The 243,945-nt window shown below is 50.1% G+C and overlaps 2 protein-coding genes and 1 long non-coding RNA gene across 3 annotated transcripts; 2 read left to right on the top strand and 1 right to left on the bottom strand.

The window, feature by feature from the left end:
* The first annotated feature begins 60,266 nt into the window (after positions 1 to 60,266).
* SALL4 (spalt like transcription factor 4) lies at positions 60,267 to 81,175 on the top strand. Its single transcript, XM_019458132.2, is given in 5 exon segments — positions 60,267 to 60,591; positions 72,146 to 72,495; positions 72,497 to 74,492; positions 75,595 to 75,875; positions 79,055 to 81,175. Coding segments are annotated over 5 exon segments (3,177 nt in total). The 5' UTR covers positions 60,267 to 60,461; the 3' UTR covers positions 79,475 to 81,175.
* A 10,752-nt stretch (positions 81,176 to 91,927) lies between these two features.
* Positions 91,928 to 217,882, top strand: ATP9A (ATPase phospholipid transporting 9A (putative)). Its single transcript, XM_053890131.1, is given in 29 exon segments — positions 91,928 to 92,289; positions 122,301 to 122,373; positions 122,375 to 122,446; positions 124,327 to 124,440; positions 129,680 to 129,788; positions 143,056 to 143,114; positions 144,269 to 144,320; positions 146,560 to 146,654; positions 150,887 to 150,967; positions 151,745 to 151,820; positions 158,371 to 158,447; positions 160,354 to 160,514; positions 161,507 to 161,649; positions 162,598 to 162,710; positions 170,452 to 170,664; positions 186,992 to 187,153; positions 197,759 to 197,851; positions 198,909 to 198,992; positions 200,359 to 200,529; positions 202,775 to 202,873; positions 204,990 to 205,079; positions 205,201 to 205,345; positions 206,173 to 206,237; positions 207,484 to 207,639; positions 211,145 to 211,209; positions 213,058 to 213,166; positions 213,807 to 213,864; positions 215,894 to 216,097; positions 217,354 to 217,882. Coding segments are annotated over 29 exon segments (3,363 nt in total). The 5' UTR covers positions 91,928 to 92,002; the 3' UTR covers positions 217,491 to 217,882.
* Positions 156,161 to 165,650, bottom strand: LOC109272262 (uncharacterized). Its single transcript, XR_002082359.2, has 3 exons — positions 165,255 to 165,650; positions 164,275 to 164,714; positions 156,161 to 157,192 (listed from the first exon to the last, which is right to left on the bottom strand). It is a non-coding gene; the product is annotated as an uncharacterized LOC109272262 (long non-coding RNA).
* Positions 217,883 to 243,945: the final 26,063 nt, after the last annotated feature.

Consider the following 243,945-nt stretch of genomic DNA (forward strand, 5'->3'; position numbering starts at 1 on the left):
AGTTTGTGACCCAAGGTAGGCTTCCAGCCTCATCATTTTAAAATTGGGTTGGGGGCGCCTGGGTGGCTCAGTTGATTAAACGTCCGACTTCAGCTCAGGTCAAGATTTCACGGCCCGTGGGTTCGAGCCCCGCATCAGGCTCTGTGCTGACAGCTCAGAGCCTGGAGCCTGCTTTGGATTCTGTGTCTCCCTTTCTCTGTGCTCCTCCCCTGCTCATACCCTGTCTCTCTCTGTCTCAAAAACAAATAAAAACATTAAAGAAAAAATTTTGAAAAAAAAAATAAAATTGGGTTGTTCAGGGGCGCCTGGGTAGTTCAGTCAGTTCCGCGTCCAACTTCAGCTCAGGTCACAATCTCACGGTTCGTAGGTTCGAGCCTTGAGTCGGGCTCAATGCTGACAGCTCGGAGCCTGGAGCCTGCTTCAGCTTCTGTGTTTCCCTCTCTCTCTGCCCCTCCCTCACTTGTGCTCTGTCTCTCTCTCTCTCTCTCTCAATAATAAATGTTAAAAAAATTTTTTTTTAGTTGGGTTGTTTAATGAGATGATTCCAGTGCCTTTTTCTTCTCAAAAATCTGTGATGTCATGGCCACATCTCTTTCCACCAGACATTTAGAGATGACTTTACAGCTTACAGTTCATCTCATTTACATCATCCTAGAGACGCCGCTTTAGGTTGAGTGACGTGGGGTACGGTTTTTGCCATCAGGTGTTTCTGGGTTCAAGTCCCAGCTGTGCCACTTGGAGGCTGTATGACCGACCACAGGCAAGTCCCTCAACCCCTCTGTGGTCCAGGGTCTTCCCCCCCATCACATGGGGGTGCTAATAACTCCCACTTGATGCAGTTATTTTGGAAGTATAATGGTGCATTCACGGCACTTTGCTCATCGTTTATACCCAATTAAATCACTTGCAATTACAATGAAAATAAATAATAATAATTGATCAGGAACATAGGTATTATCAGCTTCATTTTACCAATAAGAGTATTTGGGATCAAAGACAATGAGTTAAGGGCTCAAGACCACACTGTTGCCAGGTGTCAGGACTTTCCTTCTGGCCTTCCAACACCACATCTTGTGGGGATTTTCTCCCGTGCCCTCCCCCAGAGGACCTGGAAATCAAACATACACATTTCACATATGAATTATTTATTCGACTGGATTCTGGAAATGCCATAAAATCTTGCGTGATTTTATGCAACAGTTCGTCCACTTTTCTTTTTCTTCATATTTCATCCCGGGAAATGTAAATATGTATTTCCAAGTTAAATATAAATTGTATTCTGTTTTTTATTTTATTTTATTTGGTGAATATTTATTTATTTTATTATTTTTTAAATGTTTTTATTTATTTTTGAGACAGACAGAGACAGAGCATGAGCAGGGGAGGGGCGGAGAGAGAGAGAGAGAGAGACACAGAATCCGAAAGCAGGCTCCAGGCTCTGAGCTGTCAGCACAGAGCCCGACGCGGGGCTCAAACTCACCAACCGTGAGATCGTGACCTGAGCTGAAGTCGGAGGCTTAACTGACTGAGCCACCCAGGCGCCCCAGTATTTATTTATCTTTGAGAGAGAGAGTGTGCACGAGCAGAAGAGGGGTGGGGGGTGGGGGGGAAAGAATCCCAAGCAGGCTCTGTACTGTCAGGGGAGCGCCCTTACGCAGGGCTCGAACTCACGAGCCCCGAGATCATGACCTGATCTGAAACCAAGAGGGGGACACTCAGCCGACTGAGCCACCCAGGCTCAGTACACCCCCAAATTGTATTATGTTAAAAGGAACTATGCAAACCAAATGGGGACCGTGTAACGTGCTGATGCCACAACTTAACAACAAGGACGAAAAAGTAACATTCAGTTGTAAGATTTGAGTGAGTAGTCAGGGTCAATGGATATTGTGGCATATGCGTTTTTCTTTAAAAAAAAAAAAATGGGAGCGCCACAATGAGCAGGATTGGAAGCAGTAACCTATTCCCTTGTTCCTTCAAATTATAGATTCCGAGATTAAACCTGAGGTATCGGTCACACACACACTCTGGTTTGTTTCTCATCACTAATGGGTAGCACACCTTGGGGTGGGGGAGGGGGGGGCCCTCAGCCTTCAACCAGGCCTATTTCAGGAAGAATGTCCACTGATTGGTTACAAAAGCAAAACAAAACAAAAAAACCCCACCGCATTTATTTGTTCAGAAACTCCTCTCCCCGCTGAGAGGCAAAAGTTGCCTGGCTTTGCTGATTCTGCACCGTCCGTGTTAAATTCCTCATCAGTGAGCCATGTGGGAAATCTGCAGACGCTCGCTCGCCATCCGCGCTCAGCACAAAACTGCCCTCCTGGCGGGCGGACCCGCCCAAGATGAGCATCCTGGCGGGACAGTCCTCGCGGACGCTTGATGCGGTTTCGTTGGTTTCACTCCGCTGCGGCCCGAGCCGCTTAGGCGTGTAAATTGCAGGAAGCAGTGCGGAGCCAAAGATGCTTCCTCGGAAGCTCGGTCAGGAAGGGGTGGGATCGAGGGTCGTAAATTGCCCTGTGGCTTTTCAGGACTTTATGAGCTCCCAGGCCCCCGCCACAATAGGCTGCAGGATGACTCTTAACACCTCATTAAGGTTGGTTTTTACCAAATGCTAATAATAAAAAGGAGCCCTAAAAGCCTGGCTCATTTTTATTCAGAATCCTCTCCTCTGGAATAGAAAAAGATGTCATAAAATGGAAAACACAATGGAGAGCCCACATCTCGGGTAGCGGGTAGCCCCGTTGAGATTTCCTTGTTGACAAGAACCCCGGGGAAGTCAAGGCTAGGCCCCTGGGGTGGAGGGGCCTCCTTCCCCTCCTGGCAAAAGTACCTTCTGTCTCTGCAGAAAAGTAGTGCCTCTGAGGCCTGAAATTCGTATATTGCCCGTTTCCGGCTGTGCAATATTATTTAGATCTTTTTCTCTCTGATCACGACGGGGCCTTCTCATGAGCTGTCTCTGAAGGCCTTTTACTTATCATATAGTCCACAGCATCTACTAGGGCCAAAACCAATTAAAAAAAAATAATAAAAGAGGGGTCAGTGCAAAAAAGAGGGGTATGTTCATAAATCCCGGGACAGGGGGAGAAAAGATACTGCGTATGAGCTCTGAAAGCTGTTCTTGTTTTGTATATCCTGGTGTGAGACAACACAGTGTGATGGGGGACCACCTCAGAGACCCACAAAGTCTCTGTCCAGCTGTCTGGACCCAGCATGGGACCACTCCTCTCTGCGCCTGCCTCCCTACTCTGCAGACAAAGTCCAAGGGTAACAGTACCTACCTCTGAGATGTGGGCAGATGTTCTGCGAATTGAATGACCCATGCTCACTGGGGTGCCTGGCGGACAGAAAGCCTTCAGTGAATGCTACTTAGTATTCCTTCATGCATCCATTCAACAGTATTTCCAGAGCATCTGTGCTGTGCCCAGCACTGTTCCAATATCAGACAAACAAAATGTCCATACCTTCCTGGGCTAAGCTTTTAGTAACTGTTCGCCAAGGTACATGACAAGAAGGGCAGGAGGGATCCTGTCACTACTCTGCCCCTTTTGCTAGGCATGGGACGACAGATACATCCCTTGAGCTCTGGGATGAGGATGCATGGGCCCTTTCTTGGGTTAGACCAGTTGCTCAGCCTTGGCGCTTTTGACATTTGTGCCTGGAAAATTCTTTGTTGGGGGAGAGGGGGCCGTTCTGTGCACTGCAGGATGTTTAGCGCTCCCCCCCCCCCCCCGCAATCTGCGATAACCAGAAACGTCTCCAGAATTGCCCTGTGTCCCCTGGGGTTGAAGTTGCCCCTGGTTGGGGAACCCCTGCTCTGGATGACTCTCTCAAGCTCCCCACACCTCAGTTTCCTCATCTCTGAGCTAGAATAACAATCTTATCTGTTTCGCAGATAGTTAGATGTGAGAAGTGAATGGAATAAAGCCCCGCCTGGCACGTAGTAAGCCCTCAATAAAAGTGATCTATTAGCTGATGTTGATGCTTTGGGGAGGCCAGGGTTTCCCCTGTGGTCACAGGTGCTCTGAATGCTGCTGTGCCTTGAATTTGGTGGGGCAACCTCGCCTCATCCCATCTCTAGTCCTCCCCGGTGCTGGGACAAACAGGATGTGTACACATGCGAGTGATTTATTGACCGTCCTTCCAACTTGGCCTCTGCCAGTGAAAAGGTCCAGGCAGCTCTAGAAAATTAGACTTGACTTTTTAACACACAAATGCATTCAGCTGCAAGTCCGACCCCTCGCAGGGCATTCTCCTGCCAAGTCTCTCTTTGTGGGAAGCTTCTGAACCCCACCCCCCAAGAGAGCCCAGTTTGTGCAGGAGACAGGTCAAGAAGGAAGAGGGAGAAGAGAGCAATTCGGGGGATGAGCTATGGAGACATAGACACCGTCTAAGTACGACCTTAGGTAAGTCACTTCAGCGCTCGGAGCCTCAGTGTCTGAACCTGTCAAATAAGAACAGTCTGGTTGATTGGAGGGAGAAAAAGCACGAAAAGAGCTGTCTTGACACGTAGAAATGGTAGCTAAAATACGAAAAAAAGTTCTGTTGCCCTGCTGAGTTCCAAGACATGCTTTTCCTCCAGGTACAGAGGAAATGGGGTGACTTTTTCATTCCAGGTTTGCCTGGGACTTTCTGGGGTTTAGCCCTGAAAATCTCAAGCCCCAGGAAATCCTGCGGTCCTGGGCTAAGAAGGACAGTTGGCCACCCTACGGGATGACTTTGAGAGAGATTTTCTGGTTCAGTGTCCTGGGCAGAGAGCCCAGTAGGGTTAAACTGTGACTAGCTGGTGTTTTGGGGGAAAAGCTGTGAGCCCCTCACCACATGGGCCACTCAGGAGAGAATCTGCTTTGTGAGTTGGGAGAGAGGGTTTACGAGCACTCTTCGTGATGGTTTAATGGTCCCGGGTGATTTATCCTATCTGGAGAGTCATTGCGCTGAGCAGAAACCTGCTTCTCTGAGCTTCGGCTTTCCTTTATCATCAAACCTTTCATCTTCCCTCAGAGTGGTCTCCATCCTCCATAAATAACCTTATTACGGCCACACAAAGGCAGGACCCGGCCGCCTGTGAGACTGGACTTCTCAGACTGTGGTTTCATAAACCAGTTCGACCAGAACCTGGGAATACTTAATGGGATCTGCTGGGGATGTTTTAAATGGATGGAAAGATGTGGGGTGGGGGTGGGGGTCCATGGAATGATAAGCTCAGAATCACACACAACCCACTCTCCAAAGTGGCAGCTTAATAAAGAAAAGGTATCCACTAAATTACCTTTTCCTGGACATCTCTGAGTACTTCAAATGCAAGAATGCCTTCCCACGGAAAAAATCCTATCAAATGAGGTAAACAGTGCTTTAAACCAGTACTAAACTGGTTTAGTTGAACCAAACTTCAATAGAAGTTTCCACTTCGATGGACATGGTCTATTATCTGCACCATCCAATATGGCGGCCACTAGCCACAAGCAACTGCTGGGCGCCTGGAATGGTGTTAGTGTGCCCTGATTACATTCCCTATGCTATATGGACAGCACGGTTTTAAAGGAATAAAATTGACGATAAAATACGTCACGGGCAGGCTGTGCTTATAATTTTCCTTTCAGATCCAACGGTATGAAGGGAATGTTACCAACTGCATCGGAGCAATGGTCCTATGCTCTTGTAGCCTATGCGTGCTGGTCGGTTCTGAGCCACACACCCCCTCAGGGTGGGGGCATTCTGGGTCCTTAGAGATTTGCTTTGTTTTTCATACCTGTGATGGTCAACAGAAAATGTGGACACTTACAAAGAATAATTTGCAAAAATAGGGTTGTAAAAGAACAATAAAAATATGGGACACCTGGCTGGCTTAGAGGAGCATGTGACTCTTTATCTCAGGGTCATGAGTTCAAGCTCCCCATTGGGTGTAGAGATTACTTAAGAATAAACAAATAAGTAAACAAACTTTAAAGTGGATAATAATATATACCACTCCTGCAGCCTCTATCCTTACCACCCTCTTAACTCTGGGCCTTTTTCTCTATGCATTTAAAAAAATTATGTGTTTATGTCTTTTTAAAAAAAAATTTTTTTTGAATATTTATTTTTGAGAGAGAGACACAGAGCATGAGTGGGGGATGGGCAGAGAAAGAGGGAGACACAGAATCCGAAGCAGGCTCCAGGCTCCGAGCTGTCAGCACAGAGCCTGACGCGGGGCTCGAACTCACAGACCGCGAGATCATGACCTGAGCTGAAGCCAGACGCGCAACCGACTGAGTCACCCAGGGGCCCCACTTTTATTTTAATTTTATAGGAAGTATATGAAAACATTTTTATTGTGGAGGCACCTGGGTAGCTAAGTGGGTTAAGCTTCTGACTCTTGATTTGGGCTCAGGTCATGATCTCATGGTTCATGAATTCAAGCCCCTCATAGGGCTCTGTGCTGAGAGCACAGAGCCTGCTTTGGATTCCCTCTCTCCCTCTCTACCCCTCCACAATTTGTTCTCTCTCTCTCTCTCAAAATAAACTTTAAAAAAAAAGAAAGAAAGAGAAAAGAAGAGACACAGAGACATAAGAAAAGAGCGTTACATGAAGACAGGAGAGATCAGGGCAGTGCACCCACGAGACAAAGATTGCCAGGAGCACGGGAACCTGGACGAGACAAGGAAGGATCTGGTCTCTGAGCCTTCAGAGGGAGGATGGCCTTGCTGACCCCTTGGTAGCAGACTTTCAGCCTCCAGAACTGTTGGAGAATAACCTCCATTGTTTTCAACCACCTCATTTGTGGTTTGGGAAACCGACATACCCTTAAAAAGGTTCGGCCAGTTGACACTCCTGTGAGAACCCTCAATAGTCCTTCCTTAATTCCATACCTTCCCCAACACTGAATGTTATCCCTCTTTTTTTTTTTAAAGTAGGCTCCACACCCAGCTTGGAGCCCAGCACTGGGCTTGAACTCATGACCCTGAGATCAAGAGCTGAGCTGAGACCAAGAGTCGAATGCTTAACGGACTGAGCCACCCAGGCGCCCCATCCATCTTTTTTTTTTTTTTTTTAATTTTTTTTTTTTAACGTTTATTTATTTTTGAGACAGAGAGAGACAGAGCATGAACAGGGGAGGGGCAGAGAGAGAGGGAGACACAGAATCTGAAACAGGCTCCAGGCTCTGAGCTGTCAGCACAGAGACCGACGCGGGGCTCGAACTCACGGACCGTGAGATCGTGACCTGAGCCGAAGTCGGACGCTCAACCGACCGAGCCACCCAGGCGCCCCCATCTTTTTTTTTTTTAATAAACTTTTTGTTTCGGAATAACATAAATTTACAGTAACATTGCAAAGATAGTATGGAGTGTCCCATAAGCTCTTCATTCAGCTGCCCCTAAAGTTAACACGTTGCCCTGGAGCGTTTGTCAAAACTGAGAAATTCGTGCTGGTAAGATGCTACTAACTAAACTACAAACTTCATTTGGAGGTCACCAGCTTTTTCATTATTGTCATTTTTCTGTTCCAAGATCCAACCCAGAAAACTGCATTGTGTTTTTTAAACACATGCTCTCATATATATATACATATATATATATATATATTTTTTTTTTTTAATGTGTATTTATTTATTTATTTATTTAATGTTTAGATATTTTGGAAGAGAGACCACGAGCCGGGGGACAGGCAGAGAGAGAGAGGGAGACACAGAATTCGAAGCAGGCTCCAGGCTCCGAGCGGTCAGCAGAGAGCCAGATGTGGGGCTTGAACCCATGAACTGCGAGATCACGACCTGAGCCAGAGTTGGAGCCTCAACCTAATGAGCCACCCAGGTGCCCCTAAAATATATATTTTTTAAATTGTTCAAAGTTTATTTATTTTGAGAGGGAGATAGAGCGCAAATGGGGGAGGGGAGGGGCAGAGAGGGAGGGAGACAGAATCCCAAGCAGGCTCCAGACTCTGAGCTGTCACTGCAGAGCCCCATTTGGGGCTCAAACTCACAAACCATGAGATCATGACCTGAGCTGAAATCAGGAGCTAGACACTTAGCAACTGAGCCACCCAAGCGCCCCTAAAAAAATTTTTTTTTTTAATAGATGTTTTCATTTACTACCTGAGCAAAACAGTTTGAGAAGGATCCTTCTAATCTTTTAATAAAAGTTTTAATAATCTTGGGACACCTGGCTGGCTCAGTCAGAACAGTATGAGACTGTTGGTCTCCGTATCATGAGTTTGAGCCCCATATTGGACGTAAACCCTACTTTAACTTTTTTTTTTAATGTTTATTTCTTTTGAGAAAGAGACACAGCATGAGTGGGGGAGGGGCAGAGAGAGAGGAGAGAGAATCCCAGGCAGGCCCCACACTGTCATTGCAGAGCCGGATGTGGGGCTCAAACTCACGGAAACTGTGAGATCATGACCTGAGCCGAGATCGAGAGCTGGACAGTTAACCAACCGAGCCACCCAGGTGCCTCTGGAACCTAGTTTCTTTTTTTTTTAAGTTTTAATGGGGACCCCTGGGTGGCTCAGTTGTGTCTGACTTTTGACTTCAGATCAGGTCATGATCTCGTGGTTCGTGAGATTGAGCTCCACGCGTGGGATTCTCTCTCTCCCTCTCTCTCTGCCCATCCCCCCTCTCAAAATAAATAAATAAACTTAAAAAAAATTAATGATCTTCTATTTGGAAGCATTTCGGACATTCAGAGAAGTACAAACAAACAATGCAGCAGATGGACCTGTTTTGTACCATCCAGATTTAATAATGTTAATACCTGCAAATCCGTGAGTCCTTATTTTCAGTTGCAAAATGTAAAAAGCCCTGAAACCCACAAGTTAATGTGAGGCTATTTGTAATCCTCAGATTTTACTTAATTTGAAGTACATATGTTTTATTGCAAATATATCTGTGTGTTTGATTACAGGGGCTGCCCCAGGTCCCCTAGGAACACTGTGTAATATAGGTATATGCACCATATTACCTTCCTAAATTCTAGAAAGTTCTAAAGTTTGAAACACATCTGGCCCCAAGAGTTTCAGATAAGGCATTGTGGGTCCATCGAATTAGTTTCAAATCTCTTCATACACAGTTTTTAAGAGAAATAAGTCATTGCAGGTAAAGCTCATGTCCCACCCACCCTCCATGATCTCAGTTCCCTCCACCCCCCTCCCCAGAGAAAACCCCCAATGTGAAGCTGAAGTTGATGTTCAGTCAATGGTGCAATACAATTAGTTATCCCAAGGGAGAAAAATTAAATTAGATCTCACCCTCATATCATACATAAAAATCTGTTCTAAAGGGTGAATTTTATGGTATGTGAATTACATCTCAAAACCAAAATCAAAAGACTAAAAAGTGAAAGGCCAGTTTTGAAGATACAATATAGAAAAGTGTTTTTATATGCTTGCATTAGGAAATGCTTTCTTTTTTTTTTTTTAAGATTTTATCTGTAAGTGATCTCTACACCCAGTGTGGGACTCAAACTCACAACCCTGAGAGCAAGAGTCACATGCTCTACTGACCCTGCCAGCCAAGTGCCCCTGAAATGACTTTTTACATAAAACACAGAAGATACAACCATAAAGGGAAAATATTGATAAACGCAACTACATTAAAATAAAAAAAAATTGATAAATACCGCCACATCAGAGGACATCACAAAGAAATTGAAAGGATGAGCTAGTATCTGGGAGAAAATACATTTACAGTTATTAGAAGATTATCCAGCGTATGTAAAGAGCTTCTGTAAATCAATAAGAAAAAGACAAAGAACTTAAGAGAAAACGGACAAAATACTTGAATGGGCATTTCACAGAAGAGGAAACATGAATGCCCAACAAATGTGCAAAGTAATTATCGACCTCCTTCATCATTAAGAAGATGCAAATTAAAACCACCAGATTGGCAAAAGCTCATACATTTGAGAGCATCAGTGTCGGTGAGGATGTGGGTCAACCAAAACAGTTTTGCACTGTTAGTGAAAAGTGTAATTGGTATAATCACTTTGAAAAATAATTTTGAAATATCAGGTAAATCTGAGGATGCACGTACCCTATGACCAAGTAATTCTACTTTTAAGGCACGTACCCTAAAAATGTCTTGCATTTACACACCAGGCACGATGTATGAGAATGCTCCCGGCAGCACTGTGAGAAATAGCAGGAAACGTGGACGCAACACAAATGCTTCTTCACAAGAAAATGGGTAAATAAAGTATGTGGCAGCCGTACACGAGAATACGATACAGCAGTGAAAATTAATAGTGTTCCTGTGTGAACCTCGAGAACATAATCTTCAGTAAAAACGGGAAATACAAAAGAAGGTGCAATACATTTCCAAACAAGTATACAAGAATTAAAAGAATAATTGTTTACTGATGTAGGTATAATGCAGTCGTACTATTAAAAAAAAAAGGAGGGGCAGTAATAGGTCTAAAATTCATTATATGGATGGTGTTGGAAGTGAGCTAGGGGATAAGATATGAAAGATTCCGGAATATGGTGATTCAGGGCAGTGGATGGATGAGTGTGTTTGTAGTATTGTGATTGTATCTACCCATCATAGATCTCTTATGGATTTCTTTCGTATATTCAAATTTTAATTTTTAAAAAGTGATTTTTAAATTTTTAAAAATTTTATTTAAATCCAAGTTCACATATAGTGGAATAATGGTTTCAGGAGCTGAATTTGGTGATTCATCACTTACAAACAGCACCCAGTGCTCATCCCAAGTGCCCCCTTAATGCCCGTCACTCATCTAGCCCATCCCCCCCATCTCCCCTCCAGAAACCCTCAGTTTGTTCTCTGTATTGAAGAGTCTCTTATGGTTTGCCTCTCTCTATTTTTACCTTATTTTTCCTTCCCTTCCCCTATGTTCATCTGTTTGGTTTCTTAAATTCCACGTATGAGTGAAATCATGTATTTGTCTCTGTCTTATTTCGCTTAGCATTATGCACTCTAGTTCCATCCATGTTGTTGCAAAAATAAAAAAGTGATTTTTTTTTCATGATAGAAACTTGGGTTCAAATCTCCACTCCCTCCTTTATAAACTGAGATGTCAGGCAATTATTTACTTCCCTAAACTCTAGCTTTCCCAAGTTTAAAATAGGAATTCTCAGGGCACCTGGATGGCTCAGTCGGTTAAGCGTCCAACTTCGGCTCAGGTCATGATCTCGTGGTCTGTGAGTTCAAGCCCCGCATCAGGCTCTGTGCTGACAGTTCAGAGCCTGGAGCCTGCTTCAGATTCTGTGTCTTCTCCTCTCTCTGCCCCTCCCATACTCATACTCTGTCTGTCTCTGTCTCTCAATAATGAATAAATGTTAAAAATTTAAAAAAATTTTAAATAGGAATTCTCTGCAACTCTTGTATAAATAAAAAAAGAGGAGATAAAGCAACTGTGGCAAAATGTTAATTGAGTTAACATTGAGTTAAACTCATGTTAATTGAGTTTAAGCTGATGCTAAACTTGTCATCATCTTGCAACATAAAGCAACAGGTGACATAACTCAAACTTACACAATGTTATATGTTAATTATATCTCAATAAAGGTACGAAAACTGGTGGGAGGAAAAAAAAAGGTGAGCTTTCGATTATAAATCTGATTTATTAATTCTTAGATACTACTTCCTAAAAGATACTTTCAAAAGTTTTATGTTTGAAAGAGAAAAAGCACAGGGGCTGAGGATGTAGGGCTTTAGCAACAAGGAGACTTGGGTTGCATCTTACAGCTGGCTAACGGTGCCTAATATTTCTTTTTTTTTTTTAACGTTTTATTTATTTTTGAGAGAGAGAGAGAGAGAGAGTGAGCAGGGGAGGGGCAGAGAGAGAGGGAGACACAGAATCCGAAGCAGGCTCCAGGCTCTGAGCTGTGGGCACAGAGCCCATGTGGGGCTTGAACTTGTGAACCCCGAGATCATGACCGGAGCCAAAGTCAGACGCTTAACCAACTGAGCCACCTAGACATCCCTAATATTTCTAAGTCCCAATTTCCTCATCCCAAAGAGATAAGAATAGCACCTACTTGGCGAGGATGTGAATGACAATCAAATGCTGGGCTCTTTGGAAGCTCATTTATGTCTTATTTCTGTGTCTCTAGCATCTAACTGTAGTGCCTGCTGCATAAATATGTGTTGAATGATCCTGATAAATGTATAAGCTTGTACCCCCAAGATGGTCATGATTCCAACCAAATTTCCCATTCATACTTCTCATCTGAATGTCAATGCTGTATCTACACATGTCTACTCTACAGGTACTCATTCAGCCAATCTATCCATGCAACAAATACCTATTGAAGGCCAGACACAGCTCTAAGTTCTGGAGACACAGCAGTGACCAGGAGAGACAAAGTCACTGCCCTCATGGAAGAGACATTCTGAGAGGGTGAGAGGGATATTAAACAAATGAATAATTGAATGGAAAAAAATATCTTGGTATGAAGTCACAGAAGGAGATAGAGTGGTAGGGAGGGGGAGATATGTTGACTAGATGGTCAAGGAAGGTCCTTCCAGAGAAGTATCTAGAAACATCTGGGCAGTGCATTTCAGGATGACAGCAAGTACAAAATCCCTGAGGTGGGAACAAGTTTGGCTTGTGCAAGAGAAGTCAAGAGAGCCAGTGCAGGGCGCCTGGGTGGGTCAGTCAGCGGAGCATCCAACTCTTGATTTTGGCTCAGGTCATGATCTCACGGTCACGAGATCAAGCCCCGCATCGGGCTCTGCACTGAGCATGGGACGTTCTTGGGATTCTCTCTCTCCCTCTCTCTCTTTCTGCCCCTCCCCTGCACACGCACACGCACACACACACACACACACTTTCTCTCAAAATAAATAAACTAAAAAAAAAAAAAAAAAAAAAAATAGACCTCTCATGCCAGTGCAACAGGAGAAGAGAGTGAGCACAGGGTTGAATCATAAGGTGTCAGGACGGGAGAGGCCAGGTTGTGTAGGGTTTGGAACTCCAAAGAACGTGCTCCAGGTTTTGTTCTACGAGTGAAAGGTAGTCACTGAAGGACTTTGAGCAGAGGCGTGAGGGGCTCTGGGTTCCTTTTTAAAGGTATAACTTACCTACAATAAAATTATATAGTGTTATTATACAATAATAGTTCAATTAGTTTAAACTTTTATAATCACCACCCCAAAACAAGTAGAGATTTTTTTTCCCCATCGCTCCAGAAAGTTCCCTGATGCTCCTTTCCAATCTGTCCTCCTTCACCCTTCTACTGGCAACTGTTTTCTGTCTTACATCATCACTCATTAGCTTTGCCTTTTCTAGAAACTGATTTTATGTAAATAAAATCATCCGGTATATCCAGCCCCTTTCATCCTGCAGAATGTCTGTAAGATTGACCTCTGTCATCGCTTGTACCCGTACGTCGTTTCTTGCACTGATAAGTATCCCGTTGCATGAACACACTACAATTGGTCTGTCTGTTCTCCTGCTGGTAGTGCTCGGAGTGGGTTTTGGTTTGCAACATTATGAGCAAAGCTGTTAGGAACATTCAAAACGGTTTTAATTCCTTGTGGGCAAATATCTAGGGGGAGAATTGCTAGGTTACAAGGTACATGTACCTTTCACATCGTAAGAAACGTCTAAACATTTATTCAACATGTTTGCACCATTTTACATCCCCACCACCTGCGTGTGAGAGTTCCGGTGACTCCAGATCCTTGGCTGGCGTTTGATATCGTCAGATGTCATTCTTGTGCAGGACACGTTCAGATGCTGCACCCACTATCCAGTATGGAGGACTGTCAGTCTTTTTTATGTTAGCCATTCTAGTGGGCCTGCGGTGACCCAGTGGGTCTCATTGTGGTTTAATTTGTATTTCCCCGATGACTAAATGAAGCTAAGCATCTTTTCATGCTGAGTTTCATTTTTACTAGATTTCACTCTGGCTGTTTGACAGAGACCAGCCTGGAAAGGTTCAGCAGAGGAAGTCAGGGGATGTCTTAGAAAGTGAGCTGGGGCGAGGGTAAGGAGGGATTCGAATGGACGTCTATTTTGGGATACAGGTGGCAGGAGTTCCTAACAGGTGGGATGTGGGTTGTGAGAGAAAGAGAACAATCAAGGAAATTGCTCAGCTCTTGCCCTGAAACAAGGGGGTGACTGGTGACATCAATCCCTGAGCTGGAACCCACTGGGGAAAGGCAGGTCTGGACCCATTACTCTTGCGCGAGGAGATGTCTATTGGGCATCTCAATGGTGATGTTGAGGAAAGAGATAAGCAGGTCTGGAACTCCCAAAAGAGGTCACAGCTGGCGTCATCTGTGGACTGAAGCCATAGCGACAGCTAAGGCCACCAGGCAGTGGATGCCGGCTTTGGCTGTGGTTTGGAATCACCTGGGAGGGAGCTTTAGAAACACTGATGCCCATATATTGAATCGGTCTAGGGGCGAGGCTCAGGCTTAAGGATTTCTAGAAGTGTTCTGGGTGATTCTAAAGTACAACCTTCCAGGATTGAGAACCACTGATGGGAAGGAGTGGAGGTGAGGAGAGGAACTTTGAGAGCCCCAGGGCACTCTGTGTGTTGCCCATAAGGTCTACTCAGTAGCCTCAACCCCATTTGCCGTGTCTTATCCCCTACCGGTGTTCAGCTCCCCAAACTTCTCCAGTTAAGCTCAACAATACGCATCCATGGGAGAGTGGGAATGAGCGTATTGACCGTGCACATAGCAGAATCGCTGGGCCTCTGAATCTCAGAGTTTGAAATGACATTAAAGGTCGTGCCCACCTCTGTGTTAGGGGAAGTTTTCTGCCTCTGGTTGAGTGCTCCAATCAGTGGGGGGCTCACTGTGGCTGGGATAAAAGTCGGGGGAGAGAATAAGTCCAGGGAGAGCTTGGATGGAGAGCTGGAGGCAAGAGAATCCAGCGGGAACCAGGGGCATCGGTGTGGGGACAAGGCAATACTTCCTGCCTGTCCCCCGAGGAGCGTTATTTTCCGGGATATGCACTTCAGGGAATATGTAAGCCATGCCTGCAAACATTACAGCCTTTCCCAGTAAAGGACACTTTTTTTTTTTAACGTTTATTTATTTTTGAGAGAGAGCATGTGCACGCACACGTGAATAAGCGGGGTTGGGGCAGAGAGAGAGGGAGACACCGAATCCGAAGCAGGCTCCAGGCTCTGAGCTGTCAGCACAGAGCCCGACGTGGGGCTCAGACTCGTGAACCGTGAGATCGTGACCTGAACCGAAGTCGGACGCTTAACCGACTGAGCCACCCAGGCGCCCCCCAAAATATACAGAATTTAAAAAAATAAAGGGGGTGACAGAGTCTGGTAGTGGCCATCCCCCATGAAGAACACAGGCCCCCGTGCAGTCATGTGACTAGATTCACGTCAATGGGATGCATGTGGACGCGCCTGAGAAGCTTCTGGAACTCCTTCTGGGGAGTTCACCCTCTTCCCTTCCTCTTGGCGGGAGTGGGGGATGTGGAGGAGAGCCACCTCGGGCCTGGAGACGAGGCCAGGCCCCAGACCCGGCAGCGAGAGGGAAACTGGGACCCAGGGCAGGGGCTGCTCTCCCAGGCCTGGACTGCTCATATCGGAGGTCGGAGGTCGGCGTGTGAGAAAGACATTCCTTCCATTCTAGTTTATTTATTTATTTATTTATTTATTTTAAATTTTTTTTAACATTTATTTATTTTTGAGACAGAGAGCATGAACAGGGGAGAGGCAGCGAGAGAGGGAGACACAGAACCCGAAACAGGCTCCAGGCTCTGAGCTGTCAGCACAGAGCCCGACGCGGGGCTTGAACCCACGGACCGCGAGATCATGACCTGAGCCGAAGTCGGACGCTTAACCGACTGAGCCACCCAGGCGCCCCCCTTCCATTCTAGTTAAACCTCAGTTTAGCCGACCTACACCCTAAACTAATGGCAACACAATGGCAGCTGGTGCTGGCCCCTAGCTTGTGCCTCAATCTGACAGGAGTCCCCTGACCTCACCCCGCCACACCTCTGCAGCTGCCCTTTGACGGGGCCAAGTGATTCAATGTTTATTTATTTTGAGAAAGAGAAGAGGTGAGCTGGGGAGGGGCAGAGAAACAGGGAGAGAGAGAATCCCAAGCAGGCTGTCAGCACAGAGCCCGAGGTGGGTCTCGATCTCACAGGGGTGAGATCACTACCCGAGCCGAAATCAAGAGCCAGATGTTTCACCGACTGAACCCCCCGGGGCGCCCCGGCCTTTGATTCTTTTTCCAACCATCTTGAAACGTGGAAACCATTCCTAGAGCACAGGTGGTACAGAAACTTGTCTGTGGCTGTGGTTGGCCAACCCCTGACCTTAGGCAGACCCTTATCCGGAATGATCCATTTAGGGATGGACGTGTGAGCAAAAACGGCAGACCAGAGTGAATCCTGACATTTGTGGTGAAACTCATTGGAAAGACCATCTCCTGAATTCCTTCTGGGCTTGCTGACCGGATAGTCTGCAAACCTACACCCCAAGGGGCTCATCACGAGTTGGTTGAATGAGCCAGGAAAGCAGATCCAGAGACTAAGAGGTCCGTACCTGAGGACACGGTCGGAGACCCTGGATTCAGCCGTACCTGCAGCCTGGGTGGGGGGGTTGTTTGGTAATTAACTTATTTTTATTTAAAATTTTTTCCTTTTTTTTTTTTTTTTAATATTTCAAGTTTTTATTTAAATTTCAGTGAACACATGGTGTGACATTGGTTTCAGCCGTAGACTTTAGTGATTCATCACTTACGTACAACACCCAGGGCTCATCAGAACAAGTGCTTTCCTTAGTACCCATCACCCATCTAGCCCATCCCCCCACCCATGAATTTTTATTTTTGTTGTGGTTAAAAAAATAACACGAGATCTACTGTCTTAATATATCTTTAAGTACAAAAGGCAGGATCGTGAACTATAAGCACAAAGCATCAGTACGGAGGGGCAGTATAAGTGGCTGCCTGGGTTCAAATCCACTGCGTGACTTTAGGCAAAGCCGCTTAACCTCCGTGAACGCCAGTTTCCTCCTCCGCACAGCCAGAATTTACTTATCAAGGAAATACGTATCGATGCTATAATATTTCCTTTTTGTTTTGTTTTGTTTTTAAGATTTTAATTTTAAGTAATCTCGGTACCAATGGGGGGCTTGAACTCACAACCCTGAGATCAAGAGTCACACGCTCCGCTGACCGAGCCAGCCAGACACACTGATCCTATATTTCTGACACAGGGGATCGAGTGGTGAAAGATACAGAAAAAATCCCATTTCTTGTGAAGCTGACATTCTGTTTAAGAAGATAAGTAGATTTTTAATAATTTTTTTAAATGTTTATTTATTCTTGAGAAAGAGAGAGACAGTGCGAGTGGGGGAGGGGCGGAGAGAGAGGGAGACACAGAATCCGAAGCAGCTCCAGGCTCTGAGCTGTCCGCACAGAACGTGATGCAGGGCTTGAACTCACGAACCGTGAGATCATGACCTGAGCCGAAGTCCAACGCTAAACCAACTGAGCCACCCAGGCACCCCAAGAAGGTAAGTGGATTTTTGAAAAGGAAGTAAAATATGTGTCAAATTTTATAGAGGTAAGCACTAAAGAAAAATATTAAAACAGGAAAGAGTTATAGGAAGCATTGGAGGGGGCATAAAATTATATGCAAGATGGCCTGGGAAGATATCTTTAGAAGCTGAGTTTTGAGGGGACACCTGGGTGGCTCAGTTGGCTAAGCGTCCGACTTCAGCTCAGGTCATGATCTCATGGTTTATGGGTTCGAGCCCCGCATCAGGCTCTGTGCTGACAGCTCAGAACCTGGAGCCTGCTTCGGATTCTGTGTTTGCCTCTCTCTTTGCCCCACCCCTGCTCATTCTCTGTCTGTCTGTTTCTCTCTCTCTCTCTCTCTCAAAAATAAACATTAAAAAAACATTTAGAAGTGGAGTTTTGAGTAAAAACCTGCAGGAAGTGAGGAGCAAGCCATGCAGATACCTACGGTAGAAAGGAGCGACAACGGTAACAGCAAGTGCAAAGGTCCTGAGGTTGAAGTTGCGTGAAGATTTCAAGGAACAGCAAGGAGGCCAGTGTAGTGAGATGGAGGGAGCAAGAGTGAGAATAGCAGGAAATTACAGCAGAGAGGTGATGAGGGCCAGATGATGTAGGGTCTTGTACATGATAGTCAAGATTTTGGCTTTTATCCCAAGTGAGGTGGGAGCCATGGGAGTGTTTTGAGCTGAGAATGGATGCAAACTCACTTAGGTTTCTTTTTATTTTTGTTTTTGTTTTTGTTTGTAATCTTTACACCCAATGTGGGGCTCAAACTCATGACCCCAAGATCAAGAGTCTCGTGTTCCACAGACTGAGGAGCTAGCCAGACACCCCTCCATGCTTCTCTCTTGGTCTCTCCTGATAGACATTGAGCCTCATAAGGATGGGGCTGGTGACCAATGTGCATGTCTGATTAAGGACGAGGATAAAATACAGCGGCTCCCTGGGGGCTGAGGCAAAAGACTGTAGGAACAAAAGGCTTTCCCAGGTTTTCTCTCTCTGCTCCCTTCAGGATTGAATGCTTCCTACAGCCAGAGGCCTAATTTTGCCTTTGCATCTAAACTGGGGTCTCCATGGAGTCCGTTATGTTCTATTTGTTTCTGTAATCTCAACAATCTTGCAGCAAGCACCAGGCAAGGGAGGCATCAGTAAGTGAGTGGATAGGTGAATAGATGGATGGATGCATGCATGGATGGATGGACAGTATATAGAAAGAAGGAAGGCAGCAAGAAAAGAAAAGAAGGAAGTGTGGATTGATGAGTGGATGAATGCATTAAAGGAAGGAGGAAAGGTAGATGGATGGATGGATGGATGGATGGATGGATGGATGGATGGACAGGTGGATGGGTGGATGGATGGATGGATAGATAGATGGACAGGTGGATGGATGGAAGGATGGATGGATGGATGGATGGATGGATGGATGGATAGATGGACAGGTGGGTGGATGGATGGATGGATAGATGGACAGGTGGGTGGATGGATGGATGGATGGATGGATGGATGGATGGATGGACAGGTGGATGGATGGATGGATGGATGGATGGATGGATGGATAGATGGACAGGTGGGTGGATGGATGGATGGATGGAAGGATGGATGGATGGATGGATAGATGGACAGGTGGGTGGATGGATGGATGGATGGATGGATGGACAGATGGATGGATGGATGGACAGGTGGATGGATGGATGGATGGATGGATGAATGGATGGATAGATGGACAGGTGGGTGGATGGAAGGATGGATGGATGGATGGATGGATGAATGGATGGATAGATGGACAGGTGGATGGATGGATGGATGGATGGATGGATGGATGGATGGATGGATGGATAGATAGATGGACAGGTGGGTGGATGGATGGATGGATGGATGGATGGATGGATGGATGGATGAATGGATGGATAGATGGACAGGTGGGTGGATGGAAGGATGGATGGATGGATGGATGGATGGATGGATGGATGGATGGATGAATGGATGGATAGATGGACAGGTGGATGGATGGATGGATGGATGGATGGATGGATGGATGGATAAATGGACAGGTGGGTGGATGGATGGATGGATGGATGGATGGACGGACAGACGGATGGATGGATGGATGGATGGATGGATGGATGGATGGACAGGTGGATGGATGGATGGATGGATGGATGGATGGATGGATGGATGGACAGGTGGATGGATGGATGGATGGATGGATGGATGGATGGATGGATGGACAGGTGGATGGATGGATGGATGGATGGATGGATGGATGGATGGATGGATAGATGGACAGGTGGATGGATGGATGGATGGAGGGATGGATGGATGGATGGATGGACGGACAGATGGATGGATGGATGGATGGATGGATGGATGGATGGATGGACAGGTGGATGGATGGATGGATGGAGGAATGGAGGGAGGGAAGGATGACGGATGGGTGGATGGATGGATAGATGGATGGTGAGTGAGTTATTGGATAGATGAATGCATAATTTTGTCTTTCCATCAAAGGCAAAAATTTTTGAGCTCTCATTCCATGCCACACAATGTAAGCAGATCATTTGATCTGATCATCCCCACCATTTTCAATATATGGAAAATAAGCTTCAAGAAGGTTCAATCCCAAGCCCAACATGACACCATATTCTACCAACTCCTGAGTGGGCCTGCTAAACCATTATATCCTAATGCTGAAAAATCGATGAGTAAATGAATGAAAGATTTGTCTGGAAACAGGTTTTTCCCAAGGTATATACACAAGGTAAACAAGAATAAAACTGATCTGATATCTTCAGTGTTACCATTGCCAGGAACAAACCTGCAAATTCTTCTCCCGTTGCTTTGCAAACCAAGCACCGTATTTGTGGAGTTTGGAGCATTGAAACAAACAGACAAACAAACAAAACCATAGTGTGGGTGTTTAAGAGGGTTCCAACTTATAAATTAGCTTGGGGCCCTTGACCATAAAAGGGTAGAAAGACTGTGGATACAGCAGCAGTCAGAGAGCCAGGATAGAAACTGGAATCTGCCCCTGGTTGTCCCTGTGTGACCACAGAACTCACATAGGCTCTCCAAACCTCAGAATCGTACTGGTCTGGTCAGTAGGTTGGATGATCATGAATGTCCTTTCCAGAGACTGTTCTTGTCAAGATTTGCATCCACGCTTGACCAGGACAGGGTGGAGTCCCCCTGAGCCAGGAAGCAGCCATGGCTGCTTGATGATGGCGTGATTATGGCGTGGGCTCGAGATTCAGTCAGACTCGGCCTCTGATTCCAACTCCGTGGGCTTTAGACTACTGACTTCATTTCTGTGCCTCACTTTCCTCCTCTGTAAAATTAGACTAGAAATAATTGACACCCCATAGGACGGTTGGAAAGCATTATCACAGTGTCGGCTACCGGTAACCTCAATTCAATGTCAGCTATTGGGTTTTTTTTTCATTTTTAATATTAATTCAAAAAATAAAAATACATAGTCATCGCGATTCTTCTTTTTTTGAATGGAGTTATTCTAGAATATCCTAGAATAAAGTTATTGTATATGTCCTTCTAGTATTTCTACAAGGGCACCTGCGTGGCTCAGTCAGTTAAACATCTGACTTTGGCTCAGGTCATGATCTCACGGTTTGTCGGTTCGAGCCCCGCGTCGGGCTCTGTGCTGACAGCTCAGAGCCTGGAGCCTGCTTCCGATCCTGTGTCTCCCTCTCTCTCTGCCCCTCCCCCGCTCATGCTCTGCCTCTCTCTGTCTCTCAAAAATAAATAAATGTAAAATTTTTTTTAGAATTTCTACATAAATACAATCATTCCGTATAAAGCACTTCTGCCGTTTACTCTTTTTGCTTGATAATGGGACTTGGAGGGATTTCAGCAGAGTGGATATGTCTTTGCCTTATTATCTAAAAAAAAAAATTTAATGTTTACTTATTTTTGAGAGAGAGAGAGAGAGCGCGCAAGTGGGAGAGGAGCAGAGAGAGAGGGAGACACAGAATCCGAAGTAGGCTCCAGGCTCTGAGCTGTCCGCACAGAGCCCAACACGGGGCTCCAATTCACAAACCAGAAGATCATGACCTGAGCCAAAGTCGGATGCTCGACCAACTGAGCCACCCAGGCACCCCGCTGTCTTATTAGTTTTAATGCTGCATTCTATTTTGTGGGTTGTTGGGGTTATAATTTACGCACCTAGTCTTCTACAGATGGCTTTCTTCTTTACTTTTTTTTTTTTTTTTTTTTTTGAGACAGAGAGAGACAGAGCATGAAGGGGGGAGGGGCAGAGAGAGAGGGAGACACAGAATGGGAAGCAGGCTCCAGGCTCTGAGCCATCAGCCCAGAGCCCGACGCGGGGCTCGAACTCACGGACCGCAAGATCGTGACCTGAGCTGAAGTCGGACGCTTAACCGACTGTGCCACCCAGGCGCCCCTCTTCTTTACTTTTTAAGCTCACTAATAATGCATGAACATACTCCCTTTGCAAAAAAGAAAAACTAAAACCTTATAAGTAAGGTTAAAGTCCACTTTGATGGCCTGCTTACCCAATTGCTTTCCGTCGCTTCCCCAGTGAAAACCTCAGCCATCACTTTGCATTGTAGGTTCCTAGAACTTTTTCAGTGCATGTCCATTCGTAATTATGTATCCGTGGAGAACACACAGCACTGTTTTGTGTTTTCTGTGTTTTGTCTTGCAACTGGCTCTGCCCACTGCATAATGTATGTAGAGCTTCCAAAGTCAGCTCATACAAGCCCATCTCTTTTGCTTAAAAAAATATTTTTAACGTTTTTATTTATTTTTGAGAGACAGAGAGAGACACACACAGAGCACGAGCAGGGGAGGGGCAGAGAGAGAGGGAGACACAGACACTGAAGCAGGTTCCAGGCTCTGAGCTGTCAGCACGGAGCCCGACGCGGGGCTCGAACTCACGAACCGTGAGATCATGACCTGAGCCGAAGTGGGATGCCTAATCGACTGAGCCACCCAGACGCCCCCTCCCCCCTTTGTCTTTAACTCCGGCAGAATATTTCTAGAGTCTGGACACATCCCATGGCTTCAGTGTTTAGTTCCCTATCAGTGGGCGGTGTTCAGTTTCTCTGTCTTACCATTAATGCTACAGCCCACGTCCCCCTCCGTGTGCACATGGGACGTCCATTCGTCAGTTGCTTGGAAGCCATGTACGGGATACAGAGTCATCGACCAAGTGAAGGGATTTCTTCTCCATCGGTTTAGACCGTGTGACCTGGTAGAAGGAGGGAGGGTGGCAGAACCAATAGAACTCCTCTTAATCCCAGCCTCTTACCAACACCTTTGAGACCTTAGGCAAACTTCTCTTTCAGTTTTGGTGAGCTCAGCTACAACCCCTCCCGGGACTGTCGCGAGGACCAACTTACACAGCATGGCAGGCACCTGCCCCTTAGGGAAGCCTTAGTAGATACAGACTGTCACTGTTAAAACGTAGTCTCCAGGGGCGCCTGGGTGGCTCAGGCAGTTGAGCGTCTGACTTTGGCTCAGGTCATCATCTCCTGGTCTGTGGGTTCGAGCCCTACATGGGGCTCTGAGCCGACCGCTCAGAACCTGGAGGCTGCTTCGGATTCTGTGTCTCTCTCTCTCTCTCTCTGCCCCTCCCTCTCTCTCTCACACACACACATACACACAACACATACACACTCTCTCAAAAATAAATAAACGTTAGAAAAACTTTTTTTTACGTAGTCTCCTTTCTGTCATCCCGTAGAACCCGCAGTCTCCAGCTTAGACTTCCCATGCTGCTAATTTTAAAAGGTTACTTCTGGCAACCTCTTTCTAAAGTGACAGTCAAGCGACTTAGCCAAGGTTTAAGCAAAATCCAAAGATTTAAATTTACTGCCAATATACCAGCATTATGTAGCGAAACATGGCACATCAGGGGGGGGGCACTTAGGTTACTTCTGGCAAGATCCAAGCTTCTCGCACTCACCCCAACCCAATAATTAATAGGAGCCAGGGCGAAGCCGCCACATTTCTAAGTGCCGATCCCCGCTGTACGGGCGCTGCAAACATCTGAAGGAAAAACAGTTTGTTAATTGCTGTCTAGACAGTTTATTGCGGCAATAAGATCAAAACCCAGAATCCTAAGGTTTGTGCTATGAATCATGCAGACTAAACAATTGTTTTATTGCATTTACAGAGAGCTTGATTTATAGTGTCACCGGGTAATAAAATTCCTTCATGGTTTATCCAAAATAATTTTGCTCCTTTTACACCACTCTGTGATAATTCCACCTCTCTGGGCCGTTAAAATGTGTTCTCTGTCACATCTAAACAGTTTCTTGTCAGATGTCTTGTCATCAGGGGCCAGGATTCATCCCGTCCCGGCACAGCCCCTGTGAGGGCAGGCAGCCCGGCTGGGTGGCCTTTGTGACCCAGCTCTCATGGCCGGGTCTGGCCACCCCAAGCGGACAGTTTCTGGGTCGGACACCTTCCTTTGTCTGCAAAGTCCGGTCTGATGGCTCTGCCTTCACCCCACTGACCGGTTCTTGGATGAAATGGGCCCCACTGACCAGTTCCCTGTGCCTCTGAGCCGTAGGGCTGACTTCCCCCACTGCTTGCAGCCCTGTCTATACCCTGGTCACCTATGGCATATAGAGAAGGAAGGAACAGGCCAACGGGCACATGTATCCTTACTTCCCCCAGTCCCCACGGTTGCCCAGTAGAACGGGGCTGCCCCCCGTTCAGAGGAGGGGCTCAAAGCTCAGAAAGTCTAAGCAGCTCACTCATGGTCGGATATTGGGATACTGGTCCTTCAAGCTCCGAGGCCAGTGCGCTTTGGTGCCAGAAGCCATTTCTGGGCGTTTATTCCAGCACGATGAAAACCTAACATTCACACCAAAGCCTGTACGAGAGTGTTTATAGCAGTTTTATTTGCTACGGGCCCAAAGTGGAAACACTGCCGATGTTCCCGGCAGGTGAATGGTTAAAGTGTGGTGCATCCTGGGGCGCCTGGCCGGGTTAAGCGGCCGACTCCCGGCTCAGGTCATGATCCGGTTCGTGAGTTCGAGCCCTGCATCGGGCTCTGTGCTGTCAGTGCAGAGCTCGCTTTGGATCCTCTGTCCTCTGCTCGCTTGCTCTCTCTCTGTCTCTCAAAAATAAATAAACAAAAAACCCCAAAAACAAAACTGTGGTACATCCTTACCAAAGAGTACCATTCACTAACAAAAAGGAACAAGCTGTTGATACATTTAACAGCCTGGATGAGCCTCCAGGGAATAACATGCATGAAAAAAGCAAATCCCAGAAAGTTACATAATAATTTGATTTATGTAACTCCTTGAAATTGCAAAACAATGGAAATGTAGAACAGATCAGTCCTTGACACCTCCCCCCCCCCCCCCCCACCAACCTACACTCCACTCCCTTGCTGGGGAGGGGGGCAGGGGGAAAGTAGATGGGGCCACAAAAGGACAACAGGAAGGGTCCCTGTGTCCTTATTGTATCAAAATCAACATGCTGGCCGTGATATTGTACTATGGTTTTGCAAGACGCTACCATCACGGGAAACAGACAAAGACTGCAACTGACTTTTTGTTGTTTTTTTTTTTAACTTTTTATTTTATCTTTATTTTAGAGAGAGAGAGTGCACAAGGTGGGGGAGAGGGGCAGAGAGAGGGAGAGAGACAGAGAATATCAAGCAGGCTCCACACTCAGCACGGAGTCCGACGCAAGGAACTCAATCCCACCACCTTGGGATCATGACCGGAGCCGAAATCGAGTCAGACGCTCAACTGACTGAGCCACCCAGGTGCCCCTCCGCATGGTTTCTTACAACTGCATATGAATCTACACATATCTCAAAATTAAGGTTAAGTAAAATATATACCTGTTATGTTGAATCATGTCAAAGTTTTGTGCTTGTATGTCAAAAATGGTTTCATATTGGCACTTTCACACGGTTCAACCTAACTTTTTTCTTTTTTCTTTTTTTTGCTCCTCTACTGAGTGGGTAGCACCTAAAACACAGTGTGATGGCTTCTTTTTTTTCATTTCACTCTACCCCTCGTAGAATATTCCATATCAGCACAGACAGCTGCCTCCAGCTGCAGAACTACAATGCTGTATTATATAGATGACCATCACTTATTCTGACAGTTTCCTCCCGTGGACGTTTTGGTTGTTTCCATTATTTGACTTTTACATACAATGTTGCAGAGTATTTCCTCCTCCTGACCTCATTTGTCATGTGTTCAGTATAGGGATCTGTAGGATACATTTCCAGCAGAATAATTGTTAGGTCAAAGGATATGCACATCTTTTATTTTAGTAAGTGTTTCCAAATACCCCCCAGGGAGGTGGAACCAATTTTAACTCCCACCCACCAAGCCCAGGTATGACAGAGCCTGTTTCTCCACACTTTACAAAGACAGTGTTATCAAACTTTGTATCTGCTCATCTGATAAATGAAAAAAAAAAAAAAAAAAAAAAAGGAGAGAGAGAGAGAGATAGCTCATAGGAATTTATATTTGCATTTGTCTTATAATGCCTGAGGGTTAAGAATCTTTTTTTATACATCCTGCTGACCTAATTCACAATATTCATTTGCAATCTCATAAAGGGATTTTGTTTTCTATTTCTTTTTATCACATGGAGTATTTGCATTCAGTGGAAACACTTAATAGCCACACCTGGACCCGGGCCCCCTCCCTTCTGAGCCTCGCCCTCACCTCCTGAGGCTACCGTGGAAATGGCAATGAGAAATCAGAAATGTGCTCTAAGATGAGTAGCAAATGGAATCCGAGGCAGGGTGGGTCAGTTCCACTGGAAAGTCCAGCGTTGTTTTCAGGGTGATTTTTACAGGCCGTCAGGACACTAGATCCAAAGACCTATGAGCTTTGCAGAAGCCAAAGAAAAATGCGGAACTCCTAAATAGCTACAGAATGTATCATCATGCTAATTGGCACCTGCTACTGAACTGAGCTAGTTTTTAGGAGTCTTTCAATCCAAAGAGCAAAAGATTCCATTTTTAACAAAATCAATCATTGCACATTTAATTTTTGAAATGTTCAAAACGTATGTGTGTATATATTATAAATGCGTTATATAGTAACATCCATAGAGCAAAATTTAAAGGGCTGTTTATTATTCCTGATCATTTAGCATAAACAATGAGACGTTCATTGAAACATTCCTTAAAACATTCATCAAAGATGCATTTGTATGAATTTCTGAATCTGAACCAAAGGCGAAGACCTCTGTTGACCCAATAATAGATCCCAAGATAGCAGAAACTTCTTATTTTGGAAACTGGGTGGGACTCGAGCTGATAAGGAACTTTCTATGCATTAATGAATGCTAACTAGGAAGATAGTTGGGAACTTTCCAGATGTTTATTCCTTTGCTCTCGCTCTCTCTCCCTCCCTCTCTCTCCCTCTCTCTCCCTTTCCCTCCCCCCCCCCCTTCTCCTTCTCCTTCTCCTTCTCCTTGGGTGCTCCTAGATAACCACCAAGGCACTTGGAAACTTCTTTTATTAAGCTGTCACATTGTATGCTAAGTTATGGTGGGCTCAAGACTGATCCCTTCACAAAAGTCCTTTGTTTGGGGATTCCTTCTATAAACTGGAATCTGTGATCTTTAGCCTATTATATTTACCTAAATAAGTATTATTCTCTGCCTCCTTTTCTTCTTTTTCTCAAGCATTATTCAGATCTCGGGAAAGCATGAAAAAGACAAGGAAATTGCTAGCAAATGACAAGGTATTTCTGGCTTCTATAGTTTGAAAAGGATTGAGTTTGGGGTTTGTTTGTTTGTCTCCCCTAACAAGCATGTGCCAGTTTTTGAAAAATTTTATTTCCCAGGTACTGGGGCCATGGGCTTTTACAGAGGACCTGTTTTCTCCCCGCAGCCCTGGAGATGGCCTGAAATGTTCTGATTTTGACATATTTTTCCTTTTCTACTGTTCCTGTTCACTTTCATTTTTATTAGTTTTATTTCAGTAGTCAGGGTGGGAGAAAAAAGGATGAAACTAGCTATTGCCTAGTCATTATTGTTATTCTCGAATAAGATCTTTATTCTTTTCTTCTTCTTGTCTTGTTTTTAATGGGATGGGGGTGTGCTTTAAAAGCAAAATTGCAGAAATTTTTATTTTCAGTACTCGTTAAAGAACATTGGTGAGACCTTTAAGAAAAACAAGGCTGAGCCCCATAAAATGAGAAGAGCAAAGGAGGAGATGGTAATAAAGCGGACATTGGGGGATGTGTGCGCGTCCCCTTAGGATGGAGAATGTCCCTCTCCTCCCGTGAAAAGCGGTTTTCTTTTCATGGGAAACCAAGCCCCTGGGTTATTAGGTTCACAATGAGTTCCCCAGATGTAGTTCCCAGGAGCGAGGATTCTCAGAGGAATAAAGAGAACCCTCGAGGCTTCTGTTTGTTTTGTTTTGTTCTTGTTTCAGTAAAGTTTTGAATAGGTGATGCGCCCAAGGGGTGCCAACCTCGCAAAGTGCAACTCGGTGAAAAGTCTCTCCGTGGTCCTCGAACCTCCCCGTTTCCCTTCGCGTAGTCGAACGCAAGTACTTTATTTGACATAGGCCAAGAATCAGAGGTTTACTGTGTACACGTTAACAAATACATATGTTCTGCCTCCCCCCGTTTCTACACCACGTCAGCACAACTTACACATCGTTCGGCACTTTTCTCCTCGAAGGACCCATTTCCTTGGCCACAGTCCCTCCCCGGACTGTGGCAAAGCCACAACCTTTCACCTGTGTAACCGCTCCCAGTCGATGGGCATGCGTTTAGCTGGTCTCTGATCCTCTGCCCTCCTGAGCCACGCTCCCTGGACTAATCTCAGTTGGACCTCATTTCACACGTGGGTGGACAATTCTGAAGGGTGAATCCCTCCGAGTGGAAAAGGGAGGTCAGAGTGTGTTATCAGCCACTGGTGCAGGGGAAGGGCTTGAGACACACACATTATCCGTAAAGTGAGCTTTTCTTTCCTTTGAGACTTTCTTGGGGGGGACGCCTGGGTGGCTCCGTTGATTAAGTGTCTGACTCTCGATTTTTGGCTCAGGTCATGGCCTCACAATTTGTGAGTTCGAGCCCCGTGTCGGGCTCTGGGCTGGGAGCGCAGAGTTCTGCGTCTCTCTCTCTCTCTCTCTCTCTCTCTCTCTTCTCTCTCTCTTCTCTCTCTCTCTCTCCTCTCTCTCTTTCTCTGCCCCTCCCCTGCTCATGCTCTCTCTTCCTCTCCCTCTCTCCCTCTCTCTCTCTCAAAAAAGAGAGGCTCCGTACCCAATATGGGGCTTGAACTGCAACCCCAAGATCAGGAGTCACACGTTCTACTGACTGAGGCAGGCCAGTGCCCTTATAAAGCAAGCTTTTCATCCCTTCGGTTTTACACGATCTTAATAGTCAAATTTGAGTTCCCTAGTCATACATTAACAGGCTCTTCCTGTAGATTAAACAAGAAAGAATCAGAAGGATAAATGGAAAAATGTAGAAGTCCCGCTTGAATTCCCAAGCCCCACCACATTCTCCTTCTTAAAAGCCACTTGCCTTCTCAAAATTAACCACGGGGAGCAATTAATGCATAGAATTCCAGACGTTTCTACCCATTTATATTTTTATTCATGTACATGTTTCTTTGTATTCGATACACGGATAGCTACAAGGTGCATCCGGGTGTTTATGTGTCAGTGTGCAAATGTAAAAGTTTACAGTGATACTTGCAAAACTTTGCTAAAAAAAAGTTTGTTAAATTGCAGGCTTTGATTCATTGTATCTGGGGTTGGGATCTGAGATTCCCCATTTCTTTTTTTTTTTTAATTTTTTTTTTTAATGTTTATTTATTTTTGAGACAGAGAGAGACAGAGCATGAACGGGGGAGGGCCAGAGAGAGGAGAAGACACAGAATCTGAAGCAGGCTCCAGGCTCTGAGCCATCAGCCCAGAGCCTGACGCGGGGCTCGAACTCACGGACCGCGAGATCGTGACCTGAGCCGAAGTCGGACGCTCAACCGACTGAGCCACCCGGGCGCCCCTGAGATTCCCCATTTCTGACAAGCTCCCTGATGAGGCCAATGCTTCCGAGTCCGAGTGGGTTTTTTGCTCTGTCTGGTTTTGATGTGCTTTGTTTTGTGTCAACATAAATGAGATCATGGTCACTGATTGTGAACTCATTTTTTTCCTGGCCGGGTCATTGGGGAAGGTAATGTGCATAAGGCCTTGAGCAGGTATATACATATTAATACTATAAGCTTTTATGAAAGAAAAATCGTGGGTTTTTTTTTAATGTTTATTTTGAGAGAGAGAGTGTGCGAGTTGAAGGCAGAGAGAGAGAGAGAGAGAGAGACAGAGAATTCCAAGCAGACTCTGTGTTGTCAGCACGGAGCCCAACTAGAGGCTCAAATGCACAAACCATGAGATAATGACCTGAGCCGAGATCAGGAGTCAGACGCTCAACCAACTGAGCCACCCAGGCGCCCCATGAAAGAAAAATCACTTTAATCGATTGTCCACTTGGGAAGCTTCTGAGACCTTCCCCAACTGATTAAGCGGGATTTAAAGGGTCAGTGGTGGTAAATAGCAGCAGTGATTATTTCCTAATGAAATGAAGCTAGTTTGGCTATTTGCTCATCAAGCGACATGAGAATTTTTTCTGACCTGTTAGCCCATCCCGGCGCCGCACGACAACGCGTCTTTTGAGAATGCAAACAGGCGTGAAAAGAGGAGAGATTCGAGGTTCTCCACATTAATTCTCTTCACTGGCCCAAACAAGTTTCCGGTGGGGATTTCAATTAACAGAGAGAAAAACATAGCCCCGCGCAGGCCTTTCCTCAACGGATGCGCTTCTAGATGGGTTCTCACCGGTGCAAGGCAGGGGTGGATGGTTTGAATTTGGGAAGGTCCACTGGAAGGTCACTGGATCTGCTATTGCTCTAGTCCCTTGAGCCGGAGGCGCGGGGTCTCTGAGTCTCCTGCCCACTCGGGCTCCAGGACCAGACCTCTGAACTACATCGCGAACCCCTCCATCGCACCTCGGTGCAGTACTGCCATTGTCTCATCTGTATGGTGGACGGACCTTCCTCACTGGTCTTCCCCTCCTCTCCCACTCCCTCCAGTGGGTTCTCCAACTGTAGCCAGAGGAGAACTGACCGAACCCAGAGCGAATCCCCTTGCACGAGTGCCCCCTGCAAGATGGTGCAGATGTTCCCGAATGACCCTCACATGCTGGCCTCGAGGCCTTCCCACGTCCGTGACCGTCTTCCTCCCCAGGCTCGTAACTGGGCCCTCCTCCTGGCTCAGCATCCTCTGACGCCAAGGGCTTTGGTTCCTTTGCTCACCCAACTACCTAGAAGACCATGCCATTTCCCCTCTGCCTAGAACGTTCTTCCTGCCCGCCTCACCCAGTGACTTCAGCCTACAGGATTCAGCTCAGAGGTCCCCTCCCCGGAGAAGCCCTCTCGCACTAACCCTACCTCCTCCCAGTAGCACCCACATCGTTTCTTCATACCAGTCGTCTCGGATGTGATGGCATCTCTCTACGTCTTTGGGAGTGACTGTTTGACATCCGTTTCCCTACAATAGAGCCTGGACTCCACGAGGACGGGCACCACGTCTGCTCTTGCTTATTGTTGTGCCCCAGTGCTAAACACGGGGCTTGGTATGTGACGGGCAGTCAGGTAATAATTTTGTTGTTCAAAGAAAGGAGAAGAGAGGACTCGGGGCATGTTGGCTGTTGATGTTGTTGTCGACACTGTTGCAAACATGAGTCGGGGAGGATGTCGAGGGAGGTGACAGAGGGGGGCAGCTTGGGTTGGGACGGCGAAAGGGGCCAGAAAGCTCAACTGGAGCCTTTCTTCGCGGCTGGACCAGAAGGTGGGATATCGATGGCACCTCGGAGGCTACCTGGGGTGATTGAGTCTTGGCAGGGCTATCATTTGACAGGGAAAAAGGAGAGCCCCTGCCTGTATATCAAGGTAATATATTGACTCCGGCCCACCCACAAAGAAGTGAGTAAGACTCAACCAGACTCAAGCAATCTTAGGCAACGAGCGTGGAGTGGTAAGAAAGCACCACTCAAGGGTCATTTGGATCAGCCTTGTGGGTCATCCCCCCCAAGTTACGGACCAACCCTGACCTCAGTCTGGAAAGATGGTGATAATCAGAGGTCCCACCTCAGGGCGTATGGCAGAGATTAGATTGGTCAGTGCATCGATAGCATCAGGCATCGGTAAGTAATTCAGGAAGTGGGATGTCCCATTGTGCAAGCCGGTCCTGAGCCGCAAAGGACAACCTGGCGAGGCCGAGTGGGAAATCAAGCAAAGCAAGACTGCAGGGGAGGTCAGTTAGGACCTGTAAGGTGAGGGGTGGGCCCAAAACTCTGTTCTAACAGGACCGACTGAGCACCGACATATCCGGCCCCAGAATGCGGAGACCTGATCGTTTATCCAGTGTTTCTTTCTTTCCCCTCATTTGTTTTGTTCGCCACCGTAGTCTCAGTGCCCGGAACAGTGCCTGGCATGGCGCGTGCGTCTTGTGCCCCGGGTACCCGTCTTGCCTCACACTCGATCCCGGCCTGGCCGGGCACATGGCAGGTGCTCCATAAATAGTTGCTGAGTGAATGACTCCAGATACGTAGAAACAACCAGATCTCTGAGTTAAGATTTGCTCCCAGATGTTTTGACCTCAGGTCGGAGCAGCCTCAGGCTAATTTGGTGACAGTTTCTCTGATCTTTGCCTCCCAGAAAACAAACGTTATGATCACCAGCACTTCGGTGATACTGTTGCTCTCCGGCCCATCTGGAACCTTGTATCTCTGTCTTCTACAGTTCTCGCCAGAACATCTGAAGGAACTGTATTTGCTTTTCATGCGCCACCATTGTGAAATAGGTCATGCGAGCAAGTGAGAGAAAAAGGAGAGAGAGACGATTGGCTACCGTTGTGGAAGATAATTTCCATGTGGAAAAGATAAAACAAGGGCCAGCCTCATCAATGTTTTAATCCTGCTCTGACCGGCTTGCCAGCTAATTCAGTTCCGCACCTGCCCTTTACATCAAAAGCAAGGTTATGCTGTTTGAAGACTTTGGGACGTGTCCCCTTTGCATTCCTGAAAGTTTCTTCGTTTTCTCCTGTTTGTTTTAAATGTTTTTTTTTTAAAAAAAAAGCTTCTCAAATTTAATTTTTTTTAACTTTTACATTTCTATCTCCGCAGAAGGTTTTGGAAAAATATTCAGGGTCGCCTGGATGGCTCAGTCGGTTAAGCGTCCGGCTTCGGCTCAGGTCATGATCTCGCGGTTTGTGGGTTCGAGCCCCGCGTCGGGCTCTGTGCTGACAGCTCGGAGCCTGGAGCCTGCTTCTGATTCTGTGTCTCCCTCTCTCTCTGCCCCTCCCCAGCTCACGCTCTGTCTCTCTCTCTCCCTCAAAAATAAATAAACACATTTTTCAAAAATTAAAAAAAGAAAAGAAAAACATTCACATCGTCAAATAGGTGATACATTCACATGATCCAAAACCTAGACAGAATCGGCATAATGGGAAGATGCCCCCAGGTCTCCTCCCTCCTCCACCCAGGCCCTCCCCATAACCTCCATTCTTGCAGGGCGTTGCCATGCAAGTAACTCCCCCTGTTTCTTTGACATACCATAGCCCGCTGTGCACATTCTTTCCCCCTGCAGCTCGCTTTTTTTCTCTTTGTCACGTTACCTTAAAGATCATTTCATATCTGTTGCTAGGAGCTTCCTCATTCCCCCTTTTTTTTTTCAAGTGAGCTCTGTGCCCAACATGGGGCTCGAACTCACAACCCTGAGATCAAGAGTCACATGTTCCTCTGACTAAGCCAGTCAGGCACCTACCTTCCTTTCTTTCTTTCTTTCTTTCTTTCTTTCTTTCTTTCTTTCTTTCTTTCCTTCTTTCTCTTTCTTTCTGTCCCTCCCTTCGTTCCTTCCTTCTTTCTTTCTCTTTCTTCTTTCTTTCTTTTTTCTTTCTTCTTTCCTTCCTTCTTTTTCTCTTTCTTCTTTCTTTCTGTCCCTTCCTTCCTTCTTTGCTTCCTTCTTTCTATCTTTCCTTCTTTCTTTCCTTCTTTCCTTCCTTCTTTCTTTCTTTCCTTCCTTCTTTCTCTTTCTTTATGTCCCTTCCTTCTTCTTTCTTTCTTCTTTCTTTCTTTCTTTCTTTCTTTCTTTCTTTCTTTCTTTCTCTTTATGTCCCTTCCTTCTTCTTTCTTTCTTCTTTCTTTCTTTCTTTCTTTCTTTCCTTTCTTTCTTTCTTTCTTTCTTTCTTTCTTTCTTTCTCTTTATGTCCCTTCCTTCTTCTTTCTTTCTTCTTTCTTTCTTTCTTTTCTTTCTTTCTTTCTTTCTTTCTTTCTTTCTTTCTTTCTCTTTATGTCCCTTCCTTCTTCTTTCTTTCTTCTTTCTTTCTTTCTTTCTTTCTTTCTTTCTTTCTTTCTTTCCCTTCCTTCCTTCTTTCTTTCTTTCCTTCCTTCCTTCCTTCCTTCCTTCTTTCTTCTTTCTTTCTTTCTCTTTAATCGAAGTGGGTTGACTCTGCTCCCTCTTTCTTTGAAACAACCACATCATATTCCATTGCACGAACGAACCATAAACTCCAATCCTCTGTTGATGACTATGTGTGTTGCTTCCTATCTTTTGCTATTTAGACCACATGTAATCTGAAACTCCCAAGATATCTTAGATATTTATGCACACATATTTCACCCCCTCATTTGGGTTGTGATGAAATGATACATGTTCATTATTTTAAAAAATTCAAGCAGTACAGATGTATATAAAGTAAAATTCTGCCTCTATAAGATACAATAATAACTCAGCCCGAGTTCTTACTTGCTGGAGTTTTGTTTTTGTTTTTTTTTAATGTTTATTTATTTTGAGAGAGTCCAAATGAGGGGAGGGGCAGAAAGAGAGACCGAGAAGCCCAAGCAGGCCCTGCACTGTCAGCCCAGAGCCCAACTTGGGGCTCAATCCCACTAACTGGAAGGTCATAACCTGAGCGGAAATCAAGAGTCAGATGCTCAACCAACTGAGCCACCCAGGTGTCCCTCTGAAACTTACTTCTTTAAAAAAAAAAAAAAATTTTTTTTTTGAGTGTTTATTTTTGAGAGAGAGAGAGAACAAGCAGGGGAGGGGCAAAGAGAAAGGGAGACACAGAACCCGAAGCAGGCTCCAGGCCCCGAGTCGCTAGTCCAGACCCCAACGCGGGGCTCGCACTCTCGAGCGGTGAGATCACGACCTGAGCTGAAGTCAGACGCGTCACTGACTGAGCCACCCAGGCGCCCCTGAAACTTGCTTCTCAAACGTAATAATAAGTATCGGGCATTTTTTTCCTATCGCCACTTACAGTTTTAACCCTTCCTTTTAAATTTGGTTTTATTCTTAACAGTTGTATGGCATTCTAGAATGTGACCAAAACACACTGTCTTTAACCATTCTTCTATTGATCTGGCCAACGTTTGAAAATAATTTATCTCATAAGGAACATTTGCAGCACGCTACGAAGGATGAACACAACATGAGAAAGGAGGACAGCCATGCAGCAGTCGTGAGGAAGGAGCCCACTGAGGGCCGTCGATAGATCAGGGAATTAGGAGGGTAGCACCTTAACCAAGGGGTCAGGGTGAACATCACTAATAAGACACGTGGACAAGAGGAAGCCCTGGATAAGATGCACTGGAAAGGACACATCCCTTCTATAGCATTTTTGCCGAAAAGGCATAACCTCTTTCGAATCATGAGACGTCCGATAATCTCAAGCTAAGGGGCGTTTTAGAAAATAAGTGATGGGTGTTCTTGAAACGTGTCAGAGTCATGAAAAACAAGGGAAAATGGAGGAGCTGTCACAGATACAGTGGGGGATCCTGTCTTGGGCCCTGGAAATGGGAAATGGGGGAAACATCAGTGGGAACACTGCTGACATTGGAATGAAGTCTGGAGCTTAGTTCATCGTATTGTATCTGTGTCACTAGTAATGTGCTGGTGTTAATTTCCTGATTTTGGTCATTGTAGTTGGTCATGTCAGATCCCGGCACCTGGGCGGCTCAGTCAGTTGAGCATCCAACTCTCGATTTCGGCTCAGGTCATGATCTCAGGGTCATGAGATCAAGCCCTGCGTTGGGCTCCGTGCTGAGCATGGAGCCTGCTTATTATTCTCTCCTCTTCCCTCCCCCCGCCCCCCATCTCCCTCTGCCCCTCCCCTGCTTGTTCTTTCTTAAAAAAAAAAAAAAAATTGTAAGAGATGTTAACGTAGGGGAAAGTGGCGAAAGGTATAAAGGAATGTCTATGGGGCACCTGGCTGGCCCAGTCGGTGGAGCGGGCAATCCTTTTTTTTTTTTTTAATGTTTATTTATTTTTGAGAGAGACACACACACACACAGAGTATAAGCAGGGCAGAAGCAGAGAGAGGGGGAGACACAGAATCCGAAGCAGGCTCCAAGCTCCGAGCTATCAGCACAGAGCCCGACGCGGGGCTCAAACCCACGAATTGTGAGATCATGACCTGAGCCAAAGTCGGAGACTTAATCGACTGAGCCACCCAGGGGCCCCAGAGTGTGCAATTCTTGGTCTCCAGGTTGTAAGTTTGAGCCCCATGGTGGATGGAGGGATTACTGAAAAATAAAATCTTTAAAAAAAGAAAAGAAAAGAAAGGAATCTCTGTGATATTTCACAACATGTTATTTATATAAATTGAACATAAAACAATACTATATACACGTGTATATGTATAGTTAAAGACACATAAATAAAAGTATAGATATGTAGAAAGTGGATGGGAAGGACTCATTTTATTTATTTTGTTTATTTATTTGTTTATTTGTTTATTTGTTTATTTATTTATTTATTTATTTATTTATTTATGTTTAGAGACACAGAGAGAGTGAGCAGGAGAGAGGCAGAGAGAGAGAGAAAGATCCTAAGCAGACTCTACGCTCAGTGCAGAGCCCAACACTGGGCTTGATCTAATGACCCTGTGATCATGACCTGAGCTGAAATCAAGAGTCGGGTGCTCAACTGACTGAGCCACCCAGGGGCCCCTGGAAGGATTCATTTCAAGTACGCAAGAGTAGCTCTGTATGACAAAGAAGGACATGGGATTAGAGATGAAGGGGAAGAATTGTAAACCAATATTCTACTCCTGCATATGGGTCCTGTACATACACTTGCATGTGGGAAATTATGTATAAAATGATAGATACACTCTCCCCTCCCCCTCCAAGGGCACTGCTTATAATCACAAAATACTACAAACAGCCTAAATACTTAGATTGAGGGTTCTGATCCCGTTAATCCTGGTCCATCACATGGTGAAATGGTATGCACCTATTAAGAAAAATGGAGTCACTCCATGGGCGGGGCTATGGAATAAATCCCAAACTAGTTGTTAAATGAAAACAGCAAAAAGCAAGACAAGTACGTAAACAGAAAGGCAAGTCTGCGCGTCCGTGGACTCTCACTCTCAAAGGAGACACAAAGAAACTACTCCCCGAGGGACCTAGTGGGAGGGAGGATTTGGTGGCTGGGGCATAGGGAGAGGGAGACCCTCTTTCCCTGTTACACCCGTTTGAACCTTTTCAATCTGCTAACACTTTCATTGCGTAAAGAAGTAATAGATTTTAGAAGAGTCCTCGTGCACAAACCCATGATGAAAGCATGAAAGGAAGTGCACGGTCAGTTCATTATGCGCCCGGGAGGTTCCTCAGAATCAATCCAAAGGCTCAGTGACAATGTGTAGTTGATAACACCAGTGAGCATCCGTCGATAGGCCCAGCCTCTGCTCCAATTAGCTCTGTGACCGTCAACAAACCATGGCACCTCTCTGTGTCTCGGGGTCTTTGTCTGTAAGATGGAAACAACAGTGTCGCCCTCCCTGCCGAGGCCTTGGGAGGATGACTATGAAATTGAGATCGTGCGCAAGCAGCCTTTAGAACTGCCTGGGCCCAGAGTGCACTCCTTTTTTTTCTTTTTCTAAGGAAATGTTTGGGCACCTGGTCGGCTCAGTTGGTGAAGCGTCTGACTTCAGCTCAGGTCATGATCTCACAGTTTGTGAGTTCGAGCCCCGGATAGGGCTCTGTGCTGATGGCTCAGAGCCTGGAGCCTGCTTCGGATTCTGGGTCTTCGTCTCTCTCTCTCTCTCTCTGCCCCTATCCTGCTTGCCTCTGTCTCTCTCTCTTTCTCAAAAATAAACATTTAAAAAACATTTTTTAAATTTTTTTAAAGTTTATTTATATATATATTTTTGAGAGAGAGAGTACAAACAGAGGAGGGCCAGAGAGAGAGAGAGAGAGAGAGAATCCCAAGCAGGGAGCCCTATGTGGGGCTTGAACTCACAAACTGTGAGTTCATGACCTGAGCTGAAAAGAAGAGTTGGACGCTTAACCGGCTGAGCCAGGCGCCCAGGCGCCCCCCTCCCCCAGGAAAATTTTTAAATAAGGGACATTTTTTTTATTTTTTTAAAGTTTATTTGTTTATTTTTGAGAAACAGAGCACACAAGTGGTGTAGGGACAGAGAGAATCCCAAGCAGGCTCCCCGCTGTCAGTGCAGAGCCCCAGCGGGGCTCGAACCCGTGAACCGCAAGACCATGACCTGAGTCGTCACGTTTAACCGCCTGAGCCCCCCGGGTGACCCCCGACCCCCCAGAGCGCCCTCCTTATGACTCCACCTCATGTTCCTTCTGCCACCTCTAAGCATTTCAAACTAGATTGACTTCAGGAATCCAAATCACCGAGTGTTAGGGGAGAGAAAAAGGGTGCTTCGTTTCAGGGATGGTTCAAGAAATCTGCCTGTGGTGGGGCTGCTTTAGGCTTTCCCTCTCCACCTTCTCCGAAGAAAGAGCTGGAGATTTGAGGTTTCTACAGGCTGTGCAGATTGCCTAAGGGCCGTTGGGCCGGGGCAACCCTCGGTCATTCATTCTCCTCCTTTCAGCCTGTTCCTGTGTTTATACTACCTTGTTTAGCTTAATGCACATCCCAAGATTACCCCTAATACACATCCTCAGAAATGTTTATGGAAATTCTTTATAAGCAAACGGCTTTATTTCCCTTGAGTAGCTGCAGATACAAAGCAGGGGTCACTTTTTTTTTTTTATTGACAGGCTTAAACACCTCATGATGCCCCGGGCCCCCACCCGGGGTGGGTCTGTTACCCCAGCCCACCCACGCTTACATCGTGGGATTCCACAGTTATGACAGGCCAATGCTTGCCCACTCTGGATCCGTCCTGGATTCCCAGCCCCTAGCCATCTTTCCAAAGCAGGATCTTGGCGGTTCTTTTAGACATCTGGCTCTTTCCTCTGCTGGTGATTTTGTGCAGGTAGGGGGAGGAAGAGGGAGGAGAGAAGCACACATTATTCTGTATTTGTTTCTCCCCCCCCCCACCCCTCCCCACATCTGTTAATGTCAGGCACCGTTCCAGGCCCCGCAGATTCAGCAGTGAGCAAGTGACAGCATTGGCTACCAGAGAGAGAAATTGCATTCCGATGACAGAGGCAGATCATGGGGAAACACGCAAGTACATAAACATGGTAACTCCTGAGGGTGATAAGTACTGTGAGGACAATAATAGAAAAGGAGGCAGTTAAGAGCTGGGGGAGCAGGAGAGCCAAGCTAGCCAGGGAAGGGTGGCCAAGGAGGACCTCGACAAGGAGGCAGTGTTCAAGAGGACACCTGAGAGGTGGGGAGAAAGCCAGAGTTCTGGGAAGGGCATTCCACGTGAAGGGATCAGTAAGATCAGTAAGTGCAAAGGCCCTGGTGCTGGAGTCACTTGATACAATGGAAGAAGATCGAGAAGGCACATGTGGATGTGCGGACGGCAGTGATCAGGGAGGAGAGTAGGAAGTGACATTGGCCGGGCAGACACAGACCAGTTTATCGGGGCCTTGGAAGCTAGAGCAAAAGCATGTGGATTTTGTTCTATTTCTTTTTCTTTTCTTTTCTTTTCTTTTCTTTTCTTTTCTTTTCTTTTCTTTTCTTTCCTTTTCCTTTTCTTTTCTTTTCCTCCCTTTTCTTTCTTTCTTTCTTTCTTTCTTTCTTTCTTTCTTTCTTTCTTTCTTTTTCTTTGTTTCTTTCTTTCTTTCTTTCTTTCTTTCTTTTTTTCTTTCTCTATCATCTTTCTATCTTTCTTCCAGTAGATTTTGTTCTAATTTTAATGGAAACCTACCAGGAGCTTTAAGCAGGGAAAGACATGATGTGATTTGTGTTTTTAAAGGATCTCTTTGGGGGCGGCCTGGCTGGCTTCGTGGATAGAGCATGCCACTCTTGATCTCAGGGTCGTGAGTTCAAGCCCCACCTTGGGCGTAGAGATTACTTAAAAAAAAAAAAAAAAAATTTCATGGTGCTCCTGGGTGGCTCATCTCTCTCTCAAAAATAAATTTTTTAAAAAAGATCTCTGTAGCTCCTGTATAGAGGATGATTAGTATGGGAGAGAGTGAAATAATAATACTTAATTTAGGAGGTCACTGTTAGCTCAAGAGATTGTCCAAGAGAGGATGGTGATACAGCTCCTTCTGACATCTAACTCGGGGAGGAGGACAGAGAGTGTCCTAGGAGAGAGAGCAGTCAGGCTCACTGATGGCATGAAATGGAGGTGATAAGAAGGCAGGAAGGGGCGCCTGGGTGGCTCAGTCGGTGGAGCGTCTGACTTTGGCTCCCGTCATGATCTCACGGTCTGTGAGTTTGAGCCCCAAAAGTCGGGCTCTGTGCTGCCGGCTCGGAGCCTGGAGCCTGCTTCAGATTCTGTGTCTCCCTCTCTCTCCGCCCTTCCCCCGCTTATGCTCTGTCTCTCTCTGTCAAAAATAAACCTTAAAAAAAAAAAGAAGGAAGGAATGGTGGATGGTTGAGCAAGGGGGGGTGGGCATTTTCATAGATGGGTAAGATCAGAAAAGGAGCCAACTGAGTGGGGACACCTGTAGATATCCAAATGCACATGGCACCCAGAGGTCTAACTCTTGGACATTAATAAAAGAAAGGCCCCAATTCATGCAACATCTGTCACGGGCCGGGCACTTTGGAAACATTCTCGCACACGTGGTTTCAAAACCATCATCCTGAGAAGCAACGTGGCAGGATTATCTCCATGTGTTAGATGAGGAACTGGAGACACTGGACAGTTTAAGTAACTGGATTTGAACTCTGACACATCGGACTCTGTGGTGGGGTAAATTGTCTACCCTGAAAAGACATACACTGTAGTCCTGTCTCCACGATCTCAGAATGTGACCCTGTTTGGAAATAAGTTCTTCCCAGAGTTAATCAAGTTAAAATGAGGTCATTAGGGTGGGCCCTTGTCCAATATGACCGATGGCATTTTGGGGAAATGTAGACACAGAGACCTGATAGAGGGAAGACTGTATGAAGAGACATGCGGAGAAGACAGGCTTCTAGAAGCCAAGGAGAGAGGCCTGGAACAGACTCCTGCTTTGCGACCCGCCCCCCCACGCCCCCAAAGAACCAGCCCTGCTGAAACCTTGACCTTGGACTTTTCCGGTCTCCACAACTGTGAGACAACTCATTTCGGTGACTTAAGCCACTCAGTCCGTTATAGCAGAACGTCAATTAATTAAGTTAATTGATGTGAATTTTGAGAATCCCTGCCTTAGAGAAGAGCTTCATTTACACACACTCCCAAACTCTACTGCCAGACCCTAACACCCATGCTCTTCAACTGCTAAGGCATGTCACGGTTTCTCATGGAACTCTCTATCTTCTCTGCTAACACAGATGCTCTCTGGACAGGTGGAATCACGAATAGCTTGCTTGTATCTCTGGTACCTGATGGGTGAAAGGCGCCTGCCTACGTGACATCAAATATTTGGTGTTTGGCCACCGTCTTGAGCTTGACCTCTCTGTGGCAAGGACTGCCTTCCCCGGGGACAGGGAAGCCATCAGGATATAAAGGCTCAAAGCTCCTGTAAGACTTTGATTTCTGACCATCCTATGACAGCTGTAAGTGGGTCCGTTCCGGGGTGCCAGCAAGAATTAGAGGCTTATCCAAATAGGCTAACTGAGGAGTGTTTAATAAAGGGGATGTTTAGAAAGGTGCAGGTAGGGTGTGGAGGGTTGAGTGGCACCCTGGAGCTCCCGGCAGCAGGGGGCCCTTCCTTCCCTCCTCTAGGGCCTGAAAAGGCAGCAGGAAGTGACCTTGCGAGAGCTGTGGGAGAGGGTCACCCCACGGGAGCTGTGACTTCAGTAGAGGGGCACAACCACCGCTCAGTCCAGCAGGCCGGGGAGTCAATACCTTGTCCTCACTCTCTCCTAAACTCACATCTCCGGCCCCTGCTCCCTCTTGGCCCAAGCCAGCAAAAACCCCGGTGTCGCAGGAGCTGGAGAATGCCGTCCCCGCAGCTCAGCAGGAAGGAGAACACGGAGAGTGGAACAGCAAGGGCAGATAGAATATTCCGCACACTCAAGATGTCCACGCGGCTCACACCGGGTGAGTCGACAGACCCCATTTCTCGAAAACCATCCAATCCCCGCTGGTTATTTATGTCGCTAGCCTTTCGCAAGAACCACATAAAATATTTTACATGCTTTTAAAACTCATAAATGTAATGAAGCCAAGATGTTTCAGCAAATGTGCTTGACAGACAAATCCTGCCGAAGATCCGCTCTTAGCCGATGTCGGGACCAAAGGCGATCTCATGACCTGCAGAACGTCTGACATGCCAACCAATAAATTCATCCCCTGGCCCGCGTGGCTCCCAAGACGTCCAGGCTGTCACTACATCTTGAGAAGGCGTCCGTTCCTTCATTCGCTTCCTGCCGGCTTGCAAGCATTTACTACTCTTTAAAAACCGAATCTGGAAATTCGAAGTTGGAAATGTATCAGTTTGCAAATGCAAAGAGAGATCCCTGCACTTGGGCTGGGCCTGATGCACACAACCTCCGATACGGGCTGCCTGAGACATTAATAACAACTCGTGTGTCCCAAACCCGGGTCGATCATTTCGAGGGGCTCAGCGAAAGAAGATCAGTAACCGTTTAACACAAAGTCTGGTATGCGAAAATAGCTCATTTGAGTGATACATCACGTGTCAAGGATAGTTCTGGCCTGTTCCGTGTAGTGACCCCATTCATCTTCCTAGTGGATGTAAAATGCATGTTCTTCCCATTTTGCAGATGGGTAAGTGCGGACCAGAGGCAGCTGAATCAACTGGCCTGGGACCACACAGCTGGCAGATGGAGCCAGGAGTCCAGTCTAGATAGTGTGATTCCAGAGGACGTTTTCAGCCTCTGTGTAATGCCACCATGATGAATGAAGGATATTCTTGGGAAAATAGTTTAGGGCAGTGGCACTTGTGGATGGCATGGGTTTAAGTGTTCGATAAACAGGTATCGATGGTGTATTTGGAAACTCAGTCTTTAAATCTGGAGCTCAGGCTGAGCCGCGGTTCTGATACGTGAGTGTACCCAAAGGCACACGCAGGGCACTAGGGATCCAAGACGGGGTCAACCGGGTGTGGCCCCCCGCACTCGGCTGACACCTACCGTCTAGAGAAGGAAGAGAGACCTTAGTCAAGTAAACTCACAAATAAAGCAACATTGTAACCATGATAAATGCTAGTGGAGAGGTGTCCAGCTCTCCAAGGGCCATGCGTGAAGGAGCCTATTCTAGTGGTGGCCGAAGGGGAGACAGGACTGAGTTTAGGGCTCACGTTTGAGTCATTCACAAGATTAGGGAAGGCAGAACGTTTCAGGCAGGGAGTTGCAAAGGCACTGTGGTACGGGAGAAGGTCTGAAAAGAAGCTGGTGGAGGCTTGGAGGCTGAAAGTGAGGAGGTCAGGAAGATTTGGTAAGAGCTGTGACTTCTCTCCCTGGGAAAAGAATATGCAGGCGTGCACAAAATGTTTTACACGGTGGCAAAGGGTTCGTGGCCCCATCCCTCAGACCTTAGACTGTGGTTAAAAATTGTTGTCTTGGGGGCGCCTGGGTGGCTCAGTTGGTTGGGCGTCCGACTCTGGCTCAGGTCGTGATCTCGTGGTCCGTGAGTTCAAGCCCCCGCATTGGGCTCTGTGCTGACAGCTCAGAGCCTAGAGCCTGTTTCAGATTCTGTGTCTCCCTCTCTCTCTGACCTTCTCCCGTTCATGCTCTGTCTCTCTCTGTCTCAAAAATAAATAAATGTTAAAAAAAAAAAATTGTTGTCTTGGGGGGTGGGAGGGAGAGGAGGGTGGGTGATGGGTATTGAGGAGGGCACCTTTTGGGATGAGCACTGGGTGTGGTATGGAAACCAATTTGACAATAAACTTCATAGTTCAAAATAAAAATTGTTGTCTTAGGGGTGCCTGGGTGGCTTAGTCAGTTAAGCCTCCGACTCCTGGTTTCGGCTGAGGTCATGATCTAACAGTTCTGTGATTTTGAGCCCTTCCTTGGGCTCCACGCTGACAGTGTAGAGCCTGCTTGGGATGGTCTCTCTGTGCCTTCTCTCTCTCTCTCTCTCTCTCTCTCTCAATAAATAAATAAACTAAAAAAAAAAGAAGAAGAATATTGATTTAAAAAAAAAAATCTCGGCCTTAGAGAAGAGCTTCATTTACACGTACAAAGGGCTCAAAAACTCTGACCTAGAAACGAACATTTGTATCACAATAACTGGTGATATTAAGTCACCTGATAAATTAAGCAACAAACTTCCTTGCCTCCAGTGCAGATTTTTTTCAGCCACACCCACGAGACTTCAAGCACAAACACTAAAGAACAAAAGAATAGAGGAAAGCGGGGAGGAGGCTGAAATACAGAGGATATTAGAATGTAAGCATAACACAGGAGATGGCAGAGTCCCGAAATTCTAGAAAGAGATTTTTTTTTTCCCCACGCTGGGACACACCTACAACTCCACCCTCAGATGCTTCCTGTTTGATTCTCCAGCTCAGACACCAGAATGGTTTGAGGCGACTGGCTTAAGGTCCTGCCTGAAAGCAAAGGCAAGAAGCGGGTGCTGGCTGCAATTGACGGGCCAAGCTCTCGAACGTTCAAATGCAGGTGCAGGTTCAAATGCAGACTCCGGGAACCCGGGAAGGTCCCTTGACCTCTCTGGGCCTTTTGTTTGCTCATCTGTAAAACGGGTCGAACGGTAGGTCCTTCCCGCTCGCTTCTTCCTCCTTTCTTGCTCACTCTGGGATTTTCTCCTATTTCTGCCAAACCGGGCAGTGCCGGTTCTCACCCCTGCTTGTGAACAACACTCTTGTCAAGATGGCTCACGGATTCCCTTGCCCTAGCCCCAGAAGCACAACCACAAATTAAACCACGCTCCACTTTCTCTAGGCCCTAGAGCCTTCCGTCCTCAAGTATCTGAACATCTCCCCTTCCCCACCTAGCGCTCCAAGGAACACAGGAGGGGGACTCCATCAGAAGCGGGGAAGCCCCCACTTGCCCAACCAAATGTGTAAGCCCAGTTATTCCTGGATGCATTCATTCACAAACAATTCTCAAGCATCTACTGTCTGCCCTACACTGTAGCAGGAGGTGGGGATACAGCCATGAGGACACCGGACAAAGGCAGGGAGCCTAAATTCTAAGAAGGAGACCATGGGACATGAATAAATAAATGGCAAACACTTAGGACAGGGTGGGATGGTGCCACGCAGAGAAACTCAAGCAGGACCAGGGACAGGAAGTCTATGGTCAGGAGGATCTTGAAGGCAGCAGGATGCTGTTGCCCAGGGGGGTGGTCACGGAAGGTTCTGGAAAAGGGACATGAGTGCAGAGACTCCGGGAAGTCAGGCACCTGGCCACGTGGGTCTCTGCAGCAGGTGTGCGTAGCAGAGGGAAAAGTGAAACAAAGGCAGGAGCCTGGCTGCAGGACTTGAGCAAAGACCAGAGGGGACGGGCAGCTGAGCAGAGTGGGGACGAGGCCCCAGGCAGATGAGCCAGAGCAGAGCAAGGACCCTGTGGGGAGGGATTTCCTGCCTCGGAAGGTCTCTGGCTTTGCCCATCTCCGTAGCTTCTTGCCTCCTGTTGAAGGTTTCTTGGGTTTCGATTTATGACATTGGCAGGTGAGTCCAGAGCCCCTCCCTTCTCCCCCAGGAAAATACCCCAAATTTGGCATGCAGTGTTAGATGACACAAGCACCCAGGGGACCTACTTATGGAATTTTTTTTTAATGTTTATTTATTTTTTTTTGACAGAGTGAGAGACAGAGCATGAGCAAGGGAGGGGCAGAGAGAGAGGGAGACACAGAATCCGAAGCAGGCTCCAGGCTCTGAGCCGTCAGCACAGAGCCCGACGCGGGGCTCGAACTCACAGACCGCGAGATCGTGACCTGAGCCGAAGTCGGACGCACAACCGACTGAGCCACCCAGGCGCCCCACAGGGAACCTACTTATGGATCACAGCGCTAAGATTATGAGCCCCAGAGTTCATGTCTCATTTACGTGGGTCATTCAAAATCTTGGCCGCCATGTTGCAATTTACAAAAGGCAGATCTTCTGTTTTCCCAACAACTGAGCAATTCATTTGGAAGTGGATTATTCTCCTGTAACAGGTGGGATCTTGGGCCCCCCCTACAAGTAGGACGAATGGTGTAGAACAGAGGCGTATAAAAGGGGATAAATAACAAAACAAAGGCCACTCTCCCTCCATCCTGTCTGAGTGTGGGGCTGACCAGCGCCATCACTGAAGGAGCATACCTCACCCCCAGAAGTCAAACGCATAATCTCATTTAATCCTGACAACAACATCCCTGTGAAGCAGGAACTCTGTTCCTCCCCCTTCACAGTTGTAGAAACGGGGGCTCAGAGAGGTGCCGACCAGTGCCCAGCTAGCCAACGATGGAGGCTCTGACCCCCAACTACCTAATTCCAGAGTCTGGCCGTCTCCAAGGCCGAGCCAGGGTCTTGCAACCTTCTCCCGGTTTGAGTGTCCAGACCCTCCTCATTTCTGATCTTCAGACTCTTCAAGCTCCTTCCTGCCTTGGGGCCCTTCCTGTTTTCAAGAACATTCTTCGCTGAGCTCGGAGCGGTCACCCATGAACATCCCAACTCAGGTGGCCTCCACCTCCAAGCCAGTCTCGTATTATCTTACCCTGTTTATTCCCTTCATGACCTAGAGAACAATCTGGACTTATTTGGTGTATAATTTCCTTGTTTATTGTCTGTCTTCCCCACTGGGCCGTGAGCTCCAAGAGGCAGGAGTTCTATTGCTGAATCGTGGGGCCTAGAACCTTGCCTGCCCCGTGAGTTGTACAAGGAAGCAAACGGATGACTGACAGGCAGACAAGCTGACCCAAAGCCCGCATTGGCTGCTTCCAAGGTGTGTGCCCTGGGACACATCACAAATTTCCCCATCCTTGGTTTCTGGCTCTATAAAATGGTAATAGTGAAATCTGTTTCTCAGAAACGTGAGGACATTTACATAAGGGCACATTGCCTTCAATTTAGTTGGAACCAGTAAATACTGGTCTTTCCTGATAAACTCTTCTCACGGGACCCGCCCTCCAGAACCTTCTCCCACACCTCCCAACCACACCCAGTCTTTTATATTCCCTATAAAAATATCCCAGAGGTATACAGGGCTTTCTGCAGAGCTATGGAATTTCCTATTAGGGGTCAGACATGAAGGGCAATCGCAGATTTGTTCAGAGTCAGTTAAGGCTGTGTGGGTCTACGCTGACCAAATGAACCCATTTCTGAAACTAAATTCACTGTTTCTGACTCACCCTCTCTTGCTATGTTCTCTGTCATGGTGAAAGATGCTATCAATTTCAACCTCCCCCCTCTCTCCTCCCGCCCACCAATTCATTCAAAAGCTAACATTTATCTAATACCTTTTGGGCAAACACCACAGGGCTTGACTCACAGCCAGATTGTTGTTAAGTTCCTACGAAGTGGGCACCAATGATCATCCTGAGGTCAACAATGACAACTAACATTTAGGGCACCTGGCTGGCTGGGTAGGTAGAGCGTGCAACTCTTAAGCTCAGGGTTGTGAGTTCAAGCCCTACGTTTGGCATTCAGCTTGGAGCCTACTTGAAAAATAAAAGTCATAAAAATTAAAAAAAATTAAAATAAATTAAAAAGCTAAAAAAAAACTCTGACAGTTGCTGAGCATTTCCTCCACTGAGAGCTCTTTGAACATAGTCCAGAGGTCAGAAAACTTTTCCTGTAAAGGGTCAGATGAAACATGTTAGGTTTTGCAGGCCAAGAGGCAAAACTGAGGATATTCTGCAGATTCTTACACAAGAGGGGGAAAAAAAAAAGATTTTCACAAATTTTCTTTTTTTTTTTAATTTTAAAATGTTTATTATTTATTTTTGAGAGAGAGAAAGAGAGAGACACAGAGTGAGAGCGGGGGAGGGGCAGAGAGAGACAGAGACCCAGACTCGGAAGCAGGCTCCAGGCTCTGAGCCGTCAGCACAGAGCCCGACGCGGGGCTCGAACTCACGGAGTGTGAGATCACGACCTGAGCCAAAGTCAGACGCGCAACCGACCGAGTCACCCAGGTGCCCCGACCCTTCGCTCTTTGAAACCGTGAGATCCTGACCCGAGCCGAAGTCGGACCCTTGACCGACTGAGCCACCCAGGCGCCCCTTGATTTTCACAAATTTTCAACGAATGAAGTACGAAACATAATAATAACTGATTATAATTTTTCCTAATACAGATCTACTGATGAAAAGAATGGAATTGTGTGGGACGATAACATTCTGTTTGACTGGGGTTCAAAGTACATGTTTCTCGTCCCCAAATGGACGGTGAATGTTCATCTGTAAAGCTTGCTGGTCACGCACAAAGAAATGTCAGGTGGACTTGACCTTCAGGCCGCTTGATCCCTGGTACGGTCCTGAGGAAGTTGCCTAGTTCTGAATGTTGGCCTAAGACCGTGAGACCCTGGGCAGGTCACTTACTTTCCTCGTATCCTCGTCCTCACCTGGAAAATGATTATGATAATAATAATAATAATTGCCCCCCAGGATAAATGATTAGATACATGAGCAGTGGTTAGGACCGTGCCGGACCCCGAATAACTAATTCCACAAATCCAGTTACTTCTACGACCCGATCTGCACCCAACCCCCAACCCCCAACTTTCTCCAGTGTCTTCTGGTCTCTCATGGCAAAATCTCCCTTATGCTCATCCTTTCCTCTGAGTGTCCCCCCCCATCCTTTTGTTCTAAGCGACCCTCGGTTCTGCCCTGGGGACACTGCTTCCCCTCCAGCTGTCTCAACGCCACCATCCTGGAGTTAGGTTACGCGAGCTCCTTGCTTATTCCCTCAATTACACCTTTTTCCTCCTTCAAACCGTTCAGCCCACTGGGGGCCCAGGACTCAGATATTCGTGTCCACACCCCCTCCCTACTACATCCTCCGCGCGCCCCTGAGATCCTGCCCCTCGGTATCTCGCTCACCTGTAAGGATTCTTGGCGTGTCTATACCTATGACGAGGGTCCTTTGCGTGGCCTGGGTGCTGAGTTCCGAGACCGCCTCTCCATTCGGGGGCCTGGCACACACCCTGTGCTCAGACTCTCCTCGTTCCCGATAATGACCTCACCCCCAGCACCCCAATTTCAAACCTCTCCCCCTTCAACCTCGTCCCAGCATCTTTCTAGCTCAGTCCCTTTGAGACCCCAAGCCCACCGGTTCCTTGCCCTTCCCATAACTTCTGCATCTGCTGGCCCTCACCGTTTTCCTCGTCACCCCTTCCTGCCCTGCCAGGCGTGGGTGCTGTTCTGCCCTACACACCCGACCTTCACCCTGAACACCCTTGCTCTCTTCTTCCTCTGCTGGCGTAACCCAGCCCGGGCTACATCTGACTCTTCGCTCCTTCTGCGCCTTCGTGGAAACAGCCGAAGACTCGGGGAAGAAACACACAATCCTGAGAACTTTTCTTCAAATGTGCCACCACCCACGTGGGCCCGGTCCCCTCCCTGCGTTTCCCTCTTCCATTCATGTTCCCGGTCTCCTGGAAGACCGCTTCCCCCTTCCTTTCTCAGCAACTCTCCCTTCCTTTTTCTTTCTTTCTCTTGTTCTTTCTTTCTTTGTCTTTCTTCCTTTCTTTCTTTTGTTCTTTTTCTCTTTCTTTCTTTCTCTTTCTCTCTTTGTCTCTTTCTTCCTTTTGTTCTTCCTCTCTTTCTCTTCTTTCTTTCTTTCTTTTGTTCCTTCTTTCTCTTTCTTTGTCTTTATCTCTTTCTTTTGTTTTTTCTTTCTCTTTCTTTTTTTCTCTTTCTCTCTTTCTTTGTCTTTCTCTCTTCCTTTCTTTCTTTTGTCCTTTCTTTCTCTTTCTCTTTGTCTTTCTCTCTTCCTTTCTTTTGTTCTTTCTCTTTCTTTCTTTTGTCCTTTCTTTCTCTTTCTCTTTGTCTTTCTCTCTTTCTTCCTTTTGTTTTACCTCTCTTTCTCTTTCTTCTTTTTTTCTTTCTTTCTTTTGTTTTCTTTCTCTTTCTCTTTCTTCTTTCTTTCTCTTTCTTTCTTTTGTTGTTTTTCTTTCTCTCTTTCTTTGTCTTTCTCTCTTCCTTTCTTTTGTTCTTTTTCTTTCTTTCTCTTCTTTCTCTTTTTCTTTCTTTTGTTCTTTCTTTCTTTGTCTCTCTTCCTTTCTTTCTTTCTTTCTGAGAGAGAGATTGTGAGAGGTAGAGGGAGAGAGAGAGAGAGAGAGAGAGAGAGAATCTTAAGCAGGCTCCATGCTCAGCACAGACATGGGGCTCTATCTCACAAACCTGGGATCACAACCTGAGCTGAAATCAAGAGTTGGATGCTCAACCGACTGAGCCCCCCAGGTTCCCCGTCCACGGAGTCGCTCTTGATGACTGTCCATCTTTATGTTGCCCCAACTCAGTGGTCAGCCCAGGGCGTGTCTGCCTTGACAGACAGTGGATCGGCCCCTCCTTACGAGGCACGTTCCTTTCTCGGCTTCCTGGACGGCTCACTCTCCGTCCTTCTGATTCACTGGCTCCTCCTTCCCGGGCACCTTTGCACGTTCCTCCTCAGCCTCCCTCCTTTCAAGTCAGGAGGTCCCCAGGCCTCAGCTTTGCACTTGTCTCTTCCTTATCTCCCTCCCTCAGAAGGTCCCAGCCGGTCCTGCGGCTTCAAATACCATCTCATGCCGTTGTCACCGGACTCCTGGGCTTCACCCCTGAACTCCAGACTGATCTATCCTCCTCCTGATAGGGCTTTTCAACTTGAATGTCAAATTGGCATCTCAGACGTAAGTCCCGAGTGAGTGAAGTCTCTCGTTCCAGGCTGGGAAATAGGCTTCTCCCACAGCCTTCCCCATTCGTGCACACGGCACTTGCCTCCTTCCGGGTGCTTGGGGCACAGCCCTAGGAGTCACCCTTGACCTCCCTGTCTCATAGCAAGCCCTGTCAGCCAAACAATCACGGCACATCCCTCAGTCCAAGTGCTTCCCCCCCGGCCACCACTTCTGCCTGGATCCCAGCCTCCATCCTGTCCCTCCTGGACTACTGCCCTGGCATCCTCCCTGCCCTTCCCCCGTCCACTTTCCCCACCCCCGCATGCCCGTCTACCGTGGCATATTCAGAGCTCTCCTAAATCTAAGGAAGACGTGTGATTCCTCTGCTCAAAACCCTCCAACAACTTTTCATCTCACTAATGAAAAAAAAATGTTCTTCCAAAAAACAAAAAGAGGGGGAGGGTTGTACTGCTATGGTTTTAGCATTAAGATGAAGCCTAGTAAATATTTCAACTCTTAGATGGTTTTGGTGCAGGCCGATTAAGACTTCCTTAAGCGTTCTACTCATCACCGCTTCTGAGTTCTGCTTCGCATCCTTGAAATGCCCTAGTATTTGTTGGGGTATCTGTCTGGTAAGGTGCCACTGTGAGAAGACCCTTAAAATAAATGGAGAATGACAGCAGCTTTTGTTTGGGAGAAAAATGCATATATAAAGCCTGGAAAAAGATGCTCGGTCTCACCAATCATTAGGGGACTGCAAATCAAGACCACAATGAGATCCTGCCTCACACCTGTCAGATGGTTACTGTAAAAAAAACCAGAGGGCAAAAGAGGGGCACGGAGCTGGCTCAGTCAGAAGAGCATGCGACTCTCGATCTCGGGGTTGTTTGAGCCCAACGTTGGGTGTGGAGATTACTTACATAAACACACACACACACAGTAACACATGCTGGGGAGGATGCAGAGAAATGGGAACCGCCATGCACTGTTAGTGGAGGGAGGGGCACGTGGAGAGTTATGATCTAATGGGAATAGAGTTTCATGGAGTTTCAGTTACTCAAGATGGAAACACTTTTGGAGCTTGCACAACAATGTGAATGTTCGTAATGCCACTAAACTGTACGATTAAAAAGGATTAAGATATTGAATTCTATGTTATGTATATTTCACAATTTTTTTCATTGGAAAAAAAAAAAACCACACACAAAAAACCTAGATTACTAAAGCCATACAACTCCACCCCCATGACCTCTCACTTTACTCCAGCTCCACTGGCCTTTTTAAGCTTCTTCAAACACGTCAAACATGTTCCTGCCTCAGGGCCTTTGCACTGTCTGTTGCCTCTGCCTGGAATGCTCTTCCCATAGTTATCTGCCTGGCTCACCTCCTTCATGTCTCTGCTCACATGTCTTCTTATCAGTGAATCCTTTCCTGACCACCCTACGAAAAAGCATCCACTGACGTTCTCTATCCCTTTACCTTGCTTTAACTTTTTGCAGCCCTTGCTTTTGACATATATTAAAGGTATTTGCTTATGCAATGGTGAATGTGATGACCACGGCCCCTGTCATGTCGTGTCTAGTCTGGAAGGGGATGTGTCCTCATTTATGCCTTTCATGACTTCAACTCACTCCCAGCCCCATTCTAGGTAGAGTCCATGTATCACAGATCACAATTTTTAAAAAATGTTCATTTATTATGTATTTTGAGAGGGTGGGGGAGAGGCAGAGAGAGAGGGAGAGAGAGAGAATCCCAAGCAGACTCTGGGCTATCAGCACAGAGCCCGACATGGGGCTCAATCTCATGAACTGTGAGAGATCATGACCTGAGCTGAGATCAAGAGTCAGACACTTAAGGGGCACCTGGGTGGCTCAGTCGGTTAAGCGTCCGACTTCGGCTCAGGTCATGATCTCGCGGTCCGTGAGTTCGAGCCCCGCGTTGGGCTCTGTGCGGACAGCTCGGAGCCTGGAGCCTGTTTCGGATTCTGTGTCTCCCTCTCTCTGACCCTCCCCTGTTCATGCTCTGTCTCTCCCTGTCTCAAAAATAAATAAAACGTTAAAAAAAAAAAAAAATTTAAGAGTCAGACACTTAACTGACTGAGCCACCCAGGTGCCCCTACATAGGTCCGTTTTTGCATGAGCCCAGAATGCTGATGTTTAAGCTTTCACACATATGAGATTGTGACTCTTTGAAATTTTCATCTCTAACATTCTGGGCACCTAGCTCAAGTCCTGGTACACAGTGGGCAAAAGGATGACTCATTAAATGGAGGCATGAATGACCTAGTAAATCAAGTAATTCTGATCCCCGAACTAACACATATGTTGTGGGTCAACTTAATATTATGAGAATCCTCAGATAAATATTCCTGCCCGAAACAATGTGTGTGATGATGGTAGATGTTTCCTGAACACCAGTTATATATGCCACAAGCAGACATTAGTCTCCCCACAGAGACCACAAGAAAACAAGGCATGGAAAGATTGAGACAGCCTGGACAGAAATTGCAAGGGCAAGACCCACACCGACGTCTGTCTTCGTGGGCTTGTCCACGTCGTGGCTTTCACACATTAACTCTGAGATCAACCTGGGGGGTGAGAACTGAATGAAAACTGTCTCGTTCTTCCCTGTGCTTAACTCCCGTTCTGTTTCCTTGGAATAGGATTCCTTCTTTTTTGCCGTCTTTGCTGTATTCCCCTGCACTCATCATGCCGCTGTATTTTTCTTCTTTAACATTTGCCTCCTTCTGCTCTTGGGTGCGTCCTTGGCTTCGCCCCCACCTCTCACCTCCACTTTGGTATCCCCAGTCCTTCGGTGAGCCAACCGGACGGGGACCGGGCCGTTTGTTGACCTCGGAGTCTGGGATGAAAAAAAAAAGAAGAAGTTAAAATCTCCCCACACATTAAAACAAAGAAAAGAACATTTTATATTCCCTTTCATGGTCAAAAGATGATCCTTTCTTCCCGTTCACAAAATCCATTTAGGTGTTTATAGACCAGTTATCTTAACAATGACTGTCCTTTGCTTTTCTCTCTGTGCCAATTAACATTCTTAATTGCCTCGCTCCAACGGTCTCACTTTTTGTGTGTTGGGGAGAATTCCCTGACAAGTTTATTTTCAATTATAATTTATATTGCGAAGACGGGGAGATATTTATGACAGTAAACTTTCCTGCGTGCTGGGCTTTTAGCTCTCTAAAGGTTTGTTATAATAAAGAACACTTGTGGCAAATTTACAGAAGTGCCTTCTCGGTGATTTTTTTTTAAAAGACAGAGTTCAGAACAAGCACTTTTGGGGAGAGGGAGGCAGTATTTGTGTCTGGTAGATTAAAAAAAGCGGGAGAAACCTTTAGAAAAGGTTGTGGGTGCCAATACAGAAATGTTTTCAGTAAAGAATGAATCAGAACTGCTAAAGAAGGAAATGGAGTGGAAAAGCGTTTTTCGCTGAAAAGTTGTTCAATCAATTGAACCTTCAACTTGCTTTTGAAAATCTATATATTTCTCCTGTCCGGTTACGAAATATGTGAGTGTCCTGATAAGCATGTTTATGGGCTTAGCCATTTAGCTTGATCACTCATGTTACCAAGGCACACGTCTTGCACAAGAGCCCGCAAACGGAGTAAGATAGTATTTGGAAAAAGCTCTTGAAGGGTTGTGAATCTGTGAAATACCAACATTCGTTTCAGAAAAACTCAGGACATGAGGCCGCGGGGAAAGAAATCCAAAATTTGAACAGAGCTGTATGCACAGGAGGTTCACCGAAATATTATCCGTAATAAAGGCAAACAGTTCGAATGTAATAACGGGCGCTGCTGAGGCAAATTAAGAATTCGTTCACAGAGTGAAAAATTGCATTGTAAAACACATTTACGGTGTGTTTGTTTTTTAATGTGGTGGGAAAGGCTTGTGGCACCCTGGTTCAGTGAAATAAACCGAACGCCAGACTCTATTCTCAAATTGATCTCGATTGTGTTACAGGTATGATATTCATGGAGGAAAGATTAGAAGAAAATTCACTAGAATCTTATCTTTTTCTGATCTACAGAGGAAGCAGATAAATTACTCAAATCATCCCACAAGCGAATATAAGATTGCGGTTGTGCAATCCTTGAGGGAAAAGGCAAGAATGCAGGGGTTTGATTTAGTTGGGGGAGGTGAAGAAGGCTCCCCTGGAAAAGATAAAAGGATTTGATTGTGATTTCGCATTTTACATTGTATTAGAAGATGTTTTGCTGTTAAAAAAGAAACAAACGTATCAGGTGGGTGCCATGGTCTTGAAGTCATACTTCCTATAGACCTGGTTTTTCAACTCTGGCACTATCGACACTTGGGATCAGATCATTTCTTGGTGGGGGTGGGGGGGTGGCGTCCTGGGCATCGGAGGCTGTTAGCAGGATCCCTGGCCTCTACCGTCTAGACGCCAGTGGCACTCTTGAGTTGTGACAACCCAAAACCGGCTCCAGACATTGCCAAATGTCCCCTGGTTGGGGAGAGAGAAAAATCGCTCCCCCCGTCCCCATTGAGAGCCTCTGCTGTGGACTCAGAGACCCAACATTCTCTCCAGCACGTGAGTGCCTGAGATTGACCTCAAGATCTGCATGCCTGGACTGGAGTGAGCTAGTCAAGTGGCTGAGGCACATAAGTGGCCGTCAGATCCACTCTTGCACTGAAGAATCTGCAGGGGCAATTCTCCTTGCTGCACTTCATTCCTGCTTTAACGAACTCTCTGGAGTATTAATACTTTCTCTTTTTCTTTTTGAATGTACACGTACAGGCTTCCATATATTAGCAGCAACTAGGAAGGCTCATTAGAGCAGGAAATTGTTCGATACCAATTTGGGATTGATAAAATGGCAACAAGCAGAGAGATATCAAAACGAGGGAGGGGGACTATCATTAGTTAAGTGGTGATTATCGCAATTAGCCAGACTTTGCAACCATAAATCATCCCAACGGAGGGGCTCCGGGCCAGGACACTCAGAAAAGTGGACATGTGGCCCCATCATAAAGCCCTCGCGGTGAATTACAAGCATGATTTCTTAAGCGATTTTAGCTCGACTTCTAAATCTCCAGAATTTGAAGAGTTCCTTCCAGAAATAAAGCCTTCCAGGAGGCAGGCAGATATCAAATCGATGAAAGTCGGCTGCCTCCAAGAGGCTGAGCCATGCTGAGAATACTTCCGGAATCCAAACCTTACATTTCCCAAATTAAAGCAGCTGGGGTGACCATGCCGGTCCACATGGCCGTTTCCTGGCACGAATAATTAGAGACCCAAAGGGGCATACTTTTGCAGTCGTAGATCATGATTTATGGACACACCAGCCTTGCACTTCAGCCTTTTCAAGCTTGCGATGCTGGGAATCCCACATAGGAAAAAACCAGCGCCGTACTTATGGCCCTTTCAATTACAGGGATAACCAACTATCTAATCGCCTTCTTCAAAACAGCTTCTATTAGGTATGCTTTACATGTCATAAAACCCACCGGTTGGAAGTTTGATACTTTGTAATAGAGTACTACAATTGGGCAGCCATCACTTTGCAATTGCCTTTTTCCCCCCAACTGTGAGAAAACAAAATAAAATTCTTTAACCTAAAGATGGTAAAAGTTTACTATCTTCACTGTCTTTAGGTGCACTGCTCAGTGGTATTAAGAACATTCACATTGCTGTGCAATCTCCAGATCTGTCTCCGTCTTGCAAAACTGAAACTCCGTACCCATTAAACAACTAACTCTCCATCCCCCCCCTCACTAAGTACCTCATATAAGTGGAATCAAATGGTATTTGTCTTTTTGTGACCAGCTTGTTTCCTTTAGTATGATGTCCCCGAGGTTCACCCATGTTGGAGCAGGTGTCAGAATTTCTTTCATTTTTAAGGCTGGATGATATTTCTTTGTATGTATACACCACATTTTACGTATCCATTCATCTGTTGATCAACCCTTGGGTGGCTTCCGCCTTTTAGCTATTGTGGATAATGCTGTTATCAACATAGGCGTACAAAGATCTCCTCACGTCCCTGGTTTTTGGTTCTTTTGGGCACATACCCACAACTGGAAATGCAACGTCATATGGTAATTCCGTGTTTGATTTTTTGAGGAACCGCCATACTGTTTTACACGTAGCTGTACTAATTTACATTCTCACCAACAGGAATTACCTTTTAATACTTTATTTTGATATTCTGGCCTGCAGAGTCATTGGCCATGGACGGATTCATTCATTATCACTTATTGTGACTTCTGTGTTCCATTGCCATGGCTAAGCGCCGGGAACTCGGTGGCGAAGGGGTCTGCCTTAATGTCATGGCTTGCACTGTGGAAAAAACAAGCAACAGACAGATATACAATGAAATCTATAATCATACATTTTGAACCATGCTATGAAAGAATTAGAAGATAAGTAGTTGAGACCCGATTTGGATGAGGAAAGGTGGGTGGTAGGCAGGGAACTCTGTACTGAGGCTGGACGCTTAGTAGGGGAGGGCCGGGTGAAGCAGACGGGGGAAGTTTTGCAGAACAGGGTAGATGCGCTGAGTGCAACAGGGACCTACACCCTTTAACTGGACAGTCATAGCATTCGCACATCCGGCTTATACTTGTCGCTCTGAGCTTGTTTTCCCATCTTGAAGCAGGAATAAAAAAGGATTTTAATGAGGAGGCCATAGGATTATGTATCCCAAAGATTCTCATTGACAGTAAAGCCTCGGTTTTCATAGAGCGCCTGCCTGAAAGATAGGACAAGAAATGAATTTCCCGGGGCACCTGGGGGGCTCAGTCGGTTAAGCATCCGGCACTTGATTTTGGCTCAGGTCACGATCTCACGATTGGCTTCGTGGGATCGAGCTCCACGTCAGGCTCTACGCTGATAGTGAGAAGCCTGCTTGGGAGTCTCTCTCTCCCTCTCTTTCTGTCCCCCAGCCCCCACCCCCACATGATCTCTCATTCTCTAAGTACATAAATAAATAAATACATAAGCAGTAAAAACAATAATTTCCCAACAATTTCTGCCTGGGGCAAACAGTGAGAATGATTGGATTATATAAGCCCAGTCACCTAACGAAAGCTTAATATCTCTTGCTTTGATCTTTTTTTTTTTTTAAGATTTATTTTATTTTGAGAGAGAGCAAGAGTGGGGGAGAGGAGCTGAGGGAGAGAGAGAGAGAGAGAGAGAGAGAGAGAGAGAGAGAGAATCTTAAGCAGGCTACACACTCAGCACGGACCCCAACTTGAGGCTCGATCCCACAACCCTAAGATCATGACCTAAGCCTAAATCAAGAGTTGGACACTCAGTAGAGTCAACGGGGGGGGCCTCAATCCTTTTTTTGTTTTTTTCTCCTAACTCTGGTCCCACCCAGGTCTTTTGGTTGTTTAAGGAGTATTAAATAATCAGAAAACTTACCTTTGATTAGGGAGTTGCCCATAGTCCTGCTGTCTGCATTTACCCTCTCTCTGCTCTGCTCCGGTGGCTTTACCTCCTGCCCCTGGCTCTTCGATGCAGCTCACCATTGGAGGCAGATTTCAAAACGTGCACTGCGTCTTTCTTTTCTTGACACGGCGTTCATGGAAGGTTTCCATTTGAGGAAAATCTCTCCTGGATTTTACCTGTGGAATTTACTTCTACAGACCCTGGGATTTTCAGGACATGCTTCACTTAACATGTTTTCTTTTACCACCATTTTTTTCTTGTTCAATCGTCTTGTCTATATTCAGCTTCGGATGCATGACTGGTGTGGGATATAAGAATAATTTTGGAGCTGGGTTTAGGGATTGACCCCCAGCTCAGACACTTCCTATTTAAGTCACCTGACATCTCTGAGCCTCAGTTTCCTCATTTTCCAGGTGGACAAAGCAATGCTGACCTCCCTGGGAAGATGAAACAAAGGAGCGTGCCTTTAGCGAGTCTGAGGCATACAACCGGGGCTCAAACAATAATTGTTATCATCACCACTTGGAGACACAAGAGGCAGTTTTATGACCTCGTTCTAAGTAGAAATGATGAAACGATCATCAACTAAAATAAATAAATGTAAGCAACCGTATCTTTAATGAAGTTTTTCTTAAGCCGCTAACATGGCTTGAGCTGTAAACCTATTGTACATTCATTTAGGCTTGTCATTTACATGTCCCACCACGCTATGTTAAACAGCAAAGGTGTCGGGAATAGAAGTAAATTAGTCAGCAAGGCAGGTGTTAATTGGCCTTTTTACTCAGTATGAGAATTCTAAATGGCTTCTATGTATTATTAAGCCAAATTCGTACCTTCCCAACTTTGGCCATTGACTGTTAATTCTATCTTTTTTGCTTTAGGGGACTTACAGAAAACAATGCAAAACATTTTCAAACAGATTCAAAAACTGGAGGTTAACCTTCCTTCAGTAAGTCTTTATTGACGGCCATGAATATCAAAAAGATGATCAAACTGATTTATTTTCTGCCTTGGGATGTCCAAACACCCAGGTGAATGTATTTATGAGCCCAGCATTCTGGGCTTGTGTTTCTGATGAGCTTACAAGAAACTCTTACAAGCTGGGAACTTGATATATAACTAATCGAGAAAATGTAAGGCACAAATGTGGGTGGTTTACAGTTGCACAGTCTCTTACAATGAAGCAAATGCCAAATAAAGACTCAGGCCCAGAGGCATCATATGGAAACACCAATCGAAGACTCAGAAGGCTGCAAATTTCATCTTGGCTCAACGCTTACTGAGCATTTACATTGTACAAGGTGGTGGAATTAAATACCTATTTACTGTATCGATATATGTGCATGTAATACGCACACACAGTTTTAGAAAGTGCCAGGCGTCCGGGTCAGGATGACCCAATCGCTTTGAACTAAATCCCTTTTCCATAATGAAGCCATGCAAAAAATTTCAATAATGGTTAAGATTACCCATAACCAGTTACTCTGACAGGACTCATTGCTATTTCCGGGGAGATGTTAAGAACATTGTCTCCGTAATAAAATATGATGTTATCAGACATTTATGGCTTGCGGGGGGGGGAAAATGCAATTGCTTGCTGTTTTGATATTATCTCTGACTATACTCGCCTTGAATCTGCCTTGTCTGTATTTAGTATCCAGTCATTTTAGAGTAAAAATAACCCCCCAAAGCAAAAATCAAGGTCGCACTGCAACAACAAACGAATCCTTGTGAATATGAATGGGGGGGGGGGGGGGGAGGCGGTGCTATTATTTAGTATTTAAAGGAAATAAATGATCTGAAATTCTGGAAAGTCCAAGGCCACTTTAAGGGGTGAGATGGACTGGTAAGGTTGAATAAAACATCCTTTCCATTATCCTTCAGGCATCTCGAAATTCAATTCAAACATTTCAATAAAAAATAAGATCTAAGGAGACAGGGGTCCTATCTCAGCTTTTTTGTTTGTGACTTCTTTTGGTAGATGTAAAAATCGAGCCAAACTATGCCACCGAAAAGCCCTTCCGACCTGGGCTTGCGCGGATATCAGCCTTACAAAAGTAATTTCTGGAGCCCACTGCCAAACACGCTCGTTCCAAAACTTTTACGGAAGCGCCTAGTTTTTAATAAGCACACAATTATTTTCATTCTTCTCTCCAAGGACTCAGAGAGCGGGGGCGAGGACGGGTCCCCCTCCGATTTCGTGCACGATCTAGCCAATCTGAGCCCGGATGCTAATTAGTTGCCCTCCCCAGATGAACACGCCTTTGTCGCCTGTAGGGCCGGACTACAAAGCCCAGAATGCCTCGCCCCTCCCTGATCAATGAGGGCTTATTTAAATGATCTCTGAGGTCTTGGACCCAGGCCAATCAGCTGTCAGGGCTCATGATAAATCGCAATGCATTATTGATAATAATAATTACTGGGACATGCGCGTTCTGGCCGAAGGGGGGTAAATTTCCTAACTCCAGGAATTTGTGGCGGAGTGGGCAAATTACCGCGGCTCTCCAGGCGGCCCGATGCTCGCACCATGTCGAGGCGCAAGCAGGCGAAACCCCAGCACATCAACTCCGAGGAGGACCAGGGCGAGCAGCTGCCGCAGCGGCCGGCCGCGGAGTTTGCAGATGCGGCCCCAGCGGCGCCGGCGACGGGGGAGCCGGGTGAGTGGGGCTGGGGGCGCGCACCGGGGGCGTGCAGTTTCCCGGACGTTCGTGGGACCCTCCAAGGCGCGAGCTTCGGGGAGCCAGCGGCTTCTAGCGCAGATTCTGGAACCCAGATCTGGGGGCTCGGTCCTAGAGAAGAGAGTCACCCTCATCCCCCCCCACCCCCGCCCTTGTTCATTTTACACTTTTACCGCGTCCCTCTCGTGTAAGTTTCACCCCCAGGTCCGGCTCCTCTTGTAAGATTGACCCCCCCCCCAACCCCCTCTTGTCCCTCTTATTCCTGAAAGGTTCCCTTCTCGTTCCTAGCCCCTCTCTTAATTGGTTCCACTCCCCTCGCTAGTAGTAACCTCCCCCCCCCCACTTGTAACTTAGGTTCCCTCCCTCTCGAGCGCCGCTTTTAAAAGAAAGACCCCGAGGGTCCCCACCTTTTCCTTCACCCCTTGGGGGCTTTTCTAGGAGGCTGGAGAAGGGGCACACCCCTAGAAGAGCCCCCCGGGGGGAGGGCGATCTGTTGCTCGCGCCCCTCCTGGGCCAAGCGGGGGGAGGGGGCGCGACCTCTCCCCACCTCCCGGAGCTGGGGTGCGAGCCACCCGCTCGGTGGAGGGGAGTGGAGGGCCCGAGGAGGTGGGGGAGGAGGGCCCAGTATTGCCCCTTTTCAGAATTTACTGAGGGTTTTGGCTTTTTCTCCCTGGGCTTTGCCGCCTGCGGATCTTCGCCCTAACCTTTCGGGGCCTGACCTCCAGCCATCTTTGATTTCCGACTTCCTAAAAATAACCGCGGCGAGCGCGAGGGGTGCAGGCCCCCAGGGGCCGGGGTCGCGGGCGCGCGGCCGCCCCTCTGGGGTGCACCCGCCTGGCGTTTTGCAGGGCTTTTCTGGGGCGCCCGGCTTTCCAGAAGCGCGCCCCAGGGGCCAGAGGGGAGAGGTCGGGCCGGGACTGGGCGGTCGCGGCCAGGGCGAGCTCCCGGGGCTGACCCGCCCCACGCTTCCGCGGCGAGCGTCTCCGGGGTCGGGAGGCGTTCGGGACCCCAGCCCCGCCGGGAGCGGCCGGGCAAACTCCCCTCCTCCTAGTCACTTAACCGAGGCGGTTGTAGGAGCGAGTCGATTTCCCACTATCGCCCCTCCGTCCCGGCCCGCCAAATTGTCGCCTGATAAGTTTCTAGCGTACGCGTGGGGGAGGGGGCGTCGTAAACCTCCTCTTGGGCCTTGTGGGTCGCTTCCCTTCTGCTCCCCGCCTGCTTTCTAATTCCTTAGCCGCTGATGGGGGTGAGCGCTGCGCGCCCAGACGCTCTGAGCCACAATTCCGATGGGAAGGAATTGGCCACCTTCTCTTTCTTTTCCGGGAAGGGAATGTAATAACGTTTCCCAAGTTTGTAATAGGTGAATGTAAACCCCTTTTTTCTCGCAAATAACATTTTTCCAGGGCAAATTAAAGAGATCGGCCTCACCAGGGGAGGCTGTGCGTTTTCGGGGCGTCTGATGGTCAGGGCTGCGCGCACCCGAGGTCCCAGGAGGATGGACTCTTCTTTGTGCCTCGGGTGGGGGGTGCTGGGGGGGGGAGCATGGAGAGGCTCGTCGCCTGGCCCACCTGGAACAAAAGGGTTAACCCTCCGCCCGCCCGCTTCCTCCCAAGAGGAGGGGCGAGCTCCGGGCTCTGACCCCTCCCCTGGTTCTGCTCTGACCTCCCCATTCTCCTACCCCCTTCATTTTTGGTGGGCGCATGCAAGTGGTGCTTTTCGAGGTGTTTGGCACCTTTGGGGGGGAGCTTGTTACAGGGTAGCTTCTTAAACGAACGCTGGTTGGAGTTTGCAATCAGTTAACCCGAACTGGGCTTAGGATCTCTGGCCTGGCTGTGCGCTATCTCCACGATTTGGGAGGGGGTGGGTTCGCTATTGATCGCTGGGTTGGAGCGGACCGCCGAGTTGCGCGCGGGCGCCCCCTGGAGGCCCGGCTTGGAGCAGCACGCTTTGCTGAGAGGCGGGTCCCCTCGCAGGTACCGGCTCACACCTGATGGGTGGGATGGGTTGGGGGTGGAGATGCAGAGCCCAGGGCTGGGCCAAAGGACGGGCGCCCCCGGGGACTTGAGCCGGTGGCTAGCGCGATCCCTGGCTGTACACCTGGCCTTCTTTGCCCAGTCTTTGGAATTCTTGAAAAGAATTCCTCGAGATCCTAGGTTGTGTTTGCAGAGGCTCCGGTTGCCAGCATGGGACAGGAGGTAGTGTCCCCAAGCAGTACTTTTTAATGGCTGCATTTTGCATTTGAGCAGCCTGGATGTATGTACCTATCTGTGTATTATGGATGTGTAACTATACAGATTCACGTGGCTGTATAGATCTGTATCGAGAGATCTGTATATATATAAATAGAGACATAGATAGGTATAATTAAAAACAGATTGGGCCGGTCCTGTTTTGCAAGACCAATTGGAGATCCACTTGTAAAGAACGCAGTTCTAGAGGGAGGAAAATGGAGCTTGGCGATCAATTAGATTAAAAAATCTGCAGGTGGGCAGGGGACTCCGCGCTACATACGGGAAAATTAGCATTTTCTCAAAAGAATTTCGAATGCCCTTTGTGCTAAACTGGATTACAACCACCAACGATTAAGATCCCCAACTTTCAAACAAGGGCCTACCCCTGGCTGTAATGACTGGGAGGAGAGGGCACTTGGGAGTTCCTATTTTAATTGCGGGAGAGAGGGAAATCTCGTTGATAGTAGCTTGCGTGTTGCAGGCCGACTTTCTGTGCTTGGATCTGAGTTTGCGATAAAGGGGCTCCAACTTGCCCGCAGCCCCTTTTGTTCCGTTAAAAGTAAATTGCACCAGTCGGTACTTGGTCATTTAAGCCTCTGCTAGCTTCCTCATGGGTGAAGAGTTGGGGAGCCATCTTGGGAGACAGAAGATGGGGTTAACACTTCACCTCTTTTTAAATGAAGTTAGGTTTTTGGTAAGGTTTTAGAGATGTGCATTCCTGTCGGGTATAGCTTTCAGCTGTGTAACCTTGAGACCTGCTCGGTTTCTCTTGAGCTTTTGGATTTTTTTTTCTTCCCTCTCTACAGTGGAGGTAAAGAATCCTGTTCAGATAATTTCAACTACAAAGAGCCAACTGTGTGCTGGGAATGTGATGAGTAATTAGTTTTGTTCAAAATAACCGTGTTTTCCATCGTATTTACTTACCGTGTCAAGATGGGTACGAGCTAATTGACAGTCTGCCGCCTACCAGGCTGGGGACCTCAAGTACATTATCTTTTAGTTCTCATTTTTACTCGTTTTGAGTAAACAGCAGCTCCCAGTTGAAATGGCATGCTCACGGTGGGTTTTAGCCATGCTCGGAATCCAAGGGACTGTTTTATCATGGTCTGACTCGGATTGGTTATGGGATGGGGTTTTCTATCAGTCCCTTTGATGAGGAAGCCACGACGAGTGTTCAGTGTTTGCGATGTGCCTTTTTGGGCTTTAGATTAAGGGATCCTTGGGAAGAGAGTTCGAAATAAAGCAGCGTTTGCATCTCATGCTCTGGGCCTTCTTGCCCTGGAAAAATGATGGGAAGAGTTGAGCAAGTTCTCCTTTTCATCAGCCCTTCACCTGTTGTACTTCTGATGCTTGAGAGAAAGCATCCGAACCGTTTTAAAAGACTCTGAATCCAGACAAGCTGCGTATCTCCAGTCGCCACCATCCTTTTTTTTTTTTTTTTTTTTTTTCCCTCCCAAATGAATTTCACGTCTAGGTCAGTCTTTGTTCTGGAGGGGCTCTGTGGAAGGGGACAATAAAGGCCCCTGCCTGCATGGAGTTTACAAGTTTGCCTAAAAGATGAGCTCCAGTTGAGGGAAAAGGGGACATACCTCTTCATGTAAATAGCCAAACTCAGATGCTTTACCAGCGATTATAGCCCTCTTTGGTTCTTTGACTGTTTTTTTCCCTTTTCAGCAGAGCCCCTGAATTTTGATCCAAGACTGTTTGGAACAAGTTTTTAGCTCTTAATCAAGTAGAACTTAATTATAGCTCTAATTTGCCAACTATGAATTGAATTAAAGCCGTGTTACTGAAGCGTTTCTCTCCGATTGCTGAATTGAGATGTAAAACTAAACTGGTAAATGGGCACTTTCAGCTGGTTCAAAGAACGTCTCCATTTCCTTTTGTTTTTTGGTAAGCAATTATCCTGTGGGTGGGGGAGGGTAGAAGATAGTGTATACTTCAGATAATCTACTCATTGTGGTTCTTTTAATATAGGAATGGGGAAAAAAGATAAGCTTGAGTCCTAATGCTTTGCTCAAGATTATGGAGGTTTTATTTTTGAAGCATTTTCAAGTCTGCAGAATGTGATTGGCTTCTAGTAGATGAGCTTTTCTTCTATACAATAGTAAGAGTATTTTCTATCCATTTGGCAGTGATTGAATCTAGCACCCCTGCTGGGTTTACTGCATTCTTCCAACTTATTGGATAACTAGATGCTGAGAGATAACATTCCTAAAATTCGGAGTGGGGGTGGGGGGGGGATGGAAGAACTAGTTGCCGGGTAATCTCTCTGAACTTTGCTTTTTTCCTTTTGGGAAGGGTTAACGTGCTGCATACCCAGCAGTTGTTCATAACCGAGCCCTCTTAACGCTGTGGCGAATACGGATTCGGTTATTTGCCGGTGGTGGTCTGGATGTGGAAGCACTTTTTACTGCACATGCATTCAGAGCTGCTGTTTTAAGACCCAAGTGGGATGTTGCTGGTAATGCATGGACGCTACAGAGGAGGCCAGCCTGTGTATACAGTGAAGGCAAGCTGGTATTCAGGCTGTAAATCACTCTTGGAAACGGTTAGCTCCTTCGGTGGGGGTGGGGGGGGGGGGCTTAACCTTTTTTGTGCCGTAGACCCCTTCTCAACAGAATGTATTTCACTGCAAAAAATAAAGGGCCTAGAAATACCAAGGAAACTACCTGGAAATAGTCATAACATGTGCTTCTTTATGAACACATTAAGTAAGATTAGCACAGCTGGTCAGGTAACCCAGAATTTTCAGTCCTGCAACAGCATTAACATCATAGGAAAATACCTGTTTTCTGTTGATGATGAAGTTACAGGTTCTGCAAATACCACTGTGGTATGTTTTCTACATTTATAATGGAAAGAGATGTTAAATTTTAGTTCAGATTAGTGAAAGTAAAGATCTCATTTTTTTTCCCTTAGTCAATTTCATGGACTCCGGTTAACTTTTTTTTTTTTTTTTTTACATTTATTTATTTTTGAGAGACTGAGAGAGACAGAGCGCAAGTGGGGGAGAGACAGAGATAGAAGGAGACACAGAATCTGAAGCAGGCTCCAGGCTCTGAGCTGTCAGCACAGAGCCAGATGTGGGGCTCGAACTCACAAACCGCCAGATCATGACCTGAGCTGAAGTTGGACGCTTAACCGCCTGAGCCACCCAGGCGCCCCTCATGGACTCCAGTTTAAGAATGCTGGTTTACAACCTGTTTTCAGTGAGGGAATATTGTCCCCAAGGGGGGGGGGGGGGTGAACATTTCGGGGGGGGGGGGGCAGAAAATGTGATTACAGTGGTTTGTGGCCTTCGGAAGGCCCATGGTGCATAAACACATACAATATATTTGTGGCATTAAAATTTAATGGGCGGGGGGAGCCAGGATTAGGAAAGAAGCTTTAGAAGCCTCCATAGAAGGATGAAATGAAGGTTTGAGGAAATAAATGACACCACTAAGTTTAGTGCCCTTGTAAATAGTATTTAAGAATCCAATCCCTGGTCATCTTCTGGTTAGTCTGTTACCCTGAGTCACGTAATTATATCTGCTCGTGCCTCAGTTTCTACATCTGCGAACTGGGCACCAAGATGCTTCTTTATGTGGCTGCAAAGATGGAGTTAAGATGCATGTATTTTGTTGTTTCTGGAAGGTGGCGGTCGTTTTCTTTTGCAAAGTGGAATGGGCGTTCTTGCTTGGGCTTTATTGGGAATTTCCAGGAGTTAGAATTGTTTGAGTCCAAGGGTAGGACATGCTAATTAAAAAAAAAATTTTTTTTAATTCATTTTTGAGAGAGAGACAGTGTGAGGTGGGGAGGGGCAGAGAGAGAGGGAGACCCAGAATCCAAAGCAGGCTCCAGGCTCTGAGCTGTCAGCACAGAGCCTGACGCAGGGCTCAAACTCCGGAACCGTGAGATCGTGACCTGAGCCAAAGTCGGACACTTAACTGACTGAGCCACCCAGGCGCCCCCTATCTTAAATTTTTTTTTTTAATGTTTGTTTATTTTTGACAGAGAGAGACAGAGACAGAGACAGAGCATGAACGGGGGAGGGGCAGAGAGAGAGGGAGACACAGAATCCCAAGCAGGTTCCAGGTTCTGAGCTGTCAGCATGGAGCCCAACACAGGGCTTGAACCCACGAACCGCGACATCATGACCTGAGCTGAAGTCAGACGCTCAACCAACTGAGCCACCCAGGCACCCCAGGAACATGCTAATTTAAAAGAAACCATAGTATAAAAGCATATATTGAAAATTTTTCTCTTCTACCCTCAATCTTCAGGCCCATACTCTAGGACCTAGAAAGCAGCCTCAGTTTCTTTTCAGAAAATTTCCAGGTAAAATTTATATCTCTACCCACAAACCCAGATGAGACCACACACAGATACACATGCCATTCTCTACCTGCTTTTCCTCCCCTTGAAATCAATCTCAGGCATTTGTCCTGAAGCAGCACATATGACATAGATCTGCTTTTGTTTTTGTAGGGACCAAGTGCCCCCTGCCTTTTTCTTTCTGTATCCTGGTTTGTTTAACCAGAACCTTACTGCCTGACCAGGGTGCGTCGGTTTTTGTTTTTGCTGTTTGTTAATATGAGAAATGTATCCTTCTGTTATACAGAGTAAGTTCCTCGCAAAGATTCATGCTAACATGATGTAGCCCAGAGTTCTGGAGGAGCTGTCCATATGTGCGCACCTATTGCGTATTTCCCGCCAAGAGAAACTTTTTAAAAAGTTCTTTTTCAAGTTCTTGACACATAATTGCCAGGATTGCTTTTAAGAGTGCCGCTTAACATCCTCACAAACACCTCATTTCAAGTCTTAGGAAAGTGTGGAGATAGATACTATATTCTGGGAATTGATGCGTGTGTGTGTGTGCGCGCGCGCGCGCGCGTGTGTGTGTGTTTCCAAATATTTTTAACTTGATTCTTGGGCTGTGACTGATTGGGAACCAGTATTAGGGCTGTAAGGAAGGAGGTACCTGTTGGGCTCCACCTGGACATAGCAGGAGTATGTTGTGTCCTAACTTAATTTATTTTTATTTATTGATTTATTTTAATTTTTTTTAATGTGTATTTTTGAGAGTGAGAGCGTGAGCAGGGGAGGGGCAGGGGGAGAGAGAGACAGACAGACAGAAGGAGACAAAGAATCCTAAGCGGGCTCCTGGCTCCCAGCTGTCAGCACAGAGCCAGACGCAGGGCTCAAACGCAAGATCTTGACCTGAGCCGAAGTCAAGACACTTAATAGACTGATCCAGCCGCCCTGTACATTGTGTCCTAACTTTTAAAGTGACTTCGGGGGGAGGTGGGGGGGTAGAAAGATGGCAGCATGTGTCCTAGTCTCCTTTCCCTCTTGCCAACCTGACCCTCAGGCTTTTCTGTCCTCTCTAGGGGGTCTTTGAGAGGAAATAGAGTTGCAGTCTCAACAGAAGAAACATATTGTGGTAGGAAGTGTAGGAACGAGGGAGGATCTGGGCGCTGCATGCCTGGGTTTTAATATTGGCCCTACAGTTTATCGAATGTATTACTTTGGGCAAATCAAGGTCTCCTGTGCCTCAGTTTCCCCCTCTGTTACATAGAATAGCCCCTACCTCATAGAGTTGTTAATAATGTATACGTTGTTTAGAATCACACCTAGATGGGGCACCAGGGTGGCTCAGGGAGCCCTAAGTCGGTCTTTGCGTTGACAGCCCAGAGCCTGCTTGGGATTTGCTCTCCCTGTCTCTCTGCCCCTCCCATGCTCTTGCTTGCTCGCTCGCTCTCGCTCTCTCTTTCTCTCTGTGTGTCTTACAAAATAAACTTTAAAAACAGAATTTTGAGGCTCCTGGGTGGCTCGGTGGGTTGAGCGTCCAACTTTAGCCCAGGTCATGATCTCCCGGTTCGTGAGTTCGAGCGCCGAGTCAGGCTCTGCGCTGACAGCTCGGAGCCTGGAGCCTGCTTCGGATTCTGGGTCTCCCTCTCCCTCTGCCCCTCCCCTGCTCGTGCTCTGTCTCAAAAATAAATTAAAACATTTTTTAAAAGTTTTAAAAAATAAAAAAAGAATTATGCCTGGCACACAGTAAGTGCTCAAAAGCTATTTATGACTATTTTCATCTGTAAACGGGGCCAGTATTTAATAGGCTTGTGTGATATACGTATGGAGCACCTAGAGGTCCCTAGTCCGAACCGTAGTGCGGGACATAAGCCTCATTCGCGAGCTCTCCCCCGCCTTGCACACAGTAGGGAGTGGGAACTGTTAGTGACTTGGGCTTTAGATGACCGTTTTTCTACGTCTTGTTCTCCCACAGACCTAGGTGCCCTACTAACCATTTGACCCATTAGAGATAAAGATGGAGGAACTAATGTTCCCTGAACACCTGCTACGTCTGCACTGTCCCCACATCCCATCCAGGGTGGTGCCCCAGGCACATTAGTGGGTACTTGACTCATTTGTTAAAGTAATCGCTTCACTTAACCCAGACACATCTACCTTATGAGGGTGTCATGATTATGCATGTTTCAGGCAGATTCTGAGGGGGAAGGCTACCCTGTCACACCTGTTTACAGGCGAATGCTGCTGGATCAGCCCTAACCTGATTTCCCTTCCCTGGCCAGACCTGTTTATGGTGGTTGGCTCTTTCTCCCTGCCCCCCCCCCCCCCCCATCCATACACACCTTGCAAAACTTCCTATTACTGGGTCTAAAACTCATAAAGATTAGGCTACCTTACATAAATTTTAAAAGAGAAATAAACTTTTTCAAGATGAACTCCTGTTTCATACTGTGGGCCTCCTGTCAACCCCATGGTTTTAGGGAGTGTAATCACCCAAGGAGTTGAGAAGCAAAATAAATTAGTTTGCTTTAAGGAACAGGAATTGAACGGGGCACCTGGGTGGCTCAGTAGGTCAAGCTGTTTGGCATTAGCTCAGGTCATGATCGTGAGTTTGAGCCAGGCTCAAACTGAGTCGGGCTCTGGAACCTGCTTCAAATTCTGATTCCCTCTCTCTCTGCCCTCCCTTGCTCATGCACTCTCTGTCAACAATAAATAAACATTAAAAAAAATTTTTTTTTTAATTAAAAAAAAGAAGCAACAATTTATTTAAAAGTAATGTGTATCGGGACTCCTGGGTGGCTCAGTCGGTTGAGCGGCCGACTTCGGCTCAGGTCACGATCTCGCGGTCCGTGAGTTCGGGCCCCGCGTCGGGCTCTGTGCCGACGGCTCGGAGCCTGGAGCCTGCTTCGGATTCTATGTCTCCCTCTCTCTCTGCCCCTCCCCTGCTCATGCTCTGTTTCTCTCACTGTCAAAAATAAATAAACATTAAAAAATTTAAAAGCGATGTGTGTCTTTCTTGGCCTTTCCTCCACACATCGGTACATTTGAAACAGGTTTTCAGCAAAAATGGTCACATTTTACATACTGTTCTGCAGCCTGTTTCTTTCACCATGTCACAGCGGTTTTTGGTCTATGAGTGAATCAAAATTTACTTTTGCTGCTGTAAACATTGCTTTAAAAAGAATCCCTACTTCTACGGATCTTTGTATATTTGGGCAATTATTTGCGTGATTTAGATCTGTATGCCTAGAGTTGGCTGGCTACGAGGTATACTGCCTCTGTGACTAATTAGCTGGGGGAGGGGGGGCATACGTAGACTAGGATAGCCAGGAAATGAGAGCACGTAGTTTACTCTCAGGACCCAGGCATCCAGATAAAGCAGTCCCAAGACGGGCGCTTTATTTATTTTTTAATATTTTTATTTATTTTTGAAAGATACAGACAGCATGAGCGGGGGAAGGGCAGAGAGCGAGGGAGACAGAATCCGAAGCAGGCTCCAGGCTCCGAGCTGTCAGCACAGAGCTCAACGTGGGGCTCGAACTCATGAACCGTGAGATTACAGCCTGAGCGGGAGTGGGATGCTTAACTGACTAAGCCACCCAGGCGCCCCCAAGATGGGCATTTTAATGTGCAGGCTATCATGAACCCCGAAGGGAATAGTGCCTAATTACAAAAGAAATATGCGCACACACACACACACACACACACACACACACACGGAAATCCACAGGCCAATCCTTTTTAGGAATGTAACTGTCCAGAATTGATCCTATGTATGTAATTCCAGGTATATAACAATAGTTGCAAGTTCAGGGAGAGGCGTGAAACCCTTCGTTCCCCGCCCCTCTTCCCATTCTGGGGCTTCTCTCATTATCTGTGAGGTCGTTGAAGTCTTTATCTATCGCCATGCCTTCCTTGAACATGAAAGCATTTCTGGGAATATCTGCTTGGCCTTCCTCGTCTAAATGTACTGTTTCGACAGTGTGCTGTCTCCATGTTTGCGGTGAATTAGGCACTGCGGTCGTTGTTGGCGTCTTGGAAGCGGGGAGGTGCCCTGCTCACACTGAGTGATTTACTGCAGTTTCGCTTTCGGTGGCCCCAGGATGGGGATGAGCACCTGTGATTTGAGCAGGTCTCCAATGTCATTTGTGTTGACTGCATGAAATTCACTTGCCTTTACAGGCAGACCCCGAGTAGGGTGCAGAGCTCTAAGGGGATTATTTTAATAATAAATTGTGTGAGTTTCCTAGGGTTGCCATAACAAATTGCTACAAATTGGATGGCTTAAAGCAAAAGAAATTTAGGGGCCCCTGGGCGGCTTGGGCAGTTAAGCATCCGACTTCAGCTGGTGAGTTGGAGCCCTGGGTCTGGCTCTGTGCTGACAGCTCGGAGCCTGGAGCCTGCTTCGGATTCTGTGTCTCCCTCTCTCTCTGCCCTGCCCATCTCGAGCTCTGTCTCTCAAAAATAAGTAAACATTAAAAGAAAATTAAAACAAAAACAAAAACAAAACCCAGAAATTTAGTCTAACCTTCCTGGAGGCTAGACATCCGACATTGAGCTATCAGTGGGGTCCATCCCTTCTGGAGACTCTGAGGAAGAAGCCATTCCAGGCCTCCTTTCTACCTTCTGATGGCTTCCCACAATCCTGGCTTTGGGCCACATAACTCTTTCACGTGGCTTTTATTCTGTTTCGTCTCTTTCCCGTATCTCTTTAAGGACACCCGGGCATTGGGTTAGGGACTTATCCCAATTACATTTGCAAAGACCCTATTCCAAATCAGGTCATGTGCACAGGTATTGGGTATAATGACTGGGACGTATTTTGGGGGGGGGGGGGAGGTTATCACAATTCAACCCCCTGCATAAGTTCCCTTTTACACTCTCCTGCCTGTGGGGACGGGACCCAGGTCGCCGGGGCCTCTGCGTTGAGAGCTGTGGTTTTTCCCTGGAAGTTGCCCCGCCTCCTCTCTCGGGCAGAATTCTTAGCTTCTTCTCTCTTGTCCCAGGTGCTCCAATGAACCACCCAGGGAGCGGCAATGACGTCGGCAGGGCTGGGGCGTCAGGGAAGAGGCCTCGTCGGGAGGAGACTCACGTCTGCGAGAAATGCTGCGCAGAGTTCTTCAGCCTCTCCGAGTTCTTGGAACACAAGAAAAGTTGCACTAAAAATCCCCCCGTCCTCATCATGCACGACGGCGAGGGGCCGGTGCCTTCAGAAGACTTCTCCGGGGCGGTGCTGGGCCACCAGCCGCACAGCCCAGGCAGCAAGGACGGTCCCAGGGAGGACGGCGGCGGCCCGGGGGACACGAAGGAGAAGCTGGGGGCCGAGTCCGTCGTGTTCTTGAAGACTGAGACGGCCCCCGCCGCCCGCGTCCCAGGACGTGAGCTGTCCGCCCAAAGCCAAGGTGGCCAGCACCAACGTCACCCTCCAGGCCCTGCGGGGCACCAGGGTGGCCGTGAATCAGCGGAGCGTCGAGGCGCCGCCGGCCCCCGTGCCCGGCGCCAGCAGCATCCCGTGGGTCCTCGAGCAGATCCTGTGCCTCCAACAACAGCAGCTGCAGCAGATCCAGCTCACGGAGCAGATCCGCGTCCAGGTGAACACGTGGGCCTCCCACGCCCTCCACTCCGGCATGGCGGGAGCCGACACCCTCAAGACCTTGGGCAGCCACGTGTCCCAGCAGGTGTCTGCGGCCGTGGCCCTGCTGAGCCAGAAAGCTGCAGGCCAGGGCCTGGCTCTGGACGCCCTGAAACAGGCCAAGCTACCTCACGCGCACGTCCCCGCCACGAGCGGCTCCGTGTCCCAGGGGCTGGCGCCCTTCGCCCTGAAGCCGGACGGGACGAGGGTCCTGCCCAACGTCGTGTCGCGCCTTCCCGGCGCCCTGCTACCTCAGGCCCCCGGCTCTGTGCTCTTCCCGAGCCCTTTCTCCGCCGTGGCGTTAGACCCGTCCAAGAAGGGGAAGGGGAAGCCACCGAACGTGTCCCCGGTGGAGGTCAGACCCAAAGACGAGGCCGTCCTCTGCAAGCACAAGTGTAAGTACTGTAGCAAGGTTTTTGGGACCGATAGCTCCTTGCAGATCCACCTGCGCTCCCACACCGGCGAGAGACCCTTCGTGTGCTCTGTCTGCGGCCACCGCTTCACCACCAAGGGCAACCTCAAGGTGCACTTTCATCGACATCCCCAGGTGAAGGCGAACCCCCAGCTGTTTGCCGAGTTCCACGACAAAATGGTGGCGGGCAATGGCCTCCCCCGTGCGCTCTCTGCGCCGGTCCCCGTAGACGACTCGAGCCTCTCGTTAGACAGCAAACCCGTCCTCGTGACAGGGACCCCCAGCGCAGGGCTACCTCAGAATCTCTCTGCGGGGACGAACCCCCAGGACCTCGCGGGCGGCCCCCCGCCCGGCGACCTGCAGCCCGGGCCTTCTCCAGAGAGCGGGGACGGCTCCCTGCTGCTCTCCGGGCTGGGGCCACACCACAGTTCCCCCAGGGTCGGTGGCTTCCAAGGGAGCGGGACACCCGAGCCGGGGTCGGAGACCCTGAAACTGCAGCAGCTGGTGGAGAACATCGACAAGGCCACCGCCGAGCCCAACGAGTGTCTCATCTGCCACCGGGTCCTGAGCTGCCAGAGCTCCCTCAAGATGCATTACCGCACCCACACCGGGGAGAGGCCGTTCCAGTGCAAGATCTGCGGTCGGGCCTTCTCCACCAAGGGCAACCTGAAGACGCACCTCGGGGTGCACCGGACCAACACGTCCGCAAAGACGCAGCATTCGTGCCCCATCTGCCAGAAGAAGTTCACCAACGCCGTCCTGCTGCAACAGCACATCCGGATGCACATGGGCGGCCAGATTCCCAACACGCCGCTGCCCGAGAGCCCCTGTGACTTCGCGGGCCCCGAGCCAGTGATGGTCGGCGAAGACGGCGGTGCGGGGGCCGTCTGCCACGACGATCTCATCGAAAGCATCGACGTCGACGAGCTCGGCCCCCAGGAGGCCCCCGGGAGCTCCTTGAAGGTCCCGCTGCCCCTCCCCAGCGGGCAGGCCGCGTCCCCCACCCTGGGGTTCGCCGTGACGGCTGCTTCCCTAGACGCCCTCGGGAAGGCGGGTCCCGCTCCTCTCGTCCTGCAGCGGCAAAGCAGCAGAGAAAACGGTTCGGTGGAGAGTGACGGCTTGACCAACGACTCGTCCTCCTCGGTGATGGGAGACCAGGAGTACCAGAGCCGAAGTCCGGACGTCCTGGAGACCGCGTCCTTCCAGGCGCTGTCCCCCGCCAACAGCCAGGCAGAAAGCATCAAGTCCAGATCTCCCGATGCCGGTGGCAAAGCAGACAGCACCGAGAACAGCCGCCCTGAGATGGAAGGTGATAGAGCTTTGGATTTCACTTAGGTCCATTTTGGGCACGAGGTCATCCCACAGGAACCCGGGTCGAACGTCACAAACGGACAGTGTGATCTTTGCAAAGCAGCTCTCCCTCGCTAGGGCAGTTAGCCTCGCTGGGTAGACGGAGATAATAACTCCCCCCGTCCTAGTACTCACATCGTGTTCTTTGCGGTGGTGAACGCGCACCGGGGACGGACGGCAGGCTTGTTGGTCTTTACTTTTGTGTGTGAGCCCCGGGGAGACCCTTGGGTCATCTTCGGGAAGTGCTCCGGGAGGAGAATGTGTGCAAAAGTGGGCGCACGCCTTCTTGGCCACCGAGATGAGTCCTACCTAGTTCTTGCTTCTGAGGTCCCGTCCCGCTCCCTAATGTAAGGTCCGCAGGTTAATAAATGTTGACAGGGAGAGAAAGAATCTAACCCATGATAAACGCACACGTAAATCGTGGGGTACCTGTTGGTGTCGTTTATACTTGTCTTTAAGTAGTAGTCTCTCGGGGCGCCTGGGTGGCTCGGTCGGTTAAGCGTCCGACTTCGGCTCAGGTCACGATCTCGCGGTCCGTGAGTTCGAGCCCCGCGTCGGGCTCTGTGCTGACAGTTCAGAGCCTGGAGCCCGTTTCAGATTCTGTGTCTCCCTCTCTCTCTGCCCCTCCCCTGTTCATGCTCTGTCTCTCTCCGTCTCAAAAATAAATAAACGTTAAAAAATTTTTTTTAAAAAGTAGTAGTCTCTCTACACCCAACGTGGGGCTCGAACTGCCGACCCCGAGGCCAAGAGTCGCGTGCTCCACCGACTGAGCCAGCCAGGCGCCCCTTTTAAAGATAAAAACGTCTGATGCAGGAGCTTGAATTTCAGGTGTTTCCTGTCCATACCTCTCTGCCCCAGTGGTGACTTTTCGGAAGCGTTTGAGCTGTCGCTCCCCGAGCGGGTCAACACGCTAAGGAGGAAAAGCCGCCTCCGAGGCGCACGACTCCAGAAAGCGGTTTCCTGGCTGTCGATGGGCAGTGGTCATCACAGCTCTTTTTTGGTTTGAGAAGGAATGAGTACGGGATGATAAAGGTCTGGGGTTTCTTTTCTCTGGATACTAGGTCGTAGCAGCCTGCCATCAACATTTATCCGCGCCCAGCCAGCCTATGTGAAAGTCGAAGTCCCTGGCGCGTTTGTTGGACCTGCGACCGTGTCCCCAGGCATGACTCCTCTGCTGGTGGCCCAGCCACGCCGGCAGGCCAAACAGCACGGCTGTGCACGGTGCGGGAAGAACTTCTCCTCGGCGAGCGCCCTTCAGATTCACGAGAGGACTCACACTGGGGAGAAGCCTTTCGTGTGTAACATATGTGGGCGTGCCTTTACCACCAAAGGCAACCTGAAGGTGAGTTTCTTCAGGCTCCCCGCAGGGATGGGGCTAGGCGTTGACCAGCACAGCTCTGTTGGTGTCCCCCATTCGTGATGAATTCTTCCATTAAGACCAGATGGGTTGGGGGTGCCCCGGTCGCTCAGTCGGTTAAGCGTCCGGCTTCAGCTCAGGTCGTGATCTCATGGTTCGTGAGTTCGAGCCCCACGTTGGGCTCTGTGCTGACAGCTCGGAGCCTGGAGCCTGCTTTGGATGCTGTGTCTCCCTCTCTCTCTGCCCCTCCCCTGCTCATGCTCCGTCAAAAATGAATAAACCTTAAAAAATATTAAAAAGAAAAAAAGACAAAGAGATTAGCAACTTGTGACAAAATCATAAGAATGTTCAACTCGGGGGTGGGGGCGGGCCTTTGTTCTTTTCTCAAGTTCTCTGTATCTTTTCAATTGTAAAAGCAGATTTCACCCCTTTGAAAAGTTTGAAGGCCATCGGATTAGAGAATACCTATTCTTGGGGCACCCGGGTGGCTCAGTCGGTTGAGCGTCCAACTTAATCATGATCTCTTGGTTCGTGGGTTCAAGCCCCGGGTCAGACTCTGTGCTGACAGCTCAGAGCTTGGAGCCTGCTTCGGATTCTGTGTCTCCCCCTCTCTCTTTGCCCCTCCCCCGCTCATGCTCTGTGTCTCTCTCTCTCAAAAATAAATAACCATTTAAAAAAAAAAAGACCAGATGGCATACTGTATAGTCTTATCTCACAGCTGGCTCTTGAAATAATTCATTAGACAGTATGTTTTCTCACATCACAACATGTCTGAAATTGGGATGCTTCTTATGGTCAGTGCCTGAAATTGGTAATTTTTTTTTTTCTTTTTTCTAATCTTAGGGGCACAAGGAATAGTGATGCATTTTACAAAGGATGCTGTCTAGGAATAGGACACATGGTCTATTAGAGATGCTCTTGTCTCTTACTACGAAGTAGTTACACTTTAAGGTAGTTTTCCCTCCAATATTGGGGCAGACCATGACCTCTTTCAACAATAATCGAGTAGATAGGTAAAATCTAGCCTGGAAGCCAGTGATAGATGTCACATAGTATAATGTATGGAGAAATGATTTATGGGTTTGTGTGTACATCCAGACTTGATGAGCACCCTGTATGTTTCGTTTTCCTAGCCTGCTAGGTTGAAATAAATAGCAGGAGTTAAACATTTATAGGATCCAGTGCCAGTGCAGTTAAAAAGAAAAAAGGCCTCAGGTTATCTGCTGTGCTTTCGAAACTGAGCAGCTGGGTCCTTCTGGAGAAGAGCCTGATGTCAATTGGGACAGTCCACCTGAGATTTTACCTGGGGAGCTGGGAAGGAGACCTCCCCCACATGAGGCCTGAACGTGGCCTGTGTAAGCACAAGGGATGAGAACTGGGGACCTGGGGTTTTCCCTTTTGCCCTGCCTGTGGTTTGTGGGAACTGGGCCTCTAGATCTCTGCCTGTCTCCGATGAGTAGACTAATTGAATTCTTTGTGGTTCAAATAAAGGTCGAAACTTAAAAGTTGACCAAGGAGACCGTATATCATTTAAAAAATGAAACGTACTTATTCTAAAAGCAAGCTGTCCTCTTTGATTTATTTTTTAAGTTTGTTTATTTTTGAGAGAGTGCGAACAGGGGAGGGGCGGAGAGAGGGGGAGGCAAGAGGGTCGGAAGGGTGGTTCTGCACTGTCCACACAGAGCCTGACGCGGGGCTCGAACTCACGGACCGTGAGATCATGACCTGAGCCAAAGTCGATGGTGCCAGGTGCCCCCAAGCTATATTCTTTTAATTTTTTAGTTGGTGAAAACAACTAGGTAAGGAGCATGAAGTAACTTCATTTCTAATACCAACTTCTAGAAACAGAAAGCTTAAATTACTTCACAGGCCCGGGGATCAGCCCAGGGAAGGTCTGGAGCTGCTGTGTTTGTTTTTGTTTTTGTTTTGTTGTTGTTTCTCTCTGCACAAGTGGCTTTGGGCAGATGGCTCCTTGTGCCTCAGTTTCCCAGTTTCCCATGACTCACCAATGGTAGTGACAACTTCAGAGTGCTCCTAAAGATTAAATGAATTCTATTCCTAAATGTTTCAAATTGTGCCTGGAACATCTTAACAGCTTGTAGCGATTAAGAGCAGGTCACTTCTGAGCGCACTTGGCCAGATAACTACTAACTTCTCAGGATGTCAGGAAAGCTGAAATGGGGCACCTGGGAAACCTAGTGCCCATCACATTCTCCCCACTCTTTTTTTTTTTTTTTTTTTTTTTTTAGGTTTATTTATTTTGAGAGAGAGACAGTGGGGAAGGAGCAGAGAGAGAGAATCCCAGGCAGGCTCCAAGCTGTCAGCGCAGAGCCTGATGTAGGGCTTGAACCCACAAACTGTGAGATCATGACCTGAGCCGAAATCAAGAGTTGACGCTTAACTGACTGAGCGGCCCAGGCACCCCTCTTCCGACTCTTTTTGAAGAAGCTCAAAGGGAGTTAGAAACTCAAAAGCCAGACTTTTCACTACTCTGGAGTAGTGATGACGATCATTGACGTCCTGTGTATCTGGTGTGTCCGTGCTGTCATCAGGGCAGCATCTGTTCTGTTCCAGAGTTATTTTTTTAACTCACATTTTTTATTCAGGTAACGGTGGACTCCCGTGCAGTGAGAATTCACAGATCCTTACACGCTCTGCCCAGTTCCCCCAGTGGTAGAATTTCGCGAACTATGATGTAACCGATAAGAACCAGGATATTGGCATGGACGGAACCTACTGGTCTCCTAGATTTCCCCCCATTTTATTTGTACTCCACGTGTGTAAGTGTGTTACCTTCTGCACAACTGTGTAGGTTTGTAATTCACAAGGTTTAAATCTAGCACTTGAGAGGATACATAGTATCCTAGTACTTGAGCCTGACACATAGTAAGGGTTCCTGTAGGTGCACCCTGGAACGGTGGGACGGGGACAGAATTGGAGCCTGTGGCCCTGCCTCGCTGGGCTTTACTTGCCTCTAGGCAGGAATGTGGGCCCCTGGTTGCCAGATCGGCCGCTTCCTCCCCTCCCCCACCCCAAGGCGAGAGGACAGATAATCTGGATTTTTTAAATTAAGTTCGAACCCACATGCACACCGACTGGCTTGCCAGCATGCGTTCCGTCAAGTCCCCGTTTTGGTGGGAACCTCTCTGTTCCTGTTCCCACAGGTCCACTACATGACGCACGGAGCCAACAACAGTTCTGCACGCCGAGGGAGGAAGCTGGCCATCGAGAACACCATGGCTCTGTTAGGAACTGATGGGAAGAGAGTTCCCGAGATGTTTCCCAAGGAAATCCTGGCCCCTTCGGTGAGCGTGGACCCCGTCGTGTGGAACCAGTACACCACCATGCTCAATGGAGGTCTGGCCATGAAGACCAACGAAATCTCGGTGATCCAGAGCGGCGGCATCCCCGCGCTCCCAGTTTCCCTGGGGGCTAGCTCCATTGTGAACAACACCACTATCTCCAAGATGGACGGCTCCCAGTCTGCCCTCGGTGCCGAAGTGGAAAAACCGGGCGCTGCCGACGGTGTCCCCAAACACCAGTTCCCTCACTTCCTGGAAGAAAACAAGATTGCAGTCAGCTAAGCTCCCGGGAGGGATCCCTGGTTGAGGGAGAAATGCAGAGGCAGAATGACCTCCCCAACTATACTTTTGTTTTTCCCCCCCTCCTTTTTAAAAGAACCCATCCCCTCCTGTTTGTTTTCTTACTGATGTGCAAATGATGTTTACAGTGTGAGATCACAACCTCAGGCAAATCCTACAATCAGATGTTATGCTGCTTTGCAAAAAAAAAAAAAAAAAATTGAAAAAAAAATTGAAAAAAAAATTGAAAAAAGAAAAATCGAAAAAAAAAATTGAAAAACAAAAAAAAAACTAGAAAAGAAAAAATGCATACTAAAACAAAAACAGACTAGAATTTTTTTTTTTTTTAAATTTTGGAAAGAAGCGGGTCTTGCAAAGTAGCTTTGTTACTTGCGACAAACTGTATACATAAAACCTTTGTACAACCTAGAGTAACTATTTCCAAAGACGATCCCCTTGTTTCAAGTTGGAACTTACTGAACCACAGTGGAAAAGGCAACTGTTAGCCTAATTGTGGGGGGTGCTGTATACTTCCCCAGTGACTGTCTGTATGCGGGTACACGGACAAGATCTGGCATCTGTTTAGGGACCTGTTTTGTATGACCCCCAACCCTGCACCCATCCTTTGTTTTTTGTTTTTTTCCCCTGAATGTACTTTTTTTTTTTCTTTTTAACTAAGGTTGTCAAACGAATTCCAAAATTCCTTCAACCTTGGAACCTTAAATAGAATGCCCTCAAATGGACTGATTTTTGTCCTTAGGGAGTCAATGCGTGTTGCTGCTTATTTAAATACAGTTCAGTTGGAACCCCGAGAGTGCCAATGTACTCCCTATGCTTTGCAAATGCCTCCTTCCTGAACCAGCAGGAGAGGTGGCCTTCGCAGGGACCCTCAGGTGACTTATTTTGGTTCGCCAGTGCCTACTCTGTGGAACGGGGTTTCCATGCTTTAAGAAACTCATGGAAGGGCATGTTTCTTATAGGTACACATACTAATTTGTACAAAAATGTCCTTGGTGCAACTTAAATGCCAAGTAATTGTGAAGATTGTTTTTGAGTATTGCATGAAGGCTACGAACAGGCAAGTCATGGGTGTGAAAGCTTTAATTTATCTACCTCATTTATTTTTATTTTTGTAGCCATAGTCTCTATTTTCCTATTTTATGACCGCTGAAGTGTTCTGACGCCCTGTCTTCAACCTGAGTTGATGTATGGTGGGAGTGACTGGACATTTAAGATTATCTTTATGGTTCTTTGTTGTAAACTCCCCCTCCCCCTGTTTGTATATGTAATATGAAGCAAATGAGGGCACATTGCTCTAATGGTGTAACAAGGAAGGAGAAAGAAAGACCTTAATTTCTGAGTGGAGAAGTCTCCTTCATGTGGAAAAGTAGATCAAGACTGTTATCAAAAGTTTGTGTTATTGCACCTGACTTTAGGATCCAAAAAAAAAAAATTTTTTTTTTTTTTTTTTTTTTTTTTTTTTTTTTTTGCCACATTGTGCCTTTCTTCCTGGAATTGTAAGTGGGACACAATAACTTGTACCTGTTTACACTGTGAAGTGGATATTGTTACAGAGAACACCAGAGGCTTTCTTACTGTCAAGCAAACAATGCCTTGTGAATGTATGATCTATGGAGAAACCCCTGTAGTTTTACCTGCTGATGCTGTCTGTGTTGTTGGAGAATAAATTTCGGATGTTTTTTTTTTTGTCTTCCCCCCCCACCGGGCGCGTATGTCTCTGGTTAGTTTCTGCTCTAAACCTGAGAGTTCTCATTTGAACAATCGCTTGCCCTCGTGCCCCCCCGCCCCCCCCCTCCCCCCCCAGGTCTTAGAATCGAAATACATGCGCTTATGTCCATACTGGACCCATTTCTCAAGCACACACAAAGAACGACTTGCTGGTTGTTCTCTTGCTTTCTTCAGGCATACAAGTTGTGTTAGAGTAAACTGAGTCTAGAGAACTTTTGCTTGTGTTCCCTTGTGACCACAGCCGGCTTATCGTGCTGTAGATTACCCCATATTTCAATCCCAACCTGGTACGAGTCATGGGGCAGAGAACCACGTAGGAGGTTGCACTTAATTCCAAGAGAAGATTCTTTGGGTGGTGGAAAAGTACCCCCTGGGGAGAGACACAAAGGCAAGACCAGGTTAGTGTCCAACTGGCAAAGTACCCTGTTACCTCCCTTTTGTTGTGTTTCTCTTTGCAAACCCAGTGGCAAGAACCAGCATCAGATTCTAGGAGAATCTTCCTGGGTGAAGATAGGACTACATCTGTGAATGGATCCTCCTGACATCAGAGAAGGCTGGGGGATTATGTTCTCACAGCCTTTAACCTGATAGGAGCCCTGCATGGCAACTTCCTTTGCAGGTGGATGCCCTCTCCAAGGTTTGTCTGTCCTTTGGCCTCAACTCCTCTAGATTTGGGGTGGGATGGTCACTCTTGACTCCGAAAGCAAGATTAACGAGGTCCTTCAGATAACTGAAGTGGAATTATCTAAGCCAATATGCGCTGGTCCCAAGTGTCTATGCTGACCCCTTCTCTCACTTGATAACTAACCCACAGTGAAGTTTCAGGTCTAGATTGAAATGCGTGAGGATTATTTTTACTTGCGTGAAAGTCGTTTCCTCTTCTCCCAACATGTTTCAGACGTTATTTCAAGGGAACAGCCGTTTCTGGCTAATCCTTGTTAAATACCCGCGGTAATATCAAAATGTTCAATCAGCTATTGCTGGACAAACTCTTGTTTTCCTCCAAACTATTAAATAGCTTTGGTCATCATTGTGGCATAGTTTTCCTTCCACCCAGTTAACTGCAGGGTAAATTCTTCCTTGAGGGATTGCATGTTCCTTTATGGGTTCTGTGCATTCAAAGCTTTTTTTTTTTTTTTTTTTAAATTTTTTTTTTTAATGTTTTTATTTATTTTTGAGACAGAGAGACAGAGCACGAACGGGGGAGGGTCAGAGAGAGAGGGAGACACAGAATCTGAAACAGACTCCAGGCTCTGAGCTGTCAGCCCAGAGCCCGATGCGGGGCTCGAATTCACGGATCGCGAGATCATGACCTGAGCCGAAGTCGGACGCTCAACCGACTGAGCCACCCAGGCGCCCCTTTTTTTTTTTTAATTTTTTTTTAATGTTTTTATTTATTTTTGAGACAGAGACAGAGCATGAATGGGAGAGGGTCAGAGAGAGAGGGAGACACAGAATCTGAAACAGGCTCCAGGCTCTGAGCTGTCAGCCCAGAGCCCGATGCGGGAAAGCTTTTTTTTTTTTTTTAAATTAAAAAAATTTTTTTTGATGTTTATTTATTTTTGAGACAGAGGGAGACAGCACGAGTGGGGGAGGGGCAGAGAGAGGGAGACACAGAATCCGAAACAGGCTCCAGGCTCTGAGCTGTCAGCACAGAGCCCGACGCGGGGCTCGAACTCACGAACCATGAGATCGTGACCTGAACCGAAGTCGGACACCCAACCGACTGAGCCACCCAGGCGCCCCTAAAAAAATTTTCTTAATGTTTGCTTCTTTTTGAGAGAAAGTGTGTGTGAGCGCAGGGAGGTGCAGAGAGAGAGAGAGGGAGACACAGAATCTGAAGCAGTCTCCAGGCTCGGGGCTGGCAGCACAGAGCCCAACACAGGGCTTGAACTTGTGAACTGTGAGATCATGACCAGAGCCAGAGTCGGATGCTTAAGCAAGTGAGCCACTCAGGTGCCCCTAAAGCTCGTTTTTCATACTGGATGGAGGATTTAAGGGGATCGCAACATCTTGACTTTAAGAATAAACTGGCAATCAGTGAGATTGGGGGGAGGGGGAGAATAAACTTCCATATTTCCCCCTGACGCTCTGCCCTCAGTTTAAAGAGAGGTGTTCTGGGGGAAGGAATTGTTGCTTTGTATGGGGTAGCTGTGTTTGTAGAGAGAGGGTCTTGGGGTGGTTGGGGCAGACCCCTCCCTCCAGGTGAAGTTTGTACTTTATTTGGCAGAACTTGCCTAAGAGCTGCGCAGAAGGGGGAGGCAGTGTGTGCGAGGTGGCTTGTCCCGTTCTGTGGGGCAGGGCCAGGTTGAGCCAGGTGTCACTCGAGCTAAACTACATCAAGGAACGTGTCATGCCAGAAGTTCTTCGGTTTCAAAGGTAACTCTCGCAGCAATATGACCTGTTTACAATGCAGTAGATAGCTTGAGCCCAAACAGGAAAGTTCATGCACGCTGGCATGCGTAGAACACCCAGAAACAAAATCAGTAAGGGGTTTGATGATCCGGGTACATTTCAAGACTGGGGAAAGGATGGGTTCACGAGGTAACTGGTCATTTGGAAGGGAAGTCTCAGGCCAACACATAAGCTGGGTGCCCTACGGCAAGATAATCTGTAGAACCCCGAGTACCTCATTTGCACAATAGGGATAATTTTTTTTTTAAGTTTTTTTTTTTATTTTTTTTTAACGTTTATTTATTTTTGAGACCGAGAGAGACAGAGCATGAACAGGGGAGGGGCAGAGAGAGAGAGGGAGACACAGAATCTGAAACAGGCTCCAGGCTCCGAGCTGTCAGCACAGAGCCCGACGCGGGGCTCGAACTCACGGACCGTGAGATCGTGACCTGAGCCGAAGTCGGACGCTTAACCGACCAAGCCACCCAGGCGCCCCATTTTTAAGTTTTTTTTAATGTTTTATTTCTGAGACAGAGAGACAGAGCGTGAGCGGGGAAGGGTCAGAGAGAGGGAGACACAGAATCAGAAGTAGGCTCCAGGCTCTGAGCAGTCAGCCCAGAGCCCGACGCGGGGCTCGAACTCACAAACCGTGAGATCATGACCTGAGCCAAAGTCGGAGGTGTAACTCACTGAGCCACCCAGGCGCCCCGAAATGTATGTTTATTTTTGAGAGAGACACTGAGCAGGGGAGGGTCAGAGAGAGAGACATCTCCAGGCTCCAGGCTCCGAGCTATCAGCACAGAGACCAACGCGGGGCTCAGATCCATGAACCGTGAGATCATGACTCAAGGTGAAGTTGGATGCTTAATGGACTGAGCCACCCAGACACCATCTATTTCTTAATATCAAAAGAAAACTGGAGCATTAGTTAAACTAGGCCAAAATCAAGATAAGGAAGTAAATTTACCCTTCAAAAGTGGACTTCACAATTTTCATAGTTAAGACCTTGCAAATATGTTCGAAAGAAGCATCAAGCTCTGATTTAAAGTCTGAAGTATATTTGAAAGTGACCCTTGTGGGAGAAGAAACATCCCACATGGCCTGCAGAACCACCCCTTTGTCCCCTCCCCTATTATTTCTACCCTCCAACCTTTTGTAAACAACTGAATGTTTTAAGCAAAGAGCGAGTTGGAAGGAAAAGGAGTGTCCTAACTGAGCCACGGAACAAGGACGAAGTCAGTTTTATCCTGAGTGGATTGTTATGGGTCCTTAAAAGCTGGAGACCAATGACGTTTGTGCCCGCTGGCCCGTGCTGCAGGCATGCCCAGTGTTGAAGATGCTTTGCCCCTTCTGTTTACTTCCCATAAATCAGTTTTGGTTTTTTTGTTTTTTTTTTAATGTGTATTTATTTTTGAGAGAGAGACAGAGCGTGAGTGGGGGAGGGGCAGACAGAGAGGGAGACACAGAATCCAAAGCAGGTTCTAGGCTCTGAGCTGTCGGCATGGAGCCCTACGCAGGGCTCGAACTCACAGAATGCGAGATCATGACCTGAGCCAAAGTCAGACGCTCAACCAACTGAGCCTCTCAGGTGCCCCTTTTTATTTTTTTTTTATTTTATTTTTTTATTTTTTTTTTTTAACATTTATTTATTTTTGAGACAGAGAGAGACAGAGCATGAATGGGGGAGGGTCAGAGAGGGGGGAGACACAGAATCAGAAGCAGGCTCCAGGCTGTCAGCACAGAGCCCGACACAGGGCTCGAACCCACAGACTGTGAGATCATGACCTGAGCCGAAGTCAGCCGCTTAACCGACTGAGCCACCCAGGTGCCCCAGGTGCCCCTTTTTAAATTTTTTGTAACGTTTGTTCATTTTTGAGAGAGCATGAGTGGGGGGGGGGGGGTGAGGGGCAGAGAGAGAGGGAGACACAGAACCCAAGGCAGGCTCCAGGCTCCGAGCTGTCAGCACAGAGTCCGACGCGGGGCTTGAACCCGCGAACTAGGAGATCATGACCTCAGCCGAGGTGGAACGGTCAACCAACTGAGCCACCCAGGCCCCCCCTTGTTTTTGGTTTTTAACGTTTGCTGTTACTCTGATGGCTTTGGAGCCATCCTGACGGGAAAAATTACTTTCACTGAATTCTCTAACAGTCCTTGAGTTACTTGACATGTCAGAGGCCAATTCTGTCTTCATGTTCATTTTCTCACTTGGCGAAGACCCCAGAAAAGGGAGAAAAGGAGGCGGTGCCGGAATTTCAGTTTGCTGCTCTCTGGGATTGCACAGGCCAGTGAAATAAGGGGGAAAGAGGAGGAGACTGTGTAGGTGGCCAGGTTTTGTCTTTATCAAGTAAAGATGATTAACAACAACTCAACAAACATGTCGTCCCCAACCATATCGCATGTTGTACCCTTAAGAATGTTTACTTGTCGATTTGCTGTCTACTCTTATAATATTTAACACAAAGGAAAGTCGTGGCTCCCGCAAATGTAAAACGACAAAGATTTTACTCTAACAGATGTCCAACAGATTCAAAGGAGAAACAAAGACCTCTCAAACCCAGGCAATGAGGAATGTCAAAGTAAATTTACAAATAGATGGAAAACATAGTCAGTATCTACAGGGCGATAATCAATTGCATTCCTCTGGATACCACCATTTGCATTTCCATGGTGTATTACTGTTGTTTCACAACAGAGTTGTGAAATAGCTCAAAGACATCGAAAGGCATTGGTAATCTGGAGGAGAATGCCGGCCGGTCTACCTTTGTTACTCATCTCAGAGTCTTCTATAACTTCTAGAAACCAGGGACTGTGTCTGTCTGTTACCTGTGTCCCCAGTGCCCCGAATCTTGCAGGTCCCCAGTGAAGATTACGTGAATGAATGACTGTTCTGTAGAATTTTGCCTAAACTCCCTAGTGCCTTTTTGGAGGTAAAAAGCAGTACCACACAGACCAAATAGTATTGTTAAATCGTAGGGAGATATTGTTGTTTGTGAAAAGCTCTTAAGCAGTTCTTATTTTTTGCCAAAAAAATGGGGTGGGGGGATAGAATGGGGAGGATGAGATTAGTGTTAGAGACACAGCCTTACTAGAGGTTTAAAAATTATCTAACCTCCCCTTCTAGCCTGCTGGGTCTCAACCAGGGACAATTATGCCCTCCAGGACATTTCACAATATCTGAAGGCATCTGTGGTGGTTTGGGGGTGGGGTGGGGAGCTGCCGTCGGCATGTAGTGTAGAGAAACCCGGGTTACTGCTAAGCATCCTACGATGCACGAGAAAGCCCCCACAGTAAAGGAATGTTCAGCCCAAATGTCAGTAGTGCCCCGTGCCCCGGCTGAGAAACGGATCTAGGGACCTAGTACGTTCACCGAAAACCATTCAGAGAGAAGATTCCAGGCACCCAAGGAAATTCATCACTTCTCCCCTCAGCTGAAGTTTACCCGAAACATTTTTGATTAATTCTGGGTTCCCATATTCCCTGCCTCCATGTCAGCCCTGCTCATGCCCTTGACTTCTTGTCTACTTACTGCCAATACACCGTAAGCAGGAGGAGCCCGTCTGGAGGCCTGTGAAAACAAGGCCTGTACTGAGAGACTCCACATAGATTATGGCCTCCGCCTACCATCTGTTGGTGAGGTTGGGTGGCATCTTGCACCTCAGTTTCTCTGCTTTCTGGAAAGCAGAGGCTGGACTAGGTTGGCTTATCTGTCAAAGACCTTTCTGTTCCAGGTATCAGTACCAGAAGCTTCCTGTGCTCAGGGCCTACTGGTTAGAGAGGGCTCTCAAGGGTCCCTGAAAGGGGCTGTTCCTCTGAAAGCAGAACCCTGAGGTGACCATTCCTAGGACCATGAGGAGAAGGCAGGGCCGGGCCAGGAAGAGGGAAGCCGTGTCCTGCCAAGTGGGACCCCAGTTACTTGCCCCTCCAATTACTGTCCTGCCCCAGCCCTGCCTCTCTCCTGGCCCCTCGCACTGCTCTCAGAGGCCCCAGGGGCCTCTCTCCTACCTCCTGCAAGCATCTAGATCTCTCTCAAGATGAGATGAAAGCTTTTAAGTGCTTCTCTTCCTGTGGAATTGTTTTTCTGGAAGGGTCTTAAAAAGTGCCTTCTCCAATGGTTATGAAAGTGCCCTGGAAAAAAATTTTGGAAAATACACTAACAGTCACCTCCCGCCTCTTTTTTAAAATTAATGTATTTTTTTAAATTTGCATCCAACTTAGTTAACGTATAGTGTGATAATGATTTCGGGAGTAGAACCCAGTGGTTCATCCCCTACATATAAAACTCAGTGCTCATCCCAACAAGCACCCTCCTTAATGCCCATCCCCCGTTTAGCCCATCCCCCCCCACCTCCCCTCCAGCAGCCATCAGTTTGCTCTGTATATTTCAGTCTCTTATGTTTTGTCCCCTTCCCGTTTTTATACTATTTTTGCTTCCTTTCCCCTGTATTCATCTATTTTGTATCTTAAATTCCACATATGAGTGAAGTCATATGATATTTGCTTTTCTCCAACAGACTAATTTCGCTTAGCATAATACCCTCCAGTTCCATCCACGTAGTTGCAAATGGCAAGATTTCATTCTTTTTGATTGCCGAGTAATACTCCATTGGATATATAGACCACATCTTCTTTATCCATTTATCCATCAATAGACATTTGGGTTCTTTCCATACTTTGGCTACTGTTGATCATGCTGCTATAAACATGGGGTGCATGTGCCCCTTCGAAACAGCACACCCGTGGATAAATGCCTAGGAGTGCAATTGCTGGGTCATGGGGTGGTTCTATTTTTGATTTTTTGAGGAACCTCCATCTGTTTTCCAGAGTGGCTACACCAGCTGATTCCCACACCCCTCTCTTTTCATATGAAAATGTTACCACCTCTGGAGACTCAGAGGAGGCTCTGTGGTCTTTTAAAAAAATTATTTATTTAAAGCATTATAAAAGTGATACATATTCGCTAAAGAAAATAGAAAGGATAAACAAAAGTTAATAAGATTCGCCTGGATGTACCCCACTAATGCAAGATGTTAATAATGTGGAAACTGCTGAGTTTGGGGTTGGGAGGGGTGGATATGGGATGGGTATATGAAGCTCTTTCTGCTATCTGCTCCAATTTTCTGTAAATCTCAAACTACTAAATACATAGTGTATAAATTAAGTTATATTTTATATTTTATTTTTTTTAATTTTTTTAGTTGTTTTATTTTTTTATTTTTTTTTCAATATATGAAATTTATTGTCAAATTGGTTTCCAATATTTTATTTTTTAAAGATTATTATTATTTATTTTTTTTTTTTTTTTTGAGAGAAGGAGAGAACACAAGCCAGGGAGGAAAAGAAAGAGAGAGGGAGACGGAGAAGTCGTGGCAGGTGCCACACTGTCAGTGCAGAGCCCAACGCAGGGGCTCGAACTCACGAACCATGAGATCATGGCCTGAGCCAAAATCAAGAGCTGGAGGTTTAACCGACTGAGCCATACAGGCGCCCCTACACTATATTTTAAATATCTACCTAGGATCTTTTTTGTCCAGAGACAACCACTGGATGATCCCATTTTGCTCACTCTTTAATTAGGGGAAAATTAAAATATCCCTAGCAGTAGGGGGTGGAAGGATTGGAATGGCTGACCTTCTAGGAGTGTTAACCACGTGCACGCATTGTGCTCTGTGCTTTATGCTCCCGTGACGCACTGAGCTTTTCCAACTCTGCAACAAGCCTTACAGAGCGCTTCCTCTGGGTAGCCACTCTTCCGACTGTCTTGTATTCACAACGAACTCATTTAATCCTTCCAACAATCCTATGAGGCTGGTACTATCCCCGTTTTGCAGGAGGAAACTGAGGTCTGGCAGTTTGTAAGTTGCCTCAGCCTCTGCAGTGGGGAGGTGGTGAAAGTTATACAGGATCTCTGACGACACAGTCACTTGTATGTTACTCGAGATTTTAGAAAATGAGGGCACGGTCCGGTGATGGCGGCCGCGCACAGGATCCACAAGAACCAGAGGAAGCTTGGAGGATGTGCGGAATCGGGGTAAATACCTACTAACTGGAAGGGTCATAACTGTGATTCAGCTGATCACAGGAGGCCCTTTGTCCAGCCTGCCAGAGCATGAAAAAGCAAGGCCCTGGAACCCAGCCTCGTTCCTTCCCTAACCGTGTTGCTCTGTGCGGGCCACTCTGAGCTTCAGTTTCCTCACCTGCAAAATGGGTTTGATTCAGGCCTAGCTGGCAGAACCGTGGGAGGATTAAATATGAAACTCCGTGCATGTTTTAGGCACAGGATAAAAACCAAAGCTCACGTGTATTGACCCCCAGCTGTGTGGGGGGGGACACCGGACTACGGGTGGTCACAATCCCTGGCCTTTTCTCTTAGTCTGTGTGGTAGTGGAGTGGAGAAGAGGGTCTGGGTGTGAACTGGGTGGGGTGTGAGGCAGACTTCCCTTCCCGGGGAGCAAGCGGGAGAGGGTGGGGCCTACTTTGACGCCATGATCGGGACAACTGGTTCTTCCATTTCCTCCACTCAACAAGCATTCGTTGATGGGGCGCCTGGGTGGCTTGGTGAAGCACCTGGCTTGATTTCGGCTCAGGTCGTGATCTCGCCGTTCCTGAGATGGAACCCCAAGTTGGGACAGCACAGGGCACGTTTGCGATTCTTTCCCTCTCTCTCTCTCTGCCCCTCCCACACTTGCACATTTGTGTGTGTGTGCCCTGTCTCTCTCTCTCTCTCTCTCAAAATAAACAAATAAGCTCAAAAACCCAAAAAACCCCAAGCATTTGCTGACTGTTGATCGTGCTCTGTGTCACGTGCCCAGCACTGTTGTGGATGCAGGAGAAAGCAGGAAGCAAGGCAGACCAGGTCTGTTTGCCAAACTGTGCTATTTTCCCCGAGAAAGGTGCGATGCGGCAATTCTAAAGGCATGTTTCTTTTCATGAGGAGCTTCATGTGGCCTGAGGTAAGTCACACTTCTTAGCTGGGGATCCGCCCTTCCTCATCCAGGGTCCCAGAAACACATATTTACAGCAGACATATGAAAAGGCACCCGTACTCTGTGTGAAATAGATTAGGTGTCACTAAACTTTGCTTTGGCTGCAGCAGGTTAGTTTATAGGGTTTTACGTTTTGAGGCTCTTCAATCACATACGGATTAAAAAAAATTTTGTTCATGTATTTTTGAGAGAGAGAGAGGGAGACAAGAATGCGAGCAGGGGAGGGGCAGAGAGAGAGAGAGGAAGACACAGAATCCGAAGCAGGCTCCAGGCTCCGAGCGGTCAGCCCGGAGCCCGACGCGGGGCTCGAACTCAGGAACTGTGAGATCATGACCTGAGCCGAAGTCGGACGCTTAACCGACGGAGCCACCCAGACGCCGCATTACCTACGGATTCTTAACTTACCCCAGCCTTCCCTCCTGTCCTTCCTCCCATCACCGCTACTCGTTTTCTTTCTGTTCCCAAAATTTAACAGGTCCTTGAAAGTTAATGGATCCTGGACACTGTGGGAGAGGGTATAAGCAAGTAAGTGTGGCTGTAGGTCTGGGTGGGAGGATTCGTGTGTGGTGTGTGTGTGTGTGTGTGTGTGTGTGTGTGTGTGTGTGTGTGAGATTCTCAGCACGCTTGAATGTGTTGGAGCGACTGAGGGCAAGTGCAAGCCCCAGAGGTAGCTGAGGGAATGTGAGGATGAGTGTGTGCACGTGTGTGTGATTGTGAATCCCAGGGATCCAGGGGGGCGGGTGAGGGTGGGTGGTGGTAAGGGATGGTGGGTGAGGGAGTCTGGAAGTGGAGTGAGGTGGGGGTGTATGTCCCTATGCAATTGTGACTCTGGGGCACAAACGTGTGAGGCCTAAGATTCAGGGTTGGCCGACGAGGGGGACTAACGGGCGTTGAGTGTGGTAGGATGTGCAGGTGTGCGATTGCGAATGTCAGATGTTGGGGAGCGAGGTGGCAGGGTGTGTGTGCAAGGCGTGCCCGTGTGATGGTGAATGTCAGGCAGTGAGGCGGGGGGTGTGCATTCGCGCGGTTGGGAATGGGGATGTTGCCGGGGAGCGAGCGGGTGAGAGTGAGCGTGTGTGTGTGCGGGGCTCGTGTGTGCAAGTGCACGCCAGTGCCGGCGTGAGCACGCGAGGAAGCGCCTGCGGTGGGGTGGGGGGAGCGCGGCCGGGGGTGCGCGTTTGCGGGTGAGGCGCGGCTGGCTGCTGGGGGGAGGGGGGCGGGGGGACGACGGGCGCGCGCGCGCACGGCGGGGCGTGGGCGGGGGGCGCGTGGCCGGGTGGGCGCGCGTGGGGGGCGCGCGGCGCGGGCGGGGGGCGGGGACACTGCGGCGGCGGCGGCGCGGACACGACCGGCCGCCCCCCGTGGCAGGCGCGGGGCGAGCGGGCGCAGCGCGGAGCTCGGGCCCATGGTGCGCCCGTGTCCGTCGGTCGGGCCGCGCGGGCGGCTCCGCGCGTGGCCCGGCGCTCGCGAGCTCGCCCCCTCGCTGCGGGCCCGGCCCGCCCGCTGCCGCCGCCTCCTCCCCCGGGGCGGCGCGGCGCCGGCGGGCGGCGGCGCGGAGGCCGGACCGGGCGGCGGCCCAGGCGGCGCGGGGGGCGCGGCGGCCAAGGCGGGCGGCGCGGGCGACATGACGGACAACATCCCGCTGCAGCCGGTGCGCCAGAAGAAGCGGATGGACAGCAGGCCCCGCGCCGGGTGAGCGGGGCCCGGGGACGCCGGCCGCCTTTGTCCGCGCGGGCCGGGGCGGCCTGGCCGGGCCTGACAGCTTGGCCGCGCCCGGCGCCATGAGCTCGCGGCCGGCGGGGGAGGCGGGCGGGTCGTCGCGGCTGCAGCTCCGGCCCGGGCCCCCCTGCGCGACCGCGTCCCCCTGGGGCCCGAGCGCGCGGCTGCCTCCGCCCCGGCCCGGCTCTCCTTAGAAGCCCCGGGAAGCCCGGCCCGCCCCAGCGCCGTGCCCCGCGCGCGGAACTGGGACCAGCCATGGCTTTCCACCGTTTTATTGTTTCCTGATTATCCTTGTTGTGATTACGCCTCGGTCCCCAGCAAACCCTGCTCCGCGCCTGGAACAGCCCTCGGGAGCCCGGATGTGCTGGGCTTACTGGGGCGGGGGAGACGCGGCCTCCGCCGCAGACCCGCGCCGCGGGGGTCCCGCATCAGCGCCTCGGGGTCCCGGCCCCTGGTCGGCCGCCTTTTCCCCTCCCGGCCCCGGGGTGGGGGGGGGGGGTCAGAAACCGGCAGCCGCAGGAGGCCGGGCGGGGCTCCTCCTGGCCGACCGGAGAACCTCCGGCTCCCCACAGTTTGAGGGAAGGCGTCCCCTGGCCCGGGTGGGGGTTCCACCTGCTGTGGCCTTTCCCGCCCCAGCCGACCCCATGGCCGCCTAGGCGTGGGTTTCCCTCCCGGAGAGCGAGCGGACGGGTTGCCGGTTTCCGCCCAGCCGTCCTGTCTTGCTGAGGTTGTAAGGGACTCTGTGGCATCGCCCGCGACAGTTACCTGGGGGTAAGGGTTGGGGGGGGGGGGGCTGGTTAAATTGCACATTCTCTGGCCCCTCCCAGGCCCTCCGATCGGAGTTTGGGGGCGGGGGTGGGTGGGAGCTGGAAAGGTGCTTTTTCCCAGGCTGCCCAGGTGAGGCTGACGTCCCCTGAAGGCTGAGCCCGGCAGCTGGGCGGGGCTGCGGCCTTGGACCCGCCCTGCCCCCTAACATCCTGTCGGCTCTGGGCATTTCCTTGTGGCGGCGGCTTACTGCGGAGTCGGTTGCTTCGTGCCGGAGGTGGAGAGGGGGAACCCTTAGGGTTGCTTGCTTCCATCAGGTGTCCATGGAATTTAAAAAAAAAAAAAAAAAAAAAAAAAAAAAGTCATGATGCTAGCTGCCATTTTGTGCGGTCTTTGTCCCTGTCTTCCTTGAATGTTCCGGAGGCCCGGTTGATGTAAGACAGGAGGACCCGAGCGCAGTGAGGTTAAGGACTGCCGGGAAGATGCTGCAAAATGGAGATTGAAGTCAGGATCATTGGGCTCCCAGACAGTGCTCCCTCCCTTCCTTCGCTGTTCTCCCTCGTTATACTCCTGACTACTCAGGGCGCAAGAATGATCCTTGAGCTCTGTGCCTGGATAGCGTATGCGTGCAGTGTCCAGCCTCAGTAAATCATGAATTTGTGTATTCAGTGGACTCGAGTCCTCTAGATATTCGCGTTTAAAGCAATTATGAGATGATTACAGTGTGCAGGGGCGGTGCCAGGCGACTGGGATACAAAGATGAATTAAATTAAACAAGCCATGTCTGACCCGTGCAGGCCTCCTGACCCTGGCTGTGTGCAGTCGCTCAGGGAGCTTAGCAAACCACTGCCCCTGCCCTGTTTTAGACCTTTGAAATAATCTGGAGTGGGACCGGGGTATCTAGTCTATTTTTTTTTTTTTTTTTAAGCTCCCAGATGATTTTAACATGCTGTCATAGTTGAGAACTCCTGATGCAGTGCATGAGAGGAAAATGTAGATAATTCTTTAAAAGTGATAATTAACCATGATAGAAATATGCACTGTTAACGTGGGGGGAGCGGTGCAGACAGTTAAAAATTTTTCTGTTTGGTATTTGAATGGAAGATCACACCCCCTTTTAGAATTTGCCACTTTGGAACTAATTTATTTCCTAAACAGTGACACAGATTCATATTCAAAGCATGTATCAGGAGAGCCAGGCAATTGTGCATATATATGTTCCTGTGTTTAATTTGCAGTTTTAGGAGTAGCTACTCAAGGTGGGAAGCTGGGGTTTTGGAAACACTTTTGGAAGCAAAGTGATGGAGAGTCTCCCCGAAATATAATGGGGGCGAGGAGTTAAAGAAAGAAGAAACTAATATAGATGTTTCTTTACCTTCCAAGGGATTACATCCCGATAAACCTATTGTAAGGTGAAAATGCATTTAACTACACCTAACCTACTCAACATCGTAGCATCGCTTAGCCTGCCTTAAACATACCCAGAACATTTACATTAGCCTACAGTTGGGCAAAATCATGTAGCATAAATAGCCTATTTGATAATAAAGTGTTGATTATCTTATGTAATGTACTGACTACTGGACTGAAAGTGAAAGACGGAGTGGCTGTTATGGGTGTGGGATGGTTGTCAGTGTATCAGTATTTACCCTCCTGATTTCCTGGCTGGCTGGGGCTCGTTGCTGGCCAGCATCACAGCAGAGGATTGCACCTCCCGGAAGAGATTACAATTCAAACTACAGTTCATATCAAATGCATATTGATTTTGTACCATTGTAACAGTGAAAAATCTGAAGTGGAACATCAGAAGTCAGGAATTGTATGTGAACGGTCAGGCTCTCTGCTTGGGTACTTGACATAAATAGTCCTGTTTTATTTTTTTTAACTTTTTTTTTTTTAATGTTTATTTTGAGAGACAGAGAAAGGGAGAGCAAGCAGGGGAGGGGCAGAGAGAGAGAGAGAGAGAGAGAGAGAATTCCAAGCAGGGTCCCATGCGGGGCTCAAACTCACGAACTGTGAGATTGCGACCCCAGCCGAAATTAAGAGTCCATCGCTCAGCCGACTGAGCCACCCAGGCGCCCCTATTTATTAAAAAAAATTTTTTAGGGGCGCCTGGGTGGCTCAGTCGGTTAAGCGTCCGACTTCAGCTCAGGTCACGATCTTGCGGTCCGTGAGTTCGAGCCCCGCGTCGGGCTCTGGGCTGATGGCTCAGAGCCTGGAGCCTGCTTCCGATTCTGTGTCTCCCTCTCTCTCTGCCCCTCCCCCGTTCATGCTCTGTCTCTGTCTCAAAAATAAATAAACGTTAAAAAAAAAAATGTTAAAAAAAAATTTTTTTAATTCTATTTATTGATAGTGCGAGTGTGTGAGTGGGGGAGGGGCAGAGAGAGGGAGACACAGAATGTGAAGCAGGCTCCAGGCTCTGAGCTGTCAGCACAGAGCCCGATGCAGGCCTTGAACCCACGAACCATGAAATCGTGACCTGAGCCGAAGTCGGACGCTCAACCGACTGAGCCAGCCGGGCGCCCCAAATGGTTGGTGATTTTATGGTTAAACCCCAAAACGGGCACCAAGGGGCACAGTCAGCTGAGTGTCAGACTCTTGATTTCTGCTCAGGTCAACATCTCAGGATTCAGGAGTTCAAGCCCTGCACCAGGCTCTGTGTGGATGGCAAGGAGCCTGCTTGGGATTCTGTCTCTCCTTTTCTCTACCCCCCACCCCCCCAAAAAAAAACTTAAAAAAGATAACAAAACCCCAAAACATAGATGCCATGAGCCCCAGGAGACAGTTTAAGTAATGCTGGGGTTACTCGGTATGTTTCCAAGACATGCACTTTATTTGCTGAGGGAATCTTGTGGCCCCAGTGCTGTTTTCTCTCAAGAAAGTTACCGCATCCTGATTCTGAGAAAACCCTTGCCGTGGTTAGGAAACGCGGCCTGTGCGGCACATTGCTGGAAGCCATAGTCTGACTTCACGCGCTTTGCTGCCAGCTGAACGTTCCCTTCTTGGTGAAACACCAGAGGTTGGTTGGTAGGAGCGTGGGTCCCAGAGGGGAAGAGCTTGGTTCAAGCTCAGGCAACATCACAACTCACGTTCAACTTTGGGAAAATTATCTTACCTCTCTGGGTCTCAGTGGTTTCATTTGTAAAGTGGGAGTGACAAGAATTATGGAGACCTCAGAGGGTTGTTGTAGAGATTTAATCCATGTAAAGTTTAGAACAGTAAGCACTTAGTACACCCTAGTATTTGCTGGGGCTGATGGTGATAAACAGGTCTTTGTAGGAGGTTTGCTACCGGGGGCTCTTGAGAATGCTCCTTTGATGGGGGGACATTTCAAAATACTGAGGGCACCTGAGTGGCTCAGTTGGTTGAGCATCCGACTTCGGCTCAGGTCATGATCTCGCAGTCTGTGAGTTCAAGGCCCACGTCGGGCTCTGTGCTGACAGCTCGGAGCCTGGAGCCTGCTTCGGATTCTGTGTCTCCCTTTTCTCTGCCCCTCCCCCACTCATGCTCTGTCTCTCTGTCTCTCTCAAATATAAATAAACATTAAACTTTTAACAAATATTACGGATTTCATGGCTCTATTCTGATCAAATCTGGGGAAATGATTCTGCATAAACGTCCATCCAGGTATGTAAAGGCTCTGTTGTGCTATGTAGGGCAGGGAGCAGGTGCTGTGGCTAAACTAAGACTTTGCCTTCAGGTTTTGTGACCAGACTGGAGGAGAATGCTTTGATTTTTGATGTATTTGGACTAGGAAGTTTTAGATGTGAACTGGGTTTGGAAAGAGCTGACTGGGTTCATATTCTACCACATTTTTTTTTAAAACAACTTTGAGGCATAGTTTACATAGCATAAAATATTTATATAGGAAATGTACGGTTCATCGATTTTTTTCTTAAAGTTGCAGAGTTTGTGCAGCCATCACCACAGTCCAGTTTTCAAACATTTCCATCACCCCAAAGTCCCTCATGCCCATTTACACTCAGTCCCACTGATCTTTCTGTTTCCGTAGGCTTGCATTTTTTGGAAATTTCATATAAATGGAATCATGCAGTATGTTGTCTTTGTGATTGGTTTCTTTCAGCACAACAGTTTTGAAGTTCCTTTTTTATTGCTTAGTCAAATTCGTTTGTCTGGATAGGCCACTTTTTGTTTATTTACCGAGATGGACATTTGAGTTCTTTCCAGTTTTTGCATATTATAAACAATACTGCGGTGAATATAAACGTGTCTGTGTGGACCTATGCTTTCATTCCCCCGGTCTATCCTGAGATTGATTGGTTGATTGATTCTTGTTTTTTAAGTTTATTTATTTGAGAGAGTGAGAGAGATAGAGAGTGGGGGGGTGGGTGGGTGGGAGAGAGAGAGAGAGAGAGAATATGAATGAATCCCAAGCAGGCTCCAAACTGTTAGCCTTACGTGGGGATCGATGCCATGAACTGTGAGATCATGACCTGGGCTAAAATCAAGAGTCAGACGCTTAACCGACTGAGCTACCCAGGCACCCCTATTTATTTACTTACTTGTATTTTTAAAACTGTATTTTAAAACTGTATTCAAAAACTGCCAACTTTTTCCCAAAGCAATTCTGTTTTAGAATTTGGTATAGTTTTTTTTTTTCTTTTCTAATTTTTTATGTAAATTCTAGTTAGCATACAGTGCAATATTGCTTTCAGGAGTAGAGTAGAATTCAGTGATCACTTACGTACAATACCGAGTGCTCATCACAAGTGCCCTCCTTAAGACCCATCACCCATCTGGCCTATCCCCACCCACCTCCCTCCACCAACCTCGGTTTGTTCTCTGTCTTTGAGAGTCTCTTGGGTGGCTCAGTCAGTTAAGCATCTGACCCTCAGCTCAGGTCTTGATCTCAGGGTCATGAGTTCAAGCCCCATGTTGGGCTCTGTGCTAGGAATGGGGCCTACTTAAAAAAGAAGAGTCTCTTATGCTTTGTTTCCCTCTCTTTTTTTTCCTTCCCGTGTGCTCATCTGTTTTGTTTCTTAAATTCCACAGGAGTGAAATCATACGGTACTTGTCTTTATCCGACTGACTTAATTTGCTTAGCATAATACACTCTAGCTCCATCCACGTCATTGCAAATGGCAAGATTTCATTCTTTTTGGTGGCTAATATTCCATTGTACATATATATATATATGCACCACATCTTCTTTATCCATTCATCAGTTGGTGGACAGTTGGCCCTTCTCCATAGTTTGGCTACGGTACCCTGAGACACAGGTTGTCGGTGTTTCCTATATCCTCTGTGAGAGTCGAGTTCTCCTGCCCATCTTTGACCATTAAACGTTGCAGTTGCTCAAGATTTGGTCTTGGACCTCCTTGCCCTTAGAAATTGGGTTGAGCTCAGTATCTCCTCCTAGGCTCCCTCTTGACATAGGACCTTTGCACCTCCTGTTCTCTGCCTGGAATGTCCCCTCCTCTCTTCATCTAGTCAAAGCTCAGTCTTCCATTAAGCCTTACTGGACGTCCTCAGGGGATCCTTCCCTGATGTTCCTGACTAGAGATCAGATCCCACTTGGAGCGTCTCTGAGCACTGGCTCCTTTTCTTTCTCTCACAGTTGCCGCGTGACATGTGCTCATGTGATCATTCAACTGGGAACCCCCTGGGCCCCAGTTGGGGACAACTTAATCACCATCACCCAGAGCCTGGCACAGAGTAGGTGCCCAGTGAATCCTTTCTGAGAGAAGGGAATGCCTGAAGCTGATCTCCAATTTATGCTGTCCTGGGGGCGAGGAGAGGATGCCTTTTCTAGAAGGTCCAGGCAGGGAGAGGTCTATTGGACATTCCCAGATGGCCGCCTACTCATTCTTCTGATCTTCGTGGCTCAGAGATCTTCACTTGGTGGCACCAAGTCTTCAGCACGTGATTTGAGCGCGAGGGTGGGGAGTTTGGGGTGTGAGTAGCAGAAGGGAGCCGCAGGCAAAGAGAAGGCCTCCTGGGGCCCCTCTGACTTGGTGTCGTTCCCTCCACTGAAGGGCGGCAGCTTAGGAGGTGCTCGGGCTTGGGAGGCGAGGTAGTTCTCATCTTTACACACAAGGCGCATGATCGTGTGAAGAGTTTTTTTGGTGGATGATTTATGGGAAAACCCTGATGTGCTATTAATGCAAGAAGTCAAGCATTTAATGGAAAAGAATAAAAACATAGGAAATCTGGATTGTTCAGAGGTTATGGCATGTAGGGTGTGGTGGGCAGAATAGTGGCCCCCCGGGACCTGTGAGTGTGTGACCTTTCATGGCAAAAGGAGCTTTGCCATTGGGATTCAGTTAATGATTTCGAGATGGGGAGACTGTCCTGGATTAGCCAGGTGGCCCCGGTGTCATCATCACAAGAGTCCTTGAAAGAGAGGAGACTGAATCTGAGAGATGGCAAGGGGCGCCACTGCTGGCTTGGAGGGGGAGAAAGCGGCATGCAGGGGGCATCCAGAAACCGAAAATATCCAGAGAAACAGCCTCCAGGGGGAACCTGGCCCTGCCGACGTCTTGATTGGAGGCCCGTGGGACCTGCTATGGACGCCTGAAGTGCACGATCATGAATTTGTGGTGACCGCTTACAGCAGCAAGCAGTGACCAGTGCAGACAGGTGCACCCCATAAGCCTGGGGGACACATGCCTGCCCTGGCTTCGTGTCCCAGGGAGGCTGTGGGGGGCGGGGAGGGGACAGGGGCCACCTGCCTGCTGGGCGTGGGGGAGGCATCTTGGGGGCTCAGGCTTACGTTTTGCTTGAGGACGCAGGATGTAAGTGGACACGTTGTGCGGCCCATTCCCTGACCACTGAGGAGGAGCCCAGACTTAGGGTCTGCGGTGTCTTGGGTCTGGGCTCAGGTTTTCTTGCTCCTGCTGAACGGTGGCCCTTTGATGTTGGTATTTTTTTTTTTAATGTTTTATTTATTTTTGAGACAGAGAGAGACAGAGCACAAGCAGGGGCGGGGTGGAGAGAGAGGCAGACACAGAATCGGAAGCAGGCTCCAGGCTCTAGGCTCCGAGCTGTCAGCACAGAGCCCGACTTGGGGCTCGAACTCACGAACCGCAAGATCATGACCTGATCTGAAGTCGGATGCTCAACCCACTGAGCCACCCAGGTGCCCCTGATGTTGGTATTTTTTGTTTGTTTTTCTGATACGGAAACAGGCTCAGAAAAGTGAAGCAATTAATCCAGGGCAAGAACGAGTGGCAGAAACTAACAAGAAGTCGGGTGGGCTTGCCGCCAGCCTAGGAGAACTTGGGAGGGTTTCCCAGAGCAGCGAGACAGGTGGCTGCAGGTGTTGGTCGGGTCAGCTCTGCCCCCTCGATGCGGTTTTCCTCAGTTATTTTTCCCTCTAGTAACACTGAATGATTTTGTTTTTGTTTTTTGTTTTTTGCCACTGGCTGAGAATTGGGGAGAAATTAGAGAGAAATGTATATCACATTTTGAAAACTGCCAGAAGAATAAAGATAATATTGTGGGCTGTACTTTAAATATTTTTTTATTTTTTACCTTTTCAATGTTTATTCATTTTTGAGAAAGAGAATGTGAGCGGGGGGAGGGGCAGAGAGAGGGGGACAGAGGGTCTGAAGCATGATCGGAGCTGACAGCACAGAGCCCGATGTGGGGCTTGAACTCACGAACCGTGAGATCATGACCTGAGCCAGAAGTTGGACGCTCAACTGACTGAGCGTCAGTCAGGCACCCCTGTAGACGGACAGGCTGCTGGCCTTGTCGATTTGCAGTTAAGAGTTTGGATTCCAGGGTCACGCAGACCAGTTTTGCCATTTTATTGCTTGTATTATTCCGGGCGACTGTCTTCTCCCCTCTGTGCTTCAGCTTCCTGTTTTGTAAGTTGGGGACCCAGGAAGGGCGCCTGGATGATGAGGCATCGTGCGCACAGAGTAGCGTCATGAGCGCTGGTGAGCGTCAGAAAGTGTTCTTCTCCCAGAGCCTCATGGGGACTCTTGTACTGGCTGACATCACCTCCTCTTCCTTCTGGGTCTTGGTAGAAGGTCTTCTTGAGTGAGAACTCCAGCTGGAAAATGCCCGCAGGCCAGAGACTGGCCGCCACTGGAAGCCATCTCAGACCTCACATTACTTAGCCTAATGACAGGGCTGTGGCTGGCCGAGTGCGTCTTTGCAGCGGTCCTCGGCATCGTGCCAGGACCAGATCCGTCAGTAACGTGGGTTTTTCACTGTTTATGTGAATGAAAACAATCAATGCCAATGTAGGGAGTTCTTGTTTGTTTTTTTTTTTAATTTTTTAAACGTTTATTCATTTTTGAGAGACGGAGACAGAGCGTGAGCAGTGGAGGGGCAGAGAGAGAGGGAGGGAGACACGGAATCCGAAGCAGGCTCCAGGCTCCGAGCTGTCAGCACAGAGCCCGACGCGGGGCTCGAACCCATGAAATGCGACATCATGACCTGAGCCGAAGTCGGATGCTTGGCCGCCTTAGCCATCCAGGTGCCCCAGGAGGTCTTCTTATAGATACATTCACTCAGCTGGAAGGTCTGAAGCTGCCCCTTCTAATTTGCGGGGTTCCAGTGCCCTTTCTCTTTTGACATAATGGAGGGGGTATTAGGTTTATAGCTTAGTTGATTCTTGTTATTCACGGTGATTGTGTTTCAGAAAGCCATTCAGGGTTTCTGCCAACCCCGAATTGGCGGGTACCGAATCATTGCTCCTAGGGGAGGTACAGGGTCAGTCTCCTGCAAGCCTCTGGTCACGGTTTACCTTGTGGTAAAGGGATATTGTGGTTTCCAGCCACTGTTTAACATGCATTGTTGATTCATTAACGTTGAACTCCTGACCAACAGCACTGCAGCTCACAAGCTTCCTGTCGTCAGGGGACTGGACAGCAGGCCAGCCTTATGCTTGGGGGCCGTAGTGATGCCATGAACAAAAGGCTCCAGTACAGAAAGGAAAGCACTAAATAGACCGTGAACAGGACACGTGCTTACAGTAGGAGAGCTGAGACAGGGAGGCAGCGGCGTTGCCTTGTTTGACCTCAGCTGGGGAAGCCGCGTGAGGCGATACAGGTGTTTCTACCACTCCGCACCTGTCCGTGAGTGACCACAGCGATGCTGGGAGTATTGACTTTGAGGTTATAACTTTCAGGCAGTAGGTGAATTTGCAAATACAGAAAGCACACATAACGAGGATCGAATGTACGTAGGCGCGTGTACGTGTTCAGGGTCCTTCTGACACGGCGGACGTGGTGTTAGGTACACAGCGTGTGGGGGCGTGTCGGGGGCAGGATGAGGACGAGGCTGTGCTGATCGGTGACATCGCAGACCCCCGCCCCTCCCCTCTCCATGGCGGAGTGGAGAGTTGCGTAAACAGCCCTTGGCCCCCTTGGATGCGAAGGTCGGAACAAGCCTTGGCAGCGGCCCATTGGAAAGCGCCCTCCGTGTCCTCCGCCAGCCAGCCCAGCTGCCCTAGTGCCATCCACTTCCTGTTACGGAGTCCCTGCCCGGGACCAGGTCAGGTGCCACCGCAGGCAGTAACACCAGGGGATGTGGAATCACGTACCCAGGCACGGATGCTGAGGGTACGGGTGGATACCGGAGCCATGCTTTGGGCTGGGGTGGGGTGGGGGTGGGGTGGGGGGGGGGCTTTCCTGAGACAGGCCAGCGACTGGAGGCCCTGCATGCCAGTCCCGAGGAAAGAGCACGGCCGTTTGACCTTGACCTAAGGCACCCATGCAACAAGTCGGAAGGGGGAGGTGAGGCACCGACCCATCTGTCGTTGGACTTGGGGTGGTTACTCCTCAGGATAGAACTTTCTTTTAGGATCGTTACCCAGATGCAAACGATGAAGGTTCTGAATTCGCTCTGGCCGTATTTTGGGGCCACCTTTGGGAATGGACATGGCGTGTTGTCTCCAGCTTCACTGATGACAGCGAGTGGAATTTGGTTTAGCTTCCAAAGAAAAAGACTATTCGTCATGTTCTTATCGAGGCCTCTCACCTACAGAACTAGAACAGTGCTGATTTCTTAACGCTAACGTCTGTTTTCTTTCATCTGTGTGACTTGGAAAGATTGATGGAGAAACGTCGCCAAAGATCACTTTGGGTGGCTCGTGGCCAGAGACTGAAAGGCTAGCAATTATTTTCATGGTTCTTTCTCTTTGGGCCAAGTGATACTTGCTTTGTTTTTGCAGTCGGGCTAGGGAGTTTCCTTTTGGAGTACGTTTACAAGAAAAAAGCAGAGAATTGGCTTTAAGAAAAGTATGAACTCAAAGTTCATGAGGTTTGTAGATGCGCCCCCCTCCCAGCCACGTCTGACCTTTAGGAATTGGCCGCCTGTGCTAAAATCTTGCTTTTAGTCTAAAAATATAATATCGCTGTAAGGGGGAGGAGGTGGGATAATCTGATTTTGTTAAGAGATTGAGCTTTTTTTTTTTTTTTTTTTTTGCCATGTTACCTGTGAAAAACATGATTTCTTTCTTTCAAGATGTGATTTTTAAACAGCGGTTACTTTACCACCTCGATTGGGGATCCCGTTGTTGCTTCTCTCATTGTATAAACAGTTTGAGGGGATTATGGGAGAGGCAGGTGGAAGGGGTCCTGGGGAAGGAGAGGCTCCCTGTGGGAAGTGGAAGGGTGGCCGGATGCTGTTGTCACCACAGCGAGATCTCTGTGGCATTTGCTGAAAGCCAGGAGGGGGAGGCTGCTGGCTGGCCTCCCTGAGGAAGGAGCAGTGTGGACGGGGACCGCGCCGTCCCCCATACGACAGGGCCCTGCAGGGTCTCCGCCCCCCTCCGCCGGGCCATCTGCTGTGACACAGGGTGAAGTCAGACCTGGCCAGGTTGGACCTCAGGGGTTCTCAGCTCAGCAGTACTGACGGTTGGGGTTGGCTAATTCTCTGCTGTGGGGGCTGTCCTGCTCCTCGTAAGAGTGTGACAGCAGTCCTGGCCTCGCCCACTGGATGCCCGCAGCACCATCCACCCGGTTGTGACAACTGGAGATGTCTCCAGACGTTACCAAGTGTCCCTGTGTGCTGCGGGGGGCGGGGCGTGAGTGGGCAGAACCACACCTGTTAGGAGCCACTGGATGAATATTCCCTGTGCCTGGCCAGGTCCCTGTTGTCCTTCAAAGGCTGCCTCCTTCTCTCTCTCTCTCTCCCAAGAAAAACCTGTTAGGCAAGAAGTTCACGTTTGGACTGTCCTACTTCACTAGGAGTTCAGCTTTCTGATAGTGACTATGAGGCCTTGAGCTGTCGGAAGAGACTGTTTGGGAAGCGTTCGGGGCTGCGGTGCATCCCTTCACACAGTCCTATGCTGAGCCCTTAACCCCCAGTACCTCAGATCGTGACCCCTCTGTTTGGAGATGGAGCCTTTAAAAAGACATCATTAAGTTAAAGCGAGAGGCCTTTAGGGTGGGCCCTATTGCGGTATGACTGGGTCCTTATGAGCAGCGGAGATCAGGACGCACAGAGACAGGCCAGGGGGTGAGAGGAAGAGACCACGCGAGGACACAGGAGCAGGGCGGCCGTCATCAAGCCTCGGGGAGAGGCCCCAGAAGAAACCAGACCTGCCCACACCTTGACCTTGGACTTGTAGCCTCCAGAACCGTGAGGAAATAAATTTCTGTTTAAGCCACCCGGCCTGTGGTATTTTGTGATGGCCGCCCAAGCAAATTCATGCAGGAAGCACCTCATTTATGGCCATTTTGGCAAGCGTGGGGTCTCTTGCCGTTAGTAATAAGCCTTCGTTCTAAATTGATGATGAGTTCGTGAGGAATTTCCTTTAGAGAGTCCGGTCTCAAGAGCTCTGTATAAGCACACTGCAAAGTCATGTGGACCTGAGCTGACCTCCCCCCGCCCCCCTGCCTCTTCCTTTTGCTTAAAAGAGTTCCCAGGAGCCTGTCACACACCCATGTTGCGCTTTGCGTGGTTTGTTGTTAGCTCATGTTGGGTAGATTGTGCGAGATTACTTTGATGAGAGTTATAATAGTTGCTCACCACTACTCCGTGCTTATCAGGTGCCCGGCACTGTTCTAGAGTTGTAAGTGGATCATCCTCTTTCTCCCGACAACCCTGCTTTACAGATGGGGAGACTGAGGAACGACAACCCTACTTTACAGATGGGGAGACTGAGGAACGGAGGGGTTTTTTCCTTTGAGAATGATACCGGCTTAGAATGACAAAGACTTCCTTTCCGTGTTTTTAAAAGGCTCGTTTTAATTTGAACGTAGGCAGCAAATTGCAGCTTGTGACCCGTCTTGATGACTTCTACTCTTTGACTTTTTCTGTAATACCTATTCAGAGCAGGTGATTATCGTTGAGGGGGAAAGGATTGAAGGTTTGTGAGACTTCAGTAATTTGGAGATGAGCGTGTGTGAATTCCACTGTTACTTGTGAAGACTGGTTGCAGAAATGATGTGACAGAGAGGAAAATTCTAGAAACTTCAAATTACCCCAATAGCTATGAATTCTTGAGAAACACAGTATCTGTTTCCAGAGTTACATGTTGATTCTTATTTTGTTTTTCTTTTTAATGTTTATTTATTTATTTGGGCAGGGGAAGGGGCAGAGGGAGACCGAGAATCCCAAGCAGGCTGGTAGCCCTGGGTATTGTCAGTGCAGAGTCCGACGTGGGGCTCGATCCCATGAACTGGGAGATCATGACCTGAGCCGGAATCAAGAGTCGGACGCCCAACCGATGGAGCCCCCCAGGCGCCCCTCTTATTTTCTTTCTTGCCCTCTCTGTATGAGACATGTTCATGCTAATGGGGGGGAGAGTGCAGAATGTCCATTTCTAAAATATCTACACTCACCCCGCAAAAGGAAATAATCCGATTCTGAATGCTTTTTAAAGCTTTTATATAGTTAGTCCCCATAAAAGTGCAACTATAAAATGGGAGAACTCCCTCCTCCCCGCCACTATACTCCCTCTCGTTCTTCTCCCCGAACTAGAGGCACCTGGGGGCTCTCATACAAGGAATGACACCCTCGTGTCCTGATAAATCACACAACCAGGTAGTAAACACGTAAGACGGCTCGTACTACCTGGCAGGGTTCTTTCCCCCGTAAATAAGCTGATTATGCATACTACATGCATAAAAATTATGCATAAATATGCATACATACATGCACATTAACACACAGAAAAGTGTGCAAATCATGCACAGCTCTGTGAATTTTCATAAAGTGAACACCCTCCTGTAGCCAGCCGGAGAACAGGCTATCGCCACGGGAGCCCTCTCATACTGCCTCCCGTACCTTACCCTGTGTCCTGACTTTGTCGTGTAGGGATGGGTTTTCCCTGGCTTTGAACTTTCTGTAGATGCAGTCATGTGGCACATGCCCCCTCGTGCCTGGTTTCTCCTGCCCCATGCTCCATCATTCAACCACGTTGCACGCGTATTGTAATTTGTTCATCCCTGTTGCTGTGTATGTAGTCATTTGTGTGACTGTATCATGATCTCTCTATCCACCTCTTCTTAAAAAAAAAAAATTATATTTATTTTTTGAGAGGGAATGCAAGTGGGGCGGGGGCAGAGAGAGAGGGGACAGAGGATCCAAAGCGGGCTCCGTGCTAACAGCAGCGAGCCCAGTGTGGGGCTCCAGCCCTGGAACCACGAGATCATGACCTGAGCCAAAGTCGGGAGGCTCAACAGACTGAGCCACCCCGGCACCCGCTTCATCTCTTGATGACGTTTGGGTCATTTCCAGTTTTTCCTGTCGGGAATAGTGCTCAAACATATCTGTTGGTACATGTATTATGTGGCTTTGCTGGGCCCTAGGGTATATTTGCGTGTAGTTTTCCAAAGTGTTTGTATTAATTTGGGCCTCTCTGGCCGGGAGAGTTCTGGGCGCTGGCACTGGTCTTGTCTGTCTCCTTCCTTTCAGCCATCCTCGTGAGGGTAGTGCTGTCGCAAGAAGTGTGTCTTCTATGGTTCATCTGAGACAGGCTGCCTTTTCTCGATCTGAGGGTAAGCTGTGAACTTAGAGGTTAGCCAAGCCACGGTAACCCTGAGCCTAAACTTGGCAAAATGGTCCCCTCATGGTGGCTTTCCTCTCTGACCAAACACCTTCTTAAGTAGTTTTACATTACAAGAGAAGGGTAAAAAATATACAAAATTTATTTTCTTTTAATTGTAAAATGAGCGCATGTGTATTAAGAACAATTACAGGGGCGCCTGGGTGGCTCAGTCGGTTGAGCGGCCGACTTCGGCTCAGGTCATGATCTCGCGGTCCGTGAGTTCGAGCCCCGTGTCGGGCTCTGTGCTGACGGCTCAGAGCCTGGAGCCTGCTTCTGATTCTGTGTCTCCCTCTCTCTCTGACCCTCCCCCGTTCATGCTCTGTTTCTCTCTGTCTCAAAAATAAAATAAACGTTAAAAAAAAATTTAAAAAAGAACAATTACAGAGCAGAGAGGAGTAGAACACGGGTGTTGGTTTCCCTTCAAAGACAACTGCCCATAACACCAACACCTAAGATGTGCTGTTTTCTCCCTGCCTTGTTTCTGTGTGTACAATGTTCTACGAATTATAACCCATGTTTTTGCTTCCTACTGTTTTTTCTGTCTCATGAGGTACTTTGTAAGTTACCTTTTTAATGGCAACATACTATTTCTTTGAGTAGCTGTGGCTAATTTGCTTTAACCAGTGCCCTTTATTTTCACAAGTTGTTTCTTATTTTAGTTTGACTTTTTAAAAATACATTTTTAAAATTTTTGGGGGGGGTGGGCGGGAAGAAAGAGAATCTTAAGCAGCCTCCAAACTCAGCACAGAGCCAGAGGCAGGGCTGGATCCCATGACCCTGCGATCATGACCTGAGCTGAAATCAACAGTCAGACACTCCACCCACTGAACCACCCAGGCTCCCCTGGTGTTACTTTTTAAATGTTTTCATTCTGAATGCTGGCCCTTGAACCAGAGGCTCCCCAAAGACACATAAAGGGAAAGCTGAGGGAGGCACAGACCCCTGGGCTTGAGAAGTGACTTGTCTGGGTCGGGATGAGCTCAGTCTGCAAGGTGACTCTCAAAACAGCAGTGCTTACTGCCCCGGAGAAAAACCGGAAACTCAGCAGTGAGTTTTGTACATTTCAGAGGATTGCTATTTGTTCACGGGTATTTGCCAGCAGCTACTCTGCCCCAGGCACAGTTTCTGTTGTTGTTGTTGTTCTTTTAATGTTTGTTTATTTATTTATTTGAGAGAGAGAGAAGCCGAGAGAGAGGGAGACAGAGAATCCCAAGTGGACGCTCACTGCAAAGCCCAGTGCAGGCCTCGAACTCATGAACCAAGAGATCATGACCTGAGCTGAAATCAAGAGCTGGACCCTTAACGACTGAGCCACCTAGGTGCCCCTTAAAATAAATCAACTGAAAGAAAGAAAGAAAGAAAGAAAGAAAGAAAGAAAGAAAGGGAAAGAGGGAAGGAAGGAAGGAAGGAAGGAAGGAAGGAAGGAAGGAAGGAAGGAAGGAAAGAACAGAACATTTTCATAGGCTAGACTCTCCAGGTCACCGGGTTAAATGGAACATATGACCACATGTCCAGGGGCTGTAACTATGTTTGACTAAGGGGTCTTCTGGAAGGGCTCTGCCATTTTGTGTTTTGTGCCCTGTGAGAGCCAGAGTTGCCCTGTGTTCCAGGGTCGGGATACGGGGGATGGCCTTCTTCACCCACCACCGTTTTCATTTTGCCTTTTGTCCAGTGGGTGCCAGTGAGATTGGGAAGGTTTAAAAAAAGAAAGACAGGAGCTCGCGGCTTGCTCAGTTGGTTAAGTGTCTGGCTCTTGATTTCAGCTCAGGTCACGGATCTCACAGGTCATGGGTTTGGGCCCCACTTCCCTCTGTGCTGACAGCGTGAAGCCTGCATGGGATTCTCTCTCTGTCCCTCTCTCTGCACCTTCTTCACTCGTGTGTGCATGCACACTCTTCCAAAAAAAAAAAAAAAAAAGTGTCAAAAACTTTGAAAAAGTAATGAAAAAATGAAACCACAGATTTACTATTTATGTTTCTTGATGTGTGGGACGGGTGGGGGGGCAGAAGCAGCCCCTGAGTGGTTGAGACGCTCCTTACACGCCAAGCCTCAGTTTGCTACCTTTGGGAGCACCGGGCACATACTTGTTGAATACGAGAAACTCTTCCCGTGCGAACAGTGGCTCCGGGCGAAGCTGTGCGGAGACCCCGGGGCCAAGGGCAGGGACGTCTGGCTTCCCTGCAAAGAGCGGTGGTGTGCGGCACAGGCCTCTGGGGGCCCAGGCTGGCATCCCCCTGCCGCAGTAACGGAAAAGGCGTGGCCGCGCGCGCCACCGGGCGAGTGCCCTTCCCCACCTGGGCCGTCACTGTGCCCGACCCTCCGCCGCTCCGCCACCTGCGGCCAGAGGCGACCTCCGGGTAGGGGGCCGGAGTGGTGCGCTCCGGAGGTTCGCGAGCCCGCGCCCTTGGTGGCCTCCCTCTGGCCTTCCCGGGGCTGCGGCCGCGCCAGAGCCACGCCCCAGGCGCGGCGGTGCCGTGGCTGCTCACGTCCCCACGGGAGCCGGGGCGGGGCCGGGAGCCAGAGTCCGGGAAGGAGAGGGGCCCCGGCCGAGGCGACAGCGGCCCGCGGGTTGGTTGCGCGGCATCCTGAGGGGTTGCGAGCGCGGATTCGAGCCGGGCTGTCCCGGTGCGGGTTCGGGCTCCCTCCCTGGCCCCATGGCCTTGGGCAAGTGAGTTCCCCTCCCGAAAGCGAGCGTGTGGGTAGGGCCGCGCGGTTGAGGGGGGCGGGGAGGGAGCCCGCGTCCTGAAGGTCGAGACCCCCCCCCCCCCAGCGCCTGGCAGGTGGAAGGACGAGGGGCGGGGCAGTGGCGGCCGCGGCGGAGGCTGAGCGAGCTTGGAGGGAGGAGCCAGGCGGCCGGGCCGGGCGTGGGGACCCTCGATGCGTGCTCCTGCTGTGTCCCCGTCACGGGGCTCCTCCCCAGGGCGCTGTCGTCCCCGCTCCCCCTCCCCCCCCCCCCCACTCCCCGTTCAGAGGCGGCGCTCAGATCCTACTGTGGGGCGAGATCCCCGGACGCCGGGGGCCAGAGTGCTGGCTCGGAGGGCAGCTGCACCGGCGGCTGGGCCTGTCCTCATGGGCTGCAGGGCTCGGGGCTGCGTTTCCTCCTCTCCCGGCCGGAGCCACCCTGGCGAGGCTCGAGGGACCGGTACTGCGGGCTGTGCTGGGGCACCAGCCCCGTGTTAGAACCTGCGAGCAAATAGCCCGACAGAGCGCAGACGCAGGAGTTAGTTAAGACGGAAGGTCTCTGGGTGCTGAGGCCCAGGGGCCACCCCTCCCTGCGTCCACGCGGAGGCCCTGAGCGCCTTCTGTGTACCAGGTCTGGGGTGTGAGAGGAGCACTGTCACCAGGGCTCTGGTGTCCGACCCCCGGGCTGCGGCCCAGATCCGAAGCTGCAGACGGAGAGCTGCGTGCTGCGTGGGCCGCAGGGTGGGGTTTTTTGTACTGTTTGCAAATTAACTTCACCGTTTAAAAGGTACAGAAGTGTGTCCATTGCTGACTCAGTCTCCCTCCACCTCCCCCCGCCACTTTAGCCACCCTGTACCCCTCCTGAGGCACCCACTGTCCAATTTCTTCTGTGTCCTTCTAGAGAATTTTTAACCATTTCCCCAAAAAAGGTCCATGTGTTTTACATTTATCTATTTACACACACACACAGAGTTTTACCTTCTTTATGCAGCTGCTCGCATATGTTGCACAGTACGATGTATTTCTTCTACTTAACAGTACACACTGGGCCTGTTCCGTAGCAGGTGCATAAAAAGCTTTTTCCTTCCCTTTTTAAAGAAATGGCTCTAAAGGATTTAATTGAGCAGACTTACCACACTTTTTTTTTTTTAACCAATCTATCACTGATGGACATCTGGGTTATTTCTAATGGTTTGTTATTGCTAGAGCGTCATGGTGAATGGCGTTGAACATAAGGCTTTGTGGCCATGGTAGGACGTCTGGAATATCTCAAAGGGGAATCACTGAATCAAAGAGGATGTAAATTTGTAATTTTGAGAGCTGTTGCTAGGTTACCCTCCCTCAAGGTTCTACTGATTTGGACCCTCCCCCCCCCCCCCAGCAGTAGAAGTATCAGTTTGCTCATCCTGACCAACACAGGTGTTATTAAGCTTTTTGATTTTGGTTATCATGCTAAGTAAAAACTGATACCTCTGTGTGGTTTTAGTTTTGCATAATATTTAAACATTGCATCAGTTACCAACATTTAAAAACCGAGGGTTTGGGCTTCAAAATCTGTGCTTTTTGTCTTTGTCGTGAAGAATCTTACGGTCTGTCGTGTTAGGCTTGTGTGAGGGTGTATCTTGGTCAAGGTAGGATGGCCGCTCCTTCCCACACCTCTGGGCTCCGCAGTGTGCCCTGTCCCACTGGACCCTGTGTTTATTTTTCTTCATTTATTACTGTATGTTGCTCGCTGGGCGTCTGTAAGTTTGAGTTTTCCAGGCAGGTGAAGCGTAAGGGAGAACAGAGCTGCTTTCTCTTCTCTCTGTGAAGAGCGGGGAGTTGGGTTTTGAAGGGTACGTAGAAGGGGGAGAACGGGTTGCCCAAGGACATCTGATGTGAATGAGTCTTGCAGAGGGGTTGGAAGTTGGAGAGAAGTACAGCAGAGTTCTGAGCTCACTTGCTCTGGCTGTAGTCAGTGGCTTGATAAGCGAGGACCTGGGATGAAAGGTGACAGGCTTGGGCTTGAGTCCACGATGATTGACTCATGGTGGGGGCAGGATGCAGCAGGAGTCGCACTTTTGTGAGAGGTGTCCTGCGCTCCTGAGCAGGAGGGCACCGGCAGGGAAAGACTTCCAGGGTCGGAGAACTAGGGACGGCGACAGATGCCCCCACCCGTGACTGCCCCCTTCTCCCAAGAGAGCCGGAGTCAACAGTCTGGTGTGTGTGTGTATTTGTTTCTCAGTATTATTTCCCCATTATATATTATTATGCTATTTTGATCAAAGTACGGCATAATAAATTGCATCTCTTTTGCTGTAGGTTTTTTTCCCTCCCCCTTCATCACTTGGGTCTTCCCCGGTCAGTGTGTGCGTCAGCCTCACTCTTTGATTGTTGTAGGTCCGTCGCACGGTGGTTCCTCTCTGATGGGCATTTGTTCATCTCCAGGGTTTTGCTTTCTTGCGGCTGTGAGCATCCTTGTGTCTTTCCTGATGTTCACCCATACTAGACCCCCTATATGATACACCCCTCCAGGTGGGCTTGCTAGATCAGAGGATCTGTTTCTGTTTAGAGAGAAATTGCCACGTTGACTTGGCCTTTTCCTTTGATACGACCCAATTTTTCCTCCAGCCGGTTTTCCTTCCTTTGATACGGCCATTGCTATGGTCAGAGATACATTTAGGCTTCAGTGAACTAGCTTCCTTTTATGCATTCTTTCTGATTTAAGATTTTATTTTTAGTTTTAGTTTTTAAAGATTTAATTTATTTAAAAATGTTTAACATTTATTTATTTTTGAGAGAGAGAGAGAGAGAGCGCGCGTGCGTGAGCATGAGCGGGGGAGGGGCAGAGAGCGAGGGAGACACAGAATCCGAAGCAGGCTCCAGGCTCCCAGCTGTCGGCACAGGACCCAGTGTGGGGCTTGAACCCACAAGCTGTGAGATCATGACCTGAGCCGAAGTCGGATGCTCAACCGACTGAGCCACCCAGGCACCCCAAGATTTTATTTTTTTTTAAGTAACCTCTACACCCAACATGGGGCTCAGACTCACCACACCGGATCAAGAGTCACATGCTTTACCAACTGAGCCAGCCAGGTATCCCTGACTTCAGAGTTGATATTACCCTAGTTAAAAAAAAAAAAAAAAAAAAAAAGCCTCCTAGATGTTTTTAGAACACAGAGCAAAAATTTCCCTCGTACCTTCCTTTCCATGCCTTCTAGCACCCACTCCCCAGGCATCTGTGCTTATTAACAGCTTGAGTTCCATTCTTCCAGTCCTGTTGTCCAGCATGCTATACACAGACCTATGTGGCTGTTTAAATTAATTAATGGAATAAACTGTAAATGTCACATTTTGAGCGCTCAACAGCCACATGTGGCTCGAGGGAACATTTCCCCCATTGCAGAAATGTACCAGGCAGTGCTGCTCCAGGCCAGGGTTCTCAGACTCAGGGCTATTGGCATTTGGGGCTGGGCGGTCCTCTGTGTGGGGCTGTCCTGTGCATCGTACCTGCTAGATGCCAGGAGTACCTCCCTGCACCTGCAGTTGTGACAAACGGGTCTCCAGACATGGCCACGTGTCCCCCAGGCACGGGGCAAATCCCCACCCCTCCCACCCTGTGGAGAACCATCGCTGTAGACTTTTTTCCATACGGCTTTTATTTATTTATCTATTTTTAATATAATTATTGTCAAGTTAGCCAACTCTGTATTGCTTTTAATCTTCTTTACATTCTTTTTTAAAAATCTTTTTAAAAATTTTATATAATTTTGAGAGAGAGAGAGAGAGCGAGCGAGCGAGACAGTGTGAATGGGGGAGGGGCAGAGAGAGAGGGAGACACAGAATCCGAAACAGGCTCCAGGCTCTGAGCTGTTAGCACAGAGCCTGACACGGGGCTCGAACCCACTAACTTGCAACATCGTGACCTGAGCTGAAGTCGGACGCCCAACTACCTGAGCTACCCGGGCGCCCCTTTCTTTACATTCTTCCTGGATCTTCCTTGTGTCAACACAGAGACTACAACTTCCCAGACTCTGGCTTTAGGAAAGTTCAGCAACACCGTGCAGGCAATTCAGCAAATATTTACTGAGTGCCCACGGATTGGATTGCGGTTACACCCAGAGTTGAGATGTTCATTTCTTCGGGTGGCACCTCCTTGTTACAGTAGTTACTTTTCCAGAAACATTGTTCCCTTGGCGCTTCCCTCTGTGATCTTTGCTTTCCCCTTGCCTTTTGGCCAGATTGTGTGAAACCACCTGACCTCTGGTCAGCGGGCTGTCCTCCAGCAAGACCTTCGTCTGTTTTAGTCAGATCGTAAGAAAAATTTACTTTAGGTTTCCTTTGTTTAAATGGTCTAAGCTAAAAGCAGTGTGAACTAAACTATTTGTAGCCTTACATCTTAACCTAGTTGAATAGCTGTTGCTGTCAATAGGTGAAAACATTGTTTCACGTTTTCTTTTCTTTTCTTTCTTTGTTTTTTTAATCTGGAAAGGTAACTTAAGAGAAATAATACATATGTACCGTTAATGGAATGCCTGTCATGTGCTGGGTATTGTCCTATCCCTTTCATATATAAAGTCCTGAGTCCTAGTAATTCAGCAAGGCAAGTCTTACTGTCATTTTATAGAGAGGAAGAGTGGGGATCACAGAAAATGAGGAGGCTCAAGCCATACAGCCAGTGTGGAGCTGGGCTGGGCTGGGCTGGGCTCTGCACCCACGTCCGTCTGACTTCAAAGCTGGCGTTTCCTACTCTACCCCTTATGGGCCTGCTGTTTCCAAGCTGTGGCTCTCACCCGTTACTTCTTCTGTAGTCTCTCCAGTAATTTCTCATTCTTAAGGAATCCTGTCTTGTAACCCCTCACCCTAGGGACGTAGGAGTTGCTTCGTCATGGCAAGTGACAGACAGCCTGGTTTGGTGTTAAGAAACAGTAGCGGCAATCCAGGGCGCCAGGGTGGTGGCGGCCACAACCAGTGCCCGGCAGCTGCCCCTCTGGGGCCTCCAGGGGACTGTGGTCCGTGCTCTGGACCGATGGGGTGTGGTGGCAGCCTCCAGGGGTAGCGAGAGTCACAGGTATAAACGCAGAGGTTGAGAAGGAGCCTGGCTGCCATCTCTTCTGTTTGGAATGGGGTGGGGGTTGGGGGGCAGTGGGGATGTGCTGGCTTATAAATTTGCCACCAAGCCCAAAGCTTCTACCGCAGGACAGTAGTTCCCCAAATATGGGCAGGCAGATACGTAGGTACAGCGGTGAAAAGGTCCACGCAATTCATGGACAGGAACTAAATCACATTGACACATGCAGTAGGGTACTTCCTTCCTTTTTCAGTTTTCCTTCAATGTTTCTAAGCCCGTGGGGGCCCACTTTTTAGGAGCTGACACTTGCTGCTGTATCTGCATTATAACCCGGAGAAGTGGCTGGAGGCAGCGGGCTCAGAGCCACTGCATCTAGTTTGAATTTAGTAACATTGTTTGCTTTTCATTGTGTTGATTTTTGATGTTTACCTTGTGTTTATGGGGAGTGATACTGGTTTTCCATTTATGATAATACTACAAAGTTACCTTTTACAGTTTACGTAGGGGCGCCTGGGTGGCTCTGTCTGGTAAGCCCAAGACTCTTGATTTGGGCTCAGGTCATGGTCTCATGGTTCGTGGGTTCGAGCCTCTGCGTCGGGCTCCACAGCTAGCGGTGCAGAGCCTGCTTGGGGTTCTCTCTGTCGCCCCCCTCGGTGCCCCTCCCCTGCTCACCGTGTCTCTGTCTCTCTCAAAACAAATGAACTTATATACATTAAAAAAAAAAAAAGAAAGAAATTCCCTTTAAAATTCATGTAAATAAAGTCTAGAGCAGGAGTTCTCAACCCCGGGTGCTGCTGGCATTTGGGGTCAGACCATTCTCTGCTGGGGGGCTGCCCCGTGCACTGTAGGACGTTTAGTAGGATCCCCGACCCCCACCCCCACTGGACGCCCCTTTCCCCAGTTGTGACGACCAAAAATGTCTCGAGATCATCAAGTGCTCCTGGGGTGGGACCAAAATTGACCCTAGTTTAAGGTAAGCAAGTTTAGCCTGTACCGTGAAGGTAGGAGGTACGGATGGTTGGATATTGTAGGAAACACCACGTGTGTATGAAAATCGCTTAGCCTGATTTCTGTCAGTTGCGAGGTCCGCGTACCGATGTTCCTCTGTGCGTCCTGGGCGCTGATACCGCATGAAGATGAGGCGGAAGGCGATGTCTAGCAAGGGATGCTCTAAGCAGCGCTGTCCAGTGTAACTTCCTGCCATGCCTGGAACGTTCTGAATCTGCACAGCCCAGTCCCTAGCTGTGGGCCACATGTGGCCATAGAGCACTCAGAATGTGGCTAGCGGGAATAGGGAATTGAATTCTTCGATTTTAATTAACTAATTTAAATTAAAAAAAATTTTTTTTTAAGTAGGCTCCATGCCCAACGTGGGACTTGAACTCACGCCAGCCAGGCGGCCCTCTTCCATTTTAATTAAATTTACACATAAATAGCCACATGCGGGAGAAGCTACCACATTGGACAGCGCTGCTAGAGAAGTCAGAGCAGTGAGGTCAGGGTAATAGGATGCAGGCTGGAAGGTGTTGACTGTGCCCTTTAAAAGCTTAGAATTGGATGGGGCGCCTGGGTGGCTCAGTCGGTTGAGCGTCCGACTTCGGCTCAGGTCACGATCTCGTGGTCCGTGAGTTCAAGCCCCGCGTCGGGCTCTGGGCTGATGGCTCGGAGCCTGGAGCCTGCTTCCGATTCTGTGTCTCCCTCTCTCTCTGCCCCTCCCCCGTTCATGCTCTGTCTCTCTCTTGTCTCAAAAATAAATAAATGTTAAAAAAAAAAAAAAAAAAAGCTTAGAATTGGAGACACACAGAACCCACAGGATTGTGTCTTCCAGGACAGTGCAGCTCTGTGGTGGACAGGAAGAGCAGATAGAAGGTTTGAGGCAGTGGTTAGCACAGACCCAGCTAAAACTGCCTTGAGCGAAAGTGAAATGAAACCGACGAACTGATTCCTAAGACGGAAAAGCCCAGGGCGTGGACAGATGGACCGACCGATGCCCGAAGGTGTCAGGAACCTGTTGTGGTCTTTGCCTTCCTCCTCGTGACTCCGTTCTCAGGCCGACTGTCCCCTAAAGAAGGACAAGGTGGCCACCTGCAGCCCCACACTTGTTTTCTGCCACCTTAGCAACGTCACGGTGCAGGGCACTTGTTTCCTAGTATTTCTGGTGAGACTCTCAGCCGGGGTCTTGCTGCCCTTTGTTGAGCCCCTTACCACGTCGGGGGACTCTGCTCGGCCACGCCTGGATCTGTGTGCTCACCACTCCTGGGGCTAGGGGGTGGGTCTGGCCCAGCTAACCCAGGTGGAGAGATGGAGGGAATTGGCTTAATAAGTGATGATAAAGGATAATTGTAGAAGAAAACCCTGGGGTAGTGTAGGCTAAGGGAGTGGACCCAAGAAGGATGCATTTGGAAGGGGGCCCTTCCCCGAGGCTGGGGCGCAGATGTAGGTGGAGACGGGTGAGTGCAGGCTGCTGGAAGGCAGGGCAGGAGCTGCTCTGCAGGCACGGGGCAAGCAGAAAGCGACGTGGGGCGGCCGGCACAGCTGGTGGTTGACACGTTGGCTGTGCCAGGGGAACGGGACACTGGGGCTACAGTGACAGGAGGCCCTCGGAAGACAAGCCTGGGGGTGAAGGGATCAGGGTGCTGGTGCAGAGGAGGCAGGATGCCCCCACTGTGAGGGCCCTGGGGAGGTCTCCACAAGGCCACGGTGGGGCCTGGAGGACTCCAAGGGAGCACGTCCTGGGCGCAGGGCTGGGCAGAGCGCCATTGGGTGGCCTCACGCCCGTGCCGCTGATCCCCTGGGCCGCTGCCTGGGCAGCACAGGAGAGCCTGTCCTCCAGCGGTGTCCCTCCGGGGCCCTCTATGCGAAAGCTTAGCACTGTGCTCACTGTACAGGAGAGGCAGAAGGGAACTACGTCTGTCATCCCAGAGCAGGTATTGAAGGGCGGCTGTGCGTGGAGCCGAGAGGCGGAAAGTTCACAACAGGTGTGAAGGTGAGTGGGTGTGGGGCAGGCACGGCCCCGAGGAGCATGCAGGCAGGCGGCCGCGGCTCTCGTTGGCCCCTACGGTGTCTTCCAACCTCAGGAGATGAAAGCCTAGGAAAATGCTGTGAAATAATTGTGCTGATCAGGCCATTAATGGCGGTGCAGGGGGCTCTCAGGCGTTCCGGATCTGGATCCGACAGGCCTGGGCTTAAGGCCAGCTTCCCCTGCTCAGGCGGAGCCAGTGAAGTGTAGATGTTGGGGAAATCACTGAGTCCCCTCGGGCTCAGTGTCTCCACTGTGAAAATGGAGGCAGGGGCGCCTGGGTGGTTCCGTCGGTTGGGCATCCAGCTCTTGGGTTTTGCTCGGGTCGTGCTCTCGCAGTTCGTGGGTCTGAGCCCCGCATCGGGCTCTGTGCTGACAGTGTTGAGCCTGCTTGGGATTCTCTCTCTCTTTGCGCCTGCCCCACTTTCACTTTCTGCCCCTCCCAGCTCGCTCGCTCTCTCTCTCTCTCTCTCAAGAATAGAAAAACTTAAAAAAAAAAGAAAAAGAAAAAAATGGGGGCAATGCTTACACGCCATGTAGGATTGTTGTGAATGTTACATGAAATAATGCATTTCTTCGTATGCTTGTTTAAAGAGGGTGCATTTCTACATCCGCAACATTTTGGAACTCTGTACCCGCTTGCCCCACTCTAGTCTGGACGGCTGTCTCTGCTTGCCTGGATGATGGCAGTAGCTTGCTAAACAATCCCCGTTTCCCCTTTTTTGGGGGTAAACACACAGCCTTATTAAGATACGGTTCATGTACCCTGCAGTTCACCTATTGAAAGTGTGCAATTAGCAGATTTAAGTGTATTCACAGAGTTGCATGACCGTCACCCCAGTCAATATTCAAACACATCATTACCCCAAAAAGCAACCCTACAGCTATTACCCGTTCTTACTCTTGCCCACTGCAGGGTCTTCTCTGCTCAGCAGGCAGACAAGACCGTTCAATAATGTCAATCGGATCAGGCCAGCCCCTGCCGGTGACCCTCAGTGATCCCCGCTGTGCATGGAGTAGACTCCAGACTCCCTGCCCCAGACAAGGCCCCGTGTCTTCTGGCTGCCCCTTCCTCCTCTGCCCTGCTCCCCTGGGGTTGGAGTATTCCAGCCACGCCAGTCTTTCCACGAGCACGTGCACCAGGCTGCCTCCCACCTCTGGATCTTGGGTTTCTGTTCCCGTTTGCCCAGATTGTGCTTCCTTTGTACGGTTGCATGCAGCCGCTGCTTGTCCCCCAGCTCAGCCGTCACACCAGCTTCCCTGACCATCCAGTCTCCCTGAGCCACACGCCTCTACCCCCCCCCCCCCCGCCCCCCCGCCCTGCTTGCCCAGGCCTTATTTAATTTGGGTGGTTTACCCTGCCTCCCTCCCTCCACTAGAGAATAAGCTCCAGAGGGGGAAGAGCCATCTGTTTCGTTCACTCCTGAATGCCCAGTGTCCAGGTGAGGGCCCAGCACGCCGAACACACAAGACAGAGTAAGTAGGTGAATGAGCAGGGGACCAAAAAGAAGCAGTGATTACTGGTCTTATGTTATTGTTGTTGGTAAGTGTCCAGTAAATGCTGTTGACCTGAAAGTCAGGTTGATCGTGTATTGAACGTGTGCAGGTTATGTCCAGTGCAGGTGAAAGTGAATAAATGAGGTCAAGTTGGCTAAATGACGTGCCGTCGGGGCTGACTGTGCTTGGCTCAGGTGACACAAAGTTTTTTGTTTTGTTTTTGGTTTTGCTTTTATTTATTTATTTGTTTGTTTATTAAATTTACATCCAAATTAGTTAGCATATATAGTGCAACAGTAATTTCAGGAGTAGATTCCTTAGTGCCCCTTCCCCATTTCGCCCATCCCCCCTCCCACCACCCCTCCCGTAACCCTCAGTTTGTTCTCCATATTTATGAGTCTCTTCTGTTTTGTCCCCCTCCCTGTTTTTATATTATTTTTGCTTCCCTTCCCTTCTGTTCATCTGTTTTGTCTCTTAAAGTCCTCATATGAGTGAAGTCATATGACTTTTGTCTCTCTGACTAATTTCACTTAGCATAATACCCTCCAGTTTCATCCACATAGTTGCAAATGGCAAGACTGCATTCCTTTTGATTGCCGAGTAATACTCCATTGTGTGTGTATGGATAGATAGACATAGATATATAGATATAGATATACATCACATCTTCTTTATCCATTCATCCATTGGTGGACATTTGGGCTCTTTCCATACTTGGGCCATTGTTGATTGTGCTGCTATAAACATGGGGGTGCATATGTCCCTTCGAAACAGCACCCCTGTATCCCGTGGAGAAATGCCTAGTAGTGCAATTGCTGGGTCGTAGGGTAGTTCTATTTTTAGTTTTTTGAGGAACCTCCATACTGTTTTCCAGAGTGATTGCACCAGCTTGCACTCCCACAAAGTTTTTATTTTAGCTGGTGCCGAATGCTCACCCCTGTTTTGTCGTGGGACTGTGAGAAAGGAGCAAAGATGCTGCTCCAACATGCGGTTCCCGGACCAAATTGTCCTTCGTTCCAGCGGGACGCTCGATAAATGCGTACTGTTCTGAATTTCGCGGAGAATGAACCACACCGAGCCCCTCTCCCATCTTTTGCCACCACAGTGCATCCTGCGACGACCCTCCTGCCACTTTGTGCACACGCACACGTCTGCGGCTTACGTGACGAGTGGCCCGACCTGGCAGCTTGCTGTGCAGAACGTTCTGCTAAAACAAAACAGACAAAAGTCATGTGAACAGCCGACCTGATGGTTTTGTTAGGTTCATTCTCTAGCTTTCGCTTAGAAACCCACAACCGCGGGAGCCATCGTTACAGGATTATTACAGGATGGGGAGAGGGGTGCTGGTTCACGTCACGGAGGGGTCAGTTATGACCGCGGTTTCCACTAACCAGAGGTCTGCTCCCCGTCAAGTGATTCCCCCTCTCTCCTTCCTGCTTCCTGCCTTCAGTGTGCACTTAGCGAGTGTCCGTCCACCGATGGCCAGCACGGGTGCTGCTTACACACAGACAGCAGCGGTTTGGGTCCCTCTGGTCCAGGCCTGCGTGTGTCTCTGGCCTTTGGACAACTGAGAACAGGGCCAGCACAGATGAGTTACTAGGAGTAAAACCTGTCCTTACGACATACGCTCCACTCGAGCACCGATTTACTGGAATGAAGATGCTAGTTTTATTTCTTTGATTTTTTGTTAACTGTTTATTTTTGAGAGAGAGAGAGACAGAGTGCGAGTAAGGTAGGGGGCAGAGAGAGAGCGAGACATAGAGGCAGAAGCAGGCTCCAGGCTCCAAGCTGTCAGCACAGAGTCTGATGCCGGGCTTGAACTCACGAACTGGGAAATCATGACCTGAGCCAAAGTCAGATGCTTAACCGACTGGGCCACCCAGGTGCCCCCGAAGATCCTATGTTTAAGGAAGAGCATTGTGTTTCATCATGGGAATTTTGAGCATCTGGACAGGCAGCTTGCTGATGACCAGGGGCGGAGTCTGCTCCGCTCTGTACCCCAGCACCCCACCAGGGCCTGCCTGGCGCGTAGGAGGATGGGAAGAAGGGAGGACCGTGGTGGACCTGTAATTACATAGTCACCATTTCCCTGTCTGCTTGGTTTCACTTCACTTGGCAACGTTGTGGGGGGGCCGGCAGGGCTGGGGTTTCTGCCTTGTGTTTGGGCTCTCCGCAAGGACAGGTGTTCTCAAGAGTGGCTTCGTTCCCCCGGACCTGGACTGCCCTGCCTTGTGCGGGCCACCTGGGAGCAGGTGCACGAATGCGCCGACCTCGCAGGGCAGCCCGGGCAGCTGGGGGCTCAGTCGGTCCACAGTGGGCACGCTGGCCTGGCTCTGGGTGACACCGGGCCCCGAGCCAGTGTCTTCCTGGCTGGCTCCTCTGGGGCTGTTGCTCAAAGGAGATCCGGGTGTGGGGAGATTCTTCCCCTTCTTTACCTGGTCATCTTGGTGGATCCGGGCAGCGTGCTGGAAAGACACCAGGTTTTCTAGTAGGACGGAAGTCGTTCAAGGCCGGGCTCTGTGGTTTCTCACATCTTGGCGCACTTGGTTGCTTTACTTTTTATTTTGTTTGTTTATTTTTAAGCAAATAGACATTTTTGGGAGTGATTAGAATTGCAATTTGAGAGACACAGATTGAGGTAGAAATCTGAATGAGATTCTCCGTGGGTGTTGTATTATAACTGCTGTGGGCTCTCCTCTCTCATCAGCAAAATGTAAAATAGAGGTAATGTGTTGCTCTGTATTTACTTTTTAACTTAAATCTCATTTTAAAAATGAATCTTACACTTTGATGACGTAAGTAATCTGGGCTTGCGGACAAAGCATATTTTGGACCACAGCTTCTTAGAAGCCTTGGCTCTGTTTTCCCCTCTCATGATGATGAAGTCCCATTCGTGGCCGTTGTCCTGACCCAGTAAAGTTGCTTTAGAGGAACACGTTCGGAGAGAAGTGGACAGGTGTGGGCGTGGCCTTGACGGTGTGGCTGTGTCTTTCCCACAGGTGCTGTGAGTGGCTGAGATGCTGCGGTGGAGGGGAGCCCAGGCCCCGCACTGTGTGGTTGGGGCACCCCGAGAAAGAGGGACCAGAGGTACCCTCGAAATGTCATCAACAATCAGAAGTACAACGTCTTCACCTTTCTTCCTGGGGTGCGTACGGGCAGAGGCCACAGCCTTTGTTTTCTTCTCACACCGGATGTGGGTGGTGGTACTGGGTTTTAGAAGACCGAGGTCCTCGGGGGTACCTGGGTGGCTCAGTTGGGTAGGCGGCCGACTCTTGGTTTTGGCTCAGGCCATGATCTCACGGTTGGTGAGTTCGAGACCCGAGTCTGACAGCAGGGAGTCTGCTTGGGATTCTTTTTCTCTCTTGCCCCTTCCCTGCTCACACTCTTCCTCTCTCGCAAAATAAATAAATATTTTTTAAAAAGAGAAAAAAAGACAAACGTCCCTGTGGCCAGATAACCTGGGTCTTTTCCAGGCTGCCTTAGCCGCTGCCTGTCCATCTCCCATGTCCTGAGTACCTAGCGGGGGGGGGGGCTGCCTTCTGAGGTTTCTGCTTTGAGATGCCACCTGATCCATTAGAATAACTTCACATTTAGTTGGTGTGTTAGGGGCAAGAGTGAAAAAGATATTTTGGGGACCCAGCATTGTAACCAAAATACCAAAAAAAAATCTACAAAAACCAAAACCCCATCATTGCCTAAAGTATCCCTTCTGTCATCATGAAACGCATATTCAGAGTAGGAAAGTCAGGAGATACGAGTATGGAGATTTTTTTTTTTTAAAAGGTAAGTTTTAATCCTACCATCCAGAAGCAATTGCTGTTGGCATTTTTGCTAATGAATATTTTGGTTGTGCTTACTTATTATTTTGTGCTCTGGAGTTCTGGTCCTAGCATTTCCACCTTAGCTTAGGCCAATCCGTGGATTTCAGCTCTACAGACCTTCCCCCGCCCCCCCAACACGTGCTTAAATCGAAGGCCTATTTTTACCCAACACACACTGGCTGACTTTAGAAGCAGCAGCAGTGATCAGTTCCAGTGCTGGAAGGGGAAAGAAAAAAAAAAATGAGTGTTTGATTTATTGAGAGAGGTTCCAGAAACACAAACGTGTAATGCTGTAGCTTACGGTCAATTTGAATGTTTTTTTAAGGGCAACTCTGACTGCCTTCACTGCTGCGTTCAACCCCATCTCCCCCCTCCCACCTCCCCACCCCCCCCAAATATCAGCATCTTAAATCAAGAAAAATTTTATTTCTCCTTCATGGAAATTCTGGTGCCGAGCGGCCACACTCTTCCATGTTGCGGCTACACCGTCTGGAACACGAGGCCACCAGTATCTCCATGACTGAGCAAGAGTGAGTTGGCTGAAAAATGGCTCTTTACTGCCTCAGCCTCAAGAGACACATCATTTCTGCTCAGCGCCCCAGGCAAGGCATGTGGTGCCAGACTCCCCCCCCCCCACCCCCCCCCCCCCCGACCTCCCAGGGCACGTGGGAGCCATCAAGGCTCCCCCACAACCCGCCTCCACACAGGACACGATTCCGCTCTATTTTATGAGATCATATCGTGGAGATGAGAGGTTACCTCGTTTTCTTGATCAACCTCACAGTAGAGACATTTCCCACTAAAACTCTTCTGAGCATTTTGAGCGGCCTCCCTGTACTTACAAAACAGTTTTAAGAAACAACTCGTCACAGATAAAGTCGAAGCCCCCCGCATGCTCTCCCCGGCCCCAGAGGCACCCACTCTCTTGAATTTGGTGTTAATAATTTCCATGTGTATCATTGTTTGTGTTTGTTTCTTTTTTTTTTTTTTTTTGACTTTTACGAATTCTGTTTTGATTACGCACATGTGTTTTCCTAAACAATACGCAGGAGCGTTGAAACTCTACGTAAAAGGCATCATGGGAGTTGTGCTCGTCTGCAGGGCCGCTCTCAACTCTTAATCACCTCGGACTCGACCCCCCGCAGGTGCATCACTCGAGCCGTGACTGTCTCTCTTCTCTCTCTCCTCTCTCTTGTCATTCCAGGTGTTGTTCAACCAGTTCAAGTATTTTTTCAACCTCTATTTCTTGCTTCTTGCCTGCTCTCAGTTTGTTCCTGAAATGAGACTTGGTGCACTCTATACCTACTGGGTCCCGCTGGTGAGTAAGGGGCGTGGTTTGTCCGCTGACCGTGGGGTTTGGGAACAGATGCTTCTTTGTCTCTCTCACCCGGGCATCTGCAGCCTTTTACGCGAGAGGACAGCCTCAAGCCCCGCCCCCCCCCCCCCCGCCAGGATTAAAATTTTTTTTTTAATGTGTATTTATTTTTGAAGGAGAGAGAGAGAGACAGAACATGAGCGAGGGAGGGGGCAGAGAGAGACGGAGACACAGAATCCGAAGCAGGCTCCAGGCTCTGAGCTGTCAGCACAGAGCACGACATGGGGCTCAAGCTCACAAACCGCGAGATCATGACCTGAGCTGAAGTCGGACACTTAACTGACTGAGCCGCCCAGGCGCCCCTATATTTTTTAATTAAAAAAAAATTTTAATGTTTATTTATTTTTGAGAGAGAGAGAGAGAGCGAGAGAGAGCGCACGCACAAGTGGGGGAGGGGCAGAGAGAGAGGGAGGCACAGAATTGGAAGCAGGCTCCAGGCTCTGAGCCATCAGCCCAGAGCCCCACGCGGGGCTCAGACTCACAGACCGCGAGATCATGACTTGAGCCGAAGTCGGTCGCTCCACCGGCTGAGCCCCACAGGCGCCCCAAGCCCCCCCAGGATTTTAATGGTGAGGCTGCATTTTGTACACCACCGGGGCCAGACTGGTGAAGTGGTAAAGGCCGGGCCCTTCATTCGTTCTGTCCTTCAGCCAGTCAGTTTTTTCAGCAACTGTGCATTTCATGCTTACGGTCTGTCTCACCTGTTTCTAGACTCTGGGGATGCAGTGTCAGGCCAGAAGGACAAGGCTTCTATCTTTGTGGGTTGTGCTATTTGAATTGTTTTCTGAGATCCTGTTTGCTGCCCCTGTAGAGCCTGCCAGCAGGAGGGTTTGAAAAGTACCAGGTTTTGCGCTTTGTGTCTGAAGTGAGACAGAACTGACCAGAAGGCCCCTCCATTCCCTCCCTTGCCTCCTTTGGGCAAATGGTTAGCGAGTAGCGACTGTGTGCCGGGTAGGGGGGAGGGGGCCTCTGCTATGTGCTGGGGACACAGCGGTGAATGAAACATAAAAATCCCTGCCCCTGTCCAGTTGGTTTTCAGAGGAGGACAGACAGTAAACATTTCAAATTGTGAAAAGTCCTGCAGAGGTTCTAAGAAGAAGGCCACAGGCCAGATAGGCTATCCCAGGCCCATTTAATATTTGTTGAATGGATGAGGTGGGGGTGGGGGATGTAGAGGGGCAGCCTTGGCCAATGTGGCCATGGAAACCATCTCGAGGAGGGGATGGGCTGAATAGGAAGGCGGGAGTATCCCAGGGACAAAGAGCAGCAGTGCAAAGGCCCTGCGGTAGGCATTTGCCCAGAGCATTTGAAGAACAGAAGGAAGCCCAGTGTGACTGGGGTGTGGAGAGGGTGGAAGTGACATCTCTTTCTATCCAGGTAGAAGCTGCGTATTTCACATGAAGTGGGGCTTTATTTATGTATTTATCTATCGTGGCAGGTGGGAGAGGATAAGGATTTGGTGCACTGACACGGACGGTGTAGAGAGCCAGTTGCTAAGAGACCCGTGAGTGGCCATAAACCGCGAGTGCCGCGTCATCAGACAGGTTAGGCCGGCAGCTCCAGCCCAGAGAAGGGACAGGGGGTTGGGTTTTTTCCACACGAACAGGAAAGGTGCTTTGGGGATGTGCAAACAGTTCTCCCCTGACCTGAGTCATTTGTGGGTGAGTTAGGACCCTGGGAGCGGGAGAAGGCTTCTGTCACACATCCTTCCCTCGCGTAACAAACATTCCTGTCGGCGCGTTGCGTTCTCACCCACGAGCACTGCAGACTCAGAGGCCCGGCTGACACAAGCAGGCCTCGGGAGAACCGGGGAGCTCACGTCCCATGCAGAACGGAAGGGTCCGCTCCGTTCCAGCAGGTGCGAACGTGGTCCTGGAGTTGCCAGGCCCAAGAGTTAGAAGCTTTGGAGTTTTATGTGAAACACCCCAACGTCATGGGAGGTTTTTAGTTCCACAGCTGCTAACTACATACCTGTCTAGAGTCAAACCCTAAGTTCCTTGTGTAAAAAAAGTTAGTCTCTAATGTATACAAAATGTAACTTATCACCTTGCCTTTTCCGGGGAACCTTTTTAAAGTGTGGTTATTTGAAAGGTAAGACGATCACATGATTCAAGAAACATAGAAATCGCCCCAGTGAAAATCTCCCTCTGGTCCAGTCCAGGAGGGCGGGAGCAAGTAGCTTGCACTGGGGTGCCCCTCCCCACCCCCCATTCCCCAGCTGCTGCCCACATCTCCTTGCTGAAATGACGCCAGGAGTTCCCAGAAGCCTGACCTTGCGTGCATGCAGTCAGAGTGGCCTCTGCCCCCCCCCCACCCCCCCCCCCCGCCCGCTTTCCCTGGAACGGTGGCCGCAGGTGGGAAGCAGGCAGGGTCACAGCTGCCGCTGGCGGTCCTGACATTTTCGACTCCACATCTGGGTCTCTCTTACAGCCACATTTTCACTGTGAAGGTTTAGGATGTTGGTCTTACCGTCCTGCCTCTTCCCAGGGGCTACAGAGAAGAAGGTTTGGGGGGTCGAAGAGAGACCAAGTGGATGGCATGTTTCTAGGTGCCAAGAGCTGATGTCCCCTAGATTTTTGTGCACAGAATCACTTCCCGGTTCTTGACCAGAACGCATTTTGAAATGTCTCCGACCACCCTGAAAGGCCTCTCGTTTCAGAGCCAGCTATGGATGAGGGCTGAGTGAGGGCTGCGGTGTGGTCCCTAGCTACACGTTGGGAAGTTGTGTAATTTGAACCTCAGTTTTCTCATCTGCAAAACAGGCGTGATCGTGTCCACTTGCTTGGCTCATTGGGAGGATTAAAAGGAAGCCCTGCAAATAAATTGCCTCCTTTTGCTCCCAACGGACAGGAAATTCTCAGGAAATACGCTCATTTGAATTTTAAATTTCTGGCATTGGTGTCATTGTTCATTGTCTGGATTAAGGTTTAGCTTTTGATAACCTTGTTTCTTGGTACTAATACGTTAGAGGGAGAAATTCCTCAATAGGTAGCTGAAATGATCCCTAAAATTGTTTGTATGAAGAGCTAGATTTTTTCGTTATTGAGATATAATCTGTGTACCATGAAATACACAGATAATACGTTGACATTTGTCAACACCGTGGAAACACCACCTCGGTCAAAATACAGAGCATTTCCACCACCCTAGTCCCCGAGTGCCCCTTTCCAGTCAATCTCTCCTGAACCAGAAGGCACTGCTTTTCTGATTTCTAGCTCATAGATTGGTTTTGCTTCAGGAAATCTATTTTTGATGTACGACTTTACAAAAGGAGGCTTAACACTTTCAGAATGGCCTGTCTGGGCACTGTCACTGCCTCTGAGTCCCTTTCCGAGCTCAGACAATCCCAGCCCTCCCTGTTAAAGCCTCTTTCTAAACATCCGTGGATCTTAAGGACCTCTGAAGTTGGATGGTTGGAATTTATTTCTGGGCTACATTTGCATCTGTGAGCAAAAGCATTTTCTAGCCTAAGGGATGGCAGGTCCTTTGGGCTTAATGGGAAGTGTGTGTGGGGGTGGGGGGGGGGTGGGGGCGGGGCAGGGGGAGTAGATGGGATAACTTAGGAGGCGGTATTTATTTGCAGCAGGGAGGTCACGGCTCCTGTCTTTGTATGAGTGCACACTTTCCATTAACATCAGTGGGGTTTAGCTAGGCCCACGCAGCAAGGGATAGGAACGGGAACATTTGCAAAAACAAACAGCAAACACCCGGGTTCTGGCCCGGAACAACGACCCGGCGGCGTGGGAGGGGCGCCCGTTCTGCAGACTGGGTCTGTGCCCGGCCACCACAGGCTTCCTCTCACCTCCAGCTCTAGAGCTCTCCTTCTGGAATGTCCCAGTCTTGCTCTGGCTGCATCTTGATTGGAAACAGGAGCAATCCTTTGATTGGAAAGACAAACGAGCCCTTGGAGAAGTCCCACAAAGGAGCGCATCTCTGGCTAGATTTACATAAGAGATTTAAAGTCCTTTGAATGGAAGTTCATCTATTTCACAGGATAAACAATATAGAAATCCCCAAAGAATCACGGCTGCTAACCTTCAGGGCGATGGTGCTTTCTGTATTAAAAAAAAAAAAAAAGGCTTGAAAAGGAGAGATGACAAGGTATTTTGTAAGAAAAATGAACGAATGCTCTTGCCTTTCTTGATACAAGAGGAGGAATCTGGATGGAAATAGATTTCCTGTTACGGCTGACTCACACCCCAGCCCCCGCCAAATTTTGTATGAGTTGAGGTACCTGACCCGGGAAAGGTCGGGCAGTTTCAGTGTTCTTTTTATTAGCTGCTATTTATGCAATCAATACTTCAATGTGTTTTCTTTTTTTTTTTTTTTTTCAATATATGAAATTTATTATCAAATTGGTTTCCATACAACACCCAGTGCTCATCCCTCAATGTGTTTTCTTTAGAAGGATTGAGAGCGTTACACAGAAGACTGGAGTCTCCTTCGTCCCTTCCCTCTCCCTCCCGTCTTTTCCTTGCAGGAATCTAGCCACTGGTTAAGGAAATTGGAAACTCTTTGCAGAGTGTGGTCATTGCGGTTGGTGCTTGTATGCACGGGGTTACATTTTATGTGGGGAAAAGTTGATGTCCCTACTTGGGAGGTCAGTGCAAAAGTGATGGCTCTCACTCTTCTTAACTGGTCTGGGTGTGCTCTGTGTTGTTGGCTCATCTCCTTTCCACGTTTCTTTGGACGCAGAACGATGTGGCTGTTAAGGGCAAGGACTCCGGAGCCAGTGTCCTGCCTGTCACTTAGGAGCTTTGTGTCCTTGGCAAGATTACTCAACCTTTCTGTGCCTCAGAGCCCTCATGTCCGCAGTAGTAAGAGCAGGGTTGTTGTGGGGCCGTGACACCCCTCCAGTAACGTCCGCTGGATGAGGTACAGATGTCACCAGGTACCATCGCTCGGCCACTGCCTGTGGACCGACCACCTTTTTGACTCTTAGAAACCCTGCCGTGGTGGTGGGTAGGGATGCCCCCGTCTGTGTGCGTCAGCCAGTGTTTCCCCAGGGTACGTGTGGAGGAAGGAGTCAGAGAAGTGGGCTTGCCGGGGCAGGTGCGTTTGGGGCGGTTGGCAGGACCCGCCCTGCTGCTGTCCCGTGTGGCCTCTGGCCTTGTCTGTCCCCAGCACCGGGAGAGGAAAGTCGCTTTCCGCGGGGCTCACCCTCTCTCCCCTGTCTCTGCAGGGCTTCGTGCTGGCCGTCACTGTCATCCGAGAGGCGGTGGAGGAGATCCGATGTTACGTACGCGACAGAGAAGTCAACTGCCAGATCTTCAGCCGGCTCACAGCCAGAGGTCAGCCTCCCAGCTCCCCCAGGGCCGCGGACAGTCAGGGAGCAGAGGTCAAGGCCAGGGGCCGGCGGGTGTGTGGACACCGCGTGGCGGGACAGTCACTCGGCTGCTGGCACCCCGGAGGCCAACGTGTGCCCGGGGCCTGGAGGGACTCAGGCTGCCCCCGGTAGGCTGCCACGGGTCACTCTTGCAGCCTGGCCTGTGGCTGACTTGTGCATCAGGCTGGATTTAAACCCCATTCGTTGGGCAGCCTCCTCTGGCTGACCCTGTCCCCCGGCTGGCTGAGGAGGGAGGGAGGGAGGGGCCCCCTCTTGTCCATGCTGAGGTTGCAGGTTGCGGAGGCTAGGAGTCTCTCCTACGTATTTCTGGGGAGCGAAGCTTTGAAAGATACTCTTTCAACATTACGAAACTAATGCCACAACTTTGCAACATTCGTCTTTTTAAGTGGGCGCCAGATTTATAGCTGCATCTCTGAGGATTCTGCTGAGGGGCATCTTATAAATCCTCCAACTTGGGGCGCCTGGGTGGCTCAGTCGGTTGAGCCCCCGACCTCGGCCCAGGTCATGAGCTCGTGGTTGGTGGGTTCAAGCCCCACGTTGGGCTCTGTGCTGACAGCCTCACAGCCTGGAGCCTGCTTTGGATTCTGCATCTCCCTCTCTCTCTGCTCTTCCCTGACTCGCTCTCTGTTTGTCTCTCTCAAAAAATGAGTAAACATTAAAAAAATTAAAAAAAAAAATCCTACAACTTAAAGTGGAGAGTCTGACCAGAGAAGCAACTAGATAGCCCTTAAGCACTGAATCCCTTGCAAAGCACATGCATTAAAAAAATTTTTTTTTTCTTAATGTTTATTTATTTTTGAGAGAGAGAGTCAGAGCGTGAGCAGGGGGAGGGGCAGATAGAGAGGGAGACACAGAATCTGACACTGGATCCAGGCTCCAGGCTGTCAGCACAGGGCCAGTGGATCACCAGATCATGACCTCAGCTGAAGTCAGATGCTTAACCGACTGAGCCACCCAGGCGCCCGGAGGCACATGCATTTTAAATTGGTGGAATTAAAAACAAACAAACTCCTGAATATCCCCAATGGGAACCCACCTACCGATCCAGCCAGCGTTTAACTTGTGTTTCAACTACAAATTCTACAGGAGATAACCTGTAAGGATGTGTTCAGAAATAAGAGGCTGTTACGTAAAGTCCCTGAAGATGACAGGCAGTTCAGGGACTGATAATGTTTTAGGAGCAGCAGAGATGGATGAAAGCCGTGTTTAACCTTCAGGACGTCAAGAGTTCTGAAAACCAGGAGGTAGATAGGTGTCTCAAGGAGGGTGAACTGCTTTTGATGCCTCAGTCTCCCCAAGGCGCTCACACAAGGTTTCAGGGTTTTATTTTCTTTCTATTAATATTGACGGAGGAATATGTTTTGGGCTCAAATTTTTTGTTAATCCCCTGAGGGGCATGAAGGTATTTTGTTTTGGTGCATTTAAATACATTTTCGGAGTTGGTGGTCTTAACATTTGGCAGAATGTCTCTGGGAGAAGTGGGGGGTGCAGCGTTGGCATGAAAATGCTTTATTATGGCTAAACTACTGTATTTGGGGACATCTTGCTGCCTAAAGAAAGAAAACCCAGTGTAGTCTTTGCAAAGGCAGGTGGCTTGGGCTTTCCACGTGGGTAATCAGAAGACCCCTCCGCAGGGTGTTTTTTGTGGCCCGTGTATATTAAATCCTCCCTTAATAACATATTCTGACTATAACATTTGAAATGCTAGGCAACCGACAAAAGGCCCCATTGGAGAGGGTGCTGTGGATCTATTTAGATGGAATCCATTCATTCATCTGTCCCAGCTCCAAACCTTCTTTGGTCCTTTTCATATTGCAATTGCGTCTCCGGTGAATGATTTTTGTGCCCTCCCCTGCAGATACCCTCCTCGGCTCCTCCTTTAACTTCACTCACTTCTTGAAAAGATCCTTAGGAGAATTGGCAGATGGCTCCAGCATTAAACACTTGTCTTCCTTTGTCGGTCTCCTTTTGTGGCCCGTGGTTTCTGTTGTCATGCCAATGCAGCCATGGGGGGAAACCGAGCAGAGTTCTGAACACTGACCCAGCCCCTGCTTGGCCATTTGTTCTGAAAGCCACCCCCCCCCCCCCCAAAGCACTGAAGAAACTGTCAGCTCAGAAAGTGATGGAGGTGAGTATAGTTACTCGACACGCTTTAGTGGGGAGGGGGGGAGCAGAGTGTGAAGGCCCAACTGGAAGGTTTCAGAGAGAGGAAGAGAAAGAAAGCTTCCTTCACCTTCCTGTTTAGTTACTTACTATTTTCTTGAGTGAGGCTTTTCACCAAGATCTTCATTTAGTAAATTCAAAAGCAAAATGAAACAAGCGTGTGTGTGTGTGTGTCCATGCAGAGCTCTTTTCTTTTGTATCCCATGATATCTTTAAAAATGTATTTTTCAACACCGTTTTTAGAGTTGAGACACGGCTAGAAGCCAACATATCAAGTCCTTGATCCCTGGATTATACGGGCCACGTCGTTTACCTACATTCTGATATCACTTCCTGATTGACCATAACAGTACTTGTGCGATTGAGTTGAAAACATTTTTTGGGAACAATGTCTAGCGAGAAACAAAGTTACAAAACTCCTGTGGTTGACTCCAATACCCTCCTCACCCGGCATACATCAGTTGTTAACATTTTGCCATATTTGCTTTTTGATACTCTCGCTCTTAAGTCGTTAGAGTTAAGTTGCAGACATCATTCCCTTTACTCCTAAGTACTTCCGTGTTTAATTCCTAGTGGGGCATTTCTCTTACGTAACACAGTACAGTTGTCGAAATCGGGAAATTTAACAGTGGTGCATTACTATTAATCTACAGCCCTTACTCAAAATTTGCCATTTGTTCCTAAAATGTCCTGGTTTCCCCCTCCTCTGCCACGCTGAGCATCTAAAATGCCCTGTTTTTAACAGCATTTTTTTTTTCTTCTGGTACAGAAACCTGTACAGAGTTGCCAGTGACATTTACTTGTCCTTGCTCCTTATCTCCTCTAGTCTGGCACGTATCCCTGGTTTTCTTTGATACAACATTGACATTTTTGAAAAGGCCCGGCCAGGGGCACCTGGGTGGTTTGGTCGGTTAAGCGTCCAGCTTCCGCTCGGGTCATGATCTCACTGTTCCCAGTTCCCGAGTTCGAGCTCCGTGTCGGGCTCTGTGCTGACCGCTCAGAGCCTGGAGCCTGCTTCGGATTCTGTGTCTCCCTCTCTCCCCGACCCTCTCCTCACACTCTGCCTTTCTCTGTCTCATACATAAATAGACATTAAAAAAATTTTTTTTTTTTTTTTTTTTTAAAAAGGACCGGCCAGTTTTAGGGCAGTTGCTTTATAGCTTGTCCCTCAATTTGTGTTTGATGTGTCAAAATTAGAGTCATGACATGTATTTTTAGCAAGAGTTAACATAGTTTTAAGAATGCCAGTGGCACAGCCAGAGTTTTAGAAGCGTGAACGGTAATGAAATTGAAAAACTTTCAAACTTTGAGAAACAAAAATTGATTTTTAAACAACTAAAAACCCTGGAAGTAAGGCACTCACCACTGGGAGGAAAAATGGATGATAGTCTTTTTCTGCTAATTGTTACTTCCATTTAGATTATCATAGTATTTCAGTAGAGGAATCTATTATCTAAAATGACACACCAGCTAGATTGATTTTTAATGTCACTGTCATGTCAAATAAGAAATGTTTTTAAGTATTTTAACAGTTCAGGTGGAAATGACCATTTATTCATTTTGTTGCAGATTTGTTTTGACTACAGCACGTCCCAAGTATATCATAAGTTTCCATATTCTAGAGATAAACACAAGGGCCTGTGGATTATGGGAATTCATAATTTAGTGAGGTATCCAACCATTTAAATAGATAATTTAAAAAATGCGACTCGGGGCACCTGGGTAGTTCAGTTGGTTAGGCGTCTGACTCTGGGTTTTGGCTCAGGTCACGATCTCAGGATTGGTGGGTTCGAGCCCCCGCGTCAGGCTCTGTGCTGCCGACGCGGAGCCTGCTTGGGATTCCCTCTCTCTCCCTCGCTCTCTCCCCCTCCCCCAGTCTCACCCTCTCAAAAATAAACTTTAAAATTGCAACTCTTTACAAAAAAAGAAAAAAATACTGTTGACGTTGGAACGCAGTAGGAAAAAAATGAGCGATGACCCACCAAAAGCCGGCTACGTGTTGAAGAAGGTCTAGGGTGTAATTTCTTAGACAGCCAGGTGGCTTTTACAGATGGGAGCAGCAGCTAGTTAAGGGCAGGACTCTGACTTGAAGCCCGGCTTGTCTGAATGCACGTCCGTGGCCTATGGGTCTAGGCGCCTACTGTGTGCCAGGAGCTGCGGGCACCACCTTCACCCAGGGTATCTCAGCCGTAGCTACGACATTCAGCCTTTATACATACGCTACAGAAGCGCTCTCAGATTTAAAGAATTTCAAAACACGTTTGTGAGTCCAAAGGGACTTGTCACCCCAGCACCCTCATTCCAAGGTGGACAGAGTCGTTAGACAAAGTTGGTGGGAACCCAGTACGGCTTGGGGATAGATAAGCATTTCTTCTCCTCCTTGAAATATGCATTTGCAGCGAGATCAGAGACTGGAGGGAGGTTCTTGTGAGTTGAGGGGTCTTCTCTAACAGCATTCGGTGGCACTGTCATCCCAAAGCCAAAGAATTAGGGGGCTTGAAGTGGTAGCCGACTCGGCAAAACTTCTTTTTGTTACTGGAAGGATTTGGGTTGGGTAGGGGGGGAATAGTAAGTAAAGGGATTATTTCTTTTTCCTTGTGTCTTGCTCAAACCAAAAGTTGAAATCTGGGGGTGGAGTGCTTTGCCTCGATGATCCCGGGTGCTGAGGGCAGTGGATTTCTTTGCATTTCCATGAGATCTTCAACCAGGAATGTTTGCCCAGACTAACCTGTGATCAGGGGCTAAATGAGGCACACGGATAATTAGCTTTGAAAGAAAGTGCAAACAGAGGCACAATGAATGCAGTTGCTGGGTGCTTCTTTCCTGCTGGGGACATCTGGGCATGCCTCGAGCCAGAAGTCATAAGCTGGAAGTCTATGTGAAATGGAGAGAATCCGCCTTTCTTCAGTTCTGGGGTATACGTATGGTGTTAAAACCCAGCTGCTACCTTACATCTTCTCCATTTCTTTCCAGAAAGTTCTGGAAAGGGTCTCTTCACCCTTTCCTAGTGATAGAATAACCTCAGGGTCTCACTTCCGCTTAAGAGTGACATCTTTTTTTTCCAATTTATTTCAGAATCTGCTTTGGACTGTTAGTATTGTGGTTCATGTGACTGAATTTTGAGGTCAAAGGATATACGTGTCTTTCTTTTTGGCATTTGTATTCCATTGAAGTTTATCAGGAGAAGGTACGACGATATAGGGAAGATGCATTCATTAATGGAGAGCTGTTTCGCTCGTGGGTAGTTAACTAAATGGAAACTTCGTGTTCCCAAACCCAAGTACTGTTTGTGTTTTTCATAGTATAAACTCTGTTCAGGCATGGGAGAACACTAAGCTATGTTTTATACTTTTAAAAAATTTTAATTGTATTTCCCTCACGTTTCAGATATTTATTAATCCATGCAAACCCCAACACAATACACCAACATGCTTTCGTGCGTTTATAATGTTTATTTATTTTTGAGAGGGGGAGACAGAGTGTGAGCAGGGGAGGGGCACAGAGAGAGAGATACACACACATACACAGAATCCAAGCAGGCTCCAGGCCCTGAGCTGCTGGCACAGAGCCCGACATGGGGCTCGAACTCATGAACCATGAGATCATGACCTGAGCCGAGGTCGGACGCTTAACCGATTGATCCACCCAGGCACCCTGATTTTGTGCATTTAGAGGGGAACTATTTCCTGGGTAAGTGGAAAATTGTGTGGAGGGTTTCTGGGAGACCTCCACTGTAAGCAGCTTTATAGGGAGACGTCTCAGGTAGAAGTCTGGCCCTTCTCTAGTTTGCTGTAATGTGCAGTCACTGAGCAGAACCTTGTATTGACCATTGGGACCCCATTTCCCCCAGGGCTCTGGGTTCCTCCTCCTATCCCTGCTGACATCCGGATTGAACAGTCCCAGGCACGAGACATACAGCCCTGCCCTAATGCCTCCTGCTCCAGTAAAGGCCAAGAGGGGGATCAAGTCCTGAGGCTTCTTGGCCTGACCGAGATCTGGTGGGACACAGCTGTGGCAGGGGCCAGAAGAAGAGATCACGTCCGCAAGGCCTGGCGCTAAGTAGTCCCTGCACCCAGGATCAACAGACACCGTGTTATGCTTTTTTGAGAGAAGAGAATTCCAGTGAATGGTCCTTTTGATATTAACCACAGCAAAAGTACCACAAAAGTCCTTGACTGAGGATCTCAAATCCAGTTTGGGAAGCAAAGTATTCCCCTGCCCAGGCTTTCCTCATGAAGACCCAAAGCATTTGCTTTTGCAAGTCTTATTTAAAACAGATCTTGCCAGACACTTTTCTCATACCGTTCTCCGAGACATGCCAAGGTATTTCGGACCCGTGGGTTTCTTCGCTTTTTCAAAGCGCTCAACTTCTCTTTACTGCAAATCGTTGATGAACTCATCTGTTGTGTAATTAAAAAAGCCAAACAAAGGGGCGCCTGGGTGGCTCAGTCGGTTAAGCGTCCGACTTCAGCTCGGGTCATGATCTCACGGTTCGTGGGTTCGAGCCCCGCATCCGGCTCTGTGCTGACAGCTCAGAGCCTGGAGCCTGTTTCAGATTCTGTGTCTCCCTCTCTCTCTGCCCCTCCCCCACTCATGCTCTGTCTCCCTCTGTCTCAAAAGTAAATAAACATTAAAAAAAAAAATTAAAAAAAAAAGTCAAACAAAATAAAACAAAACAAAAAACCTGAAAACAATCTCACATACACATTAAGGTGTTATCTTTCCCAAAAGATAATCCCCCTGACGCTGGGGTGATGTTGTTCTGTTTCTTCATTATTGAGCACCAGAAGCAGGGAGGACCATTTATATACTTATTTTAAAAGCCTCTGTTGGGCATAAACTTGTTACATTTAAGCCTCAGCCTTTTTTTTTTTTTTTTTTTTTAAGTTCCCGCTTTTTTAGAGGAAGGCCCTACGAAGTGGCCATGGAATATATAATAATGCTTTTCAACCCTTTGCCTGTTTTCAAATAACAGTCTTTTCTTAGGCTCTGGGGAATGCGGACAAGTCTCTCGGATTATGAAAATTTCAGCTTTAAACCTGTGAACTCTGCCGGGTCTGCAGAGGCGTTTTAATGTCAACCCCAGGAAATTTACAACTCATCACTGTCACAGAGTGTGAGTTCAAGAGTAATACATTAACCAGGGTCGGTGTGTGGAGATGTGGCTACGAAAGCAATCCATATCCTGCATGCACAATGGAAAATCAAAGGAGGGCTGGAGGTGTTCGGGGTCAAAACATAGGCCCACACATACTCGTGCCCCGGAATTTATTTTTTAGAAGTTTCTTTTTTTTTGCGGGCCGTTCTGCAGTTTGACTGAATTGTCATTTGCTTGTTTGGACTCCAGGGAAACATCTGGTTTCTCCCTGCAGTGTAGACAAACTGGTCTTATTCTGAAGCTGTCACCCATGAAAAGCACAGTTTGGGCTCAACAGCTTTTGGCTTATGAAAGGCTTGGGGTCCATCTCCACAGAAATAAACAGCTCTTGTAATTGGAATTTTGTTCCCTGTTATAAACTCTGGCCCAGAGGTGACTTGGGTAGAGTGTCGAAAGCTGAAAGGGATAAATTTACTTTATAGAAGGCATTTAATGATTTAGGATGTGGCCAGCAGACAGTTTCCCACTTAACCTTGGTAAAAATCTCTTACCCAACTTCTGTAAAGTTTCTGCAAATGTCTCTAAAAATCCCAGAGGCTGGAGGTGGGAGGCTGGGTGTGAGGAGAACCAGAAGAGGAGAGCGGTCTGGGAAGGGGGAAGTTCTGGGCCTTCAGTTCTCAGAATGGGGCCAGGTTTTCCTGTACGCTGCGCACCAAAGAGGTTACTCGGTGTTTTTAGTTTTTTAGTTCGCTGCAGGAGTGGCTACATTGTTTGTGGGAACCGGTGCAAAATGAAAATGCAGGACTCCTTGTTGAAAAGTTAAGAATTTTAACTTGATAACTGGTCTTTCATTCACTCAAGGGTTGGGGGGGGGTGCCTGTGTGAACACACGGGTCGCACACCCCCGGGGCTGGCTCTCCTTCCGCCTTAGGAACCTCAGGGAAGATGAGAGAAAAAAGGGAAGTACCTGTGTCTGCTAACTTCTCGGTGGGGTGTTGGGGAGGGTGTCTTCTTCCAGGCAGAGAATGGGCGGTAGGAGCTGTCCTGCTGTCTTTGGAGACATGTAGTAATCCTTGGAGATGTGCCATTTGTATTTCCCATATTTCTTTATTTTTATTTTTTAATGTTTATTCATTTTGGAGAGACAGAGAACCTGAGTCAGGGAGGGGGAGAGAGAGGGAGACACAGAATCAGAAGCAGGCTCCAGGCTCTGAGCTGTCAGCACAGAGCCTGATGTGGGGCTCGAACTCATGATGAACCATGAGATCGTGACCTGAGCCAAAGTCGGATGCTTAACTGCATCCTTCCTTCCTTCCTTCCTTCCTTCCTTCCTTCCTTCCTTCCTTCCTTCCTTCCTTTTCTTTCCATTTGTAGAAAACTCAAAATAGTTGTTAATGTAAGGTTAGGAATCATGTGTTTGGAGCCCTTTCCACGGTTTGAAGGTTTTTTTCATCGTGTGAGTTAATCCCAGCCCCCAGTGCCTGGCTAGTTGATCTCATTTTGTCCCCGTTTCCCCCCTCATTTCCCTCCCCCGCCCCGGCCGTGGCAGCAGCAGCCGGGGCCACCTCGAGCTCCTTTTGTCCCTCCGCAGCCAGCTGTGGGGCGTGGCTGATGGAAAGCCCAGTAACCATTGGAACATACACACTGGTATCTGCTTTCCCTTCTCTTTTATTTCTGCCTCCTTTTCTCCTTTTGGTTTTATGTCTGTCCTCATTCAGAATACACACCTGCCTAGACACACGCTAACCATGTGTCCTGCACGCAGGCCTGAACCGTGCCTTTTTGATGGCTAAAAAAAAAATGGCAGTATGGAAAGGGAAGTCCAAATTTATGGTCAAGACTGCATGATTAGCTCTAGAGAGTGGGAGGCTGGGGATAGCCCTTCGTTGAAGCTGCAAGGTTCCCCCCACCCCCAATGCTGAAATGCTAATGAGGGAGCCACCGCGAAGGTTTCCAAGTGGCTTCCGCTGGTCCCTTCCCCAGACGGTGGATGACAGACGGACAGAGTAGAAGAGCTTGTCTCAAGGATCTGCCGGCCGGCCTCAGGCAGAGACTCCTTGGCATGCACAGCGGATTAAAAGGGCTTTTTGTTGAGGTGGATCAGATGGACAGGGAGAGGCAGGGTTCACATTAGCTGATCATAAATCAGGACTCCGTCGTAGAAGGGAAAGATCTGGGTCTGGTCACTTAAAAGTTTGAGCGAATTTAATTTGTTCTTCTTTTTTTTCTTGTTGGAAGAGCCCCTCCTGCTTATAAACAAACAAACAAATCACCATGAAGAATTTAGAAAGCATACGTGCTGGAGAAAGAATCACCATCCCCCCTTCCAGCATAACCCTTCTGATTTTGTCCTCCGTCCCGCCGTCATCCACACATATACGTGTACAGTTATTATTTAATAAGACTTGAGATGCACGTTCCTCTTTGAGTTGCACGTAAAAGAAGATTTGTAGCTAGGTCTCCAACTTTGGAACACGGGCTCTGTGATCGTTTGGGTCAGTCCGCCGGCTTAAATTTGAGTACTAAAACCAGAGACAATGTGTAAATTTATGTTTGGGAAAGCCAGGGCAAGCTCAGGTGAAGGAAAAGTTCATTGGCACAGAGGGCCATGTTGAATTTATGATCTCCCTTCCTTCTAGCAACGCCTTGGTAAACTCCCCAGGAAGAAAAGGGCGACTCTGCCTATTTTTCCTGTTGCCCCCTGGTGGGACCAGAAGAAATGTTCAGGCAGGAAAAGAATTCTGCACTTTGGACTCTCTTTCCCCCCATTTCTAATGCTCTGACTCTTTGTGTGTGTTTTTAAATTCTTCTAATGTTGTATTTATTTTTGAGAGAGAAAGACACACACACACACACACACACACACACACTATGAGTGGGGCAGGGGCAGAGAGAGTGGGAGACCCAGAATCCGAAGCAGCCTCCAGGCTCCGAGCCGTCAGCACAGATTCCAACACGGGCAGGGCTCGAACTCACAGGCTGTGAGATCATGGCCTGAGCCGAAGTCAGACGCTTAACCCACTGAGCCACCCAGGCGCCCCTCTGACTCTTTGGATTTTGGTGGAAATCTTCTATTCCCTCTGCAGATGTCTCGACATAATGAACGCTTGAGGCTGTGGGTCTCTCTCCAGCGTGCTGGGGCTCAGGCCCACGAACTGAATTTAGGCCTGTGTTTTGAGAAAATGAGGCACATTAAACACTGATGTGAGATGAGTGAGATGCCCACGCTGGAAGAGTCTAGAAGGCCCTCAGAGCAACTGACGGCCCAGCTCATTGCCACTTGCTACGTTCTGTCTAGAAGTTGTTATTAGTGTTTGTATGCTTTCCTTTTTTACTGCCGGTGCTGTTACCGTGATGAAATTTAATTAAACACAAGAACTAATGAAAATGAAACCCTGTGGAACCTCCTTGAAAAAGTTGTTTCCGTAGCGATAACTTGGAATGCTCTGGAAAGCCTTGATTGTGGTGGATAATTATTACAAAGACACGCTGAATTGTGTGGAAAGTAGAAAATGCTGTGAAAAACTGTAGAAGTCTCGAGTCGTACGCTTAGATGGCCTCGTCAGTGTCTTTTAAGTTCTTCTCAAAACTAGCGGAGCTCAAACGAGTGAGCGAATGTGCCTCTTCCGTGAGAGCCGGGCGTTTGTTGAGTGAACAGGGAGGGAGTAACAGCCGAGTGATTCCCCTTCAACTTTTGCTCTGGGTGCTGGGGAAAATGGTACTTCCCTGCAGAGGACCGAGAGCCATTCCTGTCATTTCCTTTCTCCCTCGGCTGATCTGATCGTTTGTAAGTTAAATGGGCTTTTTATAAAAGGCCAAAGACTCTCGAAGATTTTAATGTGTGAGAATGTGCCCCGCCCCCAGAATCTAGGCCCGGCTCCTCTCCGGACTTGTTCTTAGGACCACCGGGCCCCGACCAGCCCTTTGGCCTTTGTCTCTTGCCAGTCCCTGCCTCCCATGCAGCGCTTCTGGTCTCGCTGAAGGAGGTGCAGCCTGCGACTACACGCGCGTGTGGACAGCTGACACGCACACTCTCTCCAATCTCGTGCCTTCCGCTCCTGGGTTGCTGGTCACCATTGTCCTTCATCTGGCCATTTCCCGTCTCACCTCTTGTGCACCTCCCTGAGCCCCTCCCACCCGATTATTATTTGCCCATCGCCTCCTTCCCTCCACTAGACCGTGAGTTCCGTGGATCCCCACCTGCGCATGACCTGGCATACAGCAGGCGTTCCGTAAATGCTGCTGGAATGTTGAATGCATGATCAAGGCGCTTCTGTGTGCACACTGGGCTCCCCTGCATCATTTCACACACTATTTAGCACTAACAGCATCTGTCTGGCTCTCTTTCTCACCCGCTCATGGGTTTGCATACTATAGCCCAGGGGCCAAATCCAGCCCCTCACCTTTTATTTTTTTTTAACGTTTATTTATTTTTGACACAGAGAGAGACAGAGCATGAGTGGGGGAGGGTCAGAGAGAGGGAGACACAGAATCCAAAGCAGGCTCCAGGTTCTGAGCCGTCAGCCCAGAGCCCGACGTGGGGCTCGAACTCATGGACCACGAGATCATGACCTGAGCCAAAGTCGGACGCTTAACCGACTGAGCCACCCGGGCGCCCGTTTTTTCTTTTTTTTCTTTTGTTTTTGTTTTTTTTTTTTTTGGTGTGCTGGGAGCTAAGAATGGATTTTAGCCTTTGGTGGGGAACAGTCGTTGGCCCAGTTGGGAACCGAAACTGTTCACTGCCGTGGTCTCCACCAGCATGTTGTTGACTCCTGGAGACCAGGCTTTTTTTTCTAGCATAAGGGGACTGTCTTGCATCTTTGAATTCCCATAGCATAGCACTCAGTACATGTGTTTGGGGGGGGGGGGGGGGTTGAACTGAGCTCACTTTTTTTTTTTTTTGGTATTTTTTATTCACCCTCTGGAGTCAGATGGTGGTGTGAATCCTGGCTCTGACCTGTTCTCTCCGTGAGACTAGGCGTTTGGGTATGGTGCGGGTCTGAGCCTTTTTTTCCTCCTCTGAAAACTTCAGACAATAATCCCTGTTTCTGAGCGCTGTCGTGAGGGTAAAAGAAGCTGTCACTCTGTCAGCATCTGTACCGTGCTTAGCACAGGATAGGTGTTTTAAATTTTTTTTTTTTTTTCAACGTTTTTTATTTATTTTTGGGACAGAGAGAGACAGAGCATGAACGGGGGACGGGCAGAGAGAGAGGGAGACACAGAATCGGAAACAGGCTCCAGGCTCCGAGCCATCGGCCCAGAGCCTGACGCGGGGCTCGAACTCACGGACCGCGAGATCGTGACCTGGCTGAAGTCGGAGGCTTAACCGACTGCGCCACCCAGGCGCCCCTTTTTTTTAAATTTTTTTTTTTTTTTCAACGTTTTTTATTTATTTTTGCAGGATAGGTGTTTAATGTGAGCTGTTACTGTTTATCCAGACATCCAGCGAAAGTTGTGTAGTCTGAACATCATCACAGAAGCAAAATATCTAGCAATTGCAAATCTAAAAAAAAAAAAAATCGGTCATTTTCGGTTGGCCCCAAATTCTTTCTAGGGGTGTTGAAAATTAAGAGTTGCCCTTCTGTCTGTGGATCTGACTCTTCATTTTCTTCCCCATTTCCGTGCTGTTTTTTGTTTTGTTTTGGGGCCGAATGAATGTCATGGTGCCGACTTAGGAAAGCTTATATGGCACCGGTGAGGCAGAAGGCCTCAAGTGAGGGGTGAGTTATTCCGGGGCTCGAAGGGGTGGGGACTCACTCCTCGAGCAGCCCCCGCAGCAGGTGAATCTCTCCGAAGAGGGGCAGGCAGTGTTGATGAGGTGGGCCGGGCAGGGGAGGCGCATACTTCTGGGTGTATGACATTGACTTTGCAGGCTAGTGGGCACTCTGCAAAGGCGTGAGGAGTTGAAATGCATTCATACGTGACGTATCTTGGATGTCTTTCTTCGCAGGGACGGTGAAAGTGAAGAGCTCCAATATCCAGGTTGGAGACCTTATCATCGTTGAAAAGGTGGGTGGCGTCTCGCAGTTTGTGACCAGGCTGCCGTGTGGGTTTGGTGGCAATGTGGGAAGTCATTGCCAGTTCCCAAGCCCAACCATGTGGATTTGTGTATCTGGTATTTGTGTAACTGAATGTAGGCTTTGGGGGATTTTTCTCCTCTAGCTTTGCCTGGGGAGGAAAATGTTTTTCCCCATGAGACGTACGTATAAAATACTTTTTCAAGGTTTATGTGGTTGGTTAGCCAGAAATTCTCCTTATAAACACGCAAGTACAAGTTATTTTTTTTTTTATGTTTATCTATTTTTCAGAGAGAGAGTGTGAGTGGGGGAGGGGCAGAGAGAGAGGGAGACACAGAATCCAAAGGCTCCAGGCTCTGAGCTGATGGCACAGAGCCCGACAAGGGGCTCGAACTCACGGACTACGGGGGATCGTGACCTGAGCCAAAGTTAGACGCTTAACCGTCTGAGCCACCCAGGCTCCCCTAAGTTTTGATTTCCTATTTGCTGCATCTGTTTTGTTTTTTTTTTTTTTTTTTTTAACTTACTACAAAATCTTTCCTAGAGGTCTGCTTGCTGAGTAAGCACTTAAAAATATTGGTCCTTTACCATTTGAGCAGTTTTAGCTTGCATTTTGTGACATACGCATAGTACTTTTCTGTTGTTTTGTGGGGAGATGGGGTTAAGTGTAATATGAGAACGGTAAGGAGGCCAGAAAACACATTTTTTAAAATAGCACCCTTAATAAATGTTTGTAACTTTGGCAAACATCTCTTTTTAAAAGCTGTCTTTTTGGAAGGGAAGGTAGCGGGTCTGGGGGTGGCCCTGGAGAGTCTTGGAATAATATTTGATCGGAATGGGACCGTACTGTAACTGGTTTCTGTAGGAAGTGAACTATGCTCTTTTAAAAGGATTAAATCCAAGAACTCAAAGTCGATTTGAGGTAAAGTGAAGCTCTAGGGGATTAGGAAAGTAACAGCAGCGTGCAAGATTTTTCAGATTCAAAACCAAATAAATCCCCAAATCTGTCTGGGACAAAGGCAGAAACTTCAATGAGGCTGTGGGTTTCTGGCCCCCTCCCCACCGAGAGGGGCGGGGTGGGGGGGGGGGAGGCGGAAACCCCACACGTGGGCATTCACAGTAACAGTCTTTCTTTTCATTACGCAGAACCAGCGGGTCCCTGCTGACATGATCTTCCTGAGGACATCGGAAAAAAACGGTAAACATCTGGGATCAATTTTGAAAATAACCATTAACCTTTCAGTGGTAATTTGGCAAAATAATCATTTGAAAATGGAACAGAAGTAGATGATCGTTTTGGAGCCATGGAGGCAAGTCAAAAACATCTCTTTTAATAGAGGGGTCTTTAAAAAAAAAACAACAGAAAACCAAAACGTTCTTGGGGCTCACAGCTCAATAGATTCAGATCATCTCAACGATACAATTAGTCGGGCCCACGCTGGGTCACAGCTGGTGAAGTCGCACGCGGTGGCCGTGATCTTCCTTTCTGGGCTGCTGTTAGGCTCAACTTCAGGGGTTGGCGGGATAAGGAAGTGTGTCCAACATGCAGAAGCAAACAGACACCCTCTCTCTTCGGAGGAAATGCCAGGAGAAGTGTGACGGTAGAGAAACGGGGGAGAGAGGTAGGTGGCCTTTCTGGCCCTTTGCTCATGAGTGGCGGGGCCGTGCCTCGCCTCACCCCTCGGTTTATTTGTTATCACAGCCCACTTGGGCCTGAGGGAGCTGCTCCAGCCTCTTAAGGAGACCCCGCTGGGGGCAGGTCTTTCCCGGTGGGGCCACCACCATGGCCTGCCCACCCACTCATCTGTTGACTCTAATCTCCTTTTTATTTTTTGTTATTTAAGCCGTTGCGAGGAAACGTTGTGGCTGTTTTTCTCTTGCCTACAGGCGCCATCAGATCTTCGAACATCTGAAAAAAAAGGTCCCGTTATATTCCTTTGAGGTGGCTGCAGTCTATTTTATTATCAATCAAATAAAAGTATAGATGAAATTTTATACTAATAATATATTTAAAAAGCCCAGAGGTGGAGTAGAAGGCACTAGATTGAAAGTCTTTCTTTGAAATCTGCAGCTGTGTCCTCCGTTGGCTCTTACGTCCTTGTCAGTGAAGATAGACCATTATGGGTAGGGCCCCTGAAATGTATCCCCCCCCGAAAAAGAAAAAATTAGACGTTTTTTTTCTTTTTTCTTATTTGTCTTATTTTATTTTTTTTAATTTATTTTATTTTATTTCATTTCATTTTATTTTATTTCATTTTATTTTATTTCATTTTATTTTATTTTATTTTGAGAGAGAGACAGAGAGAGAGAGAGAGAGAGAGAGACAGACAGAGAGCGGGGGAGGGGCAGAGAGACACAGAGACAGATCCAAAGCAGCCTCTAGGCTCTGAGCTGTCAGCACAGAGTCCGATGTGGGGCTCAAACCCACCAACTATGAGATCACGACCTGAGCCAAGGTTAGATGCTTAACCGACTGAGCCACCCAGGTGCCCCCCCCCTTTTTTCTTTTTTTTAAAGTTTATTTATTTTGAGAGAGAAAGAGAGAGCATGAGCGGGGGAGGGACAGAGAAAGAGGGAAAGAGAGAGAATCCTAAGCAGGCTCTGTGCTGTCAGCGAAGAGCCTGACTTGGGGCTCGAACTCATGAACTGTGAGATCACGATCTGAGCCGAAACCAAGAGTCGGATGCTTAACCGACTGAGCCGCTCAGAGGCCCCTAGATGTGCTTCTCCTTAAGTGTCCAGAGGTGTTGGCCGCAGTGTCCACGAATTCAGTGCATCCGGGGTCTGATGAACACACAGCTAACCCATTGCTGAGACTTGCGCGCCAGACTGAAATAGGCGTTCACGGGCCAGTAGGAACCAGCGCGGGTCCGCTCGTAGCACCTTCTGTGTTCCGAGCCGTCTGGCAGGATCAGCCGTCGAGGCTTCCTCGTGTGAGGCTGCTGCTGCTGTGTCCGTGTTCACAGTCAGGGAAACCGAGGCTCGGACAGCCTAGGCGGCTTCCCAAGGGCATGCTGCTGGTACGTGGTGCCTCTGGTCTGGCTTCCAGGCGTCTGGCTCCTGAGGAGTGTAGACGACTCTGCCCAGAGTGGCCCGAGGTGCCAGCTGTGTCATGCCAGCCACCGTGCTGGGGGCTCGGTCACCCCCAGGTCTTTACAGCAACCTCCCGAGGCCTGCGTTCCTCCCCGTTTTCCAGACAGGGCCTGCCGGTGTTTATTTAGCAAGGTCAAGGAGCTGGCCCAGGTTCCTGCTTGGGGCGGATGGTGCAGTGAGGATTTGAACCCAGATCTCCGGACGCGAGAACTTACAGGGCAAGCGGGAAACGGGGCGTTCGTCTCCCCTCTTGGTTGCTGGCCACCGGTTGGATTTTTACGAAGGCCAGAGCGGGAACTGCGCAGAGCTGCCCGGGGGTAGACGGCGCCCACCTTCTTCCACAGGGTCGTGCTTCCTGCGCACGGACCAGCTGGACGGCGAGACCGACTGGAAGCTGCGGCTCCCCGTGGCCTGCGCGCAGAGGCTCCCCACCGCGGCCGTGAGTAGCTTTCCCGCAGAAACACAGCCTGGCAGCCGTGTCCGTGCAGGGCCAGCCAGCTCGGGGGGGGGGGGGGGGGCGCACGTAGATCAGTGTGTGGGGTGTCACTTCTGAAGGGGGCTGACGGGGTGGGGGCCGGGGGGGGCCCCGAGCACCTGTTCTTTCGAGTTGCGTGGCTGTGTGAAGCACAGTGGGGAGCTCTTTGGAGGGAAGCTCAGTCTTTTTTTTTTAAGTTTAGTTTTTTGAGAGAGAAAGAGAGAGTGGGGGAGGGGCAGAGAGAGAGAGGGAGGGGGAGAGAGAGAGAGGGAGAGAGAGAGAGGGAGGGAGGGAATCAGGGAATCCCAAGCAGGCTCCACACTGTCAGCGCAGAGCCCGACGCGGGGCTCGAGCTCGTGAACCGTGAGATCATGACCTGAGCCAAAATCAAGAGTAGAACACTTGGGGCGCCTGGGTGGCGCAGTCGGTTAAGCGTCCGACTTCAGCCAGGTCACGATCTCGCGGTCCGTGAGTTCGAGCCCCGCGTCGGGCTCTGGGCTGATGGCTCGGAGCCTGGAGCCTGTTTCCGATTCTGTGTCTCCCTCTCTCTCTGCCCCTCCCCCGTTCATGCTCTGTCTCTCTCTGTCCCAAAAATAAAAATAAAAAAACGTTGAAAAAAAAAAAAAAGAGTAGGACACTTAACTGACTGAGCCGCCCAAGGACCCCATAGCTCAGAATCTTAAGAAGCCCTGACAAGGTACTTAGCCTAAAACTAGAAGGGAAGGCAGGTGTATCATTTCTCCGCTCAGCGCCTCCAAAGGCTTCTCGTCTTATTGAGAACCCCTCCTCCAGCCCTCGCTGTTGTCCTCAGGCCCCATGTCCTCTGTCTCAGAGCCGGAGCCCCACCCTCGGCCTGGGTGCTCTGCCCGCCAGTGCCTTCTCCCTCCTGATGAGGCGTCCTCTGCCTCCGAGTGTTTGCCCTTGCTGTTTCCTACACCGGGGGCAGTCAGACCCCACTGGCTGCCTGGGTGGACATCTCCATTCTGTCTCTTGGGTTTTGTGCTCAGGTCTCCTTATCTGAGAGGCATTTTCTGACCGTTCTCTCCTTGCGTTCCCACCCCACTCGCTTCAAGGCGGTATCTCTGAGAGCAGAGTTCTGCCCAGTACGTTCACTGCTGAACGTCCTGTGCGTGGAACAGTGTGAGGAACGGCACAGAGAACAGCGTGTTAGCCCCGTTAGCCCCACGTCACTCATGCCATGATTTGTAAAGGGAGGGGGGACAGGGAGCCAAAGAGTAAGTTTAAACATAAGCCACATAGATTGGATGTGGCCCAAGGACGAGGTTACAAAGTCACAGAACGTAATTGAAACGCTCAGAGACCAACTGGTCCGAAAGGGTTAGGCAGAATGTATAAGCTTTTCCCAGGCTAGCGGTCGGGTTCACTGTGTTCTGTGAGGAAGGAGCAGGCAGGATACAGTTCTGTGTTAACCTGCTAATAAACACGCCCACTGTCCTGATGATTTTTCATAGCCAGTGACGAGTAAGATAACACTGGTATTAGTATTAATTTTTGAGCCAGGCGTTCTAGAGTAGCGAGTTTCTAACCGTGGTTAGGAGCCCCTGGGAATCCTTAAAACGCACTCACCTGCCCCTGAGATGGTTCTGATTTTTCTGGGTGATGCATTTTAACTTCCTGCTGAGATTTCTGCAAAGAAAGCTTTCCGAGCCTCAAAATGATTTGAAGGATTCTCTTTAAGAGACAGCCTGGAAGAGCCTAGAATCATGAAGATACTTGACCGTCAGCTGCACAGAGTTGCATTTCTTGGTGTGTGCTTTGGGTGTGTCAGTTTAATAAATGCTCATGTCCCCCCCCACCCCCACTCCCGCCACCCCCGTCTGGCACAGGCCTGGGCTGGGGTCCAGATGCCACGGGACCGAAGGGATCTGAATGGGGTGCAACGATTTAACAAAGCTGTAAGTTAGAAGAACCGTATGAAAAGATTACGTGGGCATTACGTGCCTATATTCTTGTTTAAAAAAAATTAAATTAGGGGAGCCTGGGTGGCTCAGCCGGTTAAGCATCCAACTCTTGATTTTGACTCAGGTCATGCTCTCACCATTCGTGAGTTCAAGCCCCTCACTGGGCTCCGTGTTGACAGCTTGGAGCCCGCTTGGGATTCTCTGTCTCCCCCCTCTCTCTGCCCCTCCACTGCTCTGTCGCTCTCTGTCTCAAATAAATAAATAAACGTTAAAAAAATTAAAGTATGTGGAAAGCCCTGGAGGAAAAAGCAAACAGTGTCGTTCATGGCCTCTACCCCACACCTGACCCGCTTCCCCCGGGGATCGCGTGAAGTCCGTAGTGCTCTTTGCGGACCATGGTCAGCACCCTTTCCTACAGATGTACAGCTGCAAACTTGTTGGAAGGGGGAGCTTTTACAAAGAAGGGATCCTACTGTATTTGCAATTCCACACCTTTCACCCGCGTGCTTTGGGTGTGCCTCAGGGCCTTTTCTTACCAGTTCAGAGGGGCCACAGAACAAACACACCTGCATACGGGGCCTCCTAGTGAGTTAGTAGAGGGCTCAGGGCCCGCCCGAGGGGCCGGCCGGTAGCCTCCAGACCCCTGATGGCACGGGGTATTGTGGTCTGAAAACCTGTGGCATCAGGTCCTGACCACCTGATTGGAGATTTGTTTTCTAAATCTTTTACTGTAAAATACACACTAGATTTACCATTTTATCATTTTAAAGTGTCCAGTTCGGTGGGTGTGAAGCACTTTCACACTGTTGTGCAGCCGTCCCCACCATCCATCCCCAGGTCTCTTCATCCTGCAAAACTAAGACTCTACGCCCGTGAAACAGAAATTCCCCATCGCCCAGCCCCCCGCAGGCACACTCTACTTTCTGTCTCTATGACTTTGCTCTAGGGACCTCTCGTAAGTGGAGGCCTCCAGTATTTGTCCTTTTGCGACTGGCTTTGCTTCCCTTAGCGAAAGGTCCCGAAGCTTCACCCACGTGGCGGCCTGTGTCGGAACTTCCTGTTTAAGGCTGGGCAACGTTCCGTCCTGTGTACGCACCGCATTTCGTTCGTCCGCGTATCATGCATCCATTGATGGGCCCTTGGGTTTGTTGCCATCTTTTGGTAATTGTGAGTAATGATGCTAAGGAAGGGGCGCATGGTCTCTTCGAGACCCTGCTTTCAGTTCCCAGCAGGTGGCTTGCTATTCATGTGCTAATCCTGTGCCAGGGTTTCTGAGGACCCGCCATACTGCTTTCCACAGTGGCTGCACCATTTCACATTCCTACCAACGGTGCACAAGCTTCCGACGTCTCCTCATCCTCACCAACAGTGTTTTCTGTTTGTTTTTAATGTTCATTTATTTTTGAGAGAGCGAGAGACCGAGCAGGAGTGGGGGAGGAGTAGAGACAGAGAGCGAGAGACAGAGTCCGAAGCGGGCTCCAGGCTCCGAGCTGTCAGCCCAGAGCCCGACGCGGGGCTCGAAGTCACGGACCTCGAGATCATGACCTGAGCCAAAATCAGACGCTTAACCGGCTGAGCCACACGGGTGCCCCACTTTTTCTGTTTTTTGAGAGTAGCCCTCTTAATGGGTGTGAGGTATTCTTTTTTTGCTTTTCACCCCTCCGTCTTTTCCAGGGCTTTACACAGAGCAGGTGCCCAGTAGCCCCTTGTTGACTGAGCAAGAATTTTCTTTGGTACCAACAGCTCTTGTAAAGCACAGTGTAGCAAAACAGGTGTGGGAAACCAGTTTGGGAAACACTGGGTGGCCACAGATAAACAGGCATCTTCACAGCAGACTCTGTCAGGGTGTCTTGGGATATGGCGACTCCTAAGCTTCTTGAATAGAAACATTTTCTTCCTTCTTCCACCTGCCCTGTAATTTTGAGAGCCTGTTTGCTGTCTGAGAGAACAGCTGCTTTTGAAAACTAGTGGGAAACTCCCGAAATCTTCTTTAATTACGAACTTTTCAAAAAAAAATTTTTATTTTACATTTATTTATCTTTGAGAGACAGAGAGAGACAGAGCACAAGTGGGGGAGGGGCAGAGAGAGAAGGAGACACAGAATCAGAATCAGGTTCCGAGCTCCGAGCCGTCCGCACAGGGCCCGACGCGGGGCTCCAACCCACAGGCCGCGAGATCACGAACTGAGCTGAAGTCGGACGCTCAACCGACTGAGCCACCCAGGCGCCCCACGAACTTTGTTTTTAACTCCAAAACGTTACCTTTGTTGAACAGGACCTTCTTCAGATCCGATCCTATGTTTACGCAGAAGAACCCAATATCGACATTCACAACTTTGTGGGAACTTTTACCAGAGTAAGTAAGCCTCGCTCACCGAGGAATCCTGCCTTTATAGAGTTGTGCTGGTAACAGACCTGAAGAGGTGTTGACGGGTCTTTGTTAGGGAGCAGCTTTGCTCGGGGTGGGGGTGAAGTTCCCTTAAGAAGCACCCCCCTCCCCCACCCTGGCCTTGAAGTGTTTCTCAGTGAGGTCGGCCCAGCTGGTTTTCCTTCCAGCCTCTGACCAGCTAGAATTACCTGACAACTTGGAGCCGAGCGTTGTTACGATCAATGTGAAAGCTCTGCACGCGCTCTTTCTGTCCCCTTCGGATGCATCCGTGACCCCTTCCACTCGCACAAGCCCCGTCTGCCTCCGTTACAAGTTTTAAGCCACGTCCCGACTTTTCAGAATAGAAATTAAATTTGGGCTGAAATGCTGTGAAGAATCTGGGACAGGGGATTTGTAGACTCCAAATTAAATCCATGGTCTCCTTCTGGAAGCTGTAGGGCTGGCCAGCGGAGGGCTGTTTCTGTTCGATTGGCTTCTGCATTCTATTGCTAGCCTTGTACGACATTTCTTCAGTGTTAGGAGCCTGTCCGGCTTCAGTCACAAACCACCCTTTTCACCTATCACCGTGGGATGAAAACGCCCAGGAGGGTGGCTTGTGAGCTCGGCCCTTCTCTCCTGGCTGAGCTGCAGGCATCCGAATAGGGGTCCTCCTCACTTCCTGTCTTGGGAGGAGCCAGCTGGAAACAGCCTGTGCATTCTGCCCAAACCTTGGTGGATAAATGCGTGTCCATTGGCCTTTTCCAGGAGGACAGCGACCCTCCGATCAGCGAGAGCTTGAGCATAGAGAACACTCTCTGGGCCGGCACTGTCATCGCGTCGGGTAAGGGCGCCCTTGTTGAGGAATGTGTTAGCAATTTGAAAAGGAAAGAAAATCCTTTTGTATAATTAGAATAATCATCTGTCAGTTGGGAAAATTAGTCGTCGGTCAGATGGTGTTTTCCACTTGCTCGCGCCCCTCCAGGGAATCAAACTGACGTCTAATTGGCCCTCGGACACTTGCGGACGTCTGTGAGAATCTGCTGTGCCAGTGGACTTCTCTGCAGCGTCCGCTCTGGGAATAGCCCTTAATTGCCTCCCGAGATTGACGTTCTAATCTGTACCAGAAATTGGGGCAGCCTGGGCCTTCTGGCTGGAAGTTGTGTCCGTGGGGGTGCCGGGCTGGCCCCGCCCGTCCAGGGGCCCTGGTGCCCAGGCAAAGGCCGTGAGCCTGAGTTGGAGCCTTGGTGTCGAAAACACCAAGATGCCGTGGAGATTGGTGCCTTTTAGTTTTGTGAACACTGGGATGAAACTGGGCAGAAGGGGCTCCAGGGGCTGAGGTGTCTGCGGTGGCCGCAGTTGACCTTAGTGGGGTGCCTCTGACCTGTCGGGCACTTTGTTGAGCCCTTTGTGTGCATTACACATTTCACTTAACCCTCCCAACGTTACCATGAGGGAAGGCGCCGGTGTCATTCCCATTCTGCAGATGAGGAAACCACGGCTCGGTGAGGTTAGTAAGTTGCCCAAGGTCACACCGCAGGTAAAAGGCAAAGTGGAGGCTTGAACCCAGGCGCTTTGCTCCAGAAGCAGCACTTACAGTACAGCTGTCCTTAGTGTATTACGTATGTTACGTAATAGTGTCCACTGTTATTAACGTATGATTATACTGCTGGCAACTTTCTGTCTTTGCTGTTTGTTGGAGGTTCGCTTTTTCCCTCTTCACGCACGTGTCCCTCCCGCCAGCCTGTTTTCTTCCCTTTGATGCTGCTTTGTGGCTCTTCAGTACAGCAGATGCTTGGTCAGGGTCCTCTGCGACAAGGCCTGTGGATGACGAGCACAGACCAGCACAGAGTACACACGGGGCTGCGAGTTCACCCTCCGCAGGGGCTCCGCTTAACGCAAACGGGCAGAGTTGAGCGCTCCCTTGAGGTCCTCCCACCTTTTCCTTTTCCGCTGCCTGCCCGTATTGACAGCGTGATCCGAGATGTCTCAGATCCTCCTGATGACTGACGAAGTGAGGAATGGGTCCCTGAGTTTCAGCGTGGCCACTGGGTGCTGCCGGCCATACCTTAGCCAGGCCCGAAGCCACGCCCACACCCGAGGCCACGCCTGCGTCCCCGCCCACACCCGTGGCCACGCCCACCAGGCCCTGCAGGAGCCCCTTCCCTTTCAGGCTCTGCCCTCCGGCCTCTCCCCTCCCGCTTGTCCACCGCGTCTCTCAGAACTGGTTTACTCTTCCTTCCCAGTTGTTCTCTACTTTGAAGTCACGTATTAACAAGTAATTATTTTTTTATTTTAAAAGTTTAATTAATTTAATTAACTTTAGAGAGCGAGTGCGAGTGGGCGGGAGGGACAGAGGGGAGGGGGAGAGAGAGTCTTCAACAAGCTCCAGGCTCAGCCCAGAGCCCAACCCGGGGCTTGATCCCACGATCTGAGCTGAAATCAAGAGTTGGTCACTCAATTGACTGAGCCACCCAGGCGCCCCTAACATTGCGGTAATAAATACACGTTCACACGTCTATCTGGTTTTTATTCTGGTGATTTTCTTCTCTCCTTCCTGCTTTCCTTCTTTCCATGCAGAAAAAAAAAAAAAAAAAAAAAAAGCAGACTCCACGCTCTCTGTGTGAACCACGAGATCATGACCTGAGCCAAAGTCAGATGCTTAATTGAGCCATGCAGGCGCCCCTAAAGGATTTTTAAGATTTTATTTTAAGTCCAGTCTCCTCCCCAACGTGGGGCTCGAACTCACGACCCCAAGATCAAGAGTCGCGTGCTCTATACCAGCTGAGCCAGCCAGGCGCCCCCAAAAGGCTTTGATCAAGCACCTCTATGTAATGCGGCCACGGTCTGTTGCTAGGCCCTGGTGCTGTGGTAGCATGCCAGAAGATTCTTGTCTCCGCCCTTGTGTTTCTAGTTTACTCTAAACTTCATACAGATTATGATTTTGAGGTGGAGGGTCTGAGGTGGAAAAGGCTTCTCAGCCTTAATCTCAGAGATGAACAGCAATAAGTTTTACTTACCAGGCTCTTTTTATTTACAGTGTTTTGCTGTCATTCTCTTGTTTTGGTCTCACGGCGTTAAATGAGGATTTAATGGAATGAAGAAGAATTGAGTCTCAGAGAGGCTAAGCAACTTGCCTAGGGTCACACAGCCTAGGAGGTCCTCTCCCGGAAGGCAGAGAGTGGAAAGCAAGTTGGGACCTTGAAGAGGGGAGAAAAAAATTTCAGACCGTTTGTGAGTGGTGCTGTAGGAACAGAGAGAGCAGTGATTTCAATGATCCGGTAGCAGCACCTGCCAAGCCCTTCAGCGGGCGCAGGTTTTCGAGTGAGTCTGAGAAGCCGGACGTTTACCGTTTCTTTAGCTGGCCTCAGTTTCCCCTGCTTCTCAGTGAGTCGTTCTCTGACTGCGCTGTGGTTCCAACGCGACCGTGAGGTTACGTACGAGCCACTTCCTTCCTGGTGCTCAACTCAAGAAACGGCCGTCCTTAATGACCTTGATTAGATGAGATTTTACTTCTCTGTTCTCTGTAGAGTCTAACTCCTGGGTTTTGGTCACTCTGCTCTTATCACTTGAAAGTTTAAAAAAAAAAAGAAAACTTGCCAGGCAGCATGTAGGGTCCAGTGACATTGGCCGGCATCAATCTGTAGAGGATGCAGCTGCCACGGTAACCCGCCACCCGGCCGCTCGGCTGAGGAGTCACTGGGGTGAGACACGGAAGGGACGGCCGGGGGGGTGGGGGGGAGGCCTGGGGCCTTGGCAGAGCAGGTGGCCCGGCTGTGTCACGGAGCCCGGTTCTTCCCAGACTCTCCAGTCCGTTGTGCCGCTGCCTCCCCCGACCCCAGCCCGGCGGGTTGATCGTGGCCACCGTGCGACCCACATGCAGTCACGCCGCGCGCCCCTCGCCCCAAGGCTTGGCGGGGTCGCATGCTTGAATGTTGCAGCAGCATCTAACTGCCGTAGACGTTTCTGAAGGCTCGCGCTCAGGGGGTAGCATTTGTCCTGTCACAGATGGGGAACAGAGGGGTCACAGGGCAGCGCTGACCCCGGGACCGCGCTGTCGTGGAGGGTTAGGAAGAACTTCGTGTGAAAGCCGACCGCAGCGGTGTGACTTGGGGAAAGAAACCAGCTGGCCAAACGGGGACGCGTCTGACTCTGCAGACGGATGGCAGAGGGTGACGGTGTGGAGGGTCAGGAGAGCTGACAGCACAGGAAGTGGGGGTCGGGTGGGGGGTGGAGGCACTCTGGTCGGAAAGTCTTGAAGGGCTTGATCGGGCCCGGGGGGGACCAGGATGAGCCGAGAGCCTGCCCCTGGCTGAAGCGAATGCCTGTGCTTCATACCTGCTGGTAGGACAGTGGCAAACGTGGACCCAGTGTCGCCACATCTTCTGATGTTCCGGGAGAAGCCAGAATTCTTAATTTCTTTTTTTTTATGTTTTTTTTTTTTTTAATTTTTTAAACGTTTATTTATTTTTGAGACAGAGAGAGACAGAGCATGAACGGGGGAGGGGCAGAGAGAGAGGGAGACACAGAATCCGAAACAGGCTCCAGGCTCTGAGCTGTCAGCACAGAGCCCGACGCGGGGCTCAAACTCACGGACTGAGAGATCATGACCTGAGCTGAAGTCGGGCACTCAACCGACTGAGCCACCCAGGCGCCCCTCTTTTTTTTTTTTACGTTTTTTTTTTTTTTTTTTTCTCAGTTCAAGTTTAATTTTTGGGACAGAGAGAGACAGAGCATGAACGGGGGAGGGGCAGAGAGAGAGGGAGACACAGAATCGGAAACAGGCTCCAGGCTCTGAGCCATCAGCCCAGAGCCTGACGCGGGGCTCGAACTCACGGACCGCGAGATCGTGACCTGGCTGAAGTCGGACGCTTAACCGACTGCGCCACCCAGGTGCCCCTCTTTTTTTTTACGTTTTTATTTATGTTTCAGAGAGAGAGAGAGAGAGGGAGAGAACGAATGGGGGAGGGGCAGAGAGAGAGGAGACAGAATCCGAAGCAGGCTCCAGGCTCTGAGCTGTCAGCACAGAGCCCGACACGGGGCTTGAACTCGTGAACCGCAAGAGCATGACCTGAGCTGAAGTCAGACGCTTAACCGACCGAGACACCAGGCGCCCCTTAATTTTTTTTGCATGAAAACTCCTGCATTTCAAAGTTGGCAATGAATTCAGAACCTTTATTTATTTAGGTTTATTTATTTGTTTTGAGAGAGACGGAGAGGGAGGGGCAGAGAGAGAATCCCAAGCAGGCTCTGCGCTATCTGCGTAGGGCCCGAAGCAGGGCTCGAACTCCCGAACCCCAAGATCGTGACCTGAGCCGAAATCAAGAGTCGGACGCTTACCCGACTGAGCCCCCAGGCGCCCCGAATCCAAAACCTTTAAAGTGCTGTACAGACCAGCACAGGTCTGTGGTTTCTCTCTGGGTGACAGTGGCCGGCCTTTGGATCTTGTGGAGGTGGTTTTGGTCTTTAGCACAGGCGGAGGGTGGGTGGGGGGAGGCCATTTTCAGCGGCCTTGGGAGGCACCGAGGTCGGCTGGCGCCAGCGGGGGACCCGTTCAGAGGCCCTAGTTGTTAGGACCCTCTCGGACCCTGGACGTCGGTGACTGAGACCCACCACCTCTGTGCAGGAGTGGGTGCAGTGGCTGCGTGGCCACCCCTAGTCTAAATGTCTCCGCGGCCGCAGGCCTCCGTTACTGGAGCCTGCCATCTGCCAGGGAGTCTCCAGGGAGCTCTCTCCGGCCTGCCATCTGCTGAGCCTTCGTGGAAGGGAACCGCATCGTGTGCATTAAGCTTGGAAGGGGGACTTCGGCGTCTCCTCCCAGGGCTTTGTCCGGGGGACACAGTCCCTGTGCTTCACCTGGGCTCGGGCCCTTCCACCAACTCTGTTTGAGGCTCTCTGAGGCTTTGCATGTCCCTCTGAGGGAGGAGAGTTCAGATGTTCCAGCAGAGACAAGGTTGCTTGTGCTCCTGGGAATCTTCCCTGAAGGTTTGGCAGGGCTGGCCCCTTCTCAGGGTTCGAGCTTCCGCTCAGGTGTCCTCAACTCAGAGGCTGCTTTGCTGACCGCCCGGCACAGACCGGCAGCCTTCTCCGGCCTCCCTTCCCGTTCTTCTGCCTGAACTTCACCATGGCACCTGCCGCTGTCCGTGACTACCTGCTTCTCGTCTGCTCCCTCGCTGTCTGTCTTCCCCACCGTGTTGAGACTTGTCACGGCATACCCTGAAAAGGGCAGACAGTGGTAAACTTTTAATCTTGCCAGTTTCACCCCAAAATAGGTTGTCCCAACATACGCTGCAGCCAACCGCATGTGCGGCAGAACCCATCTCTCCGCCTCTCCGCTGACCCTGGATGTTCTCAAGCTGTGGAATTTCTGTTGCTGTGATAGGGATTGAAATGGCTTAGTTTGCATTTCTTTGATGATTCACAAAGTTGAGCATCTTTTCTAATGTCAGCTAGCCTTTGATATTCCTCCTATAAATTGTTGACTTCTAGAAAGCGCGGTATGGGGGGGGGGTGAGAGGGAGCAGGGGAGTTCTCAGGAAAGAATTGTCTTGTGGACAGACATCCCTGCCCCCCCCCCCCAGTAGTCTCGTTAAGACACAGTGTCTGAAAGGAATCGGACTCAGCGGGAAGAATATGCTCTAATAAGAAGAGAGTGTATTTGAACTTCCATAATTGTTTATGAAGATAGGAATGTTCTAGGCACCTCTGGAGACCTCTGAGGGCAGAGGCACAAAGGACAGACCTCCACTCCCCCCAGGCTGCTGGGCCGCACAGACCAGCACTGAGCAGCGGACCTTATGGCAACGGTGCAAGTGCTCGGTATCTTTGCCGTGACTGTTGAGCACTTGAACCTGGCGAACGTGGAGTGAGAATGGGCGGCTGTATTTCACATACTACTTTCAATTGCATTGAAATCTCTGCTTCCGATTCTGTGTCTCCCTGTCTCTCTGCCCCTCCCCCGTTCATGCTCTGTCTCTCTCTGTCCCAAAAATAAATAAAAAACGCTGAAAAAAAAAAATTAAAAAAAAAAAAAAAAAAAAGGGGCGCCTGGGTGGCGCAGTCGGTTAAGCGTCCGACTTCAGCCAGGTCACGATCTCGCGGTCCGTGAGTTCGAGCCCCGCGTCAGGCTCTGGGCTGATGGCTCAGAGCCTGGAGCCTGCTTCCGATTCTGTGTCTCCCTGTCTCTCTGCCCCTCCCCCGTTCATGCTCTGTCTCTCTCTGTCCCAAAAATAAATAAAAAACGCTGAAAAAAAAAAAATTAAAACAAAAAAAATCAATTGCATTGAAATCTAAACGGCTTCATGTGGCCACTAGCTACCATAGTGGTCACTGTGGCCATAGATCATCGTCTTTGTTAACAGCCCTTTGCATTCATTATGCTTTCCTGATTTTAGGTACCGTTGTGGGTGTTGTTCTGTACACGGGCAGAGAACTCCGGAGTGTCATGAATACCTCAAATCCTCGAAGTAAGGTGTGTATGTGGTCCTAAGATGCATCTCCTTGTCAGAACTTTTTGACTTGATGTATCTTGATGATTGGTGTTGGCTGGGTGAGGGGCTAGATTTTGGCTTTTTATGTTTATTTATTTTTGAGAGAGAGAGAGCGAGAGAGAGCGCATGAGCAGGGGAGGTGGAGACAGAGGGGGACAGAGGATCCAAAGCGGACCCCACTGTGGCAGCAGAGAGCCTGATGCAGGGCTCAAACTCACGGTCTGTGAGACCGTGACCTGAGCTGAAGTCGGACGCTCAGCTGACTGAGCCACCCAGGCGCCCCCGAGGAGCTAGATTTAAAGACAGTAGGGTCGCCTGGGTGGCTCGGTCAGTTGAGCATCTGACTTCAGCTCAGGTCACGATCTCGTGGTTCGTGGGTTCGAGCCTCGCGTTGGGCTCTGTGCTGACAGCTCGGAGCCTGGAGCCCGCTTCCCGTTCTGTGTCTCCCTCTCTCTCTGCTCCTCTCCTGCTCATGCTCTTTCTCTCTCAAAAATAAATAAACATTTAAAAAAATTAAAAATCAAGATAGGAACAGCTAACAGTGTTATTTCATTTATACAGACTTACCGTCTTTTCATATACGGGTGTGTGTGTGTGTGTGTGTGTGTGTGTGTGTGTTTACATACCTACAGATGCGTTCATGTAACACATAAGCAGGTATGCGTACATATGTATGTGAATTCATAAAAATGTTAAAGCTTGTAAGTTAAAAGTGTTGAGCACCTACTGTGTGCTGTGTGTTCTCCATCCTTCACCCGCATCCTACTTGACCCTCACCCCAGCCTCTGAGCCCAGGCACTTCCATGGGCTCATCTGAGCCGAGCGGTGGCCTTGAGAAGCACCGCGTTCGGCCGAGCCGCACAGCGAGGAGGAGGCAGCCTCGGGTTCCCCCACCCTGCTGATGGCCGTCTGTGGCAAACGTGGTCCACGGTGCCATCTGCCCGGTGGCGGCCCCGTTGTCGCTTCTTTCCACCGTGACCTGCCCTCCCAGCCCGGCCCCTCCTCCAGTTTCGAGGAGCCAGAAAGTACAGAACGAGTTCCTCTGTCGACACCGTGAACGAATGCCACTCACCGTCATGACCGTCCTTACGGCCGGAAGGCCGTTTGTTTGATGTTTCAGCCTTACCCTGGGCCACGTTTCTGTGAAGTTCTGGCTTTGGTGTGCCAGTTACGTTTTTTTTTTTAACATACACGTTAACGTAAATACGCAGTTGGTAAGATCCTCGTGTTCAGCAGTACAGCCCTTAAACGTCAGGTGCCCCCGGTGTCTGTGCCCTGAACTCAGGCAGCGCTGGATCAGCGTGTGGTGCGGGTCTAAGAGGTGGGGGCGGAGTCATTTTACAGGCGGCAGTGGCGGATGGCAGAGGTCATGCCACACAGAGCGCCACCAAATGCAGCGGTAACCTGCTTATATGTTTGCAAGTCTCCATCTTCTTTTTTAAGTTTATTTTTGAGAGAGAGAGAGAGAGAGAGAGTCTGTGCACGAGTGGGGGAGGGGCCGAGAGAGAGAGGGAGAGAGAGAATCCCAAGCAGGCTCTGAGCTGTCAGCGCAGAGTGCAACGCGGGGCTCGATCCCACGAACCGTGAGATCATGACCCGAGCCACAGTCAAGAGTCGGTTGCTTAACCGACTGAGCCACCCGGGTGCCCCAAGTCTAAATCTTCTTAATTGTTAAAAAAAAAAAAAAAAATTGAAATCCAAATTCTTTGAGGTTCTTTGGATGTCTGTTAGGAAGTCCAGCCTATGGGGCCCGGTATTCTCAACCGAAGGTACGGGGGCTGATGGGTCCTACCGACTCACCGGGGTGGAGGTGTTCTTGAGTGGAGGACCAGTTCTCCGGGTAGTGGACCAGCGTCCACTAGCTCTCCTTTGTGCCTTGTCCCGCAGATTGGCCTGTTTGACCTGGAAGTGAATTGCCTCACCAAGATCCTCTTTGGTGCTTTGGTGGTGGTGTCGCTCGTCATGGTTGCCCTTCAGCACTTTGCCGGTCGTTGGTACCTACAGATCATCCGCTTCCTCCTCTTGTTCTCCAACATCATTCCCATCAGGTAAGCAGAGGACGAGCCATGACATTGTCTTCTCTTTCCTCGCGGTCCCTTTGAAGAACGATGACCGGGAACTGTCAGGGTCAAGGATGTGAGCCGCGCTCTGTGGCTGTGGCATCAGGAGGGAGGGCGCCTTCCTCCCTGAAGCATCCTTTCCTGAATCAGTCTGTGCTCGGAAGATCTTGCCTTGCCTGCTTTATGCCAGGGATACCGCTCAGAGTCCTGTCTCCTCTGCCGGCTCAAGAGGTTGGGAGTGGCTACTGGGAGTGCTGCGTTGAGACGGGTCCTGAGTCCGGGCTGAAAGGGGACCACAACAGGGAGGAACCCTGAAGGCACTGTGCCGAGGGAAACGAGCCGGTCCCCAAAGGACAAATCTGTGTGATTCTCCTCCTGTGGGCTCCCTAGAGCAGTCAAATTCAGGGAGACGGAGAGTAGATGGGTGGGTTCCAGGGGCTGGAGGAAGGGGAGAACGGGGCGTTGTTTCATGGGTATGGAATTACAGTTTGGGAAGATAAAAAGTTCTGGAGACAGATGGTGGGTGACGGTGGTACAACAGGCAGATCATACTTGATGCCGCTGAGCTGTGCACGGACTGGTTTCAGTAGTAAATTTGTTAACGTGGATTTTGCCACAAGTTAGAACAGCACATTATCAAAATACGTTGGCTCAGAGGACCAGTAATTAGGACAAAAAAACCCAAAAAAGGACTAAGACAACTACCGTTTCAGTATTTTAAAAGCATTTAAAGTTTTCAGTGTTCTATCTTAGTCCAAAATAGAAGCGCTTCACGAAAGTGAAAACTCGGGTGGGGAGTTATCTGAGAGCGGTGTTGACTCCTGTCAGATGTGGGGATTCAGCCGAAGACGCGCGTCTGTAGGCAGGGATTCCAGATGTTGTGGCCCAGATGCGTGTTAAGAGTCCTCGCCATCTGCCGAGACCCTGGGAGCCTCGCAGATGTGCTGTTATTAACCTGTTTGCTCTGGTCGTCTGACTAGTCTGCGTGTCAACCTGGACATGGGCAAGATCGTGTACAGCTGGGTGATTCGGAGGGACTCGAAAATCCCCGGGACCGTGGTTCGTTCCAGCACGATCCCCGAGCAGCTGGGGAGGATTTCCTACTTGCTCACAGACAAGACAGGTGAGCTGTTTCCTGGGCCTTCCCAGGCTTCTGGGTGAGGCGGGTGCCTGGATTCTCTTTCTGGAGGTGTTAGAGAATGTGCTCCTGGACCTTTGGATGAGGGCTGATTATTTGGCGACGGTGACCGTGATGGTCGTCGCCATCGTCAAGCGGCAAAGACTTACGCGGTACTAATTACGCACGGGGCGCTCTTCTGGGTGTTCCGTTAACCCTCCACCTAATCTTGTGGGCATTTTTATCCCCATTTTACAGACGAGGAAGTGAGGCACAGGGAGGTTTACTGTCTTGTCAGAAGCGCAGGGCGACAGAGCAGGCAGTCTGGCTTCAGGCCCTCATAACCACACCCCAAAATACTTTGCAGTTTAATATCAGAGTGACTGAGAGCAAGGCCGGGGGCATGGCGATACCTGGGCTTAAGCTTCATCCCTACCATTTGGCGGCCGTGGGACAAAAGAGCGTCCGTTATAAAGGTCTGGGGTGGCTCACCAAATCAGAGAGAAATTAGGTTTCAGGAGGGAGCAGAGCCAGAGAATTTCTGGGTACGTTAGCATCAGAATCCCCGGGGTGGTCTGTGTAGGACTCCGTGACTGGGGTGAACTTGATTCTGTTCGTCTTCCGTCCAGGTATCTGTCTGCTCGAGGTTCAGACATAGAATAGAATCTAGTGCACGTCCTGGGCCACCATCCTGGCGGATGGAATGAGTCAGACACCCTGACCCGCCCAGGGAGGGACGGTGGTCGTGTCCCCGTGGAACCCCAGGATGCCGTTTCAAAAGAAAAGGAATTAGGTTCTGGGCAGGCCAAACAACACAGAGGTCTACCCGGCTGGGGCAGTGTGGAGGCCAGCGTAAACACCTAGCAGTAAACTCTCAGGAAACGGCAGCCGTCGTCACGGTGAACGACAGCCCCAGGATGTGGGCACCGTTACTCGATTTGTCTTGTGTTTCAGGAACGCTTACCCAGAATGAGATGGTTTTCAAACGGCTCCATCTGGGCACCGTGGCCTATGGCCTCGACTCCATGGACGAAGTACAGAGCCACATTTTTAGCATTTATACCCAGGTAAATCCTTCTGTTTTGACACTTGAAACAGTTCCTTTGCATTTATTAACAGTTGTGTTGAGCTGTCGTTCGTAACACTGTCCAGTTCGCCCATTTACAGTGTGCCCTTCAGTGGTTTTTGGTTTATTTACAGTTTCGTCGTCATCACCCAGGAGAGAAATCACATCCCTGTTTGCCGTCATTCCCGCTCTCCCCCCCGCCCCCACCTCGTCTTCCAAACCCATGGTGACCTTCGGTCCTTTGTGTTTTGGATGAAATTGCAGTTGAGGGGCGCCTGGGTGGCTCAGTCGGTTGGGCGTCCGACTTCGGCTCAGGTCACGATCTCACGGTTCGTGAGTTCGAGCCCCGTGTCGGGCTCTGTGCCGACAGCTCGGGCCTGGATGGAGCCTGCTTCGGATTCTGTGTCTCCTTCTCTCTCTGCCCCTCCCCAGCTTCCACTCTGTCTCTCTCAAAAATAAATACATGTTAAAGAGAAATTAAAAAAAGAAAAAAAGAAATTGCACTTGAGACTTCCCCATCTACCTCCTTCCCAGAGTTAACCTGCTGTACGGAAACGCTTACGGCTGTTAGGAGAAACCTAAGAGAAACTTGTTTGCCCTTTACCGAGTGCCAGAAATAGCTTTGAGAGCCTCCTGGTTCGTGTCACTTCCTGGTCAGGAGCCAACGCAGCGGGAATGAGCCACCTGCTCCTGAAACAGTGTCACCCATCAGCTTCCGTGTCAACCCCGCGACCGCGTGCGGGAGAGTAGCCTGTCAGAGATGGCCTTCCGCTCTGCTGCTGCTCCCACATCTTTTCCCACAGAGTTTTTCAAAATCGATCCTTTTTTTACAGAAGGGTACTGCTAACATTCCTTAAAAGTCACACCAGTGGCTCCCACCTCGGCTCCTCAGAATTGCTGCTGACGTTTTCAATACAAAATGGAACAAAAGCAAGGAATACCCGAGAGATTCTGATGCGTTACGATTAGGGGAGGGCTGGGCTTCTGTGTGTGTGTGTGTGTGTGTGTGTGTGTGTTTAATTATTAAAAAAAATTTTTAATGTTTATTTTTGAGAGAAAGAGAGAGAGACTGAGTGGGGGAGGTGCAGAGAGAGGGAGACACCAAATCCGAAGCAGGCTCCAGGCTCCGAGCTGTCAGCACAGAGCCCGATGTGGGGCTCGAACCCATGAACCGTGAGATCATGACCTGAGCCGAAGTCAGACGCTCAACCGACTGAGCCACCCGGGCGCCCCTGGGTTTCTGTGTTTTAATCTTAAAATGAGGGGGCGCCTGGCTGGCGCAGTCAGTTGAGCATCCGACTCTTGATTTTGGCTCAGGTCACGATCTCATGGTTCGTGGGTTCGAGCTCCGGGTTGGGCCCTGTGCTAACAGGGTGGATCCTGCTTGGGATTCTCTCTCTCTCTCTCTCTCTCTCTCTCTCTCTCTCTCTCTCTGCTTCTCCCCTGCTTGTGCTCACTCGCTCTCTCTCTCAAAAATAAAAAAACTTAAAAAAAAAAAACAACATAAGATGACATACCAACAGATGCCTTGGTAATTCTGAGACACATCAGGGCTAAGTGCTTACCCGTGGGTACATGTTGTGGCTCTCGTTTGGAGAGGAGAAGAAAGAGGCCGGGTTTTACTTAAATTTGTCAAAATAGACGATGATTTTGTTGTCAGAAATCCAGTTAGAAATGTGCAGGAAGTATTTCTCTACAGGGGTTAAAGGTGGAATCCAGGAGTACTGCATGGGACAGTTCTACCGGGCATTTAATTTTCCGGGACATTCGCTGGTAGGCATGCCCGGGTTTCCAGGTTATCTCCTAAAAACGGCAGAGCAGGAGATGCAGCTGGGAAGTGGGAGTGGGTTTTAAATGGAGGACAGTTAATTTGATTTATGTAACGTTCTCCTGTACAGTCAGTGGTGAAACTCCTGTAGTTTTCTTCGAGGCTCCCCGTGTGGGCATTTGTGGCTTGTCTCCAAACGGGTCCATGGACCATTTTCAAAGATGTACTTTAGGATTCCTGAAAAATCACGAGGACTCTGTTGGACAGGAAGGAAAGGCCACAGCCAACCCCCGTTCCTGCCCCTCTCTCTGACCTGTCTTCCTCTGTGGCACCGGTGCCCCCAGGGCTCTGTCCCAGCTCCTGTACCTCCGTCCTAGGCGGTCCCTTCCCCCCCCCCCCCCCCCCCCCCCCGGCTTCCATTGCTCTGCAGATACTGGTGTTCCCCTCGCTGTCTGCACCCCAGCCCTTCTCACTCGCTAGAGCGAAATTCCGCTCTCCCTTGCTCGGCTGTCTACAGTCTCCCTCCCGGCCCCCCCCCGCACGGTTTTCCTGCTTCTCCTCTTGCTCAGGGGCCCCCCTTGTACCGTCAGCTCCCTCTTGGGGCTGAGACTTGCACGTGGTCCAGGCGTGGCCTTCATGCCCACCCTCCTCCCTCCCCCCACCTCCCCCAGGGCAGGGGAGCTGGCTCGGAAGGGACTCTTCCCTCTGAACCATCGGCCCCCAGATGCCTTCCGGGCCCCACCCGAGGGGGTCCACCGTGGGGGTTCTCACGCTTACCGGCGCCTGGCCGGACACCCCTGCCTCTCCAGCCCCCTTCTCAGCACCGCTGGCCGGCCGATGATTACACTGCACGGCTTCACGGTCACGGTGCGTGTCCCCCGGCAGGAGACACAGCCTGGCGCGTTTCGGTGGTGCTTTTATGAGCTTGTGGTGTTTACAGAAACCATCCCTTCTCGGGGATATTTGCGTAGCTCAGCTTTTATGGTCCGTTTTCACCTTAGCACAGATAGCACTCATAGTAAAGTGTTAAAAGGCAGAAACGACACGTCTTAACCATGAACTCTACCCCACACCCCTTCCTTAGCGGAAGCTCGTGAATTGATTTGCCCGTCCTGGCCTTGGATTTAAAATGGCTGGGTGTTGTAGGGTTAGGTTGTCTGGAGACTGGAGTGAGCTCAGAATAACAGTACCCGCCCACCTCAGCGAGGTGTGTCGTTTCTTTTCTCATGACATCTAAAAATCCTGCAGTGGGCACATAAATACTTTTGTGATGGGGTTATGGAGGCTTTCCCGGGTTTTTAAAACAGCCATAAAATTCAGCTATGTTGTGTCCCTTTCAGTAACTTTGTTAGTAAGTTTACAGAGTTGTGGAACTATAACTAAATTAGACCACTACAACCCAATTTTAGAATATACCCACCACCCGAAAAGATTCTCCTGAGCCCATTACAGTCACTCACTTAAATTTAGAGTTGGATAATGGGATTTTTGTGCCAGTGTTTCTTGAAGCCCAGTATTTGGAGCAACTGGGTCAGATCACTTGGGACAGAATCTCTAAACATAAAACTTGTAACAAGTGAGCCTTCCGAACAACAGCAGTGTTTGAAAACAGCTACTATGAATCTGAAGTTTCCCCTTATTTTTCAGAACATCAGTGTCTAAATCCATGGACTCTAAAACAGTTTGCAAGATGACCCGTGGACCGAAGAAAAGTCACTCTTTATTTTCATCTTCAAAATTAAGGCAACATTTATTTTTATTTTTATCTTTTTTTTAAAGTTTATTTTTGAGAGACAGAGACAGAGTGTGCGTGGGGGAGGGGCAGAGAGAGAGAGAGAGAGAGAGAGAGAAGCAGGCTCTAGGCTCTGAGCCATTGGCAGAGTTCTACACAGGGCTCGAACTCATGAACGGCAAGATCATGACCTGAGCCGAAGAGTGACGCTTAGCCAACTGAGCCACCCAGGCGCCCCTAGGATACATTTCGTTGCTGCAGAAGAAATAAAGAATGTAGATAGGCACGAAGAAAAAACATAGATTTACACTGCCAAACTGTTCCTCTGCTTTTGCGTGTCTGGAGGGAGGTATGTTTTGTTTCTGTGTATGTTTCTTTTTCCTTCTCAACACGAAGCCGTCATACTTTCCTAATTCTTTTTAACTAGAGCGGAGCATCAGAATTGTGTGTGAGGTTTAGAAAATCTCTCTCTGTATCTATATCTATGCTTGGGCCTTACTGCATTCTTTAGGTATAGAAGGCCCGAACATATATATTTCTTAAAATCTTTATTGGTTATTCTGAGAAGCGTTTCCAGTTAAGAACCACTGTTAGAATATCACTATCAAACTTACTTTTCTTCACACGCACACACGCACACGCACGAGCCAACTTAACTTTTTTTCACTCTTGTCAGTGATTATGATAATTTTAATGGTTTTCTAACAGGGCCGGGACTAGGGTAAGGAGACTGAGGTACGCCCCCAAGGAGCAAAACTTAATGAGATGCCGGAAAAAACCCGCAACAACCCCAAACACAGCAGTCAAGATAAATCCTATGGTGATGCGGTATTTAAAAAATTCAGGCAGAAGTCCGTGATGAACACAGTTCTGCAGTTTGGAATCGATGGGATCCAGCTCTGGATTAGCACAGTGAAGTCTCCCCTCCCTCACCCTAGTCCAGGCCCTGGCTTTGTACCCCGGTTCTCAGCCCTGGCACGGTGACGTATCGGGCCGGATCGTTCTTCGTTGTGTGAGCTGTGCGTCGCGGGATGGTCAGCAGCGCCCTTGGCCTCTACCATGCAGATGTCTGTAGCACCCCCTCCCCCAGCTCTGACAACCAAGAGTATCTCCGGGCACTGCCCCACGGCAGGGGGGAGGGGCGAAAGTGCCCACGTTGAGAACCCCGGTGTTCTGTGGGGTTCAATTTCAACAAACTGAAAAGCGCTGCCTGTGTCATGCTGGGGGATGTCTGTTGAGGGGTAAACGTTGTGATTATTCAGTCGCTTAATCATCCTGTACCTCCGTGGACCCATCTGGAAGTAGTGGGTGTGAGCCTGTCTCTGTGGGGGTGGCCCTTTGAGGTTAATGAGCTCTCAGCTTTGAGCTTTATTTGGGGAGTGAAGCAGGGCTGTCGAAACAGGAGTCCTTCCTCTTTGATGTGACTGTATTTTTACCAGTGGCGGCCCATTCCTAATATCCGTGAGTGTTACGAATGCTCGTAAGTGGTGACGTTTTCATTGCACTTCAGAAAGAAAAGGGATGCTTGTGGTGACTGAGCATTGAGTTTTTGCATTAATCTCTCCTCCGGTACGGAGACTGGAGTTCTCGCTGGGGCGCGTCCCTGCCGTGGATCGATAACGAGAAATGGAGGTCTATGGTTCATTTTCACCTCTGCGTCTCGTGTGTTGGCTGGGATATGTCGAATGACCTCGAAGCGTTATGTGGTGCGAGGTTCCCGCCCGAGGGCCGGGGCCAGGGGCCCTTGGACGTGGGGGTCTTGACTCCTCCTCTAGCTTCTGACCTCATGTGGAGCTGTGCTGTGCCCCTTCCACGAGAGGACCGGTGGTTTCTCCCCAGGGCGAAAAGACCTGTAACCAGCCTCTGTGGATACCACATCTGTTTTTATTTTCCCCTGGTATTTTTTAAGTAAGGAGAAATGTGTGTGGGTTAAAGGGCCTGTGGGGAGGAGGCTGGAGATAAACACTGTACGACGTGAAACTCTTCCATATGGGCAACGTGAGGGTGTTTGAAGACCGGGCCCTAATACTCATGCTGGCAGAGCCCCTGGGAATTCCCAGCACCTTAACGATCTACGTGGATTGCCATTCGGTGTGTGGATGAGCCTTTTCTTTGAGAATTAAAAGCCAGTTTCAGAATCGGCGATTCTAATTCCTCCTCCCTGAGACCTCTTGGTTGGAAAGGGGGATGATTGTTGATTGGGGAGAGAGACAAACGAACGCGGGGACATTACACCAACCCCTGTGATGTTGGTTGGGGCCAATCAGCCTCGCCTTCTGACTTGTTGTCAGATGGTGCCCTGGTCTGGACGCGAGGTCTTTGCAAAGACCTGAGCGGCCGTGTTTCTCTCTCTGCCTCGCTCTAGACTGGTTTCCCCTGGGATACAAAACCCCAAAGCTCTGTGCCAGCCCACATTTGAAATACTGCTCGAAGCGTGTGACTTCTGCAGACGTGACATCAGATTGCTGGTAAAATCCAGAGGTGTGCGAAGGATGCCCTTCGCTCGTCCTCTCCTTCAAACCCGCTATCTGCAAACCTTGCCGGCCAAAGCGATGGCCTGGTCAGAGGTCTTGCTGTTGCCCTGATGTTAGATAATAATTTGGCCCAGGTGCTGAGGAATGTGGGCAAAATGAAGACACGCGTCTGTGGCTAGAACATAAATTACAGAGCTCAGAGAGAACGTTCTGGATTTGGTCTTTCCAGCGGAGAGGACCTTTCTGTAAATCTTCAGTCCTTGTTATAATTTTAGAGGTAAATTCTTTATAATTAAAAGCACTTGGCAAATAATGATTCATTTAAACTGGAGTTCTGATTCATTACCCTAATTATCGTAACCATGCAGTGCCCTTTGGCCTGGAAGTGAAACTCGTGTCCTCTTGGCACCAAAGGTTAACAGAGCAGGAAGCCGGAGCACTGTGTGTGCCTGTATGACCAGAATAATTTAGTAATTGTCTAATTACCTGAGGAGTCTAATGCCACTGCTAAAAATAGTATTAAAAAATTAAATGAAAGTCGTTTTCTTCTCATCTGTTCTCTATTTTGGGCAACCACATGTTCACGGGTAGAAGACGGGATTCATTCCAAAAGATCGGGTCCCTTCTCTTCTGCTGGATGAAATACGTTTCTAATGGACCGTGGGCTCCGGTCGCTCCCGAAACTTCTCTGACTTCCGGGGCTCAGCCGTGGAGCAAGACTATGTTGCAGGGGTTCTTTTCGTCCCAAACTGTGATGTAAAACCCAGAACTGCTGTCGGCCAATTTGATATTTATTTCTTCCTGGAAATAGAAAAAAAAAAAATCCTGTCCGGGCAAGATGTGCCACCGTCGCCTTAGCAACACAAAGTTGTTCATTTGCTCCTCAAATACCGGTGCGTGCCAGGCACTGCCGTGGGCCCTAGGATTGCGGTGACAGATAACACACACATGGACAAGTTCTGTTCTCATGGCTTAACGGGAGAGTCGTCAGGTCAACAAGTCGGTTTTAGCCGGAACACGACATCCCGCATTGCAGCGTGGAAGCATGACTTCTGGCAGGAAGATAAGCTGGGGCTCTTGCGGAGGGCCTCTCTGAGGATGCAGCATTTGAATCGAGACCTTCAGTGATGAGATGGAGTGAGCCAGCCCTGCTGAGATCTGGGAAATGATGTGCCCGGCAGAGGGCAAGGCAGGTGCAAAGGCCCTGAGGCAGGAAGGAGCGTGGCAGTGTTCAGAGAACAGGAAGGCCAGTGTGGCTGGAGCAGAGAGGAGGATGAGGAACGTGGCAAGAAGGGAGGTTACAGAGGTGGGCAGGGGCTGACCAGGTAGGCTCCATGGACCACGGGAGGGCATCTAAGGTCTGTAGAATACGGAGCACAGGACAGCCCCTGCAATAGAGAATCATCCTCCCCACGTGTTGGTAGCGCCCAGTTTGAGAAGCCCTGACCTCACCGGCCTCGCCTGCAGCGCAGTGGGGGCTTCGCTCTGTCAGAGGCCCTGATGCCACCGAAAGGAAGATGGATTGACTTGTTCACAGGTAGAATGACCCGCATCCCCTGAATTGTAATTTTTCCTCCGTTTTGCTGTAAATGATTGGGCTCCTGAAAATTACTTGCCGTTGAGCGCGGTGCCACTGCAGATGTCGTCTGAGCGCTGTGCATTGAAGCCACGCGAAGAAAAGCAGTGTCTCCACGTGGTTGCTCTTCCACACATTCTAGACCCTTCTGTGTCTCCAGTCATCCTCCTTGTTCTTTTGTCTTTCCTGTAGCAATCCCAGGACCCGCCTGCTCAGAAGGGCCCCACGCTCACCACCAAGGTGCGGCGGACCATGAGTAGCCGTGTGCACGAGGCCGTGAAGGCCATCGCCCTCTGCCACAACGTGACTCCCGTGTACGAGTCCAACGGCGCGACCGACCAGGCCGAGGCTGAGAAGCGCTATGAAGACTCCTGCCGCGTGTACCAGGCCTCCAGCCCGGACGAGGTAAGCCGCCGGCAGGCGTGGCGAGGCGCCGAGAGACGCCGTGCGCCTCTGTTCCACACGCCGGGCATGGGGTACCCCGGGGAGCCACCCGTGAGCAGACACGAGCCAGGGTGGCGCGGCCCTGCCAGGGAAATACACTTTTCCACGCGTGCAGAACTTCCTTCCCCTGGAGGAAACACTCTCGGACTTAAGATATGTCCCAAACGTGGGGCGCCCGGGGGGGCTCGGTCGGTTGAGCGTCCGACTTCGGCTCAGGTCACGTTCTCACAGTTCGTGGTTCGAGCCCCGCATCGGGCTCTGCTGACAGCCCGGAGCCTGCTTTGGATTCTGTGTCTCCCTCTCTCTCTTTCTCTGCCCCTCCCCCATCCTCTCAAAAATAATAAATAAACAAAAAATTATAAGTACTCAGGGCATCTGGGTGGCTCGGTCGGTTGAGCGTCCGACTTCGGCTCAGGTCTTGATCTCGCAGTTCGTGAGGTCGGGCCCCACGGCGGACTCTGGGCTGACAGCTTGGAGCCTGGAGCCTGCTTCAGATTCTGTGTGTGTGTGTCTCTCTCTCTCTCTCTCTCTCTTTCTCTTTGCCCCTTCCCCACCCACCCCCTGTCTCTATCTATCTCAAAACTGAATAGACATTAAAAAATGTTTTTTAAAAGTCAATGAGGATACTCAGAGTACTTCATTAAAAGAAAGAAGAAGAAGAAAAAAAAAAAGATCCATCCCAAGTACACAAATAGCAAAGAGGTGTTGCTTGTGATTCAGATGGCCAGCACATAAGGGTCCCGTTTAATCCACATCCTCCCTTTTTTAAAAACATCAGCCTTATTAAGATACAATCCACATGCCATACAGTTACCCATTTAGCATGTACAGTTCACTGTTTATTTTTAGTATCCTCACGGCCTGAGGCCTCCATTACGTGATCAGGGGGAGAACGTTTTTATCCCCCTTAAAGGAGGCACTCCATCCCATATCTTCTCCTGGACTCCTGCCCCCCTCCCCCCCCCCCAAGCTCGCTGTCTCCGGATTTGCCGAGTCTGGACGTTTCACACAAATGGAAATTTACAGTATGTGACACGTGTGTCTGGCTTCTCTCACTTCGTGTTTGTTTTGAAGACGCATCATGCAGTGGTACGTCTCAGCCCTTCGTGCCTCTCTGTGCACGAATAATGTTCCATCGTGTGGATAGTACTACATTTTGTGTATCCGTTTGTCAGTTGATGGACTTTCGGATTGCTTCTTTTTTTCTTTTATTCTTTTGCCGCCGCGGACCTTTGTTTCACAAGTGTTTGGTGTATCTTTGGAGAATCTTCATTTCTCTTGGCGTATCTTTAGGAGTAGGACTGCCGGGCTGTATGGTCAAAACTACGTTTGACCTTTTCGAAACTGCCACACTGCTCTCTCAAGGGGCTACGTTATTTTGCATCCCCACCAACCACGTGTAAGGGTTCCAGTTTCCCTCCTTCTTTGCCATCATGTGTCCTTGTCGGGCCTTTTGATTCTGGCCATCCTAGGGAGCGTGACGTGAAATCTCCCTCGGGGTTTTCATTTGCATTTCCTTGATGGCCACGAAGGCTGAGCAGCTTTTCATGTGCTTCTTGGCTCTTTGTGTATCTTCTCTCCAGTGTCCTTTGCCCCCTTTTACTTATGTGTCTTTTTGTTGTTGAGTTGAAAGAGGTTTTTTTGTATATTCTAGACCAGAGTCTCTTATGGGATATATGATTTGCAAGCAATGTCTCCTATTCCGAAGGCTGTCTTTGGACTTTCACGATGGCGTCCTTTGAGACGCTAAAGCGTTCTGATGAAGTTTGGTCAGCCACGTCGTTGTTTATACGTAATAAGCACGTTATTTTGCTAGGACCACAAGGACTCATCTGATGCCATGTTCAAGAGCAGAGAGTCTCGTAGCACGGCTGATCTTTATTTTTTTGTAACAAGCCCCTAATTGGTTTTCCTCCCGGGGTCTCATATGATGGGAGCACTCTGCATACGTGTAGCAGAGCACTTGGCCAGTATGAAAATAATGCATTCTTTGCCTTCCTGACTTGAGTATGATTCAGGCATAGGGAACGTTCTGGTCTTTTTTCCTTCTCCCTCCGTCCCTTCCAGAAAACTTGTATTCTGATTACGAAAGCCATTACATTTCAGGATAGAAAATTTGGACACTTCAGACAACTATAAGAAGAAACTGGGTCACTTGCAGTCTCGTTCTTAAAAGATGACAATAGGCAACTTTCCTTGAGCATCTGATACCTGTCAGATCACATTTGAAGTGCTTCTGTGTATTATCTTAGTTAATCTTTCTAGCAACTAAGAGGTACTTTTATTATCTCGATTTCAGAAGAGAAACATCCAGGACAGAGAGGTTAAAACATGTAGCCTAAAGTCACCTGGATTTTTTTTTTTTTTAAACTTTTTATTCTGGAAATCATTTCAGACTTACAAAAAAAGTTGTAGAACTCGTACTCAGAATTCCCCTTTTACCAAAACTTCACTCAGATTCCTCCAATGTTAGCTTTTTTCTACCCGTGCTTTATCAGTCCTCTCTCACCTTCGAAGAGTCAGCTGCAGACATGATCCTTATTTGCCTTTTTTTTTTTAAGTTTATTTATTTTGAGAGAGAGAGCAGGGGAGGAGGGAGAGAGAGAGAGAGAGAGAGACAGAGAGGGAGAGAGAGGGAGAGAGAGGGAGAGAGAGAGAGAGAGAGAGAGACTGACTCCCAAGCAGGTTCTGCACTGCAGTGTGGAGCCCAATGTGGGGGCTTGAACCCACGAACCCTGAGCTCATGACCTGAGCCGAAGTCAGACGCTTAACCAACTCAGCCACCCAGGCGCCCCCAATCTTTTTTTGCTTTTTAAGTGTTTTATTTTTTTTTTCCTAAAAAACAAGGACATTCATCAGAATCAGAAGTTAACATTGCTACAGTAGTACAGTTCTCTGTCCTGCAGGGGTTATTGAAATGTCATCAGTTGTCCCATGACTTAGCTTCTCCTTAGCTTCACAAAAAAAAAAAAAAAAGAATCCCCCTCCCCCCGCAACCCCGCCATCAGAATCCAACCCAGGAACACACGCTGCATTCTGCTGTGACACCTCTTGTCTCCTTAAATCTGGAACAGCTCCTCGGCTTGAACAGCTCCTCGGCTTTCCTGGACTTTCATGGCCTTGACGCTTTTGAGCAATACAGGCGATTATCTTGCAGAACGTTCCTTGGTTTGGGTCTGACAGTTACGGGGCAGGCTCCGTGTCTGTGTCGTTGCCGCTGTCCTCAGTGCGCGTTGTAAGGAGGCGCGTGCTGTTGGCCTGTCCTGCTCTCAGAGATGCTAACGCGGCAAAGTTTCCCTTCCCCTTGCTGATTCTTCATCGTATCGCGGCAGCCCCCTGAGTGACAGGGCCAGGGTTTTAACCCAGGGGACGTCTTGTCAGAACCCGAGCTCTTAGTCATTTTCCTAAGTTATTTTCTAGAGGCCACTGAGAAGTTTTTGATGTGTGATCTTCCAGTATCTTTTTTCTTTCTTAATATTTTATTTCTCAGGGATCTCTGCATCCACTCTGGGGCTCGAACTCACCACCCTGAGATCAAGAGTCGCATGCTTCACGGGCTGAGCCAGCCGGGCACCCCCAATATCTTTTCATATGTTTTTAACTGAAAAGGGAATTTTAGCATAGAGTTTCATACCCTCTGTTTTAAACTTGGTATTTCATCATCCCTCTTTCCCAAATTTTTGAATAGTCTTAAAGACAGCTTTTTATAATTATGTGTATGTACCCCAATACCTTTTTTTAAATGTTTTTATTTATTTTTTTTTATTTAAAAAAAAATTTTTTTTTTTGAGACAGAGAGAGACAGAGCATGAGAGACAGAGCATGAACGGGGGCGGGTCAGAGAGAGGGAGACACAGAATCTGAAACAGGCTCCAGGCTCCGAGCTGGCAGCATAGAGCCCGATGCGGGGCTCGAACCCACGGACCACAAGATCACGACCTGAGCCGAAGTCGGACGCTCAACCGACTGAGCCACCCAGGCGCCCCAATGTTTTAATTTATTTTTGAGAGAGCGTGAGCCGGGGAGAGGCAGAGAGAGAGAGGGAGACAGAATCGGAAGCAGGCTCCAGACTCTGAGGTGTCAGCACAGAGCCTGACGTGGGGCTCGAACTCACGGCCCGCGAGATCATGACCCGAGCTGAAGTCGGACGCTTGACCGACTGAGCCACCCGAGCGCCTTCTAGAATCATTTTTAAACCATCTTTCTCTTCCCTCAGCGTTACAAGGGCTTCCAGTTGTTTTTGGTTGTTCATTTTAGGGAGGGACGGGGCTTCTCTGGTAAATGAAGTGTTTCGAAGGTCCAGACTAATTGGAGAACATCGGTGAGCCTGGTGCTTGATGGCGTTTGGGGAGGGGCGGGGTTACCGCAACAAGACCCTATTCCAAACTTCAAAAATTAAAGGACTTTCGGCTGTGGCTTTCCCTGTCCAGTAGCTTCTTTCTCCTTCTTGGGGGCACTGGATTGTGGCCCCTGGGGGATGACCCCTTGTCATCTGTCCTTCTTGGGGGCACTGGATTGCGGCTCCTGGAAGGCGACCCCTTGTGGTCTGCTTGGTGTTTATGGAACAGCACAACTGTGCACCCAGTTCATCCGTGACCACTGACATTTGAACCCGATTTCCAGGGGTGAAGGATGTTGCAACCCTTGGCCAGATTCTGAGATGGGCCTTGTGTGTAGAGCGAGGGAGAGTGGGAGGAGGATGGATGTGGATGATCCGACCCATTTCTTCAGACTTGTGCTGTAATAACCAAAAACTTCAGATCTGTCATCATCTCTCCACCGAATTTAGTCTATTTGATCTTGCTTTTCCATCTGGAACTGGGAGACACTATCCCTGAATAGATGTCTAAGAGGGCCAGATTCTGGGTAGTTATGGGCGGAGGACCAGTAGCTTGGAGGGGGTTTAATGGGATTGGCATTTGAACAAGTTTCAGAAATGACGATCCGATCAGTACCGCTCCCTGTGAGCTCCTAATTTTGGCTATTGATCGGCACGCATACGGGAGGCCTTCAACGCCTGTCCCAGGCTCCTGGTTCCCACCCAACTTTGATATATTTGGTTTAGGGCCGGGCAGAGTTTTTCCATGAGGGTTGATCTTTCACAGAATGCTTTGTGCTTCTCTGCTCCTGTTCATAAATTCCACTCAGATTCAGATTTCTCTTGTTTTTCTAAGATTCCGAGTAGTGATTGGAAAAAAAAGAGGTGTTTTCTTTTGGTCTTTTGTGTCTTCATAGAGGTCAGTCCCCCCCCCCCCCCCCCAGCTTTATTTATTATCGTATAGTTATTTCGCGTTTATGGCAGATTATGTGAAAATACAGATAAAATAAAAAGCAAAATAAAAAGCAAACTGTCATCCTACTACTAACTAAAGGTGTAACTGCTATTAATATTTTACTGACCTGCCTTCCAAACTATTTCAAAAGATGTAGTGTGCATCTTCTGAAAATACAAATCTCTGTGTATAAATACACCAGGTGGCAGAAAGGAGGCTAAATCTAGTTCCAGCAAAATGTTTCAGAAAGCTGTACTGTTTCTAAATCCCTGTAGGATTCCGCATCGACTTGGCTGCGTCTAGAATCCCACCTTTGAAATTCTATATCAATAAAACACTGCCGGTCTAGGCAAGGTCACGTGTACGGAATCCACATAGAGACCAGCACTCGTTTTAGTTCGGAGGCTGCCTGAATAATTTCTACCAGTTGGGGTGGGATTCATTTCCTGTAACAGAAAGCAGGATTTCCTAGATTTGTTTCCTGTGCACGTTCTGCTTTGGAAGGCTTGCCGTGTCTTTATGCAGCTATTGATTACAGCCCGAGGGGCGCTGGGCCCTGCCTGCCCCCATGCGGTAACTCCCAGCGGAAATGAACTAGATCTAATCTGGCCAGAGAGAGGTGCTCCTGGGTGCCCGGCCCGGACAGCATTCCGTCACTTCCCAGGTGTTTGTCAGCGTCACGGGTGGGGTGCGGTGGGAGAGGGTGGAGGGGTCGTGGTCGTGATGCAGTCTTTTCTAACGAGTTCGTTTCTTGGCGTGAATGGTCAAGGAGGTGCTCTCCTAAGGCAGGTAGACTCAACCCTGCGATTCATTCGTTCGTCTTTTTCAGGAATTCTTTCATATGAAAAAAACAAAACACAACTTTTTTTAGGCATGTGAAATCACAAGTACTTATGTCTTCATTACAGAAAAAGTAACAATGTAGATTCAAAAGAGAAGTTGATAAACGTTAATTTTATCCACCACGTAGAGATTACAGTTTACATTCTGTTACAGATTTTCCCCAAGCACATGTGTCTCTATGTAGAAACATAATTGCATGTTTCTGCGGTGCAGATTCATCGTGTAGCCCAGGGAAGGAAGGAGGGTGAAGTGAGTGAAGTCACATCCCTTACCAAATCCTATGGCTGTCACATTCCTGTTGGATTTCTGTCTGCAACAAGTGTGTGTGTGTGTGTTTATGTATCCGTGTTTGTGTATACGTAGGGGTGCTTGTGTGTGCACACACATGTGCCCTGTGAGTACGTGTGTGTGTGTGTGATGTGTGTTCTGATTGAAAGTTTCTCGATGCCTTGGCCATGCCTTGAATAGCTCACTAATTTCAGAGCGATTAATTACAAGTTCTCATCGCGTATAGGGTGTTCTGCAAGCCTGCCCCATGCTTGTGTCATAGGATGAGAAGCGTGTCTCTTTCTTACCCTGAAACCTTCATCTTGCCCCCGCTACACGGGGCCTCCCCCTCCTGGACATCTTTCTCTGAGACGCCCATTGTCACCAGTATCCGAGTCTTCATGCAGAGATCTTTCTTTGCATATGTTAGAATTTTTTCTCGCCCCCTAATTATTGACACATTTTTAAAAATTTGAGAAGAGCACATTGGAGATTACAGATTCACTTTTGTACCTTGCTTTCAGTAGCTCTTGTTTTTAAAGCGTGTATCACTGAGGTGTGACATCAGTAGAGGCCTGAGGTTGACCAAAACATTGGGTTGCCGTGGGTTCGTATCGTCTCTCGATGGCATTTCAAGACCCTCCCGTCTGCTGACTTTCATGGAAGGCGAGGGCATCACATTGGCCTCCTGAGACCCCCGATCGCAGCTGCTGGCTGTGTTTAATTGCCACATTCTGACCTGATTACCGGGGGGATTTTATTTTTATTTCTATTTCTTTGGCAGGCGGCGGGGGGGGGAAGGGGTGGGGGCAGAGAGAGGGGGAGTGGGAGGGGGAGAGGGAGGGGGAGAGAGAATCCCAAATGGGTTCCATGTTCAGTGCAGAGCCCAGCGTGGGGTTTGATCCTACAGCCTTGGGATCACGACGTGAGCCGAAACCAAGAGTCGGGGGTTTAACCGACGGAGCCACCTAGGCGCCCCCATTTTACTTAGTTTTTGAATTAAGAAAAAATTTTAATTTTAATTCCAGCATAGCTGACGTACAGTGTAATAGTTTCAGGCGTACAATATAATGTTTCCGCAATTTCAGACCCCACCCGGTGCTCATCCTAAGTGTACTCAGTCCCCATCCCCCAACCCCCGTCCGTCTGTCCTCCGGTAACCATCAGTGTGTTCTCTATAGAAGTCCGCTTCTTGGCTTGTTTCTCTCTCTTCCCACCCCCACCTTGTTCATTTGTTTTGTTTTCATTCCGCACCTAAGTGAAATCATATGATACTTCTCTTTCTCTGACTTATTTTGCTCAGCGTTATACTTTCTCACTCCATCCCTGTGATTGCAAATGGCAAGATGGCATTCTTGTTTCAGGGCTGAATAATACTCCGTGTTCCACACAGACACGCACACACAGTGGGATATTCTTTATAGATCACCTATCACTTCTTTATCCATTCATCTGTCAGTGGACACTTGGACTGCTTCCATAGTTTGGCTGTTGTAAATAACAGGGGTGCGTATATTCTTTTGTTGTTTTATTTTTGGGGTAAACACCCAGTAGCGTGATTACTGGTTGTAGGCTAGTTCCGTCTAATTTTTCCGAGAGAGAGCGCGTGTGTGTGCAGGTGGGGGAGGGGCGAAAGGAAAGGCGGGGAGAGAATCTTGAACAGGCCCATCATGGAGGCTGACACAGGCAGGGCTCAGTCTCACGACCATGAGATCACGACCTGAGCCCAAATCAAGAGTTGACAAAAAAAAAAAAAAAGAGTTGACACTTAACCGACTGAGCCACCCAGGTGCCCCAAGTAGTTCTATTTTTAACTTTTAATTTAACTTAATTTAATTTTATTTTTATTCTTTTTTAACTAATCTCTCTGCCCGATGGAGGGCTCGAACTCACAACCCCAAGACCAAGAGTTGCATGCTCTACCGACCGAGCCAGCCAGACGTCCCTACTTTTTAACTTTTCGAGGAAGCTTCATCCTGTTTTCCACAGGGGCTGCACCAGTGTGCATTCCCACCAGCAGTGCAAGAAGGTTCCTTAGTGGGGTGATTTGGGGCAAATTGTCAGTGAGCTGACGACAGTAAGACACGGCCACCTGCCGAGTTCCTGCTTGGTGTGCCAGGGGCATTGTGCTCTGGGCACCTCCTACGGCTCACGGTTACTGCGGTGGTGCCCGTTTAGCGGATGAGGCGTAGGTTGGCTGACGGGTGTCCCCAAGGCCACGTGGCTGGCGAGACGAAAACCAGGCAGCCCACCTCCCGGGGCTGGTTCTGTGACTGCGATACTGCTGCTCTGCCCGTGGGAGGAGGGCTCGCATGTGCTTTGTCGCTCACGAAACACTACTGAGTGCTGTGCACCTGTGTTGGGAGCTTCAGGCTGATGTTGGGTGAGCTTCCAGAGCGTCTGGTTCTTCTGGCCTGTTCTGAGCCAGCATTCGGGGTCTGTTTGCCTCCCAGGCTCCGTGAAGTGTGTTTTTTGATCCCTTCCCTCTGTCTCATCTGGAGAAGCTTCCACACTGGGTGCTAAGAAAACTTCTGGGAGCCCCCCGAGTGCCTTGTCTTCACCACCCATCTCTCCAGGGTCCTGTCCTTAGAAAGACAAACCAAAAGGGTATGTTTCTCCTCTGATCTCCAGTGACCTTGAAACAGCCCTCTTACAGACAGCACGAGAGATCAACAAAGAGCTGCGTGCACAGGTCCCCCCATCGATGGCAGAGTCTGCCAAGGAGGCCATTCCTGAGCCCGTGTCACCTTGCTGGGAGATAGAAAAGTATGGTGAACGGGTGCCTGGCTGGCTCAGTCAGTGGAGCGGGCGACTCTTGATCTCGGGGTTGTGGGTTCAAGCCCCACATTGGGTGCAGAGATCACTTAAAAATAAAATCGTAAAAAAAAGTACCGTGAAGATACAGCTCAGCAAGAAGCAGATTTTATAAGTGTAACATAGGCTTGTTACAGAAAAGGTAAACAATTAGAGAAAAAAAAACATTTTGGTATTTTTCCTCTCGCTTCCATACCTATAATTTAAATGTTTAGTCATTCCACATTCTATCTTGATTTGTCCACCTGGTAATATATTGTCTTATCCCTGTCCAGTAGCCATCTGTGATAGGATTTTTATTTTATTAAAAAAAATTTTTTTTAGTGTTTATTGTTGAGAGAGAGAGAGAGAGACAGCAAGCAGGGGAGGGGCAGAGAGAGAGGGAGAAACAAGAGTCTGCAGCAGGCTCCAGGCTCTGAGCCATCAGCACGGAGCCCGACTTGGGGCTCGAACTCATGGACTGTGAGATCATGACCTGAGCTAAGTCAGTTAAGACACTTAACCGACTGAGCCACCCAGGCGCCCCTGTGATAGGATTTTTAATGGCTACGCTCTTTCCTGCTGCTTAGGTACACCACAGATTATTTATTTTGTCTCCCGCTTCTGTCCATCTTAAATTTTGATGTCCTGACATAGCCTGACGGGTTTAATCTCTGCACATCTCGGAGTGTGTGTGTGTGTGTGTGTGTGTGTGTGTGTGTGTGTGTGTAAAAGGCTCCAGGTGTCTCTTTTTGCATCTTTGTAACCGTGTTGCAGAGAGTGAGGATAAAAACCACCCCGGGGAAGGGCAAACCTGTGGCCTTGCTGGGGTCCTGCCTTCTCAGCCCTTGTGCGGACCTGAGGTTTTTCCCTCCAGGACCACATTCATTGCTCAGGGGTGCCCTTCCTTAAATGCCTCCTTGTACCTGTGCTCCGGGCTGTTGGACAATGACTGCATTCAGACGTGTGTGCAAATGAGGGAGAAAGATTTAGGAGGTGGGTGGGGCTTTGCCCTCCTGCTGCCTTGTTTTCGCCCCAGGGTGAGTTCAGAAAACAGAGGTCAGGAACTTAAGGAGAAAACACTCCGACAATGTTATTTATTAACCAGTGGGGTAAGAATCTTGAAATAGGGTGTTGGTTGCTCAGAAGAGAGGGGGTGTTGGGAATGTTTTAGGGACGCTGTAGAAAACCTATCAAATGACTTACCCTTGGGATTAGCTGTTCGGTGGGCCGGTTCTGTCCCGTTTCTTGTTAGTGTTGGCCCGGAATGGACTTAAGGGCAAAGTTATTTCTGAGTGGCTAAGATTTTATGGAGATGATGTCATTCTTTCTTTTCAAATCTAAATTTTCATCAGATTAAGTGATAGGAGCCTGAATTTCAAGTACAGGGTCAAAGAAACTTGGATCAGGGAGTGGCCTTTTAACCACCATCTTGCCCAAAGGTTCATAAATAAAACAGGGGCAGTGTTTTGTTTGCTCCGTGCTGTGTGTAAAAAAAATAAAATAAAATAAAAATCTGCAGCAATATTTTTTTTTAAAAAAATCACTTAATGTTATAGAAAAGTCAGCTTTTCTTGGGAAAGGTCAGATCTGGAAACGGTGGGCCTAGTTTCTCCTGGGCAGTGGCTGGCTGAACTGGGTGGCTCCTGCCTCAGTTTACCCCTGCCCCCATGGGGCCAGCCTTACTCCTGTCTGCTCCCTGTCCAGCCCCCCCCCCCCCCCCCCCCCCCCCCCCCCAGTAGTGCCTTGTCCATTGAGCTTCCTAATTAAGAATACCTTAGGTCTCTGGATGCATTCATGGTCTTGAAAGGCTGGATTAGTGCGAACTGGCTAGTCTTTTCGAGTCTGGGTGTTGATCGTCTCGAAGGCCACCAGAGGTACCAGATTCACGCACGTTCTGACGATGGCTGCGTATCCTGCTCCTGACAAGAATTCAAGGCTTTTTAGCCTGACCTGGCGTGTTTCCCAAGCACGCGTTTCCCAGGTACAAAGGGAAAATTATTAAGACTTGTCACAGGTGGTTTATTGCTGACCCACAAATGATGAAAAAGCCCTTTCATGGATCGTTCTGGCCTGAATTCTTCAGATGGCCATTTTGGGGAGGGAGCATAGCAGCCCGTCCTTTTGATTTCCTGGCCCAAACCAAAACACGCGGCCGACTCAGGAGCCCCCGCTCCCCGGCCTTCTGCCCCCTTCTCCGTTTCCATTTGGTAGAGTTAATTTACTTGTTCATTCATTCACCTTAACGGGTTTCTTTTGCTGCTGCTCCTCTGACCTCTGGATATTCTGACCTGAAGTCTCAGAGCACCCCCTCCCCCCGACTTCTGGCTGTTGGGGACAATGAGACTCTAGACCCCCAAATCCTTTCCGATTGGACGATATGGAGTGATTCTCTTGAACGGAGGTTTGGATCCGTCAGGATAAGAAGTAACCTCATTTCATGTCCTCTTGTTTTGCAAAGACATGCATTGGTCTCTCCTGACCCCTGAAATGTGTGTTCCTGCTGCGTTTGAGAAGGGTCGGGGAGCACCCCAATGCCAAACCAGTCTCTTCTCCGTATGACCTTGGGGATTTCTGTTAGAAAGGAGCTTCAGATTAACGCTGTGGGCCAGAGAGTGGAAGGTGAGAATCAGTGACCCGCCCCCTTGGTAGGGCTCAGGTCCTGGGGGCACCAGTCCCCAGAGAGACCGGGGAGGTTTTAATGAGGAGGTTGGACCCAGTGGGGGGAGCAGCAAGCCACTGTTCCTTTGCTCCCCTGAGGGCTTCGCTGCAGAAGAAGTTGAGGTTGGAAGATGTTTGCCTACAGGTGTATTTCACCCATCAGCCGCACTTGTCAGTGCTCACCGTTTCAGAATTACAGACGGGCTGTCCCTCCAGTACAGCCCTGAGGGTCCCTGGCGAGGGGGCTGGGCTGGCCCAGGCGGGAACTGCCACGTGCTCTTGGGAGCCACTGCCGGGTTCCGCGTTCTTCCCGTTGTAGTTAAGAGCAGGCTTTGGGGGAGTTAATGCATTTCCATGAAGCCCACTACCACTGGCCTTTCACCTCTGTCCAGAACAATGAAATGGGTTTCTGAGGGGCGGTGTAGCAGCAGCTTGAAAACAAGAATGAAAAAAACCCCTTTCACTGACAGTCACGGTTGAAGGCATCTCGAGAAGAATTTTTCTTTGTTACAGAATCGGTGTGTAAAGGAGGATGTAAACTTAGGGTTTTTTTGGCTCGTGTGTACCTATGTATTTGTAATATGTTGTGTTGAGATATGTGTTTACTTAAAATTAAAAGAAGGGCACCTGGGTGGCTCAGTCGGTTCAGTGTCCAACTTTGGTTCGGGTCATGAGCTCATGGTTTCTGAGTTCGAGCCCCGTGTCGGGCTCTGTGCTGACAGCTCGGAGCCTGGAGCCTGCTTTGGATTCTGTGTCTCCCCCTCTCTCTGCCCCTCCCCTGCTCATGCTCTGTCTCTCTCTCAAAAATAAGTAAACGTTAAAAAAAATGAAAAGAGGGGCACCTGGGTGGCTCAGTCGGTTAAGTGGCCGACTTTGGCTCAGGTCGTGATCTTGCGATCCGTGAGTTCGAGCCCTGCATTGGGTTCTGGGTTGACAGCTCGGAGCCTGGAGCCTGTTTCGGATTCTGTGTCTCCCTCTCTCTCTGACCCTCCCCCGTTCATGCTCTGTCTCTCTCTGTCTCAAAAATAAATAAACGTTAAAAAAATTTTTTTTTTTAAATGAAAAGAAATGCAGGTACATGGGGAAGATATTTCCGTGGTACAGAGAGAGAAAGTAGGAGATAGAAGTATTGCCCATCACACGTGTCACCCTATAAACAGTGTATGTGGAGATGCGATCATTTTGTGTGTGTCCAATCTTCACTGATCATTTTAGACTTGGAGAGATGATTGCTTGCAGGTAAGACAAGCCCTATGGAAAGAGTCATTGACTCAGACCAGTAAATGAATGGTTTTTTTCAAAGACTGATGGAGACTATTAGCAAACAAGACAGGAAACAGTCATTGCTAGACTAGCCCTTTCTTTGCAGGTGGAGGTCAGTGTGACAGTATCTTCTGTCGGTCAGAGGGGAAAGCTAGTCCATGGGAATCCTGGTTGACTTGTGCTGACATAATTCGAGCAGAGTAGAGTTTCTTGAAGACAGACCTCTTGTTCCAGCATAAATCCAGTTTCTGGCCACAACAGAAAGCCAGTTAGGTATCTGAGCAGAACCCACTAAGGATGGAAACACAGAATGTTTAGGGCTGGGACAGAAATGGAAAAGAAGCCACCTGGAGGGAGTGGGGACGGGGGGGCAGAGCAGAGCTAGAACCCAGGTTTGATCTGTGCCCCTCCCCCTGCCCCTCCCCGCTCCAGCGGGTAGTAGGGCAGCCCAGGAGAGCCTGGGGGTTCCCGAAACACGGAGTAGCAGGTGTCTGCCTGTGCAGAATCTCTTGGGAGAAGGAAGGGGGAGCTCCGGAAGCATCCTGGTAAGGCAGAAGCTTGGGCAACTGTGATCCCCTGGGAAAGTGACTCTCGGTGCCCTCCGCCCCTGCAGGGACACTGAAATACTGCACAGTTACTTACACAGTGATGGCCCCTTGTGACCCACCACCCAGCTGAAAGATAGTAAAGCATCTCAGAATTAGCACCTCCTGGGGACCCCTGTCTCTGTCACCCTCTGTCACTCCCCAGGTCTGCTCTGTCCTAAAAGCTGCCTCCTTTTCCTTCCCCAAAGGTTGCATTTTATAAGAAGAAAGGGGGAGGGCGTACCTTTTCTTTTCTGGACTCCATCCTCTCGGGCTTGGTTTGGAATAAAATGGCGGCTTGTTGGGCATTAAAATTGGAAGCGTCTTGTGTGCGTTTCCTGTCGTTGGCTGTAGCAAATTGCTGGACTTCTGCTGTTTGGAAACACTACAAATTTATCACAGTCCTGTAGGTGAGAGGTCCGATCCAGGGCTCACCAGTCGGCCGGGGCGCCTCTGTTCCTCCCGGAGGCCCCAGGGGTGAATCTGTTGCCTTGCCTTCCAGCAACTAGACGCTACCCTGTTCCTTGGTTTGTGTCCCTCCCTCTCTCTTCAAAATCGATGCCGTCTCCTCTCTCTGACCCTCCCTCTGCCCTCAACTTCCTCTCTGGCTGCGGCCAGGAAAGTTCTGCCTTTTGAGGACCCCTACGATTACATTGGGCCCACCTGCATAATCCACGAGTGGCTCCTGATGGCCAGGCCCTTAACCTTCATCTCCCCTGCCAAGGCCATTTGGCCGTGTAAGGTAACCTGTTGACAGGTCCCGGGATTAGGTCGTGGGCATCTTTGGGGGCCGTTACTCTGCCTGCCGCACGTCTCAACTTTCTGCCGGTGACAGTGTGTCGGGTGGATGCCTGAGTGCGGCCAGGCACCACCGAGGATGGGCCGATGAACTTGTACCCCAGTCTAGGCCCCCTATGCTTGTAGGGCAGGCCCCCAGCTGATCCGGGATTGGCCGTTTCTGTTAGACCCAGGATTAGATCCCATGTCAGGCTGTCGCTGCTTTCAGCCGGGAGCCTCCCACCTTGCTTGCTTCTCTGAGTCTGGTTTTTCATATCCACTCAGGTCGAGTGGGTCATTCTTAGCTCAGTGGGCTCTCTGCTGGGCATGCGGGGTGGCCCTGTCATTTAGGCTGTGTCTGTCAGGCACCCGTGGGCTCTCCATACTCTCTTGTGCCTCCTTCCTGTGGCAGTGGGGGAGGGGGGAAGGGCAAGTCCAGGTGGGGACCCAGCACTGTCCAACCCCTCCCCAGCTCCCCTCTCTGTTGTTTTCCTTTTCCCCTTGTATTTCCTTCTCTTCCTGGAGGCCCCTGGCCAGGTTCACAGGCTTTTATTTGTATCACTATTTTTTAATGTTTGTTTATTTATTTATTTGAGAAAGAGGGAGAGCATGCATGAGCAGAGGAGGGGCAGAGAGAGAGGGAGAGAGAGAGAATCCCAAGCAGGCTCCATCCTTGCTGTCCGTGTACAGCCCAGTGTGGGACTCGGTCCCATGAACGGTGAGATCATGACGAGCCGAAATCAAGAGTCGAGGGCTTAACTGACTGAGCCACCCAGGCGCCCGCCGATTCACAGGCTTTTAAAACATGCAAAGTAATTGTTTATATTTAAAGGGAGATCTTAGGCACAGGTCCAGATTTCTGTTCTTTTCTCGAGAAACCAGAAGCTCTGGCCATCCGGGGCCGCGCCCCCTCGGGGGTAGCCTCCTCCATCAGTGCATCCTGGGGTCATGGGGTCGCCGCCCCTGTGGATGTGATGTGGGCGCGTCCCACCCTGCCCTCTTCACTTTCTTGCATGACCAGTCCGGTCCCCGTCTTGGAGTTTGCGCCCCCCCCCCCCCCCTTTGACCTGAAGGGAAGCCAGTCTCGCTGAGGCTGCGAGAAGGTTCCAGGGGGCGACGGAAGTCATGCGCAGTGCGCGCTGGGCGGGCTCGTGCGCCAGGCAGCTCCAGGATACCCCCCTGGCCTGGCAGCTGAATGAGTAGCTTCCTCCAGCGCCTGTCTCCTCTTCCGTGTAGACCGGGGTCCTCACCCGCGGGCAGGACTGTCTTCTGGGGCGGGGGGGGTAAATCTCTGCTGTGTGTTGGGATGTCTAACAGCCCCTCACGGTGGAGGCCAGGAGGTGCCGGCACACGCCCCCTTCTCCAGCTGCGACCACCAGCAGTGTCCCCGGACGTGGCCGCACGTCCCCTCGGGGGCAGAGCCGCCTGGCTGAGAAGGGCCGTGGACACCTACCCGGTTGCTTACTCGTGGGGCTGCCTGTTGCCGTGGGCTCCGTGCAGGTGTCGCAGACGCGGTCGCTCCCGACCCTCTGTGGGACCCCCTCTGCGGGACCCGCTCCTGTTCTCTCTGCCACGGCCCTGGCACGCAGCCTGCCTCTGGGCCCGGAAGAGAAGGTGAGTTGTGCCGCGCCGAGGGCAGCTGGGAGGTGGGAGCGCCCGCAGGCCCGGAGGAGCGAGGCCGTCGCGGGCCGGCCCAGCCTCCCCCGGGGCCCCAGTGGCTGCCTGTGCCCCGTCTCCGCCACCAGTTCCACCCTGGTGTTCATTTGCTTGACCTGTGAGCCGGGACCCTGGGCGGCGAGTCTGATGTCGACCCTGTGTCCCGTTTAGGTGGCCCTCGTACAGTGGACCGAAAGTGTGGGGCTGACCCTGGTGGGCCGGGACCAGTCTTCCATGCAGCTGAGGACCCCTGGCGACCAGATCCTGAACTTCACCATCCTACAGATCTTCCCTTTCACCTACGAAAGCAAGCGCATGGGCATCATCGTGCGGGTGAGTTACCCTCCTTCTGACTTCAAGTGAGTAAATAACTCAAGCGGGCTGGCTGCGTGTGCCCCTGTAGCTCCGCGCCCTTTCTTAACCCTTTCCTACCCTCTTGATCGTGACATCTGTTGTCCAGACTCAGAAGAGAATGTAATTGCCTGAGCAGAAACGATATCAGGCCCTCAGGCGGACAAGACCTCGGAGAGCTGATCGGCTTCTGGTTAACCTCGTTCTAGACTAGGGAAAGGTCTAACGTATGCAGACGGGGCGTTTCTTGGTAATAATACACTTCTCATTGTGTACGCTTTTGTTGAACTCAACATATCTCTCTCGAGGTGAGGTTGACATCAGCGAACCATTTTGAAGTGAGTAACTCATCGGCATTTAGGACTGCCGTCAAGTTTCAAAACATCTTCGTCACCCTAAAAGGAACCCTCCTACCCATGAAGTAGCGGCCCCGCATTCTTCTAGTCCCAGAACCACTGCTCTGCTCTCTGTCTCTAGGGATTTACCTACGCCGGATGGTTCATGTAACTGCATTCCTGTGACACGTGACCCATCCGGCATAATGTTGTCCAGGTTCATTCACTTTGTAGTAAGCGTCAGAACTCCATTCCTTTTTTTTTTTTTTTTTTTAATGTTTATTTCTGAGACAGAGAGAGACAGCATGAGTGGGGGAGGGGCAGAGAAAGAGGGTCGAGACGCAGAATCCCAAGCAGGTTCCAGGCTCTGAGCTGTCAGCACAGAGCCCTGTGCGGGGCTCAAACCCACGAACTGCGAGATCATGACCTGAGCCGAAGTCGGACTCTCAACCGACTCAGCCACCCGGGCGCCCTGAACGCCATTCCTTTTTATGGCTGCATCTGTTGAAAGACACTTGGGTTGTTTTCACCTTTTGACTGTTGGGAATGGTGCTACTTTGAGCATTCGTGTACAAGGATTTGAAGATCTGTTTTCAGCTCTTTGGGGTATACACTTAGGAGTGGAGTTGCTGGGTCCTGCTGGGTCCATTACCCACTTGCTGGATAATTCCATCTTTTAGCTTTATGAAGAACCTCCAAATGGTTTTCTGTCATGTTGTACCATTTTGCATTCTGCCAGCAATGTAGGAAGGTTCCGGTTTCTCCACATCCTCACCAACACTTTTTATTTTCCTTCTTCACTATTTTGATTAGAGCCATTTTTGTGGTTGCAAAGTGGTATCTCGCTGAGGTTGTGATTTGCATTAACTTAATGACTAACGATGTTGAGCATATTTTCATGTGCTTATTGGCCGATATTATATCTTCTGTGGAGAAATGCATATTCAAATCCTTTGCCCGCCTTTTAATTTGGTTGTCTTCATTGTTGAGTTGTAAGTGTTCTTTATATAGTGTGACTATTAGACCCTTATCAGAGAGATGCTTTGCAAATATTTTCTCTTTCTCTCTAGGTTGTCTTTTTTTATTTTTTTGTCTTTTCACTTTCTTTGATAAAATTTCTTTGATTCACAGAAGTTACTAATTTTGGTGAAGCCTAATTTATCTATTTTTTTCTTTTGTCGCTCTTAGGTGTCATATCCAAGACTTATATTGTTACATCCAAGCTCATGAAAATTTGCTCCTATGTATCTTTTTAAGAGTTTTGTAGTTTTGGCTCTTTCAGTCATCGATCCCTTTGGGGTTAATTTTTGTATATGGTGTGAGGTAGGGGTTCAGCTTCATCCTCTCGCACGTGTGCAAACGTTGTTCCAGCACCATTTGGTGAAGGGACCGTTGTTTATCCACTGAGTGGCCTTGGCATCCTTGTTGTAATTCAGTATTTTCAATGGTTTTTCATTCGTACAGTCACTGAAGTTATCGGGAAAATACAGCGATCGTTCAGCAGCACCATTTTGTCATATTTATTTCAAATTTTGTTGTTATACATTTTGAAACTTGTATTGCAGTACAGCCTACACAGAGAACCGTGCAAACATCATAAGCGTGCAGCTCAGGTGTCTACAAAGTTAGCACGCCCATGTCACCAGCATCCAGAGCAAAGATCAGAATCCCACCCATTGTCACCCCAGGAGCTCCGTTGTGCCCCTCCCTGGTCGTCTACATCCCTCTCTCTCCCCACAGGGATATGACCACTCTGTTGATTTCTACCACTGATTAATGTCTTTTTTGAGATTTTCTCTTTATAGAAATCATGCAGTAGTCTCCTTTTCATGTTTGAGTGCATTTGCTCAAATTTATATTTGTAAGATTCATCCATGTTTTTGTGGGTATTGTAGTTTTAAAACGTTTTTATTTTTATTTATTTAAATTGTTTTTAAATGTTTATTTTGAGAGACAGAGAGAGACAGAGACAGAGAGGGGAGGGGCAGAGAGAGAGGGAGACATAGAACCCAGAGCAGGCTCCAGGCTCTGAGCTATCAGCACAGAGCCTGACGTGGGGCTTGAACTCATGAACCGTGGAATCATGACCTGAGCCGAAGTTGGACACTTAACCAATGGAGCCACCCAGGTACCCCTAAAAAAGTTTTTAAAGGAATAAAACATTGTGTGTTCAACTGAAGGCCTGTCTGCCCCTCCTGGATATGCTTCCTTTCTATTCCTGCACCAAATTCAAAATTTTAATGAATTTTAAAATACTATTATCAGACATGTTTGGGTATAAGTAACGTGTATTATGGTTGCGCATATTGTTATTCTTCGTATGAGTGGCATCATATCATAATCCCACTTCCTGTTTTAAATTTTTTTTGTTAATGTTTATTTATTTTTGAGAGAGAGACAGAGCACAAGCAGGGGAGGGGCAGAGAGCGAGGGAGACACAGAATCCGATGGAGGCTCCAGGGTCTGAGCTGTCAGCACGAACCGCGAGGTCATGACCTGAGCCAAAGTGGGATGCTCGACCGACTGAGCCACCCAGGCGCCCCTGTTTTTAACATTTAAAAGGACTTTATGTTCATACTTTTCATCTTGCTTTGTTAATTTTAGCCGTGTTACAGTGTAGTGCTGTATGAATATACCTCTCTTCGTTCCGTCTCCTGGAGTTCCCTGTTGATACGTATTGAGGTAGTTGCCACTTTTTTGCCATTAGAAGCAGCACTGCCGCATGTCCTTGTCTGTTGCGGTCTCCATTGTACATAATGTGAATGTGTCCAGAGGTCAGATTGCTGGGTTGGTGATATATACATCTTTAAAGCTACCAGATCTGTCATCAACTCTTTCCTAAAGTGCTTGTACTAATTTTGGGCTCACCATTCCTCCACATCCTCACCAATATTCGACAGTGTCAGACTTTTAGGATTTTTTTTTCAACATCTTGTTTCACCATTTGCTCTTGTGCTCAGAGAATCCCTTTCCTTGCTGGGAAGCCTGGGACCCCGTGTTCATAAACCACTGTGTTCAGTCACTCTTACAGTTCGCGGATCATCAGAATTACCAAGGGAGCTTTAATTTTTTTTTTTTTTTAACGTTTATTTATTTTTGAGACATGGAGAGACAGCATGAACGGGGGAGGGTCAGAGAGAGAGGGAGACACAGAATCTGAAACAGGCTCTAGGCTCTGAGCTGTCAGCACAGAGCCCGACGCGGGGCTCGAACTCTCGGACCGCGAGATCATGACCTGAGCTGAAGTCGGACGCCCAACCGACTGAGCCACCCAGGCGCTCCAAGGGAGCTTTAAAAGTGCCGATCACTTTCGTCCCATCCGGATCTGTTTTGGTCTTGGGATGGCTCCTTGGTATTTGTAAAGGTTTTTCACATTATTCGGCTTGATTGGGGTAAACCCTGCTCAATCCTGGGCAACTTCGGGACGTGACTCCTCTTTTTGGTTTGGTCTTTAAAAGAAAGGAGACTCCCCTCTACCTTGATGTACCCAAGTGTGTTATGCCTGAAAGGTCAAAGAGCTGTAGGTTCTATTATAGTAAGTTGGTAACAGTAGTGTGAGTACTTAGCGATCAGGGTGATTAGGAGCAGAGGTGCCAGCAAGAGTACTGATGGCATCGGCTGTAGGAGCAGCAATAACGCTGACAGGTAGCGTTTAATGATGCTCGTTGTGTGCCAGCGGCTGTTCTAAAGGGTTTCCAGAAACTCACTCGTTAATCCTCAGCATAAGCCAACAAGGTAGGTACCATTTTGATGGGCACTTGACAAAGGAGAAAACGGAAGGGTAGGGAGGCTCAGCATTCTCCCCACGTTCGCACAGCTGGATAATGGCGGAGCTGGGGCTGGACCCCACGTGATATGGCCCCCAAGTCCAGGCTCTTTAACCACGACGACCTGGGAGTTTGGGCGTGGTGAGTGGGGCATCGAAAGCTTGCGGAGCACCCCTAGTCATGCTGGAGTACTGTGTCGTGTGTTCTGCCTGGCAGATTTCCCCACACTTAGCGGTATAAACGGTAGAAGGTAGTATCTCACGGGGCCTGTGGGCCAGGAATCTGGGTGCAGCTTCGCTGGGTCCTCTGGCTTGTGGTTTCTCACAGGCTGCTGTCATCCGGGGTTCAGCCGGGGCAGGATCCAGCTGAAAACCAGATAAAATCAGTGCTGTGGGTGGGATTCGGCTCCTTGTGGTTGTTGGACAGAAGGCTTTAGTTCTCCGCTCTTTTGGTAGGAGGCCACCCTCGTTCACTGTTCCACCGGCCTCCCCGTAGGTCAGCTCCTTTGTCGGCGGGCTTCATCAGAGTGAGCAAGATGGAGGGCAGAGTCTTTGCAACCTGATGTCAGAACTGGCCTCCCATCGCTTCTGCCTTGCTTACCCCCACTCAGTGGGAGTGGGTCTCACCAGGGCATGGAGTATGAGGGAGTAGGGGTCATTGGAGGGGGTAGGGATCATTGGAGGGGGCAGGGGTCACTGGAGGGGGCAGGGGTCACTGGAGGGGGTAGGGGTCACTGGAGGGGGCAGGGGTCACTGGAGGGGGCAGGGGTCACTGGAGGGGACAGGGGTCTTTTGAGGGGGCAGGGGTCATTGGAGGGGGTAGGGGTCATTGGGGGGGCAGGGGTCATTGGGGCAGGGGTCATTGGAGGGAGTAGGGGTCACTGGAGGGGGCAGGGGTCATTTGAGGGGACAGGGGTCATTGGGGGGGCAGGGGTCATTGGAGGGGGTAGGGGTCATTGGAGGGGGTAGGGGTCTTTGGAGGGGGTAGGGGTCATTGGGTGGGGCAGGGGTCATTGGAGGGGGTAGGGGTCTTTGGAAGGGGTAGGGGTCTTGGAGGGGGCAGGGGTCATTGGAGGGGGTAGGGGTCATTGGAGGGGGTAGGGGTCTTTGGAGGGGGTAGGGGTCATTGGAGGGAGTAGGGGTCATTGGAGGGAGTAGGGGTCACTGGAGGGGGCAGGGGTCACTGGAGGGGGTAGGGGTCATTGGAGAGGACAGGGGTCTTTTGAGGGGGCAGGGGTCATTGGAGGGGGGCAGGGGTCATTGGAGGTTGTAGGGGTCATTGGAGGGGGTAGGGGTCCTTGGAGGGGGTAGGGGTCACTGGAGGGGGCAGGGGTCATTGGAGGGGACGGGTCATTGGAGGGGGTAGGGGTCATTGGAGGGGGTAGGGGTCATTGGGGGGGCAGGAGTTATTGGAGGGGGCAGGGGTCACTGGAGGGGGCAGGGGTCACTGGAGGGGGTAGGGGTCACTGGAGGGGGCAGGGGTCACTGGAGGGGGCAGGGGTCATTTGAGGGGACAGGGGTCATTGGGGGGGCAGGGGTCATTGGAGGGGGTAGGGGGTCATTGGAGGGGGTAGGGGTCTTTGGAAGGGGTAGGGGTCTTGGAGGGGGCAGGGGTCATTGGAGGGGGTAGGGGTCATTGGAGGGGGTAGGGGTCTTTGGAGGGGGTAGGGGTCATTGGAGGGAGTAGGGGTCATTGGAGGGAGTAGGGGTCACTGGAGGGGGCAGGGGTCACTGGAGGGGGTAGGGGTCATTGGAGAGGACAGGGGTCTTTTGAGGGGGCAGGGGTCATTGGAGGGGGGCAGGGGTCATTGGAGGTTGTAGGGGTCATTGGAGGGGGTAGGGGTCCTTGGCGGGGGGTAGGGGTCCTTGGAGGGGGGCAGGGGTCATTGGAGGGGGCAGGGGTCTTGGAGGGGGCAGGGGTCATTGGAGGTGGTAGGGGTCTTTGGAGGGGGTAGGGGTCATTGGAGGGGGTGGGGGTCATTGGAGGGGGTAGGGGTCTTTGGAGGAAGTAGGGGTCATGGGAGGGACTAGGGGTCATTGGGAGGAAGTAGGGGATCATTGGGAGGAAGTAGGGGTCATTGGGAGCCACAGAAGAAACAGCTCCATGAGCTGCTGTTCTGATGACCCAGTGACACAGCCCGAATGTGGTTTGAATTTTTGTTAACATTTATTTATTTATTTTTTGAGAGAGAGAGACAGAGCATGAGTGGGGGAGGGGCAGAGTGAAGAAGACACAGAATCCGAAGCAGGCTCCAGGTTCTGAGCTGTCAGCACAGAGCCCGATGTGGGGCTCGAACCCACGGACCGTGAGATCATGACCTGAGCCGAAGTCGGAAACCCAACTGACTGAGCCACCCAGGGGCCCTGATTGTGCTTTGAAAATGACACATTTTAAGGGATTTGTATGCCCCTGATTGCAACTTTTGGGTGGGAGGGGAGCTTTTTCTCCCATGCTGCTGTTGCTTTTCTCACTGGCCCATACCTGGTGTGACCCATGGCTTCTAGACTGTATCTTGAGCACACATCTGATGTCAAGAACGTGGCCTGGCAGCTGCAGCACAGATCGTGTGTGTGGGTGTTTCCTGGGGAATCAGAGTCATTAATCGCCTCCGGAATCGCTTTTGTTCCAGCCTTTATTTTTTCCAGTTCTAGGACCGGGGTCTCCGCTGAAGTCATTCGAGGGTTGAATCATCATCAGATAGTACCCAGTATCAGCCGTTCTAGGATAAGTGAGCAATATATCCGCCCTTCCTTTAGCTGTGAAGGGCTTTCATTCCCAGATACACGTCCTATTTTATGACATGTGGGTCCACATCTTCTCACAGCAAGAACAGGACCCTGTACCTTGAACTAGGGGATACTTACTGGATGGGAAAAATCTATCATTAAACTTGTTTTTTTAATGTTTACTCTTGAGAGAGAAAGAGAGAGAGAGAGACAGACAAAGCATGATTGGGGGAGGGGCAGAGAGACAGGGAGACCCAGAATCCGAAGCAGGTTCCAGGCTCCGAGCTGTCAGGACAGAACCCCATTCGGGACTCGGACTCATGACCCGTGAGATCATGACCTGAGCTGAAGTCAGATGCTTAACCGACTGAGCCACCCAGAGGCCCCTATATCTATCATTATTTTAAAATAGCATCCCCCCCCTTCCAAGGTTATGGAAAACAAACCAACTCGACATTGAATTAAAGCATTCAGAACAGATACATACATCAAGAGCTCAAATTGTTCTTTGTTTTTACCACCAAAGACCAACCATTCATCCGTCTTCAGAGACTTTCCCTTTTAGTTTTTTTCTACGCGTATACGAGTGTAAATACCCACACGCATTTGTATGAACTTGGCATTGAGCGTCACATGAGGCTTTCTAAACTCTTCCCCCTGTTGAACAATATGGATGGTGGAAATTTTCTCATGTTAGTAAAGTGTGATTTTTATGATTTTAATGCATGCGTGGTGTTTTGTTGAAAAAATATACCATTATTTGATTAAATATTCTCGGATACTGCACATTTTTCATTTCTCACTACTAAAAGTCAGTCTGTGAGCATCTGTCTTTGTTAGGCTGGCTTTAATGACATGCCTATTATTGCTGAGTTTTGTTTTCTGACCTGTCTCCCTCCTTATCCTTGCCTTTGACCCGTGGAAATCAGCCTTCGGGGCAAGTGGACAGGTTCTCCATTCTCCAGAAACCTCCCTAAACTCTTCTAATGCAGCCGTTCTCGCCCTGGGGCCATTTTGCCCCCAAGGGGACATTCGAAAAAGTTGGGAGACATTTTGGTCGTCCCAAGTCAGGGTTGACCTCCTCTCCTAGGTAGAGGCCAAGACGCCTCCTCGCGAAGAATAACCCACCCCAAACGTTAATTGTGCCGGGGCCAGCAGCTTAGTTCTCACGCACCCAGATATCCTGTCTGGTTATTTGGAAATACCCACCCGGTCACCTGAGGCGAGGGAATGTCACCTCCGCTGTGACACATCTTGGTTTGGTGACTGTTGGCAGTTACGGGCTCACTCACCTCGCTCATCAGCCCTCCCGACGCGTGCGAGCTCTTGGATGGCACTTGGCAGGGACTTGCAGGCAAAGTCCTTCCCTGGCGTGCGTCTCTGCCTTCTGGGGGTTTCCTTGGGGGCTCGTGCGCTTGCGTCTCTGAAAGGAAGGCTGCCGTCGCCCGCCTTAGTTCTGTCGCGTGCAGATGTTCCACTGCCCTCCCCCGGCCCGGCCCACGCGGAACGATGGAGGCCGATCGGTGCCGTAGATCAGACCCTTGTCATTGTTTGCATAGAAGAGGCCTTTGAACAGGGGCCAGGATGAGACCACAGTGGAAAAAGATGAGGCCCCAAAACAATGCCGCGCAACTGGCGGCTCTCCGTAAACGTACGGCGTGATCTCGCCATCGTATGGGAGCGAGGTAACCTTGTGATGAACCGAGTGGGAGGAAGTGAGTAACGGGAGGAGACGGTCGGTGCAGTGTTTGAGTTGGACGAGCCGTCTGCGCCCTCCAGAGCGCCCTTCGCAGTAGAGGAAACTGGGGAGGGGACGCTGTTTCCTACGGCTCTGTTGTCAGGCACCGTTCGGGTTGAGGCAAGAGGGAAGAAAGCCCCGGGATGCTTCCGTGCCCAGACCCCACGGCTCTCTCTGGCCCGAGTCCCAAGCGGGCGTGGGTGTGTGGGATCCGTCAGAGGTGAAGCATGGGCTGCTGCTGGCTTTAGAGACGCAGGTGCCTGTTCGTGGCCGGCGGGCGCTTTTGTGAGCAAGCATGTAGTTCTCAAAGATGATCAGCGGTGAGAGGGCCCTGGAAAGCTGTTCTGAAGAAGGAGACGTGTACCTCTAATTTGGCCCTGGGTATTTATTTCGTGTTTAGTTAACCCGTTTACAGGCATGCTTTCGGGGCTTTCCCGGGGGAGCAAAATTGAGGCCTGAGGTGGTAATGGCCATGCTCTGTTCCCTCACCCCTCTCTTCCGCCCCCAGGCCCCCCACCCCCGTGGTGGGAGTTCCCGAGGAAGGAGTCACAGAGTAAGAACCAGGGCTGAGAGCCATTGTTCCTTGAAGCCAGGACTCCTCAGCCTCCGTGCTGTTGACACTGGGGCCAGATGGTTCTTGGTTGTGGCTGTCCTGTGCGCCCTAGGACTCTCAGCAGCGTCCTTGGCCTCTGTCCGCCGGATGCCAGGAGTAGTCACCCCCTCGTCGTGACAGCCAAAAAGGTCTCCAGATACTGCCCCATGCAAAATCCCCTCCATTGAGAACCACTGGGCGAGGCCTCGGTCCCCACACACAGTGCGGTTGAGGGACGCGCAGAGTTACCGTCACCCTAGCGGGCTGATCACGCCGAGTGGGCGTTTTCTGTGTGTCTGGCCCTTGGCTGCGTGCTCTGTGTAGGGGACTTCGTTTAAGCCCCAACAGCCTGCGTGGTAAGAGTTGTTCCTGTTTGACAGATGAGAGAACTGAGGCTTAGAGAAAAGAAGCGGCGTGTCCCGAGTGCACACAGCTGAAAGCTGTTGTTGGGTCTAAGCCTTCGACGCCTGGGCCGTGGTGTTATCTTCCCCCCCCCCCCCACCCCGAAAAGCTGGTCAGTGTGAACAAAAATCTGGGTCATTTGATGGCTTGCAAGTCCTCAAGTAGACACGGGTCTGGAATGATCGGGATTAGCAGTTCTCAGTGAAGGCAGTTTGCTCCCCAGGGGACATTTGTTTATGTCTGGAGACATTTGGGCTGTCCCCATGGGGGTGTGGCCGACCTCTAGCGGGGACGGGCCAGGGACGCTGTAGAAGGTCCTGGAATGCACAGGCCAGCCCCCACGGCAAGGAATTCCCCAGCCCATATGTGAACAATGCCAAAACTGAGAACCCCGCTCTGGGATAAGTACCTTACTTCCCCATCTTTTTGGGCAGAACACAGTTGGGTGATCCTGGCAGTCCTGTGTGTAAATTAAAGATGATTTTCCGGGGGCGCCTGGGTGGCTCAGTCGGTTAAGCATCCGACTTCGGCTCAGGTCATGATCTCGCGGTTCATGAGTTCGAGTCCCGCGTCGGGCTCTGTGCTGACGGCTCGGAGCCCGGAGCCTGCTTCGGATTCTGTGTCTCTCCCTCTCTCTCTGCCCCTCCCCCACTCACGCTCTGTCTCTGTCTCTCAAAACTGAATAAACATTTAAAAAAAAAAAAGATGATCTTACAGCGTGTGAGTCTGTTTCTGCTGAGATAGTAAGAACTTTAAAAACAAACTTCTTAAATCCTTTTGATCTCTCTTTCCTCATTTAATGCTTTTCCAAACGCTTTGAATTTTCTTCTATTTTCTGTGGCCTTTGCCCCCAAGTGAGCGCCGCGCCCCCCTCCGCCCCCTTCTGGCTTTTTATCTTTGGCCAAGTGACAAAACGTCGGCGTCTGCCGAGTTTGTACGCCGTCTGTCATGGGAAGTGGGCACTGGAGCAGAAAGCGGGTGTTCCTCTTGGGTATTCATTCCACCGCCCCCCCCCCCCCCCCCCCAGGACGAGTCAACGGGAGAGATCACGTTTTACATGAAGGGAGCGGATGTTGTCATGGCTGGGATCGTGCAGTACAATGACTGGCTGGAGGAAGAGGTACGTGGGGTGTGGGGGCGAGCGCCGCAGAGGCATGTCTTGGAGGCCTCGCGTGACGTGGTAACACGGGTCTCTGTGCTCGTTGTCTGTGGCTGTGTAACACCTCACCCCCAAACGTAGCAGCTTAGAACGACGCACTTTTATTTCTCATGGACTCTGTGGGCCAGGCATCTGTCCACAGCTTGGCCGGCCGTCCTTTGCAGGGTCTCTCAAGCAGTTGCTTGGGACTGGGGTCTCATCTGAAGGTTCAAGCGGGGCAAGGCCCACGTCCAGGCTCAAGAGTCCGCCCCTCACTGGTTTTTGGCTGGAGGCAGGTAGCGGGAGGGTGGGGATCCTCCAGGGTCCGCGTCACGGGCTGCCCGTCTTGATTGGTGATGTGGAGAATTGGCCACAGCAAGGAGAGAAGAAACTCTTGGGTTTGTCGGGTCACTTTTCTTTTGTCTCTCAGCTCCAGGTTGGGGGGCGGAGGGGGGAGGCACAGTTGCCATTCAGTAATGTTATATTTTCAGGTAGAGGGTTTGCAAACTCAAAGGAGGGGCTGGGCAGGTAAGTCAGATAAAACAGGCCGGGGGGGAGTCTTTCCAACAGGGTCGCACTTTGTGTGTTAAGCCTGTCGGAATATCCTTCACCTGATAGCTGTTTTCTGGGAATACGTAGAAGCAGCCGCTTTTCATCCATCATTGGCTGTGGTCTTTTGGGAGAGCATGCATGGTTGTGTCAGAGGTTTGGTTTTTTTCCCCAACAAGCCAGACATCCAGGTTTGTCTGCGAAGTCTTACAGTGTTGACTTAGCTTTTGAAACAGGTACTGCGCCCGTCAGAGAAAACCTATGCGTAGTTCCATGGTTGGCCTGCAGGCTGCCATGTTGCAATCCCCCTTTAGAAGGTCTGCTTCAGGGAAGGTTGCTTTAGGGGAAAGCGACGTTTGGATTGGCCGGTTTGTCTCTGCCCCTGGTAGGGGCCTGTCCACGTTAGCGTCCAGCCTTCCTCCATGAGAGTCAGGGGCTCGGAGGCAAGGCCCTGAGTGTGGCTCTCCACCGACTACGGTCTGCTTTTCAGTGTGGAAACATGGCCCGAGAAGGACTGCGGGTTCTCGTGGTGGCGAAGAAGTCTCTAGCAGAGGAGCAATATCAAGACTTTGAGGTAAGTGGTCCTGTGATCTTTCCATTATTTTTTGCAGTTTCCGTACGTCTTCCCCTCTCTGGCTCTGTCTCCTCTTCGTCTGCCCCTCGCTCAGTCTGCTCTAGCCGTGCCGATGTCCTTTCTGAGCACCCCAGGCTCACTTCTGCCCCAGGGCCTTTGCACTTGCTGTTCTCTCTGCCCGGAACTCCCTTCCTGGACAGACCTCCGTGGCCTGCTCCCTCGCTTCCTTTGGGTCCCTGCTCAAATGCCGCCTCCTCTGAGAAGTCTTCCCGGACTCCCCATCTAAGGCGGCCCCACCTCACCACTCGCTGTCCGCCACCCCGCTTAACTTTCTGCACTGCACTAATCACCATCTAGAATGGACTCGTTTATATGTTTACATCTAACATTCTTCTTAATACCTCCTTTCGGGAATAGAATCTTTTCTAGAGCAGAGGCGGTCAGTCGGGTTTGCTGTTACATCCTAACATTTAGGGTGGTCACTGGCACATGGTTCACCCTCTGGAAAATTTGAAATGAATCACCCCCTTGGAGCCCTCAGTTTTTGGAGTTGTAAAAAGAGTTTAACAAGATCGTTGACTTTCACGGCGTAAATATGCCTGGTTTATCGTCCTCTTGTCCCGCGGATTGCATGTTCCTTGAGGGGAAGGGCCCTTGTATCCCCAGGCCTGGCACAAAGCCAAGTGCATGCATAGGACCGAAAGGGAGAGACAGGTGTTTGGGGACAGGCTTCTGGGGTCCTTGTCATGCTTCACCCAGAGAAGCTGTGCTTGATGGTGTCTCTTCCATGTGCTTGAGTTCCTTGTAAAGTTTTCTTTAGCAAGAGTTCCGGCCCTGATAAATTCTACTGTCTTTTCATGTTTAAAGGCATGTGTTCGAATCAGCTCCTTAGGGGATGTTTGATTTTCTTCCATGTCTTTACCACCCCTGGAAAGTGGCTAAACAGAAGGGTTGTGTCCGTGGTCTTTGGAGGTGGGACTTCGTCTTCAGAAAACCCAGTGATCAGGGATTCTTGGTCACAAAGTGCACGTTGTGTGTGGGAGATCTTGAGGGTACCAGTCCTTGTGACGACCCAGCGAGGTGGGGGCTGTTACTGCTGCTTCCTGGGTGAAAACAGCCAAGGCTCAGATAAGTTGAGCAACTTGCTGGAAGTTGCACAGCCAGGTAAGTGTAGAGGAGAGGGTGGAGTCAGGGCCCGTCCGAGGTCTGGGCCGATCAACTTGCAAGGAGGCTGAGAGCCTCGCTTCATCCGTTTGAGGTCCAGCCACGCGCCGGGGTCCCCCCTTGGTGGCCTACTCCTGACGCCGGTCGGCCCTGCCCCCTCCCCACCGCCAGCACTGACCGTGTGTCCCCTGCCGTGTCCCAGGCCCGCTACGTCCAGGCCAAGCTGAGCGTGCACGACCGCTCCCTCAAAGTGGCCACGGTGATCGAGAGCCTGGAGATGGAAATGGGGTTGCTCTGTCTCACGGGGGTGGAGGACCAGCTGCAGGCGGACGTGAGGCCCACCCTGGAGACGCTGAGGAACGCGGGCATCAAGGTAGGGAGCACCTGCCCGGGACCCGGCCGCTGAAACGGCCGCCGCCTTGTGGGAGCGAGCTTCAGAATCATCCTGCCGCGGGTGTAGAGACGAGGAGGGGAGGGGGGCGGGGGGAGCGAGGGAGGAACGAGGAGCGGAGTGCATGGGCAGCGACCCAGAGCCCTGTCTCACCTGGACCGCTGCGTCCCTCCCGCTCCTCCAGCCCTGCCCCGAAGGCCACCCCGGGCCCCCCGAAGGGCCAGGCTGTGTCCAAATGCTCGGGGTGTTCAGTACCTTCTCGCTGAGTGACCGGACGGCCAGCCGTCTGCTGCTGTTCTGGGTGAATGAGTGACCGCCCGCACCTCAAACTGCCCTATTTATTACGCTGTTTGGGGTCCAAAGGAGAAAGGAAAAAAAAAACCAACCCGACAGTCCGGTAGTTTCATCCGGAGAGGCCAGTAGAGGGCGTCGGAGGAGCAGGCTACACCTCAGAGGACCCCAGCCGAGCAGCCTGACTGGCTGGAAGCTCCTGGAAACGTGTCATGTTTGCCCAGAAGCAGCTCTCCCTTGCGTCCCCCGCCAGTACGCGGCACAGGCTCCTGTGAGCGGGGCCACAGTAGGGGCCGAGCTCCGGCCACATGAGCAGGGAGGGCGCACGTTTCACCGTGAACCGGGTTCTGTCACGTGTCCTTGGCCCCCAGACCTGGTCCCTGGCGAGGGAGTTGTCAGCCACGTCCCCGTTTTGGAAGAGCCGTCCGAAGTCAGAAGGGCTGGTGCTTAACTTTGTCACTGGCAACTTCTGAGGCCGCTTCTCTCCGGGTCGTGGAATATTCTGGTTCCTGCTTCTGGCTTCATCCTCAGCCGCTCCTCCCCGAGGCCGCTGTCTCCAGAAGGCGGGGTGTTTTGTTCCCACTGTGGACTGGACTTCTCTTCCTGCTTTCCCTGGTCAGACGGGAGGGGGAAGGGAGCGCAGGGGCGAGGCGTCCAGGGACTCTGTAGGTGGGGTCTAGCGGAAAGCTCTTTCACGGGCCGGAACGTGTCGGAACTTGGACAGTGGCTACTTCAGCCCCTTCCCAGATGCAGCAGCTGGGGCCAGGCGAGGCAGGAAGGTCCTAGGGCTCAGGTCTGGGCACTTACCCACACGTGCCCCCCTGTCGTCCCCACGTGGGACATCAGTCATGTGGTGCACCAATGACTTTCCATGGGTTTCTAGAACTTGAGCCTCCCAGCTCCGCCCCCGGTGTTTGCTTTCATACAGCAGACCCTGAAACCTGGCCCCAAGCTGGGGTCGCTTAAAAGGATATTATCTTTATGGACAGATGGGACGTTGAGAGGAGGGGCTGACAGCCACCAGGGGCCGGGCCAGGGGCAAGGGCCCCCAGAAGGGCCCGCCTGTCTCACTGCCTGGGTCCGAATCTGATTTCTCCACCAACTGCCTCGGCGATCCTTGGCAAGTGGCTTCTCGGCGCTCCGTGTCCTGCCTTATAAAGTTACTGTGAAGGCCACGTGTGCTAAACGTGGACAGTGTTTGATGGGTACCTAGCAGGGTGAACGCTCGGGAAACCGTTGCTCTTTTCTTTCCTGTACCTCCCCACTGCCAGCATGCGCTTTGTCCAGTGACCCTGGGAGAACAGACGGCTGATGTGTGGACTTAGCAGAGCAGGACGCGTATTCCGCTTACCCTTGGAAGCCCTGGATTCTGGGCCTGGTCGGGACCGGAACTGGCTGTGTGGCTTTGGGGCAAGCCGCTCCCCTCTCTGGGCTCACGGCGGCAAAATGCAGAACGACGTCTTAGGAGGTGTGGAGGAGCCTGGCGCATTGACCGCTGGCTTAACCGACCGCGTAGAAAGACCGGATGCGACGTGACAAATCAGTGTTTCCTGTAGGACCCGGAAGTGACCCCTCACCCACACCGCCTTCCGCTTCTTTGAGATTATTTATTGCCTTAAGAGAGATTTCTGGAATCTCTCTTAAGGGGGATTATGAGGTCAGAGGCCAAGCTTCGTGGTGTCTGTCGAAGCACATGGGCAAATGCTTCTCTGCAAGTATCGTACCGGCCTTTGCTGCCACCAGCAGTGGTCGCTTGGGGGTCCTCGAGCCCCCCAAGTGGGGTATCCCCGTGGTTTGTGCTGGGGACACGGGGAGCCTCGAGGTAAATGGAATGAATCAAGTTTAGCTCGGTGTTCTTGGGGACCGGGGCTGACACGGGCTCCGGGCTGGCCTTGACCACTTACAAAGAGGAGGCCCCCTTGTGCTGCGATTCCAGGTTTGGATGCTGACGGGGGACAAGCTGGAGACAGCCACATGCACAGCCAAGAATGCACATCTGGTGACCAGAAACCAAGACATCCACGTTTTCCGGCTGGTACGGTGCTCTCTGTGTTGGGGCCTCGTGGGGGTGACGCTGCAGTTTTGCCCTGTGACCTCATGACCTTGAGTGGGCCCCTAAAGTATAGAGGGGAGAACTTACGGCACTGGTTTGGGTGGGATTACTGAACGACCCAGGTGGGGCTACAGGATTCCTTCTGGGGGTGGCTCAGCAGCACCTCGTTACTGCTGTGTTCTTAACCTGGCGGGGGTCATGGTCCCTTTGAGAAGCTGTCAAAAAGCACAGTCAGGACGAAGGACGCAGACGAGCCCACACATGTGAAATTGTACACACGAGTCCAGATTCCACTGAAGCCTTGAAGGCCGAGTCCTTGGATGAGAAAAAAATTCCGGATCACAGACATTGGGCTGTCTGCCCTCCTGAAGGAAAACCTTTAGGAGCCTTTAGAAGGAGGTATATTGGGTGGGCAAGCGAGAAATTTCCTGCCCTGGTGGCAAGCGCTTGACCTCAACAGGGCGGGCCTGAGGAGGTGCCCTAAGGCCAGGAGCCAAGACTGGCCTGACCGGGTGGGGAGGTGAGTGCCACTCTGTAGGCGGGATACAGCAGTCCTGCTCCTGAGGTCGGAGCCCCCATACCCAGTGAGTGGAGAGGCTCCGCGTGCGGTGGGAATGTCCCCTTGCCCCCCGCCTTTGGTCCCTGCCACGCAGAGCCTTCAGGAGACGCAGCCATTCTGGCAACGGCGCAGACAGCATCGTGTGGAGGCACATATGGTCAGTCTCCATTATACGCGGACTCCATATTTGCAAATTCACCTACTTACTAAAATTTATTGGTAACCCCAAAACCAGCGCTCAGGGTGCTTTCAGAGTCCTCTGTGGGCATGTGCAGAGCAGCGAGAAATTGTGGTTGCCAAATGTGTGCATCATTCCCAGCTGAGGTCAAACAAGGCGATCCCCTGCCTTCTCCGCTCTCGTGCTACACAGAAGCCCGGTTCCCGGTCTACTTAGTGCCGCCTTTTTTTTTTTTTTTTTTTTGCATTTTTGTGTTAGTGATTTCATTGTTTAAGATGCCCCCCTCCCCATCACAGTGCTGGAGTGCCATCTAGCATTGCTGAGCTCGGGAAGGCTATGATGTGCCTTGTGGAGAAAGTACGTCTGTTGGATCACCTTCCTTTGGGCACGAGTTATAGTGCTGTTGGTTGTGAATTCAGTGTTAATGAATCAAAAAAAAAAAAAAAAGTCTGTTTGAAAAGATGTCTTTCAACGGAAACACATGTGAAACAAGGTTATGTGTTGATTGACAAAAATGCTGTGGCCAGAGGCTCACAGGAACCTGGCCCCGTATTCCCCCTACAGGAGCAACGAACAGATAGTTACTTGTTAAGTCGGTGTTCACAGTGACTTCCTAGAGTGTAGCTACTGGAAATAACAAGGACAGACCGTATGTTCTTTATATTCTGTATTCTATGCATTCTGTATAGTTAGGGGTTACAGGTGCCAGCCCGTGTGACCGTCTGCTTTTGTAAATAAGTTTTATTGGCACACAGATGTGCCCGTTTGTTTTCACCTATTGCCTCTGGCCGCTTTGATGCCACGGCAGCAGAGTTGAGTAGTTTTGACGAACACGGTAGGGTCCACAGAGCCTGTTTGACATCTGGTCTAGTACAGAAAAGTTGGCCACCCTGCCAGATGCCTGGCTGCTGACGCCTGCCCCACGGCCCCCTGGGTGTGTGGCTTTAGAGGGGCTCACACAGCTCGCCACGCTTTTGTTTCCTTACGTGTAGAGTCCAGCCGTGGCCATCCGCACCTTGTAGGGTTGCTGGGCGAGGTCAGTGGGGACGATCCACGAAAAGTGCTTAGCGCGGTGCCTGGCACTCAGTGAAAGTACAGTCATTTTTAGCTCCTGTTTTTATGCTGTGGGTCACAGCCGTCCTGGGGGAAATGCAAGGTGATCGTTGGTGCACAGGCCCTCCCGATTCCCACAGAATCATAACAGACAGGATTGAATTTGGCTCTGGGTCTGCCGGCAGGGGAGGGGCAGGGGTCCATGGCTGGGGTGGCCATTGTCTCCGGACCGGCTTCAGGAAGCCGCTGTTTGTTGTTCTTCCGTCTCCGGAGAGCGGGGCCCCCTCCACGCCTGTGTTCCCTTCTAGGTGACCAACCGGAGTGAGGCCCACCTCGAGCTGAACGCTTTCCGCAGGAAGCATGACTGCGCCCTGGTCATCTCGGGGGACTCCCTGGAGGTGGGTGCGGGGCCCCCGCCGGCCGGGCTCTCCCGGGGAGCGCGCGCCCCTCCCTGCTTTGCTGGGGCCGCGGCCTTGGTTGACACCCTCCCCCCCCCCCCCCGCCGCCTTCCCCTCCCAGATTTGCCTCAAGTACTACGAGTACGAGTTCATGGAGCTGGCCTGCCAGTGCCCGGCTGTCGTCTGCTGCCGCTGCACCCCCACCCAGAAGGCCCAGATCGTGCGCCTGCTCCAGGAACGCACGGGGAAGCTCACCTGTGCGGTCGGTAGGTGCCGCCCCCGCCCCCCACCGGCCTCGTCCCGCCGGCACGTGGATTCGCTTTGTAAGGGTAACGGGGACCCTGCTGCAACTCGCATTCCCCGGGCCGTGTCGCTCGGGTCGTGATCCTTTCCCCCAGCCGACGTGGGCTCCGGAATTCATATGATTATGATGATTATTTTTTTTAGTATTTCCCTCTGGGTTAGAGTCGATAAGCGTGTTCTAGGGCTTTCCTCCATGGCTTGCTCCTCCTTTGCTAGTGATGCAGGAGGCAGCACAGCCGAGGGCTGGAGGCCGCACAGCCGAGGAGGGGACCCGGGTTCCCAGTCCGAGCTGGTTTTACTCGCTGGGCGCCCGTCCGAGCCTCGGTCTGCCCATTGGTCGGATGGCGTAATAAGCACTCATCCAGTGGGGAGGGTGGAAAGGGGTGGATTCAGAGAGCGCTCACGACAGGGCACGGTGTGCGTTGAGCAAGTGCAGCGTGGGTCACTGCTGCCGATGTGATGTGGGGCCCGCGCGCCCCACAGGCAGGGGTGTGGTGGTCGTAGACAGTGGTGAGGCGTGGACACGGCCACCCCCCCCCCCCCCCCGCTGCCGCTCGGCGGCCGGACTCTGGCCAGTCACCCGGTGTCCCTCTGACGCTCAGCTCCTCCGCCCGTGAGACTGGGGGGTGTCGGAGCAATTACATGGAGCCGCGCGGAAGAGACGCTTAGCGAGCCCTCGGCGAGAGGCGAGACACGCGCGCGTCTTCGAAGTAAGAATGACGCGTCGGGGTCCCGCTTCTCACCTCCGCCCAATTTCCCGGCTTTTCTCTCCGGCCCGTGTGGCCGACAGGTGACGGAGGCAATGACGTCAGTATGATTCAGGAATCCGACTGCGGTGTGGGGGTCGAGGGGAAGGTGAGTGCGGGCTGTGGGGGGTGGGGTGCTGCTGGCCGTGGAGGGGTGGGTGCTGGGGGTGGGGCTGCCGTGCGAGGGCTGCTCTGCCTCCTCGCGGGAGTTTCTTTTGCCCTCGACACACAGCTCTGACGCTTCTGAAAACTCGAGATCAGGACGACGAAGCGTAAGGAGCCACGTCACGGAATGGCCTGGCGTTATTACCTGGGGGTCGGAGGTCCGTGTCACCGTATCTTACGGACGACGATGCTGGTTTTCCGCGTGTCAAAACTTGAATTAAAAACAAAAGAAAAGAGCGTTTTGCTGTGTTGTTGGGGCACAGTGAATGCACTTCAGGCTTTTGCGTGCTGGCTGCGGCGTCCGTAAAAGCATCGGTCGCCACGCCCCGTGCTAACGTCCGGGGGGTCGTGGAGGGAGGTGACACGGTGTGTGGCTCAGAGGCCTCGGCAGCTGCAGTGTCTCCCGAAGCTCGTGTGCCGTGACGCAGTTCTTGTTTCCTGTCCTTGTCACGCGTGTGCTTGTCCCGCAGAGTTGGCTCTGTCCTGAGTTGTGACCTCTAAATGGCTACGGGCAACATTGGTTACCAGGCTTGTCGGAACTGTGTGTGAAGTAAGAGTCCAGAGGCCCCGAGGGAGGGCCGGAGGCGCTGTCCTGTGCGTTCGGTCCCATAGCTTCACGGATTGGGCTGACGCATACGCTTTAAAATTTTTCTTCTCTCCACCCTTTCTGGTTTTGTGGTGCTCATCCAGTTGGCAGTTATTCGAAGTTGCAGGATTCGGTGATCTTTGAGATGTTCCTGGAACGGGCCCTTTTAACGCAGGTGTGGCCCCTTAGAGAATTCCATTCCACGGTGGCACTTCTACGAATGTGCAAAGTTGCACGCTCAGGAATGTTCCGTTTGGAATCGTTAGTAGCCTCAGCCCCCCACCCACCCCAGGCTTCCATCTCGCTTCGAGGGTCTGAGTGCCTGTCTCTGAGGATTCTTTGCTTCTGATACACAGATCCATTTGACCTCCGAATTATCACGATCTGTGGTTCAGAATGTTTTTTATTTAAATACATTCCTCTTTTTAAATCAGATTTAGTCTTGGACCACCAACCGAGTACAGCGTGAAACCAAAGAAGCTCTTTATTGAAGTTTTCCAAAGATCACCTTACAACGTCTTGCTTTTTTCAATTAAAAGAGAAAAAAATGTGTTCGCCTTGACCTCCGGTGCTCCTGACGGTGCCCAATTTTATTGGATTTTAGGAAGGAAAACAGGCTTCCCTGGCTGCAGACTTCTCCATCACCCAGTTCAAGCACCTGGGCCGGTTGCTGATGGTGCACGGCCGGAACAGCTACAAGCGGTCAGCTGCCCTTAGCCAGTTCGTGATTCACAGAAGCCTCTGCATCAGCACCATGCAGGTGGGTGGCCGTCCTGGAGAAAGCCCGGGAACGAGGCTGTGCTTTGGAGCCGTTACCCCACCTGGCCGGTTTCTTTCTTTCTTGACTTCATTATTTTTCCCACCCGGCGAGTTTAAATCCCAAACCGGGTTGACCTTGGATTGTCACAGATCCTTCCCCCGGTAGACGGTGCGGGCCATCCTTGCTGCAGGGGAGCGGATGCAGGCACGAGCACCAGTGCCTGCCCAGCGCTTGGCATAAAGGAGATGCGGTGTAAATGCCCAGAGGTGTTATGATCAGTTAGCCAGAGAGAAAAATGCAGAGAGGTCAGTGCTGGTCCTGGCTTTTCCAAATGCAAAAATAAGGGCCAGCAGAGAAGAACCACCGAAGAATAACTTGCTTTTCTGGAGCACTTCCTGTACCCTGGGCATCAGGCTCAGTGTTCACCATGCAAGTGGCTCATGCGGTCCTCACAGTCGCCTGCGCCCATTTTACAGATGGGGAGTCTGAGGCTAAGTGAGGGGGAGAAACGTGCGGCAGGGTCCCTCGGGGGTTTAGACCGTATTGGCGCCGGGATTCCAGAGCCCGTGTTCTTCATCACGGTGTCTCCTTGGGTGCCCTCGACGCGGAGAGGCCGGTGCTGCCTCCGCTTGCGGGGGCTCCCAGGTGGGGCGGCGTGGCGCATGGCCCTGGGGGGTGTCTGATATCACAGTTCTGCCTCCCGCCATCCCAGGTGGGAGTGGAGCTTCGTTACCGCGGTTGTTGATCTTCTCGGGAATAACGTCTCGCGCCCATCTTTTTCTCACAAAAAGATTCTAGAGTATTTTCCCACCTCCTGTCTCCCCAGCTCCTTTGAACATCCGTCATCAGGCTGCAGCGATTAAGTGCATACTGGGAGGAAGGCCAAAGGGTGGGAAAGAAACTATTCTGGGTGTTGAAACACTATTGACTGATTCTCCTCCGTGGACACTTAGGTGAAAACACCCCCATTAAGCGGAGAGAACATAGGGGCGATGTGTCTTGGCACCCACCTCCCTTTCTGACCCCCCCACGATGTGTCTCTGAGACTTCGAGCAAGTCACTTTCCCCCTCTGGGCCTCAGTCTTCCGTTTGTGACATGGGGATGGTAAGATGTGTCTTGCCTCTCGGCCAAGGCCACTTTGAGAAGCAGAGTTTTCTAAGGCATCGAGTGCTGAAGGCATCCTTACCGCTGTTAATCAAAACAAAACAGGAAGATGTGTACGGTAAGGGGACATTTTAATCTGTGGGAAAGGAGCTTAATCACAACATAAAAGACATCCTGCCTTTCCAAGTAAGTGCACATGAGGCCTCCCCTCCCTCCTTTTTCTTTTTTAAAAACTTTTTGAATTTTTTAAATGTTTATTTTTGAGAGAGAGAGAGTGCATGAGCAGGGGAGGAGCAGAGAGAGAGGGAGACACAGAGTCTGAATCGGGCTCTAGGCTCTGAGCCATCAGCACAGAGCCCGGTGTAGGGCTCGGACTCATGAACTGCGAGATATGACCTGAGCCGAAGTCGGACACTGAACCAGCTGAGCCACCCAGGTGCCCCTGATTTTATGTTTTCAGTATCTGTTGCATTTGAGAGCGTAGAAGCCTTCAAGTGATTTTTATCAACATGATCAAAATAGCTGTCATGATTCATCAGACCATATCTGTACTGTACTTTTTTTTTTTTAAGTTTATTTATTTATTTATTGAGAGAAAGAGCGCACGCACAGCCTGCAAACCAGGGAGGGGCGGAGAGAAAGGGAGAGAGAGAATCCCAAGCAGGTTCCGCACTGACAGCACGGAGCCCTGATGCGGGGCTCGAACCCATGAACCGTGAGATCATGACCTGAGCGGAAATCAAGAGTCGGACGCTTAGCTGCCGGACCCACCCAGGCGCCCCAGACCACATCTGTGCTTTTAATTTATGTTAGCTCATGAATCATCCTGGATATTACTATGATTTAATCACTGGAAGATTAATCAGCTTGTCCGTGGCCATGCACACAAGAGCTGGCCTGGATGAGCTGACTTCAGCAATGTCTGTATGTTACCATGAACCTCAGTTTAGAAAAAAATTCCAGGATGAGAAATTGTTCTTTGTGCTGTGGGAAAATGTGTTCACCCCTGTCCACTGTGCTGAAAGTGGTTGGCTAAGAGCAAGTCCCTGTTAGGACTGCACTTTGACGTTGTTCTCTTTGATAGATGCGGCCACAGTGGTTTATTTTCCCTAAAGTGTTCTCTCCAAGATGAAGAAGGCTTTTGGCCAGCCAGGCCCTTTTAGGGGAAGGAGGCTCTTGACCTTGATTTGCAAAACTACGCACCAGATTCTTGACTTTTTTACAAACGTCCTTTCTGTGCCACGGCCCAGCCTGGGTGAAAAGTCATTTGAAAGGTGGCTTTCACCTCTCAGTTCTGAAATATGACCAGGGGGTGCAGCTGGGGCTGCCCAGGACCGTGGTCCCGGGTGGAACCTGCATTTGGAGCTCCGTGCCAGGTCAGCACCCAGAGCGGGTGCTGACGGGGAGATGCCTCCAGTGAGATACCCTTGCTGATGGCCAGCCCGCCTCCGCCTCTTGTCCTTAGTCTTTGAAAAGCCTTCAGCTGTTGCCGGCCTCTTTTTGGTTTTCCGCTCACAGGAATTCGCTTTGAGGCCACTTTCCTTCTGTTAGCCTGTAGGTGTCCAGAGAAGGACCTAACAGAGCATCAAGTCAGATTTTATCTCCCCAGCCTGTTTTTCACGGCCAGTAGCTAATATTTTCCAAACCAGGAAGTAGACATTTCGGTAAAGGTTTGGAAATGCTGCTCTTGTCTAATTGCAAAGGTGTTCCTGCTTGTGGGCTCTTCGTAAAAATTTCCCAAAATTGTAAAAGGTGTCATGTGAGAAGGGAAGCCTTGTCTGTAACCCCGCCCTCCGGGGTAACGGGTGCCCATCCTCATGGCGCAGGTGTCTCTATGTCTGTTTCCATACCTCTGCTAACTTGTTTCTTGGGCGCATGCCCAGAGAGGCGGTGCTTCTGAGCTGTCAGGAGCGCGGGCTCTGGAGACAGAGCTGGGTTTAACCCTGCAGTGAAGGTTACCTGCTCAGATTCCCCGTCTGTGAAAGGCAGGTGATACTAGGACTTGATCTCATGGGTGGTTCTGGAGATTCACAGAGGTCACGGAGAGAGCGCCCCTGGGTGTAGCCTGTGTAACTCAGTGTTCACAAGGGGGCTGAGCATGGTCTCTGGAGCTAAACTACCTGGGAACGACTCCTGGCTCTATCCCTCGTGAGCTGTGTGATTGTAGGCAAGTCACTTAACCTCTCTGTGCCTTACTCTTCTCCTCTGTAAATAGGGGTTGATGACAACAGTACCTGTCTCATGAGGTGGTTATAATTGTTAAATGAGCTGATTTACTGAAAGCACTCACAACTGTGTCAGTAAAGCTTGCGGTATGTTAAGGGTGGGGTGTTGTTATTATATAAAGGTAGGGCCTTTGTCAATGATTTTTGGTAACATCTTCCTTTCTCGTTGGCACAGGCTGTCTTTTCCTCTGTGTTTTACTTTGCATCGGTTCCTCTCTACCAAGGATTCCTCATCATTGGGTAAGGAAAGCTAGGCAGGGTTATTAACTTTTTATGAAACCTCCCTAACATACCACAGAGGAGAGAAGAAACATTGTGTCTCGACTGTGCAGCCCCTGAGTTGCCCGGGATGTAGTTGAGAACCTAACTTGGATTTTTATTTGTAATGTTTTTTGTTTTTTGTTTTTTGTTTTTTTTTTAATTTTATTTTTGAGACAGAGACAGAGCACGAGTAGGGGAGGGGCAGAGAGAGAGGGAGACATAGAATCTGAAACAGGCTCCAGGCTCTGAGGCGTCAGCACAGAGCCCCACACGGGGCTCAAACCCCCAAATGTGAGATCATGACCCGAGCCGAAGTTGGATGCCCAACCGACGGAGCCCCCCCAGGCGCCCCGGATTTTTATTTTTGAATGGCTCAGCCTATACCCAGACTGAGAAAGTGGAGCTCGGTGGGCTTGTGGTTCACAGCGCTTGGCGGTTTGGACCTGGAGGGGGGAGAATGCTTGCCCATGACCGTCCGAGCTTATTGGTGATGGCGACCAAAGCAAGATCGAAGGTTCCCAGACTCAGTGATTTCATTGGGGTCTTAGAAAAAGGGGAAAGACGTGTCTGGAAAGTACCCTCCCTGTCGTGGACCCGGTAGAATGTCCTGCTGCTGAGTCTGTCGGGCGGGCCAGAGCCTTGCTGTCCTGGGAGATGTCCCTAGCAGAGCCTGACTGCTGTGTGCCAGTGACCTGTCAGACAGGGGTCGCGTGGACATTTGCTGCCATCGGCTCCACCCCCATTCCTGACTCGGAACTCATGACGTTCCTTTTGATCCTTCAGAGAATGTTCTCAGTGTTTGAGTCACCCAGGTAGGTGGATTGGGTGACACGTGTCCTAGATAGAGACGTGTGTAGGGCACACGCCTGGTTGTAAGGAGGCAGGAAGCACAGAAAGGCTGGCTGGTCCCAGGGGAGAGTCTCACAAAGAATTCTGCCTGCTTCTTTTTTTTTTTTTTTTTTAATTTTTATTTTTTATTAAAAAAAATTTTTTTTAATGTCTATTTTTGAGACAGAGACAGGGCACGAACGGGGGAGGGTCAGAGAGAGGGAGACACAGAATCCGAAACAGGCTCCAGGCTCTGAGCTGTCAGCACAGATCCTGACGCGGGGCTCGAACCCACGGACTCTGAGATCATGACCTGAGCCGAAGTCGGCCGCTTAACCAACTGAGCCACCCAGGCGCCCCGTGCCTGCCTCTAACTGGAAAAGTGGACTGTCCTTTGTCAGGTCCCAGAAGAATGAAAGAACCTGCCAGAACGTAGGGGCTCCCCGAAATGTGTTCCGTGTGGCCCGCCGCGGACCCCTCGCCGCCCTCAGTTCCCATCTCCTCTCTCCCCCTCACTCGCTCGGCTCCAGCTATACTGGCTGCCTTGCTGTCCTTCAAACGGGTCCTCGCCTCAGGACCTTTGCACGTGCTGTTCTCTCCGCCTGGGATGCCCTTCCCTTCATTTGGGCATGGCTGCCTCTCACCTTTTATGGGTGTTTACTCAACTGTCACATCCTTTGGGCACCCACTCTAAAAAATCATACCACCCCCACGGCTCTTTCCCTCTCCTCCCATTGCAGTGGCCTTCCCCGCACTTACCTGCAGCACACAGTGTAGTTTACCGACTTTGTTGGCTCACAGATGGGCAGGACAGCTCTCCGAGGGCAGATGTTCTGTTTCTCATCTGAAGCTCCAGTCCTTAAAGCAGCCCTGGCCCGTGATGGGCACTTAGTGAGTAGTTCCTGAACAAGTGCATGGGAATGGGGCTCCAGAGGCCGGAGAAGCAGACTGTTCCTTTTCCATCGGCCCGTCTCACTTGCGGCGATTTTTCTCCCCCAGGTACTCCACCATTTACACCATGTTTCCCGTATTCTCTCTGGTCCTGGACAAAGATGTGAAGTCAGAAGTTGCCATGCTGTATCCTGAGCTCTACAAGGATCTTCTCAAGGTTCAGTGAACTCCTCCTTCCCTTCGTCCTCCTTCCGCTTCTTTCTCCCTCTCTCCCTACTTTCATTTCACGCAGACCCTCCATTTCCGGTTTGAACACACGGATTTCGACGATTTGAGCTGGTGGCGGCTTCCTTGAGAGGAAGGAGTGCGGTTTTACATTCTTTTTTCTTAAAAAAGCCATATGTGTGCTCCTAGAGAATGTTAAACTGTACAGTAATATGTAAACTGAAAACTTCAACTAACCAACCAAAAACTTAAAAAAAAAAAAAAAAAAAAGAGCCCCTGACAGTTCCATTCTGCCACTGAGGCTCCTGGAAGCATTTTGGTGTATGCTTCTAAAAAGCGTGTGTGTGTGTGTGTGTGTGTGTGTGTGTGTGTGTGTGTGTGTGATTTCGTTTATTTGTCTTCCAGGAGTTTTACTGAAGGGCAGATTTATTCCCACCGAATATCAATTGTCTTTTAAACGTGTAATTTCTCAAACGTGTCCAGACATGTGCGAGACGCTTTTTTTTTTTTTTTTTTTTTTTTTTTTGATGAAAACAGGCAGGTTGCCTTGTTGGTGGCAGGGAAGCTTGGGGCAGCTGACACCCTGGGTGAGCCACACACCATAACCTGCTCTTTCTCGTTCTCTCGTTTAGGGAAGACCGTTGTCCTACAAGACCTTCTTAATATGGGTTTTGATTAGCATCTATCAAGGTGAGAAAAGTCACACCAGCTGTGGGGTTATGCTGGGGGTTCTGTTGTCTGTCGAACACGAAGAAGCTGGAACCCTGAAACTTGGTTAAGGGGTGGGACGGTGCACCCCAAGGGGGCCCTACCCGGCATTTTGTAAGGACCAGAACATTCAGCACGGTGATAGATCTGTGAGGAGGTGCTGTCTGCTTCAGGAGACAGACTCAGAGAAAAATACAATGAACACCAATCACCACCTGCTGGGGTGTGCGAGCCACTGTGACAAAAAGCGGTTGCTTTCTGGAATGTTCTGATACTTTTTCTGAGGTCCTTATAGTTTTTGAGAAATGTGTCTGCTTCACTGGCCTCCAGGGAGGGTCTCTCAGACTGCAGAGAGACTTTGTAGGATGACTTTTAAGTGTAGGAGGAGAAAATACCAAAACCCCTGTTGGTGTTTATTTCTGTTTTTATGCGTGTTTTATAATATATGTGATTGTGCAGTGGTCGTAATATCCATCTACGTCTGCCCAGGTACAGACGTCTACTTTACAAATATACATTGTGTGTTGTGGGGGGGTGGTCTTACTGATGTCGTGTGCAACCAATAGGTGTAGATACTGTTAAAATTGTTGGCAGGAAGTTAAATTATCAGTAAAAAAAAAATCAGGGGGAGGATTTTTAAATTTAAAAAAAAAAAATTTTTTTTTTTTAACATTTATTTATTTTTGAGACAGAGAGAGACAGAGCATGAATGGGGGAGGGGCAGAGAGAGAGGGAGACACAGAATCGGAAGCAGGCTCCAGGCTCTGAGCCATCAGCCCAGAGCCCGACGCGGGGCTCGAACTCACGGACTGCGAGATCGTGACCTGAGCCGAAGTCGGTCGCTCAACCGACTGAGCCACCCAGGCGCCCCAGGGGGAGGATTTTTAAGAAGTACATCAAAGTATAATATACGCATTGATTTTTGCAGCCACCTTTTGTATGTAAAAGTTCATAAATCAGGAGCACTGAAGCCCCATTTCACCCCTTCATCCTGAACCCCTGGCACGATGGGCAGTCGCTTGAGGAGTTTTGGGGTTGAGCATCTCCTGGCCCTGCCTCTGTGTAATATTCTTGTGCTGTCGGATATTTGAGCTGTGTGTGAGCACCATCTCTCTGCTTTTCTGCTGTGCTAGAAAAACACGTATCCGTTCCCTCTCCCACTTTCCTTTCTTGCCTCCTTATAGGTACAGGATGCTCTGAGTGTCTCTGGGTTACCTCTGGCATTGTGTGTGTGTGTGTGTGTGTGTGTGTGTGTGTGTGTGTGTGTTGTGGGCGTTAGGGCATAAAACAACACATGACTTAAGATTGACCATCTTTTTTTTTTAATTTTTTAATGCTTACTTATTTTTGAGACAGAGAGAGACAGAGCATGAGCAAGGGAGGGGCAGAGAGAGAGGGAGACACAGAATCCGAAGCAGGCTCCAGGCTGAGCTGTCAGCACAGAGCCCAATGAGGGGCTCGAACTCATGGACCGCGAGATCATGACCTGAGCTGAAGTCGGACGCTTAACCGACTGAGCCACCCAGGCGCCCCACCCATCTTTTTTTTTAAATTTACATCCAAGTTAGTTAGCATCTAGTGCAATGATGATTTCAGGAGTACATTCCAGTGGTCATCCTCTATGTATAACACCCGGTGCTCATCCCAAGTGTCTTTCTTAGTGCCCCTCACCCGTTTAGCCCATTTTGTTTTTTTCCCCTTTCCATTTCTCCCCTTCCCTCCTTCCCTCTGTCTCTCCCTCTGTCTCTCTCTCTTTCTTCTCCCCTGCAATTATAGACTCCTTATGACGTAAGGTCCAAAGAGAAAATAGGAAATCAGAAGGAGACACCTCTTTAAAGCCTCCATAAAGCACCACTCATCAACCTCATTTAGCAAGTGCCATCTTTCATGTCTAAATGGAAAATAAAGGAAAAGGAGCCCAGGCCGAGGGGGCTCTGGAGGGGAGCGGGAGGGGCGGCAGCTGCGGGCAGGCAGGGCTGTGCGGGGACACCGGCTCCGTCTGCCTTCGCAGGGAGCACCATCATGTACGGGGCCCTGCTGCTGTTCGAGTCCGAGTTCGTGCACATCGTGGCCATTTCCTTCACGTCGCTGATCCTCACGGAGCTGCTCATGGTGGCCCTGACCATCCAGACATGGCACTGGCTCATGACCGTGGCCGAGCTGCTCAGTCTGGCCTGCTACATCGCCTCCCTGGTGTTCCTCCACGAGTTCATCGGTAAGACCCGCTCTGTGGCTGAAGCCGGGCAGTGAGGTCCAGGGGCCCCCTGCCCAGCGCTCATCCTGGGGTCTTTGTCCAGCTGGCCTTGGCAGTCAGCTGCCCCCATTTTCTTACTGGTGTCCCCGTGGGGCAGATAGCACCTGTGGATCAGCTTCCCGGAACAGAGGCTGGTGGGCACAATGTCAATGGAGTGTTTCCTTTTGAAAACACACTGCACTAAGTGACTTCGAAGGGGGTTCCGTTGAATTCGACAGAGGCCTGGTAGGTTTCTCGAGGGAGCCGGGCAAAGTGCCGGGCTCTGGGGGGCGAATGCGATGTCGGACATCCAGGTTTTGTTCATGAATAAATGGTAAGTCCCGCAGGATTTGTCCTTATCAGTAGGTTAAGAAACTCCACCTTTCCCTGAAGGCGTCTCTGATCAGGTCTCATGTTCATCAGCAAACGCTCCATAAGGTTTTGGTCAAGGTGAAAGGAACATCCGGTTACTGAAGTCTTAGTTTCACACTTGTCCTGAGAGTCTCTCAGAATGCGTTTTTGTGAACACCTACTGTGTACTCAGTGGCTTGGGGGTGGCGAGCTCTGGCCTCAGGAAGCTGTCACGGGGCCGGCTGGGCAGACGCACGGGTGGGACCGTGGCCCGTGCCAGCCACACGCTCCCCATCTGTGCCCCGGAAGTGGTGTCCACTCCACTACTGAGGAAGGCTGCGGGCTGTGCTCTGCTCTCTCAAAACCCTCCAGACCGCGGGCTCGCTGTCCTGCAGCGGAAGGGGGCGTCCATCCCTCAGTGGAAGCCCCCTAGGCCACCCGGTTCCGCTCTGCACCGCCCTCAGACCCCACCCGTCCTGGGCTTTGGTGACCATCCCGGAGGCGAGGGGAAAACATGTCTGGTGTCGGAGTGCCTTTCTGCTCTCGGGCGGCGGGGTTTGCAAAGAAAAGCGCCAGCTGTCAGATTCCAGATCAGAAACACCTGTAAGAATTGTTTCTGCCTGTAGTTTTGTTTTCCTGGTGTTGGAAGTAGCATTTCAGTGACTGTCAGTGAAGGCACAGGTCAGAGAGAGGAGGGAGTGGGGAGAATCCCAGCCCTGGAGACGGAGCCCAGGAAAGGGGCCGGTGCCAGGAGGCCATGTGTCAGTGAGGAGAGGCAGCCCCCCCCTCCCCCCGCCCAATAGCTATGCTGGCAGTTCCTGAGCTGCACAGGCCTTCTGGAACATTCCGCCCGCTCACCGCCGTCTTCCCTTTTGCTTGCATTGCAGATGTGTACTTCATCGCCACTTTGTCATTCTTGTGGAAGGTGTCCGTTATCACTCTGGTCAGCTGTCTCCCCCTGTACGTTCTCAAGTATCTGCGGAGACGGTTCTCCCCGCCCAGCTACTCGAAGCTCACCTCGTAGGCGTGCGCGGGCCGAGGGCACCGCGGCCTCTGCGCCCTTCCGGTGGACAGAGTTCAAGTTGCGTTTTTTTTAACCGCCACCTGTGGATCTCGCGGTAATGGCTACCGCGTGCCCTTTGGACGCGAAGCGGCTGAATGTGCAGAGTCCCGAGGCTGGTTCAACGGGGCAGGCTCCTGGGACGTGCCCGCGGGGGCCTGCTCGAGCCCCGGATGACTCGGCCTCAAGTGAATGTATATACGTGAAAGCTGGTGGCTCGGCTAACACATTCATACGTGGGTCACCGTGCGAGCTTCCGAGGACTGGGATTCTGGTGTCGTGTGATAGAAGTTTCTGTCCAGCTGCGGATTGTAGAAGGGTTTGTTTGTGTTTTTGTTTTAAACAGTCCTAATGTGTGTGTGCTCCCCGCGTCTTTCTCTGAAAAAACTGGCTGCGGAGAAGCGTCAAGCTCTCGGTCTACGGGTTTGCGGGAAAAGGCCATGACTCTGGTGCGACGGTAGTCGCACGGCCGGAGTGCCACCCACCCCGCCCGAGGCCGCTCTGCTTGCCGAAGCCACGCTGCCTTCCCAGAGCGACACAGAGCGGACCAGGGCAGAGCGAGCGAGCCGTAAATCCCCTCTGTTCTCCCGCGTCAGATTCAGCTTCGACGGTGCCCGAGTTAGCGCCACCTGCCTCCTCGTAAAAGAATTTCAAAGGTGTTACCCTGCTGTGTTCGGACCTGGTAACAATTACAAAGCCTGTGGCCATCTGAGGACACCCCTCAGACATTTTCAGCAGTTGCTTTAGCAGGAAAGGTGCCACCGAACGGCTCCTAAATGTGTCGACAGGGTGATAAGAGACTCAGCTAATTCTTTAGACAATGTAGCATATGCGGCTCAGGCCTCCTGAGTCCAGAGTGCAGGGTCAGGGCTGGGGGCTCTCGGCTTCCACAGAAATCTGTTTCCCATCAGGAGGATGAAATGGCCAAGGCAGAGGCATCATAACCATGCCCTTCGTCGGCGGCAGCTTCGAGCAGAGAGTCCCTGGGAGGAGGAGGCCCAGGCTGCCGGCTCTGGGGTCGGGGCTCCGTTCCGCTGCCTCTCGAGATCTCCAGGGGGAGCTTGCTGGAAGGCCGCCAGCGGTAGAGACCCCTCCCCCACCGGGATGGCGTACCCGCACGTGTGTTTCTTATAAAGCTGTGGCTTCTCTTTCCAGAGGAGGGAAGGGAGTTTTCAAGCGCTGGGCGTGGCGGGGCAAGGCATTCTTGGGTTTTCGAGTCACTTGGTGCCACATATGCGTGCCATCAGGGTTAAGTCGGCGGATCTTCCAGTGACTGTTTGCGATCTCGGATCCGTGGTTAATTCCTTCAGCCCTTCAGCATGACGCTTCTTGTGCGTGCTTCAGAGACGCGAGCTCCAGCCTGGCCGCCGCGCCCACGGCCCTACGCTCAGCCTGCGGCTGGGGGGTTGGGGGCGGGAGGAGCGGGCACATCGGTTCCCGGCCTTGGGAGCACTCTCCATATGCTCATGTACTTATGTTGCCCTTTTAAACCCTTATAAAATGATACTAAGTTTCAGGCACTGGGTAAACTGGCTCTTGGCATTGCTTCTGTTTTAAGATTCTGCATTTTTGCAGTATTTCGGCCGTTCTGTTCCAGCCATCTCTGCCACACCGGAAGGATCCGCAGGGAATATAGGTCGCCGTGAATGAATGGTTATTTAGGAATAGGACCTTTCAGCCGGAAAGATTGAACGGGTCTGACTTCTCTCTGAGTGATGTTACGTAGTTTCAAAGGTAGAGGAGGGAGCCTTGGGCTCAGGAGTTCATACTTTGATCTGTCTTCTTAGAAGTCCGGTTGTAAGTCTTAAGTTGTTCTGATCTGAGGTTGCAAACCCTGAACCTGGCCTTGTTCACAGACAGGTGATGGCTTCTGCAGGTAGGTCTTGCCAGAAGTGCTGTGAGGAAATTTTGGACGTTCCCAGCAGATACAGGGAGACGGTCTCTTGCTTTGTTTTTTTTCCCCCTCAAGTCCCAAGTTCGATCCAGGTGTGTGAGCTGACTTTTGAAGTCAACGCCTGAGATGCCACCTGACATCTCCCAGGAAGAGAGCTGCCGAAGAAGCCACGCCTGGAAGTGGAGGGGTGCTGGTCTTTGCCATTGCAAACCTTGTTCTCTCGTCCCAGCTGCGCTCTGGCGGAGGCAGTCGGGGGCCAGAGGGACCTAAACCCCAAGCGGAGCCCCGACCCCCACGCCGTGGAGCCTCCCCATCAGTGGGCAGCCTGCTCCCTCCACCTGCCGGGGGTCGTCGGGTGTCTGGGGATGCGTGTGCTTCTCAAACTCTGGAGCCCCAAAGGGCAGGAGCCTCAAGTCGGTCGAGGGTACGGGATCCTTACCTGCACCCGTCAGGCCGGTCCCAGCAGAGGACCCGTGTGCACGAGGATTATCTCAGTTGCGGGGAAAGGTAAAACAGGAACCTCCTGAGTTCGTAGATCTTGAGCAGACGGATCCCGTTGACCTTTCTCTCGGTTTACCAATCTGGAAGGAATTTAGGAAGCGCCACTGACCCCTGCCCCTCACCTTGGACCTCAGTGGGACCTAAGTCTCCGGCAGCCTATTTGATTTGAGGCCGGAGGCCCCACGGCGCGCAATCAGTGCTATTCAAACCTTTCTCCTCAAAGTAAAAATTAACCCCCCGCCCCCGCCCTCTGACACCACTGGGTATTTCTGTCCTGGTTAGCACTTTTGTTATTTTATGATTATTTTTGTTCTGTCTTTTGGTGATGGTTGTACGTGCATGAGGATGACGGGATCCATTCGTTCCCCGCCCCCCCCCCCCCCCCCCACCCCGCTTCCTTCCTCTAAGAAAATGACCAGACAAGCTTCTCCATTTCAGTAATTTCTGAAGCCTGACAGTTTGGATCCTAATTTGGAGGGCGCACATGCTCACATGTGTGTTGCCCGTGGTGCTAGGGGGGTCTGGTTGCACCATCTCTGGCTGCTTGGGGCAGCGGACTTTGCCACAGAGTGAAGGAGGGGCGTCCCAGGGGGCGTGTAGACATCGGAGCAAACCGCCTTCGCAGCCACCTGGAGCCGGGAGACCGCGAGCTGGGATGTGTCCCGCTGTTGGTGTTGTCCCATCCGGGCCCCAGGCCAGCTTCCCTTCCTAAGCCCTCTTGTGTGTAGTCTGCTTCGGTACCCGTGTCTGGTCCCCTCTGTGTGCTCTCTGCTGAAAGCTTAGGTCACACTGACAACTTCTGAATGTATTTTGAGTTCTGTGCTCATTGGGAATGGACACAATAATGCCTCTTCTCCTTTTCCAGATTTTTGCTTTTATACTTTGTTTTGTTTTTACTGGGGTGGGGATGGGAAAGCCCTCATGCCTTTATGGGGCAGCATTTTAAACCTTTGCCAAATCGCCAGTGGGACCTACACGTGCTTCCGCACCATCCTGTTGAAGACAAACACCTCTCAGCTGTTTTTATCTTTAATCTTTTGTGTGTGTGTTTAAGTGTGTGTGTGTGTGTGTGTGTGTGTGTGTGACCTGAGTTTTTGATGAGATACTTGATTTGCATCAAAATCCCGTTACTTCCAGCTTTGTTGTCATCAAAAAACATAAAAGGAGCTTGTAAATAGAACAGATTTTACTTCTCCCCCCTTCCTTTCATGTAAAACCTTTTGCCACGTATACTTAGTGGAAAATATTTCCATTAATGATGTTCATTTCATCTTGGGAAAATACATCTTGTGTTTCGGAACGGAACCGAGAGGCCTTGCCACCGTGCGGGCAGCGTCCCCGAGACCTCGCGCGCCGCGGCGTCTGCTCACGCCATGGCGCTGTTCCTGCGGATCCGGCTTCTCTGTCACCGCGTGCTTGGGGGTGCCGTCCGTTAACGTCACTGGGCAACGTCAGTGGATACCGCGTTTGTGGGGGGGGGGGCTGCCGGGGGGCACGCGGTATTAGCAAACAAAAATTGTGGCCACTCTATGATTTTGTTGCAGGGGGGGTAGCCGTAAGCTCATCTGGGAGTCGGCGGCCTCCTCATTAGTGGATTCGTCCGTGTAATGCACATAGCACATACCCACCAGGACAGCGTTCTTTCATTAGCGGGAAGCTCTGGTACAGGATGCTTTAATTTAGCAGGAACTCCCAGATGATTTAAATCCTCGATCCCGTGATGATACACATGTGATCCTGCGTGTTTCTGACCGGTTGTCCTTTCATTGTGTGCCAGCGTGGCTCATTGCTGCTGCCCAATAAAGCTTGTGTACTTTCTGCCTTTGGGGATCATTTTAATTTGTGCGGAAACAGGAATTCTGGTGTCAAAATGAAGGCTTTTTATGATAACCCTCCGATTTTGTGTGTATCTCGTGGTACAAAAAGGGAAGAACTGTTTTTCCAGTTATTTTGATTTTGGCAAAAAAAAAAAAAAAAAAAAAATCCCATCCCAAACCCGTGCATCATTTATTATTCTGTACCGTTGTCTATTCCAGACATGTCAGAATTTCAAAAGGTGACCGATACAAATAGGAAAAAGGAGAAAAGTATTTTATAGGATTCAGATTTATACACATGTAGTCCTTGATCTGTTTGGATACCTTTAAAAAAAATCAAATAATATGAGATGTAGGAGTGCAGTCACCTAAGTTTCAGGGAGGAGAGGTTTCTAATATTTTATTAATCTCACCCAGTGATTCTCAGCTGGAGGGCTTTTGTCCACCACGGGACTTGGGGCAGTGTCCGAGGCATTTTTGGTTGTCACGGTTGGGGTGGGGTGCTCAGGGGCCTGATGAGAGGCCAGCGATGCCGCAGGACAGCCCCCCACCCCGTGGAGCCATTCGACCCCGAATGTCCAAGGTACCGCGGTTGAGAACCCCCGATACAACCTGCACACGTCCGCTTTATCGCTGCGGTGTGAACGCCCGTGTCTCGGGAAACCAGCTATGTACCAACGAGCCACATGTTTTAATTAGGAGCTATTTGTGGTGTGGGCTGCTGGTTTCCACATACTGGCTCTCGTTGAGAGGGTCACCCCCAGGGTGTCGATCGGAAGGAGCGTTGTCAATGCGCCTGTCTCCATCAGTTGCGGCTCCTCCCAGCAAATCGGAGACGCATGCTCTCGGCTCTGGTGACCTGGGCTCAAGAGGGGCGAACGGTACTTTTCCTTAACCCTGTGGCCATCAAAGTGGTCTTCCCACCGCTTTTGCCTGCTGTGAAATTCCATCCGGGTGTAGGCACCGCTCCATTCCCGCCGCTAGGGGGAGCTTGAGATTGAAAGACCTTTATGTTTCCTGTTTTCAACAACCAGGAAGGTCCAGTGAACCCCGCTGCTCTGTTCAAGACGCTGCTTTCATAGTTTCAGAATTTATTTCATGGCCAACGGCTCCGTTAAAAACAGACATTTCTTTTTATGTTGTTGACCAGACTATTTTGCTGGACTTAGCTTAAAACACACACACACACACACACACACACACACACACACACACACGCTGGGGTTGGGTGGGGGAGGGACTGTGAGAGATGCATATTTACTTGATCTTGGATATTTGTATTTTTGGATATTTGGCCACTGGGAAGGCTTGCCCTACTCCTTATTCGGGCTAATAAGGTTTTGAGACACAATGTACCAACGCCCCCAAGTACTTGAACTGTTTTTGTTATGAAACTTTTCAGGGTGACATGAAACCCTGTGGTATTTGTGAGGAGACCTATAAATGATGGATTTGCTCACCTCAAAATAGAACTGTAGTCGCTCCAAACTTTCCAGAAGTCGAGCACAGTAACAGAATTCATTCAGGACTCGCTAATTTCCTACTTGAAATGGGTTACATAATAGAACAGGCCCGCCTTCGTGCCTCTCAAAGCTACCCATGAAATGTATCATTAAAAGCTAGATGGTGAAATGTATCATTAAAAGCTAGAAATAGCTTTGCTAAACTCTGGGAAAAAGAGGAGTTTTCTTTCTCCCCCCTGATACCTCCCCCCTTTTCTTCACCCAAACATTGCATAATGTTAAAAAAGTCAAATCTTTCCGTGGGATTTGATTTCATCCTCCATGTGGCTGTGGTCAGAGGGTAACTTCAGCACTTTGGGGGCCGGCGGATTTTTGGAGGATCACGCATCCCCGGATCAGTTTCCATCCAAAGACTTAGCAGACAAACACACCCGATGCTGGGGTTTAGCCCTCTCCCTTCTCCCCCTTTGGTGGATGAGTTATCTGTAACGCAGCGTCTTTTCAGAGGGCCTGCCTTCTCGCAGGAATGTCAAAGCCAAGCCACCCCTCAGCCTTCCATGTTGAGGTTTGGACTTTGAAACGGGTTCCCTCTAAGATTTGGGGTAGTTGAATCACATCGTGAAGTCACTAGCTCCACGGTCTGTGCTTGATGACCTAACAGGTCCCGGTTCTTAGACCGCAGCCTGCAGGTTCTGTTCGCTCACACGAAGAGCTTTGCGTTCTGAACCTCTGCTGTCCCATTTTCAAGAGATTTAAGAGCACATTTTCTTTTTTTGGGTCCACCTGAGCTCCGGAATATTTTTAAATTTTCTTCAAGAAAGAGTGCAAGAGCCAGAAAGAGAAAGGGGGACCGGGGTTAGACGGAACATGCTGACTTCCGTTCATTCATTCACCAAATATTTACTGAGCACCTACTGTGTGTTCGGTACTGCTCTTTGGGCTGGAGGATCGTGGAGAACAAGTGGACGGTCCCCACCTTCCTAGTGGTTACATCCATGTGTGCGTGAGAGAGACGAAAGACAGATACAGACTCTAATACCCTCCTAAGACAAAGGGGGGTGAGGGGTGGGCAGAGGGTATTGATCAAGTAGGAGTAAGAGTGGAGAAAGTGATGGGGGTCAGGGAAGCACCCTTCGGGGATGGGCCCACTGAAGCAGAAAGATGAAGGATGAAGAGGTGGGGGTCATGGTAAGCTCCGGGACAGCGGCATTGATGCAGTGGAGAGTGCAAAGGCCCTGGGGTAGGAGAGGCTGGGCATGTTGGAGGAGCAGGAAGAGGGGCACGTGGCTGGTGTGCTAAGGCCAAGGCGGGGCACGGAGGAGGTGAGGGCAGGGACACAGGGCCTGCAGACCGTGGCGTTCGGGCTAAGGAGTCCTGTCTAAGAACTGAGCAGGCATTATTGAAGCTTGCCTGCTGCACTTGAACTGTGTCCGAGAGGCCCTGTTTCACTGCCTTCTACTACGTATGCCTCACTGACCCGTCCCTGCCTGTTCTCGTTTCCACCTCCGTGGGCTACGAGGGCTCCGGTGAGACCCACCCCTCCCACTGGAATCAACCCACTCTCATCCCTGGTATTTCTTGTGATTTTATTGGCTATTAAATAAAGGGGAGAAGACCTTGGATGAAGTTCTTGCTTTTCCAGCAAATACTACCAAGGCCTTCTGTTCTGCCTGCGCAGCTGGTGGCCGGTCGTTCGCCAGTCCCGGAAAGCAGGTGAGTCTGGGGGAAGATAGGTAGAGAAAGCTGAACCGAGACACGTTCTTCGAAGCTGCCGCGTTTCCAGAATATGCCCGCTTGGGTCCGGTTTCGAGGAGGAAGCCTTTTGCAGTCATGAACTGCGTGCAGGAGCCCAGGCCGTGTTCAAATTCCTCCCAAAGAAAGAAAGAGTAACGAGAACAGTCTGTGGAAAAGAATGTAGTTAGTGTCTTAAAGATGGGCAAATATTCATTCTCATTTGTCCTTTTATGTGAAACAGATTTTTTAAAAGGCAATTGGAGTAGCTAATGACATCCAGAGCCCTGCTGATTCAAGTAGAGCTGGGAAGGGGGGGGGGTGGCTGGGGGCTTAAATTGGCCCAAACGACTAATGAGACCCAAAGAAAGAGGTGAGCTGCTGGGGAATTCTTCAGAGGCACGGCCAATAATTAGAGTGGAAGATGCTCTATGCACATAACTTAGCATAATTTTATTAGGCAGCTCATCACCAGCAGAATTAGAGAAAATCAGCCCGGGGAAAAGTCCGCTAGCCAGGCCGGCTTGTGCAGACGTGGAGACTTTTGCTCCAAAACGGCTTCGTGCTTGAGGAAGACACCAGGAAAAAGTACTGCTTTTCTTCTGGGCCCTGATGGGGGGGGGGGGCGGGGAGAAATGGATTCAATGCCATTTGAGGGGATGTGCTGGAATTTGGGGGCGGGCAGCACAGGGAAACGTGCCATGGACCCAGCTGGACGGGAGGCAGACTTGAACAGCAGTTCCCATCCTTACTGAGTGACAGGGGGCCCATTCTCTGAGCTGGGGTTCCTCGCCTGTTCTTAGGGGATCAGCGGCGAGGCCGGTGACTGTGCATAGACCGAAATGGCAGCTGGACCGTCACCGGGGACCTGTGGGTGAAGGGCGGGCTGCACGCGGAGGGAGGCCTCATCTCTCCAGACCGGCACGCGTGTTTTCTTCAGACACGGAGGTCACCCCTCCGGACAGAGTTCCCAGATGATTTCAGATTTGGGGCAACGAGGGAAGGTCTCACCTTGAGTCTTTCCACCGGCCTTTACTGACCTCACGGACCCTCCACCTTCGAAGGCCCACCCTGGGTCCTGTTCTCCGAGCCGGTGCTGCGTGTGGGGAACAAACCTGTGTGCATCACACTGGGCTGGCCTGGGCATCCCCACCCCTCCGGGGCTGGGGCTAGATGGGGCCAGAGGACAAAGGGGACTTCCCAAAGACTCCGTTGACTCAGTGATGTGGCGAATGAGAGGAAGTCATTGAGTGGCCAATCATTTAACGCATTAAAAAAAATTTTTTTAATGTTTGTTTATTTTTGGAGAGAGAGACAGAGCATGAGTGGGGGAGGGGTAGAGAGAGAGGGAGACACAGAATCCGAAGCAGGCTCTCCAAGCTCCGAGCTGTCAGCACAGAGCCCGACGCGGGGCTCGAACTCACGAAATGTGAGATCGTGACCTGAGCCGAAGTCGGACGCTCCACTGACTGAGCCACCCAGGCGCCCCTCACATTTTTTTTTTTTTAAACGTGAAAGCAAATTCTTTGATGCAATAGAATAGAAGGCAAAAACAGAGAGGGAGACAAACCATAAGAGCCTCTTAAATGCAGAAAACAAACTGGGGGTTGCGGAAGGGGATGGGCTAGATGGGGGATGGGCATTAAGGAGGACACTTGCAACGAGCACTGGGTGTCTGTCGTGTGTAAGAGATGAATCACTGGGTTCCACTCCTGAAACCAATACTACGTGGCATGTTAACTAGCTTGAATTTAAACACTTAATAGTAAAAAAAAAAAAAAAAAAAAATAGACAAATTTTGCTTGAGTTTTCAAAAATAAACCACAAAGTCTGAGCGATGTGATGGGGGAAGGGCGGCGGGTGCCCGTGCTTGTCCACGGGCTCTGCTCCTCGGGCAGCCGAGGGACATCTTGGGGGGCACCGCCTTCCGGTTCCGTCCTTAGCCGGCCCGAGGCGGGCCCATGGGTAGGGCCCCGTAACCACTGAGGGTTTTGTTTGTTTGTTTTTGAATTCTTATTGTGGGAAAATATACACAACAAAATTTGCCATTCCGACCATTTTTGAATGTCTGACTCAGTGGCACTCAGTCACCGAGTTTTAAGAGTGGGTTCCGGAAGCTTCCAGAGCCTGACTGAAAACAGTGGGCCTTGCCGTCTCATGGCATTTGATAGCCGCGGAGTGCTTTCCCACCTACACCTCCTCGCCTGCTCAGCGTCACAGGGAGGCTGAGAAGTGCATCAGGCCCGCACAGCAGCGCCGTTCACCACGGCCAACGAATGGAAATGTCCTGCGCTTGAGGAGTAAATAAACGAGACGTGGCAGAGCCGTACGGTGGAACGGGGTCCCGCCACGAAAAGGAGTGGGGGTCGCAGCGTGGCTGAATCAAACCGCCATGCTCGGTGCGAGAAGCCAGACATTACGAACCACCCGCCGTCTGGCTCCATTTCTATGCCGTGTCCGGAAGAGGCGACTCTGTAGAGACGGGGCAGGTTCATGGTTGCCTGTGGCTGGGGAAGATGAGGGGCAGAGGGGTGACTGCTCATGGTGGAAGGTTTCTTTTTTGGGTGGTGAAAATGTTCTAGAATTAGACACAGGGTTGTCCAACTATAAATACACTAAAACCCGTTCAACCTACGCTTGAAACGGGTGAATTGTGTAACATGAAACTTACATCTCAGCAAGTCTGTTTCAAAAAAAAAAAAAAACAAAAAACAACCTGCCGGTATTTCGCCCCCAGGCTTGTATCATCTTTGTGGTTCGCACCAGCACCCGAGGGGCCCAGAGCGGCTCCCCCTCCTCGCCAGCACTTGTCCATCGTTTGTCTTCAGCCATCCGAGCGGATGTGCCTCTTCGCGGATTTCAGCGTGTGTTCCCAGTGGCTGATGACATTGAACGTCCTTGCAGGTGCTTGCTTGCCGCCCACGTAGCTCCCCTGGTGAGGTATTCGTGTCTTTTGCCCTGTTTAAAAAATTACGTTGTTTTCTTATTGTTGACTTCTGAGAGTTCTTTACATGTTCCGGATACAAGGATACACATACATCGTGGCATGTGTGATGTGAAACTTTCCCCCCACCTGGAGCTCGTCATTTCATGCTCTTTGTCACCAGTATTTCTAATTCTAGCCCCTTTGGTGGGTGAGTTGTGATGTCTCATTGTGGTTCGGATTTGCATAACATCATTTCTTAGTCTGGTTGGTGGAGTCTAGGGCCAACAGCATATCTGGCTCTGTACATAGTGCTTTTATATACAGAATCTTTTTAAATAAATTTTTTAATGTTTTTTTTTTTTTTGAGAGAGAGAGAGAGCGTAGCGGGGGAACGGCAGAGGGTGGGGGGGTGGGGGCAGAGGATCCGAAGTGGCTTCTTAGCTGACGGGCTGACAGCAGCGAGCCTGATGCTGGGCTCGAACTCAAGGACCGTGAGATCATGACCTGAGCTAAAGTCGGAATGTCAGCTGATACCAGATTCACCACTGGTATCTTTCGTACAAGCAAGGCTTTAAGAGACGGCTCAAGGTCTTGTGGCTCCTAGGTGACAGTGGGCGGGGCCAGGATCGGAACCCAGCTCTGTCCTACAGCTGCCTCTTTTGAGCTGTGATCTGCTTCAACCCTCAGCTTCAAGGCGTCTGGTGAAAGCCAACACCTCATCTCTCCAGCAAGCGGCGTCCCTTTATGGCATGTCACAAGGGGGTGAGAAATGCCAACGAAGGTGACGGACTCTCGTCATCGCAGGGACCCTCCTCACCTCCGTTCCCTGACATGGCAGTTCCCAGGGAACAGCCACATTCTCTAGCTGCTGTCATTGTGGCTGTTCCCTCCTTCTAATTATGAGCAGAGTCAGCCCCGGGATGGGGCAGAGGCCTTGAGCCGTGAGTCATGGCCGGGATGTCGTCACCCCGGGGGAAGAGAGGCCCTGAACTGTCTGGAGGCACCATTTGGCATCTATGTCTTGTGTGTTTATCAAGGGCCTCCTGGGTGCCAAGCAGCATCTGGGCACTGCGGATGTGACATTCGTGACCCCTGCTCAGACGTCCCTTCTTAGAGAGCCCTTCCCTGACTGCCCATCAGCCCTGTCCCTCCCTAGCCTCTCCCCCAGCCATATTTGTCCTCAGATACTTAGGACTGTTGGAGCAGTGTTTTCAGTCTTACCCACCCCCCCGCCCCCGACCCCCCGCCGGAAATGTATGCTGTGTGAGGACAGGGCTTGGACTCGCTGTTCTGGAAACCTAGAGAAAGGTGGCATAGTGGGTGTTCAATAAAGGTGGGATGAACACATGAAGTAACTGAATAAGGTAACGGTGATGAATACCATCAGGAATTTAAATCAGGGTGCCATTAGGGAGACTGGCCAGAGCGAGGTGGAGAGTGTGTGTGTCCTTGCCTAGGTGGATTTTGAGCTTCAGTCTGAAAGACGAAGGGAGCCAGCATCCATAGATGTGAGGAAAGGGTATTCAGGGCAGAGGAAATTGCATGTGCAAATGCCCTGTGGCAGAAAGGGTTCAGTGTATTGAGGGACAGAAAGAAGAGTGATGGCAGCTGGTGCTGATAAGTGGCAGGAAGTGAGTCCTGTCTCGCAGGGAGGCATCTGTTTACCGCCCCCCCCCCCCCACCCCCACCCTGGGCCTGTCTCCATCATGCCAGAGCTCATTGTCATCTGACCTTTTCAGGTCAGCTTAGAGAGTGGACCCACTGTGTGTCACGTTGAGGGACTCCAGATCGCCGGCCTGTGGATTCCCATTGCCAGAGAGGCCAGGGAAGTGGCTCATACCCCAGACCACATTGCCCCAAGTATGATGATTTCTTTCTCCCACTCCAGGCCTGTGGCTTTTGGTAGCTGGATCAATCCATGAGAAAGCTCTCCTAAGTCTTGAGAGAATCCCCCTGGGGCTCAGGAAATACCTCTCAAAAGAGAGTCTTCTGCGAGCCATGTGGCTTCCAAATGGGGGTATATGTGTGCCATGTTCCGGTCGCTTCCACGTACGTTAGCTTGTTGAGTCCTTGTGGGTTAAGGGCAGGTAAGCTCCTCTCACAGATAAGGAGAGCGGGAGACGGGTACATTCCAGCCCGGGCAGTTCGCTAACCACGGAAGGCCGGGCAGAAGCTGCACTCGGAGACGTTACCTCTGGGACATACACATGGGCCTCTGTGTGTGTGTGTGTGTGTGTGTGTGTGTGTGTGTGTACCCCCCGCCCCCCGCCCCCCATCCCTAACTGGTAACACTTGTTGGGAGAAATGAATGTGACGAGTGGGAAACGCATGGCATGGCGCGTCAACACAGAAAGCCGTTCTGAAGCGGTGACAGCTGTGTGCCTGCACACAGCTGAAGTCAGCACTGGCAAAGTGAGGCGGGAAAGAGGGAGGGGGGATTTATGGCCGGGATCAGGAGCGGCTTGCTCACTGGAACGTCAGCTCGAAACCCACAGGAACCAGGATGCAGTAGCAGGAACTAACCCACCTCCAGGCAGGTCACTGCCGCTGGTTTTATGGCTTCCAGCTGAACTGCCACCCCCCCCCCCTCCCCAGTCCCCCCCACCCCCTCGCCTCACTCCAAAGTCAAAATCCTGGTGGGAGAATCTCATGAGCTCAGCTTGGTTCACACGGCAGAGGATTTGGGCCAACAGTTTCCCCAGACTGCCTGCGATGGGAGGAGGTCGTCCTCCAAAGGGACCGTGGCCTTGTTCCCAGGAAGAAAGGGCGGACGGAGGCTTGGGGGCCAGAGAAAAACTCACGTCCACCACGGTGGTAATCAGGCTTTGCCTCGGAACCCCCTGTTGGAGGCCTCGCCTCTCCAGGCTTCTGTTCCTACTGGGCCAAATGAAGGCACTGAGTTCTACCCCCGGGGCGCCTCTCGGGATCTCTGGTGGAATTCTAGAAAAACACCAGGACCTGTCTTCTGGGCCATCTCTTTTGATCAGCTTGAAAAACCGTCCCAGCAATTCCCTCTTACGTCTCATTGGGCACGACTGGGATACACGCCCACCCGTGAACCAATCACTGGCAAGAGGCGGGGTGGATAAGGACCAATCAGATTTGACCCCCCCCCCCCCCCCACTCTTCCCAAAGCCAGGGGTCCCAGAGTGGTCTTCCAGGCTTTCTCTCTCTCTCTCTCTCTGTCTCTCTAGGGTCGTGGGTTCTGCCCAACAGAATTCTCTGAGACGGTAAAGCTTGAAAACGGGGTCAGGTGTCCTTTTCGGCCCAGAAGGTGTCTGTGAAGGTTGGTCGTGTCCCCACTGCACCCCCCCACCCAGGGAGCTCAGCTGTCACAGATATTGAGCGTACCTCCAATGTGCCAAAGCCGGTGGCCAACGCGGGGAGGGAAGCAACACCAGGTGGGAGTATCTAATAAATAAGGATTGTGGCTGAACTGGAAAAAAAACACCATCTTGCCCGGCACCGGTGTTGACTTAAGGCAGGTTAGTTATGGCTGCAGGTAAGCCCTGCTCTGCCCGCTGGGGGCTGTCCCCAGCTCAGCTGTCAACTCCGCTTACCTTCCAGAGAGCTGACAATTACATGGTGGCTCTTTTTCACTCGCGTGTGACCTAACACAGCCACTCTTCTCAAAAGTTGCTAAGGAAATTGGAGGTGCTGAAAGAAATACTGCCATCGAAATAATGCTTTAGGGGACGTTTATATGCCTCGGAGTGAATTAGTGTCTTAAAAAAAAAAAAGAGCCCCTTCTCTGTGCACAAATATATACTTTTCACATTCCTTCTGAGGCACCAAGGACTTTAACAGTGGTGTAAATCAGATTTTACAGACCGCATATTTCAAGTATGGAGTTCATTAAATGTGTGAAATTTGACATTTGCTTCAGGGCGTGGCTAGGGTCTCCGGTAATGAATCACAAATTGTGTTGGGCTTTCTGATCAAGTTCAATAGGCTAAATACCCCTGCAGAGTTGCACAAAGAGGCAGTTTCTTTCCCAACCTCCCCAAACCCCGTTCTTCTAGGAACCCTTCTTCAAGGGACTAGGTACTAATGGGAGATGTGTTCCCACCATCTTTTTTTTTTTTTTTAATGTGCATTTATTATTGAGAGAGAGAGAGAGCATGAGCGGGGTGGGGGGTGCAGCGCGAGAAAGGGACACAGAATCCGAAGCAGGCTCCAGGCTCTGAGCTGTCAGCACAGAGCCCGACGCGGGGCTCAAAGTCACCAACCGTGAGATCAGGACCTGAGCCGGAGTTGGATGCTTAACCAACAGAGCCACCCAGGTGCCCCCCCCTCCCCCCACCCATCTTTATTTAAGTTGAGAAACATGTGAGACACACACAAATGTGTGTGTGTGTGTGTGTGTGTGTGTGTGTGTGTGTGTTTAAATAGGCTTCACGCCCAGCATAGAGCCCAACACAGGGTAACTATGAGCCACCCAGGTGCCCTGACATTGTCTTTTACTAGATTCCTGAGTGATGTCACTGCACTGATTGGGGCAGGGCCCGTTTACTGAGCCCTTACTGTGTGCCAGGCTCCGTGCTGGCTCTGAGAATACAGTGGCAGATGAGACAATGTCTGACCCGGTGGCGTTTGTAGTTTTTTTTTGGGGGGGGGAGGGGGGAGTCAGTCATAGAATAATCACTTTCACCAGCAATTAGGGGATGGCCTGAGAAGTGCTACACAGGAAAAGTCTGGGGCGTTGTGAGGCCCGGGGGAGCCCGGTTACTTTCTGGGTGCACCAAGAAAGGTCTTTCTGGGAGGCATAGTCAAGCTGAGACTCGAGGGATGGGCGGAGCTTGGCTGACAAGATGGGGTGACAGAGGCCTGGCAGGCCGAATGTCTGTCACAAAATCAAGGCTGCAGTGAGTGACTCTTGGGATGCTTTGCCAGGTGGCCACGAGTGCAAAACACTTGACCGAGCTCCTGTTCTGTGTCCTTGTCATCTAAGTCCCTGTCTCTGAGAGGGGACAGGAAGTACACAAGTGACCAGGATTCAGGGGTGGGCAGTAGATAGACTCTTTGAGAGCACAGAAAGAGTCCATGAGAGGGGCAGAAAGCAAGGGGGTGACAGACGCGTGACTCTCATGGAGGAGATGCCCCAGTGGCATGACAAGGGCATTCCAGGTCAAAGAAACAGCAGGACCAAAGACACAGGGGCTGGAGCACGGGATTTATTCTGCTAACTGTTCATGAGGCAATTTTCTCAGGAGCGTAGACAGGCAGGAGAAAAGTGGGGACACAGCTAGCAAAGGAAGTTGGAACCATATTGCCGCGTTGCCAGTGACAGAAACTTACGTCAAACTAGGTCAGATCTAAAAAAAGACAGATCTACCTAGTGGCTGTTACGGCTTCAGGCACAGCTGTATCCAGGAACCTAAAGGTATTTTAAAGACCCCTTCTTTCTTGGTCTCACAGGTCTGCTCTCCCCCTGTGGTGACAAGATGGCCCTTAGCAGCTCCTGGACTACATCTTCTAAGCCTGGCAACACTGACCGGGAGGCAGGGAGAGACAGAGAGAGGGAGAGGCACATGTCATAGTTCCAGCCAGGACCCCGGGGTGGGTGTGGCTGGCCTGGCCAGGACCACATGGCCCGCCCCAAACCCACTCTTCTGTCTCCTGCTGGACCTGGGATGGAGGGCAGTCCCAAACCGCATGATTCAAAGGGGGGAAATTGTGACCCCTCCCCTGACCCCCAGGAAAACGGACGGCAGGATTCCCGAAAGAAGAGAGAGAAGCTGGAAACCCAAAGCACTGACGCGCATCACGGGAAGGTTTAACGCTACAGTGAGGAAGCTGGTACTTATTTTAGGAGGCCACGGGAGCCAGCGAAGGTGGTGGAGCGAGGGGAGTGACATTATCATCCAAGGTGTTCTTTGGGAAGAGACCTTTGGGAGCGGTGGCGAGAGAGGTGAGGGAAGGTGATGGTGGGGGCCAGGAGGCTGGGGACCTGTTGGAGCCCAGGCAGCGACTGCAGAGATGGAAAGAGAGGGCTGAGCGGGGGGGACCTTGCTGGGGTAGGGGGTGTGCTGGGCGGTGGCAGGGCGGCCCCCAGCCTGCTGGCCGCTTGGTCAGGACAGGGGTCTGGGAGCCACCCTCAGGAGGTGGTGGTGATTTTGGGAGGATGCGACCCCAGGCGACGACAGGGCTTCGGTAGGAGAACAGAGGGGCCTGTGTCTCTCCTCTGAGAGCATTTGGGGACCAGTTGCGAATCCCATGGGCATTTGCGCTCTGACTCCGAGGAGGGTGGGTCCTCAGAGCGTGATGCCATTTTCCACAAAGCTTTCCAGATGTTTGCTTTGTTGGTTTGCTTTATTTATTTATTTTCTTAAGTGGTAACAACAGAGAGAGAGAGAGAGAGAGAGAAAAAAAGGCAAAACCAAAGTTGAAAGTGAGGGGCCCTTGAGCAAAGGGGCCCGAAAGGTGGGGGCAGAACACGCTGGAAGCTGGGGGTGTGGCTCTTGCCCCCTGTGGTCCCCTGCCCATCCGAGGACGGCTCGTTTGGTGTCCTTCCCCTCTCTCCGCGCCCAGGACCTCGACATCCCACAGGAAAGGAGCCCTCTAGGTTTTCTGCTGATCCCAGCCCCGGTGACTCAGACGTCCCCGGGCCTCCCGCTCCCATCCAGAGGGCGGCCACAAGGGCTTCCGTTGAAGGATCCCTGGGGAGCAGCTCCTTCCCTAGTCCCCCCAGCTTGGAAGTGTGGTTCCTGGAACCTGGGCTTGGTATGAAACACGGCTCTACCACTTATTAGCTGCGTGACCCCGTGAGAATCACCCAAACTGTGGGCCTCAGTTTACGTGTTTGTAAGACGAGGGCTGCAGGTTGCCAGGCCGGTAGCAGAAAGCTGCAGGAAAGAAGCCAGAGGACGCCTGGACAGCTTTCAATATCTAGTAGGCATTTCCAAATGGGAGGTTGGTGATGGGTCTTTTTTTTTTTTTTAATTTTTTAAAGTTTATTTATTTTGAGAGAGGGAGAGAGAGCGCAAGTGGGGGAGGAACAGAGAGAGAGAGGGAGAGAGAGAGAATCTCAAGTAGGCTCCACACGGTCCTCGAAGAGCCCGGTGTGGGGCTCGAACCCACGAAGCGTGAGATCGTGACCGGAGTCAAAATCAAGGATCAGAGGCTTAAGTGACTGAGCCACTCAGGCGCCCCTTGGGGACGGGTCTTTACTTCACAGGTGGTGTTGTTGCCAGCAGGGGAAATCACGGGGTGAAGGAGTGTAGGGGGGTTACAGGCTGAACTCCTGCCATTGGGCCTTGGGGCTGGCCTGTCGGGGGAGGCAGGCCGGGGGGCATCTCTGAGGTCTTTATCGAAGGGTATGTGCTGGGCGTCAGTTAAAGCCCTGCTTACCTCTTGGGTTCAACTAACCTGGTCCAAACCAGGATTTCCAGATCAAACACAGGACACTGAATCAAATTTGAAGTTCAGATAAACAATAAATTAAAAAAAAAAAATTTTTAGCATAAGTATGCCCCCCAAACTGCATGGGACATACTTACGCTACAAAAAATGAATTCATTGTTTACCTGAAATCCAAAGTTCCCCTGGGCCCTGAGCAACCTTACAGACCGACCGAAGCCAAAGGAGGGAGCTTATTATTGATGGGTCCAGACTTCAGACTTAGTCTCTCTCGGCCCTGCTCTCGCTGCCCTGACTCCACCCGGGCTCGCCCCTCCTGTTGCCACGGTGGCCACATCCTTCCACCTTCCTTTCCGGCCGGAAGGAGCGCGACCGTCCAGGGCCCAGCGCAGGTGTGATACTGGCCCGGACTGGCTCACGTGCTTGTCCCCGGACCGGTCCCAGGGGCCAGGGGAGTTCTGTGTGCTGACCGCCGTAGGCCTTGGTCACCTAACGCCTCCCTCTGCCCCCTCTTCTGTTTGTTTACCAAAGGACGTTTTATTATTTCGCCGTGGAACGTGGCCGTGACTACAGCAGTTGCGTTTTTCTCTTTTTGCCCCGGACGGCACACGTCCTCTGGTCCCCGAGAACCTTCTATCACCTGTCGTTTGGAGAATCTGGTTCCCGACGACGTCGGTGAGACTGTCCCGGGGGGCACCGGGGGTGCTCAGCGGTCAAGAGTGGGCTCGTCCTGTCGTGGGTTGTTGCTCAAGGCGCTCGCCTCCCCCTCGGCTTCCAGCCCGCGGGCACGACGCGTGTCTTCGTTGTCACGCGCAGGACGGGGCGGGGGGGGGGGGGAGCGGGTGTCGCGCACGCATGTGGAGCGCGGGGGACGTCTCCTTTGCAGACGGTAAGGCGGGCGCTACTTTGCAATGACACTTACCTGGAAGAGAGGATTCTGTCGCCTGAGGGCGAAAGGGGGGTATGACGTCCCCTCTGGGGTTGGAGACAACCGTCTCAAGGTCGTTCTCGTTGGCATCACTGTGGGGAATCCGGATGCCTGTCGGGTGGCCTGGACAAAAGGAGGGATCTCCTTCCTCCGCGTGATCTGGGGCACCGTTTCTAGGTTTCAAGCTCCGGTGGATCAAAGAGGACAGAGAATGTTACAAGTGACAGAAAACCTAAGTCAGCGTCGCTTACGTGAAAGAGAAACGTCTGTGGATAAGTGAGAAGCGAATCAACTTTCGTCTGGCTTCGGGTACGGCTGGATTCAGGGCTCAAATCTGCCAGCAACACTTAATCTCTTTCAGTCCCTTGGCCTCGCTCTGGGTCGCCCACGTTCTCGGACATCTTGCTCTGTAGGGTGTGGAGCGTCCAGACGGCTGATGACGATTCCAGGCAAATGTCCTTATATCTCAGAAGGAAAGACGGAATGGATGTGTGAGTGAGATTCTCTCTTCTAACAGTTCAGGCTCAAAAGTCCCGGACCTGGACCTCACTGGCCTGAGCCCATCGCTCTGAGTGCTGATTGCCTGTCCCAGGAGCTGGGGATAGAGCCGGCCCTCTCCTGACCGCGCGAGCTGAGAGTCAGAAAGGTTTGATCCCAAATTAAGAGTTGGATTACTTGTTCCAGAAGAGGGCAGGGACGTTAGGGGCTGGCGGCAAAGCCGATGAGTGTTCGGAGGGACCTTCCTGCAGGAGGGTCCCCAGTCGGCCGTGGCATAAGGTCCCTCCCCCCCGGGCTCCTCCCGTTGAGGGTTTGGGACTGTTTCGGGTTGGGACCTTGACATTGCCTGTCTCCGCTGTCCCGTGCTCGGACTTCAGGTGTGGGGAGAGAGGCCAGCGGTAGGCAGGCCCTCCCCGCAGCCTTTTGCTTACAGCTCCCATTTTGGTTTTAATGGCTTTTGCTCTTATGGTTGATTACAGTGCAATTTTATACTGCCTGCCCGAGTCCAGGTTGAGTCGGAGCCATGAAAAAGAATCACGCTGAGAGACTCTGGCCCATGTAGCCAATTCTGCAGACTGAAGTGTCTTTGTAAAAGGAGGGAAGGAGGGAGGGAGGGAAGGAAGAGGGGAGGGAAGGAAGGAAGAAAAGGAAGGAGGGAAGGAGGGAAGGAAGGAAGAGAGCAAGAAAGGAAGGAGAGAAGGAAGGAGGGAAGGAAGGAGGGAAGGAAGGGAGGAAGAAAGGAAAGAAGGAGGGAAGGAAGGAAGGAAGAAAGGAAAGAAGGAGGGAAGGAAGGAAGAAAGGAAGGAGGGAAGGAAGGAAGGAGGGAAGGAAGGAAGGAAGGAGGGAAGGAAGGAAGAAAGGGAAGGAAGGAAGGGAAGGAAGGAAGGAGAGAAAGAAGGAAGAAAGGAAGGAAGGAGGGAAGAAAGGAAGGAGGGAAGGAAGAAAGAAAGGAAGGAGGGAAGGAGGGAAGGAAGGAAGGAGGGAAGGAAGGAAGAAAGGAAGGAGGGAAGGAAGGAAGGAGGGAAGGAAGGAAGGAAGAAAGGAAGGAAGGGAAGGAAGAAGGGAAGGAAGGAAGGAGGGAAGAAAGGAAGGAAGGGAAATAAGGAGGGAAGGAAGGAGGGAGGGAGGGAAGGAGGGAAGGAAGGAGGGAAGGAAGGAAGGAGGGCAGGAGGGCAGGAGGGAAGGAGGGAAGGAAGGAAGGAGGGAAGGAAGGAAGGAAGATAGCAAGAAAGGAAGGAGAGAAGGAAGGAAGGAAGGAAGGAAGGAAGGAAGGAAGGAAGGAAGAAAGGAAGGAAGAAAGGAAGGAGGGAAGAAAGGAAGGAAGGAGGGAAGGAAGGAAGGGGGAAGGAAGGAAGGAGGGAAGGAAGGGAAGGAAGGAAGGAAGAAAGGAAGGAAGGAAGGAAGGAGGGAAGGAAGGAAGGAAGGAGGGAAGGAAGGAAGGAAAGAAGGAAGGAAGAAAGGAAGGAGGGAAGGAAGGAGGGAAGGAAGAAAGGAAGGAAGGAGGGAAGGAAGGAGGGAAGGAAGGAGGGAGGGAGGGAGGGAAGGAAGGAAGAAAGGAAGGAAGGAAAGAAAGAAGGAGGGAAGGAAGGAGGGAGGGAAGGAAGGACGGAAGGAAGGAAGGAAGGAGGGAGGGAGGGAGGGAAGGAGGGAAGGAAGAAAGGAAGGAAGGAGGGAGGGTAGGAGGGAAGGAAGGAAGGAGGGAAGGAAGAAAGGAAGGAAGGAGGGAAGGAAGGAAGGAGGGAAGGAAGGAAGGAGGGAAGGAAGGAAGGAGGGAGGGAGGGAGGGAACGGAAGAAAGGAAGGAAGGAGGGAGGGTAGGAGGGAAGGAAGGAGGGAAGGCAGGAAGGAGGGCAGGAGGGAGGAAGGAAGGACGGCCCCGGCAGGCGGGCACGGCAGGAAGGAAGGAAGGAAGGCCATAGATAAACATAATTCATGGCGTATAAGCCCCCCCAAGCAGGGCCAGTCCTGCTACTTCGTCCTGCTGTGTCGGGCCAGGTTGTGTGTACGGACCTCTCGATTCACCAGCTCAAGCTCCCAGACACTAAAGCCTGGGCTGCGGAAGGCGCTTCTAAAGAAATGGCAAATGGTTCCCAAATGGGGCAAATTAAGAGACCTTCCAGAGGACTTGGATCTTCCCCCATCTGCCTGCCATTTTGGGGAGAAGTGGCCACGCACACACGTGAGCTGGGACTGTAGCAGTTTTGGGATAAAAAGTCTGGGAAGTCGGGCGCATTCGGTCCTGAAAACGGATGCATCTAAGATAGTAGTAAGCTCCTGGCTTTTCTCTAGAGCTGGGTTAGCAAACTTTGCAAGGGGACAGAAAGAAGATGTTTTCAGCTCTGCAGGCCATTTGGTTCCTGTTGCCAGTCAGTTGTACCATTCTGCCGTTTTATCGTGAAAACCGCCATAGGCAACCCGTAAACAAATGTGCATGTCTGCATCCCAATAAAAACTTTATTTATAAAACCAGGCCACGGGCCACATTTGGCGATAGTTTGTCAACCCCTGACTTAGACCAAAGAACTTGTAGAATCAGCAGAATAGCTTTCTGAGCAGAAAGCTGGTATTGTTTTTGTTAAGGCCGGCTTTACTAAATTATAATTTATATGCAATGAAATACATGTTTTACGTGTACCGTTCAATCAGTCAATACAGAAGATCTCCTTTGCCCTTTGCAGTTGGCTGTCCCCTGCCCCCCCCCCCCCCCCCCCGTCCCCTGCCCAGCCAACTGTTGGTCTGATCGCCATCCTGCAGATTAGTTTGGAACGTGCCAGCATCTCATAGAAATAGATGTGGCGCGCCTCGCACTAGGGGCGCCCTGCCCCTGCTCCAGGGTGAGGCTCTGTCCTCCCTACAGAGGCGGACAGCCCCGGAGCCTGCTCTCCCCGGACCGGATCACGGCTCGGAAGGCAGAGAGCCCCAGAATCAGAACAAGGGCTCCTCTACTCAGGGGCCCGGAGCCACCAGCCAGGGCTGGGATGAGCTGTGTTTACCTTGGAAGGCCCAACCTCTTTTGTAACACTCACTCATTGTTGCCAGGAGCCCAAAAATACTTTTATTAATGGAAAAACAGGGATGGCTCCACAAAGAAATATTTTGACAAGCCCGGAGGAGCCAGCGGGAAGGTTCAGAGCACATCCTCAGGAAGCTTGGGTTTCTTATCTTCTAGGGAGCCCGCCCAGGGGGGGAGAGTGCAGCACGCTTCTCCCAGCAGGGAGCCTGCCCCATTTCCGCAAGAGGCTCTCAGGCACGCTTCCTGGGCTGGATCGGGCTGGGTTGATTTTCTGCAACGTGGCCCGGTCCACACCCCACCCTGCATACAGCTCCCGGAGCGGCCGGGGGGTGGGGGGGGTGGTGGTGGGTGGGGGGACAGTGGCATCATTCCTGGTTACGGCCCCATCCAGGTGGCGTCTTTCCTTTGACGGCAAACGAAGCTTGGAGCTGGCTCCAGACATCTCTCCGGGCTCCCAGGTACCTACCAGCGCCCGCTGGGCGAGGCAAGTTGCCACACGCTTTCTTAGCTCTCCTCGAACCAGCTCTCTTGGACCTTAAGCCTCCCTCAGTGGTGCCAGGTGCTATTTTAAACACCCCTCCGTGTGCTGACTCCTCACAGCAGTTCTCCAGTTGGGCGGTCCCCCCCCCGCCCCGCCGTGCGGATGAGGAAATCGGGTACAGAGCAGTTAAGTAACTCGCTTAAGGTTGCAAAGCTACGGAGAGGCAGTGCTGGGATTTGCGCCTAGGCCAGCTGGCTCTGGAGCGTGACTCTCTTTCTGAAGGTGCGTATGTGATCCATTCCTCAGCGTCTCTGTACTTGATGTCTTTGGACTCTTAACATAAAATCCATGTCGGTCAGGACAAGTTCAGTTGTTAGACTGAAGATCCCCAAATCGCAGTGGCCTAGACAAGTTAGATATTTGTTTTTCTCTTACAAAAGAAACTGGTTAGGAGATCCAGGGTTGCTGTGGAGGCCCCGTGATGCTTAGGGACCCGAGCTCCTTCTAGCTGGCAGCTTTGTCTTCGTTAACTCAGTTTCTGCCTCATGGCCCCAAAATGGCTGCTTGAGCTCCTACCATCAAGTCCCCATTTTAGCAGGAAGGGAAGGAGGGGAAGTGGAGAGTCTGTCCTGTCTCTTTAAGGGTTCGGGGCGCCTGGGGTGGGCCCAGTCGGTTGAGCGGTTGAGCTTCCGACTTCGGCTCAGGTCACGATCTCACGGGTTCGTGAGTTCGAGCCTCGCGTCGGGCTCTGTGCTGACGGCCCAGAGCCTGGAGCCTGCTTCAGATTCTGTGTCTCCCTCTCTCTCTGCCCTTCCCCCACTTGCACTCTGTCTCTCTCTTTCAAAAATAAATAAACATTAAAAATTTGTTTAAATGTTAAAAAAAACCTTAAGGGTCTGATTCCAGGCCCTCCCACCATGTGGCCTAAGGTGAGTCATTTAACCCCGTTTGAAAAGGGAAAGTAGTCAAACTTCTTTCAAAGATTATAAGGATTAGATAAGTTAATTCGTGTCAAACACTCGGAAAAGAGCAAAGTATTCAGGAAGACATTTAGTGATTGTTAATATTGACACCGTTTAGATGACACTGTTCATGAAGGGGACTAGGCCTAGGTTATATGGCTCTCCCACGAGTTTTGTGGCTCCCCAGGCCTTTCCCGTAGCAGCACTAGCACCCTGCTTTGTCACGTGCGTTGACCTCTCTTGCCCCCACTGGGTGGAGAGCTCCCTGAAGATACGCGCTGTCCGTCTTGTTCTCCCACCGTGTCCCCAGCAGCAAGTTCAGGGTCACGTGGGAGGTACCCGGAAATCTTGGCAACTGCGTGAAGGAATGAGTATTTCCAGTGACAGGAGGCTCACTCCCATAGAGGATACTGCCTCAGGGCCTTTGCACATGCCGTTCCCTCTGTTTTCAGTGTGCTTCCCCAACTGTCTGCATAACCACTTCTCCTGTTTCACTCCGCTCCGTGCCACCTGTTCGGTGAAGCCTTCCCTGACCATCCTGGCTAAAACCGCCCCCTTCCCCCGTCTCTGTCTTCCTGTTCCGCTCTGTTTTTTTCTTGGCACGTATGGCCACTCAGCGGGGTCGTCTGTGTTCACGCGTTCCCTCTCTCCCACTGGACCGTAAGCTCCACAGAGGCAGCATCTGTATCCGTTTTGCTCACAGCTGCATTTGCAGTGCCCAGAACGTTGCAGGTATGTGACGATATTTGCTGAATCAAGAAAGCAAGCAACAAGATAGCCCATTGCTTCTTAAGGCCCGAGGAGAAAAATCCTCGGTATATGCACCTCAGTCCTTTTGGCAAACGGAAGGCCCGCTTAGCTCTCAGAAAAGTGCAAACGAGATAAACCTTTTCTCCTCCTTCTCTGTTTCTCCTGCCCGCAGAAGGAGAGAGGCGAGCCAAGCCGATTCTCTCTCACTCCACGTCAGCTCTCCAGCTTCTAGGAAAATCTTCCCCATCCCCGAGGGCCTGGGGCATTCCGAGGGCCGCCTTTGGCCTCCTGCCGCCTCCCGGCTCAGCGATCCTGGAGCGGTGGAGGAGCCCCGCAGAGGGGGCAGGCTCTCCCTGGAAACTTGCTGTCAGCAGCCTGATGAGCTGGCAGGGAACGTCCGGGGTTCTCTCCAAATGCCTTGGAAACCTCCCTGTTGGGTCACATTCCGGCTTGGGGGACCCTGGGATTACCAGGGCTCTCGGCGGCGGCCAGCGGCCTGAGGGGGAGAGTGCTGGGTATTATTTTGAGAACAGTCGGTCGTGAGAACCTCCAAGAGGGGGATCGGGGAGGCTATTAAAAGCAAGACAATGTATTTTGAAACGGACCAGGCTGGGGAGACACCTTGCTCCCTGCCACGACCACAGAACGGGGAGTTCTTTCCAGATGAGGTGAACCTTTCCATCCCTTGGAAACGGGGAAAGCCTCTCCAGCTGTCCAGCCACCGCCCCGTTCCTTCTCCCCTGCCAGCCCCGGTGGAGAATCCCATCCACCTCCTCGGCCACGTGATGGGGTGAGGGGCCTCCCGAGCCAGCTGAGAAGGTGGCCGGGGCAGGCGTGCCTCCCTGCCGTTCGCCGAAAAGCTTTGAGAGGGGCCCGAGGCACGGTTCGGGGCCGACAGCCGCGGCCCAAGTTCGCGCTCTGCCCGCCGCTTGCCGGTTGGTGACCTGGGGTCTCTGTGCCTCAGTTTCCTCACCTGCAAAACGAGGATGGTAGTCTGCATCCCACAGAGTTTCTTGCCGGGGCAACGAGTCAGGACACGTGGAGGGCTCGGCGAGGGCCCGTCCCGTCGACCTCGCTCGGCGGACGCGAGATGGGACCCGGCCCGAGCCGCACATACGACGGGCGTGCCTCTCTTCTCCTGGTCCGGGGCGGAGATGACTCGTAGCCACGCAAACAAGCAGATGAGATAATGTCATGTTCTGTCCCTCACTCAGCCAGCCTTTCTGAGGTCCGACGGTGTGCCGGGCATCACTGCAGGTGCTGAGACAGCAGCGAGCAAAACAAAGTCCCTGTCCTGGCAGAATTTCTAGTTTAGGTGGGAGACAGGGGAGACCTATAATACGCCATTGAGTATACAGTCTGTGTGTGGTAAGTGGTAAATCCTGTACAGAAATACGACAGGGCGTTGAGGTTGAGATCGACGGGGTGGGGTTGAACTTCAGGGCAGAGCTGCTGGGTTTGGAGATGAGGGTCGTAGAAGGATGCGTTCAGAGGGTGGCGTTAGAACCGGGACAAAGAGGATGCCAGAAGCCCGCCGTGAGCGGTCGGGGGACGCGGGGTTCTGGGCAGAGGGGAAGGCAGCACAAAGGCCACGAGGTGGGCCAGGCCAGGGGAGGACGGGGAGGCTGGGATGGACGGCGAGGGAGACGGGATCAGACAGATGCGTCGGCCGGGGTCTTGGAGGCCATTGTGTTAGGGCCTCTGTTCCCTCCAAACTTAGTGGCTTAAAAAAAAAGAAAACCAGTGTGAATGATCTCACGGTGTCTCCGGGCCGGGAGCACGTCATTAAGGGGGGTGATGTGGCCCCATCATCTGAAGACGCGGCTGTTGGCGGGAGGCCTTCGTTCCTCACCCTGGGGACCTCTCCAGAGGGCTGCTTGAGTGTCCTTCCAACATGGCAGTGGGCTCCCGCAGAGGGAGGGACCCGAGAATGCAAGGCAGAAGCCACAGACCCGGCCACAGAAGCCACACACTCAATACCCCAGCGTGGCACAGAGCAGGGCCCCCTGGGACCCTGCGGGAGGCTGGACGGGACAGGCCGCAGTGGGGGCTGGGGAGCCTCTGAAATGGCATTTATGCCTGGTCTGAGAGCTTGTA

Source organism: Panthera pardus, unplaced genomic scaffold, assembly GCF_024362965.1.
Source record: "Panthera pardus isolate Hobbes unplaced genomic scaffold, ASM2436296v1 HiC_scaffold_25, whole genome shotgun sequence".
NCBI classification, from domain to species: Eukaryota; Metazoa; Chordata; class Mammalia; order Carnivora; family Felidae; genus Panthera; species Panthera pardus.